Source organism: Podarcis cretensis, assembly GCF_951804945.1.
Source record: "Podarcis cretensis genome assembly, chromosome: 16".
Classification (NCBI taxonomy): Eukaryota; Metazoa; Chordata; class Lepidosauria; order Squamata; family Lacertidae; genus Podarcis; species Podarcis cretensis.
The window spans coordinates 3,778,615-4,032,158 of record NC_137186.1 but is presented as its reverse complement, the minus strand read 5'-3'; the positions used below and the strand labels follow the sequence as shown (position 1 = coordinate 4,032,158).

Sequence of the window (253,544 nt, the reverse complement as noted above, 5' to 3'; positions counted from 1 at the left end):
CCTCTTCCTAACCCAGGTCTTCAGTGTGGCATATATCGCTCCATCCTATACCCATCTCCTCAAAATAAACAATTTCTGGACAATGGTGGTTTGATGCAGCAAAAACAACAGGATCTCGTGGAACCTTAAAGGCTAATACATTTTATGATGGCATCAGCTTTTGTGGATTGGAGAGCCCCGCAACAGAATCAGGCAAAAGGGCCTTTCAAGTCTATCATCCTGTCCTCGCAGTGGCCAAATACCGCAGAGAACCTAGGAATCTAGATAGACTGCCTCTGGACCTGGGGTTCCATAAGAAAGTCAGAAGAGCCTGGTTACTGGATCAGGCCAAAGGGTCCAGCGTCCTCACAGTGGCCAATCAGATGCCTATTATGCAAAACCCTCAAGCATGCCCTGAGCACAACAGCACTTTAAGGAAGGGGGGTCTGGTCCACGGAAGCTGATGCCATAATAAAAATTGGTTAAGTCCATTAAGATGCTGTAAGCCTCTTTCCTGTTCTTACTCAGGTGAACACTACTCACCTCAATAAATCTCACTCCCACACAAATCTGTATAAGGGTTACAGCCTCAATGTTGAAAACCTGTTCATATCAGCAGGTCATTGCAACCTGTCAATTTCAAAGTGAGTCAACTAAGGGTGGCGTTTCTGCATGAAATCAAGCGCTGGATTTGGCCCAGGGAGGGAGACACCCCGGGGTAGTTTGAACAGAGAGAGACTTTGCTGCAAGCTGAGGGGGTGCTTTACATGGGTGGTCTTGTCCCATAACTCCATATCCAGTCCCAGATGAGCCTTGCGATTTTTAAGCAGTGGACTGCATTGCAGGGCTGTTGTAAACTGATCTCTCTTTCAGTCGTAGCAGCACAGAAAGACCCCAATCTGCAATATGGGAGTCACAGCAATGGACAACATTGCAGGACTGTTGTAAGCTTTTCTCTCTTTCCAAGTTCTTGCAATGCTGGACTACACAGCAGGGGCGTTGTAAGACCACCTGAAATATATGGGCAATGGGCTGCATATTTAAAAAATACACATTCCACACAAAATAAGACAGAGGTATTTAAAGGGTAATTGCTTGGCTATTTCCATTTGTTTTCTCTTTGCTAATGGTTTGTGGGTAGGCTCCCTGGTATCCCAAATCACAGCTGCTCTGAAATCTGACTTTTTTCTCTCTTGGTGCCCACAGCATGGCTGGGCAGATTTCATGCTTTGGAGATTTGTTTTCACCAGATTCCCAGGATCCAGAAACCGGAGCCAAGTGTTTGCACAGTGGCTGAACGGGTCAGACGCACCCTTGGAATCGAAGGAGGGTAAAGAGTACATATGGGAGAGCAAACACGGCTCAGCCCAGGAATCTTGTTTACAGTTCCAGTTTTCAGTTTCAGAACTCAACTTTCAGCCTCAGTTTTTTTTGCTCAGACATCCGCTCCTGGTTTCTGCCCTGCCTGATCTAGAACAGCAACCCACTAATCTGGAATGGCAAACTGCCAAACTAGAATGGAAAATGCTAATCTAGAACTGCAAACCCATAAACTAGGGCTACGAAACTCTGATTCAGAATTGCAATAGCCTAATCTAAAATGGCAAACCTCTAATTTAGAAACGCCAAAACCCCCCCGCCCCAAAACCGCGTGATCTAGTATGGCAAAACCCTAATCTAGAACTGCAAAACTTTGGCCACGGGTCTCATATGCACTCCCTGCTCTTAGGGGACCTGTCTACTGTGAGAACAGGACGCTGGACTAGATTGGCAAAGGGACAGAAGAACAAACCATCAGAAGGAAAGTGGCCAATCTCCTGGGAAACCACCCTGACGCCTGCTTTGCCTTTGGTTTGGACTCAGCCTGACCCTTATGTTTCCTTCCCCTTGTGGTTTTGATCTATGGACTACTTTTAAAATGATGCTGCATTTTAAACTGCATTTTAACCTGTATTTTAAATTGGTTCCCCCCCCCCCCCAATTATGTTTTTACTGTAATTTTACTGGTGTTAGCCGCCCTGAGCCGGGCTCTGTCCGTGGAGGGCGGGGTATAAATAAAAAATATTATTCTTCTTACCACTACTACTACTACCCGGCCCCCACCTGCCCGCCCCTAAACAATGGAGCACCCAAGAAGCGCCCTATACAAAAGCGGGCTGCTGCTTCTACCCTTTAAACGTCTATGGTGGCCTGTTTTAGCCACGCCCCCTCCCCTCCCCTCCCCTCCGCGTCACTGCCTCGAGCCCACGTCGCATGCCACGTCCCTTCTGACGCCAGCGCGTCAGAGCCTTTATAAGACCCTCCCCGCCGCCGCCGCTCCCCTCTCACAGCTCTGCGCGACGAGCTTCGGAGTTCGCGGAAAGCTGCGAGGAGGCCGCCATGTTTAACAAGAAGTCGGTGGTGTTGTATTGTGGGGGCGCACCGAGCATGGCGCCCGCCACGCCGGTCTCCCCGGGGGCCGGCGGAGGCGGCAGCAGTAGCAGCAGCAGCAGTAGCAGCAGCGGAGCCCCAACCGCCTCAGCCGCGGCGGCCGTCTTCACCGCCAACGGCCGCTCTGAGGGCGCCGGCCCGTTCTCGCCTCGGATTGGGCGCGGCTGGGGGGCCAGCGTTTTCCCTGAGGGGCCCTTGGCGCGGATTGGCTCAGCGGGGCCCCTGGCGCGGATTGGGCCCTTCGAAGTAGCGCCCCGCGCGCTGATTGGCTCCCCCGCCGGGACGGCCGTTGGCGGCGGCGCGCGGCCGTTGGCGCTGGCGCTCCCTGAGGGAGAGCTGGACGGCTGCGACGACGAGGCCCAGGCCCAGGCCGCCGAGGCCGGCCTGCCTTCGCCCACCCCTTCGCTGGAGTCCATCCCGTCCTCGCAGGGGGACGACGACGACGCGGCGGCGGCGGCGGTGGCGGTGACGGCGTCCGCCCCGGACGACCTGCGCAAAGTGACGCTGGAGCTGGTGGGCCGGTACCTGCGCGAGGCCGCCTCGGAGGACGCCAAAGGGCCGTCGGGAGGCGGCGGCGGCGGCGGGAAGAAGATCCTGAAGGGCCTCCTGGGCCGCTTGGGGACCACCAAGGAGGAGGAGGAGGCCGTCGCCGCCGCCGCCGCCTCGCAGGCGCTGGAGACCCTCCGGCGGGTCGGGGACAACATCCTCGAGAAGCACCAGCTGGCTTTCCAAGGTGGGTGATGGGAGCAGAGAGGGGAGGGGAACCCCGAGGTCATCCAGCCCAACCCCCTTCGGGGCTGGAATCGCAGTTGGGCCAAGGTGGGAGGAAGTGGGGAGATGAGGGGCGAGAGGGTTGCCTTCGTCGCTTCATCGTTGTGTCGAGGTTCTTGCACGCCTCCCTGAAAAGGGGCCAGGGCGGCTCGCAAGAGCAGCGGGAGGTGGGCGTGTTGCCCTCGACCGGGACCAGGTTGGCACCCTCTTTTGCGGGGTCATAATTGGGGCAGGGCGGGGAGGGAGAGAGACTAAATGGAAGGGGTGCCTCAAAGAGGGCTGGGGAAGAAATGATGAATCATTTCTTATTCGAGACAGCCATAATAATAATAATAATGAATAGTGGGGGAGGAGTCTGTTCTGGGGCCACGCCCCCCTCTTCTCAATCCCAGATTGGCACCCTACATTGGGGATGGAAAAAGGGCAAGGGAAGAAGAAATAAGGGCTGGGGGGGGGGGATTATAACTTGCCCCCAAAGCAGCCCAAGCTAGCTTCTGTCCACAATGATGATGATGCGAGGTGGGGGGGGATTGTGCTTTTTCTTGAGATCACACCCCCTTTTCCCAGGCTCTGACTTTTGCATGCTTAAGTGTTCTTTGCCTGGCTGAAATGTGTCCTTGAGCTATGATGATGCCTCATTAAATAAATGAAATAGAAGCTGTTTTCAATGAAGATGATAAACATATACAAAAAACAGGAAGTACATGCAAGAAAGGACCATAGGCCTAACAGACTGGTAAAGACTCATTTATCCTGTGAGGAAAGCCTGAAGCAGAAGGCCATGGGCCCCATTTGGGCAGCCTTTTTGTGGGAACTATTTACAGATACAAAATACCAGAGACAGATGCAACAACATTTATGGAAGAGATAAAAAAAATACAGACTAGCCACAACAATGGCTGCTTCATTTTAAGAATATAAAAGCCTCTGCAGAGGCCCGTTGGCATAAAACAGCTTTTCAAGAGGATGCCTGCCTAATCTTCTGGAAGTGTACCCCACTGCCTGGGACCTATGACACCAAGTGCCTGATTGCTAGTTGAAGCCAGTCGGGCAAGCTGACAAACTGGAACACTCCCCAGCAATATTTCCTGGGTGGCTGAAGAGAAAAGCAACATTTAAAATAAAATTATTCTAATTACATACACTGAAGTTGAGGCGTGGCTTTCTTAGAATGAGTGTGGGAAGGAAATGGGGGTGTTTGCTTGCTTGGGAGGAAACAGTGAGGAGTAATAACTGATGGGGGGCTTAAGTCATGGGGTGTGGAGAGGAGGAAACTATCAGCATCTCACATTTACTGACATTCTAGTATCTTGCCTTTCTCTTAAAGCAGCCAAGGTGGTTCACAAAAAACTAATACAAGATTTATTGTTATAAAAAAGCAAAAACAGGAAGTAGGAAGTGCACCAGGGTACTGAAGTGGAAAGGGACTGGGGAAGGAGGAGGACGGGAAGCACTCACTAAGGTGTGTTTAGGGAAGAGCATGAAAGGAGCTTGTGTGGGGCAAAGAAAAGTTTGGGGTGTCAGCTGTAAGGGGTGAATGGAAGTGGAGGTGAGCACCTGTAGGGCTGGTGAAGTTCTAGAGTAGGGGTTGGGAGTGGGGAGGGAGGAAAGCAGGTGGCCTGAGGGGGGGAAAGTGAAGGTGAGGAGCTAAACATAGTGGATCAGGGTGTCCTTGGGATGGGAATGTAGCAAAGGAAATCGATGGGTGGAAGGGGGAATGTGTTGGAGGGGCAAGTAAAGGGGAGAAATGGTGGGGCTCTTAGGAAAAAGAATTGGAAGAGTGTCCAAAGTTTAAAAAGAGTAAACAGGGATGTTGAAGGGAAAGTTCCTGATGTGTCCGTGGACTGAAAGGTTGCACATTTCAGTCTGGTTGGTTGACTTCAGTTCTGTGCAGTTTCGGCCAGATTCCTGATCTCCAGTAGAGTTCAGGCTTCTTGAGAGGCCACCCTGGCAGCCAGAGGTTTGTGGGTGGCCCAGCCTGCCTTCCCATCCTGTTATTCTGCAAGGAGTCATTGTGAAAGCACCAAGCCCAGCAGAAACGAAACTGAATTTAGTTCGCTTGGCAGTGGGGGTGGGGAGAAACTCTTGCAGGCAGAAGATAATCTGGGTACAGATTAGCTCTTGCTGACATCCTGCTCCTGCCTAGCAAGTGAAATATAATTCATTGTAAACATGATGATAAAAGATTAGCTGGCTCCTGCTGTGAACAACTAACTTCCTTCGGAGTTGCTTTGGAGCAGGTTTGCTATTTAACAGCACTTTGCCATTCTCATTTGACTTTATTTTAGTATATTACATTAGCTAGGGCACTGACTATGTAGAGTTGGGAAGTAGCCTTAAAATAACCTCCAGTAATTTGAACACTCCTAGAGCTCCTCTATGGTTTGCCACCTCTAAGTCAGTGTCCTCCAGTTGTCTATCCCCTCCCAGCTACCCTTGTGGCTGAGCTGCTCAGGTTTTTGTAATGTGGATGGGCAAGAAAAACTTTTGACAGTAGCTATTTGCGAGATGTCCTGTAGAACATTCCTTACATCCTGCATATACAGAAGTCACAATGGCACAGACTTCCCACAGAGGTATTGTTTGTTTTCTGGGTTAGGAAGGGTTAGGACTTGGCTCACTCATCTAGTGTATAAGAACAAATTTCATTAGACTTCTGTTTAATGGTTTGCTTTAAGCCTTCTGAATCATTGCCTTTCCACAGTACAATAAAGACTCTGCTTTGGGGCAACTCCTAAATGCGGATGCAAGCATCCCTGTTCCTGAATCATGAAAATGAACTAGCTATAGTCACTTCCTTGTTGACTTCTGGATTTCAGCTTCCTCAAGTTTCTTTTAAGTATCAGTGGCTAATAGTTGAAGGCTGCTTAACCCTTAAGGACAGAATTGTACTGCCAGGATTCAAGTCTTGAACCACTAGCTCAAAGCATGACGACTGTTGGATACCTTGTTTTGTATTAAAAATAGTTGAAGCAGCACTTACTTAGATGCTAGAGCTGGGCTTTGGTCTAGGGCTGCAGATATCAGTGGCTGTAAGTAGGAGTTGTGTTAAGTTTGTCTGAGTATTGGACTCTGAAACAGGCAGCTGCTGATCTGCAAGTCTAAAGCAGCTCTAGAACATTTTAATGTTCTTCTCAGGAAGTGCTAGAACTTATTTTTATTCAGACAATCACTTTGTATTCAAATGAATTCATAAAGTGATAGTCAAAATAAAAAAAAAGTAGAACATCAAAATGGGAAGTGAAAACCATTTAAACGAATCTCAAAGCAATGTACAACATGGGAAGCAAATACAATGCAAAAGAATTTTAAAACAGCACAAAATAGAAATCAAACGAAATACAGTATATTAATAATCAAATAAGAGCCTACAGTTACAAAATCCCAACCAATCAATTTGTACAACAAAGACAGCTGACCAGATAAAAACTCATATAGCCCCAGAATTAAAATAAGTAATAATTGCCTCCCACCTAGGACAGCACATTCACTCCCTGCCTCATTGGGGAGGGGGAAGCTCTTGCCTGTAAGACTTCTGAGCAAGCTTATCCCATCAACATTCCATCTGTTCAGGCTCTGACCCTGAGTTTTAAACATCAGTGCCCACCCACCATCCATTGCTCATTCAACCAAGTACTACCACCTCAATCCTTCCAAAAACAAAGAGCAAAGAGTGGGGGAGGGGGAGAAAACTAAACTGCTTTGTTAATGATTTTGATTGTTAAAACTTCTTGCACACTTAAATATGGAATTTTCAGTATTTTCACCTGTGTTCCTTGCTTATTGCTCACCTCCTCTTCAGGAATGCTTAGGAAGATTGAAATAAAGAAAGAGGATGACCTGAAGACTGTGTCAGAAGTTGCAAAGCACCTTTTCAGTGACGGCATAACAAACTGGGGTCGAATTGTGACTCTCATCTCTTTTGGTGCCTTTGTTGCCAAACATCTGAAGCGCATCAATCAGGAGAGTGCCATCGGTCGTTTGGCAGAGCTCATCACTGAGGTTTTGGTTACAGACAAGCGGGAATGGATCCTCAACAATAATGCCTGGGTAAGTGAGTCATGGTGGGGCTGAATGGTAGATGTTGTTGTGCTGCCCCTTTCCCTTGTAACTCCTCCCAGTCAAAATCTAAACCTGGAGACCCCAATACCTTCCTGTAGCTGATCTTTCTGGAAGTGAATGCATGCTTCATCAGATTTTAGGGCTGCCTCCCTATATTAGGTAAAGGTACCCCTGCCCGTACGGGCCAGTCTTGACAGACTCTAGGGTTGTGCGCTCATCTCACTATAGGCCGGGAGCCAGCGCTGTCCGCAGACACTTCCGGGTCACGTGGCCAGCGTGACAAGCTGCATCTGGCGAGCCAGCGCAGCACACGGAACGCCGTTTACCTTCCCGCTGGTAAGCGGTCCCTATTTATCTACTTGCACCCGGGGGTGCTTTCGAACTGCTAGGTTGGCAGGCGCTGGGACCGAACGACGGGAGCGCACCCCGCCGCGGGGATTCGAACCGCCGACCATGCGATCGGCAAGTCCTAGGCGCTGAGGTTTTACCCACAGCGCCACCCGCGTCCCTATCCTCCCTATGTTAACTCTCCATAAATAGAGTGAATATCTGTCATGAGATGTTTAAAAAGAGCTACGCTAAAATTGGTTTCCCACAAAGGGAACATTGTGTGTGCGTGGTTGCGGTTGTTGAAAATGGGGAGTGGATTGGACTCAGAATTGCTGGATGTTGGACTTTGCTCTGTACATGGTTTTACCTTCCATTCTTGCTGCGAATTCTCTTTGAAGCAGTCAGACACACATGGCTGCCAGTGCTTAACAGCAATTAACAATGCAATTCTTTTTTCTAGGAGGGATTTGTTAATTTCTTCCATGTAGAGGACGTAGAAGGCAGCATCAGAAGCGTTCTGATGGCTTTTGCAGGCGTGGCTGGAATAGGAGCAGGTTTGGCTTACATGATCCGGTGAGTCAAGGAGTGCTCCCAGTGAGGAGCTAGCTTGGACTATCCTGTTCTACTGTGACTAGAAAACTGAGCCGTTCTTTGAAAGTTGACGGGAGAATTAAAACACCTCGAAATCCCATGGAAAGTTTGGTCTGAACTGTCAGTTTTAGAATGTCACCAACAAGGATGTCTTTACAAATTGGGAGTAGATCCTTCAAGCCGAGGAACACGCACTCCGCTTCCTCAAGTGGTGGAGCTAAGAGGACTGAAGCCCACCTGAGCACAGTCTTGGGCTTGGACTATGAACCCACAGCCACATTGGGCTTATAAGAACTGTTGGATGTGCTAGGTAGTGTTCTATTTGCACAGAACTGTGACCATACACCCAAACAGGGTATCTAAATTATCACCTTCAGAGAAGAGAGTGGCGTGTTAGGGGTGACGTGCCAGATGCGGTCAGCAAAATGAAGGACCTTCAGGTGAACACTGCAAATGCCTTATCTGTTCGCTGGCACAGGTGTGTGTTGTGTCTGCTGTGGAGAGAGAAAACTCCAAAATCTGAACCCATCTCATTGCATCAAGGGCTGATCCTGTTCTATGTACTCCCTTCAGTTTTTGTTTCCTGTTCTCCTCTGCCCTCCCCTTGGAAGCGTACACTGCCATAGCTCCCAAGTTATCACAAGACATGGAGCGCAATAGTGTAAATATGTATAAACCTTCACAGGGAAGTCAGCAGAAATGTATGTACATTTGTAGCTGAAACTGTACAAAGTGTATACTCTTAAAAGAGATTTATCTTTGGGAAAGGTTGTAAAAGAGTTTTTTTTTAATGTAATTAGATTCAGGTTTTGCAGCTCTTTATTCTTTAGCCCTCTAAATGTCACATAATCTGGGCCTACCTTTCTATGTACTTCAATAACAACCTGGTTCTGCCAGGTGACTTTACTGAACAGCCATCTAAGTACAGCTGAGCGCCTTTCTTTTTGTTCTTTAAAATGTTTTTCTTTCTTCATGGTTGCCAGGGGAGGCATTTTCAACAAATCTTTAAGTTTTTTTACCTTCTTTATTTTGATTCTTGCTTTCTTTAAAGCCAATTATTTTAAGCTAAACTTACAAAAGAATGTCATACTTGTCTCTAAGAATAAAATTTCTGACATGAGTTAGCAATGTAAGACATTATGGCCTATGCACGGAATAAATCTGAATCTTTGAGGGAGAATATGAGAGAGGCTTGTAGACTTGGGTTTCTTGAACCCTTTATTAGGCAGAAGGGTTCAGTATAGGAGCAAGAGGTTAAGTTGTTTTTGCAGTTTGACTCGATTGCGTTTAGTCTTCGCTGTACTGTTAGCTTTGTTTAGACCAGATTGTGGCAGATGTGAAAACCTAAAACAAAGCATAGACTCAACATGGTGCTATGGTCAGACTTTCTTGTTTACATAAATACTGTCCAATAAAACAATTCACAGGTGGTTGCAGTGTGTGCCTTCTGTTGAGGCAGAAACATGAAACAATTGAAGCTATATTTGTATGCATCCTGTCTTCTCTGTGGCCAAACTCTACTGGAAGGCCTGGCCATTTGCTGCCTCTCTTCTTTCCTTTTTGTCACTCAGTCTTGCAGCTGGCTCTGGAGGGGAGTGCCCCTGGCTGGCTTGTGAAAAAGTAGCCAGTTACTGCTGGATCCTGGATTAGGCGGCCCCTGGGGTTGCCATGACTGGTATCTCTGTATTGGTGGTGGAGAAGCTTATAACCCTAGGTGCTGGTGAGAGTTGCAGTCAAACAGCATCAGGAGTGCTTCAGTTTCCCAACTGCACTGCCTTTATCCATAGCAGTCTTAGCATGTCTATGCCTATACTGCATTTTTCAACGGTAGTTAAAAAAAGGTGAGAGTTATATTAGTGCAATATTGCAGTAGTCTCTTTGAAATTAAGTGCTGTATTTTACATTATTATTTTTACTACTGCTACTACCACCACCCGCCCTCAACTAGCAGATTTCATGGCAGATTGCAACAATTTAAAATTCAGAATTGAAAACAGATTACAGTCAGGAATAGGGTGGGTCCTGAATTTATATAAGAAGCAGTCTTCACCTTCTAAGTGCTGTGACTCTTAAGACAAGAGGTATGAAACCATTTTCACAATCCTCCACACCAACTTTGCAATGCCTTTGAATGTGCTGGTGGTGCCCTCTGGCCCTATGCAAAGCTTTGCCCTGGAAATATGCAAATCTGCACCTTCTGCAAAGTTCTGTTTCTAGTTAGTGGTGCAGTGTTTGTGTCAAAGGTGGATGCTTCCTGGTTAGGGTAGATCAGGCAATTTCTGAAACAACTTATTTCACATAACAGGAAATCTCTCTGTCAAAAGTAGAGGGAGGGGTTTTTATAACCAGACCCTTCACGTAACTGTTTAAACACAGTTCTAGATGTTTCATTGGACTCTGTTCTGCTAATTTGCACTTGGCAAAAGTTGACAAAAGCCAATTCCCTGTGCTCCGTTTCAAGGGAATCCTGAGGAAAATCAAGCATTTCATGCTTCTAATGCCAGAGAGGGAAACCTGTGCTGGAATACAACTCATCATATCCCTGGCCATTGGCTGTGCTAGCTGGGGCTGATGGTAGTTGTTGTTATTATTATTATTATTATTATTATTATTATTATTATTATTATTATTTCAGTTTATATACCAGTTTATATCAAAAGATCCCATGGCCATGGACAACATTTTACAGAGCATAATAATAGCAACAATACAAAGCATAATAATGCCATAATAAAATAATCTTAATAACAGATCCCTTTAACAGGCCATCAGTTACTTAATGGCTGAAGACCTGGGTAAAGAGGAATGTTTTTGCCTGGTGCCTAAAGACATGTAATGATGGTGCCTGGTGAGCCTCTCTGAGGAGAGGATTCCACACATGGGGAGCCACCACAGAAAAGGCCTGCTCTTTGCTGTGCTGCCACCCTCTGAACCTTTAAGGAAGCAGGTACATAGAAGAGGGTCATAGAATCATAGAGTTGGAAGAGACCACAAGGGCCATTGAGTCCAACCCCCTGCCAAGCAGGAAACACCATCAGAGCACTCCTGACATATGGTTGTCAAGCCTCTGCTTAAAGACCTCCAAAGAAGGAGACTCCACCACACTCCTTGGCAGCAAATTCCACTGTCAAACAGCTCTTACTGTCAGGAAGTTCTTCCTAATCTTTAGGTGGAATCTTCTTTCTTGTAGTTTGGAACCATTGCTCCGTGTCCGCTTCTCTGGAGCAGCAGAAAACAACCTTTCTCCCTCCTCTATGTGACATCCTTTTATATATTTGAACATGGCTATCATATCACCCCTTAACCTCCTCTTCTCCACGCTAAACATGCCCAGCTCCCTTAGGGTCATGGATGACAAGTGCAGTCTGTTCATATAGGGAGAGGCAGTCCCAAGGTATTGAGGTCCTGAACCATGTACCAGCACTTTGAAGTGGGCTGGGAAACAAATGGGCAGCTAGTGCAGTTGGGCCAGGATTGGCGTTACATGCTGAAACAGTCTTGTTCTGGTGAGCAATCTGGCCATGGAATTTTGTACTAGCTGAGGTTTCTGAGCCATCTTCAGAGGCCTACGTATAACACATTGCAGTAATTCAACCTAGTTCATCCCTGTCCAGATATGAGCATAGCTGGGCCACCAGCCAAAGCTGATAAAAGACCACCTGGGTTTCAAGCAACACTGATAGGTCCAGGAGCACCCCCAAGATACATCCCTTCTCCTTAAGAGGGTGTGTAACCCCCTCAAGAGCAGGCAATCTCCCATCCATCTGGTCTAGGGGACCACCCACCAACAGTGCCTCTATCTTACCTGGATTGAGCATCAGTTTGTTGGCTCCCAACCAGTCCATTATCTAGGCAAGGCACCAGTCTAGTACACCTACTGCCTCCCCTGCAGATGTAAAGGTGAAATAGAGCTGTGGGTCATTGGCATACTGCTTGGCAACACACTCCAAAACTGGAAGACTCCACTCAGCGGCCTCATATAGATATTAAACAACATGGGGGATAGAACTGCCTTGAGGGACCCCACATTGAAGGCACCATGGTGCCGAAAAACACTCCCTAAGCACCAGCTGATGAAGACAACCATCCAAATAGGACTATGGACCACTAAAGCAGTGTTGCCCACCCACAACTCAGAAAGCCTTTCCAGGAGGATACAGTGGTTAATGGTATTGAAAGTCGCCAAGAGGTCAAGGAGGATTAACAGATACATTGCCCCATCTCTCCCCCGACAGGTTATATAGGGCACTCGCGGCTGTTTCCAGGCCGAAGCCCTGATTGAAATGGATCTAGAAAATAATGAACAGTTAGAGGGCCAAAGTTTCACCATCCCTCAGCACAGACCCCTCTACTTGTGGTCTAGGTCAGTAATGGGGAATCTAGCCCTCCAAATGATGGAACTCCCAGCTCTCCCATCATTCCTGACCATTGACTATGCTGACATGGGGTGACAGAAGTTGGGGAGTCCCAACAGCTCCTGTAGGGCCACAGTATTCTTCTCAAATCCATGCATACCCCTAACCTGATCGTAAGAATGGGACAGGATCTAAAATGACCCTATTCTCTGCAGAATTCCTCTTTGGAAGGAAGGTTTGTAGTTCAGCTAACCTTGCTATGAATCCTTTAGCATCACAAACATATTTGCTCCTGAACCACCCACATTTTCTTCATATGTTTCAAGCAACTCCAACCAGCAGTGAATTTCTTGCTCATAAGCTTGCTGCTGCTGCTGCTGCTGCTGCTGCTGGGTAGTCCTGTTACCTAACAGGCTTTACCTTTGGGGTTTCTGCTAGCTTGGTATGTTCAGCCTGGAAATAATTTCCCTCTAGAAAGAGTGATTCACAATTGTGTCTGCCAGAAGATCCCTCCCTGCCCCACCCCCCAGAAGATCCGTTCCCTGCCATTTGGAAGGTTGATAATGTCAAGATCATTTGCTTTTAATAGGTGGGTGAACGCATTGTTTCCATGGTACTAGACTTGAAGCATAAATACACCACTGAAATGGTTACCTAATGCAGCCCGCTGGCCTATGCCCACCCACAGGAATAGTTGCTGGAGTTCAGAAACATTCTGCCCTGCTGTGAAGGTGCTAAAGTGAGATGGGATCCATGAATCTCCTGTGAAAAAATGCAGTGAAACTACATAACAATTGGGCCTAATGGAGTTCATTTTCCTCTTAAAACTATAATAACTCCTAATAATAATTTATTATTTATACCGTGCCCATCTGGCTGGGTTTCCCCAGCCACTCTGGGCCGCTTCCAACCAAATATTAAAAACAATACAGCATCAGACATTAAAAACTTCTAAATGGGGCCGCCTTCAGTTTATTGTTGTTTATTGCCTTGACGTCTAGTGGGAGGGCGTTCCACAGGGCAGGCACCACTACCGAGAAGGCCCTGGGGAGGGTTTATTCTTCGTAACATATGATAAAGACTGAAAAGTAGCTGTGGGTATTTTGCCAGGGAATTCCCAGTTATCAAAAAATAAACAAAGCCCAATATGTTCTGCCCTTAAGCACATAGTCATAATTTCCCAGCCTTGATTGATCCAGACTAGTTAACAGGGGAGTTCTTTTTGCACCTTTCCCCAAAAGCAGGCCTTTGTAAGTTTGAGCAAATGTTGTTGTTTTTTCAGTTTTGCAATACACACAGGTGGCTGTTTTGGAAATCAGGTTGGGTATGGTGCTTAATTCAATGGCTGTTCTTCAAAGCAAAGGAGGAGGTCATGCTTTCTTAAAAAAACAAAAACCCAAGGGAAGGACACACACACACAATGATATTCCTGTGAAGGGAAACAAAACTGGGTCTCAACTAAACTGTGTGTCTTTCTTGCCAAAAACGAAAATCAGTTTTGCCTGTTAGAACTCACTTCAACATTGGCTGAATTGTTTAGGCAAATAATGGCAAGCAGCACCGAGTATCAGCCTTCTCTGTTTACATATCAACTTCACTGTGTGGCATTGATCCAGCCCAGGGTCTGTGTTGATATGAATGGGGGTCAGGGGAGAATCTGGATTAGGAATACAGTCTTCTCTTGTAGTTCCAGTTATTCTTACTTCCAGAGTTTACCACCATAGCTATCATGTTTCAAAGTGCCCTCCTGTAACCATGGGGACTAGATGCTTACTCCGAAGGTCGGGTTCTCAGAGGTCCATGGTGACCCAACTGCAGCTGCCTTTTGCAAATGGATTTCTTAGGCTTTTTTGTGATTCATTTGCAAACAACATGAGTTGATGGCTGTCAAGGGCATCATCTGTTTCAAAGGATGCTGGACTCCTTCGAAACAATTGACCAAAGTCTCAAGGAAAGACTCCAAAAGGGAGCAGCCCTTCGATTTGCTTGATTAGGGATTTCGGCAGAGTCTGTCGAGGATCCCTGCCTTGGGCTGTTCCTTCTCTTTTGCCTACTTTGTCTGGGATCTAGCTGATTCATAAAGCCATCCAGCCCTTTCCGTGGAGCCTAACTTAATGCAGCTGCTTTTAGCTCTCGGTTGCGAAAGCAAAAAATAAAGCCATCCAAATGTTAACGCCATTCCTCCCCGGTGAAGTCATTGCTGTGGCTTTTCCTGTAATAAGAGGCCTTGCAAATAAATAAATGAAAGGGAAGCTTTTATCCAGGCAAGCAGATGGGCAGCGTTTCCTTCACAGGAAAAGTACTCTTTGCTAGTGTGCCTTCCTCTCAGTTATTTGTACTTGTCAATGTTTGCACACAACACTTTCATTTTCTTTTTAATTGCAGTATTTGGGGAAGTGTGTTTGTCAGATACGCAGGCAGTTTTCCCCAAACTTTGGGTAGCTGAGGCACCATTGGTGAACAGATTTTCCACCAGAGGACTCCATTGCTTTTGCACCTGAAAGGGCTTGCTTGGTGTATGCCAACTGGATCAGGCTGAATGTTCCTCTGGTCTGGGGCTGCCTACCCTCCAGATGTTGTAATCCCGGACTGTTGGCCACGCACTGGCTGGGGCAGATAGGAGTTGCAAGCTCAACAGTATCTAGAGAGCCACCAGTTAGCCACTCCTAATCTCCTGCAAACCAGATACGTACATCTGAGAAGCCCAGTATAATGAAACGAAAGCAATAGCTTTCCTCTGTAATTCCTTCCCTCATCTTGATATTAAAGGTAAAAAGGTAAAGGGACCCCTGACCATTAGGTCCAGAGTCGTGGCCGACTCTAGGGTTTCGGCACTCATCTCGCTTTATTGGCCGAGGGAGCCGGCGTTCAGCTTCTGGGTCATGTGCCCAACATGGCTAAGCCACTTCTGGCGAACCAGAGCAGCGCACGGAAACGCCGTTTACCTTCCCGCCGGAGTGGTACCTATTTATCTACTTGCACTTTGACGTGCTTTCGAACTGCTAAGTTGGCAAGAGCAGGGACCGAACAACGGGAGCTCATTCTGTTGCAAGGATTCGAACCGCCAACCTTCTGATTGGCAAGTCCTAGGCTCTGTGGTTTAACCCACAGTGCCACCCGATACTAAAGATATACTACCACTAAACATGGAAGTTCTGTTTCCAGCTATTGTAAAAATGGAGCAGTAGTCCTGCTGGATGAGATACGAAGAGCCTGCCGGGTCAGGGCAGTGGTCCATCGAGTCCAGCATCCTGTTCCCACAGGGGCCAACCGGATGCCTGGGGGAAACTTGCAAGCAGGATTTGACCTTGAGCAACTCTCCCCTCAAGGGACGCGGGTGGCGCTGTGGGTAAAACCTCAGTGCCTAGGACTTGCCGATCGTATGGTCGGTGGTTCGAATCCCCGCGGCGGGGTGAGCTCCCGTCTTTCGGTCCCAGCTCCTGCCCACCTAGCAGTTCGAAAGCACCCCTAAGTGCAAGTAGATAAATAGGTACCACTTTATAGCGGGAAGGTAAACGGCGTTTCCGTGTGCTGCGCTGGTGCTGGCTCGCCAGCTGCAGCTTCGTCACGCTGGCCACGTGACCCGGAAGTGTCTTCGGACGGCACCGGCTAACAGCCTCTAGAGCGAGATGAGCACGCAACCCCAGAGTCGGACACGACTGGCCCGTACGGGCAGGGGGTACCTTTACCTTTACCTTTAACTCTTCCCCTCCTGTGGTTTCCAGAAACATTTACTGCCTCTAACTGTGGAGGCAGAACATAGCCATTATGGCTATTAGTCATTGATAGCCTTATCTTGCATGAATTTTGTCGACCCTTAAAAGCCAAACAGGTTGGTGGGAATCGTTGCCTCTTGGGAGAGCAAGTTCCACTGTGTAACTCTGCCTAGATTTAAGCATCCATCTGGTCAGCCTTCCGTTTGCAAGTCCTTTCCCAGGGGCATCTTTCTGCTGTCCCCGCTCAGCAATTGCTCTTCAGAAGCATCTCATCTCTAACCACTAAACTGGTGTGGCTAACAGCACTTCCTTTTACAGACCCCCACACTCCAAATAACGTCTTGCTTTGAGTTCCATAAGCTCACTTGTGTGTTTAAAACATCGAACGAAACACCCGGGGACTGCCGTTTCAATTCCAAACTGTGTTCCTGCAGTATCTGCTGCCCTGATAAGAGCTGAAAGTGAGACTGAAAGCCCTTTTGCGTATGCGCCTCTCGTGAAACCAAGGAGGGAGCAAGAAGAGGTTTCAAATGGTCAAGCAGCTGTCATGGAAGACTCACTTGGCTGATATAGATGCATATACCTCAAAGAGGTCTGTTCTGTGTATGGTTCCTCCTTGGAGAACTCTGGGAGGAGGATGGGATTGACTGCCTGTTAGTGGCTCTGGAAGATCACTGCTTCTCTGGGGCTTCTGCAAGAAGGTTGAGGGCTATGTGAAATTAAACCTCGTGTGACCGCAGGGCTGAAGGTTTCCCGCTTCTGTTGAGCCTCTTCAGCACACTGGCATCCAAGCTGACCAGTCCAGTGGTTAAAGGACACCAAAGCAGTTACCTGCACTCAGATATATAACATTTACCTGGCTTTCCACCCCCAGTCCTTGAGGGCAACATTGTGTGGACATACATTTATTATTTCCTCCCATATACATAAAAATGTACAGCTGTGATTGCATAGCCCCAGTTGGAGGATGATGATGATGATGATAATAATAATAATAATAATAATAATAATAATAATAATAATTTATTATTTATTCCCCAGCCACTCTGGGCAGCTTCCAAAAAAAATATTAAAATACTGTAATACACCAAACATTAAAAGCTTCCCTAAACAGGGCTGCCTTCAGATGTCTTCTAAAAGTCTGGTAGTTGTTGTTCTCTTTGACATCTGGTGGGAGGGCATTCCACAGGGCGGGTGCCACCACCAAGAAGGCCCTCTGCCTGGTTCCCTGTAACTTGGCTTCTCGCAATGAGGGAACCGCCAGAAGGCCCTCGGTGCTGGACCTCAGCATCCGGGCAGAATGATGGAGGTGGAGACGCTTCTTCAGATATACTGGACCGAGGCCGTTTAGGGCTTTAAAGGTCAGCACCAACACTTTGAATTGTGCTCGGAAATGTACTGGGAGCCAATGTAGGTCTTTCAAGACCGGTGTTATATGGTCTCGGCGGCCGTTCCCAGTCACCAGTCTGGCTGCCGCGTTCTGGATTAGTTGTAGTTTCCGGGTCACCTTCAAAGGTAGCCCCACGTAGAGCGCATTGCAGTAGCCCAAACGGGAGATAACCAGAGCATGCACCACTCTGGCGAGGCGAGGATATGTAGCGCTTCATCGTAGTCCTGGCTTTTATGAAGAAATGGGGTTGGGAAGGTGGAAGGTGAGCTTAGTAGTTGCATGGGGCTGGTAGGGAAAGCTCTAGTGTAGGCACCCCCAAACTCGGCCCTCCAGATGTTTTGGAACTACAATTCCCATCATCCCTGACCACTGGTCCTGTTAGCTAGGGATGATGGGAGTTGTAGTCCCAAAACAGCTGGAGGGCCGAGTTTGGGGATGCTTGCTCTAGCGGGCTGGTAAGCAGAGCTAGCAGGGCAAAGCCCCATGTATTTCATAAATGAATCTACAACTTGACTGTAAAAACAAACTACCCACCTCAAAGTGGTTACAGACGAACCTGCTTTTTGCTGAGTCTGGACCACTGATCTGTTTTGCTCAGTATCAATTATTCCTGGCCGGCAGTGACCCTCCAGAGGAATCTTCCTCATCCCAAACCAGAGGGTTGGAAGGCATAAACGATGGTTTCTGTGTTCCAAATCAAGTTCTTGCAGGGCCTTGGCATCGGAAATATTTTCTGCTACGGATGTGGCATCAGTTGACCTTGCCACACAGAGTTAAGGGAAAATGACAGCTGTTATGCATTGGATTCTCTTTGGGCTTCGCTTCAGGTGGTAGGACCAAGGTGCAAATCTGTGTGTGTGTGGTGAGGGGGGAGTAATTCTGCCCCTGCACCTCAACTGCACTGATCCTATTTGCCAGGCATGGGTTGCCACCTGAATGGCGCTGTTGGACTGGAGTCATGTCAATCAACCTGTATTGGGGCTGAGACCTCCTGGCTTGCTACTAGGCCCTATTGAAAATGGCAGAAGGGTAAGGAGGAGTCTTCATATCCCCAGTGATAGTAAGGTCTGAAGCAGCACTATGGGCATGTAGGAAAAGGCCATGAATGAGGCTGCCAGAGTCTCGATCGAATTTTCTCAGCAGACAGCAGGAGACAGGCATTCCACTGACATGAATTCACTCTTGGGTCCTGTTCAGGTCTGAAAAGAGAACAGCTCTCTCTCTCTTTTTTCCCCCCCCAAGAAAGAAAATCTGTTTTTCTCAGTATAATTGGTGGTCTGAGTAGTTGCTGGGCTTTTCAGAAAGAACCTTAGCCGTTTTTCTTCTTTCATAGGGCTTGTGGTGACTCTTCGTATTACGCTCCTTGCTTTTTTAGATGACAAAGCAGCTGTTGCATTTAAAAAGTAAAATAAAATAGTTCATATGCAGGCAGGACCCTTGTTAATTGCCTTCCCCCAATATGGCTATTATTTATTTGTTATTCCGACTTCCCATCACAGAACACAAGGTGTCATAAAAGTGGCTTCTGAGCTTTCTGGATCCTGAGGTGGCATCCATCAGCCCTTGCTCCATTGGGATCTGATTGAATTGCAACTGACCTGAAATCTCCAGACTTGACTGGCCCCCTCCAGGTGGCAAGGGGAGGGTTTGAATCTCCAGGTGGCTGAGAGGGCCTTCAAATTTTTTAAATTAAGAAGACTATGCATGCAGCTTGCAGGCTTCATCCTGGTAAGAGCCAGATGCAAATGATTGCTGCTCTCCTCTGCTTCTCCCTCCCAATTAACCTCCGTCTCTAAATCTTTGCAAAGGCTTTGGGGCAGTTGTCCTCCCCCCTCCCTCTTTCCTGTTCCAATTAATCTCCATCTCCAGGACTCAGTAGAACAGGGGTCAGCTAACTTTTTCAGCAGGGGGCTAGTCCACTGTCCCTCAGACCTTGTGGGGGGCCGGACTATATTTTTTTTTTGGGGGGGGGGGAGAATGAATTCCTATGCCCCACAAATAACCCAGAGATGCATTTTAAATAAAAGGACACATTCTACTCATGTAAAAACACCAGGCAGGCCCCACAAATAACCCAGAGATGCATTTTAAATAAAAGGACACATTCTACTCATGTAAAAACACCAGGCAGGCCCCACAAATAACTCAGAGATGCATTTTAAATAAAAGGACACGTTCTACTCATGTAAAAACACGCTGATTCCCAGACCGTCTGCGGGCTGGATTTAGAAAGCACTTGGGCCGGATCCGGCCCCTGGGCCTTAGTTTGCCTACCCCTGCAGTAGGGGGACAGAGTGCAGAGGAAGAATCTCCAGGGCCTGCCCCCGTTACATCACCAGGGGCCACCCCTAGGACTCAGGTTTAGGCCCTGAGATCTCAGGGTGTGGGACGCTCTTGACCTGGCAGCCCTATTGCTGTATCAAGAACACATTCATTCAAGCAATATAAGTTTATTATTCCAGCCAAAGGCCATGACAAACCCACAGCAACAGTACCAATAAAACAATAGAGATCCATAATACGAGCCAACATCCTTGATGTCATAGGGATGTTACAGAGACACCGACAAACTCATAGAATCATAGAATCATAGAGCTGGAAGAGACCACAAGGGCCAAATTCACTAAACTCAAATTCACCTTGATTTCATTTAAACCTCTGAATCACCACAACAATTTTTTAGCGATTTTATCTAGCTCCTGACCCTGTGTTACGAAGCTACTACTGTCATTCAAAGGAAACTGGACCATTTCTGCCAGGGTGTTTCCTGCTTCCTTGTGTGATCAAAGGTTTCAGAAAGGGATCTCTTGGGTCTCTATCTGAGGGACAGGCTAACAGATAATGAGTGATGTCTCCCACCTGAGGTTGGCCGGAAATACAAAATCTGTCTGCGTACGGGGCCTTGTTGTAGTGGCCCATCCAAGGCTGTGTTGGGCATCACTTGGAAATGCAGCTCAGTAAAGGCTTAAAACAGTGTTTTTAAAGCACCAGTCATACCACCTTTTAAACCTATTCTGACCCTGTATACTTCTTGGATCAATATCAGAAGTCTGCACTCAATGTTGGCAATTTGAAATTTCTCCCACAAGCCTGGGTTTATTGTGAGCGTTTGTTAATGGATAATCTCTTTGATTTCTGGAAAATAGATTGCTAGCAGGGTAGGAATTTTGGGCCTCTAACCAGAGCATGTTTATTCCAACACCTGCATTCAGGCCAGTCTTCCCTTCTTATCTGTTGGAGCATATCCAGACATTATTAGGATCTGTGACAAAGGCATGAGTCTTACAGCTCGAGAACTTCCTGCTCCCTCCTCTCACCCGTTGCCTTTTCCAGACTGCAGTTCCTCTTCTCTAGTACGGCTCAGGACTGCGGTACCTCAAGGACCACCTCTCCCCATATAAACTGAGCCGAACTCTGCAGTCACCATCTAAGGCCCTCCTTCGTGTGCCTTCTCCAAGACAGGTCCAGAGGGTGGCAACATGAGAACGGGGCCTTTTCCGCAGTAGCTCCCCATTTGTGGAATGCTATCCCCTCGCTTATGTATATATCTTCAGGGGGAAATGTTCCTCTTCAACCATGTGTTTGTGAGAGGGGGCTATTGTTTGGTAGTTTTCGTTTCAATAACTTACTTGCGTTTCTATCTTGTATTTTTATCTTGGGAACCACACTGAGATCTTCTGATGAAGGGCAAGTACGTAAATCTAATAAACAATTAAATAGCCGGTACAGGGAAAGGATATTTCTAAATTGCCATTGGGCGGGCGGGGGTTATTTGAGAAGCCTTTTAATTCGAATAACAGCTCCCTGTCAGCAAATGTAAAAATTGGAAACCCAACATTTATCCCATACATCTGGATCCTAAAATGTTAGTTTGATACTGCCTCTCTGGTCACAATTAGAGAGGTACCGGTATTTACAATGCAGACCATTTCCTAAATCCACGGAAGCCCCTACAATGGTTTGTATTCCTGCTTTTAGTTTAGATTCTATTATAATTTTTCCTCTGGATTTCTTCACTGGCTGGTTATTGGGGACCTCTTTCTAGAAGAAGCATCATTGAAATTTGGACTTTCCCGCTCTGTGTTTATTACACTGGTACCTCTGGTTGCGAACGGGATCCATTCCGGAGGCCCGTTCGCAACATGAAAAGCCCGCAACCTGAAGCGCCATATCTGCACAGGTATGCGGTGTGATGTAGCGCTACTGCGCATGCGCGAGCAGTGAAACCCGGAAGTAACCCTTTCTGGTACTTCCAGGTTGCCGCAGGACACAACCTGAAAAAACATAATATGAAGCAAACGTAACATGAGGTATGACTGTAATCCATTGCTCACTACCTTTCGACTTGCAGCCTGCAGAGCGCAACACACTCACAATAAAACACTAGTCTGGAGGGGCTCTGAGTTGCTGCTGGGGTTTTCTTGAGTGAGAGGGAGGAGGTTAGTGTCTCTTCCTATACTTTGATGCTCTTCTGCCCCCCCCCCCCCAGCCCAAGCAGGTCCGTAAAGATCCCAGAATTTCTTCACCTTCTGGAGAGCTGAGTGGATTCACCACAAATCTTGAGCGCTGACATCTCTCTGCTGAACCAGCGGACTTTTGCTAAAGTCTCGTCGAAATTAGAGACTGGGAAACATACGGTTAGGTCACAGCGTCTCAAAAAAGGGTTATCTGAGTCCTTTGTCCTCAACGGTTGAACAACCGTGGCAAAACCTTGTGCACAACAGCTGAGTTGCAAATGTCAGTTCCCCTGTAAACATCCGAAAAGGAGGACAACTCATTCATCCTGAAAGATGAAGTCTCAGTGATGAATTTGGAAGACTGTCAGAAACAGGGATGGAGTCATCGTCTGTTGTCACTGACTGCTTGCTGGGACTGAAAAAATTGCATGAGCTGCCAGTTAGCTACAGGCAGGCCTAGGTCCAAGGTGCTATTCCTGGTGTAAAGAGCTCTATACAGCTTGGGACCAGGCTACTTTACATCTTATAGACCAGTTTATCACTCAACTGCAGATACCATCTTATCAGGCAGTCCATTCCACACAATGTAGGAAACGGGCCTTTAGCGGGTTGGCACCTGTCCTTTGGAACTCCCTCCCACTGTATATCAGACAGGCTCCATCTCTGCTGTATTTTCGGCACCCTCTAAGACCTTCTAAGCCTTTAAAGCTGAGATCTTTCCCAAACCGCATCTGTGCTGGAATCATTTTAGGATGTTTAACATGTCCGCTCTTCTTTTATCTCTTGTTGGATGTCCTGTGTTCCTTTGGAAGGAAAAGGGCAGGATATTCATTTAACAAATAAATACCGGACAGGGCTGGGAGTTCAGGAGGCAATGTCTTAAGACTGTGTGTTTGCATATGCATGTGCGTGATTCCTCAGCTGAGCCCTGAAGGCGTTTTAACTTACCACAATTTCTTGACACAGCTGGCTGGTCTAATAACCATCAGATCAGTCAGACATCTCCCAGATCTGCCTTGCATCAGTTGAAGAACTGATTCCCCTTAACGCTCTTGACTCACTTTTCCTTCCATCATGTCCATGGCATCATCATCATCATCATCATCATCAATGTCAGGCTGTTTCGCTGGAAAGTCTTTCTTGCCCAAGAATCGCTAGGAATTCCAGTTTGAAGTGGTGCTTAGGAGTCCAAGTTAGAAAACAGTCTTCACTCTCCCAAAACTACATTTCCCATGGTCCTTTTGGGGAGGGAAACAATCATAGTGTGTTTTAATTTCCAGCTCATATGTGGCTTAAGTCAAGGCAGGCAAAACAGAGAGAGGTAAGTTTTATCTACCTTCAGTTCCCAATCCAGTTGGTCATAAAAAAATTAAGATTTAGTTCCTGTGCTTGCCCCCCTTTTTTCTGTCCCTTTTCCCTTTTATGTTGTGTCTTTTCAATAGCAAACCTGCAGGCTCTCCTTGTTTTAACTGATTGTTGGTCCAGAAGCCATTCTTAGAGCCTTTTGGGCTGCAAGATCAGGGTGCAAGCATCCTAAATGATAAATGTAGCATAGTCCTAACCTGTTCCCATGCTTAAAGGGCTACCAGTTGTTCGATGGTGTTAAAAATATTGTCTGGTCTTTTTCGGTTTTCAGGATTGCCAGGGGCCCGGGGGCGTACAGAATGGGGGCACACTGAGGAATTGATCTGTGGTCTTGCATTTATTTGAGAGTTTCTAGGGAGGGCTGTCACATCATCTTTCAAAGCTGGCTTGTTTGTTTCTGCTATCAAATCTCTCGGGTGCAAGCGAATAGCGTTTCCTTGAATTTGGGATGAGCCAAAAGAACATTTACTGCGTTACGGAGAAATGGGGGGCGGATACCGTACACAAAATCCAACCGAGCTCAAGGAACTGGGCTTTCATTTCGCAGAACAGCGGAGATAAAAACCACCGAGGAATCTTATCAGCCCCACGCACACCAAGAGTGGAGGGAAGTGGGGGCTGGCCTTTGGTTTGACGCCTGCGGGTAGCAGCCGAAAACGGCATGCTGACTCGAGAGAGAGAGAGAGACGGAAATTCAAAAAGCAACAGCCCAAAGTGTTGACAGCCCATAAGTCAAATTCTAAACACCATATCAGGGCTTTAAAACAAAACAAAGCAAAAATTAGGCCAACCGGAACATTGCAAAGCTGTGTGCAAGCTTGCAGCAGCCTCCAACATTCTTCACCAGAGTCTGCTGGTTAGACTGATTGCAGACTCATGGTGCTAATAACCGACTAGATTTTATCTCTCTCCATCGACGTAGGGGGGGGGTCAGGGAAGGACAGCTGCCCCCCTCCCTAAATCAATAAAAATGAACAAAAATACATAGCAAACGGAGGTTATAATAATAATTTAATAATAATTCATTATTTATACCCCGCCCATCTGGCTGAGTTTCCCCAGCCACTCTGGGCGGCTCCCAATCAAGTGTTAAAAACAGTACAGCATTAAATATTAAAAACTTCCCTGAACAGGGCTGCCTTCAGATGTCTTTTAAAGATAGGATAGCTGCTTTCCTCCTTCACATCTGAAGGGAGGGTGTTCCACAGGGCGGGTGCCACCACCGAGAAGGCCCTCTGTCTGGTTCCACTGTCTGGTTCCACTTCTCGCAGCGAGGGAACCGCCAGAAGGCCCTCGGCGCTGGATCTCAGTGTCTGGGCCGAACGATGGGGGTGGGGATGCTCCTTCAGGTATACAGGTATATAGAGGTCCTGCCTCTCCCCAACAAAAGGCCTGCCCTCCCCAAAAAATCTTGGCTACGCCCATGTCTCTCTGCCCCCCTTTTGTTTTGCCTGGCTGGAATGTGTCCTGGAACTCTGTTTATCCCTTTTGCTTCTTTGACTGGAGGATAGAAAGGGGTTGCATGGGTAGGCAAACTAAGGCCCGGGGGCCAAATCCAGCCCAGTCGCCTTCTAAATTCGGCCCAGGGATGGTCCGGGAATCAGTGTGTTTTTACATGAGTAGAATGTGTCCTTTTATTTAAAATGCATCTCTGGGTTATTTGTGGGGCCTGCCTGGTGTTTTCACATGAGTAGAATGTGTGCTTTTATTTAAAACGCATCTCTGATGTGTGAAGTGATGGACGAAGGGTCTGATTCGGTATAAGGCGAGTTTCCTATGCTCCTCCAACATAACTGCTTTCCTTTCCACTTCTGCTCCTTACTTAATTCTCCTGGACACATCCGGCCGCAGGCAAGCTAGCAAACCCGCATACCCTTCCTCATTGCATCCCTGCATTCCAGGCAGTTTAGCAATTAACAGGATTTGCAACTGAAAAGACAATTTGGAAAGGTATTGCCCATTTCCTTCCTTCTACTCCAGATAAAAGTTTTTGGGTTATTTGGGAGAGCCAAAACAGCTTCAGGATTGCTCACCTAGACCATTTCAGAATGTGGCTCATGTGCACACACCCTGTGTATTTATGAACATTTATTTTATTGATTTGACACCTTAGCGGCAAGAGGGGTAGGTACCCGCAATGGCCAGTTCTCGGGTAACAATAACAGTGGTTAGCTACCCAGACCTCATTGCTGGTTGTGAAGGGCCCACCCCCCTTAAAATAAGAATTTTGAGGTCTTATATATATATAACAGATGTTCATAAATGTACCAAGCAAACACATACAAATATGTAAACCACATGTCTGAAACCCACAGAAAAGTCCTGAAACCATTTTCTCTCTCCCAAAATAACCTCAAATATTTCTCTGCAAGGTCGAAGGAAATGGGAAATCTCCTCATTGTCACTTTCACAAATCCTGTCATAAAGGTAAAGGTAAAGGGACCCCGACCATTAGGTCCAGTCGCGGACGACTCTGGGGTTGCGGAGCTCATCTCGCTTTACTGGCTGAGGCGTACAGCTTCCGGGTCATGTGGCCAGCAGGACTAAGCCACTTCTGGTGAACCAGAGCAGTGCACGGAAACGCCATTTACCTTCCCGCCAGAGCAGTACTTGCATTTTGACGTGCTTTCGAACTGCTAGGTTGGCAGGAGCAGGGACCGAGCAACGGGAGCTCACCCCGTCGTGGGGATTAGAACCACCGACCGGCAAGCCCTAGGCTCTGTGGTTTAACCCACAGCGCCACCCGCGTCTTTCACAAATCCTGTCATAAGGGCACATTTAAGATATGAATAGGGTGTGAGCCTGTGACCTGTGGCCTGGATTCAGGAATTGAGTAACAAGAGAGTGGCCAGGATGCCGAGGTAATCCAATCAGGCAACCTAGCAGACGAGAGAAAAAACAACGCACTCAGATTTCTGTTGTAGTCCGCCCCTCCTGTGATGTATGTATGATGTTCCTGGGGGTGGTGTAGAGTTTGAGGGTATGCAATTTTAAAAGTCTATATAAGGGCGGGCACACCTTTGTTCTGAGTAACCCCCTCCATGTGTGTGGGGAGCACCTTGTTGCAACAGCTTTAATAAAGATCAGGCTTACTAGCTGCTTTGCTTCTCAATATTCTCTGGTTGGTCTCTGTTATTTTCTCCTACCGATAGAGAACCTACAAAAGGACTCTATATGGGCTCTTGGGTACCCCATAAGGGAAAAGGAGCATTTTTTTCTCATAACACCCCCTAACATTCCAAGTTTCACCCCCCCCCCCTCAATGTAGGTCCGCCACAGGCCAGCAATATCCCAAAGGCAAAAAGTTGGCAACTGGAAAACCCCTTGTTTGCTTAGAGAGAGTTTACAAAACACACCAGTTGAGAGCAGAGCAAATTGCAGCGTCCAAATGTTTAAAAAAAACAGTGCATACATTATTGCCCCAAGTTGTGGTGCAGTGCTGTGCTTAGATTTTCTGCCTGGTCTGTGCAGAAGCAACTCTGCTGATTTCCCTGTGTTTTGTACATGGGGTGTAGTGGGGAGTTGGGTAGAGTGTATTGCCCCACACGGACAGGAAAGGAGAGAGGTGTGACTCTGCGTCACTTCCCTCCTGGCTAGACACCAGGGTCGGGATCCACACTCTTGCAACAGGGCCCCATGAGTCATGTTGGGGAACTGCCTTGACCTCTTCCCATTTCACAGAGGGAGAAACCGAGGCTTTCTCATGAGGCCCGTTTTTGGACCGCGTGCGGCAGGTGGTTGCAACATTTGGGTCTTTTCAGTTTAGAGAAAAAGCTAATAAGGGGTAGCATGTTAGGAGCACATAAAAATATGCGCGGCATGGAGACAGCGGATAGAGGGAAGTTTTTTCTCCCTCTCTTGCAACCCTAGAGCTCGTGGACATCCCATGCGGTTGAATGCTGGGAAGATTCAAGACAGATAAAGCCCTGTGGAACTCCCTGCCACAAGAGGTAGTGATGGCTTTAAACTTGGATGGCTTTAAAAAAAGGTCTGGGTAAATTGGTGGAGGGATAAGGCTATCAATGGCTACTTGCCGCGATGGCTGATCTCTGCCTCCACGGACGGAGGCAGATGGGCTTCCGAATACCAGTTGCCGGAAAACGCAGGACGGGAGAGAGTTGGTCTTGTGTTCGAATCCTGATTGAGGGTTTCTCTTTGGGACATCTAGTTGGCTGGACTAGATGGGCTGTTGGCCTCATCCCAGCATGCTCTTCTTATGTCACTATCCGACCGAATCCTGCTCCAGAGTAGACCCACCGAAATCAATGTCCACGGCTAACTTAAATCGGCTGGTTTCAGTGGGCTTCTGCTCTGGGCAGAAGGGAGCTGTAGACAACCTGAGAGATCAGTCCTGCCACTGCTGAAAAATGCCTTGGTTCCGTGTTTCCCACCACCAGAGGGGTGAAAAAAATCCTTTCTCGGTCTTGTTCCGGATTTCCTTCGCTGCTGCATCCTTCCCCACTTTGGCCACCCACCTGCAAGGAAGGCGGTTAATTGGGAGCTTTGAAAAAAGAGAGCGAGAGCAAGATCTGGCGAAACCCAGGGGGGGAGCGAATAGAAAGCAGAACCAAAGGAGCTTATTTTTGCGAGAGCTGGCCAAAGCCAGATTGCAGTTGGCAAGAGGAAGCTGAGAGCGGCTGGGGGGGGGGGGGAGGAGAAACATATGACGAAGCCCCCGCTCTGCCATCTGCTGCTTTGCATCTGCTCCTCCGAAGGCCCTTTTGCCCCAAAGCTCTTCCTCCGGCAGCTGCTCCTTTTGTCTGCCCTTCTGCTTTCAAGGATCTTGGCACCAGGACAGAGCCGATTAGATCTCCCCTCCCTGGGTGGAAATGAACCCTGCGGAAGAGCACAGCTGGCCCAGGCCTGTTCAGGGAAAGGGGGGTGGGCTGAGAGCACACAACAACCTTGCATAGGATTTAGGAAGTGGCCTTAGGCAGAACTCAGTATTGTCGACACTGACCAGCAGCAGTTGCCTGGGGTTTCAGGCAAGGGACGATCTGCCCTCAAGGATCGAACCAAGGACCTTTTGCAGGCGAATTGGATGCTCTGTCCCTGAGCTGCAGCTGTTCCCTTAAAAACAACAGTAAGGTTCCAGTCCTCATGGTTCTGAAGAAATAGGAGAGAAGGAAGATGCCTTTTACAGACCCTTGGTCCATCTGGTATTGCCGACACTGGTCGGCAGAAGCCCCCCAGGATTTCAGGCAGGGGTCGTATCCAGCTCTACCTTTGGGGGTCAGACTTGGGGCCTTCTGCATTCAGAGCAGTTGTTCTATCGCTGAGCTTTGGGCCCTTCCCTGACAATAGAGTTCTTGCCTCAAGAAGGGTTTCCATGTCCTCTCATACGATATACGATATCTTTATTGTCATTGTCCCATGCAGAACAATGAAACTGAAAAACTACATAAAACATTCAAAACCCCCTAAAAACTCTGAAACCCCATTTTAAAATACACTATACTATAGAGACCCCTTATGCTGCGTTTAGAACCAGAATTGCATTTGGGTAGAAACCGTTTCTCAGGCGGCTAGTCCTAGTCTTTATAACCCTGGATCTTCTTCCAGAAGGCAGAAGCTGAAAGAGATCATTTCCGGGGTGCGCACTATCCTGCGCTATCTCTGCAGCTTTCTTATGGCACCTGGAAACATAGATTTCATCCAAGGTGGGAAGAGTGCACCCAATTATTCTCTCCACAGTCTTCACAACCCTGGACAGCATTGTTTTTTCCCTGGCTGTGCAGCTCCCAAACCACACATGCATTGCTGGTATTTCAAACAACCAGAATGTGAAAAGACCAGTTGAGTGCCTCTGAGCACGTGCAGAGTGGCTCACCCACACCGTTCCTGTTGTGTGGCTAGACCCCACCTGTTGGTGCTTTTAGGAGGCAAGCTTTTCGGTCCCAGGAGTGCGGTTGTGAGGCTGCGCCCAGGACCACATTGTTCGTGTGGACATCAAGTGGTCTGGCTGCAAGAAGGCAAGGATAGAGAACTTCTTGCTGGACTCCCAACTCTCATTGTCATCACTCACTGACCATCGGCCGGTCTGGGCTGCCAAGGCAGATGGACCGCATAATCCAGGGGACAGCAACCTAAGGCCCATGGGCCGGAAGTGGCCCACGAAGGTCATTTTCGAGCACAATTCAAAATGTTGGTGCTGATCTTTAAAGCCCTAAACGGCCTCGGTCCTGTATACCTGAAGGAGCGTCTCCACCCGCTTCGTTCAGCCCGGACACTGAGATCCAGCTCTGAGGGCCTTCTGACGGTTCCCTCCCTGCGAGAAGTGAGGTTACAGGGAATCAGACAGAGGGCCTTCTCGGTAGTGGCGCCCACCCTGTGGAACGCCCTCCCTTCAGATGTGAAGGGGAAAAAGCAGCTATCCTATCTTTAAAAGACATCTGAAGGCAGCCCTGTTCAGGGAAGTTTTTAATATTTAATGCTGTACTGTTTTTAGCATTTGATTGGGAGCCGCCCAGAGTGGCTGGAGAAACTCAGCCAGATGGGCAGGGTATAAATAATAAATTATTATAATATTATTATTATTATATTATTTCACCAGCCCACGAGCTGCCCCTGAACCGAGATGCCCGCTCACGTGCTGCGCTAAACCGGCGCGGGGACTTGCTTCCGCCGCACCAGAAATCGTGTCTGCGCAGACGCCAGAAATTGCATCAATGCATGCGCAGATGCCCCAATTCCGGCCCACAAAGGGTTCTCCACTGGGCCAATCCAGCCCAGGCAAGATAAACCTTGCTGACCGCTGGTAATCCAAAGACCTAGGGAAGGATGCTGCAAACCGGAAGTAGCCCTCAGTGCCAGGGCTCAGACCCTAGATACATGGAAGCAAGGACCCCCGGATCAGATGCCTCTGAGCATGTGCAAAGAGTTTCTCCCGCAGCCCCTGAGGAAGCACACCCCAGCTTCCCATAACCTCAAAGGCAGCCTGGCGCAATGGATGGCCATCTGTCATGGACGCTTTAGCTGCGATTTCCACTTTGTGATGGGTTGAACTTGCAACTTTACAGCTCTACGATTCTGTGACGGGCGAGACATTCGGACAGCACAATGCCGGCTACCCCAGCTCAAATCATGCACAGAGTAAAAATGCCCTGGCTTTGAGGAATTACAGTCAGGCAAGGCACATCCAGGGTACCAAACTCTTTATTTTTATTTTATGGCCAGGGCTTGACCTTCTGCAGTCTTGGTTTTTTTTTTTTTGGGGGGGGGGGTTTAGGGGATTAAGCGCCTAACACACCTTTAGCACAGCGCCCTGCCCTGTCTGGGTTTGGAGCTTCCCTCCGCACGCAGAGCACGGACACACAGCCCCCCACCCCACCCCAAATCATGCGCCACCACACGTCCGCAGCCCTCGGGACAAAGGGGAGGCCGCATTCCTCTCTCTCCCCTCCACCCCCCCAGCTTGTGTACGTGTTTAAAGGGAAGAATTCAGAGCTGGTGAGAAAGCAAAACAAGCTTAGTTAAGCCACGTGCCCTTCATCCATCAAGGGTCTGGCTTTAGGATGATGTTGATGTATGCTTTCAGAGGCAGAAGCGACCTTCTATTATTATTTATTATTATTAATATTATTATTACGACCAGATCTTACAGCGGCACTCAGGAAAGTGTGTCTCATTGTGTCCGGGGTGGGGAGTGGGGGCTCTTGACATTTTCCGGATTTCAGAAAACAAAAAGCGGCTGAGATAAATGTTTTCCCTTTGGTTATCTCCACTTGTATGATTTGACCAAAGGCTATCCAAACCAGCCTGCTTCTGGAAAATAAAAAAACTGGCGACAATCCCAATTTGGTTGGAACCAAAAGTAATCTTGTTCCATGTCACATATTGGAGGGGAGGAGACCCCCGCCTCGTAGAAATGGCACCCCCATCTTTTGACATCTTGGGGTGCTGATTGGGCTGGATTATTTTCTCTCTTCCAAAGTGGACCCATAAACTTTATATTTGGAAGGGGTTGGGGGGGGTTGGAGGTGAGTGGGTAAGTAGAAGGTCTCTTGGCCTCTTTGATCATGAGTAGGCAAACTAAGGCCTGGGGGCCGGATCCGGCCCAATCGCCTTCTCAATCCGCCCCCCGGACGGTCCAGGAATCAGCATGTTTTTACATGAGTAGAATGTGTCCTTTTATTTAAAATGCATCTCTGGGTTATTTGTGGGGCATAGGAATTCGTTCATATTTTTTCCCCAAAATACAGTCCGGCCCTCCACAAGGCCTGAGGGACAGTGGACCGGCCCCCTGCGGAAAAAGTTTGCTGACCCCTGTCTTCGATACTGATCAGAACTGCTCCAAAGCTTATTCCTGTGGCCTTGAGCAAGTATTTGATCCCTCCACTTCGCAAGTGGTGAATCTCAGACCTGTGCCCGCAACTCCAGGCTTCTCTATCTGCCCCACTGAGGTGCTGAAGGATAGAGCTGTGTGTGCCCTCTGGGCCCCATAAGCGCTCCTGCTGTCCTCAATTGCACCGCCCTCTTCAGGTTTTGTATGTGGACTATGGGAATCATCATCATCACATTTGCCTCTTCGTCACCATGAGGTCTAGAAACTTGCATCTTTTTTTTAACGTTAACAGCTGAAATGTTCCGGATGCGAGATTGTGTCTAAGCACAAATATGCGAGGTTGTGAACTCAACTGCATTACAATCCACGCATGTGATGACTATCATTTTCTTTTATGTTTCTATAGCTGCCATTTTACTTTTTATAGCTCAGCTTTTACTGTTATTTCCCATCCAAGTTTTGGTGCTGTGTTATAGGAAGGGAGGGACTCCTACTCTGTCATTATAATATGAGCTTTTCTGTTTTAACAGAGTATTTCTTTCTTTCTTTCTTTTCTTAATAAATTGTATTTTATTAATAATATAAAATTTTAGGGCACACACACACATAGCAGACACATATTCCACAGAAAACCAGTCCTTGACCCTTCAAAATTTAGGAAATATTCCCTGAGAAAACTACACATTATTTTAGCACACAGAACAATCCAAAAAAAGCCATATTGGCTCTCCTAATTACTCTCCAGAAGGCAATATCTTGGAGACACCTTTCCCATTATTTCTTTTTGACTTACAAATCCTTTTCTTAAAGGCATATTTTGTGTAGGAATAGGGTGGTCCCGTGACCTGGATTCAAGAACTTCAGTATTTGCCATCTCAAAAGTATGGCCAGACTGCTCACGTAATGCAATCGCTAAAACATTTTCAGCTATGTTGACAGACAGGAGAGAAGCCACATGCTCAAATTTCAGGAGACCACCTCTTTCTGTGATGTAAGTGTGATGCTCTTAGGGTGGTCTTTGGCGATGTCTAAAGTCTTCAAAGGTTCCTGCACACTTTGCCCTTGGTCTCTTGCCTCCTTGCAAGGAGAGTGTGTAGGTGGGTGGACACTGTTGCAACAGAAAAATGAAAATCTGCCTTGCTTTGACCGGTTCCTGCCTCCGTCCATTCTTCTCTAACCGATCCTGGACTTAGGAGGACTCGGAATCCCTCAGGGAGTTGGACAGCAAAAGTTTCCACAACAATAAGCAAAATAAACCAAAGATAAGGAGTAAAAGAACTACTGTTGCAACAGGTTGAAAGCTGCATAGGTTTGCATTTTACCGCTGAACCGGTCGTTCCAAAACATTACAAAAAATACCCATTTTCCCGTAAACCTGTTAGGCTGTGTTATATGTGTTCTTTTGCAACATTAGCTTAATTATAGTAACTGTGATTAACAACAGGTTTCTGTCGATGCTGTTTGCCCGATCGCCCTAGGCTTTCCTTCAAATTCTGTATTCTAGAATCATGGAATCATAGAGTTGGAAGAGACCACAAGGGCCATCGAGTCCAACCCCCTGCCAAGCAGGAAACACCATCAGAGCACTCCTGACATATGGTTGTCAAGCCTCTGCTTAAAGACCTCCAAAGAAGGAGACTCCACCACACTCCTTGGCAGCAAATTCCACTGTCAAACAGCTCTTACTGTCAGGAAGTTCTTCCTAATCTTTAGGTGGAATCTTCTTTCTTGTAGTTGCTCCGTTTCAACAAACTTGAAAGCTGCTTGAGATTAAGTAGGTGGTGGGTCTGAAAAAACAAAGTACACATTTTTCTTTTTAAACTGTATTTTTTTAAGCAATGTATGGGAACAGGTACTCCCTGCGACCCAGGTATGCCTTTTATAACACCACCTTGGAAGAGGCATCGCACCCTTCCCCCACGACCACTAGGAAGGCCTCTTCCAACACCATCTTATATTTATGGAAGTATATGCAAACGTCTGGCTCTCTTAAGACTTTATAGAACCTTTGTTCTCAATAATGATGGAACTCACAGGTGAAGAATACTTTTTTTTTTTTTAATATATCCTTATTGTTTGTAAAGGGAATATTTCCACAAGTTAATACTTGATTATCCCTGTAGAGCTGCGTCCCATGTCTTTGTACTTTTGTCCTTCCTGGCCGTGATGCTTTACATTTTTTATTCTTTGTTTTCTTTCTTTTTTGCTATGTTTGCAATTTTTAATGTGGTCAACGAATCGATATTGTTTTAAAAAAGGAAGCGGTAAACAGAAACAAAACAAAAAAGGGCAGAAAGATCCCTTCTTCCCACAGACATGAGAATGCCTCTTCCAATACCATTTTAGAAGAGGTATACGCCTCTACTCTGCCACGCAGGTAGAATACCTTTTTTTTAAAAAAGAGGTATTCCTTCCCTGCCTTCTCTCTCACTCTCACTCTCTATGTGACATCCTTTTATATATTTGAAGATGGCTATCATATCACCCCTTAACCTCCTCTTCTCCAGGCTAAACATGCCCAGCTCCCTTAGCCGTTCCTCATAAGGCATCGTTTCCAGGCCTTTGACCATTTTGGTTGCCCTCCTCTGGACACGTTCCAGTTTGTCCGTGTCCTTCTTGAACTGTGGTGCCCAGAACTGGACACAGTACTCCAGGTGAGGTCTGACCAGAGCAGAATACAGTGGCACTATTACTTCCCTTGATCTAGATGCTATACTCCTATTGATGCAGCCCAGAATTGCATTGGCTTTTTTAGCTGCTGCGTCACACTGTTGGCTGTCTAATTTAAAGTAAAATTTTGCTGGGGTTTGAAAGGGGTGGGGGGGGGCAGTGCCCATATTCTGCCTCTTCTCTGGAGTCTGCGGAAATTGGGAATCCATAAACATCATGAGTCAGTGTATGTAAGGCTTGCAAATTCTTGACACAGCACCAGTGAGTCATAAGAACAGCTGACATTAGAGGAGGCTGGCAGCCCCATCTTTGCAAACCCCCCCCAAATTTATTTCCAAATTATCCTTCCTGGCTGCACGCACACACCATACACTTAAAGCACATTGAAAGCAGCTGGGAAATGTAGTTTAAGGGTGTTGGGAACTGTAGCGCTGGGGGAGAGTATTGACATCCTCCCAATTAAATGTGTGCTGTGTCAAATCCCAAATCCCTAGGAACGAAAATGAAATAAAGACAAGAAATAGCAATATGTGATCAGCGTTTGTTGATCCTCAGTCGTCATTACGAGGCATCGTAACAGATAAGAAATGCCTATGTTCTTATTCCCCTCCCGGTACTTTCTATTTATGATCGCTATGTAAAGCTTTATAGCATGTTTTCGTGATGTCCTGGTTCCGTCCTCCCTGTTTCCTGATTTCTTATGTTTTCTTGTTGCCCTTTCATTGTGAAAAGTCTCCAAGCAACTTGTGCTCCTCCTCTCCTAACAACATGACAATAAATATTTCTCTCTCTTTTTTAAAAAAATAAAGAAATAAGAAATGTGGTTTCCTAGGGGAATCCCCTCATTAATACAGAGGTTCACCACTGGCAAGGAAAGTGCGCTCTGCACATGCTCGTGTCTGTTAGTTTTTGGATTTTGGTTTCATCAAGACTTTATTATGAAGTCAAAAGAACAATCCAATGCTCTTTAGTTCCGATTTTTATTTTTATTTTTGCACTTTGCCTCTAAACTTCTTTTTCACCACATGGTGTTTATTTGCCCCCCTGCACAGTCCTCTCACCCCCTAAGCAAGGGTAAAGGTAAAGGGACCCGTGACCATTAGGTCCAGTCGTGGCTGACTCTGGGGTTGTGGCCAATATCTCGCTTTATTGGCTGAGGGAGTTGGCATACAGCTTCCGGGTCATGTGGCCAGCATGACTAAGCCGCTTCTGGCGAACCAGAGCAGCGCATGGAAACGCCGTTTACCTTCCCGCCGGAGTGGTACCTATTTATCTACTTGCACTTTCCCGCCGGAGTGGTACCTATTTATCTACTTGCACTTGGACGTGCTTTCGAACTGCTAGGTTGACAGGAGCAGGGACCGAGCAACGGGAGCTCACCCCGTATCGGGGATTTGAACCGCCAACCTTCTGATCAGCAAGCCCTAGGCTCTGTGGTTTAACCCACAGCACCACCCGCGTCCCTTAACCAAGGGGGGGGGGATAAATATCAGCTGCATGGGGGACCCCGATACCCAGGACAGGTCAGCGCTATACATTTAAAGCACACAACCCCCCTCCCCAATAATCCCCAGGGCTAGCTGGCTGAATTGGTCCTACTTGGGCCAGCGAGGAGGCCAGGGGAGAATTAGCTGTGGGGTCTCAGAGCGGGTGATCTTAATAAAAGGGGAGGGGGAGGAAAGGGAAATAAAAGATCAGGCTGAATTCAAATTAAAGGCAAGGCGGAATAGACCTCCAGAACAAATTAAGTTCTTAATCCTAGGTACCACTGTAGTCCCAAAACATCTGGAGGGCCAAGTTTGCCTATGCATGGACTAGAAGACCCTCGTGGGTTCCTTCCAACTATACAATTCTGTGGTGCTGTATTGCATAATGAAATATGTATTTCCTTTCTGGGATTCAAAGGACCTTTGATCAGAGCAAGGGCTCTTCTGACCTTTTCTCTATTCCCTCTTCACAGCCACATCTGTCCAGAGTTTCCTCACAGAGTCTCTGGCTATGAGGGTGTCCTCCTGAGTCATCAGCGGCTGACTCGCTAACCCACAGCCATGCGCCCATCACCTGCCCTTGGGGCTGATGTGAGGGTGACTCAGATCTAGAACTGAGAATTTCCATTAGATACTAATATTTGGGGCTTGTTCCTGGCAATGGCATGTTGAGGCGAAGCTCCATTTTCAAAAGTACGCATTTGTGCCATCTCTGTTGGAAAAAAATAATTTTTCCGTTTAACAGACAAGCGAAGCAAAACAATACAGATCAGACAGAAAACCTTTCCTCCCACACAATTGTTCTGTTTTACCATTTCAGATCTGGAAAGAGCGAGCCATTTTTTTTATTTAAAAAAATGAAGAATAGGTCAACTGAAGTAGTTAGAACTGAGGTTATATTACTTTGAAAACAAATGCTGGAACCAAAGGCCTTGAGCAGTTAAACACACACCGGGACTTACAATTCCTAACGAAAAAGCTTCTGGTTTTTTTTAACAAACATTATTTTAAACATTTTTTCAACCCATTATATATCATTTCCCAAAATTCTTTTTTTACTTTACAGTTCCACCACATATGATAAAAGGTGCCTTCTTTCTGTTTACATTTCCAGCAAATATTTGAACTTGTCATAGACGTTTTTGCTCATTTGCTCAGAGTTAAATACCAACTTTCACACTGTAGGTTGAAGCCCGCCAGGATAGCAGACTCCAGATTTCCCCCTAAGTCAGACTTATTGCCCACTTAGCTTAGTGCTGTCTGCACTGTCTGGCAGAAGCTGCCTGGGGTTTCAGACAGAGAGTTCCCCCCCACAGCCTGCTGGAGCGCTAACACTTCCCAGGAGCTCTACCACTTAGCAACGGCCTGACCCCAATAGGAAGTGGCTTTATACTGAGCACGAACCATGTCCATCCTTACTCCCTTTATTCATTTTTGTTTAGTCCTTTAGTCGTTTCTGCCTCTTTGTGACCCCCTGGACTAGAGCACACCAGGCACTCCTGTCTTCCACTGCCTCCCGCAGTTTGGTCAAACTCATGCTGGTCTCTTCGAGAACACTGTCCCACCATCTCATCCTCCTCCGTCGTCCCCTTCTCCTTGCGCCCTCCATCTTTCCCAACATCAGGGTCTTTTCCTGGGAGTCTTCTCTTCTCCTGAGGTGGCCAAAGTCTTGGAGCCTCAGCTTCAGAATCTGTCCTTCCCGTGAGCACTCAGGGCTGATTTGCTTCAGAATGGAGAGGTTTGATCTTCTTGCAGTCCATGGGACTCTCAAGAGTCTCCTCCAGCACCAGAATTCAAAAGCATCCATTCTTCGGCGATCAGCCTTCTTTATGGTCCAGCTCTCACTTCCATACATCACTACTGGGAAAACCAGAGCTTTAATCATTATTAGATTTCTTTCCCACGTTTCCTCCAAGGAAGTGAAATACTAGCTCCCCATTGTATCCTCACAACAACCCTGTGTGGTAGGCTAGGCTAAGAGACATAGACTTTTGGTCCTGGGCCCACTGTGTTAGCATCCAGCCCTCACCTAACTGGCCCAAGGGGTATCCCCCTGGTTGTCTGCTTCCTGCTGGCTAGCCTCAGTGTTGCCCTTGTCAAACACAGCAGAGACGAGGAAGGAGGGAAACGGAAACAAAACACAAATGAGCAGCGTTTTCTGAAACTGGCTTCTTCCTGCTTTGAGCAGCCAGGGTTTAGCATGGGCTTCTTAGCATGCTGCAAGCACTGGGTATGGGACTCCCTAAAGGTAAAGGTAAAGGTAAAGGGACCCCTGACTATTAGGTCCTGTTGTGGCCGACTCTGAGGTTGCGGTCATCTTGCTTTATTGGCTGAGGGAGCCGGCATCCAGCTTCCGGGTCATGTGGCCAGCAGGACTAAGCTGCTTCTGGCGAACCAGAGCAGCGCACGGAAACACTGTTTACCTTCCCACTGGAGTGGTACCTATTTATCTACTTGCACTTTGATGTGCTTTCGAACTGCTAGGTTGGCAGGAGCAGGGACCGAGCAACGGGAGCTCACCCCGTGACGGGGATTCGAACCGCGACCTTCTGGTTGGCAAGCCCTAGGCTTGGTGGTTTAACCCACAGCGCCCCCCGCGTCCCTGTGGGACTCCCTCCCACCCCTCCCTCCTGCTGCCCTCATCTCCCAGGCTGGGAGTTAACTTCCTATTGAACATTTGCCCCTGACCCTGGGAGAGGAGGAATGAAAGAGCCATCGGGGGAGGGGAGCGTTGATTTATTCACCCCACCCTCCCTCCAGAGTAGACAAACATATCTGCCTGCCAAAGGGGTAGAGAGGAAACCAAGAGGGAAAGAAGGCAGGATGGAGACAGGGACAGGAGGCTGGTGGCCCTTCACGATTGATTGATTGATTGATTGATTGATTGATTGATTGATTGATCAATCAATCAATCAATTGCTCTCTCCAGACTCCCTTCAGCCCCAGTCATCAAGGCTGATATTCAAGGATGATTGGATTTGGAGCTGTCCAGCATCATCTGTGTGGACGAAGGTTAAATGCCCATACCACCACTTTCAACAGAGCCCCTAAATGACCAGGCTAGCCAGTGCAACTTTGCATCCCTGAGAGGCAAAGGGTTTGGGGCGGTTACCCAGCTTCATTCCCAAATATCCTTGCAACTTCCCGCTGAAATCTCTTAGTGCCTTGTACCACAACGACTCAGCTTTATTTTGTCAGTGTCCTGGAAGAAGCAAAGATCACCAGTGTTGAAGCAATGATTCTTCAACATCAACTTCGTTGGACTGGTCATGTTGTGCGGATGCCTGATGGTCGTCTTCCAAAGCAGCTACTCTATTCTGAACTTAAAAATGGAAAGTGTAATGCTGGTGGTCAACAAAAGAGGTTTAAAGACTCTCTCAAGGCAAATATAAAAAAATGTAGTATAAACACAGACAACTGGGAAACACTGGCCTGCGAGTGCTCTGGTTGGAGAACAGTCATGGGCTTTGAAGACACTCGAACTCAGGACGCAAGGGAGAAACGTGCTAGGAGGAAGGCACGCTGGGCAAATCCACACCATGACCAACTCCCGCCCGGTAACCAATGTCCCCACTGTGGAAGGACGTGTGGATCCAGAATTGGCTTCCACAGTCACTTACGGACTCACTGTTAAAACCGTGTTTATGGAAGACAATCTTACTTGGCTACGAGTGATTGCCAAAGAAGAAGAAGAAGAATTTTCATCCCGTTTTTCTCGTGCTGTCGCTCCTCCAGATGGCACTGTATAAAGTGTTTGGAAAGCCACACAGAACATCCCCTAAAAAGCGGAATAAATCCATCGCTGAACTACTCTTCCTGGGCCAAGAGCACCTTGCAGGATGCGTCCCCAATAAAAACACTGGTCTGCTCACTATCACACTGTTTTCCTTTTGGTTCTTTTGGAATATGAAAAAAGGCAGAAGCATTCTGATTGAGGATCACATGAGCAATCAGCAGCTCTGGAGAGAAAAGGCCGCCGATATATCAATAAGCTACACACCCAGAAAAGTGTTCTTTACCCCAGTGAGGATACATTCTAAATTTGCCACAACAGCTGAGCAGCAGAAAATAAGCGGTTTTGAGGCAATCTGAGGCAGAGCTCAGACCTCAGAGACAGAGAAGGTATTTCATGGTAGTCTATGTTTAGGCAAGAGGTGTCTATAGTGTTTCCGCCTGTCGCCTTTGCATTTAGAACTGCTGCTGTCTCGGCTGCAGGAAGCTGGCTTCAGAATGCCCTGTTTCCTTGTGTCTGTGAGTGAGGCTGATTCCGGAGGGCTTATCGAGAGCACATTTTGATAGCAGAGCCCAGCCTTGAGAAATAATCTTACTTGCGGCGTTGTGTATTATTGACGCCTCTTCCGCAGGCAGGTGGTGGTGTAAGGCTGTGCACCCACTCCACTTTAAAAGCACACTGTTGTTGTTTAGTCGTTTAGTCGTGTCCGACTCTTCTTGACCCCCTGGACCAGAGCACGCCAGGCACTCCTGTCTTCCACTGCCTCCCTCATGTTTGTAGCTTTAAGAACACTGTCCCACCATCTCGTCCTCTGTCATCCCCTTCTCCCTGTGCCCTCCATCTTTCCCAACATCAGGGTCTTTTCCAGGGAGTCTTCTCTTCTCATGAGGTGGCCAAAGTCTTGGAGCCTCAGCTTCAGGATCTGTCCTTCCAGTGAGCACTCAGGGCTGATTTCCTTCAGAATGGAGAGGTTTGATCTTCTTGCAGTCCATGGGACTCTCAAGAGTCTCCTCCAGCACCAGAATTCAAAAGCATCCATTCTTTGGCGATCAGCCTTCTTTATGGTCCAACTCTCACTTCCATACATGGGTAGTTTAAGCCCTTGCAGGACACCCTGAAACTACAGTTCCCGGGATTCTTTTCGGGTGGGGTTATTTAAATGTACCGTGTGTTTGCAGCTGGCCAAAGCATTAGGCTTAGCGTGACAAGCGGCAAGTGGTGGTGGGGTTTGGGGGCAGAGAACTGTGTGTACCCTGATCTCTCCCTCTGCACTGCAACATCTTTATTTGACAGTAAAGTGCTATAGCTCAGCGGCAGGACACCTGCTTTGAATGCAGAAGCTCCCAGCTGCAAACTCTGGCCTCTCCGGGTAGGTCCCAGATAGCTTGGCAAGCCTCTGCCAGTTGGAGTAGCTAGACAAGTGGTTTGACTTGGCAAATTCCTATGCTCCTATTTAAACCAGCCTTTCGCTCGGAACCATGGCGGCTGGAATCTTAATTCGCTTTGAAGGCTGCAGCTCGCTGGTAGAGGACCTGTTTAGCATGCAGAACGTCCCAAATTCAGTGCATGAGCGTCGACTTCTCTGGATGGCTGGTGGCTTTTAGCTACTGCCCATGTAGGGATTTGTAGCTCGGGTGTAGAGCAGTTGTTTGTATGTAGAAGGCTGATCGCCGAAGAATGGATGCTTTTGAATTCTGGTGCTGGAGGAGACTCTTGAGAGTCCCATGAACTGCAAGAAGATCAAACCTCTCCATTCTGAAGCAAACCAGCTCACAGGAAGTGCTCACAGGAAGGACAGATCCTGAAGCTGAGGCTCCAAGACTTTGGCCTCTTCATGAGAAGAGAAGACTCCCTGGAAAAGACCCTGATGTTGGGAAAGATGGAGGGCACAAGGAGAAGGGGACGACGGAGGAGGATGAGGTGGTGGGACAGTGTTCTCGAAGAGACCAGCATGAGTTTGACCAAACTGCGGGAGGTAGTGGAAGACAGGAGTGCCTGGCGTGCTCTGGTCCAGGGGGTCACAAAGAGTCGGACACGACTAAACAACACAACAACAACAACAACAGAATGCCCTGGCTTTACCTCCAGGAACAAGCTGGGGTTGTCCCTTGCCTGCAAGCCTGGAGAGGTTATTTTCTTTTTCTTTTTTTAAAATTGCACTTTGAAATTGATCGATTTAACACTTGTTTGTGGCCTTCTCCTTATCCCAAGGTACCTCTCCTTGATGGAGAAATCTGACTGCTCGTTTTAAGGTGCCAGGAAAGTCTACGTGGCTTTGTCTTGGGGTAGCAGGGTTGGGGCGTGGAGGGGACATGGGGCAGCAGGCCAGAGAGAGCTGTGCTGAAATGCAGGATGTCTTGCAAAACTTCTTCTGCTTTGCAAAGAAACTGTGAAACTAGTTGCGGCTTCTCGCAGAGGAACCGACACGCAGGGTTTCTCCGAAATGCGTGCTATAACGGTCTCTGTTGCCAGGCAGAACAAGCCCTGCATATGTGGGTGTGGGTGTTTGTGGGTGTGGGTGTTTGTGGGTGTGTGCGTACGCACACGCACACGCACACGCACACGCACATTTAAATCAGGCCAGTCTGGGGAAACCCAGACCCATTTTTTGGGTGGGTGGCAAAGGTTATAATTCATTTTGTGTGTCGTTTTGCCACATTGCGAAGGTCGCAGCACCCGGGGACTTTTTAGTTTAGAGAAAAGGCCAGCGTGAGAGGTAGCAGGATAGAATTTTATAAAACGGCACATGGCGGGTTGAAAGTGGATAGAGGACGTTTTCCTCCCTGTTACGACACTGGAATTCCTGGGCGTCCAATGAAGCTGAATGTTGGAAGACTGATCATAGAAATCCCTCCTTCACATAGGGCCCTGTTAAACTGTGGAACTCCCTGCCACAGGAGGCAGTGATGGCCATTAACTTGGATGGCTTTAAAAGAGGATTGGACAAATTTATGGAGGAGGAGAGGGCTAATCGGTGGCTACTGGCCGCAATGGCTCTGCTCTGCCCTCCACAATTTAGGGCAGTGATGGTCCTCTGAATACCAGTTGCTGGAAACTGCAGGAGGCAAGAGAGAGAGCTCTCGGGTTCAGATCCGGCCTGAGTGTTTCCTACAGGCATCCGGCTGGTCACTGTGATGCCGGACTGGATGGGCCATGGGCCTGATCCTGCAGGGCTCCTCTTACACTCTTACAAAGTGGGGTTTGAGTCTGTTGTTGTTGTTGTTTGGTCGTTTAGTCGTGTCCGCCTCTTCGTGACCCCCCCTTGGACCAGAGCACGCCAGGCACTCCTGTCTTCCACTGCCTCCTGCAGTTTGGTCAAACTCATGCTGGTAGCTTCGAGAACATTGTCCCACCATCTCGTCCTCTGTCATTCCCTTCTCCTTGTGCCCTCCATCTTTCCCAACATCAGGGTCTTCTCTTCTCCTGAGGTGGCCAAAGTCTTGGAGCCTCAGCTTCAGGATCTGTCCTTCCAGTGAGCACTCAGGGCTGATTTCCTTCAGAATGGAGAGGTTGGATCTTCTTGCAGTCCATGGGACTCTCAAGAGTCTCCTCCAGCACCAGAATTGAATCTAGCCACAGGCAACTCCCCTTGACCGATGGAAAGCTCTGAGCAGCGACATGACATGCAGAAATGCTATGACATGTTGCCGACTTTGCAGGTGTACTGCCCCTGCCCATGGGGGCTCTGTTAAGCTTTTGTTTTGTTTTCTCAAAAAAAATTACTCATTTTATAACACAACTAAACAACACAAACAGAAAAACAAACAATACAAACAAATTCTTGTCTTATCCTTATTTTTTCTAAACATTGTATTTTCATTTTACCTCATCTTTAGTAGTTTGCATATATCATAATTTCTAACCATTTTTTTAATCACACTTACTTTTACCATAAAAATCTTCACATTTTATCACTTACAAATAATACTGTTTTAAAATACACTATCTTCTACTTCTAACCCTACAGCCTATATCCACTTCCAAAGCTATTCTAATATTTAAATATTAACATATTTTTTTTCAAATATTCTTTAAAATTCTTCCAATCTTCTTCCACCATCTCTTCTCTCTGGTCTTGGAGTCTCCCCGTCAGTTCGGCAAGTTCCATCTAGTCCGTCATCCTCATCTGCCATTCTTTGATAGTTGGTAAATCTTGTTTCTTCCAATTCTTCACTAGTAATATTCTCGCAGCTGTTGTGGCATACAGAAAAAAAGTAACATCCTTTTTGGGGATTTCACCCCCCACTATACCAAGTAAAAAGGCTTCTGGTTTCTTAATAAATGTGATTTTCGACACTTTTTTCAGTTCATTATAAATCCTTTCCCAGAAGTCTTTTACCTTGGGGCACATCCACCACATGTGATAAAAGGTTCCTTCTTTCGGCTTTGTTAAGATTTTGAGTGCTGCTTTGAGTGGGGCTGGTGGAGCCACAATCCAAAGGCTCTGGCTGGCAAAATCTGGCCTGAATCCCATTTCCCCCAGCCTTTGTCATGCTGGCTGAGTCTGCTGGGAGTTCAAATCCAGCCACATCTGAAAGGGCCACACGCCCGTCAGTTGTTTCACAGCTGTGTCCTAGCTGAGATAGATAGATGTTAGCTTCATGGCCTACACTGGAGCTTCTCAGCCCCGACTCTATAATGCAAACTGCTCCCTTATCTCCATGAGGACTAGAACATTTGCTCCGGCAGGTATCAGCATCCTTCAAGAGTGTGATGAACTTGGATTTACCTTCAACCAGCAAATTGCTTCTGGATGGACTGACCCTTCATTTAAAGCATGTGTGTGTGTCAGAAATGCAGCACAGCCAGCACATGGGAAGTGGTTGCAGTTGCAGGGAGATGCCAGGAAAGCACTCCTTGCATGCTCAGAAGCACAAATATGTGGGGGGGGGGGAAGAAGGGTCTGATCTGGTGCTTTTCCCCTCTGCCTTGGGGTCCACTTTGGAATGCTTTCCTATTCATTTTCTGTTTTGTTTGTTTGTTTTGTGCTATTTTTAACTGTTCTTATTTATTCATGCAAATATTTATCTACCGCTGTTTCATAAAGCACCTCAAAGCAGTTTACAGCAAAAGGAAGTAAAAGCATGCAATAGAAGCCATAAAGTGAAGATTAAAACCAGACATCAATTTTATTCTTTGCATTGCGTTGGGACATATGGGGAAATAATAATAATAATAATAATAATAATAATAATAATAATAATGGGTGCATTGTGACCAACTGAGTCTTTCATGATGCACAGCGCAGATTATTTCACTCCAAGTAGTCTTACAACAGCTTGAGAATCTGAGTTGCTACTAAAGGTGGTTCCAAACAACGGGCTTATTCATCCTCATTTGTTTGCAAGATTAGACAACATTTGTCTATATAATGAGCATTCATTCTCATTCGTTTGGGTGCCGTTGCGTGAAAGCAAGTGTTGTCCTGATGATTAAGACAAGTTAGCTGTGTTTGGATATAATATACAGCTAAAAGAATGGGAGAGGTTGTGGAAAGAAAGAATAAAATTTACAGCATGTAACGCTTTGAAAGTGAATATGATGAAAATGATGTATAGATGGTATATCACACCTGTGAAATTAGCTAAAATGTATAAGACAAGTAATAAATGTTGGAAATGTAAAGAAAAAGAAGGATCATTTTATCATATGTGGTGGGAATGTAAGAAAGTAAAAAGACTTCTGGGAAATGATATATAATGAGATGAAAAAGATGTTGAAATATACATTTTTTAAAAGACCAAAAGCATTTTTACTTGGTATTACAAGTGAGGACATTAATAGACAGGATATTAAAACTGTTTTTATATGCAACAACAGCGGCAAGAGTATTGTTGGCCCAGAAATGGAAGCAAGAAGAAATTCCGACAAAAGAAGAATGGCAGACGAAATTAATGGACTACGCAGAATTGGACAAAATGACAGGAAGGATTCGAAACCTGCGGGACCAAAGATTCACAGAAGATTGGAAGAAATATACGAACTATTTGAAGAGCAACTGTAATCAACAAATTACACTAGTAGGACTACAAGAAGTTTTGCAAGGAGGAATATATGAAACATTGCAAAGAAAAGAAAGGAGAGATATTATGATATTTAAATGTAACAGTGAAAGTAAGAAATATAAATTAAGTGGAAAACATTGGAAAATTTTCAGATGTGATTGATGGAAGTAAAAAAAACTGTATAAGATATAAAAGTATGTTTAATATTTGTTGAAAATGATATGTTAAAAAACCAATAATAAAAAAGACAAATTAGCTGTGATTCCTGCATTGTAGGGAGTTGGACTAGATGAATCACAGCTCTGTGATTCTATCCAGCGCATTTTGCCGTCACATTCCTCACCCCAAAAAGTCTGATCTCTCGGGGATGCAGGCGTCTTGCGCAAGGGCTCCTAACTATAATCGCACAGCCCGCATTTGGAGGCATGGGGTGGAATCCCACACATCTGGAAGCCCCCCAAGGGAGGGAGGCTTATCTAAAGCACCCCTGGCTTTATTTGTAACTTTGCAACTTCACCCATCGCCTTGGACCATTAAGGTGGAAGGTTTTGCTGCCAGGGTGGGGGCAAAGTTGCCGCATTGCCTCTCTCGCCCTGACCTCGCCACTGTGATCCATGTGATGGTCACCTCCAGGCTTGATTATTGTAACTCGCTCTACATGGGGCTGCCCTTGAGACTGACCCAGAAACTCCAGTGGGTGCAGAATGCTGCGGCGAGACTCCTTCCGGGGTCCTCGCTGCGGGATCACATTCACCCAGTGCTTTACCAACTGCACTAGCTCCCAGTGGAGTACAGGATCAGGTTTAAGGTGCTGGTTTTAACCTTGAAAGCCCTATACGGCATAGGACCCTCGTACCTATGGGACCGCCTCTCCTGGTATGTCCCATGGAGGACCTTACGGTCTTCAAACAAAAACATATTGGAGGTCCCGGGCCACAGGGAGGTTAGGCTGGCCTCAACCAGAGCCAGGGCTTTTTCACCTGTGGCCCCAATCTGGTGGAACGCTCTGTCCCAAGAGACCAGAGCCCTACGGGACTTGACATCTTTCCGCAGGGCCTGCAAGACGGAGCTGTTCCACCAGGCCTTTGGCCAAGGCACAGCCTGACCCCCTCTCTCCTTCTGTAATCCTCATAGAACTCTAGCCCTATGATTGCCATTTATTTGATTTTGAATTGATTTTAGAAAGAATTGATTTTAGAATGCTGTGTTACTTTTATTGTTGTTAGCTGCTCTGAGCGCAGTTTCAGCTGGGGAGGGCGGGATATAAATAAAATTTTGTTATTATTATTATTATTGTTGTTGCTTAAAGCGGGGGTCAGCAAACTTTTTCAGCAGGGGGCCGGTCCACCATCCCTCAGACCTTGTGGTGAGCCAGACTATATTTTGAAGGGGAAAAAATGAACGAATTCCTATGCCCCACAAAGAACCCAGAGATGCATTTTAAATAAATGGACGCTGATTTAAATAAAAACACGCTGATTCCCGGGCCGTCCGCGGGCCGGATTTAGAAGGCAATTGGGCCAGATCTGGCCCCTGGGCCTTAATTTGCCTACCCATGGCTTAAAGGCTATAATTCTGGATGACTTGGGTAGGCTGGGGAAAAAGAAAAAGAGGCAGGAAATTATTTTTCTGTCTCTTCCTATAACGCTACACAAGGGATGCAAGAAGGAAAGCACTGATTTCCTTCGTCGCTCGCACCACAGTTTCCTTTCTGCTGCAGTTCAGCTTCTTCGGGGGGGGGGGGAACCCTATGACATCTATCTCAGCCTGCTATGTTGTTCTACCCCATTCATTTCAACCCAAAGAAAGCACAATGCAAACTGTGAGCAGGAAAGGGGAGAACGATCATCCATTGCATATTGGGGCTACCTTTGAAGGTGACCCAGAAACTACAACTAATCCAGAATGCGGCAGCTAGATGGTGAGTGGCCGCCGAGACCACAGAACACCAGTCCTGAAAGACCTACACTGGCTCCCAGTACATTCCCAGTGTGCCTGTGGTTTATTTATTACGGTAACAAATGAGTGTGTTGTACAGGTTATTTGCTTTTTAAAGGCAGATGGGGGGCCATCCGTCATGGATGCGTTCAGAGCTGAGATTTCTACATTGCAGGGGGTTGGAGTAGAGGACCTTTGGAGGGTCCCTTTGAACTCTATTATATATACCCCCACCCTTCCGGTGATTTCAGAGGGGCTTAGTAGATCATGCCTGTGATCTTTGATGCTCTGAACTCTCTACTTTTATTTCAAGCTAAGCGCTTTAGCAGCTGATGGATTGTGTTGCCGTGCACACTTGTGATGCAGGACTTTAAAAACACAGCCTGTCAGTGCATTGTTGTGCAAAGTGCAAAGTGTTGGTGCTGAGCTTGAAAGCCCTAAACAGCCTCGGCCCAGTATACCTGAAGGAGCATCTCCACCTCCATCATCCAGCCCAGACACTGAGGTCCAGCGCCGAGGGACTTCTGGCGGTTCTCTCTCTGCGAGAAGCCAAGTTACAGGGAACCAGGCAGAGGGCCTTCTCGGTGGTGGCACCCGCCCTGTGGAACGCCCTCCCACCAGATGGCAAAGTGAAAAACAACTACCAGACTGTTAGAAGACATCTGAAGGCAGCCCTGTTTAAGGAAGCTTTTAATGTTTAATAGACTGTTGTATTTTAATATTCTGCTGGAAGCTGCCCAGAGTGGCTGGGGAAACCCAGCCAGATGGGCGGGGTATAAATAATAAATTATTATTATTATTATTTTGTTTGTGGGTGAAAACAACAACAGCATGCCCCACAAGGGATTGCCCTTGATGACTGGCTGTGGCCGTTGTTTTTGCCAGGACAAAATGTCTGAGGGGTGAGTTTAAAGCATTACTCCATACACACACATAAAAGAGACTTCCTTGTTGCAAATCTCCGTAACTGAAGTGACACAACTTCTTGCACGTACACAGCTAAGGTGCAGTTCTCTGTATTGTGTCAAAACAACAGACAGAAGTTGTGCCACGTTGCTTGGAGAGGAGAAACTTCCCAAATCCCAGCTGGGGGTGGCAGATTAATGTTTGCGCTCTGCACATCAGTCAAGTCACTCTCCTCTTTTCCCCCTTTCATTTCTGCCTCTGTCCTAAGACTGAAACCCCCTGGGATTGGGAATGAGGCTCAGGTGCCAAAGAGAGACAGGTGGGCAGAAGTGGGCGGGGCCAGAGGCAAAAGTGGGTGGGGCAACCAAGGTGATTGCCGCCTTTGTGCAGTAGGCTAGCTTCAGCTAGCTCCAGGCAGGCAGGCGAGCAAGGGGCATGGTCAGAGTTCGAGGGCAAACCCCAGCCAGGCAAAAACACTTAAGGAGGGTACAAAACAGATCCGACAAGGGGCACGGCTGGCTGGGAGAGGCTTGTGTCCTGGGAAGAGATCTGAGGGCCACATTGTGAGGCACAGGGGTCCATATTTAGTTCTTGGACCTGAGGTTTCTTTTTAAAAAACCCTTTGTTCAGGCACATGGAAATTGTGGGGTTTAATCTGAGTCGATTAGCACAGAATACCGTCTGCAGCATTAACGGATCAACAAGCATGGAAACCCGGCTGGTTTTTAAGAAGGGGACTCCCCCCAAGTTTTTCCAAGCACGGTTGCCGGGCTCTGGATGGGAGGAAACATTCCTTTACGGAAGAAGGGGGGGGGGGAGGTTTCGGCATGACAAAAACCAGCCAGTTTAGGCCTGGCTCTGCTCAGCAGAGGAAATGAGAACAACGGGTGCTTTTATGGGACGAAGCAGGGAGGGGGCCGGATCGGCACAAAGTGCCTTTGTTAAGCTGCTGGGTGCAAAAGGGAAATTCTGAGGCTTGACAGGACTAGGAAGTACCAACCTCACTCTGCCCCCAACCCCGCCAGCGTGAACGGTGCCAGGGTGACCCAGGCCAGGGTGGCAATGTCGTCTGCAGTCGGAAAAACAATGCTGCCACTCTGGTCAGGGAGAGCCAGACTCCACAACCGGGATGGAGGATGCGTTCTGGGGAGCGTGCGTTAATTATTTGGTTTGGCTTTTGCTCGTCGCGGGAAAGAGAGCTTGGCCGGGGCATCGAAGGACCCATAATCCTTCTCAATGCCCTACCCTATCCCAGCTGTTTTTGGATGCCGTTCCCAGATTTCCCAAGACTTGGGTGGTGGCCACCTATGTCCTACTCAGAGTAAAGCTAAAGGGACCGCTGACCATGAGGTCCAGTCGTGGCCGACTCTGGGGTTGCGGCGCTCATCTCGCTTTATTGGCCGAGGGAGCCGGCGTACAGCTTCCGGGTCATAATAATAATAATAATAATAATAATAATAATAATAATTTATTATTTGTACCCCGCCCATCTGGCTGGGTCTCCCCAGCCACGCTGGGTGGCTTCCACAGAGACCAAAAATACACTAAAAACTTACCTGAACAGGGCTGCCTTAAGATGTCTTCTGAATGTCAGGTAGTTGTTTATCGTTTGATATCTGATAGGAGGGCGTTCTACAGGGCGGGTGCCACCACCGAGAAGGCCCTCTGCCTGGTTCCCTGTAACTTGGCTTCTCGCAGGGAGGGAACCACCAGAAGGCCCTCAGATCTAGACCGCAATCTCCGGGCAGAATGATGGGGGTGGAGACGCTCCTTCAGGTATACTGGGCCGAGGCCGTTTAGGGCTTTCAAGGTCAGCACCAACACTTTGAATTGTGCTCGGAAACGTACTAGGAGCCAATTTGGGTCTTTCACGACTGGTGTTATGTGGTCTCGGCAGCCGCCCCCAGTCACCAGTCTAGCTGCTTCATTCTGGATTAGTTGTAGTTTCCGGGTCACCTTCAAAGGTAGCCCCACCAGTCATGTGGCCAGCAGGACTAAGCCGCTTCTGGCGAACCAGGGCAGCGCACGGAAATGCCGTTTACCTTCCCGCCGGAGCGGTACCTATTTATCTACTTGACGTGCTTTTGAACTGCTAGTTTGGCAGGAGCAGGGACCAAGCAACGGGAGCTCACCCCGTCGCGGGGATTCAAACCGCCGACCTTCTGATCGGCAAGCCCTAGGCTCTGTGGTTTAACCCACAGCACCACCCACATCCCTCTCCTACTCAGAGTAGACCCCCTGAAATACACCAGCCTGGTGCAAACCTGGTGCTCTGCGCTGCAACTCCCCAAGGCAGTTTTGCCGCAGTCTTTACCGATATGCAACCGCACGGGTGTTAAGCTGACAAATTTCCGTGCGATCCTGAACAGGCCTCCTGAAACGTATGTCTCATTGCATTCAAATGAGACTGAAAACAGCTGGCTTTCATCTGGAAGCGCCCAGCTTTGATGCCCAGTATCTCCAGGGAGTTCCAGGAAAGATCTGGACCAGTCAGTGTGGACTTCCCTTACCTTGAATGATGCTTCATTTAAACGAAGTGTTCAAGGCAGACAAGAAAAGAGGCTTTACAAAGAAAATCTCATTACTAGATAAAGAGTTGTTACAAAATCAGACCAAGGTAACTTCTAAAATTTATGAAACGCTACTGGAGTGGGAGGTGAGGGACGAACAGGTAAAAGAGGTAATGATTAGAGGGGCTACAGATATAGGTAAAACTATTGAATTATCATCATGGGGAAAATTATGGAAAGAGAGTTGGAAATTTACGGCTTGTGAAGCAATAAGGGAAAATTTAATAGAGATGTTTTACAGCTGGTATTTGACACCAACCAAAATATGTAAAATGCATAAAACAAAATCAGATCTGTGTTGGAGGTGTAACAAAGCAGAGGGGACACTCATACATATGTGGTGGACATGCAACAAAATCAAAGGCTTCTGTGATATAGTGTACGAAGAGTTAAAGTAAATGTTTAAACAAAACTTTGTTTAAAATTAAAAATAAATAGAAGGGCTGACTCTCTGACTCAGAATAAGGCAACTTCCTTTCTTCTGCAATACAGAGTTTGGAAATAAAACAAAACAGGATAGAGGAACACTCTGAATGAACCTGTTCCCCTTCAGAAACAAGAGCAGGTCCAAAGGCTGGGAAAAATTTGGGCCAGGAGGAGAATCTTGGAAGCAGCCCTTGCTGCCAAAGATGGGCATGTTGCGAGGGTGCAATATGTCTGGAAGTACAGGGTCAGGTTTAAGGTGCTGGTTTTGACCTTTAAAGACCTATGCGGCCTAGGACCCTCGTACCTACGGGACCGCCTCTCCTGGTATCCCCCACGGAGGACCTTAAGGTCCACAAATGACAACACTTTGGAGGTCCCAGGTCGCAAGGAGTTTAGATTGGTCTCAACTAGGGCCAGGGCCTTTTCAGTACTGGCCCCGACTTGGTGGAACGCTCTGTCCCAAGAGACCAGGGTCCTGCGGGACTTGACATCTTTCCACAGGGCCTGCAAGACAGAGCTGTTCCGCCTGGCCTTTGGTTTGGACTCAGTCTGACCCTTATGTATCCCTCCCTTTATGGTTTTTGATCTATGGGCTATTATTAAAATGAGGCTGTATTTTAAATTGTGTTTTTAACCTGTATTTTAAATTGGGTCCCCCCCCCATTATGTTTTTATTGTAATTTTTTTGGTGGTGTTAGCTGCCCTGAGCCCAGCTCTGGCTGGGGAGGGCGGGGTGTAAATACAAATTTATTATTAATAATAATACCGAAGTCAGCAGTAGTGTCCAGGCGGAAATCGGCCAGATGTCGAGGAAAATCCAAATGTATGGCTGCCCACATTGGCAGTGCTGTTTTTGCTAATTTTCCGTAACAACAACTTTGGGCAAAACTAAAAAAAAAAAAAGCTCAAAAACTTGGCCAAAAAAAGTTCAACCACTTTCCTAGCATGTGCTTCCATCCCTTGTGTTGCAGTGAGAGCAAGCACCAGCCTCACCAGCTTCACGCAGGGAAACCAATGCCAACAGATACCTCTCCTTTGCTGAATTGGAGCTGATAGCTTTTCTTCCTTTTCCAAAATTAGCAATCCTCTTCAGGGCCTGGCAAACGTTTGGAGCATGACTCTCTGCGGTGATACACATGGCAGATATTGCACAGAGTATACCTGTTGCGGAACTGGTGAGAATCCAACTAGTATTTAAGTTGCCCGTGTAAAAATACACCTGTTGTCCACAGAGGCAGGGGCCGGCCGGATCATTAGGCAGAGTGAGGTAGCTGCTTCAGGGAGCTTATTCTGAGGATCAGCAGCCAGGACAGAACTGTGTGCGACCAAGGATGGAGGAGAAACTTTTCGGTTCACATTTAAAGGCGAACCTGACCAATCTGTGCTTTCCAAAACATTATGCAAAGCAAAACGCAACCATCCTTCGAAATTTGCGCTTCTTCCAGTGTTGCGATGCAACTCTCCGGCCAAGGAATGCATAGAAAAATGTACATTTAACTGCACAGATCAGTGAAAATATGCTACGAGAATGCATGACATTAGGGCTTTGCAAAAACGTATAAAGGAAAATTGCGTACAAAAAGTCCTATGCTGGGAGAGATTTGCATGAAAACGATGAGTTTTCACGAAGACCTGGAAAAAAATAAATTGGCACGCTGATGTGGAAATGAATGAATCTTTATTTGCGACAGCCATCGTCCATAGCAATAAAATAACAATACGATATACAAAGAATAGAAATAAAAAGTCCACTGTATAAAATACATTTTAGGGTTTGGGGATGTGGAAATGTGGAAAGCTGAACTTGGGATTGCAAAGGGGAGAAAGGAAGAAAAAGATGAAGTTGACAGACCTGCCTGTCCATTGTTGCAGGAGACCCTGTCACAATGACAAATCCCTCATTGCCCCACAAGTGTGATGCAAGTCAAATTGTTTGTTTGTGTGGGGGAGCAGGCGAGCCTTGCTGCGTAATTAGAAGGATCCGACTTCTTTTACCCCGTAGGGCAATCCTTTCCGGTTAAGTCACAACTGCTTCTGTGCCCTCTGTTTTGAAGAGTGATGTGATGATCAGCTAAGGAATGTGACACAGAGTTTGGTCTCAAAGCAAAGTCAGGGATGCCTGGCGCCTGAGACCAGACTATCTGCATTCCTGTCAGTGGCGTAGAGTGGAAGGTGCAGGGGGGCCCGGCCGCACCAGGCGCAACATCTGGGGGGGGGGGCGCTCGCACTCGCAGCTCTCTGCCCCTACTAAAATCCACGGGTTAGGGGGCGCAAATTACTTGCCTTGCCCGGGTGCTGACAACCCACGCTATGCCACTGATTCCCGTTACATGAGCTGGGAGGGATGTCAGAGAATTCCAGCAGAAGTGAAAACAGGAGCGGAAATTGCTTCATGTTCGCTTCCTCACCCCACATCCAGAACGGAAATCCATCTGGTATTCACTCTTGTTGTTTCTTTCTGTCCACGAGAGACACATAACTGATCATGTTACTTCATTTCATTTCATAAAATTTATATACCGCTTGCTTGCAAAAACCAACCAACCTCAAAGCAGTTTACAAAAAAGAGCAAAACAATGAAATAATCTGTAAAAAAAACAAACAAAACCCCATCATCTGTTTGTTACCAATACCCAATAATATTTTTTTAAAACCTTTAAAAAATTGAATTAAATTTCCCACCTCCATTTGCATTGTGTTATCTTTTTTATATATTAGATTAAATAATTTCATTAAAATAAATACTTTTATTAAATTGAGCTTATTTATTAAATTTGATATATGGAAGTGGGTGGGATAATGTCATGACAACATAAATGATGCAATTAAAGATGAAAATGTTACGTAATTTCACAATAGGGGACAGCAAGTTGAACACTGTTTTTGCTGGGAGACGAACTGCAGAACAATGGAAACAAAGCTGCGTGCGAAGAATCTGCAAAAAGAAAACGAGGCTTTCTTATATTTATACATGCCCAGCCCTATCTCTAATTAAACTTGATGTTGTTGCTTAGTTGTTTAGTTGTGTCCGCCTCTTCGTGACCCCCTGGACCAGAGCACGCCAGGCCCTCCTGTCTTCCACTGCCTCCCGCAGTTTGGTCAAACTCATGCTGGTCGCTTCGAGAACACTGTCCCACCATCTCGTCCCCCATCGGCCCCTTCTCCTGGTGCCCTTCATCTTTCCCAACATCAGGGTCTTTTCCAAGGAGTCTTCTCTTCTCATGAGGAGGCCAACGTCTTGGAGCCTCAGCTTCAGGATCTGTCCTTCCAGTGAGCACTCAGGGCTGGAAGTGAAAGCTGGACCATAAAGAAGGCTGATTGCCAAAGAATGGATGCTTTTGAATTCTGGTGCTGGAGGAGACTCTTGAGAGTCCCATGGACTGCAAGAAGATCAAACCTCTCCATTCTGAAGGAAACCAGCCCTGAGTGCTCACTGGAAGGACAGATCCTGAAGCTGAGGCTCCAATACTCTGGCCACCTCATGAGAAGAGAAGACTCCCTGGAAAAGACCCTGATGCCGGGAAAGATGGAGGGCGCAAGGAGAAGGGGACGACGGAGGACGAGATGGTGGGACAGTGTTCTCGAAGCTACCAGCATGAGTTTGAGCAAACTGCGGGATGCAGTGGAAGACAGAAGTGCCTGGCGTGCTCTGGTCCAGGGGGTCACGAAGAGTCAGACACAACTAAACAACTAAACAACAACAACAACAGACAATAAAGTTGTAGAGACAGGGTGCCGGCGTTTTGCACCTGTTTCGCCCTGGCAGTCCAAGGAATCAAAAGGCCGCTGTTTGCCCCCGATGGGACCCTTTAACTGGGGCTTGCAGGTAGCATACTCCCAAGATAGTTTTCTGGGCTTCTTCAGTGGTCTAATCTCAAAGTCTTGATATTGTATATTGATATTCAATCTTATAGAAAATGTTCTTTCTTGTCTTAAGCTTAAGAGACGGATTTGCATAGAAATATAACTGACATTTCCTGCTGCTGAGCTACCTCCTACAATCTCGAGACTTGCCAGCAAATGTCAACATCCACTAAGTTGCAGACATTTCCCATAAAGTGTACATACTTGTTTTTTGGTGTTTTAAAGCCAGACAGCGCCCGTGGGGTATCGAACTGCCGTTAAGCAATTGGTTAAAGTGCAAAGATTGCTCCAAAGTAACCGCTAGGCTAAGCTGGCCCAAGTGTATATACTTGTCTGTGCGCTGGTGTGCAAGTGACCTGTGATCCTCGTGAGCTTCATTGCCATCATTTATAATAGTAATTTATAATAATAATAATTTATTACTCATACCCCGCCCATCTGGCCGGACCTCCCCAGCCACTCTGGGTGGCTTCCAACAGAATATTAAAAACACCATAAAACATCAAACATTAAAAGCTTCCCAAACAGGGCTGCCTTCAGATGTCTTCTGAAAGTCAGATAGTTGTTTATTTCCTTGACATCTGGTGGGAGGGCACCACCACCGAGAAGGCCCTCTGCCTGGTTCCCTGTAACTTCGCTTATCGCAGGGAGGGAACTGCCAGAAGGCCCTCGGCACTGGATCTCAGTGTCCGGGCTGAACGATGGGGGTGGAGACGCTCGTTCAGGTATACTGAGCCGAGGCTGTTTATTTATCTTTTTTTGCAGGAAGTCTCAAAGCAACTACAAAACAGCTGAATAGTAATTAGAAACCTGCTATGTGGGGATGGGGTGGGGATAAAAACAATAGAACATAATTACTGAAAATGCTCATTTATCAATATAAAAAGGATGAACTCTGCCCCTATGACTGTGTACACCCAAAGAATCCTGGGAGCTGCGGTGGGGAGCTCATGAACAGGAGCACAAAGATAACAGACCCACCCCCTTGTATATCCTCAACATCATGGGTAGGCAACCTAAGGCCCGGGGGCCGGATCCAGCCCCATCGCCTTCTAAATCCAGCCCATGGACAGTCCAGGAATCAGCGTGTTTTCACATGAGTAGAATGTGTCCTTTTATTCAAAATGCATCTCTGGGTTATTTGTGGGGCATAGGAATTCGTTCATTTTTTATTCTTCAAAATATAGTCATGCTCCCCACAAGGTCTGAGTGACAGTGGGCCGGCCCCCTGCTGAAAAAGTTTGCTGACCCCTGTTCAACATCTAATATTCAGATGTAGACTGCACCTGTACACATTGGTTCTGGATATAGCTGACAGTCATAGATAGAGCTTCCCACCACCAGCCCCACTTTATCAGACCCCCTTTGAAATATGTCTAAGCCAGTGCCTGTTTCCTTGTAGTGGTGAGTTCCGCAGGCTTCGTAACATGTCATGCCAACGTGTGCATCTGCCGCCCAGCTGCTGCTTGTGCATTTAGCAGGTGACTAAGAAGTGAGGAGACAGAGAGGGAGGGAAAACTTTCACTCGCTTCTCTCCAGGGCCCAAGACAGTGCTCCTGGGAGCACGTTCGCAGCCAGGTGCCTCAGGCCTTGACATGTGCAATATATACAGATATTCAGCGTTGTCAGCTGGGTGAAGCCATCTGGCAAGCGGGGCAACACCCTTCTTTATCAGAATGAATGCACTGGGGCTTAAATGCCAAGCAGGTTTTTCACAGTACAATTGCCACTCTGCCTCTCTTGTCCGATATCAGGGCTGGGGTTTTACCACCACCACCCCCGGTTAAAAGAAGATAAACACACGTGTTTCCAGAGGGAGAGAATTGCAGTTTTATAATGGACATAGTCCATAGGGAAGGAAAGGGCATTCTTAATGGCCTCAATCATATCATCGGAACTGGGTGTCACCGCTTCCCCATGCCAGGATTAGTCTCAAAACATGCAAAGGTCGATAAGCAAAAGCATCTGAGCCAAACTTTTCTCACACCCACCTGGGTACACAAAACCCTTCGTATCAAAGTCTGATTGTTCCTGGTCACACCAGCTGCCTCTATTAACCTGCACCAGAGCTTGCTAGCAGGAGAGGCATGGAAGTGTGATTCAGTTGACATTGAAAGGCAAAATTAACCAAACTTTCGCTTTCCAAAATTATGCATAAATGATGAAACACAGCCGCCCCTGAATTTTCGCAATGCAATTCTCTCTCTCTTTTTTTTAATAAATATTTATTAGAGTTTCCAAATTGATAAAAAACAAAAAGAAAAAGAAAAATACACAAAAAATGACAAAAATACAAAAATACAAAGTTAAAAGAAAAGAAAAACAGTTAAAACAAATATAATTTCCATTTCTTATTTCCATTAACTTATTTCCCAGATCTCCTCTCACCTCCCCCTTTTGTATTCCAGTTCAATCTTAACTCAGCAAATCCTTATATAACTTATCATAACTTATTATAACTTATTACTCAACCTTTACATTACAGCTGGTAACCACTTAATTTCTGTCCAACATCCCTCTAATGTCCATTTATTTTGCAATACTGCTGCAAATAGTCTTTAAATTTCTTCCAGTCTTCTTCCGCCGACTCTTTTCCCTGGTCTCGGATTCTGCCGGTCATTTCTGCTAGTCCCATATAGTCTATCACCTTCATCTGCCATTCTTCCAGAGTGGGTAGATCTTGTGTCTTCCAATACTTCATGATGAGTATTTTTGCTGCTGTTGTTGCATACATAAAAAAAGTTCTATCTTTCTTTGGCACCAATTGGCCGACCATAATCAAAAGAAAGGCCTCTGGTTTCTTAAGGAAGGTATATTTAAATACCTTTTTCAGTTCATTATACATCATTTCCCAGAAAGCCTTAATCTTTGGGCACGTCCACCAAAGGTGAAAGAATGTACCTTCTGTCTCTTTACACTTCCAACATTTGTTATCGGGCAAATGATAAATTTTAGCAAGCTTGACTGGGGTCATGTACCACCTGTACATCATTTTCATAATATTCTCTCTTAAGGCATTACATGCCGTAAATTTCATACCGGTGGTCCATAACTGTTCCCAGTCAGCAAACATAATATTACGTCCAACATCCTGTGCCCATTTAATCATAGCAGACTTCACCGTTTCATCCTGAGTGTTCCATTTCAACAGCAAGTTATACATCTTTGACAGAACCTTAGTTTTGGGTTCCAGCAATTCTGTTTCTAATTTCAATTTTTCCACCTGGAATCCAATTTTCTTGTCCAGCAATTCTCCAGCCAAGCAACTTGTACGAAAAGCGTGCGTATGAATTTGTCCATTCGCGAAAGCAACGTACCAAACGAAAACGTTACGTTGGTTTGCGAAAGTCTGCATGTTCGACAAGATTGCATAGCGGGAAAATGGGTGGGTCTAGGGAACCTAGGGGCCACATGCAGCCCTCTCTCTGGCCCTCAGGTAATTTGCATGCATTGTTCCACCCATTTTTGCCTCTGGCTCCTCCCACCATTGCCATGTCACTCCCAGAAGGCTGCTCAGAAAGGAAGGTGGCCCCCCAGCTAAAAAATGTCTCATCCCCCACAACTCCGTGGGAAAGGGTCCCGGGGTCAGTTTTCTAAGAATCTCAGCTTCTTCTTCAATTAGAGAGGAAGACAGCATCTTAAAAAGCAGAGACATCACCTTGCCGACAAAGGCCCATATCGTTAAAGCTCTGGTTTTCCCAGTAGTGATGTATGGAAGTGAGAGCTGGACCATAAAGAAGGCTGATTGCCAAAGAATGGATGCTTTTGAATTCTGGTGTTGGAGGAGACTCTTGAGAGTCCCATGGACTGCAAGAAGATCAAACCTCTCCATTCTGAAGGAAATCAGCCCTGAGTGCTCACTGGAAGAACAGATCCTGAAGCAGAGGCTCCAAGACTTTGGCCACCTCATGAGAAGAGAAGACTCTCTGGAAAAGACCCTGATGTTGGGAAAGATGGAGGGCACAAGGAGAAGGGGACGACAGAGAACGAGATGGTGGGACAGTGTTCTCGAAGCTACCAGAATGAGTTTAACCAAACTGTGGGATGCAGTGGAAGACAGGAGGGCCTGGCGTGCTCTGGTCCAGGGGGTCACAAAGAGGCGGACACGACTAAACAACTAAACAACAACAACATGTGGGAAATGCCTGCTGATGTCTTGGGAGTCAGAGCGGTCGCATCTGGCTTCATGCGAAGGACCGGATGAAACTCATCCAGTTCTTACATGACAGCAATAAATCACAGTGAGCAAGCTGGAGTTAACTCTCTCTTAGCGAAAACAGGGTGTGCACAGAAGTGTCAGCCCTTGTGAGCACAGCAACTCAACTCTGGCAGGTCTTGCCTTTGTGAAGCAGTCGCCGAGACTGAAGTAGCCTGCTTCCCCACAGCTGCCTAAGTCCCCTCCCCTCCAGGGCTTTCCCCAAGCGTTCATAGACTGTGCCTCTGCGAAGCTAACTTCTCCCCTGCCCTTTTCATGCCTCTTCTGGATCTGGGAGACAAGGCGAAAGGAGGACTTGTTGCAACAAGAGAGGGAGACACCTGTGACTCTTCTCCAGCCAGACTTAACTTTGCCTCTTGGCACCAGCGGAGGAAGGTGGTTTCGGTAGGTGCGACCCACCCTGGGTGTCATCCCTGGGGGGGTCACATCGCTGTGCCACCCCCCTTGGGACACTCACTGCAAGATGCACCCCCTGGGGATGCTTGCCGCTCACCGCAGACGACACCCCCCTGGGACGATCGCCCCACCCCTGTGGGTGACTAGCCCCTCCCCTGCAGGCAGCTAGCCCTGCCCCCAGGTGCACAACATGTGCGCCGCTCTGGGTTGCAGAGCAGATAGCTCTGCCTCCGCCTCTTGGCCTCTCTTCCTCTCCTGCTCCTATTTCTGGACTGCTCTCTGACACAGAATCTCCCCGCTCACTAAGCCCTGTTGCCTCTTCAGCTTCCGACGCCTCCTCTTCCTCATCTTCTCCCTCTGGCCACCCATCGCCGTCCCACCGCCAATCCCCGGGCTCTGAGCCATCTTCCCTTGGGGGGTTTCCCACCTCGCTCCTCCCACCATTCCTCTTCACCCAACCAGTCCATGACCTTCCATCCAAGGCAGAACGCGACCACCTCGAGAGGCTATCCCTGAGCACGTACAGAGAGCGGCTCCCTGCGCACCCACGTGCAGCATTTATCCGCTGCCAAGAATCGCAGGAGAAGCTGGGCGAGCTGGCCCTGATCCTGCGTGCCTGCTCACCCAGCGGAACAGGGAGAAACCATTGCTCAGTTATGCGTGAGACCTCACACTGGTTTCTCCAGCAACACGCACATGCTCAAACCAGCCCCGTCTTCCTCTGCCCAGGCAACAGTTGTTTGCAAAGGGCAAAACTGCTCACACAAGGGAAAACGTGCTCTGCTGAGTTGACAGAAACAGGCCCTGTTGCACTCACGCACCACCCAACCCACGTCTGCCTCAAGTGCTGCCTCTCCGCCCTGGCTCTGACATGGCCTGATCAGCAGCAGGATACTTTAGAGAAAGGGCAAGTGAGAGGGGACACATTAAGAAATTTATAGATATCCAGATGCAATGCAGAAAGTGGATAGAAAATGTGTTTTTTTTAATCCTTCTATCATATCCATTCTGAAGGAAATCAGCCCTGAGTGCTCACTGGAAGGACAGATCCTGAAGCTGAGGCTCCAAGACTTTGGCCACCTCATGAGAAGAGAAGACTCCCTGGAAAAGACCCTGATGTTGGGAAAGATGGAGGGCACAAGGAGAAGGGGACGACAGAGGACGAGGTGGTGGGACAGTGTTCTCGAAGCTACCAGCATGAGTTTGACCAAACTGTGGGAGGCAGTGGAAGACAGGAGTGCCTGGCGTGCTCTGGTTCAGGGGGTCACGAAGAGGCGGACACAACTAAACAACTAAACAACAACAACATGTGGGAAATGCCTGCTGATGTCTTGGGAGTCAGAGCGGTCACATCTGGCTGTCACAAAGAATCGGACACGAATAAACAACAACAACATCATAAGGCTAGAACACAGGGACAGAGAATGAAGCTGAATGTTGGGATGTACAGGACAGAGAGAAGAAAGTACCGGTATTCGGTCATGTAGTGTGCCGTTAATCTGCGGAACTCACTTCCACAGTCGTGGCTTTAAAAGGGGATTAGGCAAATTCTTGGCGGATGTGTCCATCAATGGCCACTAGCCATCATGGCCAGCGGCACTAATTTTCCTGAATTGCTAGAAATCTAAGCCGGGGGGGGCATGCTCTTGTGTTCAGGTCCCGGTTGGCCGTGGTGAGAACACGGTGCTGGACTAGACGGGCCTCCTTTGGCCTGATCCAGCCACGTTCTTGCGCAGCGCCAAGGTGGAGCGTCGAGCCTGTGCATGCCCCGCAAAAAGAGATCGGAGGTCATGCACTGGCGCGGAGACCCCATAGCCTGGTTTGCGGCTCAGAAGACGCAGGGTTGCGAAGGGACGCGAAAGGATCAATGCTTCACGGAACGCTCTGCAAACAGTGAGTTGTATAGGGAGCCACGCGGGAGGCAATGAGCCTTTGTCGCTGCGGTTGGCAGGTAGATGCTTGCAGCATTTTTTAGCGTCCCTAGAAGTCTTGCTACCACCATCACACACACACACCACACAAACCTATTTATGAAGGAATGCAGGCTGTCTCTCTCACATGTCGGACTTTGCCCCTCCTTAGCAACACAAACTGTTCTCCGCTGGGAGCTTCATATGGACTCAACTGTTCAGCTCCAGAGGGGCACTTTCCAATAATAATAATAATAATAATAATAATAATAATAATAATAATAATAATTTATTTATTTATACCCCACCCATCTGGCTGGGTTTCCCGGCCACTCTGGGCAGCTTCCAACTGAATATTAAAAACAATACAGTGGTATCTCGGGTTAAGAACTTAATTCATTCTGGAGGTCCGTTCTTAACCTGAAACTGTTCTTAACCTGAAGCACCACTTTAGCTAATGGGGCCTCCCGCTGCCGCCATGAGATTTCTGCTCTCATCCTAAAGCAGAGTTCTTAACCCGAGGTACTATTTCTGGGTTAGGGGAGTCTGTAACCTGAAGCGTCTGTAACCTGAGGTACCACTGTACAGCATCAGACATTAAAAACTTCCCTAAGCATATCTTCACAAATTTCTTCCACCTGGCTCTGCCCTGCTTAAAGAAAATCCGTTTCTTAGGGAATGCACCGGTTTGGAATTACTAACGTTGCCGATCCAATCCAGGCTGGGATAAAAGTTTCTGGATTCTAAATGTTCCTGATATATAACACAGGGAAACGGGAACACTTAACAACATAGCACTTGAAAAGAAAAAGCATCGCAAACATTTGATATAAGAAGGGATGGGGGAAAATTCAATCCAGGTGCAAAAATGGCTTCTGCTAGGTTGAAGGGTGCACAGAAATGCATAGATGAATGAAAATAACGTGCAAAGTTGTGTCATATGAGGGACAATTGCCTTGCCAAATTGTGTCTGTTAGGCGGTGTGGTGTAGTGGTTAGAGCACTTGACTAGGACCTGGGAGAGACCAGGGTTCAAATCCCCACTCAGCCGCATGAAGCTCCCTGACCTAACTTGCATGTGGGAATGAAATGGGGACCAGGACTATTAATGCCACCTTGACAGGATAAAAACGAAATAAATGAAATAAACGAAGAATCAAAATTGCATGCAAAAAGGTGTTCTATTAGGAGAAACTCACACTTAAATGCTGATGAGTTTTCATGAGAACTTTATATCTACAAATTGCTAACGGATATGGAAATGTAGATAACTGAACTTAAGCCTGGAAAGACTGAGCAACCGAAAGAAGCTGAAATTGATAGATTCGCTGATTCCTAGATAAAAGACAATCCGACGAGCCAATTGGCACGCTTGAAAACAGGAAGACAAGCTGTTTTGAGCGAAGACAGAAAACTTTTTGTTTTTCTTATGTGGTTGGGTTTATGAACAGCTGGGTTATTTCTGTGATCCAGAGGAAAGCACCCCGGAATTCCAGAAGGGGGCTTGTCGACCTGGCTCTTCAGTGTCAACAAAGGAGATAAAAACCCTTGCCAAGTTCTCTTAAAGTTCACCCCTCACCGAACTACATCATCACGCCATCTTAACAAACTACAGTTCCCAGAATTCTATTTTTTTGGGAGGAGAGTCATGCACTTTAAACGTATGAAGTTTTAAACCACTTTAAATCATCCCATTTGCAGTGGAACCTCTGGTTACGTGCTTAATTCGTTCCAGAGGTCCGTTCTTAACCTGAAACTGTTCTTAACCTGAAGCACCACTTTAGCTAATGGGGCCTCCTGCTGCCGCCGCACCGCCGGAGCACGATTGCTGTTCTCATCCTGAAGCAAAGTTCTTAACCCGAGGTGCTATTTCTGGGTTAGCGGAGTCTGTAACCTGAAGCATATATAACCTGAAGCATATGTAACTCGAGGTACCACTGAAACCATTTTTTGGGCTCCATGATCACTGCAGATGGTGACAGCAGCCACGAAATTAAAAGACGCCTGCTCCTTGGGAGAAAAGCAATGACAAACCTAGACAGCATCTTGAAAAGCAGAGACATCACCTTGCCAGCAAAGGTCCGTATAGTTAAAGCCATGGTTTTCCCAATCGTGATGTATGGAAGTGAGAGCTGGATCGTAAAGAAGTCTGATCGCCGAAGAATGGATGCTTTTGAATTCTGGTGCTGGAGGAGACTCTTGAGAGTCCCATGGACTGCAAGAAGATCAAACCTCTCCATTCTGAAGGAGATCAGCCCTGAGTGCTCCCTGGAAGGACAGATCCTGAAGCTGAGGCTCCAAGACTTTGGCCACCTCATGAGAAGAGAAGACTCCCTGGAAAAGACCCTGATGTTGGGAAAGATGAAGGGCACCAGGAGAAGGGGCCGATGGGGGACGAGATGGTGGGACAGTGTTCTCGAAGCGACCAGCATGAGTTTGACCAAACTGCGGGAGGCAGTGGAAGACAGGAGGGCCTGGTGTGCTCTGGTCCAGGGGGTCACGAAGAGTCGGACACAACTAAACAACAACAAAACCATTCCAAGAGTCCTGGGGACTGGAGTTTGGTCAGGGTTCTGGGGGAAATCATCTCTCCTGAGTGCGCAAGGAGAATCTCCTAACTCTCTGCCCCCTTTGCAAACTAGTTTGTAGGATTCTTTGCACGGGGGCACAGTAGGGGCAAGCCCTGACTTCTACAGCTTGCACAAGAGTGCTTTCAAAGTGCTGCACGGCCGGCCAGCGGGCTCTCACCTCCTGCTGAGCCCCGGAGGACGGCTGGTCCACATTCCTGGCATAGCAACCCATGAACTGCACCCCACATGAATCAACAATGCTAGGACTGCAACAATATTTATACTTCTCTGTGGTACCTGGCAGAGCGGCAAGTTAAGTTCCGTAAACTTGCCCTGTTTATTTCCATTACAGTTTTTGGACCCAGGTTTCTCCAGTTCAGTGCCTGGTGGGAGAGGCTTCTGCAGTGGCTCAGCTCAATTTTTTTGTTGGAAAAAATTGAAATCTGTTGCTGCAACATTGGGGACGGAAGCTGAACAGCCATTGCCACCCCTGCCCTCCATTCAAGGCAAGGCTGTACACATGGGGCATCTGAGAAACTTCAGGGTTTGCAATCTTGCAAAACTCAGGTTTGAAATGCCACTTAAGATTCTAGTCCTTATGGATTGCAAAAATAAAAAAAGCTGGGTACTATAGTGGGACCGTATAGGTCCGTATAGTAAAAGCTATTGTTTTCCCAGTAGTGATGTATGGAAGTGAGAGCTGGACCGTAAAGAAGGCTGATCGCCAAAGAATGGATGCTTTTGAATTCTGGTGCTGGAGGAGACTCTTGAGAGTCCCATGGACTGCAAGAAGATCCAACCTCTCCATTCTGAAGGAAATCAGCCCTGAGTGCTCACTGAAAGGACAGGTCCTGAAGCTGAGGCTCCAAGACTTTGGCCACCTCATGAGAAGAGAAGACTCCCTGGAAAAGACCCTGATGTTGGGAAAGATGGAGGGCACAAGGAGAAGGGGGCGACAGAGGACGAGATGGTGGGACAGTGTTCTCGAAGTTACCAGCATGAGTTTGACCAAACTGCGGGAGGCAGTGGAAGACAGGAGTGCCTGGCGTGCTCTGGTCCAGGGGGTCACGAAGAGGCGGACACGACTAAACGACTAAACAACAAATAGTGGGACGTGAGGGCAATGCCTGCCTATCTCTTTGAAGAAGCAGGTGCACCAGAACAGAGGAAGCTGCCTTGTTCCAGGTGAGACTCCTGGTCCATCTACCTCCATATTGTCCACACTGACTGGCAGAAGCTCTCTCCAGTCATCTCAGGAAGGGCACTCTTCTGTAACTGCCGGGCTGAAGAACCTTTGTCAGCTGAGGGCTGCCTTCCTTTCCATGCAGGCTTCCAGGGGCCACATACCACTATGGGCGGGTCCAGAGGCAAAAGTGGGGGCGGGGCAACGAATGCAAATTTCTACCTTTGTGCAGGTAGGCTTATTTTTACCTACACACAGTTGGTGCAACCTTCTCTATCCTCCATCCAGGCAGATCTCAAGGACAAAATTCAAGCTTGGGGAGAGGAGTGTGGTCTCAGGGAGAGTCCCAAGGGCCAGAGAGAGAGTTATGGGGGCTGCATTTAGCTCCCCACCAAAGAAAGGGAAACAGATATCATTTCCACGGGTTTATTTGCACCGTGGACCAAGCCACGTGGTGGATGCAAAACCCTTGACCTGCTCTCTCTTTTTGCATTTTTCAAAAAGCTGGGATAGAGCGAGACATTGGCTGCAGGTTGTTTTGCTGCGGGCTTCCCCCGCCCTCCCCATCAGGCCCCGATCAGCTGCAAAGAGCGTGTGGGTGGCAGAGAGAGGAAACCACCCTGCCGTGGATCCTCTTGCACCAGCCTTGCTCCTTCCTGCCGCTTCCTCTCCTGGTGCAAGCAGGGCCAGATTTACATATAAGCTAAACAAGCTATAGCTTAGGGCCCCACTCTCTTGGGGGCCCCCCAAAAAAAGTAAAGAGGGAAAAAACTGGATGTACATTTCCAAAATATAAGATAAAAAACAAATTAAATAAAACCTTCATACATCAACAGTGTTTTGTGTTGTGTAGGCTCCTAAGATGTAAGTCATGGGCCCCACCTGCTAGCCTGCTCCCTCAAATATCACTGCTTTGCTCCTTTCTAGTACAGTGGTGCCTCGCAAGATGAAAATAATCCGTTCCGCGAGTCTCTTCGTCTTGCGGTTTTTTCGTCTTGCGAAGCAACCCTATTAGCGGCTTAGCGGATTAGCACTATTAGCGGCTATTAAAGGCTTAGCGGCTTAGAAAAAGGGGGGGAAAGCGAAAAAACTCACAAGACTCGCAAGACGTTTTCGTCTTGCGAAGCAAGCCCATAGGGAAATTCGTCTTGCGAAGCGCCTCGAAAAACAGAAAACCCTTTCGTCTAGCGGGTTTTTCGTCTTGCGAGGCATTCGTCTTGCGGGGCACCACTGTATATGTGCTGCCGAAGCGAGCACAGCTTTGCTCCTTTCTATATATAGGGTGCCTACATTCTGCATAGACTGGTTGCAGGGCAACACTTGCAAATGGCTTGAGATACCTATTAGGTCCATAAATTACCATATGGCATATATTCAACACAAAAAACAGCGACAATTTGATATTGACTAACAACCTCAGATATGCAGATGACACAACCTTGATGGGAGAAAGTGAGGAGGAATTAAAGAACCTTTTAATGAGGGTGAAAGAGGAGAGCGCAAAATATGGTTTGAAGCTCAACATCAAAAAAACGAAGATCATGGCTACTGGTCCCATCACCTCCTGGCAAATAGAAGGGGAAGAAATGGAGGCAGTGAGAGATTTTACTTTCTTGGGCTCCATGATCACTGCAGATGGTGACAGCAGCCACGAAATTAAAAGATGCCTGCTTCTTGGGAGAAAAGCAATGACAAACCTAGACAGCTTCTTAAAAAGCAGAGACATCACCTTGCCAACAAAGGTCCGTATAGTTAAAGCTCTGGTTTTCCCAGTAGTGATGTATGGAAGTGAGAGCTGGACCATCAAGAAGGCTGATCGCCGAAGAATGGATGCTTTTGAATTATGCAAGAAGGACACTGGACATATATAGGGCCCCATTACCTTCAGTAGCTTGGGGGCCCATCAAACCTAAATCTGGCCCTGGGTGCAAGGCCTTCTCTGCCACGCCTCCTGTGGCATTCAGGGGCCCTCGAGTCAGAGAGCCGGTTAAAAGGAAGCACCCCAAAAGCGAGAAAGGGTTCAGATCTCGCCTCGGCCCACCAACTCACCGGGAAACCCGGAGCCGAACGGGTGAGAGCCCTCGGCCCCCTCCCCCAAAAAAGCTGAAATCGCAAGGGGGATCTTAGCCTACTGGTCTACCTTGCAAGGGGGTTGTCAGACATACAGTGGTGCCTCGCAAGACGAAATTAATCCGTTCCGCGAGTCTCTTCGTCTAGCGGTTTTTTCGTCTTGCGAAGCAAGCCCATTGACGGCTTAGCGGATTAGCGCTATTAGCGGCTCTTAGAGGCTTTTAGCGGCTTAGCGGATCAGCTGATAAGCGGCTTAGAAAAAGGGGGCAAAAAAGAAAAAAAACCCGCAGGAACTCACAAGACATTTTCGTCTTGCGAAGCAAGCCCATAGGGAAATTCATTTTGCGAAGCGCCTCCAAAACGGAAAACCCTTTCGTCTAGCGGATTTTCCATCTTGCGAGGCGTTCGTCTTGCGGGGCACCACTGTACTGAGTTAACGTCTGCAAAGTACTGATAAGTCTGGTTATTTGAATCCGGGATGATGCAAGGCACATGGGTTTTACAAAGGGAAAACATGCTTAGATCAGGCCCTGCATTCACAATCTGTGTCCAGTGCCCCTTCTAGGTGCTTGCTTATTATTATTATTTCCTGATTGGAATATGTACCTCAGTCTGTGATGCTAGAGAAATCTGTGCATAGACTCTTGCCTGGCTGCAACGTGGACTCCTGTACAAAGGTCAAACGCCATTCTCTCTTGCTCCGCCCACACGGCCCCTGGAAGGTCATCTGCAAGACAGTGTGGCCCTGGGCCTGGGAAAGGTTCTCCATATAGCAGCTCAGAGAGTTTGAGAACATTCTGCGCAGGTGAGGTCTATCCAGTGGTATTAAGCCATGGAACTAGGTGGACTCTGCACGCTTTAGTGAAATTAACATACAATCATTCTTATATTAGGGGGAACTGCTTTGCAGAAATTGGACAAAAGTTGCACAGAAAAATATTAGGAGAATTTTGCACTAAAATACTGGTGAATTTTCATGAAGGCTTTGAAAAATAAATAAATCACAAACTGTCGTGGAAAACAATGCAAGGGTGGGGAAATCAGAGGCCAAAATTTGACATATCAACCCAGGAAAGTGGGATTCTGGACTGAATGGGCCTTTGGCTTTTCTTACGCTGACTTCTGAGCGCCACAAATCTGCCTAACTCTCTTTTAAAACCCTCCAAGTTGCTGGCCATCCCTGCATCTTGTGGCAGAGGGTTCCACAGTTTAACTGTGTGCTGCGTGAAGTTTCACCTTGGGTCCGAATCTTCCGCTAACAGTTGCACACTGCACATTGCTTCGAAAAGCTTTCCCCACCACCACCAAAAAATGAGGGAAACGCACTCTGCATTTGATCGGTAGGTCCATCCCCTGCCCCCAAAAGTGTTGATATTGCAGTGTCCCGTGCACAGCGGAATGATGAGGAGTACGTGCCACATACTCTATATTACTTTATTTACACTTCAAAGCTGGTAGGTTACAGAAAAACATCTTGCCTCTGCCGGAGCAGAGAAAGCATCCTCTCTCCTCTAAAGCACGGAGAGAACTGCGAAAAACAGTGAAAAACAGGAAACCAGTGTACGTCACATCCAGTCTCCCTTTCCCGTGGGAAAACCCAACAGCACAGACTGTGGAATGTAAACACCTGTCTCGTGACAAGCACTTCGCTGCACAGTGAAGGAAGCAGAAACCAACAAAAAGGACGGCTATTCACTGGCGGGGCACTCTGCATATGCTCAAAGCCACCCCGGCAGAAATATTTGTGCATAAACAGGGGGCAAAATTGTTTAAAAACAGCAGTTCAGCACTACTGGGTGCTACTGAGTAGTACCGAGTTAGAAACAAAAGAGGAATGTAAATGGGTAAAATTGATGGTAATTGCAGCCAGACAGGTTATAGCGAGTAATTGGAAAAATGCAGAAGAGCTAGGGGTGAACCAATGGAGGGAAAAATTGAAAAATATTATAATCTTAGAATACCTGTGAAGATACATAAAATGAAAGAGTTTAAGGTCAGTGAGAAGGAGGAGGATTGGTTTGAGAAGATATTGAATTATTTGGGCAGGTTTGAACAATTTGGGGCAATTAAAATGTTAATTAAACCTTGTGGAGGAAGGAGCGTTAAGGTATATAGAATTGTACATATGGTTGATTTGAATATGTTATTATTGATTATGTATACCCAATTTATCAGCCGCCTGGGGGGGTTCACTGTTTGTGTTTTGGTTGTTGGTAAAAAAAAATAAAAAATTTAAAAAAATAGCAGTTCAGCATTTAACAGAAAGAAAAATGCAGGGACACATATATAAATCTTTATCGGCAAAGCGGTACCCTGTCCCCCATCCCCACACGTTGGAACATGCCTTTTTCCCTATGGCTGATCCGGGTGCATTCAGGTACAGAAACGCCAAGCTGGAATCCGATTTCCCTGCGGCTTGTTTACCTTGGAACCGGCTGCACCAGGCCAGAGCTGAGTCAGACCTCTGGAATGTCTCTCTGCGGGGACAGAATGTTCAAAACAGACCCAGCGGCCAAACAAACACGAATCCGGCCATATTGGAGGGTTTAGTCTGCGGTGCAACACATTCCTCTGTGCGCACTCACAAGGGCAAATCCCCACCATGCTTTGGACACACATTACTGCCTTCAAAGGGGACGTGGGTGGCGCTGTGGGTTAAACCACAGAGCCTAGGACTTGCCGATCGGAAGGTCGGCAGTTCGAATCCCCACGATGGGGTGAGCTCCCGTTGCTCGGTCCCTGCTCCTGCCAGCCTAGCAGTTCGAAAGCACGTCAAAGTGCAAGTAGATAAATAGGTACCGCTCCGGCGGGAAGGTAAACGGTGTTTCCGTGTGCTGCTCTGGTTCGCCGGAAGCGGCTTAGTCCTGCTGGCCACATGACCCGGAAGGTGTTTGGCGGCTCCCTCGGCCAGTTAAGCGAGATGAGCACCGCAACCCCAGAGTCGGCCACAACTGGACCTAATGGTCAGGGGTCCCTTTACCTTTACTGCCTTCAAAGAATCCTGGGAACTGTAGTTTAAGAGGGCTGGGAACTGCAGCTCTGTGCGGTGGGAAACTAGAGTTCCCGGGAATCTTTGGGCGAAGGCAGAGAGATGTAGAATTGTAGCGTTGGAAGGGGGTCATCTAGTCCAACCCCCAGCAATGCCGGGAACACAACTAAAGAACCCCTGACAGATGGCCGCCCAAACTCTGCATAAAAATCTCCACTGGAGTCGTCCGCCTTAAATGTGCTTGCCATGGATCTGCACCTGTAAGCCAAGCTGGCTCTTGGAATCAGTTCAAAAACCAGAGTTTGAAGCAGGCGGATAGGGAAACGTCTCCTTGCTGGCGTTACTAAACTACAGTTCCCACCATTATTCCCGAGTATTGACTGCCCTGGTTGCTGGGAGATTTTTACGTTATTGGTTCATCACCATGGTGATGTTCCCACCCTACATTTAAAGCACTACGATACCGCTTTAAACAGTCATGGCTTCCCTCCCAAAGAGTTCTGGGAGCTGTAGTTTGCCAAGTGTGCTAGGCGTTGCTCCCCTCACAGAGCTAAAATATCCAGTGGTCTAAGAAGCAATCCCTCTTCCCAGGGAACTCTGGGAATTGTAGGTTTGTGAGCGAACAGGGAGTCTCCTAACAGGTCTCAGAACCACCCTTAACAAACTACAGTTCCCAGAATTCTTTGAGGAGGGGGAGCCATGATGGTTTAAAGTGCTTTAAATGTATGGATGTGGCCATCGGATCCTTGTATGGCTAGACCCCAGTAAAAAGCGGGTGGTGTAAATGGATATTATGGCGTCGTTGGATCCTCGGGAGTGGGGAACACACCGAGGCCTCGAAGGGACGCTGTCCTCCTCAAATGAAGAATCTAGAATGGGTTCGAGAAGAGCAGAGTTCGAGTCCCACACTGGGCAAGAGATTCCTGCATTGTAGGGTGTTGGACTAAATGACCCTTGGGATCCCTCCCCACTCTACAATTCTAGGAAACGCAGTAAGAAATAATTGCCGAGCTGAGATTTGGAGAGTTCTCCCTCCCCAAAACATCCAAACTGAAGGCCAGTTAGAAACCTGGTCTGTGTGCGACGAACTGTTTCAAAAGGAGCAAATTTATTATATGAAAGAATATTGTAAATATCTGAAAACGTTTGTAGCTTTCGGTTCAAATGTTTTGTAATGACAATACAGTGGTACCTCAGGTTACAGACGCTTCAGGTTACAGACTCCGCTAACGCAGAAATATTACCTCGGGTTAAGAACTTTGCTTCAGGATGAGAACAGAAATCGAGTGGCAGCAGCGGGAGGCCCCATTAGCTAAAGTGGTGCTTCAGGTTAAGAACAGTTTCAGATTGAGAACAGACCTCCAGAACGAATTAAGTACTTGACCCAAGGTACCACTGTATAAGGAACCGATTTACATTTAATAAGGGAAATATAAAAATAAGAGAGAAGGTAAAAAAGTGGTTATAGAAATGCTAAGAATGAAGTAAATATGTACGTAAGTCAGGAAGAGGTTTATGCTCAGTTAAAGCGATGTATGAGCTTACTGACTTATGTGTGGACATTGTAATTACAAAAAATTGAAAACGTAATAAAAATTACTTTTAAAAAAAATGAAACCTCGTCTGTGTTGTGTCTCTCTGGCCGTCGTCAAGCTATCTGCCTGTGCACATCGCACATTGTGTCGTAATCCCAGGGAGAGTTCTTTACCTCTGGCATTTCCGGCCAGAATGCTCAGATGGTTGGGTAGCGCCGCCTAGTGGTTTGATGGGGGGAAGCAAAGAGTTTTTAGGAATGATAAAAAATGACGCACCTAAATTGAGGATCCCGGGAAGCTAGCTGGTTTATGCTCCATCATCTAGCTCAGTTTGCTGGCTCTGAATGCCAGCACTAGGGTTCCCAGGCTGATTCCTGAGCCAGATGTGGAGGCAGCCAGTCCACCTGCCAGACTTTTAGAAGACATCTGAAGGCAGCCCTGTTTAGAGAAGGTTGTAATGTTTAACAGACTATTGTATTTTAATATTCTGTTGGAAGCCGCCCAGAGTGGCCGGGGTATAAATAAATAAATGTTGTTGTTGTTTAATTGTTTAGTCATGTTTGATGCTTCGTGACCCCCTGGACCAGAGCACGCCAGGCACTCCTGTCTTCCACTGCCTCCCGCAGTTTGGTCAAACTCATGCTGGTCGCTTCGAGAACACTGTCCCACCATCTCGTTCTCTGTCATCCCCTTCTCCTTGTGCCCTCCATCTTTCCCAACACCAGGGTCTTTTCCAGGGAGTCTTCTCTTCTCATGGGGTGGCCAAAGTCTTGGAGCCTCAGCTTCAGGACCTGTCCTTCCAGTGAGCACTCAGGGCTGATTTCCTTCAGAATGGAGAGGTTGGATCTTCTTGCAGTCCATGGGACTCTCAAGAGTCTCCTCCAGCACCAGAATTCAATCAGAAGGTTTCAATCCCCACGACAGGGTGCGCTCCCGTTGCTTGGTCCCTGCTCCTGCCAACCTAGCAGTTTGAATGCAAGTCAAAGTGCAAGTAGGTACCGCCCCGGCGGGAAGGTAAACGGTGTTTCCATGCGCTGCTCTGGTTCGCCAGAAGCGGCTTAGTCATGCTGGCCACATGACCCGGAAGCTGTACGCCGGCTCCCTCAGCCAATAAAGCGAGATGAGCGCCACAACCCGAGTCAGCCACGACTGGACCTAATGGTCAGAGGTCCCTTTACTTTATCTTAACTCCAAGCAACTTGCGCCAAATAATAAGTAACAAAGAACTAAGCTCACACTACTCATCCCAGGAATTCTGGAAGTGTAGTTTCTTTAGGGAGTTGGGAATCGTAGCTCCGTGAGGGTACAGCTCCCAGGTGTCTTTTTATGGGGGGGAAGGGGGTACTTTCAAAACATTTTAAATAGGCTTCTTGTCAGCAGCAGTTGAGGTCTTCTCACCAAAAAATATTTATTTTTTTAAACCACCTTTCAGCCGAAGATCAGAGGATGCTTTGCAATATAGAAACACAAAAATACTTAATATACAAACAAAAACAGCAACCTCCTCCCTGGTTTAAAAAGCCACAGCTTGTTTAATCCCAGTATCCAAGAGGCACAGGATTTTATACAATTGTGTTTTGTTCAGCATGGACCCACAAAAAAAAATATGGGATTTAAGTTAGGCCTATCCAATAATTTCAAAGGGTCTTACTCAAGAGTAGAACTAACCCACCATTTTTAAGGTCCGGAACGGCGGAGGCAATGAAACAACTTTTAACAAAACATATACAACCATTTTTATTTTTATTTAAAAAAATTAATGTGCATATGGTTTCTTCGGTATTTATAATGGAAACAAGAGGCGGGAAAGGAGTACTCAGAAAAGGCGAGTAACAACTCACACAAGTAACAAAAAAAGGAGCAAATACGGGTATTAACTTTTTTTAAACTGCCCCCAGGTCAGCGGACTCTCTGGGAGAGAGACTAGGGTATATGAGGGCACCACTGGCCTGTGGACAGGCTACGACTCCTGCTCTCCCTGACCACTAGGCCTGCTGGCTGCTGGGAGTCGGGAGTCCAGCAACATCTGGAGGGACAACCCCCTTGCCCCACCAATGTCCCCAAGCTGGAAATGGAGAGGGGAGAACAACAAAACTCTTTGGGATGTTGGCTGCAAGGTGATTGTCTCTAAAGTTCAGAGTAGAAGGGTTTTTTTTGGGGGGGGGAGGGGTTTCAGGGTCAGGATCCGCACTCAGAACGCAACACTATTTCGCCCCCTTTGGACTGAGAAAGATTTGTGCAGAGATTCCAAACGGGAGAGGATTCCCCTCTCCCTGCCCAGCCCTTTGAAGTCCCAAGGAGAGCGATGGGGAGAGATTGGTGTCGGGGGGGGGGGGGCTGTCCCTTAAATACGCCCCCATTCCCATATGTGGCCTGCCTAAATGACCTCCGCAAGAACCTTTCCATTCCTGACATTTTCACTCCCCTTATCAGAGCGCATTAGGCCGCTTGGGCGTTTGAGAAAAAGGTTTGGGTGTGTGGTGGCAGCTGGTGGGCCAGGAAGCAGGGAGCTGAACATTAGGTGGCGCTAGAGCTCATGTCAGGCAACTTCTCAGCCACACAGCCTTGCAAGGCGGCCAAGGAAGAGGCATGACAGAAAGTCGCTTTTGCAAGCTCACATCGCCGTGTATTTCCCCCCCTACACGCGTGCATTAAATTAGTAAAAGCAAGCAGAACCAGGGTGCCTTTGCGCAGGAGAGCTTGGCATTGGGAGACGCACACCAGAGCAGGGGTGGGGCTATGTTATCGGCTGGGGGCCTGCGCCGATGTCCCTGGCGGACTCGCTGTCTCTGCTGCCTTCCCCTGGTCCACACTGACCCTGTGCAAGTTTACAGACGAGGGCCGCAAGCCGCAGGCCTCCAAGCGACCCTTGGCAGGTGGCGGGGCAACTTTGCGCATGGAAAGATCGGTGGGTTGGAGTTCACCTTCTGAAGAGCTCTCGCTCTCCGGATCCTCCCAGTCCCTCGTGACGGTGATTCTGGTACCAATCCCCGGCGCTCCTGCGCCTTCAGCAAACTGCGGGGGCTCCCCTGAGCCACTTCCTGTCTCTTTGGAGCCACTTCCTGTCTCTTTGGAGCCACTTCCTGTCTCCCTCCAGTCACTTCCTGTCTCTTTCACGACGACGGGCATGGCGCACCTCCGGCCCCTGATGACGCTCACCTGGGTGGGCAGGACAGCGGCTTGGGGGGCAGGGCTGACAATGAGGCTGCCGGCCCGGGAAGGGCCCTCTTGGCTCATCTCTTGGGGGAACGGGCTCTTGGGCTTCCCAACGTGGACCACCTCCGTGCTCTCTTCCCGAGACCCGGAGCGGGAGGACGGGCGGGCGGCCTGGTCGCCGTAACCCACAGTTACGACGATGATATCTGAGTCCTCCTCGGCGCCGGGCGCTCCCTCCTTGTCAGTGCTCTTCTCGAGCGAAGGGGGGTCCGCCTTCTTGCGCGGCCGACCCCGCTTCCTCTTTGCCGTCGCCTCCCCGGGTGCTTCCGCGGGCCGCTTGGCAGGGGGCTTGGCTCTCTGCGGGTCCTGGGGGCTCCGCTGAGCCTCGCAGCCATTCACCCCTCCGCCGGCAGGGGCGCTCTTCTGCTTCAGCGGGATCTCGGCCACGGGCGGCATCGCCATGTTGATGACGGGCATCATGTTGATGACCGGCACGGCGCTCGGAGAGCTGACCACGCCGGCCGGCCCGTTCACCGCGGGGGCCAACAGAGTGGAGGGCCCCGGCCCCATGGAGAGGGCCATCTTGACCGTCCCTCCCGAGGCAGTCAGCTTCGGCGCCAAGACGGCGGGGGCCGGGTGCATGGCCGCCACCCCCGGAGACACCACCAGCCTGTCCCCGGGCTGGACCTGGACGCGGGGCAGCAGCAGCGGCAGCCGAGCCACCAAGGCGTTGATCTGCGGGCTGCTGGCGGGCTTTGCCAGGACGTCCGGCGGCTTCTTGGCCTCACTCCGCGGAGCTGCGGCCGAGGGCTTGGCGGTGTTTTCCGCTTTGGCCTGAGGAGAGGAAAGGATGAGAGAAGCGTTGGGTTCAGCTGCTCTTTGGCCCTCAGCTGAAGCGCAGGCCCAAACCCAGGGATGAGCCACAAGGCTAGAGATAAAATGGGTCAACCACAGATGGGGCTGCAGAAATCGAGAATCCTGCCCAAATTGGGGGTGTGGTTCCCCCTCACAAAGCTGAATTTCGACTTTCGAATCTCTGTGCCCCACCTGACACCACACCTGGGTCTTTAGACTTCTTCCAGTGGGGTGTGGTGCATTTCCCTGACCAGAGGCAGATGGCACCAGATATCACCTTAGGGGCTGTTTTGGGCACGGTGGGAACATGATGCTGAACTGGTCCAACTGAAAGGCCCTTCTGAGGTGCTTATATAAGCTTAATTCTGCGTCCAGGGCAGCTGTCTACCAGCTCCATCTGGTATGCAGGATGAGGCCCTCCCTGCCTGCAGACTGTCTCACCAGAGCGGTGCATGCTCTGGTTATCTCCCGCTTAGACTACTGCAATGCGCTCTACGTGGGGCTACCTTTGAAGGTGACCCGGAAACTGCAACTAATCCAGACTGCGGCAGCTAGACTGGTGACTGGGAGCGGCCGCTGAGACCACATAACACCGGTCTTGAAAGACCTACATTGGCTCCCAGTACGTTTCCGAGTACAATTCAAAGTGTTGGTGCTGACCTTGAAAGTCCTAAATGGCCTCGGTCCAGTATATCTGAAGGAGCGTCTCCACCCCCATCGTTCTGCCTGGACACTGAGGTCCAGCGCCGAGGGGCTACTGGCGGTTCCCTCGCTGTGAGAAGTGAGGCTACAGGGAACCAGGCAGAGGGCCTTCTCGGTGGTGGCGCCCGTCCTGTGGAACGCCCTCCCACCAGATGTCAAGGGGATAAACCACCACAGACCTTCCAGAGACATTTAAAGGCAGCCCTGTATTGGGAATCTTTTATGCAGGAAGCCGCCCAGAATAGCTGGGGCAAAGTAGTCAGATGGGCGAGGTATAAGTAATAAAGTGTTGTTGTTGTTGTTACTACTACTACCTGGGTCTGTTTATTGTCTGAACTCTCCAGGCCTTCTGGCTCATTTTTCTTCATGGTTTGGGGCGGCCGTTTGTCACGGTGGTTCTCGGTAATTTCTGCAACCAGAAAATATTTAGATCAAGAGACCTTTCTCTGAACTCCGTTACAAAAAAAAAAGTAAAAAAAAAGTGGGGAAATCACTGTGGGATAGGAACGCAGCTGTCTTATACAGAACCAACCCATTGGTCTATCGAGCTTAAAGGTAAAGGTAAAGGGACCCCTGACCATTAGGTCCAGTCGTGGCCGACTCTGGGGTTGCGGAGCTCATCTCGCTTTACTGGCCGAGGGAGCCGGCGTACAGCTTCCAGGTCATGTGGCCAGCAGGACTAAGCCGCTTCTGCCGAACCAGAGCAGTGCATGGAAACACCGTTTACCTTCCCGTCATAGCGGTACCTATTGATCTACTTGCACTTTGACATGCTTTCGAACTGCTAGGTTGGCAGGAGCAGGGACTGAGCAACGGGAGCTCACCCTGTCACGGGGATTCGAACCACCGTCCTTCTGCTCGGCAAGTCCCAGGCTCAGTGGTTTAACCTACAGCGCCACCCGCGTCCCACCTATTGAGCTTAGTATTATCTAAACTGGCTGACAGCAGCTGCTCTCCAGGGTTTCAGGCAGGGGCCACCCCCAGCCCTACCTGAAGACGCCAAGACAGGATTGCACCAGGGACCTTCTGCATGCAAAGCAAACACTCTACCCCTGCGCTGGCTATAAACATAAAGCAAGATTCTAGTCCTCATGGTTTTGACCGATTTAACTCAGAAGCTGCTCTCGACTGCGTCACCAATCTAGCTCAGTGTTGTCTGCAAACTGACAGAGGTTTTCTCAGGGGCCAAATTGGACCCCCAAGTGTGGCCCACGATCCAGAAGTTCCCCACCTGCTTTATCTCGCAAGTCAAGAGGTTTCTATTTTGTATTCCAACGTGGGAATCACTCTCATCTACACTCGCAGGCCGCTTGGAAGCCTGCGGCAATTTACAAATTAAATTATCTCAGCAAGAAAGCCATCTTCAAATACCATATGTTCCGGCGTACAAGACAACTTTTTATCCCTGGAAAATCACCCCAAGTGTCGGGGGTCGTCTTATACACCAGGTATACACATTGGGAAGGAGGAGAGGGAGACAGTGAGCAGAGACGCCCCTTCTGGCATTGCTCCTTCTCCCTCCCCACAGAAGGGGACGCGGAAAGTCCTTCTGAGCGTGGCGCTCGCCCGTCCGCCCCCCAAACGCCTCGGGCTGTTGCTGCGACGGCAGAGGAGGGGTGTGCGCTTTGCCCCGGTGGTGCTCAAACTCTCTAACTCTAAAATTGAACAGCAAAAGTTGGGGGTCGTCTTATACGCCCAGTTGCCCAATACGCCAGAATCTACGGTATCTCAAGGACTGAAGAGGGAGCGAGCTTGTTTTCTCCTGCTCCCGAGGGCGGGACTCGAACCAGCGGCTTGAAGTGGCAAGGAAGGAGCCTCCGACTAAACAAGACCTTTCTGACAGCAAGAGCCATTGGACAGTGGGACAGACTCCCAGGAAAGGTGGTGGACTCTATGAAGAACCCGTCGGGCCGCGCGACGGAGGCGGGCGTGAGGAGGGGCCTCCCACCTGAGACCACCATGGCCATGATGAGGTCGACGTGGGGCGAACGGGAGCTGATGATGTGTTGCTGGATGAGGAACTGGGCCACCTCCACAATGTTGTTGAAGGAGCGCTTGAGGATCTTCTCGGCCCAGTCGCAGGTCAAGGCACAGGCCGCTTCCATCACCTCGTCGCTGTAGGACTGGAACACCTCTGGCCGCTCTGGCTGCAGGAGAGGAAGGAAGAACACGAAGAGTGAGGAACGCAAGGCACCATTTCCCCACATACCGTCAAAAGCATATCTGAAGCACCGCTTCAGCATTCTTCTGCCATTCCGCTATTGCACAACGCAGCTTCCATCTTGAGCTCAGAAGGCTTTATTTACAGTCATACCTCGGGTTAAAGACACTTCGGGTGGCGTGATTTTGGGTTGTGCACCACGCCGAACCCGAAAGTACCGGAATTGGTTACTTCCGGGTTTTGGCGCATGCGCTGCGGATTGCAAACCCTGCGAGTTGCGAACATGCCTCCCGCACGGATCACATTCGCAACCCGAGCGTCCACTGCATTGGTGTTTCAGAAGACTCGTGCGCTGCTCAAAAGACCTCAAAACAGTTTACCAAAAAAGACATAACAAGAACCAGCAAGAAAATAATAACAGACACACGCAAGAGAATAATGAGTCAACAACCAGGGCCTTACCGACTCCGTCTCTTTCAGATCCAGGCTGGGAAGTGGCGGCATGTTCACCACAGTCTTCCTCCGTATCCCGCTGTAGCAATACGTGGGGGGGGAGAGCAGAATTAAGGAGGAAACTCAAAAGGCTCCATTTCCATTGCGCACATCCATTTATTTCATGCCTGGGAAGGCTCAAAGGTGTTTGGGGGTACCCTTGGCGGAAAGAATCTGCACTGCACCTGTTTTTTGTTTGGAGGTACCAGTTTTGTGAAGGTGGGACATACAGCTGGGCCCAACACGCCTGTGTTTGGGGAGCGTGAGACAGACCTCTGCAGCCTTTCACTGACCTCGCTGCCGCCCACACCGCCTGGCGACTTTTTACACACACAAAAAAAGGATATTTCGACTGCCCGCGACCCCCCAGCCTCCTCGCTTTGATGTTCGGGAAGATTTCCCGGATGATCTTGCCGAAGTTGGCGGCGCTCAGAGAGCGGCTGCAAAGGTTATCGCAGTAGCGCCTGCCAGGGGAAGGACAAAAAGGAAAGGCGGTTTATGTGTCAGTTGCATTCAGATCCCATCTTCTTCCTTTCCCCTCAAAGCGGCATTTACGGTTGCCTCCCCTCCTCGTTCGATCCCCACAACAACCCTGTGAGGCAGGTCAGGCTGAGAAGTCACCCCCAGGGAGCTTCGTGTGGCCGAACAGGGATTTGAACCCTGGTCTCTCCCGGGTCCACATCCGACACTCTAACCACTACACCACCGCTGCCTCGCTTATGGTTTACATGCTGTCTCCAAAAATGTTTACACATCGCTTGGGAAGACAGGCAAACTAATTCCAGAAAACTGGAAGAAGCAAAGATCACCAGTGTTGAAGCAATGATTCTTCAACATCAACTTCGTTGGACTGGTCGTGTTGTGCGGATGCCTGATGATCGTCTTCCAAAGCAACTATTCCAAACTTCAAAATGGAAAGCGTAATGCTGGTGGTCAACAAAAGAGGTTCAAAGACTCTCTCAAGGCAAATCTAAAAAAAATGTAGTATAAACACTGACAACTGGGAAACACTGGCCTGCGAGCGCCCCAATTGGAGAACAGCCTTTACCAAAGGTGTCATTGGCTTTGAAGACACTCAAACTCAGGACGCAAGGGAGAAATGTGCTAAGAGGAAGGCACGCTGGGCAAATCCACACCGTGATCAACTCCTACCCAGAAACCAATGTCCCCACTGTGGAAGGATCTGTGGGTCCAGAATTGGCCTCCACAGTCACTTACGGACTCATTGTTAAAACCGTGTTTATGGAAGACAATCTTACTCGGCTACGAGGGGTCGCCAAAGAAGAAGAGGCAACCTCCCCACCCCGCAGAGACGCCTCTGGTTCCCACTCTTCGGAGCCAGAACTCACTTGTAAGCATCAAAAACGTCTTGTTTTGGCAAGCAGGTGTCCGGGTATTCTTCCAGGTGATTCCGGATCCATGTGCAAGCGTGCATGTGCTCAGCTGAGCTCAGAGAAGTCAGGTCCAGGCTGGCGGCCCCGAGAAATGAAAATTAATAATAAATAATAATAATAATAATAATAATAATAATAATGATAATAATAATAATAATAATAATAATAATAGGCACAGGTTAATTCTGTGTCCAGGGCGGTTGTCTACCAGCTCCATCTGGTACGTAGGCTGAGACCCTACCTCCCTGTGGACTGTCTTGCCAGAGTGGTGCATGCTCTGGTTATCTCCCGCTTGGACTACTGCAATGCGCTTTACGCTGGGCTACCTTTGAAGGTGACCCAGAAACTGCAATTAATCCAGAATGCGGCAGCTAGACTGGTGACTGGGGGCGGCCGCCGAGAAGCCAAGTTACAGGGAACCAGACAGAGGGCCTTCTCGGTGGTGGCACCCGCCCTGTGGAACACCCTCCCTTCAGATGTGAAGGAAATAAGCAGCTATCCTATCTTTAAAAGACATCTGAAGGCAGCCCTGATTAGGGAAGTTTTTAATATTTAATGCTGTATTGTTTTTAACATGTGATTGGGAGCCGCCCAGAGTGGCTGGGGAGACTCAGCCAGATGGGCGGGGTATAAATAATAAATTATTATTATTATTATTATTATTATTATATACAGTCCTATACCTGCAGGCGGTCTCGGGGTGGTTACAGCATAAAAGCATAAAAGCACAATACAGTGGTGCCCCGCAAGACGAATGCCTCGCAAGACGGAAAACCCGCTAGACAAAAGGGTTTTCCGTTTTGGAGGCGATTCGCAAAACGAATTTCCCTATGGGCTTGCTTCGCAAGACGAAAATGTCTTGCGAGTTCCTGCGGGTTTTTTTTCCCTTCCCCCCCCTTTTTCTAAGCCGCTAAGCCGCTTATCAGCTGATCCGCTAATAGCGCTAAGCCGCTAAGCCGTCAATGGGCTTGCTTCGCAAGATGAAAAAACCGCTAGACGAAGAGACTCGCGGAACGGATTAATTTCGTCTTGCAAGGCACCACTGTATAAAAACACAAAGCACATAATGAAAACAAAAACCCAATACAGTGGTATCTCGGTTGTCAACAGTAATCCGCTCCAGAAGATTGTTCGACTTCTGAAATGTTCGACAACCGAGGCGTAAAGGGCAGCAGGCAATTTCAACGGAGAAAATTGAAAAACACACATTCGAAAATGGAAGCATTTCCTTCCTGAAACTTTGGCTTTTGAGATGCTCGAAAACCGAGGTTGCACTGTAATCCCCCCTCCCCCCTGGTTTTGGCAAAATGTGTGTAAATTCAGCACCCTCTTCCTTTTCCCAGCACACAGAGTCCCTGGGGGAACACCTGACATCTTTCGAACCCTGCCCCTCTCGCAGTCAAAGCCTGCCTCGGGAACCATGAGGTCCATCAACTTGAATTTCAACGGCAGTTCCCAGGATGGATTCTCAGGCCTACACCTCACAGATCCCTGCATCCTCCGGATCTATAAGGACTAGAAACCTGCCCTTTGGTTTTTAAATCCCACAGCTGCACTTTGCTGATTTTTAGGCCTAGCTGGAAGTTTTACTGGTTCGGCTAAGTCAGGGGTCAGCAAACTTCTTCAGCAGGGGGACAGTCCACTGTCCCTCAGACCTTGTGGGGGCCGGACTATATTTTGAAGGGGAAAAAAATGAATAAATTCCTATGCCCCACAAATAACCCAGTCTTTTTTATGTAAGTGTTTAATTAAGTATTAATTAGGAAGATTAAAGTTTTTTTGTATATAAATTTGCTTTTTCTTCTTTCTTCTTTCTGTATTTTCTTAATTGTTCTTTAATTTTCATTTTGTAGTATGAGATTGTAAATTCAGTGTGTAATTTAAATTAATAAAGATTTTTTAAAAAAAACAACAACAAATAACCCGGAGATGCATTTTAAATAAAAGCACACATTCTACTCATGTAAAAATAGGCTGATTCCCGGACTGTCCACGGGCCAAATTTAGAAGGCAATTGGGCAGGATCCGGGCCTTAGTTTGCCTACTCATGGGCTAAGTTGTAGGGTGCAAGCTGCCAACAGAGTGAGGCCCTAAGGTGCTGTGTAGGGTCCACTTCTGCCTACAACAGTTTGCTTCCAAGTTTCATTCCTACACTCGTTTAGGTGGGCAATGAGGGCAGGCCCAGAATTATATCTCCCATGGTGTTGGTTTTGCTCGGAGGCTGCTAGTTGCTGACTCCTAGATGATTTTTTAAAGAAAGCAGCTTTCTGATTTCCTTGCCTTTCCACCACAGCGTTTCCATCCCTCCAGTATATACAAAGCAGGAAATGAACAAGATTTTGGAAACAAGGCCGCGATCACTCACTTTTTCTCTCCTGAACTTGGGCCAGAAGGGAGTTGGAGGTAGAGATACAGCTTGGCATGGTCAGTAAACCTCTGGACATCTTGCTGTGTTCATAGAATGGGGAAAGAGAGACAAGTGAAATGAAAACTGCCAAGAAGTAAACACAAGCCATGTTTTGTGACCAGCTGTTGCGACAATGCACAGCTTTGCACCGGACACCTCAAGGTCTTCCGCTCCCTATAGGAACCGACCCAGGCCCAGCAATCATCATCTGAGGCCCTTCTCCAGGTGCCCCTTCTATTATTATTATTATTATTATTATTATTATTATTATTATTATTATTTGAATTCTTTATTAAACATATTTCACAAAATTATACAGCAATATATTACAATTTGTATCCCATACGGCAGAAAAATTAAAAATACATTTTTTTAAAAAAAGACCTAAAATAAACTTCCAATTGTTCTAAAAAAACAAAACCTAAATTACACTTGTTGTATTTTACACAGTATCCTATTAATATATCATTTTCTTAAATCTTTTTGATAACGTGAAAAAAACTCATTAAATTTAGATATATTGTCTCTACAACGCAAGAGTCATTCAAGATCTGCCAGGTGGTTTGTGCTGTCACAAGTAGTTTTTCAGGTACTCCTTGAATATACCGTATTTTTTGCTCCATAAGACTCACTTTTTCCCTCCTAAAAAGTAAGGGGAAATGTGTGTGCGTCTTATGGAGCGAATGCAGGCTGCGCAGCTATCCCAGAAGCCAGAACAGCAAGAGGGATTGCTGCTTTCACTGCGCAGCGATCCCTCTTGCTGTTCTGGCTTCTGAGATTCAGAACATTTTTTTCGTTTTCCTCCTCCAAAAACTAGGTGCGTCTTATGGTCTGGTGCGTCTTATAGAGCGAAAAATACGGTGATCCATTCTTGGTTTAGTTTTTGCATTGAATTCCCTCTTACCCTCCAGGTGCCCCTTCCATGGGGGGATCTGGAGGGCGGAGACATGAGAACGGGGCCTTTTCAGTGGTGGCTCCCTGCTTGTCAAACGTTTTCCCCAGGGAGGCTTAACTGGCGCCACCATCATTACTTATCGTTAGACACCAGGCAAAAAAGCATTTCTTTTTCACCGGGCCTTTGGCTTTTAATTATCTGTGGCCCCTGCAGCACAATGGGTCAGCACATCTGGCCCTTAACCAGAAGGTTGGTGGTTCGAGTCCACCCAGGGACAGGATTCCTGCAATTGCAGAGAGTCCCTTCCAGCTCTACAGTTCTATTATTCTGTCCCTTCCAGTGGGTGGGATGTTTCATTCCTGCCTGTAGAAGCATGAATGGGTTTTCATCCTTCCTTCCGCTTTCATTTTATGCTGCGTAAATGATCCACCGCTAAATTGTGTCAATGACATGCTTTGGAATACACCTGGTGTTTGCCCTCCAATTTTTCGGAGCATCCTTTCTGGTTAAATGCCACCTTGCCCAGCCAATAGCCTCTTCCACTGCCTGGGCTTCCTTTCCCAGAAAAAAAGACAGGTAAATAAGGTTATCTGCCCACCAGTCTCCATTCCTCTTCTTCATTTTATTCCTTTCACCTAGAGACACTCGCCAGAAACTCCTGCACTCATCAATTCTTTATTTAAAGGTCCAACCTGAGCATATTCCACTCCAGAACGTGCCAAGTCCCACTTTCTCCTTATTTTAGGGCTTCTAACTTGCTTCTGGAGGGACGAGGGTGGTGCTGTGCGTTGAACGACAGAGCCTAGGACTTGCCGATCAGAAGGTCGGCGGTTCGAACCCCCGCGACGGGGTGAGCTCCCATTGCTCGGTCCCTGCTCCTGCCCACCTAGCAGTTCAAAAGCACGTCAAAGTGCAAGTAGATAAATAGGTACCGCTCCAGCAGGAAGGTAGACAGCATTTCCGTGTGCTGCTCTGGTTCGCCAGAAGCGGCTTAGTCCTGCTGGCCACATGACCCGGAAGCTGTACGCCGGCTCCCTCGGCCAATAAAGCGAGATGAGTGCCACAACCCCAGAGTCATCTGCGACTGGACCTAATGGTCAGGGGTCCCTTTACCTTTACTAACTTGCTTCTAGCTATGTTTTTGTAGTTAGCTTCTTATAGTAACCCTCTAAAACATCGGTCAGAGCCCACAGGTGAGTCGCAAGGCTACATTAGACAGGACACGGCAAATCTTATTGCTGCCACATTCAACAAAAGAGTAATCCATGCCAAGTGCGCTAGGATACAGTCTTCTGCCGAGACACCCGTTCTATCAATCCCCACAGATGCTGCAAAAACGGAATGAGAAAGGCACAAACCATTTTTCTTACAAGATACAGATTTCTGGCCAACCATTTTTTCAACAGCTCCTCAACCTTTCGGCTAAGGCGTAAAAACTGCTGCTTGTCATTGAGGAGTAATGCTAATTTTAGTAAGTGCCGCTTTAGGATTAATGATGTGCACTGCTAGCACTGCTGAGAATAAATCGGAAAGGGGGGGGGGAATGTGGACGTGGACCCCAGGTTGCAGGCTGGCATCCAGTCTTGGGTCCAGACCAGGTGATGATCACTGCACTATAAGAATATCAGAAGCGCTGCGTCAGGCGGAAGCTGCCCAGCATCCTATTCTGATAGAGGCTTATCAGATGCCTCTTTGGAAACCGCCAAGGCGACTCTCCCAGTCTGTGTTCCCAGCAGCTGGTATTCTGCCTCCGACACTGGACGGAGACCTCAGCCCATATTTACCCAAAGCGCAATTCATCGGCCACATATTGTATGAACAAGTGCGTGTTATTTTAGTTTCCCCCGGCTGCATTTGAAGTGCCCCATCTGGCCACTCACCAGTATGTAGTCGATTTTGCACTGAACAGACTTCCTGTAAGAAGAAAACCATGTGTTACTCTCTTGATTTTTTCAGCTCCCTTCACCCTCTAGGACAGGCACCCCCAAACTCCAGATGTTTTCGGACTACAGTTCCTATCATCCCTGACCACTGGTCCTGTTAGCTAGGGATGTTGGGAGTTGTAGTCCCAAGACACCTGGAGGGCCGAGTTTGGGCGTGCCTGCTCTAGGACATGTGCAGGCAACCTCAGGATAATAATAATAATAATAATAATAATAATAAATTTTTATTTATACCCCGCCCTTCCTGGTTCAAAAACTGGGCTCAGGGTGGCTAACAACAAATTTAAAACACTTAATTGTAAAAGCAACATAAAAGCACAGTATAAAAACATGAATAACAATAAAATTGAAAGTACAGAAATCAATGTAGGGGAAATCCATCTAATAAGCATTAGATAAATCACCGAGGCTAGCTGGCTGAATTAGTCCTACTTGGGCCAGCGAGGAGGCCAGGGGAGAATTAGCTGTGGATCAGGAGTCAAACAGGTCTCTCTCTCTCTCTCTCTGTTGCTTGTTCAGGGTACTGAGAGTGATTAAGAGACCCCGTTCCACTCAGGGATGGATTGCTAAACCCCTCCAAGAGTGGTCGGCCTGTGACGGGGAACAGAAGTCTCGTTGCCAACACTCTCAGCACCCTGAACAAACTACACTTCTTTGGGGGAAGCTGTGACTGTTTAAAGAGGCATGGGGCTGCTTTGAACATACCTTTCTTATTCAGAAGGGGGAAAATATATATTTATTCATTCACAAAATTCAGATACCGCCTGATTGTAAAACAAACCTCGAAGGGGTTCACAAAAGAAAACGGTGACGTTACCAGTAAAAAAATGCAGTTTAAAACGACTCTTTCTAAACATCCGGAATTAATTAAAACCAGCAATAAGCTGGAAACCAGATTAAAACGCGTGCCAACTTTCTACATGTCTGGATGCAGGCTGTGCCTAAGCAAAGATGTTTCTAGCAGGGGTCTAAAAAAGGAGAGAGATGGGTCAATAGGCAGGGAGTTCCAAAGTGCTGCCACACTAAAAGATATGATTTATTGCAAGTACGGAACTGGTATGTCTGGTGCAAAGGGGGCCTAAGAAGGAAGGAAGGAAAGAAGGAAGGAAAGAACGAAAGAGGAGGGAGAGAAGGAAGGCAGGGGAAAGGAATAAGAAGCGTCGCCCTTACGAAATAGTTCCTCTCAGTTTCTGTAGCAAAGTACTTGACTCCACGGAGACGCCTTGCGGATCCGCCTCTAAGCTTTCGCTCACGTTTTCCGCGATCTTCGTATAAAGTCCGTTGTCGTCCGCCATGGCACCCGGTTCCCTGGTTCAAAGAGAGAAAGAGGCCCCAACGCCTTAGTCCAGGGCAGCGTGTGTCTGCACATGGCGCGTGCCCACCACCCCGGGGGGAAACAACCCTGTCACAGTGTCAGATTTACGTAAAAGCTAAACAAGCTATAGCTTAGGGCCCAAAAAATTTAAAGGAAAGAAACACCTGGATGTACCTTTCTAAAATAGAAGATAAAAAACAAATAAAATAAAACCTACATACAGCAAGAGGGTTTTGTGTTGTGTAGGCTCCTATGATGTAAGTCATGGGCCCCGCCTGCTCCCTAAAATATCACTGCTTTGCTCCTTTCTATATATAGGGTGCCTACGTTCTGCATGGACTGGTTGCAGGGCAACATGTGCAAATGGCTTTAGATACCTATTAGGTCCAGCAATTACCATATAGCGTATATTCAACACAAAAAACAGCGACAATTTGCTGTTGACAAAGGACAGCTGGACATACAGTGGTGCCCCGCAAGACGAATGCATCGCAAGACGAAAAACCCGCTAGACGAAAGGGTTTTCCATTTTGGAGGCGCTTCGCAAAACGAATTTCCCTATGGGCTTGCTTCGCAAGACGAAAATGTCTTGCGAGTTTTTCCGACTTTTTTTTCCTCCCCCCCCCTTTTTCTAAGCTACTAAGCCGCTTATCTGCTAAGCCGCTAAAAGCCGCTAATAGTGCTAATCCGCTAAGCCGCCAATGGGCTTGCTTCGCAAGACGAAAAAACTCGCTAGACAAAGAGAATCGCGGAACGGATTCTTTTCGTCTTGCGAGGCACCACTGTATAAAGGGCCCCATTACCTTCAGTAGCTCAGGGCCTCATCAAACCTAAATCTGGCCCTGACCCTGTGTTACACCCAGGGCTGGTCCTACTCAAGAGTAGACCCACTGAAATGAACAGTAACTTAAGTTCATTTATTTCGATGCCTCTGCTGGGAGCGGAACTGAATGGGATACAACGCTCTGGTTGGATCTCGCAGCCTCATTTGCTCGGATTGACTATTTGGTGTGTTCAAATGGCAACTGGTAAATCACGGCATGTAAATTCTGGTCTCCATGTTAAGACTTCACTCCCTTTGCAGAAATGACCATTAGGTCTGAAAAAGCAAGCACCCAGCAACACGATCACTCCTGAATTTGTCCCATCCTCTTTTCAAGGCACCCAAGCTGGCGGTCCTCACTTCCCCCAGTGGCAGCGAGTTCCGCAGTTTCTTCCACACTTTCAAAAGCTGCCTGTCTTCCATCCATCCTGTGGACCTCAGAGAAGATTTCTCTTCTTCTTCCCACCCCCAGCGCCTCTGAAACAAATTCAGACTCATCTCCCCGGAGATATTATTTCTTCTCCGCAGCTCCTTTCACACCTCCTTCTAACCTTCACCTGAACTGCAAACTCTTCCAAGGTCCATGGCCTTGTGAGAGAATCCTGCCTAGCAACAGAGGCTCCTCCACTTCGGGAGGCTGAGATTGGTCCGAAACCATGGCAACAGCAAGACGAGCAAGTCCACTGACTGAACACTGGCCGGGGGGAGAAAAAAGAAGCTTTTAAAGTAAAAAAATAATAAACAGGAGTCAAAGCACACCCCCGACCTGAAACAACAACAACCCGTTTTTCCAAAGCACAGAATGCCATCTTCCCGGAGGGAAGCAGCACTGCAAAGTGCATGGACAAAACACACGCAACAGTACCTGCCAGTGCGCCACAGCCTCTTGTGAACTTGCTCAAACTCAGCCATTTCTTATCCTTTTCACCCCAAATTCAGCAGGGGCCGTCCTCAATCCCTCCTCCCCTACGCTGCCACGTCCCAAGCCGTTGCGCTGAAACGTTTCGGAGCTATAAGCCGTTAAACCTGCTCTCCCTCACACACTATTTCTCATTACAGTGGACGCTCGGGTTGTGAACGTTATCCGTGCAGGAGCCACGTTCACAACCCGCAGCACCACATCTGCGCACGCATGGGTTGCGATTTGGCGCTTCTGCACATGCGGAAAGCGCAATTTAGTGCTTCTGCGCAACCGCCAAAACCCAGAAGTAACCCGCTGTATTTCTGGGTTTCGGTGGGTCCGTAACTCGAAAAAAACACAACCTCAAGCGTCTGTAACCCAAGGTATGACTGTACAGTCAAAACTCATGTTACATTTGCTTCAGGGTGAGCGTTTTCAGGTTGCGTCCCGGAAGTACCGGAAAGGGTTACTTCTGGGTTTTGCCGCTCGCGCATGTGCAAACGCCCAAAATGACGTCACATGCATGCGCAGAAGCGGCAAATCGCGACCCGCAGGCTGCGTTCTGCTCATGTTGCGAACGGGCCTCCGGAATGGATCCTGTTCGCAACCAGAGGTACCACTGTATTATGGTGGGATGTGATCCTGTCTGTGCTCCCTTAAGCGTGACACTATAATTCTCTTTTTAAAAAAATAATAATTAGATCCCACATCAACCCGAAAGCCAGCTCTTTTGCAACTTGACATGAATATCTGGGCACTCTGTGCATGATCAAAGGCACTCATCAAAGGCCTGGAAACAATGCCTTCTGAGGAACGGCTAAGGGAGCTGGGCATGTTTAGCCTGGAGAAGAGGAGGTTAAGGGGCGATATGATAGCCATGTTCAAATATATAAAAGGATGTCACCTAGAGGAGGGAGAAAGGTTGTTTTCTGCTGCTCCAGAGAAGCGGACACGGAGCAATGGCTCCAAACTACAAGAAAGAAGATTCCACCTAAACATTAGGAAGAACTTCCTGACAGTAAGAGCTGTTTGACAGTGGAATTTGCTGCCCAGGAGTGTGGTGGAGTCTCCTTCTTTGGAGGTCTTTAAGCAGAGGCTTGACAACCATATGTCAGGAGTGCTCTGATGGTGTTTCCTGCTTGGCAGGGGGTTGGACTCGATGGCCCTTGTGGTCTCTTCCAACTCTAGGATTCGATGATTCTATCTCTTGACAGTGGCATCACAGTATTCAGAGTAGAGCCCGGGTGATTTAAACCTGTAATCTCTTTGGGGCAGGGAACTTTCTCCTGACCACCCCTGTACATTGCCAATATGTAAACAAGTTAACAGTAATTTCAGTTGAAAGTCCTGTCTGGCTCTTGTCAAACCGCCCATCATAGTTAAGTTGCCAACTCTTTTTTGCTGCCTGAGCCTTTAACGACAAACAGAAACTCACCAGCTGCTTTGGCAGAGAGATTTGGATTCATAAATTTAAACCACATCACCCCCAAAAGAATCATGGGAACTGTAGTTTACTCCCCAGAGAGTTACAATGCCAAATACCCTTCGCAAAACTACAATTCCCGGGATTCTCAGGTGTGACCCTGAAGCCGGCAGTCGCACACATCAAGCCTTACCTACCTCACAGGGTTGTTGTGACGATAAAATGGAGAGGGGACGACAGCAACATGTATGCCACCTTCAGTTCCCTGAGGAAAAGAGACATACGCACATAAGTTAATACATTCAATTAAAAAAATATTTTACTTTTTATCTCACGAATTTATTTTAAAGGTTTTTTCATTCTTCATTTCTGCCGGTCAGCCGACAAAGACACCTGCGGCAATGAACAATGCGTTAAATTCTATTTTCCAACAAATGTAAGCTCCTTGGGGGCAGAGACCTGTGCCCACAATTAAAGGCATGTGTGGGGAGAGAAAGCTGGGGACTGTTTTAAGCGTTGAACATGTTGAAATCAACCTTTCAGGGGTTTTTTTAATGAAATATTTATTAAAATTTTGCATAATAAAACAAATATTCAACATAAACATTTAAACACAATAAAAGGCATAACAGAAAAAACAAACAGAAAAAACAGAAAAATCTAGTTTTTTACTAACCATCTTCATAATCCTCTTTCCTGACTTCCTCCCATCTCCCTTTTCTGCGTTCCCCTTTACACAATCAAATTCAGCAATTCCTTACCCTCTTTCCAATCTTATTTAGTATTATACATTTCAACCTATTATGTCTTCGGTTTTCCTTTCCTTTTAAATCCATTTATCACCTGTCCTTTATAACTTAATCCCTTATATCATTTATTTAGCTTCGACATAATTTTACTCTGGTCATACCCTTTTTTCTTAAAACTTTTTTGCCTATTTCTTTTTACTATGTCACTGATGCCATATTATCTTTATATCCAACATCATTGAAATCAACCTTTCATGCTCTGGATTGATCGCAGAAGGCCAGCCACCCCCTCAGCGTACATTCAAGACGTTAAAGATCAGGCTTTTAATTTTAAATTCCTGCACCCCACGCCAAGCTGACTCAGAAGTTCGGCTAAGCATCCTCGTGTCAGGTTTTCAGCAGCTGTGCAAATCTAGACATGACGATGAAATAGCTGCTGTTCGCCACGGTACCCTACCTATTATTTTGGTTTTTTAGCAACTTCCAAAAGGGTTCCAGGCAGAGCTCATGTGAAGGGCTGCTGGGTGCTTTTTATAAATATACAAAATATATCACTGATAGACCACCTGTCTCAGCTGACGGTACATTTCTGCCTTTGGGGGGGGGGTGGATTAACTCACCAAGATTGCTACTCCAATTGGATCCCCTCTGTTGGATCCAGATTAAAATCTAAACACCCCATAATAAACACACACATTCCTTGGGCGGGAAACTGAAGTTTATCTCCTCCCTGCCCCAGAGGCGGGTGATCATCCTAGCAGCTGCACCACGTATTTAAATTCCAGGAGGAGGGAAATTCGAATTCCTGCAGTGAAAAAGTGGGAAAACCTAAAACCTCCTTTTGCAAAGAGAAAAAGAGAGATTGGGTCAACCTATTTTTGTTGCTTGAGATCACACAAACCACCTCTTCTTCCCAACCCTCCTACCCTTAGAAGGAAACCCTTATTTTTCAGGAATCTTCCCTGCATAGCTGCCAACTTTTCCCTTTTTTAAAAAAAAAAGGGAAATTCCCTTATTCCGAATAGGATTCCTCGCAAGAAAAGGGAAAAGTTGCCAGCTATGCTCCCCTGCTTCTCAAATGCATGCATCTCAAGCCAAAAACTCGCCATGAAAAACAACAACAAGACAGGCGCCTTTTTGCAAAGTTCCTCCATCAGCCCAGATGCATTTTAAGGGATCTGTCTTGATCCATGTCCTCTTTTTGGAAACGGATCTCCCTTGAACACACCCAATTCGATCCGTTTCCTTAACCCAGAAAACTCCCAGAATTGCAAACTCTTCGCCCCCACCCCAACCTTGCTCTCTCTCTCTCTCTCTCTCTCTCTCTATATATATATATATAAATTTATTTATTTGGAGAGAAAGGGTGAAATGGAACTTACCTTTTATTTCAGGCTGAGATTCCTCTTCCTGCAGCTTTTTAAGATCCGGGCCGCGTTTTGCAAAAAGGGAAGGCTCAGAAAAAAACTCAGCAGCTGCAAACATCGCTGCTCCAAAACCCAAACTTCTCCCTGCCCCAAAGAGTTAATGGATTCCTCCCCCCAAAAAAACAAAACAACAACAACCAATTAATAATATTTCCTGGATCTTTTAGGACCCCCTTTTCCCCAATGCGGATTTCCTACTCCGTTTGCAAAAGGATCCACCCCTCTTGCAGTTTTAGGCGGCGCATCTGAGCCCTTGCAAAAATCAAAGGGAAAAAGAAACTAGCAGCCGAGGGGGGCGGGGGGAGGAGGAGCGGGTGGGCGGGGCCGGCGGGGTTTTCTTTTTCTCTGATTGGCCCGCGCGCCTCTGGTCTGCCCGGATACGGCGCTCTTCTTTAATGCAAATGGCTGCCGCGTGGTTTTCTCGCTTTCCACCCGGATACAGCTCGGGCTCGGCACCGGATTGGCCAGCGGGGTCGGGAAGTCTGCCTAGCAACGGGCTTCTGGTTGGTGCGAGCTCTGCCAGTTCAGGAGCGGACGAGGAAAAGGGGCGCCTTTATATTTATATTTAATTTATTTTTTCTCTCCTTTTTTTGCAAGGAGTGGACTGGCTGCAGTAGGGTCACGTTAACCCCCGAGGGTCTCTAGGATGCAAAGGTCTCAGGCTCCAAAACCCAGAAAAAGTCATTTTCTTTCTTTCCCCCCCCATTTTTTAAATTGATTTTCCAAAAACTTTAAACAAACATAAATCTCAACCGCAATTAAACCAATCTTAGTAACCTTCTTAAGTGACTTCCTCAAATCCCCCTAGCTGAATTTCAGTGTGCATCATTTTAACAGTTTCCCAAGACCAGTTTCGTCATAAAATTAACTTAATCACTTAACATCTTCCATTCTTTCTATTTTAGCTTTAGACATCTTAATTCCTGTCATTACATATCTGAATCCTAAGCCTATCCACAAAAAGTCATTTTCAAACTGATCTCTATTTATTCCCATTGTCCCTCGCTCCTCTTTCTCGAAAATTATACTTTTTTGGCAGGGGAGGGCTGTGGTGTCCATACATTTAATCCCCGGGACAGTTCCCAGCACCCTTGAACTACAATTCCCCCTGTTATTTGGTGATGGGGATCACGAAATAACACTGGGAATTTTAGTTCAAGGTTGCTGGGAATTGTAGCGCCCTGAGCTGACACTCCACCGGCATTCCACATTTGCTGCTCCTTTTGCTCCTGCATCCTTATAGGCACAGCACACGGCCACATAATACATCTAAACCAGGGATCACCAACTTTTTCAGATTCAGGACCCTGCTTTTAAGCCAAACGTGCATTTAGAGGCCTATTTCCTAACTATTTGGCATCTATCTGCCTGGCCGTAGTGTTCCTGTGATCCACCTTGGATCAGGCAGAAGCCCACTAAGGGGTCCTGACCTAACCAGTGAAAACCTGGGATCCAAAGTATATGACTGTTTACATTATTTCAAACTGCATTTTAACTGAGTTTTTTTTCTTTTTAAAAATTGTTTTTAACTGTTTTTATGTGTGTGGGGGGGTTTGGTGGGGTTTTATTTGACGGGGGTTATTTGGCTGTTTCCATTTATATTTTGATTACCGTATTTTTCGCTCCATAAGATGCACCAGACCATAAGACGCCCCTAGTTTTTGGAGGAGGAAAACAAGAAAAAAAAAAATATTCTGAATCTCAGAAGCCAGAACAGCAAGAGGGATCGCTGCGCAGTGAAAGCAGCAATCCCTCTTGCTGTCCTGGCTTCTGGGATAGCTGCGCAGCCTGCATGCGCCCCATAAGAGGCACACACATTTCCCCTTACTTTTTAGGAGGGAAAAAGTGAGTCTTATAGAGCAAAAAATACGGTATGTATTTTGTGGTTCTATATTAAGACCTGCAGGTATAGGGCGACATATAAATTTAATTACGGTAATGACAGTAAAGCACTCTTAGGCCGTGTAAACACCTTAGCTCAGTTGGTAGAGCATGAGAGTCTTAATCTCAGTGTTGTGGGTTTGTGCGCCATGTTGAGCAAAACTCCTGCACTGCAAAAGGTTGGACTAGATCAGGGCTAGGCAAACCAAGGCCCGGGGGCCGGATCCGGCCCAATCACCTTCTAAATCCAGCCTGTGGACGGTCTGGGAATCAGCATGTTTTTACATGAGTAGAATGTGTCCTTTTATTTAAAATGCATCTCTGGGGTATTTGTGGGGCATAGGAATTTGTTCATATATTTTTTCTTCAAAATATAATCTGGCCCCCCACAAGGTCTGAGGGACAGTGGACCGGCCCCCTGCTGAAAAAATTTGCTGACCCCTGCACTAGAGGGACCTCAGGGCCCCTTCCAAGTTACAGGGAACCAGGCAGAGGGCCTTCTCAGTGGTGGCGCCTTCCCTGTGGAATGCCCTCACACCAGATGTCAATGAACAACAACTTCCAGACTTTTAGAAGACTCCTGAAGGAAGCTTTTAATGTCTGATGTATTATGGTGTTTTAATATTTTGTTGGAAGCCACCCAGAGTGGCTGGGGAAGCCCAGCCAGAAGGGCAGGGTATAAATAATAAATTATTATTATATTATTATTATTCCAACTCTACGATCCTGTGATACACTTGAAGCACATCTAGAGGACCAAATAATCCCGAGAACTTCCATTTACCCCCCCCCCCCATCTAAATATTTTTCTATGCGATTTTTGACAAAGAGAGTTGTGGTGTGGTGGTTAGAGGGTTGGACCTGGGTTCAGATCGCCACTCGGCCATGAAGGTGCCCATGGGCCAGATCCTGCCTCTCTACCCAACCTACCTCACAAGAGTAGTTGTGGGGATTAAATTAGGTGTGGGGGAAGCATGCATGCCACCCTGAGCTCCGGGAAGGGAGCAGGGAATGGAATATGGAGGCAATAAATAAATAAAATAACCCTTGCAAAGCGGCTTAGTGGCTATTGCCTGTTCATTTCACTGAAACACGCATCCTTTGTCTCATTCAACCTTTGCATACCCATTTTTGCAGTGCTTTTCCCCCCTCCTAGAGGGACGCAGGGGTATGCATACCCCTAAACTTTATGTGAATCTTTGTACTTTGGTCCATTTACTGTGTTTATTTTTCCCAATTTGAACGATAGAATGGTGGTTTTTCTTGAGTCCAAAGGAGAGTACCCCTAAACATTTTGTTAAGGAAAAAAAAAGCACTGCATCTTTGCACCAATTACTTGGCTGCATGGCAAAATTAAGAAAAGGGCATGTTCTGCAGTGTGGCAGTTTGCAGATGGCTTCAGAAAGAACAACTTACACGGGCTTTGCCTTTAAATGCAGGCTGGGTCAAAATTTATCATGCACAGCTATTTGCTTCTGTCAAGAACTAGAAGTGGTTTAAGGACAGTCTCCCCTGGATCTCAGCAATAATGGAGGGAGACAATTTAGGGTGCCAGAGGGCTGGGCCCTATACTATACTGGATCCCTATACTGGATCCCTATACCTGCAAGGGATCTGGGTGGACTTTTTGTTACAGGAAGGATGCTGTTTAAATTGCTAGGTGGCGGTTTGGACACCAGGTGATGCTGCAGGCCCAGGAATGAATGAGCTTGCAGAAACTGTGGGTCTCACCCATTCGTCTGGGTCTGGAGGGTGTGTTTGGAGGCATGGGAAGGGCAGATCTCCTGGGTTTCAGGCAGGGAGCATCGCAGCCCTATATCGGGAGATGCTGAACCTGGGAACTTCTGCATGGGAAACAGGTACTGAAAAGAGGCTGCATTTTAATGTTGTATTTTAATCTTGTTTTTAAGTTGCATTTTAATCAATTGTTTTTATACCTGATGTTAGCTGCCCTGAGCCCGGTCTTGGCTGGGGACGGCGGAGTATAAATAAAATTTATTGTTGTTGTGTTGTTGTTTAGTCGTGTCCGCCTCTTTGTGACCCCCTGGACCAGAGCACGCCAGGCACTCCTGTCTTCCACTGCCTCCCGCAGTTTGGTCAAACTCATGCTGGTAGCTTCGAGAACACTGTCCCACCATCTCATCCTCTGCCGTCCCCTTCTCCTTGCACCCTCCATCTTTCCCAACATCAGGGTCTTTTCCAGGGAGTCTTCTCTTCTCATGAGGTGGCCAAAGTACTGGAGCCACAGCTTCAGGATCTGTCCTTCCAGTGAGCACTCAGAGCTGATTTCCTTCAGAATGGAGAGGTTTGATCTTGCAGTCCATGGGACTCTCAAGAGTCTCCTCCAGCACCAGAATTCAAAAGCATCAATTCTTCGGCGATCAGCCTTCTTGATGGTCCAGCTCTCACTTCCATATATCATTTATCATTTATTATTATTATTATTATTATTATTATTACCGGTATTATTCAACCAGGGCAGGAAAGTTGTGCATCTCGTAATTGTTTCAAAACTCCCGGTTCTTCACACGCAAACACATTGTCCCCTCTACTTGGTGGGGAATTCATTGATCATCCTCTCCCATTCAAAAATATACCGAAACCCCAAACCTCAGCCTGAATCGAAACCACGGTTTCCTGTTCCACTGAGCTGCATTCATTAACTGAGCCAAGATTAGGGGGAGATTTTTGAACACCGGTTGCTCTCTGCTTATCTTAAGCTTTGTTGCGAGCTGGGCCTATTTGCTTTTCATAGTTAGGTTGTTTCATAAGGTGGGGCTAGAGGGCCGGTCAAACAGCCGCCCCATGCCCTGTATTGGGCCCCTTGGAGCTGGCTGGCTCATTAAAGAGTATGGAAGTCGCTCAGCAGTGGAAGGAGTGTTAAAGTTCACCTGGAATAGGATGGCAGGACATGGTTTGAGAGGGGCTTCTCGGTGGTGGCTCCCAGGCTTTGCAACTCGCTCCTTAGAGAAGACTGGCTCCTTCCTTGTTCTTCCACTAGCTAAGGTGGAGTGCTTAACCACCCCTGATTTAGGGTGCTGCTTCTTTAATGCGAATAAAGCTGGGTCAGCACCAGGTTGTATATATAAGTGAGAAATGTTAGTTTGGTGCTGAGGCTGGTGTTTGGGTTGGTTGGTTGGTTAGTGCTGGTGTGTATAGTTATTCAGTCGTGTTTTGCACAAAGACTTTTAAGAATAAAACTCTGCAAGGATATTCTCGTGGACTCTTTTTGTGCCGACAAGGGTCCGAGGACCAGGCTGAGGAGGCAAAGGGAGGTTAGAACCTTTTCCTCCTTTTTTTTTTGCTTTTTACAAACACTGACACTTTTTCCTTAAAAAAAAAGGTTTAGGGGTACTCTCATTTTGACTCAAGAAATCATAATTTTTTAGTTCAAATCAGGAAAAATAAATACAGTAAATGGACCAAAAGATTCACAAAATGTTTAGGGGTATGCGTACCCCCCAGAACAAAAGCATTGAGCAGGTGAATACTGTTTTATTTCAATAGGCCTTTGGCGACTGGCCTTTCTGAAGGAAAAGGCTTTTAATGTTTCTGTGCTGTTTTTATTATCTGTATTTGAATAGATTTGTTGTTATAGACAGTGGCGTAGTGTGGGGGGTGCAAGGGGGGCCGGCCACACCGGGCGCAACATCTGGGGGTTAGGGTTAGGGGGCGCAAATTACTTGCCTTGCCCCGGGTGCTGACAACCCACGCTACGCCACTGGTTATAGAATCATGGAATTGCAGAGGTCCTCCATTTCAGTCCTCTGCAATACAAGAATCTCAGCTAAAGCATCCTTGAGAGATGGCCATTCAACTTATAAACCTGCAAGGAAAGAGAACCCACAACCTCCTGAGGGAGACTGTTCCACTGTTGAACAGCTCTCACTGCCAGAAAGTTCTTCCTGAAGTTTAGTTGGAATCTCCTTTCTTGTAGCTTGAAGCCACGGGTTCGAGTCCTACCCTCCAGAGTAGGAGAAAACAAGCTTGCTCCCTCTTCCATGCCATAGTCCTTTAGGTATTTGAAGATGGCTATGATATCTATTAGGGACACGGGTGGCGCTGTGGGTTAAACCACAGAGCCTAGGACTTGCCGATCAGAAGGTCGGCAGTTCGAATCCCCGCAATGACGGGGTGAGCTCCCGTTGCTCGGTCCCTGCTCCTGCCCACCTAGCAGTTCGAAAGCAGATCAAAGTGCAAGTAGATCAATAGGTACCACTCCGGCGGGAAGGTAAACGGCATTTCCGTGCGCTGCTCTGGTTCACCAGAAGCGGCTTGGTCATGCTGGCCACATGACCTGGAAGCTGTACGCCGGCTCCCTCGGCCAGTAAAGCGAGATGAGCACCGCAACCCCAGAGTCGTCCGCAACTGGACCTAATGGTCAGGGGTCCCTTTACCTTTACGATATCTATTCTCAGGACTCAGCTATACAGCTGCAAATAAACTGTTTTAAGTGTGTTGTAAAGTGCATCATACAATTGTGACTCTACCTGGCAACAGTGAGCTACAGCAAATTCAATCTATGTTTCAAAACAATTTTTTTTAATAAAAGCATTTTCACAACTTTTTTTTATGTGTCTAAATTCCATCTCAGAGGGATGTGGGTGGCGCTATGGGTTAAACCACAGAGCCTAGGGCTTGCCGATCAGAAGGTTGGCGGTTCGAATCCCCGCAATGCGGTGAGCTCCCGTTGCTCGGTCCCTGCTCCTGCCAACCTAGCAGTTCGAAAGCATGTCAAAGTGCAAGTAGATAAATAGATACTGCTCCGGCGGGAAGGTAAACGGTGTTTCCGTGCACTGCTCTGGTTCACCAGAAGCAGCTTAGTCCTGCTGGCCACATGACCCAGAAGCTGTACGCCGGCTCCCTCGGCCAATAAAGCGAGATGAGCGCCACAACCCCAGAGTCGGCCATGACTGGACCTAATGGTCCCTTTACCTTTACCTAAATTCCACCTCGGTCTCCTGTTTCCCAGGCTAAACATACCCAACACACTTAGGCAGGAAGAAGCAGATGCACAAATATAAGGTAAGAGACACCTGGCTTGCCAGTAGTACCTGTGAAAAGTATCTAGAGGTCTTGGTGGACCACAGACTTAACATGAGTCAACAGTGTGATGCAGCAGCAAAAAAAGCTAACACTATTTTAGGCTGCATCAACAGAAGTCTAGAGTCCAGACCAAGGGAAATAATAGTCCCACTCTCTTCTGCCTTGGTCAGAGCACACCTGGAATACTGTGTCCAGTTTTGGGCGCCACAATTTAAGAAGGATGTTGACAAGCTGGAAGGTGTGCAGAGGAAGGCAACCAAGATGATCAAGGGTCTGGAAACTAAGCCTTATGAGGAATGTTATATTGTCTTAATTCTATTACAGTTTAATTACCTTTTAACTGGGACGCAGGTGGCGCTGTGGGTTAAAGCCTCAGCGCCTAGGGCTTGCTGATCGAAAGGTCGGCAGTTCGAATCCCTGCGGCGGGGTGCGCTCCCGCTGCTCGGTCCCAGCGCCTGCCAACCTAGCAGTTCGAAAGCACCTCCGGGTGCAAGTAGATAAATAGGGACCGCTTACCAGCGGGAAGGTAAACGGCGTTTCCGTGTGCGGCTCTGGCTCGCCAGAGCAGCGATGTCACGCTGGCCACGTGACCCGGAAGTGTCTCCGGACAGCGCTGGCCCCTGGCCTCTTAAGTGAGATGGGCGCACAACCCCAGAGTCTGTCAAGACTGGCCCGTACGGGCAGGGGTACCTTTACCTTTACCTTTACCTTTTAACTATTACCTTTTATATATTTTTAGCTTTCTGTATTTTAACTGTGTTGCTTTGATTTCTGTTAAGCCGCCTTGAGTCCTCCTGGCCCGGGGAAAAAGTGGAATATAAATAAATATAATAATAATAATAATAATAATAATAATAATAATAATAATAATAATAAATGCTCTCTGAGCATTTAGCACAGTATAGATGTGAGGTGCAAGGGAAGATTAAATGTGGCCCATTTGATACCTCCCAATTTTCCTTTTTCAGTTACTGTATTTTTCTGTCTATAAGACGCCCCCTATTTTGGGGGACTCAGATTTAAGAAAATGGGGAGAGATGTATCTGTGTACAGTGGTACCTCGGGTTAAGAGCTTAATTCGTTCTGGAGGTCCGTTCTTAACCTGAAACCTGAAGTATCACTTTAGCTAATGGGGCCTCCTGCTGCTGCTGCACGATTTCTGCTCTCATCCTGAAGCAAAGTTCTCAACCCGAGGTACTATTTCGGGGTTAGCGGAGTCTGTAACCTGAAGCGCCTGTAACCTGAAGCGTCCGTAACCCGAGGTACCACTGTATAAGACACCCCCTAATTTTTGACCTTATTTTTTTAGGAAAAAACCCTAGTCTTATACACGGAAAAAAACGGTATGTAAATAAATCAGACGATCAGACCACCTGCTACCCATTAATGAAGGGGCCATGTATCAAGCATATGAGATTTTTAAAAAATGTTTATTCATTTTCTGAAGCTCTGTTTTCAACAGTCTTGTCATGCAATGAGTTGAGCGCCAAAACCACCCTATGCAGTTCTCTCCTCCGCCCTTTAGATTGGTTTATTGTTGTACGAAATACATATTTAAAAAAATACTTTGGAGGCTGGCAGGGAAGAAATTCGGGAGAGAGAGGGGCTCCCCTGACTCAGCAGGTGCATACAGACATTTTTAAAGGGTTGAAACCTGTGACGAAGAGATGCTTCCGTAAAGTTAGCTTAGCAGGAGGAAGGAGGGGAGAGAAATGGCTGCCCAGATCACCTAGATCCGCCTAGATCCAGATGTCCGAGGTGCAATCTCCCCCGGGGTAGCGCATCTCGTGTGCGCGAGCAGGACCAAAGGGCTCCTTCCCGAAATCCACCAGGAAGTCCGGGTTCACACAGAGGCCGCCGTTCTCGGTGTCCACGTCGATTTGCAGCATGACTGAGCCTTCCCTGCAAAAAGCAAAGGCAAAAGGGAGCTCACAGGCAGGTCCTTCGCTTGGCATCCAGAAGGCCCCACGATCCATTCCCCAGCATACAAATCTGCAGGCACAGACCATCACCCAACTCAAAATAGTCCGGCACGAAAATCCCCAAACTTGGTTCCATGGGTGACTCTGAGTCAACTCCCTGGGATAGTTTATTGTTGTACATTGTTTTAATTGTCTGTTTTAACCATATTTGCACATCAGTTTCTAATGTTGTGAGTGTCCTCTATTTCAGAGGCTTCTATTCTGCAGCCTCTTACAGTTGTTTTAACTGCGAGTCTTTTAGTTCTTACGCTCTTACAGTTGTTTTAACTGCATGTTTTTATTTCTTTTCTGTTTTAATTATCAGTTTTTATCCATCCATTATCTTTGTTTAATCTTGTATTTTATTCAGATGTTTTATCCTATGCTTGTTTCTTTGTCCTTATTTGCTCTAACAATTATCGGTTAAAAAATAAATAAATCTTAACTGCTATATTATTTTTATGTTGTTGGTTTTTTTTATCCTGGTCTGTGACCGTAATAAAGTTCATTCATTCCCCAGCACCTCGAGGTACAGCTGGGAAAGACTCTGTGCCGGGAAGCAGGAGGGATGCTGCCAGTCAGTGCCATAGCGGTCAACTTACAGATTTGAAAATAAGGGGCCAGCAGCCTCGAAAATAAGGGATCAGCAGCCAAAATAAGGGATTTCCCAAGGGGCACAGGTATGTTCAACTTCTGGGCCCCTCCGAGCCAAAGGCAGAAAGCCCAGCCAGCAGCCAAACAAAGTGGTTCCCACAGCGCAGCAACCCGGCAAAGGGGATGCAGCAAGGAAAACCACCGTCACCTCTCCGCTGGGAAGCGCTGAGCAAAGGCGAGTCCCCAGGCAACGCGGCCGATTTGATTGGCACAAGGCATGCAAGCTCCACCCCCCAGTCGTTCTCAGACTCCTTATTGGGTGAGCAACGCAGCCAAGCAACACAGTTGGAGCCTCCCTCCTCCCTGGCCGGCAGGGAGGGAGGGAGAGGAGCTGCTTCCTTTGAAACCTGGGGAATTTAAGGGACATCATCAATAAGGGACAGCAGCGGGACACGGCGCTGGGATAAGGGACTTTCCCGCCAAATAAGGGACGGTTGATAGCTATGGTCAGTGCAGACAGGACCAGATGCCCGTGGGGGAGGACTCAGTGCAAGGCATATCCCTGTGTTCCTGCTTAAATCAGACCGTTAATCAGAACCACGAGGACCGTATACACAATAAGCAAAGAGGTATGGGATACTATTTTAATATATGATCACAGTAGAGAGGCTCTTGTGTGGACCAAGATGGAAAGACTTATTGATTGTGTAAATAATCTATATAAAGCAGACATTCTGGGGGAACTTCCATTCCTCCTCACTACTATGAGCTGAATAAAGAGCATGAAATCCACTCTCGACTCCGAGTATATTTCAGCTTTAATAAAATATGTTTTAAGAAAAAGAGCCATGAGGACTGGAATCTTGCTTTTATATTTAAGGGAAGGGGCATAGCTCAGTGCATTAGCACTTACTTTGCCTGCAGAAGGTGCCAGATTCAATCCCTAGCATCTCCCTGTCACTTAAAGAATCACAGAATTGCAGCGTTGGATGGGACCCCCCGAAGGTCATCTAGTCCAACCCCCTGAACTTATGATACACACATACCAGATTTCAGTACAGAGCAGGAAAGAAGGGGCAGAATCAGCCAGTTAGCTGCTTGATGCTCTTACCTGACCATCTGAGGGTAAAACTGCTTGTCCCAAGGTGTGTACAAAGAGGTCGTTGTGTACAGCCTCTTGCCATCCAAGCTGAGTTGAATCATCTGAGGTCCACCATAGACCCTCTTTCCCTAAAGAAATTGGAGTTCTTGTTAGAAGTACACTGAAAAGGATATACCAAGAGCTCTGGCCAAAGGTTTCAATATAAGGAATAATTCCTACTCGAGAGTTGAAAAGAAAACGTGTATATTCTGCTAAGAATAACAGTTTTAAACTAATAGTAAATTTAAACACAACGTGTTTAACACAACGCAAGAAAATTTGGATTCATTTATCTAAGACGCATGTTGAAAAAGAAACACAAAAGAATTGAATGATACAGACTTCCAACAGATTTATATTCCTTAAAAAACCGAGGTATGGAACCAAATATCATGATATGCGTTAACACACTTCAGAATGTATATACTTCATTCTGGTCACCACTACTGAGTCGTACATCTAATTCATACTCCGGATACTTCTTTTTGGCCCTATTTGAATCTTTATTCTGACTTTATATAACATGGACTCTTTTTGACTGCCATTGAGACTTGTATAAAACAATTGTTGTGTACTGGTATTTTATGTACCTTTATACTATATCACTGCATATTTGAAACTACATTATTTCTGCATTTAAACGTTGTGTTTAAATTTACTATTATTTTAAAACTGTCGCACATATACGTTGTGTTTAAATTTACTATTAGTTTAAAACTGTTATTCTTAGCAGAATATACACGTTTTCTTTTCAACTCTCGAGTAGGAATTATTCCTCTTTCCCTAAAGGCAGAGGAAATACGGGGTGAGGAAGGTTCAGTTTGGATTCCTCCCGCTCCCTCACTACCCTTGCACCTCCAGGTTCACTCACCTGGATCATAAACGGGTCGGGCTGGCAGTCCAGCTCATCGTCTTCCAGGACGGTCACGGCGCCGCCTTTATAAATGTTCCCGCCAACAAACAGCTGGGGGCGCAAAACAAGTTCCCCAAAACCCCAGAGAAAGAGAGAAACAATCAGCTGAGCTCATGAGGAACAGCATCTTCCAAGGAGCTGTTTGGCTTGGCAAGGTCATATCCATGCCGAACACTTTTAAAACATGTGGCTTTCCCCGCAAAGAATTATGGGAACTGTAGTTTGAGGAGGGTGCTGGGAGTTCTAGCACCGCGGGGGGGGGCTACAGTTCCCAGGATTCCTTGGGGGAAGCAGGGAAGTTCGCCTGGCGCCTTCATTATACACCTTTAGGCGCCAGGCAAAAACATTCCTTTTTAACCAGGCCTTTGGTTGACCTGATCAACAGCCCATGCCCTTTTAAAATATGGCTTTTTTAGGGGGGGTATTTTATATACTGTGATGTTTTTATGTGAACTGCCCTGAGGCGGTATATTATTATTATTAACAATAATAATAATAATAATAATAATAATAATAATAATAATAATAATAGTGTTAGAGCAGCAGTGGGGAGTTCCAGGAACATTGAACCCCCTGCTAAAACAGAGCCTTCTTCCTCCATTTTAACCGTGTTTTGTTCCCTGCGAGGTACTTTTAAATCTCCAGTTGTCATCGTGATGTCCAGGGATTGACAGATGGGTGTTGAATGTGGCCCTTCTCAGTTGTGGCACCCGCCCTGTGGAATGCCCTCCCATCAGATGTTAAAGAAATAAACAACCACCTGACGTTTCAAAGATATCTGAAGGCAGCCCTGTTTAGGGAAGTTTTTCATGGCTGATGTTTTATTGTGTTTTTAATTTTCTGTTGGGAGCCACCCAGAGTGGGTGTGGAGGCCCGGCCAGATGGGTGGGGTATGAGTAATAAAATATTATTATTAATTATCAGCAGCAGCAGCAGCAGCCCTGAGGTGTAACTGAACCAAGAGTGTGGATGTGATAAGAATTCTGCGGTCATTTAGCCAAGTATCCTGTTTTCAACCCTGGTCAGCCAGAAGCTTTTGGGAACCCCACAAAGTCTGGCAAGGGGTCGGGTGCTCTTTACCTGGCCAACCAGTTTAGGGCAGAACGGGTTGGTGATGTCGTACTGGCGGAGATCACCATGCAGCCAGTTGCTCAAGTAGAGGAACCGGTCGTCCAACGAAATGAGGATGTCGGTGACGAAACCTGGAGGAGAAGAGGGCAGGTCAGCATTCACTTTCTTTTATTCCTTAATAATAATAATAATAATAAAATTTTATTTATATTCCGCCCTCCCCAGGCGAAGCCGGGCTCAGAGCGGCTAACGAGAATAAAAATAACATATATATAAAATCACAATCAATTCATTGAAATACTTTCTAAAATCAATTCATTCTAAAATCAATTCAGAATCAAATTGATGGCAACGGTTGGGCTAGAGTTCTATGAGGATTACCGAAGGAGGGGGTCAGATTGTGCCTTGGCCAAAGGCCTGGTGGAACAGCTCTGTCTTGCAGACCCTGCGGAAAGATGTCAAGTCCCGCAGGGCCCTAGTCTCAGGACAGAGACCGGGGCCACAGCCGAAAAGGCCCTGGCTCTGGTCAAGGCCAGTCTAGTTTCCCTGTGGCCTGGGACCTCCAATATGTTTTTATTTGAAGACTGCAAGGTCCTTTGTGGGACATACCAGGAGAGGCGGTCCCATAGGTACGAGGGTCCTAGGGCTTTAAAGGTTAAAACCACTCCCTAGGTTATTTTCTGCCACACAGATTCAAAGACCACACCATTCGTTGAAAGAACTTTTGATGCCACTTTAAGCAGTAATGGCTTCCTCTAGCCCCCAAAGGATTCTGGGAACTATAGCTTGTTGAGGGTGCTGAGAGTCGCCAGGAAGCTCCCATCTCAGAACTACAATTCCAGGCTGCCTTCAAGGGCTGCCCTACGTGGAGCACATTGCAGTAGTCTAATCTAAGAGGTTCACAAAGCACGGAACGACAGCAACCGGTTCTCTGTCTTCCAGGAAGTGGCGCTAGCTAGCTGCCCTATCGACCAAATCCGAGGCTAGGTTTTATTTCGGGAACAGTGGCTGCTGGATTCAGTTGAAAGGAACATGGAAAGTGAAATATACTCTGAGTCGAGAGTGGATTTCATGCTCTTTATTCAGCTCATAGTGGTTGAGGAGGAATGGAAGTTCCCCCAGAATGTCTGCTTTATATGTCTGCATCCCCTTTGCCGGGTTGCTGCGCTGTGGGAAACACCACTTGAGGCTAATTCCGGGATTCTCCTGTAGGCCAATCAGGTTGTGGATACACTTCCACCTGGAGCTGGATTGGGTGGCTCCTGTAGACCAATCAGACTGCTGCATTCTGGATCCTATTGTTCTAGGACCAATCAGACTGCTGCATTCTGGATCCTATTGTTCTAGGACCAATCAGACTGCTGCATTCTGGATCCTATTGGTCTAGGACCAATCAGACTGCTGCATTCTGAATCCTATTGGTTGTGGATTCACTTCCACCTGGAGCTGGATTGGGTGGCTCCTGTGGACCAATCAGACTGCTGCATTCTGGATCCTATTGGTCTAGGACCAATCAGACTGATGCACTTTGGATCCTATTCAACTCAGTACATAACAGAAAGCAAGCCACCGGCCGCCCATTTCTCATTCTTTACTCACCTGGCATTTCAGGAAAGTACCACCCGGACACCTTCTTGTTTGGAATCTGGATCACCTTTTCGGCCGCCCAGTCCCCGTCCTGCAGCAGAAAAGCATGTTGAGAAGGGGGATCCGCTGCGCCATGACGCTGAAGTATGGAGGGATCTCTGCTGAAGAAACCAGTCAGACCACTGCGTTCCTCCCCAACCCCTGGCTTTCAATTTCCTCCACTCAACCATCAGTCAGCATTCCTCGACCAATCTGCACACACAGCTCTGTTTTGGGGTTCCCTTCCTGGGATTCAGCACGAAGGAAGGTCTGTGCTCCTACAAACCTTGGATCTTCCTCTGAAGCTGTTCAATCACAGGCAGTTCCATTTTTATCCCTCTTGTGCAAGGGATAGAATCAAAGAATCTTAAGAGCTGGAAGGGATCCACGGGTCATCTAGTCCAACACCCTGACAGATGGCCACCCAACCTCTGCTTAAAAATCTCCAAGGAAGGTATATCTGAAGGTATATCCAGTATACCTGAAGGAGCGTCTCCACCCTCATCCTTCTGCCCGGACACTGAGGTCCAGCTCCAAGGGCCTTCTGGCAGTTCCCTCCCTTGCGAGAAGCCAAGTTACAGGGAACCAGGCAAAGGGCCTTCTCGGTGGTGGCACCCGCCCTGTGGAACGCCCTCCCACCAGATGTCAAAGAGACCAACAACTACCAGACATTTAGGGTTGTAGGCAGCCCTGTTTAGGGAAGCTTCTAATGTTTGAGAAATTACTGTATTTTAATATTTTGTTGGAAACCGCCCAGAGTGGCTGACCACTGTTTAGACCACAGCGCCACCCGCGTCCCAGGTGATAAGTAAACAGTGATATTTTATTGCTCCTGTCTCATTTTCTGGCCCTTGGAATCTCTGTAGCTTGCCTTTCCTTTTTTCCTTCCCATGGTGGGTTCATCTGAGATCAGGTACTCCCTAGAAGTTAATTTCTCCAAGTACTGCTATGTGAGAAATGCGGGTAGAGGATGCAGAATCCCTTCCCCAAATGGAATGCCCAGATTTTATGCAAATCTGCGTCCTCATTCCCAAGTGAGTCAGAGGGCCCAATCCACCAGCTGCTTAAAAAGGTAAAGGGACCCCTGACCGTTAGGTCCAGTCGTGGCCGACTCTGGGGTTGTGGCGCTCATCTCGCTTTATTGGCCGAGGGAGCCGGCGTACAGCTTCCGGGTCATGAGGCCAGCATGACTAAGCCGCTTCTGGCGAACCAGAGCAGCGCACGGAAACGCCGTTTACCTTCCCGCCAGAGTGGTACCTATTTATCTACTTGCACTTTGACGTGCTTTCGAACTGCTAGGTTGGCAGGAGCAGGGACCGAGCAAGGGGAGCTCACCCTGTCATTGTGGGGATTCGAACTGCCGACCTTCTGATCGGCAAGTCCTAGGCTCTGTGGTTTAACCCACAGCGCCACCCGCGTCCCTTACTGGGCCCCCAAACTCCTGTGGGCTCCCCTGCCCCCATTCATTCTAACCTCTGTCTTGAAGAAATGATGGATGGAACTCTGCAATGTGCAGCCCACCATTCCGTGTGCGGCGTCGGGGTTATGTAGGAACCGGATCTCCAAGGGGGCAGAATCCTCTCCGACATCAATCTGCTGGATCAGGCAGTGAGTTGTCCAGTCCCAGACGTTCAGCCGACGCCCGTAGCGCTCTGCAGAGGAACAAAACAAGGACAACATGAACCACAGAGGGACCCTGGTCGCGATCCTGCAACACCCAACGAAACAGGCTGCTCGGGGTTTTTTAGCCCTGAGTGTCAGGAGCGAGCCAGCAGTAAATCACACTGTGCAAGTTGGAGTTAACTCTCTAGTGGCAAAAACACAATATGCGAAGGAATCTCAGGGCTAACTCATCTCGGGTAAATCTTGCCACAGACTCTCCCCACTCACTAAATCTTGTTACCTCTTCAGCTTCTGACACTTGCTCTTTCCTGTCTTCTCCCTGGGCTCTGAGCCTTCTTCCCTTGGGGGTTCCCCAGCTGGTCGCCCCCACTATTCCTCTGCTTTCAACCAGTCCACACGAGTGTCATGGGTCGGTGGTTCCCATCACCAGTCTAGGTGCCACTATATCAGGTGTGCGTGCAGGAGCCAGGCCCTGTGACCAGTAGGGCTTCGCAGGACTGGGGCCTTCTGAAGTTTGTTCTGAAGAGGCAAGTGAGGCCGATTGGTAACTCACAGCACCTGGTGGCAAGAGCCGGGAAGGGATATAAGGTCAGCATTTCCCTTTGGCTCTTTGCCACAGCAACACATTCCCTGCCTTGCTGTGTTTGGCTCCTTGACTCCTTGCTTCTTGATCCTCTGACCCCTGACTTCGTGACTCCTTGCTCCTTGATCCTCGGCCCCTGACTTCGTGACTCCTTGCTCCTTGATCCTCGGCCCCTGACTTCGTGACTCCTTGCTTCTTGATCCTCGGACCCCTGACTCCTTGATTTCTTGCTTCTTGATCCTCGGACCCTTGACTTCGTGACTCCTTGCTTCTTGATCCTCGGACCCCTGACTTCGTGACTCCTTGCTTCTTGATCCTCGGACCCCTGACTTCGTGACTCCTTGCTTCTTGATCCTCGGACCCCTGACTTCGTGACTCCTTGCTTCTTGACACCTTGCTTCTAGACCTTCGAACCCTTTGCTCCGCGACTCCTTGCTTGTTGACCCTTGGACCCCTGATTTTGTGACTCCCTGCTTCCTGATCCTCGGACCCCTGGCATCTGGACTCCCGTTCCTGCTCCCACCCCGCCATCTTGCCCCCGGTCCCGACGTCCCCAGCCGGGACTTCCATCGCCCGTGAACCAGACCGTGACACACTAGGACAGGAATAAAGCCCCCTTCTCTGCTTTCTGACTCCACAAACCACTGGGATCTGAAGGCGGCCCTGAAATCGACCGCCTCAATGGCAGGTGTTCCCACCCCACCCCCCGTCTCAAACAAAGGATGTACCTTTCTTCAGATCCTCTGGGTTGAAACCGTTCGCAAAGTACTTGGGCACTCCCCACTCGGTGCTGATCATGACATTGTGCCTGGGCTGATACCAGAAGTCGTAGCCTTGTGGGGGCTCGTCTCCAGGCCGCTCCCAGGTCCCTTTCACTTCCCAGGTCTCTGTGTCAATAAGGATGAATCCGCCTGCAGTCACAACAACAACTGTTCTCAGAAAGCGACTTATTTATGGAGATAAGTGATTTGGGTTGAGTTCATTGAGGGTAGCGGGGGTGCAAATTAATTCAAACAGGCATGGGGAGGCACACATTTGTGTGTGTGTGTGTGTGTGTGGAGACTGGGGTAGGGTGCAAGGATGTGAATAGTTGCCAGGAGACCATATATTTATTCAATATTAATAAATATGATAATGATATATTTATACCCCAACCATCTGGCTGGGTTTCTGCAGCCACTCTGGGCAGCTCCCAACAGAATACTAAAAACACAATAAAACATCAAACATTGAAAACTTCCCTAAACAGGGCTGCCTTCAGATGTCTTCTAAAAGTCAGATAGTTGTTTATTTCCTTGACATCGGATGGGAGGGTGTTCCACAGGGTGGATGCCACTACCGAGAAGGCCCTCTGCCTGGTTCCCTGTGACTTCGGTTCTTGCAATGAGGGAACCGCCAGAAGGCCCTCGGCGCTGGACCTCAGCGTCCGGGCAGAACGATGGGGGTGGAGACGCTCCTTCAGGTATACTGGACCGAGGCCATTTAGGGCTTTCAAGGTCAGCACCAACACTTTGAATTGTGCTCGGAAACGTACTGGGAGCCAATATATGGTCTTGGCGGCTGCTCCCAGTCACCATTCTAGCTGTTATTATCCTTCCTCCCTCATGTCTGTTGTTCAGCAGAGTGCATCCCTTTGCAGCTTAAAAGGGGAGCCTATATAGGCTGGTTTTAGGCTTTTAGTTTAAATACAGTGATACCTCGGGTTACAGATGCTTCAAGTTACAGACTCCGCTAAGCCAGAAATATTACCTCAGGTTAAGAACTTTGCTTCAGGATGAGAACAGAAATCGTGCGGCGGCAGCAGGAGGCCCCGTTAGCTAAAGTGGTGCTTCAGGTTAAGAACAGTTTCAGGTTAAGAACAGACCTCTGGAACGAATTAAGTTCTTAACCCGAGGTACCACTGTAATCCAGGATGCACTGTAACTATCCCACATTGGGGAGCCCGTGGCCCCCCAAATATGGCTAGATTTCAACTCCCATCACCCTTCCTGATCATTGGCAATGGTGGCTGGGGGGCAATGGGAGTTAACATTAGGAAAGCCCTGCTGGGTCAAGGCAAAGGGATCCCATCGGATCCAGTGCTGGGAATCACGGGTGGAGAGAGGGTTCCTGCTTTTGGGTTTTCCACTGAGGTAAATCTGGGAGGCTCTGGGAGGGCGATATTAAGACCGTTAGAGGCCCCAAACACTTAAAGACTTTGGTGCCTCCATATATATATCTAATTCAAAATATAAACCATAATAAACCATAAAATAAAAAATTAATATTATGTGTGTGTGTGTGTAATTTTTTCTCTGATTTTGGGAGGTTTTTTTGTGGAACCTGATTCACAATACGGTCCATAGTAAATCCGGTAATGGAAAATTTCTGTGGTTCTCCCCTCGATGCCCTTATTTCGTTGAATGGTTAATCCAGCCCTGGCCACTGTGAGAAGAGAATACTAGACTTTGGCCTGATCCAGCGGCCGGGCTATCCTCATGTTTCTAAACTATTCTTACAGGGTCTCTGGGTGCAGAATGCAGTGCTGGGGAGGCCCCAGCCACTCGCAATCTAAATATTTGCCCAGAGGCATCTATAAACATATACAGGTGTACCTTGGTTCTTGAACACCTTGATACCCGGACGTTTTGGCTCCTGAATGCCGCAAACTTGGAAGTGAGTGTTTCAGTTTGCGAACGTTTTGTGGAAATGTGAATGTCTGACGTGGCTTTGAGTGCAAGAAGCTTCTGCAGCCAATCGGAAAGCTGTGTCTTCGTTTTCGAACGGTTTTGGGAGTCGAACGGACTTCCAGAACGGATTAAGTTTGACAGCCAAGGTACAACTGTAGTAGCATATGCCAACTGCATATACATTTTGCACCATGGGTCTCTGCCTCCCACACCCTTTAAGACATAAGTGACACACAAGCACAGCTGGCCATACCTTTCCCGTTGCCGAGTGTGTCGGCCAAAGCGCTGATCATCACCTCTCCACTACCCAGGCAGTGGGAGGTGTGTGGGAAGGTCAAGTTGCACTTCTCAAAGACTTCCCTGGGCTCAATAACCTGCGAGGAGAGTCAGGGAGAGAATTAAGTTTCTGGTGTGATTATTCTTCCTGTTCTTTACACAAAAGCACTTTTTTCTTAAAATACAGGATTCAGCACACCCACAGATCAAACTCCAAAGGCCGTCACCAGTGGGGGCTGTAATGTGATTAAAATGATTTTCCTCAGTGGATCATGTGAGTTTTGCTGAACTCATCAGTTCTTAATTGCTCCATGTTCTATAAAGATATGTTTTTTCTCAGAGGAACTTATTCTCCTGTTGATGGTTCTTTGCTCCTTATAAAACCTGTCTCATTTCTCTTCTAGATCTTTCTTCTTTCGCTGCTTTAGTTGTGTGGACACCACACATTTATATCACATGACTTACCCCAAAGAACCCTGGGGACCGTAGTTTGTTATGAATGCTGGGAATTATAGCATCTTGAGGGGTAATCAACAGTTCCCAGGATTCTTAAAGGAAGTCACTTGCTTTAGATATATGGTGAGTTTCTCTGTTATTTCGATTCTTGAGGTTGCGTGCTTGACCTGTTCAGAGTAGACCAATTGAAACTGCAAGACAACTAATTTAAGTACATTAATTTTGTAGATTAGAATTTAGAGACAGACTTTGTACTCTGTCTCTAAATTAGACAACTAATTTAAGTACATTAATTTCTGATTAGAATTTAGATACAGACTTTGTACTCAATTTACTTCCCATTTGCATACATACATACATACATATACACATACACATACACATATGTATGTGTATATGTATGTATGTATGCTCTTAAATTAGTTGTCTTGCAATTTCAATTGGTCTACTCTGAATAGGTCAAGCACGCAACCTCAAGAACTGAAATAACAGAGAAACTCACCATATATCTAAAGCAAGTAATTAAGCAAGAATTCTGGTGCTGGAGGAGACTCTTGAGAGTCCCATGGACTGCAAGAAGATCAAACTTCTCCATTCTGATGGAATCAGCCCTGAGTGCTCACTGGAAGGACAGATCCTGAAGCTGAGGCTCCAAGACTTTGGCCACCTCATGAGAAGAGAAGACTCCCTGGAAAAGACCCTGATGTTGGGAAAGATGGAGGGCACAAGGAGAAGGTGACGATGGAGGATGAGATGGTGGGACAATGTTCTTGAAGCTACCAGCATGAGTTTGACCAAACTGCAGGAGGCAATGGAAGACAGGAGGGCCTGGCATGCTCTGGTCCAGGGGGTCACAAAGAGTCGGACACAACTAAATGACTAAACAACAACATGTATATGTATAAAAACTGCAATATAAAGTCTTGTTTCTAATACATTCATTTGAATTTTAAGTCATAGTTAAGAGGTGGAGGAACTCAAATCTGTTCTTTTTTGACACGTTCGTCGGCTTTCTGTCTGTTCTGTCTTCCTGGTCTATTTCACCAGGAAAACCATATCAATTTACCCCTTCCTGGGCATGTTTACTTTTAATGCCCAATCTATTTCTGTTCTCACGATCTCGACTGCATCCTCTGAAAACATTTTAAACATCCCCCGCCAAAGCCAACACTTTTGATGGGAGGGGACCCGCCTCTGCTGATCGTGTCTCAATATCATCTACTCTAATTACAGTTTCCGGGCGTAATTGCTTTTGTATGAATTATGAATCATTCTCCTCCTCCTCCTCCTCTGAAGCCTATTCTTGGCTTCAGCAACGCAGCAAACTTTTTTTACTCCAGCCAATAATGGAGTGAGCCAAAGGTGTTTTTCTGGGTCAGCAAAATATTACCTATACGCCTTCCCTAATTTCTACTTTTCTCCTCATCAGCAACCAAATCACAAGGGTGGTTTCTTGTTCTCCTCGTTTGGACTCATTAAAAGCGGTCCTGTCTTAAGTGCTCGTTTCCATTTTATTGATTGGTTAGACTCTTTGACGTGGGGCATAATGACTGGATTGTTCAGGGGTGGGAACCTCAGGAGAATAATGCGGCCCTCTATTTGTGTGGGATGTGATACATAAGTAGCAGTCAAGTACAACATCCTTGTTTTCCTAGAGTGGACATGCAAAGGCGATGTTTGTTCCAGCCGGTCGAAAACTTCCTGTTTCCTCCTCGGCTGGAGCATCCTTCATTTTGCATGTGACCAGAGGTGGGCGTGACCTTACCTGTGCAGGTAACAAAAGCACATGGGCATGTAGCTCCCCTCCCTTCTTCTCCATCCTACTTTTGTCGTGTGAACTGCAGTGACTTCCAGTTTGCAGTCACTGGGATTAACCCCATATATGGGGTAGATCCATATAATACTACTACTACTACTACTAATAATAATTTATTATTTATACCCCGCCCATCTGGCTGAGTCTCCCCAGCCACTCTGGGCAGCTCCTAATCAAATGTTAAAAACAATACAGCATTAAATATTAAAAACTTCCCTAAACAGGGCTGCCTTCAAATGTCTTTTAAAGATAGGATGACTGCTTATTTCCTTCACATCTGAAGGGAGGGTGTTCCACAAGGCGGGTGCCACTACCGAGAAGGCCCTCTGCCTGGTTCCCTGCAACCTCCCTTCTCGTAATGAGGGAACCGCCAGAAGGCCCTCGGAGCTGGACCTCAGTGTCTTGGCAGAATGATGGGGGTGGAGATGCTCCTTCAGGTCTACTGGACCGAGGCCGTTTAGGGTTTTAAAGGTCAGCACCAACACTTTGAATTGTGCTCGGAAACGTACTGGGAACCAATGCAGATCTCTCAGGACCGGTGTTATGTGGTCCCGGCTTATGTGGATGTCAGAGAGGGGCTTTTGCTGCCCTCTTCGGCGTCTGCTAAGGACATTTCCCCTCTCCCCAGACACGCAGGATGTTGACCTGTGTCTTCATCTGGTTTTTAGCTTAGCATTGAATGTAATTTTTTAAAAGAAAATGTTTTAAATCAGCGGTTCTCGAAGGGCATGCCACGCTTGTGTGGCAGGAGAGGATGGTAAGTGTGGCAGGAATATTCAAGGGTAATCAATGTTACATTTTGGGAATGATTCAAATGTTCTTAGGTGGCTGCTGTGCTGTTTTATACTTTCTTGAAGTTCCATGATCATATTACAGTACACACACAGTAGTTTTGTTCTTCTACGTTATAAATCAAGCAGGGCCAAGAGTTGTTTCTTTTCATTTCCAATGTATTCCTTATCAATAAAAAATTCGTTGTGCTGCCAGCGAATTTCTGAAAGTGTGGCCTAAAGAGAAAAGTTTGAGAACCACCGTTTTAAATATTTGTTTTTAACTGTTTTTCGTGGGTGTTTTTTTCTGAAGGGTCCTGAAGACATCATTCATTTATTTCATAATATTTAGGTAAAAAGAATAAAAAAGAATAAAACTGCGGTATAACCACGAGAGGTGGGGTTTTTTATTCTTTTTACAACCAAGATGCACCTAAATATTATGAAATAAATGAATGATATCTTCAGGACCCTTCCGCTACATCCACCCTCCCCACACTCTACCCAAGCCTAGCTCAGTCCTGCTCCTTTGAGAGAAGGAAGACGTACTTTGAACATCCTGGGGGCTCGCAGGTCCGTCCCCGTATCCACTATGTAAATGCGGGAAGAGCCCAGGCTGGGCAGGACCAGGCGGTTACGCTTCTTGCTGGTGTCTCCGAAGCAGCTGCTGCAGGCGTTCCACCCTGTGTGATGAAGCTCATCGTCGATATACAGCATGGGAAGCCGATGGATCACCTATTGGGAAGACGGGAGAGCAAGGTAAGACTTCTGGGCGAGGTGGGGGCGGGGGCAGATGTCCACCCCTCTGCCCAAAGCGCTTCCATGTGCGTCTCATTTCCAAAAGTGCAAACTGATTAGGTTCCCCTTGAAATGGGAACTGAATTCATTTTTGTCTTCCATCCTTTGCTCATTGCATAGCTGTGCCCTCGCTGCCGCCTGAGGCAGCTTGCTCACTTTGCCTAACAATCAGGCTGGCCCCTGCCTCTTCTGACAAAGGGCATATTTTGACATGGGCAACTCTATTCTTTTTATTTTAAAAAACAGAAATGTTATGTACTGAGTTGAATAGGATCCAAAATACAGCAGTCTGATTGGTCCTAGAACAATAGAATCCAGAATGCAGCAGTCTGATTGGTCCTAGAACAATAGGATCCAGAATGCAGCAGTCTGATTGGTCCTAGAACAATAGGATCCAAAATACAGCAGTCTGATTGGTCCTAGAATAGAATCCAGAATGCAGCAGTCTGATTGGTCTGCAGGAGCCACCCAATCCAACACCAGGTGGAAGTGAATCTGCAACCTGATTGGCCTACAGGAGAATCCCAGAATCAGCCAATCATGTGGGGCCCATTGTGTAAATAATGTATATAAAGCAGACATTCTGGGGGAACTTCCCTGCCTCCTTACTACTATGAGCTGAATAAACAGCATGAAATCCACACTCGACTCTGAGTATATTTCAGGAAACGTTTTCCTTTTTCTTTTACGAGAGCCTCAACTAGGCTATGAATACTGAAAGAGAAAATATACACGAGGTCCTTACACAATGAATAATGCGAAGATGCACATTAGCAAATATGGGCTTGTATATGATGGAATTAATGGGCCCAAATTAGTTGCTGCGGGGCTAGTGACATTTCCCAGACAAGTGATGCCAGCGTCATGTGCTTTCATTTAAGGGAGTGTTTATTTGAGGAACCTGAACAAGTTATCACTTAGCACTTCAAGTGGTGATTCCAGCGATATGAAAAAAAGGTCGATTTTGCCCCTGGGGCAACTGCAGGTGCACAGCTCTGCCCGATCTGGAAGAAACTGTTCTATTAATTTGACACATGTTAATTGTTCTCAGGTCTTATTAAGTTGCTTCATCTTCACCTTTCCAGCAAAAAGTATCTTGGAGATTGTCAGCAAAGGCCTTCCCAATATTTCTTAACTGGGAGAGGGGGTGGAAATAACACAGGGCACATACAAAGGGACCCTGTAATGCAGGAATATGCAGCCGTCCCATACGGGGATTGGACCTGCAAATTTGGAATTGTCAGAACCATGCTTTAACAGACTGAGCTAGCCAGGTTTCGGTATGGCTGTTCAAAAAACGAACGAACCAAGGAGGTAAGGAGAGCCCTGCTAGATTAGGTTGGGATCAGGAGAGGCAATATAAAGCTCCTTTTCAGACAGTGCATAGTTAAACTCCGGAACTCCTTCCCACAAGACAGAAGGGACATGATAAAGGTAAAGGTAAAGGGACCCCTGACCATTAGGCCCAATTGTGGCCGACTCTGGGGTTGCAGTGCTCATCTCGCTTTATTGGCCAAGGGAGCCGGCGTACAGCTTCCGGGTCATGTGGCCAGCATGACTAGGCCACTTCTGGCGAACCAGAGCAGCGCACAGAAACGCTGTTTACCTTCCCGCCAGAGCTGTACCTATTTATCTACTTGCACTTTGACGTGCTTTCAAACTGCTAGGTTGGCAGGAGCAGGGACTGAGCAACGGGAGCTCACCCCGTGGTGGGGATTTGAACCGCCGACCTTCTGATCGGCAAGCCCTAGGCTCTGTGGTTTAACCCACAGCGCCACCCGCGTCCCAAGGGACATGATAGATGCATATAAAATTAAGTATGGAATGGTGGAAGTGGGTGGAGAATTTTTTTCCTCCTTCTCTCATAGCGCTAGACTTTCATGGGCATTGAACTCATCCAACGAAGCTGAATGCTAAAAGATTCAGGACAGAATCTCCGCCATGCAAAGAAGACCTGCCTTTTGCCGATTCCGCCTTTCAGCTTTTTGGCAGCCAGTTTCTGCAGAGTCCTTTGATTTCGGAGAATGAGGAGTGTTGAATAATGAACCCGTAAGAGGACTTCTAAGGCGGAGATGCTTCCCTAGAAACTCTGACCATCTTTGAGGCTCCCATCGGTGCTCGAAGGCATTCCACAACGCCTTCTGAAGTCTCTCCCCACCCCTTAGGTTTGAGTTTTGTTCCATCGTCCCCCAGGGGGGGTGTCTTTCCAGACGATTCTAATCGAGGTTGCCTGTCGCTGCTGTTTATAAGCGTCTAGCTCTGCATCTCCACAACGAAAGGGAAGAAAACCCTGCAGTGGGGATAGCCCAACAAGGGAATAGCCCAAGCTCAGGTCCAGTGGGGGCCTGGTGAATTGCCCTGGGGAAGATGCCCCAGGGGCAAAGCAGAACCCCTCAGAGCAGTGTTGAGTGCCTGGGTTCAGCCGCCATCTCTGCCACACAGGCAGTGTGGTGCAGTGGTTAGAGTGGAGGACAAGGACCTCTGGGAGACAGCAGGGTTGAAATCCCTACTTGGTAACAAAACTCATTTGGGGTGAGCTTGGGGCAGCCTCTATGCCTCTCAGCCTAAAGTAATCTCACGGGGTTCTTGTGGGGATTAACTGAGGAGGGAGAGAACCATATAGAATCATAGAATCATAGAGTTGGAAGAGAGCACAAGGGCCATCGAGTCCAACCCCCTGCCAAGCAGGAAACACCATCAGAGCACTCCTGACATATGGTTGTCAAGCCTCTGCTTAAAGACCTCCAAAGAAGGAGACTCCACCACACTCCTTGGCAGCAAATTCCACTGTCAAACAGCTCTTACTGTCAGGAAGTTCTTCCGAATGTTTAGGTGGAATCTTCTTTCTTGTAGTTTGGAACCATTGCTCCGTGTCCGCTTCTCTGGAGCAGCAGAAAACAACCTTTCTCCCTCCTCTATGTGACATCCTTTTATATATTTGAACATGGCTATCATATCACCCCTTAACCTCCTCTTCTCCAGGCTAAGCATGCCCAGCTCCCTTAGCCGTTCCTCATAAGGCATCGTTTCCAGGCCTTTGGCCATTTTGGTTGCCCTCCTCTGGACACGTTCCAGTTTGTCAGTGTCCTTCTTGAACTGTGGTGCCCAGAACTGGACACAGTACTCCAGGTGAGGTCTGACCAGAGCAGAATACAGTGGCACTATTACTTCCCTTGATCTAGATGCAATACTCCTATTGATGCAGCCCAGAATTGCATTGGCTTTTTTAGCTGCCGCGTCACACTGTTGGCTCATGTCAAGTTTGTGGTCAACCAAGACTCCTAGATCCTTTTCACATGTACTGCTCTCAAGCCAGGTGTCACCCATCTTGTATTTGTGCCTCTCATTTTTTTTTGCCCAAGTGCAATACTTTACATTTCTCCCTGTTAAAATTCATATACGCCACCGCCTTGGAAGAAAACGCAGGGTATAAATGAAACTGAAAGCTCAGTTGGTTAAGAGTGCAGTGCTGATAATGCCACCTGCATATTCCTTCATTGCAGTGGGATGGACTAAATAATAATAATAATAATAATAATAATAATAATAATAATAATAATAATAATTTATTATTTATACCATGCCCATCTGGCTGAGTTTTCCCAGCCACTCTGGGTGGCTTCCAACAGAATATTAAAATACAATAATCTACTGAACAGTGAAAGCTTCCCTAAACAGGGCTGCCTTCAGATGTTTTCTAAGAGTCTGGTAGTTGTTCTTCTCTTTGACCTCTGGTGGGAGGGCGCTCCACAGGGCGGGTGCCACCACCGAGAAGGCCCTCTGCCTGGTTCCCTGTAACTTGGCTTCTCACAGCGAGGGAACAGCCAGAAGGCCCTCGGCGCTGGACCTCAGGTCTCTTCCAACTCTGCAATTCTGTGAGTCTCTGCTTCTATCACAGTAACCCAGAGCAAGGCCAGGTAGGGGGAACAGTAGGGAATTTAAACGTTGGCTACACTTAATGTGAGGGGGGTGTGTGCTCAGGGCTCACGCTAGCAGTCGATCTCATCCAAGTGCCAAGGCCCCTGGCAGGTGCCCAGGCGCCGGTGTTCACCTCGGTAAGATTCCGAGGCTATAAATCAGCCGGTGGCAGAAAGCGTAATTAACCGCTGCTGGCAATACACAAAAGGAGTCAGAGTCCATGTTTACATGGAACAGAATTGAGACACAATGCCTTTCCTGACCCACTTTCGGCTGTGGGTTCTGAATTCGAATGCTGCCTCGCTGAAGTAAGGCTTTCTTCCCTGGCCAGAGATAGTTTGGCTGCTAAACAATTTCTTTCCTACAAGCCACTTTCCAACCTGAGAAGTGTGGATCTTTATCAACCATTCTTGGAGGTGAATCTTTCGTGAGGCTACAGTCCCCAAAGACAGGCTTTCGGCTGTGTGGTAAAGATTCCTAAAGCCAGCTTTCCCAAGTCGGACGCCTTCTCCAGCTGCTTCGGACTACAGCTCCCATCAGCCCCACCTGCACTAGCTAGGGCTGATGGGAGTTGTAGTGCGAAGGAGCCAGAAGGGGCACCAGGCGAGAGAAAGCGGATCTAATGTGATACCTGGCAATAGCAGGGAGATTCCGGATCCACATCCACCGTAGCAAGGTAATCAGGCTGCTGTGTTCCAGTCCCAGTTAAGATGCAGGGCACGTAGATCAGCTTCTCTCGTGGACCTTCAGGGGGGGAAGGTCCATATTTAGGGATCTGTCTTGGGTGAGCAAAGGGACGAGCTCTGAGCCGCTCAGCCCAAGCTCAGAGAAATCTTTTTGCAAAGCTTACCTGCCTCTAATGCCATCCTAACAGTCTTTGGATATCACCTTGTCTCAACGTTCCCTGTAGGATAGGCTACAATCTGTCCCAATATTACATACCGAATCTGATTTCTCTAAGGTTACAGTAAATGCTCGGGTTGCGAATGTAATCCGTGTGGGAAGCACGCTCGCAACCCACATCTGCGCACGCACAGGTCGCAATTCAGCGCTTCTGTGCATGTGCAACTGCTGAAACCCGGAAGTAACCCATTCCGGTACTTCCAGGTTTCGGCGGTCTGTAACCTGAAAAATCGCAACCTGGCTTTTCCCGGGACAAGATTGTGGCACCCAAATGGCCGCTGCAATCTCATGTGAGAAAATGGGATGTCCCGTTTTTCCCAGGACACTTGGCGGGTATGACATCGCCATCCTGGCTAACAGCCATGGCTAGCCTTATCCTCCACAAATTTGTCCAATCCTCTGTTAGTATGCCATGATCCAATAGACGGAAGCTGGAATGCTTACACCAAAGCCTAAAACTGAAAATCCTGCTTGAGGGATCTGGTCGGCCGCTGTGTGAACAGGATACGGAACTGGATGGGCAACTGAGCAGATCCCGCAGACTCTCCTTATGTTCTTAATATTTCAGTGGAAGATTAAACTCCCATCTCTTGCGGGGGTGCAGTTAGTGCCAGCACCGTCCGTTAAGAGTTTGGGTGTAATCTTCGACACCTCCCTTTCCATGGAGGCGCAGATTGCAGCTATAACAAAGGCGGCATTTTTTCATCTCCGCCAAGCTAATCAGTTGGCTCCTTACCTCTCTCACCCTGATCTGGCCACTGTGATCCACGTGACGGTCACCTCCAGACTGGATTATTGTAACTCGCTCTACGTGGGGCTGCCCTTGAGACTGACCCAGAAACTCCAGCGGGTGCAGAATGCTGCAGCAAGACTCCTTACGAGGTCTTCACTGCGAGATCACATTCACCCGGTGCTATACCGGATGCACTGGCTCCCGGTGGAGTACAGGATCAGGTTTAAGGTGCTGGTTTTAACCTTGAAAGCCCTATACGGCCTAGGACCCTCGTACCTATGGGACCACCTCTCCCGGTATGTCCCACAGAGGAACTTACGGTCTTCAAACAAAAATATCTTGGAGGTCCCAGGCCACAGAGAGGTTAGACTGGCCTTGACTAGAGCCAGGGATTTTTCAGCTGTGGCTCCAATCTGGTGGAACGCTCTGTCACAAGAGACAAGGGCTCTGCGGGACTTGACATCTTTCCGCAGGGCCTGCAAGATGGAGCTGTTCCACCAGACCTTTGGCCAAGGCACAGCCTGACCCCCTCCTTCTGTAATCCTCACAGAACTTTAGCCTAATGGCTGCCATCAATTTGATTTGAATTAATTTTATAATGAAATGATTTTAGAATGTTGTACTATTTTATTGTTAGCCGCCCTAAGCCTGGCTTCGGCTGGGGAGGGTGGGATATAAATAAAAGTTATTATTATTATTATTATTATTATTATTATTATTATTATTATTAGAGCTGCTTAGTTGTTTTAGGGACAGGAGGTGGAACTTGTGTCCTCCAGCTGTCACTGGGCTCCAACTCAAATGCAGGTGGCACAATTAAAAGATGGTTGGAAGGTCTTGCGTCAAAAACACTCCACAAAATATTAGACTTTATGTGACAAAGAAGTGCCTGGAAACTGGAAGTGAAATCAGAGTGAAGCCTCTTTAAATAGCCGCCGTCGTCTAAGGTCTCCCTGCAAGGAGGAAACCAAAGCTTTACCTCTGTTGCACATTCAAAACACATTCTTTCCCTCAAATGATTCTGGACACTGCAGTTTACCTCACACAAGAGTTATAATTCCCAGCAACGAACTACAGTGCCCAGAATTCCTTGGGGGGGAGAAGGGGCTTTGGAGGAGCTTTAAAAGTATTGTGCGCACCACAGCCTAAGACGAATGCTCAGTCAACAGGCCGCCTAGAAGCATCCTCTGATTCACAATTCCCAGTGACTCTGCATTTTCTGAATTCAGGCGCCCAGGGAAATTTTAATAAGCTTTGATGAATTGAAAGTAATTTGTTACCTGCCAGCTTGGACAACTTTCCTTTATTGTGCTGAGTGTAATATGCGGCGCTGTTAAGAGGCGTGGAAGGTTAATATAGAAGACTCGAAAGACTTTGAGTGTGGTTATTAATTCTTATTTCACCCTTCATCCGAGGACCTCGGGGCAGCGTAAATGTCCCTGCTACTGCTTTATCAAGGCAGGTGATGCCTGGCTTAATGTGTGTTTAGTGGGGAATTTAATTCAGGCCTCTTTGATGTCAATCCAGCGCTCTAACCGCTACACCGCTCTGGGTGCAGTTTCTTACACATTTCAGAAAGGGTATTTGAATGCAGACAACGAAGCAGCATTCATTTAAACTTGCCACAATGATGCGGCCCTAGGTAACTACTAGGTTGGACTACTGTGGGGCCACCCTTGACGTTGATTTGGAAACTGCAGCTAATGCAGAATGCCTTGACTTTTGGCTGGAGCAGTTCTGCACCGGTGCATTCAGCACTTTTTGTGTGTGAAAAAAACGAGGTGCTGGCACTCATTATCTTGATAAAAGTGCCGGGCGTACCAGCACACAGTGAGTGTATTATTCCAAAACTGAAAGCTTTGCAGTGGCTACTGGTATATTACCGAGCTAAGTTCTGTTAATGTAAAAAGGTAAAGGGACCCCTGACCATTAGGTCCAGTCGTGGCCGACTCTGGGGTTGCGGCGCTCATCTCACTTCACTGTCCGAGGGAGCCAGTGTACAGCTTCCGGGTCATGTGGCCAGCATAACTAAGCCGCTTCTGGCGAACCAGAGCAGCGCACGGAAACGCCGTTTACCTTACCTCTGGAGCGGTACCTATTTATCTACTTGTACTTTGACGTGCTTTTGACCTGCTAGGTTGGCAGGAGCAGGGACCGAGCAACGGGAGCTCACCCCGTCGCAGGGATTCTAACTGCCGACCTTCTGATCGGCAAGCCCTAGGCTCTGTGGTTTAACCCACAGCGCCACCCTCGTCCCTGTTAGTTAGTGTAGAAATCCCTAAATGGACCAGGTTACCTGAAGAGTTATTTTTCATTCCTTATACACCAGCCAGATCATTGTGATCATCTGGAGACGCCCTCCTGACTGTCCGACAGTATTCATGTATTTATTTATGCCACATTTGCGCCACATTTTTAAGTGTTATGATAGTACTTGAACCAGTCATGGCTTCCCTCCCCCAAAGAATTCTGGGAGTTGTAGCTCAGTACGGATCACCATCATCATCATCATTGTCAAAACAAAATAAAAGAAAAAAAATTCCTTCCAGTAGCACCTTAAAGACCAACTAAGTTAGTTCTAGGTATGAGCTTTCGTGTGCATGCACACTTCTTCAGAAGTGTCTTCAGGTATCTGAAGAAGTGTGCATGCACACGAAAGCTCATACCTAGAACTAACTTAGTTGGTCTTTAAGGTGCTACTGGAAGGAATTTTTTTTCTTTTATTTTGTTTTGACTATGGCAGACCAACACGGCTACCTATCTGTAACTGGAATCATCATCATTGCTATGATAACACTAACAACTTGTTTTTTGTACCCCACCCAGCTGACTGGATTGCCCCAGCCACTCTGGGTGGCTTCCAACATAATATTGCAGAAACACAACAACACAACACAACAGCACATATTAAAAGCATCCCGATAAAGGGCTGCCTTAATTCAGATCAGTGCCGGATTTATGTATAAGCTAAACAAACTATAGCTTAGAGCCCCACTCTTTTGGGGGCCCCAAAATTTTTTCACTGTTAATATACTTCTATTTAATTGTATTTCAGTTCAACAATTACTTTGATAAAATACATATTTTGTTATGTGCAAATGGCTTAGATACCTATTAGGCCCATAAATTACCATATAGCGTATATTCAGCACAAAAAACAGCAACAAGGCTGTCTTCAGATGTCTATGGAAGAGTATATCATTACTGTACTTATCTCTTTGATATCTGAGGAAGATTTCCACAGGGCAGGTGTGAGATCTTGGAAAAGATGTTAAGAGGCCCCACCCAGAGCTACAATTCACAGATTGTTAAACCACTCTAAGAATTGTACCTCTGCAACAGGGGCCTCTCAACATCTCTCAGCACTCTTAACAAAGTACAGCTCCCAAGATTCTTCAGGGGAAACCATGACTGCCTAAAGCAGTATCACAGCACTTTAAATAAACAGTGCAAATGTGGCATAAGTTTCTTCACAAGCCAAGGCTTCTAGTGTGGTGGCCCCCACAATTTGGAATGTTGTTCCTACTGAAATCAGACAGGTGGCAACAATCCTGACATTTCGTCACCTGCCGAAAATGTTCCTGTTTTGCCAAGCATTTTCTGAGAACGAATGAGATCCTTCTGCATTTTATAGTTTTATGAAGCTTTGATGCTTTTATTGTAAAGGTAAAGGGACCCCTGACCCTTAGGTCCAGTCATGGCCGACTCTGGGGTTGTGGGGCTCATCTCGCTTTATTGGCCAAGGGAGCCGGTGTACAGCTTCCGGGTCATGTGGCCAGCATGACTACGCCGCTTCTGGTGAACCAGAGCAGTGCACGGAAACGCCATTTACCTTCCCGCTGGAGCGGTACCTATTTATCTACTTGCACATTGATGTGCTTTCGAACTGCTAGGTTGGCAGGAGCAGGAACTGAGCAATGGGAGCTCACCCCGTCATTGCGGGGATTCGAACCGCCAACCTTCTGATCAGCAAGTCCTAGGCTCTGTGGTTTAACCCACAGCACCACCTGCTTTTATTGTACACCACTATTATATAGCTATAGCTAGTGATGGTTTGTAAATTTTCTTATAATAAAATAAAAAAACTGAGCCCTGCTGGAACAGAGCAGTCCCCACACCTTTCCTCCCACTGCAGCTAACTGGATGTCCCTGGGAAGACCACAAGAAGGGCACAAACGGAACAGCACATCCTCTTTTACACCCTCAACAACTGGTCTTTCAATGTATCCTGCTCCTTTACCTGGAAGTTTTGCCATAATTATTAGCCACTGATAAACCACACCTCCTCTGTACTTGTGCCTAATCCCTTAATCTTCCTCCTGAGCAATCTTGATTTGGGAGCACTGCTAAACCTGATTGTTGTGTGGCTTGAAATAAGGTCTCAATTTTTTCTGGCCGGTGGTGGAATCAGTTTGAGACTTACCTCTCATAGCATCCAGAGGGGTTGCATAACCTGGGCCATGACATCCACACTGCTCTGTAGGTTTTGGAAGAGGGAGAGGGAAAGAGTCAGCATAGCCACATCAAAAATATTATAATTATTATTAAAATTAACTTACAGCAATAAAAAGCACATACATTAAAACCAGCATTAAAAAACAGAGAAAGATGTCAAACTTACTCACATTTTTTTAAAAAGGCAGGACTGAAACAGACACCCCACCCATTGAAGGTTCTTTAAATTATTTACTTCTAATGAGAGACTGACAATTAAGGGATGCAATCATAGGGGCAGTGCTTTTTTTCTGGGGAGAAGCAGGGGTACACATACCCCTAAACATTTTGTGAATCCAAGTTTGGCCTCATTGAGCGGCAGTATTTCAATGTGAGTAGGAAAATGAGAGTACCCCTAAACATATTCCAGGAGGGGAATAGGGTGTGTGTCCCCAGTGCCGATTTCCGTATAAGCTAAACAAGCTATAGCTTAGGGCCCCACTCTCTTGGGGGCCCCCAAAAAATGTAAAGGAAAAAAAACCTGGATGTTTCCAAAATACAGTGGTACCTCGGGTTACATACGCTTCAGGTTACAGACTCCACTAACCCAGAAATAGTGCTTCAGGTTGAGAACTTTGCTTCAGGATGAGAACAGAAATCGTGCAGCAGCAGCAGCAGAGGGAGGCCCCATTAGCTAAAGTGGTGCTTCAGGTTAAGAACAGTTTCAGGTTAAGAACGGACCTCTGGAACGAATTAAGTACTTAACCCGAGGTACCACTGTATAAGCAAATAAAATAAAACCAGCATACAGCAACAGTCTTTTGTGTTGTGTAGGCTCCTATGATGTAAATTATGGGCCCCGCACATAGCATATATTCACCCAAAAAAACAGTGACAATTTGTGGTTGACAAAGGACAGCTGGACGTATAAAGGGCCCTGTTACATTCAGTAGTGTTGTAAACAAAAATATGCCCTTTTCCCTTATGGGGTATCCAAGAGCCCATATAGAGTCCTTACATAGGTTTCCTATTGGTAGGAGAAAATCACAGGGGGCAACCAGAGAATATTGAGAAGCAAAGCAAAGCAAAGCAGCTAGTAAGCCTGATCTTTATTGATCTGTTGCAACAGGGTGCTCCCCTCACCCGCAGGAGAGGAGGAGGAACCCAGAATAATGGTGTGCAAGGGCTTATAAAGACTTTTGAAATCACCACCCTGTAGATCAAGACCACCCCCAGATACATCATACATACATCACAGAAGGGGTGTAACCTAAGACCACCCCTCATATACATCCCACCTACATCACAGAAATTTTAATATTGTTTTTCTCCTGTTGTTGTTTATCTCCTGTCTGGCAGGTTACTTGATCGGATTTCCTGAGGAGCCTGGCCAGTCTTTTGTAATGATAAGGCTCACACCCTTATTCAAACACAGACACACCCTTAAGACAGGATTTGTGAAGGAAAAGACAATGGGGAGGCTTTTCCATTTTGACCTTGCAGAGAAAACATTTGGTCAGTTTAGGAATAAAAATTGTTCCAGGTTGGCCTTCCTGTGCTGATCTATGTATGTGCGGTTATGAACATTACCATATACAGTGGTGCCCCGCAAGACGAACGCCTCGCAAGACGGAAAACCCGCTAGACGAAAGGGTTTTCCGTTTTGGAGGCGCTTCGCAAAACAAATTTCCCTATGGGCTTGCTTCGCAAGACGAAATGTCTTGCGAGTTCCTGCGGGTTTTTTCCCCTTCCCCCCCCCTTTTCCTAAGCCCTAAGCCGCTTATCAGCTGATCCGCTAAAAGCCGCTAAACCGCTAATAGCGCTAATCCGCTAAGCTGTCAATGGGCTTGCTTCGCAAGACGAAAAAACCGCTATACGAAGAGCCTCACGGAAGGGATTAATTTCGTCTTGCGAGGCACCACTGTATCTAAGACCATAAAATTCCTATCACAGTAGCTTAGGGCCTCATCAGACCTCAATCTGGCCCTGTGCATGTCTCCTAACAACTGTCCACAGCACCCTTAAGAAACTACAACTCCCAGGATACTTGGGAGGTGGACGGAGAGGAACACGGCATCATAACATTTTAAATGTATGCTGCCACCAAGAAAACACCCTCCGCCCCTCGATATTCAACCTAAATCTTCCATCCTGAGCCCACTAGACCTAATCCTGAGAGCAAGAAGCCTTATGGCTGCTTCTTCTTCTTCTTCCTCAGTATCCGGTTTTTGCACCTGCTTGCAGTCTGAGTTGAGCAAGAGTGGAGCTGTACACTCGTATAGCCATTCCCACAACCTCTGTGCGACAGCCCTGGCGGTCTTTGGAAGGGAGGCAGGTGGCAAAGGCAGAGGGGGGAGCGCAATAAAGGACGGACCAGTCAAGGCTGGGGGGCATGAATAGGGGACGGACCACGAGAGGAAGACTTGGTTCCAGAGGCCCATGTAGATCAAATTGATGGATTTTATGCCTAAATGGCTTAAATGAAGTGTCAGAAATCAGGGAGACCAAAAATTTCAATAAGGAATGAGGGAAATTGATAAGCTATCTTAAAAAGCATTGTAAACAGTTAAAACCATTAGCAGGACATTGGAATATCCCTTGTAGCTTAGTGGTGAATTTTGGACACAGCGGAGATGTAAAAAGATTTGGATGATACATAAAAGATGCAGGAGGAAATGAGGAAAGTCCAAGAGATTCCTTGGAATCTTGTTTTTACTTTATGCATTTGATATAGGTGACTGTAAAATTTCAATCTGAAAAGCCAAATTTATTTTAAAATTTATTTTAAAAGAGAATTTTAAATTTATTTTTAAAAAGAAAAGAAAACAAGAAAGAGCTCTGGTCTTCCAAGTTCACTTTGATAATACCCAGATAACAGAGAGGTTTTTTTTTTATTATTTTAATGTAATTTTTAGGAGAGATTAAAAGGTAAAATAAAGGGTGTGGTTTGTTGTTTCTTTAAATGTAATTAGGGTCGTGTTCAATACTCCCCACTCACCGACCGGGCCAATTTTACAAGTTATATTGTTTGTTTCAGTGCTTTAACAGTGTAAACCACTGTTGCAGAATGGCAGCATATAAATGCAATTCATAAATCATAATTCTTCATGATTAAATAATAATCATAATAAACTACTCATGTAGCCTTATGAGGCTTTGCCCTCGGGTGGGAAAAATATTGCGCCTGGGAAAGGGAAGTGGGGGTCAACAGACACTCAAGGAATAGTTTCGAAGAAAAGGCTTTTATTTCTACCATCCATGAACTGGTAGAAGGAGCAAGTGTGATAACTCACAAAAAGCATGCACAAAATTCACAGTCATGTGCACAAGCATATATACCCCTTTCCAGTTCCCTCCTCCTTTCTCCTCCCTCAGGAGTCCTCTGAGCATGAACAGAAAGCTGTCTTGGGACTATTGGGACTCTTGGCACCCTTGCCAGGAAAGGGGTTTCAGAGTGTTCAGATATGTTTCCATCTCTTGTTCTGGCATGGTTCCCGGACAGAAAGCAAGTTGCAATGTGGTTCTTTAGCAAGGCCAGAAGGCATCAGAAAGGCCTGAGAAACAATGGACTGTGTTCCCTACCTTGGTTGCAATCTTTTTAGTTACAGCAAGCAGAATGTTTCTGATGCTTAGCTAATGCCTTTTAGCTGCTGAGAAAAATGATTTTGAAAAGGTCTGAGAAGCTTTGAGCCTGCTTTGGTGGGCCTAGGTGAGGTCACCTGTCCTCACCTTCCTTCACTCAGACTAAAGCTATTGAAATCCCATTTTTGAGCTACAGTGGTGCCCAGCAAGACGAATGCCTCGCAAGACGAAAAACCCGCTAGACGAAAGGGTTTTCCGTTTTGGAGGTGCTTCGCAAGACGAATTTCCCTATGGGCTTGCTTCGCAAGACGAAAACGTCTTGCGAGTTTTTCCGACTTTCCCCCCCTTTTTCCTCCCTTTTTCTAAGCCGCTTATCCGCAAAGCCGCTAAAAGCCGCTAAAAGCCGCTAATAGCGCTAATCCGCTAAGCCGTCAATGGGCTTGCTTCGCAAGACGAAAAAACCGCTAGACGAAGAGAATCGCGGAACGGATTCTTTTCATCTTGCGAGGCACCACTGTATTTTAAAGGATTATCGGCTTACCATACATCTGAATTTTCCTGGACATTTTTGCCGATTTCTGCCTGGACACTGCTTCCAACTACAGCATTCCGAGAATGTCAAGGGATATTATGGGTTGGATCCAAGTGCGTTATACTGTGGGTAGACCCATTCAAATGAATAGCCCTAAGTTTGTCGGGTCCATTTATTCTTAATGGGTGCACTTGGACTAACGCTAGACACAACCCTCAGAATTTGTAAGGAATGTGGAGATAGTATGAAGTTGCATGATGTTGTTTATATAGAAATTATGGGATGCGTCCAGCTAAGTTATGTAGTGTATCCTGAATAGACACATAGATATTGATGGATCGAAGTCAGTCAGGTCCATTCACTTCAACAGATTTACACTGAAAAGATCTAACACTGGTTACAACCCTATAATAAAGCTTTTTTTTAAGAAAAATTCTAGAGAATGTTTAGTTTGTCACTGTAATGCACACATAAGGTGTTTGATTCACAATACCACAAATCATGATCAATATATCCATGTGCAGCCTCTGCCCATTAATAAATGCACTCCAAACTTGTTTTGAGGGTGTATGGCCTGCTTTACAGAAGAGAACCCTATATTTAAAGGTGGCTTATTTGATGGGCTATCTAGTAGGGCTGCCGCACGTCCAGGTTTTCAGAAACACATCCGGGGATTCGGCCCGAAAATGGCGTCTGGGCGGATTTTTGGCAAAATGTCTGGGAAAACCTAGACATATAGTATATAGTTAATGCTTTTTATAAAAGCATTTAAAAATTCAAAAAAGGCCCAATACTTTTATTTTATCACAAAAAAGCTCTATAACTTTCTCTGGATTTTCACTTTTGGGAATATGGCCACCCTATATCTAGTCCGGACGCAGGTGGCGCTGTGGGTTAAAGCCTCAGCGCCTAGGGCTTGCCGATCGAAAGGTCGGCGGTTCGAATCCCTGCGGCGGGGTGCGCTCCCGCTGCTCGGTCCCAGCGCCTGCCAACCTAGCAGTTCAAAAGCACCTCCGGGTGCAAGTAGATAAATAGGGACCGCTTACCAGCGGGAAGGTAAACGGCGTTTCCGTGTGCGGCTCTGGCTCGCCAGAGCAGCGATGTCACGCTGGCCACGTGACCCGGAAGTGTCTCCGGACAGCGCTGGCCCCTGGCCTCTTAAGTGAGATGGGCGCACAACCCCAGAGTCTGTCAAGACTGGCCCGTACGGGCAGGGGTACCTTTACCTTTACCTTATATCTAGTCCAGGTCTGATTTAAAGATGAAGTAAGGTACAGTAAGAAGGGAGAATAGAAAATGCCTCCATACTGCCCATCCACAAGGTTCTAGCCAATGTTATTCCTGCTGAGAGTAGACCAATAGAAACTAATCCACATGAGTAATTTAGGCCATTTAATCTAGCTAGATTCCATCAGCAATTAGCTCCTGGTAGATGACTGTACACCCTTGAATGGAAACTCCCTTGTCCGTGTCAATCATTGTTGTTTATGCTCTTCCAATATCATTTGCATGGGTGCAGACCTCAAAACTGGTCAGACCACACCTGGAATATTGTGTCCGATTCTGGGCGCCAGAGTTTAAGAAGCATATTGACAAGCTGGAATGTGTGCAGAGGAGGCTGACCAAGACACAGCCAAGGGCGTGCAAGCCAAGCCTTATTGGGAATGGTTGAGGAAGCTGAGTATGTTGAGCCTGGAAACATACACTGGCTTCCGGTGGAGTACAGGGTCAGGTTTAAGGTGCTGGTTTTGACCTTTAAAGCCCTAGGACCCACGTACCTACGGGACCGCCTCTCCTGGTCTGCCCCACGGAGGACCTTAAGGTCCACAAATGACAACACTTTGGAGGTCCCAGGTCACAAGGTGGTTACATTGGTCTCATCTAGGGCCAGGGCCTTTTCAGTACTGGCCCCAACTTGGTGGAACGCTCTGTCACAAGAGACCAGGGTCTTGCGGGACTTGACATCTTTCTGCAGAGCTGTTCTGCCTGGCCTTTGATTTGGTTTTGATCTATGGACAACTTTTAAAATGAGGCTGCATTTTAAATTGCAGTTTAACCTGTATTTTAAATTGGTCCCGTCCTGTCCCCCCCCCCCATTATGCTTTTACTGTAATTTTACTGGAGTTAGCTGCCCTGAGCCCAGCTCTGGGCGGGGAAGGTAGGGTATAAATAAATTATTATTATTATTATTATTATTATTATTATTATTTATTAGAGAGCCATCTTCAAATATCTGAAGGGCTGTCACATGGAAGATGGAGCAAGATTGTTTTCTCCTGCTCTGGAAGGTAGGACTCGGAACAATGGCTTCAAGTTATAAGAAAGGAGATTCTAACTAAACTTCAGGAAGAACTTTCTGGCAGTAAGAGCTGTTCAACAGTGGAATGAACTCTCCTTCCTTAGAGGTTTTTAAGCAGAAGATGGATGGCCACCTGTAAGATATTATTCAGCGGTGGCTTCTGACGAAACCCTGTTGCCCCTTGTGATAGGAATTTTATGGTCTTTGATATATGGCAATGTTCATAACCGCACATACATAGATCAACACAGGAAGACCAACCTGGAACCATTTTGATTCCTAAACTGACCAAATCCTTTCTCTGCAAGGTTAAACTGGAAAAGCCTCCCCATTGTCTCTTTCCTCACAAATCCTGTCTCAAGGATATGTCTGTTTGAATAAGGTGTGAGCCTGTGACCTAGCCCAGGAAATAAGTATTTTACCACTACAAAAGAATGGCCAGGCTCCCCAGGCAATCCAATCAAGTAACCTGCCAGACAGGAAATAAACAAGGACAAGAGAAAAACAACATTTAAATTTCTGTGATGTAGGTGGGATGTATCTGAGGGGTGGTCTTAGGTTACATCCCTTCTGTGATGTATGTATGATGTTTCTGGGGATGGTCTTGATCTAGAGGATGGGAATTTCAAAAGTCTTTATAAGTCCTTGCACAACATTTTTCTGGGTCTTCCTCCTTTCCTGCGAATGAGGGGAGCACCCTGTTGCAACAGATCAACAAAGATCAGGCTTACTAGCTGCTTTGCTTCTCAATATTCTCTGGTTGGCCTCTGTTATTTTCTCCTACCAATAGGAAACCCACGTAAGGACTCTATATGGGCTCTTGGGTACCCCATAAGGGAAAAAAGGGCATATTTTTATTTACAACACCCTTCAGCATCCAGACCCTCCTCCCAATCTTCTCCCTCTGACATCTTCTCAGGGTCCCACCACCAATCTCTCAGCTCTGAGCCTTCCTCTGGGGGTGTGTGGGTCTCCCTTGAGGGTTCCCCATGCTTTTCATTGTGCAGTCATGATGATTTGTGCTCATGATGGTGTCATCCTGCTTTCAAAAGTTTCAAGGAGGGCATATGGCTTCATTTCCAATCAGATACAGTGGTGCCTCGCAAGACGAAAAGAATCTGTTCCGCGATTCTCTTCGTCTAGCGGTTTTTTCGTCTTGCGAAGCAAGCCCATTAGCGGATTAGCGGATTAGCGCTATTAGCGGCTTAGCAGCTTTTAGCGGCTTAGCGGATCAGCTGATAAGCGGCTTAGCGGCTTAGAAAAAGGGGGGGAAAGGGGGGAAAACCCGCAGGAACTCGCAAGACATTTTCGTCTTGCGAAGCAAGCCCATAGGAAATTCATTTTGCGAAGCACCTCCAAAACGGAAAACTCTTTCGTCTAGCGAGTTTTCCGTCTTGCGAGGCATTCGTCTTGCGGGGCAGCACTGTATTCATTTCCCTTCACGTCCTACCGAAATCCTGCCACAAACATTCCCCTTGATTTTTTGCCCTGCTTTCGTTTTGCAAAAGTGGCCCCTCCTGAGGGCGATTGTGCAGTAACGTTGGGGAAGCATCTCAGAAAAATAACTACAGTCAGTGGTACCTCGGGTTAAGAACTTACTTCGTTCCGGAGGTCAGTTCTTAACCTGAAACTGTTCTTAACCTGAGGTACCAGTTTAGCTAATGGGGCCTCCCGCTGCCGCCGCACGATTTCTGTTCTCATCCTGAAGCAAAGTTCTTAACCCAAGGTAATATTTCTGGGTTAGCGGAGTCTGTAACCTGAAGTGTATGTAACCCGAGGTACCACTGTAATGGAAGTGGAATTCTGTGTGGACGGTCTGGTATCAATCCATCACCGAGGCACTTTTATTGCATCAATGCCCCTACAGAAAAGCTTCACCAGTCTGGAGTGACCCTGAATGAATGAATGAATGAATGAATGAATGAATGAACGAACTAAATGAGAATGCTAACTCCAAGCAGGCTTGCTAAGAGGTATAAGACTGAATGAGATAAGTGCTGAAGATGCAAAGAGGTGGAGGGAACAATCTTTCACATGTGGCAGACTTGTAAAAGGCTATTGGGAAATGCTCCATAACGAATTGAAAAAAATGTTTAAAGGTTCTCCCCCCCCCAAAAAAAAAAAAACCACACACACAGTCCTTTCTGTTGGGGATAATTCAGACTGAAATTCCCAGGTGTCAAAAAAGGTTATTTATTTATGTATGCTACTACTGCAGCCCGTATTTAGTTCGCCCCAAAATGGAAAACGAGCGAGGTCCCAGCTAAAGCAGAATGGCAACAGAAGCTGACGGAATATGCGCAGCTTGCAGACTTAACATATAGAATAAGAGAACAAGAAGAACATATGTTTAGAGAAGGTTGGAAAACGTTTATTGAATATATGGGGGGGGATTGCGTACACCTGAGAACGCTGTGAGCATTAAGATAAATTCAACAGTGTAAATAAGTTTTGATGGCATACGGAAGGGTTTAGTTTTTGTAAAATACGCAGGGATTTATGATATGCAAAATGAACCGTGGAAAGAGAAGAAGGGAAGTCATTTATATTTTAAGGATGTTAAAATGAGTATTTTAAATTGTAAAACAGAAAATTTAATAAAAATTACATATAAATAATAATAATAAAATAAAAGAGAATGCTAATTATTGCTCCAGCCGGCTGAAGACAGAGAGGATCAATTCTTACCTCCTTTGTCGGGCTCCTCTTGTTCCGGGACAACCCCTCCTTTTGTCTGATACATTATCTGGCAGCCCGGGCTTGTGCGTCTGACGGTAGTAAGAAGATGCTCGAGATCTGCTTATACCCAGAGGGATCCTCTAAATATATAAGTGTGCGCACACACCCAAGAGGATGCCAAAACGGTGGGTGAGGAAGGTGTGGTCTTGTAAAGGAACTCATTAAGGGAAAAGCTGACTCCCAAGAAAGCCTTTTTCCTGGCCCACCCGCCCCATCCACCTGTAGCCAGGTGATCACACGCCCTTTGGAGATCTCAGAGCTCGGGAGGAGACAGTCGCAGAAGATTCGGATTCCGGTTGGTCCAGTTCCTCTTCTCACACGGGCTTTGATGAAAGCACACGTTGGGATGGCATGATCTCTAACTGTGCCTGTTTATCTGAAGCCCTCGTTTCTCTCTCTTTAGTCAATTTGGGGGCCTTTAAAAAAGGCAAATAAATTTAGTCAATTTGGGGGCCTTTAAAAAAGGTAAGGGACGCAGGTGGCGCTGTGGGTTAAAGCCTCAGCGCCTAGGACTTGCCGATCGAAAGGTCGGCGGTTCGAATCCCTGCGGCGGGGTGCGCTCCCGCTGCTCGGTCCCAGTGCCTGCCAACCTAGCAGTTCGAAAGCACCTCCGGGTGCAAGTAGATAAATAGGGACCGCTTACCAGCGGGAAGGTAAACGGCGTTTCCGTGTGCGGCTCTGGCTCGCCAGAGCAGCGATGTCACGCTGGCCACGTGACCCGGAAGTGTCTCCGGACAGCGCTGGCCCCTGGCCTCTTGAGTGAGATGGGCGCACAACCCCAGAGTCTGTCAAGACTGGCCCGTACGGGCAGGGGTACCTTTACCTTTACCTTTAAAAAAGGTAAAGGGATGCGGGTGGCACTGTGGGTTAAACCACAGAGCCTAGGACTTGCCGATCAGAAGGTCGGCGGTTCAAATCCCCGCCACGGGGTGAGCTCCCATTGCTCGGTCCCTGCTCCTGCCCACCTAGCAGTTCACAAGCACGTCAAAGTGCAAGTAGATCAATAGGTACCGCTCCGGCGGGAAGGTAAACGGCGTTTCCGTGCGCTGCTCTGGTTCACCAGAAGCGGCTTAGTCCTGCTGGCAACATGACCCGGGAGCTGGACGCCGGCTCCCTCGGCCAAGAAAGTGAGATGAGCGCCGCAACCCCAGAGTCAGCCACAACTGGACCTAATGGTCGGGGGTCCCTTTACCTTTAGCTTTAGGGGTGGTATTGGCTGGGGGGGGGTCATTGGAAGATGGTTGGATTGGCGTAGCCAGGGGGTAAGGAGGGGTAGCTGCCTCCCCTAAATCAAGTAAATAAATAAAAATACTTAACTAAAAGTAGAAATTATCAGAATATTCAAAATTGAAATGTTTGCTGAGGTCACTTGTACTGTGGAGCAGTCATTCAGGAGAGAGTAATCACCTGGCTAAGGTAAACGTCTCCATGGGCTCTGCTTACTGAGCGTGCAGAGGAAAAACTGCCTGGGGGGGGGGAGGAGTTATTTGAGAAGAAAGTGCTGAAGGGTTTTCAGCAAATCCAAGAAAACTTGTTTTAGTTTAGATTTTTTATAAACAAGATGTAAAAAAGGCGTGCTCTTTGTAATTGTGCAAAATAGGCTCGTTAACCGCATGGAAGGTACCCCCTGGTGTTTATTTTTTGCTTAACTTCCTAGTTTTCAAACGACTGGAGATTTCGACAGGTTTTTCTGGGCACTGGGGATCAGAGGAAAGTAACTGAAGACAACTGGGGTTGAGACATTCCATCCTGATCTGCCAGACAGACCCAGACAGAAGAAGACAACGACAGGTGGGTGTCGCGCACCCCTAACATAAACACCCATGGCGTTCTTTTTGTGCTCCCGCCACCCAGTTCATCATTGCAAACAGTTCATCATTATTACACCTTCTTTTCCGTCTTGTGTTGTTTGGCACTGGTTGTGAGGCAGGTGGCACGGATTCTGCCTGGCGCCCGGAATTAATTGCAACTGAGGGTGAGCTACACACATGACTCTGCCTTTATCAATGAGCATGACGCAGCTAAAAGTTCCCATAAATGTTTTGGCTGCCTTGTTCAAGCGCATGGCTGGGGTCCAAGGAGCAGCAGGGCGTGGCCTGCAAGCATATATGTATGTATGCTCAGCAGTTCATTAGCGCTTCTTCTTTGTCTTTGAACCGCCCTGTCGCCATATCGCCGCTTCTGAAATCACCCCAAGCTTAAGACGTGAGCCAAAGTGTTTGGGGGCTGAAAGGAGGGAGCCTGCCGTTCAAGAAACGCAAGACTGAAAGCCCCGCTGGGCATCTGAGGATGAGAACATTTGAGATCTACACCGTGTGACCCAACTCGCTGATACGAGCTCAGCATTTTCAGATGTGCTGGGCTGTGGGATGTGACACGAGAACGGGAGAGGCGATTGGTCAATTGGCTGCTGAGGTCACAGCAGCCCTTGACACTACATGAAAGTTAGGTTCTTATTTTTTTTATTAAAAAATATTTACCGTATTTTTCGCTCCATAAGACGCACCTGACCATAAGATGAACCTAGTTTTTAGAGGAGGAAAACAAGAAAAAAAATATTCTGAATGTAACAGTGGATGTATGATTTTTGTTGTTCATTCTGTGGCCTCAGACATGATATGTGATTTGATGGTGAGTTTGGGGTAGCCCAATGCAAAAATCCTGAGAATCCATGTGGATCCGTGCTTTGTAACCACATTTTTGCGCCACTGCGGCCCCACAAAACAATGGATGCGTGGGTTTTTTGGTGCAGGCTGTAGCCATGGACATGCTATGTGATCTGATGGTGAATTTGGGGTGACCCAGTGCAAAAATCCTGAGGATCCATGGGCTTTTAGCCTCCTTTATCGATAGAGTCCCTAATCTCGCTCCTGATCACTTGCCGATCAGCTGCTTCCTTTCAACACCCACTTCCCTCTTTCTAAAAAAAGAGAGCATGATCTGCTTTTCACCCCTGGGCAATTTGGCTCCAGGGACCACACATTCGCTCCATAAGACGCACAGACACTTCCCCTTACTTTTTAGGAGGAAAAAAGTGCCTCTTATGGAGTGAATAATACGGGATATGCCACTATTAGTTAAAAAAAAATCAGAGTGCATAAACCCTGCAATAAAAATTATGTAAAAAGTTATATAGTGGAGGACGAAGGCAGAATTGATGCCCGGAGGGGATTTCTGAAAGGCAGCGCTTTGTCCTGGATCTTACACATATAAAAACTCAACAATTTGGAGGTTTCCTAAAAGAAGCTCCAGTTGTGTAATATACACCTTCCTCAATGCACCTTAACTGGATTCTGACCTGTCACCTACCTTCCCTGGAAGGTATTACCTCTCTAATATGCTGGTCCCTTCTGCTATTTCTTAAAACACTTTATAAATTTCTCCGAAACATGCGCTCAATTTCCACGGGAATGCCTGCAGCTTACTCTGTCATAAAAACATTCTCTAATAAAAAGATAGAGGATTTCAAGCTGGAAGTTACAGGACATGCAACGACTGGAACCGAAGCGGTTATGTCTTCTCCAAAATTTTCGTAGGTGCAAACAGAATTGTGTATAACCGTCTCAGTATTATCATAAGCATGGATAATCATAAGCATTATAAAAAGGATGTCTGAGAGAGGCCTTAAACCAATTTGAAACCTCTCCCTGGGGATTGTAGCCTCACTACAAATTCCAATAATTTTTGGTGAAGACCACCTTCCTCAGGTTTGTGGGTCATGATAACACAGTTGATCTTATCGTCAAGTTGGTTTAAAAGCAGTAATGTACAGTATTGTGGATGCAGGCAGACCCCCTAGTTAAATGGTGTGTGGTAAAATACGAATGTGACCTCTTGTGGCAGAAAATGGTAGTTACCAAATAAAGAGCGAACCATTCATTTTTGGCCAGGCAGCATCAGTAATTTCAGATCTCACTGCAGACCAGCCATTCTTGGGTCCCCAGATGTTGTTGGACTACAACCCCCATCATCCCTGACCAAAGGTTCTGCCAGCTAGGGATGATGGGAGTTGTAGTCCAACAGCATCTTGAGAAAGGCTGCTGTAGACTGTGGGTATTTTAACACATTTTCATCATTCAGTACTGATGAAGGATGAGAAACAAATTGTGCTTGGGTCCAAACCTTATACATTCAAAAAAAATCCATTAGCCTTTGGGTCCTGTTGACTCTTTTAAAGAAGATGGAATGTTAAAATATGGTTACCAGATTTTTTTCAATGAATCCAGGGACACTTTATTTTTGGGGGGGGGGGGAGCTGAGTAGCAACAGGGAGTCAGTAGTGGGGATTGTGAGGCAAAAGACCCTGGGCCCAAGCATACATGCATATTGTATAAAGGTCAAACATAAATGTGAAACATAAATGCACAGTTTTTTTAAAAACTGGGCAATGGCGCACGGTGCGCCTGTGTCTCCCGAGCCTCCCTTGATCTCCTGCCCCCTTCCCCCTTTGTTTTGACTGATCAGGGGAGGCTTGGGAGTCGTGGCTGGCCGTTGCCCAATTTTTAAAAAACTCTGCACATTTATGTTTAACAGGGTGTGAAAGAAGGGCTTTGCACCTTGCCTGGCAGAGAAACCTCGTGCCTTGTACCCCTCCTGGGCAACGGCTGCCCACCCGCAACTCCTGAGCCTCCCCCGATCTGTCAAAACAAAGGGGGGAGGGGACAGGAAATCTGTACCCCCGGACACCCCCCTGGACGCAGGATCTGAGCACAGCAGGGCTCTCCCCACCAGAAAGTCCCCGAAACTGGTATTCAGAAACATTTCTGCCTCTGGCATCAAAGTCACTAGGCATTGGTAGCCTAATCCTGCACGAATTTGTCTAACACTTTTAAAGAACCATCGATACATCCAGCGGGGACCACATTCCACAGTTTGGCTATTCGTTTATTTATTTTGTAAGATTTATACACTGATTGGTTGTGAAAGAAAACTCTCCAAGCGCTGTGTGGAGAAGAACTTTCATTCGTCTGCCCTGAATCTTTCCACATTCAGCTTCATTGAATGGCTCCAAGGCCTAGTGTGATGATCTATCACGTGCAGAAAAAATCATGTGAGCAAGACTACAGTTTGCAGTAGAGAGAGGCAGGCAGACCAATAAACACCCAGGACAGTTTGGTATCATTAAAAGCATCAGGTAATACACCTGTTCCAGAGATTCTCATAATCTACCGACTGAGCTATGGATGATTCCTTCAGCCTTCAGGAAGCAGGAGCTACATGTTGGGAAAACTTCCCCTCCCACTCCCCCCAGACTCCCTATACATAGAGAAAGCTGATCATAAGCCTTACTGCTAAAATACTAGTTTTCTATGTGCATATGTTTTTTTTATCGTTGTGTGGGAGCGTCCTAACGTGCCACACCCCAGCTTACTGCCTGAAGTGGTACAGTCCAGGAAAAGCTGTACAGTCACACCTCGGGTTACAGGTGCTTCAGGTTGTGTTTTTTTTTTGGGTTACGGACCCGCCGAAACCCGGAAGTACCGGAACGGGTTACTTCCGGGTTTCGGCGGTCGCGCATGCGCATAAGTGCTAAATCGCACTTTGCGCATGCGCAAAAGTGCCAAATCGCAACTGCGTGTGTGCAGACGCGCCACTGTTGGTTGCGAATGCTGCAGGTTGCAAACGTGCCTCCTGCATGGATCATGTTCGCAACCCGAGCGTCCACTGTACTGTTCAGTTCCACAGACTATAAACTTGCTCCCTGTCTGCAAGAACATGGAAATCTGGTTAGAGGCCCCACCAAGATCAATTTTCATATGTGGAACATAGAAAGGACAAAGGGTCAACATTAAGGGTCCAACTGCTCTCTGCCCTGCTGGGAGCCTTCCTCAGATCCAGATATCGGAGGTGCAGTCTCCACCCGGGTAGCGGATCTCGTGGGCGAGCGCAGGGCCCTCCGGCTCTTTCCCAAAATCCACGAGGAAATTCTTATTCACTTTCAAGCCGCCTTTCTTGGTGTCCACGTCGATTTGTAACATGACAGAGCCTTCCCTGAAGTGAAGAGGAGGGGAAACGGGAGTGGAGAAAACATGTTGTGAAGGAAGGCAGAAATAAGGCCATAATCATTTATTTTTGAGGACAAAAGGGAAGAGTCCAGTAGCAGAATCAGGCCAGTGGCCCATCTGGTCCAGCACCCAGCTATCTTTCTTTGCAGGTAGAAAAAGACCAGGCAGGTAATTTTCTGGTACACCAAACGCAGAAGCTTGCTGATGTATTAACCTGGCTGAATTTGGCTGATGCAAACCCAGCAGACACACCGATGATGACAGGTTACCAGGTAGATGGTACTGCTGAAGCATTTTCTGACACCACACTGTACAGATGCATTCCAGGCAAACTGAATTTCATTGCTAGATGTTCAAGACCTGACATAGCTGTAAGCACTAACCTGCTTAGCAGACATGCTAACAATCCTATTGTTTAGGATTGAAAAGCAGGACCAGATCCCTCAGTGGGAACCCACAAGCAGGATTCAAGCACAGAAGCCCTCTCTTCTCATCTGCGGTTTCCAGCAACTGAGATTCAGAAGCACCACTGGACTCCAGCCATGAAGTCAGAGCATAGTAGCCATTGAAAGCCTTATCCCTCCACAAATTTGCCTAATCCTTTTTTATAATAATAATAATAAATAATATTTTTTTATTTATACCCCACCCTTCCCGGTTCAGAAAACCAGGCTCAGGGCAACAAATTTAAAACATTTAACTGATGCTACAAAAAAAACAAACAGTATAAAATACAGTATAAAACGTGAATAACAATAAAATCAAAAATAAATTTAGAGGGAAAATCCTTCCAATAAACATTAGATGATCACCAGGGCTAGCTGGCTAAGTTAGTCCTATTTGGGCCAGCGAGGAGACCAGGGGAGAATTAGCTGTGGGATCCCAGAGCGGGGAATCTTCATAAAAAGGGAAGGAAGGGGAATAAAAGATCAGGCTGAGTTCAGATTGAAAGCCAGGCGGAATAGCTCTGTCTTACAGGCCCGGCGGAAGGAGGTTAAATCCTGCAGGGCCCTGGTCTCATGGGACAGAGCATTCCATCAGGTCGGAGCCACCACTGAGAAGGCCCTGGCCCTGGCGGAGGATAGTCTGACTTCCTTAGGGCCCGGGACCTCTAAACTATGGTTATTCATGGACCTTAAGGTCCTCTGCAGGGCAGACCAGGAGAGGTGGACCCGTAAATACGAGGGCTCTAAGCCACATCTTAAAGGCATCCGTGGCCTTAAGGGAGCCAATTCCATAGTTTAACTGGGCGCTGTGTGAAGAAGATGCTTTGAGCAGAGGGGCAGAGGCTCTCCAGGGTTTCAGGGAGGGGTCTTTATCGACCCAACGTGGAGTTTGAACCTGGGGCCTTCTGCATGCGAAGCAGGTGTCCTGCCACTGGGCTGCAGCCCTGACTTTTAAAAATAATAATATCCAGGCGAAAGGTGTCTTACTTGACCATGTCTGGGTAGAACTGCTTGTCCCAGCCACTGTAGAGGGAAGTACTGACATACAGTCGCTTGCCGTCCAAGCTTAGCTGGATCATTTGAGGTCCGCCTTGAACCCTCTTTCCCTGAAAAAAACAGATATGTTAACACACTCCAGAGGATCCTGTGTTGCTTGGCGTACGTGGAAGGACTATTTGGAGCAAGAGGAAAGAGAGATGCAGGGGTGCAGGACATCTGTGCCCTTCCAGATTTTAAGAAGGTAAGAAGAATGGAAGTGAGAGCTGGACCATAAAGAAGGCTGATCGCCGAAGAACGGATGCTTTTGAATTGTGGTGCTGGAGGAGATTCTTGAGAGTCCCATGGACTGCAAGAAGATCAAACCTCTCCATTCTGAAGGAAACCAGCCCTGAGTGCTCACTGGAAGGACAGATCCTGAAGCTGAGGCTCCAAGACTTTGGCCACCTCATGAGGAGAGAAGACTCCCTGGAAAAGACCCTGATGTTGGGAAAGATGGAGGGCACAAGGAGAAGGGGACGACGGAGGATGAGATGGTGGGACAGTGTTCTCGAAGCTACCAGCATGAGTTGGACCAAACTGCGGGAGGCAGTGGAAGACAGGAGTGTCTGGCGTGCTCTGGTCCAGGGGGTCACAAAGAGGCGGACATGACTAAACGACTAAACAACAACAACAACAACAGTGACAAGGGCAAAAACAGAAGGGGAGGAAGGAAGGAAGGAAGAAAGGAAGGAAGGAAGGAAGGAAGGAAGGAAGGAAGGAAGGAAGGAAGGGAGTGTTTCTTGAGTGCCTTGGATTAAAGGCATGATATAAAATGTGATAAACAATTAATAAATAGGGGGGAATGTGGTGGTTCTCATGCACCTTGATGATAAATGGATCTGGCTGGCAGTCCAGCTCTTGGTCCTCAACCACAGTGACCGGCCCGCCTTTGACGATGCTGCCTCCCACGAAAACCTGCAAGGAAATATACCAGACTCAGGAAAGGACAGAATCATGCTTGCAGAGTCGTCAGCTTCCTGGGGCAAATAGCGCAGCCAGCAATCTCCCTACTGTACTGGCCATCTGGCAAGATGGTGTAAATTAAAAAAATCTGGCTGGTTAGTTGCTAGCTAGTTTTCCTTCCTAGGTATGTGACCTCTGCATCTGATGATAGGTAAGATATAGACTACTGCAAAGGGGTCTACCTTGGGCTGCCCCTTGGAGACAGTTCACCCTTTTGGTTAGGGCAAAATACAGCTGCCGGCAACGGGCATTCAGAAGCACATTGCCTTCCACAGGGAAAGTAGAACATAGTCAGCATGGCTGATAGCCACTGATAGCCTTACCTACAAATTTGTCTAATCTTCCTTAAAAGCCATCACTACATTTTGTGGGAGCAAACTCTATAGTTTTAACTACGGTACCATATTTTTCGCTCTATAAGATGCACCAGACCACAAGACGCAACTAATTTTTGGAGGAGGAAAACAAGAAAAAAAAATATTCTGAATCTCAGAAGCCAGAACAGCAAGAGGGATCGCTGCACAGTGAAAGCAGCAATCCCTCTTGCTGTTCTGGCTTCTGGGATAGCTGCGCAGCCTGCATTCGCTCCATAAGACGCACACACATTTCCCCTTACTTTTTAGGAGGGAAAAAGTGAGTCTTATAGAGCAAAAAATACGGTATGCGCTGTGTGGCAAGGTCCTTCATTTTAATACGGTTTTTGATTGATATACAGTGGTACTTCGGGTTACGTTACCTTCGGGTAACGTAAAATTGAGTTACAAATGTGGCAAACCCGGAAGAGTATACTTTTGGGTTTCGCCGCGTGCGCATCCACAAAAGCACATGCGCAGAAGCGCTCTATCGCAACGCGCACATGCGCAGAAACGGTGCCTCTGGATACGGACTTTTTGGGATAAGTATGGACCCCCGGGACAAATTAAGTTCGTATCCGGAGGGTCCACTGTATGTATTTGCCGACTGATGCTGATAAATGGAGTACGATGTTAAACACATGCATATATTGGTGACTTTGCCAGGTATTAATTACCACTTTATTTACAGTTTACACTTTCTTTTTTATACACCAGTGGAAGCCTGGATATTTAACAAACAAAGAAATTTAAATGTTTATTTTGTTTTGCAGATAATACAATTTATAAACAACAAAGAATCCCCCCCACCCTCCTTGCCAGTATGTTTCAGCATAATCAAACAAAATAGTTTATTAGCTTTGAATTCAATTTCAAAAACGAGTATCTGTCTATAGTCTGCCACGTGTTGCTGGTGGTTGAAAGCCTTTTTCTTTTGTAAGTATGTATGCAGCAAAGTCAAAGAATCTTTTCTTGAAATTGTTCATTCTCTTATTGGTAAATTATTATTAGGTAAAGGTAAAGGTACCCCTGCCCGTAGGGGCCAGTCGTGTCCGACTCTAGGGTTGTGCGCCCATCTCACTTAAGAGGCCGGGGGCCAGCGCTGTCCGAAGACACTTCCGGGTCACGTGGCCAGCGTGACGAAGCTGCTCTGGCGAGCCAGCACCAGCGCAGCACACGGAAATGCCGTTTACCTTCCCACTATAAAGTGGTACCTATTTATCTTCTTGCACTTAGGGGTGCTTTCGAACTGCTAGGTGGGCAGGAGCTGGGACCGAACGACGGGAGCTCACCCCGCCGCGGGGATTCGAACCGCCGACCTTACGATCAGCAAGTCCAAGGCACTGAGGTTTTATCCACAGCGCCACCCGCGTGGGTAAATTATTATTAGTAAATACCTTATTGGTAAATATTGATATATATATTTTTTAAAAATTATTTATTTGCTCTGATCATTCATTCAAAGCCAGCTTTTACCTGTCCCACCAGTTTGGGCTCCTGGGTGTTGGTGATGTCATACTGACGGATGTCTCCATGAAGCCAGTCGCTAAAATACAGAAATCTGTCATCCAGGGAGATGAGGATGTCCGTGATAAGACCTTAAGGAGAAGATTGGAGAGTAATAAAAGAAGCCACATCATTCTTGTGAGTCACTTGTTTGTGTGTATTGGGGGGGGGGCAGAGAGAGAGAGAGAGAGAGAGAGAAATATACTAGGTGCTACAAAGATATTGCATATCTCTAATATTTTATTCTCTCTAGCGAACTTACTCTCTTTTGGGGGGGGCAGGGAGATGTAGTATTTTTTTTATGGTTCAGTCTCTTTAAAGAAATACTTTGTTTTTTGGTAAATTTTGGTAAATTTTTTGGTAAATTTGTTGTTGTTTTTTAATATTTTTATTAAGCAATTTCAACATAAGAAATTATCAAATCATATAATCACATACATTATCCCCCCCCCCTTCCATCCCTCCCTCCCCCCCCCAACCAGGAAACTCCCTCAGCTCCTCTCTCTGATTTCTCTGCACATATTATTCTCTGCATGTTATAAAATTATACATATCCTTTCCTTGTCTATCTATCATGTTATCAACCAATAAATTTGTGTATGTTTATTCAAAACCTGCCAAGGAGTCCAGTTCATTTTGTTGTCTTTTTAAATAATTTGTAAATTTATTTTTTAGATTTGTAAAAAGTTCCCATTCTTCCTTAAAGTCGCAATTGTCCTTGTCCCGCAGTTTGTATGTCAATTCAGCCAGTTCTGCATAACTCATCAATTTTTCTTGCCACTGTTCTTTCGTTGGGACAAACTTACTCTCTTAGGCTGCCCTGAACTTCTTGCCTCTAGGGGCCTGGTAGGTGGGTTGGGGAAGCTGCTCAAAACCACAAGATAATTCCTACTTGTGCCCCAAATCTGAAACCACGCTGGACTGACCTGGCATGTCAGGAAGAACCCAGCCGTCCACTTTCTTGCTAGGCACCTGGATCACTTGCTTGGCCGCCCATGTCCCATTCTGCAGAAAGAGATTAATCACAGGAACGCCATTGTCACGCTCAGCACAGATGGATATATTCTTAATATTGAAGGGCAGATGGCGGCTAATGGATTGAGGCTGAATCCTGACAAGACAGAAGTACTGTTCTTGGGGGACAGGAGGTGGGCGGGTGTGGGGGACTCCCTGGTCCTGAATGGGGTAACTGTGCCCCTGAAGGACCAGGTGCGCAGCCTGGGAGTCATTTTGGACTCACAGCTGTCCATGGAGGCACAGGTCAATTCTGTGTCCAGGGCGGCTGTCTCCCAGCTCCATCTGATATGCAGGATGAGACCCTACCTGCCCGCAGACTGTCTCGCCAGAGTGGTGCATGCTCTGGTTATCTCCCGCTTTGACTACTGCCATGCGCTCTACGTGGGGCTACCTTTGAAGGTGACCCGGAAACTGCAATTAATCCAGAATGCGGCGGCTAGACTGGTGACCACCGAGACCACATAACACTGGTCTTGAAAGATCTACATCGGCTCCCAGTACGTTTCCGAGCACAATTCAAAGTGTTGGTGTTGCTCTTTAAAGCCCTAAACGGCTTCATTGTTAGGAGATCCTCAGGCCTTGGGAAGAGGGTTTGACCATTAAGCCACTCTGAGACCTGGAGCTCTTTGAGGGGAATTTAAGTGTGTCTCCTAACAACTCTCAGCACCCTGAACAAACTACAGTTCCCATGATTCTTGGTGGAGGAGGGAAGTAGCTACTGTTAAAATAGTATAACGTTGCTTTAAATGTATGCTGAGAATGTGATCACACTCTGCGAGAGGCAAAAGGACTTAAGGAAGATCAAAGTCTACTAGCTGATCCCTTGGACTGATTTGCAATATGCCGGCAATTGCTCAATACAGTGGTAAGCACTTAATTTGTTCCGGAGGTACGTTCTTAACCTGAAACTGTTCTTAACCTGAAGCACCACTTTAGCTAATGGGGCCTCCCGCTGCTGCTGTGCCGCTGCAGCACGATTTCTGTTCTCATCCTGAGGCAAAGTTCTCAACCCGAGGTAATATTTCTGGGTTAGCGGAGTCTGTAACCTGAAGCGTATGTAACCCGAGGTGCCACTGTAATTGTTTAACGTCAGCAAGAATTGACACCCAGTTGTTTTAGCAATAGGTAAAGGTAAAGGGACCCCTGACCATTAGGTCCAGTCATGGCTGACTCTGGGGTTGCAGTCCTCATCTCGCTTTATTGGCCAAGGGAGCCGGCGTACGGCTTCCGGGTCATGTGGCCAGCAGGACTAAGCCACTTATGGCGAACCAGAGCAGCGCACGGAAATGCCGTTTACCTTCCCGCCAGAGCGGTACCTATTTATCTATTTGCACTCTGACGTGCTTTCGAACTGCTAGGTTGGCAGGAGCAGGGACCGAGCAACGGGAGCTCACACCATCGCGGGGATTCGAACCGCTGACCTTCTGATCGGCAAGTCCTAGGCTCTGTGGTTTAACCCACAGCGCCATCCACGTCCCTCCACCCTCCTACCCTATTTCTAAATCAGGCTGCTGGGAGGGGAAGAGAGTTTTTTTGGGGGGATGGGTCCAGGCGTGGACTTTTGTGTGACAACTGCTGAAAAGAAATTCTGGTGCTGAGCATGTGCTCAGAGGCATCTTGTTATTTGATTCTTAGAGAATGGGTGCTTCCAGGCCAGCTGTTGGAATAATCCACTTATGATCCCCACCCCACTCCACTCCAGCCACTATTTTGCATCTGGTTCCAGTCAGTGGATCTCAGGGGTAAAAAAAAAAGGGGGGGTTGAGGAATGCTCAAAGCAGGTCCTGCAAACCTGAAGTGTGCCTGGCTCTGTTACAAGGCATGCCAAACATTATTAGTCCCATTTTACAGGTGGAAGGGCTGAGGCAGCAGGAGAGAGCGAGTGCAGGGCAGAGGCGAAATCTCTGAATGCTGAGACTTCCTCCGTCACCACTGTCTCTTGGCCACTCCACGAGGCACTGCAGAGTAAACAGCTCTTGTGCGGTATCACAGGCGCCTATCTTATGTAGAGAAGAGAAAGCTTAATGGCTTGAACCGCCGCACAATCGTATGTACACAGCTCGACATATGCGGAGGTGACACAGGACCTGAGCAAACAGCCGTTACAATGGGAGCGGCGGCTCAATGAACCACCTCTGGTAAGCCAGGCGGGTTAATGATTGTGCTGTCCCATTATGCCAAAGATCAATAATTCACTCACTGAGATGCAAAGGCGATAACTGCGCATAGTGGGGTGGGGAGGGAACGGCTTGCAGATCTGGGCCTCCGTCAGACAACCGTTGGGATCGCAGAGCCTCCTGCTCACCGCCTGACAGCACCTGTTTGACTCCAGCGCCAGTTGGACTGACGCCTACTCCTGCCAACACAGGTCTGATGCACTGTTGGCTTTTTACATGTTCAGAGGGAATCGGACCGTCAGCAATTTGTCCCACCGTGCTTTGCTCCAAGCAGGGATCTTTTGCACCCAGTTGGGGGGTGGGGAGATCCCTTTTGGATGCCCCCATTGGTAAAATGGGTAAATTGCATTGCCTGCAAATACTTCCATTTGCCCACAAACTGCAGAGGAGGTGTGTGTGTGCATCCTCGGTCCAGTAGACCTGAAGTAGCATCTCCACCCCCATTGTTCTGCCCGGACACTGAGGTCCAGCTCTGAGGGCCTTCTGGTGGTTCCCTCACTGCGAGAAGCCAAGTTACAGGGAAACAGGCAGAGGGCCTTCTCGGTGGTGGCACCTGCCCTGTGGAACGCCCTCCCATCAGATATCAAAGAGAAGAACAACTACCAGACTTTTAGAAGACATCTGAAGGCAGCCCTATTTAGGGAAGCTTTTAACGTTTAATAAAGGTAAAGGAGACCCCTGACCACTAGGTCCAGTCGTGGCCGACTCTGGGGTTCCAGCACTCATCTCGCTTTACTGGCCAAGGGAACCGGCGTACAGCTTCCAGGTCATGTGGCCAGCATGACTAAACCGCTTCTGGCGAACCAGAGCAGCGAACGGAAATGCCGTTTACCTTCCCATGGGAGCGGTACCTATTTATCTACTTGCACTTTGACGTGCTTTCGAACTGCTAGGTTGGCAGGAGCAGGGACTGAGCAACGGAAGCTCACCCCGTCACAAGGATTTGAACCACCAACCTTCTGATTGGCAAGTCCTAGGCTCTGTGGTTTAACGCACAGCGCCACCCACATCCCTTTTAATGTTTAATAGGTTATTGTATTTTAGTGTTCTGTTGGAAGCCGCTCAGGGTGGCTGGGGAAACAAAACACCCTCCGTGAGTTCCCCCCCTCACCACCGCCAGCAGCAGCTCCTCTTCCTCCTCATCACTGCTCACCTGCTTACTTGACAGGCAGAGAAGGAATGAGGAAGCAGAGAGGGGAATCACTGTTCTTCCTGTTCGCCACCACCAATGTCTGCCCCAGAGCAAGAGGTGGGTGAACAAGCAGGCAGGTTGCAACAGTGGAGAGGAAGAGAAGTTCTGCAGTGGGGGCCCCGGCAGTTGTTAACGCGGCCCCTGTTAGGGTGCAGAGCCTCAACAGATGCCCTACCACAGGGACCCTTGCCACATCACTTCGCAATGTCGTCTATTTTATCATCTCTAACCACATACACTCAAATACAGTGGATGCTCGGGTTGCGAACATGATCCATGCGGGATGCACGTTCGCAACCCGCAGCATTCGCAACTCATGTCTGTGTGTCTGCACACGCGCGGGTTGCGATTCGGCGCTTCTGTGCATGCGTGACCACCAAAACCCGGAAGTAACCCGTTCCGGTACTTCCAGGTTTCGGCAGTCCGCTACCTGAAAAAACAGAACCTGAAGAAGAGAAGAAGAAGAGGAGTTTGGATTTGATATCCCGCTTTATCACTACCCGAAGGAGTCTCAAAGTGGCTAACAATCTCCTTTCCCTTCCTCCCCCACAACAAACACTCTGTGAGGTGAGTGGGGCTGAGAGACCTCAGAGAAGTGTGACTGGCCCAAGGTCATCCAGCAGCTGCATATGGAGGAGCGGAGACGCGAACCCGGTTCCCCAGATTACGAGACCACCGCTCTTAACCACTACACCACACTGGCTCTCACTGAAGCGGCTGTAACCCAAGGTATGGCTGTACACCAATGAATTTTTTGCAAAAGAGAATGGTCCAACAGAGTATGCTCCCCAAGGCCATATCCAACTAGGCACCTGTCAATTTCAGATTCTGTTTTTCCTCCCCTTCCCCCATCTTAAGTTCAGTTCTCCACATTCCCACATCAGTTTGGATTTTTTAAAAAGTCCTCATGGAAACTCATCAGCACTTTAGTGCAAATTTCTCCCAAACACATTTTTGTATGAAATTTCACCTAATATCCACAATTTTGCAAATCGATTTCGCCCAGTATAAAGCATTTTTGTGTGTTACCTTTCTGAACATATGCATTTTTATGTACTTTCCCCCAGTATATGCATTTTTGTTCGTGATACTGCACTGCAAAATTCGGAAAAGGGCAAATTTCAAAGGAAGGCTGCATTTCAGTCCATACACTGTTTCAGAAAGTGCAAACTGAGTGAGTTGGCCTTCCGACGTGAACTGAATTTAAATTTCTCCCCCAAGTCAACAAAGAAATGGCCTTTTCTAATTGGAGGTGCCTGGGACGATCTTCTGCCAGAGAGCCACAGTCTTTCCTCAAGTATTACTAAAAACGTTACTCCTTTTTGTTACCGCGGTCTTGTGGAAACGATGAATCGCACTGGTGAGGGCGCAGCCGATGAACCCTTCTGCCGCGTCGGGGTTGTGGAGAAAGCGGATTTCAAGAGGGATGGAATTCTTCCCCACGTCGATGGACTGGATGAGTTCATGGGTGGTCCAGTCCCACACATTAATGTTGCCACCGTAGCAGCCTTCAAAGACGCAGTGGTTGTGGAGGAAGTAGAGTAAATAAAGAGCAGAAAAGTAAAGCTTACAGAGAGGTCACTATTTCGATTTCCCCCAGCACTGGTGTGTGAGGAGTGCTGCCTGTGAAAGACATTATTTTATGCACAAAATCCCTCCCATCTAACAACGTAAGAAGAGTTTTGCCAGACCTGGGCGATGGCCCATTTAGTCCAGAATCCTGTTTTCACAGTGGTCAATCGGATGCTCTTGATAGAAGCCCACAAGCAAGACCTGAGAGCAACGGCCATTCTCCCCACTTGCAATTCCTGGCAAGTACATTCAGAATATAGCCTTATTGTCCTCCATGGATTTGTCTAAACCTCTTGCGAAGCCATCCAAGTTGGTGACCAAGCTGCGCGAAGCCCGGGACTGCAGGCAGCTCTGCGCAGCCCTCGGGAGCCCGGCACGAAGCCGCGCTGGGCTCCCGAGGGCTGCACAGAGTTGTGCGAAGCCCGGGACTGCAGGCAGCTCTGCGCAACCCTCGGGAGACTGGCGCGAAGTCGCGCCGGTCTCTCGAGGGTTGTGCAGGGCTTCCTGAAGACTGGAGAGCGAGAGGGGTCAGTGCGCACCGACCCCTCTCGCTCTCCAGGCTTCAGCGAAAGCCTGCATTCGCCCCATAGGACGCACACACATTTTCCCTTCATTTCTGGAGGAGGAAAAGTGCGTCCTATAGGGCAAAAAATACGGTACGTGTGTTCATTTGATTTCAAATATATTAGAGAATTTACAAGTATACACATTTTGTTTTTGTAATACTAAATCATGTATATTATTCAATAAAAATTACAGTGCTATCTAGTATACTGGTCTTCGTGTTGCTTGTATTGTTTGTCGTGTTAAGTTTGCAACACAGGGGTTTGTTGTTCTGCATTGTGACATAGAACAAATGTCTCAGGGCCCCTTGCAAAATCACTAAGCATGTAGACATGATGCTATTGCTCACAGAGCCATCGTTCGTTTTCTTAACGGAAAACAGAGACAGAATCTTCGCAACAACCTTGTGAGACGTTGTCAGGGGAGACACATACAACCAGTTCATTTCAAGGTATAAATACTTGTCATGTTTGGTCTCTATTACTCATTGTCACAAATGTTGTCCATATGCTACAGTTGCAGGGAGTGGGGGAGATTGCCTTAAAGAATTTATTATTTGTACAGTGGTGCCTCGCAAGACGAAAAGAATCCATTCCGCGATTCTCTTCGTCTAGCGGTTTTTTCGTCTTGCAAAGCAAGCCCATTGATGGCTTAGCGGATTAGCGCTATTAGCGGCTTAGCGGCTTTTAGCGGCTTATCGGCTTAGCGGATCAGCTGATAAGCGGCTTAGCGGCTTAGAAAAAGGGGGGGAAGGAAAAAAAAGTCGGAAAAACTCGCAAGACATTTCGTCTTACGAAGCAAGCCCATAGGGAAATTCGTTTTGCGAAGCGCCTCCAAAACAGAAAACCCTTTCGTCTAGCGGGTTTTCCGTCTTGCGAGGTGTTCGTCTTGCGGGGCACCACTGTATAACCTCAAGGTTAGATTACTGCAACATGTTATACCTAGGGCTGCCTTCTCTACAGTGGCTCCCCGTCTGTGGAATGCTCTCCCCAGGGAGGTTTGCCTGGCGCCTTCATTAAACGCCTTTAGGTGCCAGGCAAAAACGTTCCTTCTTAACCAGGCCTTTGGTTGATTTGATTGACATCCTATGCCCTTTAAAAATGTGGTTTTATTTTTTGGGGGGCGAGGGGGTTATTGAGTTGTTTTTATTTTAATGATGTATTTTGTGGTTTTATATTTTGAACTGCCCTTAGACCTCCAGGTATAGGGCGGTATACAAATTCTAATTATAATAATAATATCCATGCCACACACTGAAAAATCAGCCTGAATATGATTGCCCCTCATGGAAATGAATTTGGTTATCTTTTCCGCAATGGCTGTCAACCTTGTGGACTTCCAGATGTTGGGACTAAAGCACCACAGCTGTCAACTTTTCACTTTTCTTGCAAGGAATCCTATTCGGAATAACAGAATTTCCCTTAAAAAAGGGGAAACGTTGACAGCTATATAAAGCACCCGTCATCATCCCTGACCGTTTGCCACTCTGGCTGGGGTTGATTGGACTTTGTAGTCCAACAGCATTTGGAGGGCCACAGAAGGGTGGAGTATAAATTTAAAAAATCACTATTACAATTATTATTCCCCCCACCCACCCTTTGCTTCAGTAGTGCTTATGTGCAGAAGAATGCACTTACCTTTCTCCAGATCAGCTGGATTAAACCCATTAGCCAGGCACTTGGGCACTCCCCATTCTGTGCTCATCAGGACGTTATGCCTCGGCTGGTACCAGAAATCGTAGCCCAACTTAGGGACCTTGGACCCTTTTTCCCAGTTTCCCTTCACCTCAAACGTCTCCCCATCCAGCAGCACGAAACCACCTGACATTACAAAAAATAAATAAATTAGGAATAATAATAATAATAATAATAATAATAATAATAATAATAATAATGGGAGGGAAACATAAGGGTCAGACTGAGTCCAAACCAAAGGCCAGGCGGAACAGCTCTGTCTTGCAGGCCCTGCGGAAAGATGTCAATAATAATAATAATAATAATAATAATAATAATAATTTATTATTTATACCCTACCCATCTGGCTGGACCCTTTTTCCCAGTTTCCCACTCTGGGCGGCTTCCAACTGAATTTTAAAAGCAATACAGCATCAGGCATTAAAAACCTCCCTAAACAGGGCCTCCTTCAGATGTCTTCTAAAAGTTTGGTAGTTGTTGTTCTCTTTGACATCTGGTGGGAGGGCGTTCTACAGGGCGGGTGCCACTACCGAGAAGGCCCTCTGCCTGGTTCCCTGTAACTTCACTTCTTGCAGGTAGGGAACCACCAGAAGGCTCTCGGAGCTGGACCTCTGTGTCCAGGCAGAACGATGGGGGTGGAGACGCTCCTTCAGGTCTACTGGACCAAGGCCGTTTACGGCTTTAAAGGTCAGCACCAACACTTTGAATTGTGCTCGGAAACGTACTGGGAGCCAATGAAGATGTCGTAGGAACACATGAAGTTGCCTTATATACTGAGTCAGGCCACGTCGGTCCACCTAAGGCAGTACTGCCTACTGGCAACAGCTCTTTGGGGATTCAAACAGGGCTGTCTCCCAACCCCACCTGGAGATGACAGGGATTGAACCTGAGGCTTCCTCCATGCAAGGGAGATGCTCTGCCAGGAAGCTACAATCGTTGCCATCAACAAGATGCATTATTCTAAATTCCAAAAGGTATTTGATACAGTGGTGCCTCGCAAGACGAAATTAATCCGTTCCGTGAGGCTCTTCGTATAGCGGTTTTTTCGTCTTGCGAAGCAAGCCCATTGACAGCTTAGCGGATTAGCGCTATTAGCGGTTTAGCGGCTTTTAGCGGATCAGCTGATAAGCGGCTTATCAGCAGATCAGCTGATAAGCGGCTTAGGGCTTAGGAAAAGGGGGGGAGAAAAACCCCGCAGGAACTCGCAAGACATTTTCGTCTTGCGAAGCAAGCCCATAGGGAAATTCGTTTTGCGAAGCGCCTCCAAAATGGAAAACCCTTTCATCTAGCGGGTTTTCCGTCTTGCGAGGCGTTCGTCTTGCAGGGCACTACTGTAGATTCCAGCTGGTGTGTGCGCGTGTTGCAAAAAAACTTGTAGGTTTGAAGGGTAAACATGCTCCATCCACTACTCAGTGGTCGGAAGTTCACGCTGCTCTTTCAACATTTGAATGTAGATTATAATGGTTTGGTTGGCCATCCGTCTGTCAATGGAGGAGTGTGTCTTTTGGAGTGAAGTCAAACTGTTAGAAGGTTGTAGAAACCAATATAGGATTGGCATGTTTTGTTGCAGATGAAGGCACCCGGTGTGTTTGTGTGTGTGTTTGTATACGCACACACACACACACACACACACACACACACTGGTATCTTGGTTTACGAACTTAATCCATTCTGGAAGTCCATTCTTAAACTGAAACCGTTCTTAAACTGAGGCGCACTTTCCCTAATTGGGCCTCCTGCCGCTGGTGACCTTTCACCATTCGGATTCTGTTCTTAGACCGAGGTAAAGTTCTCAAACGAAGACACTATTTCCGGTTTTGCGGAGTTTGTAAACCAAATTATTCTTAAACCAGACTGTTCTTAAACCAAGGTATCACTGTATATAATGTGTGTGTGTGTGTGTGTGTGTGTGTGTGTGTGTGTGTGTATACTTTAAGTCAGGATTGATGGATTATTTTTAATATTAATGTGAGCTGATGCTGTTTCTTTCTTTTCTTTCTTTCTGTTATATTTGTATTAAATAAATAAATTAAAACCTCTCCTAGAGAGTACAGTGGTACCTCGGGTTAAGTACTTAATTCGTTCCGGAGGTCCGTTCTTAACCTGAAACTGTTCTTAACCTGGAGCACCACTTTAGCTAATGGGGCCTCCTGTTGCCGCCGCGCCGCCGGAGCACGGTTTCTGTTCTCATCCTGAAGCAAACTTCATAACCTGAAGCACTATTTCTGGGTTAGCGGAGTCTGTAACCTGAAGCGTATGTAACCCGAGGTACCACTGTATGTGTGCATATTGCTGTAACTTGGTTGTGTCACTTTGCCCTAAGCAAGATAAAAGAGACTAACAAATTTAACAAATAAATAAAGAAGTAGCTGGCCCACAAGAATCCTAACATTTCAGTTTCCCAATTATCTCTGCTTCCTTCCACTCCCCTGCCCTAGCCTTTTTCAAAGTTAAGTTTGTAGTCCTTAAGATTGCAAAGACACAGTCTAGAAGTGTGAGTCGTGCCTGTTGAAACCCAACAAGCAGATGAATACACCCAGGAGATTGGTGGCAGGGGAAAACTGCTTCAGAGCCATCAATATTGGAATAATATTACACAAAATAAAAGGCATGGTGCAAATCTGCTTTTTAAAAAACCATGCATGTGGAAGAACAGAAATTTTCTCTGTTCAAAATCTGGACTGGGACTCGCTTCACAAAGGACTTAGTGTTCTTGTTAACCCGGCCCAGACCACCTCATTTTGCCTGCTCAGCCCAAAACAAACACCTTTTCCATTGCCGGACGGGTCTCCCATGGTGCTGATCATGATTTCGCCACTGCCCAAGCAGTGTGTGGTGTGAGGATTAGCCAGGTTGCACTTCCAGTACATGTCAACGGGCTCAACAGCCTAAGGGAAAAGGTGGCACAGAGACAGCCAAGGTTAGTGCGGTGTTAAAAATTTATCTGTGTACTTTTAAAGTTTTTTTTATATATATATATATAATATTTATTCAAATTTTAAAGGTTACAAAAAGAAACAAAAAAGAAAACAAAACAGTACATAAAAGCGAGTCACATCCAAAAAAAAGTAAAAAAGCAAAAACAGATAAAAAAGAGGGTGAAAAAAGAAAAAAAAATTAAAAATACATACAATCAAAAAGAAAAAAGAACAAGTCAAACCTTTACATATTTTTTCTTTCTTTAACTTATTTCCTTGACCTCCTCACGCCTCCCCTCTTTGTATTCTGGTTCAGATAGGTGTTTCAGCAAATCCTTCATCTTTGTTTTTATCCTAAGAATTTATCTTAATATACTGTAATTTTTCATTCTCTCTTTCACCAATTATCCATCCATTTTTACTTTATTTAAACTTATTTCTCATTAAAACTAATATATTTGAACTTATTCCCTTGAGACGTTTCCCTTAGGGTCATAAAAATTTCATTCCACAATTTTTCCATCTCTCATTAAAAAATTCTTTAAAAAAAAAAAAAACAACTAAATATATACACTTTAAATTCCCAATTTTCTTCCACCATCTCCCCTCCCCGCTCTCGGCCCCTAAGTTTCTAGCTCTTATGATTCCAAGGGTACAGGACTGACAGAAATTGTGTGAATCATGCCTTCTTCTGCACAGAGAAAGTAACGCTAGTGTTGTCCTGAAAACATTCTGTGCGCGTGTTCCTCACTCCCTGACCATTCTCCATCAATGAAGGAGAAGAGAAACTACCGTAAAGGGAATATTTTTAGCATACATTTCTCCTATGATACTCTTTAAATGCCATTTCCCCTTAACGTATTAACCTTTGCAAGCAATTTCCCCTAATATAATGCACTCCTGTGTGCTGTTTTATCTAATACAGTGGTGCCTCGCAAGACGAAATTAATCCGTTCCGTGAGGCTCTTCGTCTAGCGGTTTCTTCGTCTTGCGAAGCAAGCCCATTGACAGCTTAGCGGATTAGCGCTATTAGCGGTTTAGCGGCTTTTAGCGATCAGCTGTTAAGCGGCTTATCAGTGGATCAGCTGATAAGCGGCTTAGGGCTTAGGAAAAGGGGGGAAAAGGGGGGAAAAGGGGGGGGAACCCGCAGGAACTCGCAAGACATTTTCGTCTTGCGAAGCAAGCCCATAGGGAAATTTGTTTTGCGAAGCGCCTCCAAAATGGAAAACCCTTTCGTCTAGCGGGTTTTCCGTCTTGCGAGGTGTTCGTCTTGCGGGGCACCACTGTATATGAATTTTTAGGCACACCTTCACTTAACATTTGCATTCTTGTACGCATTGTTGGAGAACTGCGCCCCAAAGTTCAGAGAAGTGTGTGAATTTTGGAGGGTGGTGGCATTTCAGTTCATGCATTGGGCTTGGAAAGTTAGAATCCATTTGGCTCGCATAAAAATGCAAAACTAAACGGATTTGATTCCCCATCCATAAAGGTAAAGGGACCCCAGTCGTGGCCGACTCTGGGGTTGCGGCGCTCATCTCGCTTTATTGGCCGAGGGAGCCGGCGTACGGCTTCCGGGTCATGTGGCCAGCATGACTAAGCCACTTCTGGCGAGCCAGAGCAGCGCACGGAAACACCGTTTACCTTCCTGCCTGAGCGGTACCTATTTATCTACTTGCACTTTGAGGTGCTTTCAAACTGCTAGGTTGGCAGGAGCAGGGACTAAGCAACGGGAGCTCACCTCGTCGCGGGGATTTGAACCACTGACCTTCTGATCAGCAAGTCCTAGGTTCTGTGGTTTAACCCACAGCACCACCCGCGTCCCTCCCCCATCCATAGTGCTAACATTATTACATGTTTTGTGAGCGACTGGTTCTGCTACAAAAAAACCTCAGGGCTGATGGCCTTGTAAATACTACAGTGAAGACGCACAGCGAGCCACTCTGGTAGGGCTTCTGATTCACTGAGCAACAGAGGAACTTGCAAAATGGAGGGTGTGGTTTCTGGTGAGCCCCAGAAAAGCCTGTACCTTATGGAGGCGTGGAGCTCGTGGGTCAGTGCCTGTATCAACCACATAAATCCTGGAAGAGATCAAGCTGGGAAGGATGAGCCTGTTTCGCTTTTTGGTGGTGTCCCCAAAACAGCTGCTGCAGGAGTTCCACCCAGTGTGGTGGAGCTCATCGTTGACATTTGGCATGGGCAGGCGATGGATGACCTATGAAATTAATAATAATAATAATAAGTGAGAGCTGGACCATAAAGAAGGCTGATTGCCGAAGAATGGATGCTTTTGAATTCTGGTGCTGGAGGAGACTCTTGAGAGTCCCATGGACTGCAAGAAGATCCAACCTCTCCATTCTGAAGGAAATCAGCCCTGAGTGCTCACTGGAAGGACAGATCCTGAAGCTGAGGCTCCAAGACTTTGGCCACCTCAGGAGAAGAGAAGACTCCCTGGAAAAGACCCTGATGTTGGGAAAGATGGAGGGCACAAGGAGAAGGGGGCGACAGAGGACGAGATGGTTGGATAGTGTTCTCGAAGCTACCAGCATGAGTTTGACCAAACTGCGGGAGGCAGTGGAAGACAGGAGGGCCTGGCGTGCTCTGGTCAAGAGAGTTGCGAAGAGTCGGACACGACTAAATGACTAAACAACAACAACAACAATCCCAACATGTTGATCTTTAATCTGTCACTGCTTAATTTTAATTATCTTTTACATGTTTTTAATTACCGTATTTTTCGCCCTATAGGACGCACTGGCCCATAGGACGCACCTAGATTTTTTTTTGGGGGGGGAATAAAGGGGAAAAATTATTTTTTCCCCCCCCAGGCACGGGGCTGGGGCGGGGGAAGTCCGAGCTTCCCCCACCCCAGCCCCTAGAACAGGCAGCTCTCCGCAAACCTTGGAGGCCAGCGCGAAGTCGCGCCGGGCTCCCACAGCTTGCGGAGAGCTGTGCAAAGCCCGCTCTGGGAGCATGCGGGGCTGGGGGAGGGGGAAGCCCGAGCTTCCCCTGTCCCCAGCCCCCAGAACGGGTCCCAGAGCGATCCCGAAGCTGCGTGCTGTCCCCCGAGCTTGCAGGGCTGGCGGCAGGGAGAAGCATGGGTCTCCCCGCTGTCAGCCTCCAAACCACATCTGGTTTGTGGGGCTGGCGGTGGGGCTCTCCTGAAGCCTGGAGAGCGAGAGGGGTCGGTGCGCACCGACCCCTCTCGCTCTCCAGGCTTCAGCGAAAGCCTGCATTCGCCCCATAGGACGCACACACATTTCCCCTTCATTTTTGGAGGGAAAAAAGTGCGTCCTATCGGGCAAAAAATACGGTACAGTGGTGCCCCGCAAGACGAATGCCTCGCAAGACGAAAAACTCGCTAGACGAAAGAGTTTTCCGTCTTTTGAGGTGCTTCGCAAGACGAATTTCCCTATGTGCTTGCTTCGCAAGACGTTCCGTCTTGCGAGTTCTTGCGAGTTTTTTCCCTTTCCCCCCGTTTTTCTAAGCCGCTAAGCCGCTAATAGCCGCTAAGCCGCTAATAGCGCTAAGCCGCTAATAGCGCTAATCCGTCAATGGGCTTGCTTCGCAAGACGAAGAAACCGCAAGACGAAGAGACTCGCGGAACGGATTAATTTCGTCTTGTGAGGCACCACTGTATTTGCTCATAACTGATTTTGTTGATATTCACAACATTTCTTGTAGACTGAAATTTTGAATAATAGTAATAATAATAATAATAATAATAATAATAATAAAAACATTTCTTGTAGAGTGCTTAGAGGCGTATACAATTTTGTTAAATAAAAATAGATCTCAGGTGTAAAGAGGTGTGCCTCTGGTGTACGGTGAAAGCTGTACAATGAAGATTTTGAGGCCTCTCCACAGGAAGGGAGCCGCCACCATTTAGGGGCTGCTGCAAAGAATGCCCTCTCTTGGGCTGCTATTCCCTATACGTCTGAGGGTGGCAAAACTCCCAAAAGGGTCTCCTCTGTCGATCTTAACACCTGAGAGTGTCTGTAGGGAAGGAGGGGGAGGTGGTCTCTCAGATATCTGGACGCTTAGTTATTTAGAACTTTAAACACAACTGCATTTGCAAATGGGTAAAATTGATGGTAACTGCAGCCAGACAGGTTATAGCGAGTAACTGGGAAAATGCAGAAGAGCTAGGGGTGAACCAATGGAGGAAAAAACTGAATAATATTATAATTTTAGAATACCTAACTGTGAAGATACACAGAATGAAAGGGTTTAAGGTCAGTGAAGAAAGAGGAGGATTGGTTTGAAAAGATACTGAATTATTTGAGTAGGTTTGAACAATTTGGGGCAATTAAAATGTTAAAAGTTAAATAAACCTTGCGGAAGGAGGAGTGTTAAGGTATATAGAAGTGTACATATGGTTAATTTGAATATATTATTATTGAATATTATTGAATATTGTATACCAAATGTATCAGCCGCCTGGGGGGTTTCACTGTTTGTGTTTTGGTGATTGGTAAAAAAATTTAAAAAAGTTTTTTTAAAAAGATATTTAAACACAACTATCACTCTGAGGTTCCCCCACCCGCACCCCTCTCATACACCGACGTGGCAACTTGAAACATTTATTTACAATTTAAGTTTCTGAAAATATACAATAAAATAAAATTAACAAGCTTTGACAAGATATCTTGCTGGACCAGATCAACTGCCCCACAGTGTGTGTGGCTAAGTATACAACAGCAAACAAAAGATTTAGCAATCTGAACCGCTAGAGAATGAACGGGGAAGTCTTTGGAAAAACCACCACACCCCAACTTTTGTTCTGCAAGAATGAACTCTCCAGTTTTAAAGCGAGCAGCTGTCACAGATGACCTCTGCAACAGCCTGAATGAGGCGCATTGCGATGTTTGCACTTTTAAAAGTGTTTTTAGGGTGGGGTTTTGCTATGGGGTTGTGTCAGGGTGTCTTTTGGTTTTCTTTTACGAGATACGACTTAGAATTATCCTTGGAAAGCAAACAGGACTTCTCACACAATTGTGGAGCAATAATGTAACCCTGAAGATATCGGCGCATGCCAAGCCTTGTTGCGTGACCAGCCTTCGCACACTGAAAGATACTTAGTATTTTTTGCACCATAACACTCACTTTTTTCCTCCTAGAAAGTAAGGGGAAATGTCTGTGCGTGTTATGGAGGGAATGCCTAGGGGTGGCGGGGGGGGGATCTGCTGCAGTCGTGAGCAGAGGATCCATGGTTCCCCTTCCTTCCCTCCTCCGTGGCTTGCTTTGAAACAGCAAAGTGGGAGAAGAGCCCTGAGTGGGGAGGAGAGAGGGACAGAGAGCCTGCTTCTTTAAAGGAGCAAAGCGGGAGAGGAGAGGAGCCGCTTACACTTGTGTAAGCGGCTCCTGTCCGGTTGGTTCCTTTAAAGCAAGCAGGCTCACTGTCCCTCTTTCCTCCCCACTCAGCTCACTAAAAGGTAAAGGTACCCCTGCCCGTACGGGCCAGTCTTGACAGACTCTGGGGTTGTGCGCCCATCTCACTTAAGAGGCCAGGGGCCAGCGCTGTCTGGAGACACTTCCGGGTCACGTGGCCAGCGTGACATCGCTGCTCTGGCGAGCCAGAGCCGCACACGGAAACGCCGTTTGCCTTCCCGCTGGTAAGCGGTCCCTATTTATCTACTTGCACCCGGAGGTGCTTTCGAACTGCTAGGTTGGCAGGCGCTGGGACCGAGCAGCGGGAGCGCACCCCGCCGCAGGGATTCGAACCGCTGACCTTTCGATCGGCAAGTCCTAGGCGCTGAGGCTTTAACCCACAGCGCCACCTGCGTCCCATACTCAGCTCACTACATAGCACTACATAGCAGCAAATTTTTTCAGCCCTCTAAGCCGGGGATGAGCGGGGAGGAGGGAGAAAAGCAGAGCCTGCTTGCTTTAAAGGAGCAAAGCGGGAGAGGAGAGGAGCCTTCTCCCCTTATACCCCTCTTCTGCATTATTAGCAGCATCCTTCTCCACCCACCCCACGCGTGCTCCTTGTCCCTTGAGTGCTTTTCCTTCCCTCCCCACTTAAAACGTGGTTACAAAGCATGGATCCACATGGATCCTCAGGATTTTTGCACTGGGTCACCCCAAATTCACCATCAGATCACATAGCATGTCCATGGCTACATCTTGCAACAAATAAATCACGCACCCACTGTTGCCTGGGGCCGCAGTGGCACAAAAACGTGGTTACAAAGCATGGATCCACAAGGATCCTCAGGATTTTTGCATTGGGCTACTCCAAACTCACTGTCAGATCACATGTCTGTGGCCACAGCATGAACCACAAAAATCATACATCCACTGTTTCGTTTAGATTTTCCCCCCCCTTGTTTTCCTCCTCTAAAAACTACGTGCGTGTTATGGTCGGGTGCGTGTTATAGAGCGAAAAATACGGTACTTGGCAATAGGTTGGAGATTTGGGGTCCACATCCACCGTTGCCAGGTAGTCTGGTTTCTTTATTCCTGTGTTCCTGTAGATGCAGGGCAGGTATACAATCTCTTCCCGGGGGCCTGTCCAAAAGCAAAAAACCTTGTATGAGCCACCGGGAGTGGGGGAACAGGGAAGCAAACACACTGGTGAAATAAATCAATTACGGTCTTATGTATATAATAAAAGTTCATAAATGTACCAAGCAAACACGTACATAGATATATAGGCCACATGTCTGAAGCTGCACAGGAGAGCATCCATGGAGCCATTTTGACTCCCAGGCTGACCAGGTGTTTTCGCTGCAAGGTCAAATGGAGGAGCCTCCCCATTGCCTTTTCCTTCACAAATCTTGTCTTAAGGGTATGTCTGTGTTTGAATAGGGTGAGCCTGTGACCTGGCTCAGGAACTAAGTATTTATCATTACAAAAGACTGGCCAGGCTCCCCAGGTAATCCAATCAAGTGACCATTAACAGGTAACCTGCCAGACAGGAGGTAAACAACGCACTCAGATTTCTGCTGTAGACCGCCCTTTCTGTGGTGTATGTATGATGTTTCTGGGGGTGGTCTTTGACTCCAAGGCGGGCAATTTAAAATGTCTATATAAGGGCGGGCACACCTTGGCTCTGGGTCCTCCTCCTTTCCTGCGTGTGAGGGGAGCACCCTGTTGCAACAGTTCAATAAAGATCAGGCTTACTAGCTGCTTTGCTTCTCAGTATTCTCTGGTTGGCCTCTGTTTTTTCCTCCGACCGATGGAGAACCTGCAAAGGACTCTATAAGGGCTCTTGTGTCCCTAATAAGGGAATAAGGGCAGATTTTTTGTTTATTACACTGGTATTAAGAGGAGCCAGATGAGGAAAGGAGAAAAGCTCACCCTTTCACCGCTGCGTTTGGATGTGACGAACAATGCAAACAGTGTCTTTCTTGGAACATCTCTGCTTTGCTCATGAATGAAACAGTGGGCAAGACTTCAGTTAGACTTTGGCAAGGTCAAAGGAGTGGGGGAACGACGTGAGATAATATCGCCTGAGGGGGCAAATCCCACGTGCGAGCCACAAGCCGCCATCCCTGATTTGCCATGAAATGAGGCCAATTTTTTAAAAGCTTCATTTATGAATTTATGCATGAATTTGCACATGGGGGAGAAATAGTTCTAAAGGGAAGAAGGAAAGAAACATTGCTTTTTGGTGATGTAGGTACAGTGGTACCTCGGGTTAAGAACTTAATTCGTTCCGGAGGTCCGTTCTTAACCTGAAACTGTTCTTAACCTGAGGCACCACTTTAGACAATGGGGCCTCCCGCTGCCGCCAGAGCACGATTTCTGTTCTCATCCCGAAGCAAAGTTCTTAACCCGAGGTACTATTTCTGGGTTAGTGGAGGCTGTAACCTGAAGCGTCTGTAACCCGAGGTGCCACTGTATTCATCACAACAGGGTAGTTTGGGAAGAGGCAGGCAAGAAGGTAATGTCTCATCTTGCGCCATTCCTCCCCTTCTTGTACCTCATTAAAAAGAGGTACCCTTTTTTCACACACAGGACGGAGATCTTCGTCTAGTATCATCTGAAAAGAGGCATTCTCCCTCATGGGGACGGAATGCCCTTTCTAATGCTATTTGAGGCAAGGTACCCTATCTCTCCTCCGGCCTCCTCTAAGAGGTCTTCCATCTTCACTCACACACTGGGGGGAACGAGGCATCCCTCCTCTCTCACAGGTGGGAACACCATCTTATGATTCAATTCTAATCCTTCTAACCTCCTTTGGGGTAGGTTTGCGGGTGTGGCAGAAGGAGATAGGATCTGCCCATGTGATGCCTACCTGGTGGAAACTCTAGCTCACATGGCCCTTAAATGTAAAATGTATGATGATCTCCGCCAACAATTTCTAGACCATCTATGTATTCCAACATGGAAACCAGAGACAGAGATTGTATGCTTCTTATTACAAGGGAGAGACCAGGAGCTCACCAAGACAGTAGCCAAGTTCCTCTATTTGATTTTTTTGTCGCCGAAGTACGCTACAGGATCCTGCCCTTACTGGAAACCCTCAGAGATGAGGCGGATTGCTCGCCTCTACTGCCCTTTGGCAAATGACTGTGCTGTTGAAGTGGTGACGAGATCGAACTGGCCTATCTATTTTAAATGTATTCTGAATGTTCTTATGTGATGCCAATAAAGGTTACTTGACTTGACCATCTTATGAAGAGGTGTTCCTCCCACAACCCGTAACATAAGACAATGCTATCTGAAGGTCTTGTAAGCACCTGGTTTTAAAATAATAATAATAATAGTCATATTTCAAACACTTGCTGTTGAATTAAGGCGGGGGGGGACTTTTTAGCCAATCAAAATGTTTTTCAATCTATCTAACCAGTCAAACATGATTAAATTTGGCAGTCCTTTTATTTCCCAAATAACAGTTAGGGAAAAACCAGAGGCTTTTCTACTAGGTATTTTAGGTGCAGAAACGACTATTCATGTATACGACGACAGCAGCGCGAATTCTACTGGCCCAGAAATGGAAAGAAGAAAAAGTTCTGACCAGAGACAAATGGCTGACGGAGATGGACTACCCCGAAATGGCAAAATTGACTGGGAAAATCAAAAACCAGGAAGAGAAGAATTTTAAGAAGGAATGGGGAAAATTCACAATGTATTTAAGAGAACACTGTAAACAACTAAACACTTTGGCAGGATTTGAGTAATGCTTGTAATATATGAAGAATTATGGTAAAAATGGTTTATTTGTTTTTTTAAAAAATAGAGAAAATAAGGAAGGCAGTTGGAAAAAAAGATTGAAAATGGTAACAATAGAAAGGCGGAGGAGGGTGATAAGATTCAGAGAATCCTAAATGGTGATGTTGATGTATAATGTTTGAATTCAAATTGGTACTGTAAAACCCAATAAAAATATATTGGTGGGGGAGTGGCAGTCCTACATAACGTAAAAACCTACATGAAAACGTCTGTATTTCTTTTAACATATCACCTACTGGTGGGTATGAAGGCCTGAAGACTGAAGAGGAGAGCAGTCCAGGGTCATTTCAGATACATTTGTAGCCGTGGCAATGATACCCTCATAAACCACAGCCCAGTGCCCAGATGTGGATGAAAAATGAAAGAGGGAGTTTCTTTAGCTTGAAAGTGTTAGGACACAGTTGCCCCTCCCTGATGGAGGCGGCGACTGCAGTTCAGGAAACCTTGCAAGGGGGTGTGCAAATTTCATTAAATTTCTTTAATGTGCAAAAATGAAAACTGAAACATTAGTAAGCAACCAGTCCCAAGAGAGGGCAGGGCCGTAGTTCAAAACCCGGATTCAAAACCTGGCACATCCAGGTAGCGCTGGGAATGTCCCATGCCTGGCACTCTGAAGAGCCACAGCCAGTCAGTGTGGACAACACTGAGTTTGGATTTGGATTTGATATCCCACTTTATCACTACCCTAAGGAGTCTCAAAGCGGCTAACATTCTCCTTTCCCTTCCTCCCCCACAACAAACACTCTGTGAGGTGAGTAGGGCTGAGAGACTTCAGATAAGTATGACTGGCCCAAGGTCACCCAGCAGCTGCATGTGGAGGAGCGGAGACGCGAACCCGGTTCCCCAGATTACGAGTCCACCGCTCTTAACCACTACACCACACTGGCACTGAGTTAGATGGAACAGGGAAGCTTCCTTTGTCCTTCCTAAGCTGTGCATGACTTCAGAGGCAATCTGATCAGCATGACCACTTCAGTGGTACAGTGCTTGTTTTACAATGCATGGGTCCCAGGAATCTGGAGTCTCAGAAGGTCTGCAGGTAGGTCTCCTGGCTGACCATTGGTATTTAACTCCCAATAAACTATTTAGAGCAGGGGTCAGCAAACGTTTTCAGCAGAGAGCCGGTTCCCTGTCCCTCAGACCTTGTGGGAGGCCGGACTATATTTTGAAGGGGGAAAATGAACAAATTCCTATGCCCCACAAATAACCCAGAGATGTATGTTAAATAAAAGGACATATTCTACTCATGTAAAAACACGCTGATTCCCGGACGGTCCGTGGGCCAGATTTAGAAGGGGACTGGGCCAGATCCGGCCCCCGAGCCTTAGGCTGTCTACCCATGATTTAGAGGGATGCAAGTGGCGCTGTGGTCTAAACCACAGAGCTTGCCGATCAGAAGGTCGGCGGTTCGAATCCCCGTGACAGGGTGAGCTCCCATTGTTCAGTCCCAGCTCCTGCCCACCTAGCAGTTTGAAAGCACGTCAAAGTGCAAGTAGATAAACAGGTACCGCTTTGGCGGGAAGGTAAATGGTGTTTCCATGCACTGCTCTGGTTCGCCAGAAGCGGCTTAGTCATGCTGGCCACATGACCCGGAAGCTGTACGCCAGCTCCTTTGGCCTATAGAGCGAGATGAGCACGCAACCCCAGAGTTGTCCATTACTAGACTTAACGATCAGGGGTACCTTTACCTTTTTAAACTATTTAGAATGTATAAAGGTGTTTCAAATGTTTAATGAAAATGCCCAGAATGCAAAGGGACATTTTATCATGCTTGGTGGACATGTAAAATGGAGGAGGAAAAGGATACAAATACATGGATGCAGTATATTTTAAAGCTTAGTATTCAATTGAAGCCAAAACTCTTTATTTGTGGCTTAATGGAGACACAACTGCAAAAGGACGATGGAAGTTCACTCCAATGTAAGATTACAGAGGCGAGATTGTTATATGTACAAAGATGGAAAGATACAGCCCTACCCACTATAGATGAATGGTTGATAAAACTATTGGACTTGGCTGAGATGGCAAAGGTAATGTGTTTAATTAGAGAAAAAATCATTATTGACATTTACTCACGACTGGAAACTTCTTATGGACTTTTTGCATGAAAGAGAAAATGAACTTGTAATATCTGGATTCGAAGATGGAAATAGTACTGGTTTATAGACGACAGAATGAGCGAATAAGATGTTTAGGTGAAGGACAGAGAACTAGAAATCTTTTTATATATATTTTTCTTTTCTCTTTTCCCATGCTTTTCCTTCCTTCCTTCCTTCCTTCCTTCCTTCCTTCCTTCCTTCCTTCTTCTTCTTCTTCTTCTTCTTCTTCTTCTTCTTCTTCTTCTTCTTCATATTCTTCCTGCCTCTGTTCTTTTTCAGATATTTCAGTGTATTATATTTTTGTGATAGGTATGCATTTTTGTACAAGTATCAATAAAAATACTATATATACCGTATATAAGAAAGAGAAAGATCACCGGCTAAATCGCTGGAGAGCCACTGGCAATCAGCGTATAAACATTACTGAACTCAGTGGACCAATGGGTAGATTGGATTTCACCATGCTCTTGTTTCTCATTTAGAAACCGTTACTAAGCTGCACACAAGTTATAAACAAGGGAATCCCAGCCCACAGACTTACAACCTAGAACAGGAACTACACAAAAGGAAAAAGCAGTGGGGAAGTAGAGAAAGCACTACCTTCAAATCCCAGTACGATGACACAGACAAGGCACTGGTTTTCCCCCCAGTACAGGGTTGTTGGCAAACACAAACAGTAGCCAGCAATTGGGACTGGCAAAAAAATAAATTGTGGGTCCCCTTGTGCTGTTCGGGTACGCAAGCTTGCTCTGAACTCCTTGGAAAGTTGGCAAGATACAGGCATGCTTGTAATAAAAATAAAAAGTGGCCACAAAGACCCTGGCCCCTTACCTTTCATAGCGTCCAAAGGTGTTTTGTATCCAGGGCCGCAATCTCCGCATTTTGCTGCAAATTGAAATGGTTGAAAGATCAGCAGGTGACAGTTTTGCTGCTCCCAAAAGATGCCTTTCCTGGATAGATTCCCAGACTTTTTGATTTAATAATAATAATAATAATAATAATAATAATAATAATAATAGTAATTTATTTATACCCTGCCTATCTGGCTGAGTCTCCCCAGCCACTCTGGGCGGCTCCCAATCGAGTGTTAATAACATAATGATTGAATGTCTTTAGTTTGCTATCTTGGGACAGGGGACTGCAGAGAGTAAAGAATGACTCCCCATGCAGAATTCAACTTCCTGCACACCTTAACTTTCTTTCTTTTAAAATTAGAATTAATAATAATAATAATTTATTACTTATGCCCCGCCCATCTGGCCGGGCCTCTGTGGTTTAACCCACAGCTCCACCCGTGTCCCTTGGTCTTCATCTACAGGGTGGCAATTTCAAAAGTCCATATAAGGCTTTGCGCGTCATTGTTTGGGGTTCCTCCTCCCTCCTTCACGTGGGGAGTGAGGACCCTGTTGCAACAGATGAATAAAGATCAGGCTTACTAGCTGCTTTGCTTTGCTTCTCGATATTCCCTGGTTGGCCTCTGTTCTTTTCTCCTACCAATAGGGAACCTACGTAAGGACTCTATATGGGCTCTTGGGTACCCCATAAGGGAAAAGGGCAATTTTTGTTTACAACACATGTTTCTAGCCCTCAGGACTATAGCAATTAGGATCCTCCAAAGTTTGTATCAAATAGGTCCATTCCCCCCTATGCGCATGCACAAGCCTGGGAGCAGAAACTTCCTTCAGTGCTAAGGCTGGATAGTTGCAATTACAGATAGGTAGCCGTGTTGGTCTGCCATAGTCAAAACAAAATAAAAAAATTCCTTCCAGTAGCACCTTAAAGACCAACTAAGTTAGTTCTTGGTATGAGCTTTCTGAAGAAGTGTGCATGCACACGAAAGCTCATACCAATAACTAACTTAGTTGGTCTTTAAGGTGCCACTGGAAGGAATTTTTTTATTTTGTTTTGCTGGATAGTTGGTTAGAGAATGGTGCTGATAATGCAAAGGTTGCAACTCTGTGATTCTAAGCCAAAGCACTAGATGAGGTTGCTCAGTAAGCATGAGGGAGCCCTTGCCTCACCCAACCCCATCCCTGAGGATCTTCCACCCGAGGCAGCTGCCTCACACTGTCTAATGGAAGGGCTGGCCATTGGGAATATCCCATTGCGGGAAAGAGGACAATGGGCTACTATGTGAACCTTGGGCCTGTTGCAGGAATTTATGTATAGGTTGGGGGGGTTGCCCCTCCAGCAGATATCAGGCACACACAGCCCACTACCAAAACCAGCACAATCACTTTTTGTGACTTTTGTGATTTGTCCCCACAAAACACTTCATCACAGTTTCTTCCTATAAATCAAAGGGCCTTTGCTGCACGATACCAAATGTAAGAATTCACTGATAAATGTCTCTATGTACCGGCTCACTGGGAAAACTTCAGAAATTCATATAGACACATGAGCTCAGCTGCTCAGCAGCCCCTCTGCCTGAGTGATAATCCCTGGCATCCTGAGACCTGAGTGCCAGACAGGTAGCCATTCCAGAAACAACAAACCCAGATGAAGACAAAAGGGTGTGATTAACTTGGCTGGGAAACAGGGAAATGTAAATATCTCTTTTGTTACACTTGATGGGTGTTTAATGGAGGGCAAGGGGAACCATGGGGCAGGGTCCAGGATGCTCAGATTCCTGCCACCAGACCTCCCCTTTCATGACGTAACCATGATGTATGAGTGATGCAGTTTGGGGGGGGTGTAACATGGGGATTAAAAAGGTAAAGGGACCCCTGACCATGAGGTCCAGTCGTGACCGACTCTGGGGTTGCGCGCTCATCTCACTCTATGGGCCAAGGGAGCCGGCGTTTGTCCACAGACAGCTTCCGGGTCATGTGGCCATGACTAAGCCGCTTCTGGTGAACCAGAGCAGCGCACGGAAACACCGTTTACCATCCTGCCGGAGCAGTTCCTATTTATCTACTAGCACTTTGACCTGCTTTCAAACTGGAGCTAATAAAAGTTTGGGTTCTCTTTTGTTCGGGGCTTCCATCTTGTTCCACCTTGTGGCAGGTGGGAGTCCTGTCACGACAGTCTTCAATAAAGACCAAGCCTACTGGCTGCTGTTTTGCTCTGGTATTCCTGGCTGGGGTCCTTGTTTTTTGTCCAAGGGAGCCCTCAGATTTCTCCGTTAACAGGCCTCACCTAGCGAGGTTCTTCTTGCTATCTCTCTGCATGGCTACTCTGGAGAAAGCTGCCAATGTAGGGCTGTGGGTTCACAGCTGGGGTAGATCCACACAGCAGTTCCACTTTTAAGGTTGGTTGAGATCCAAGAAATGGGTGTAAACAACATGAAGCTCTGGAATGGACAAACTTGGCACTGGAGTGAAAATGGAATTTTTGGCACCCAACAGCTACTTGTGCTAAAACACACCCCACACTCTAAATTGTATTTTTTATGAGTGTCCTGTTAAGCCTCTTAGGCAGCTGCTGTCACGCAAGAGATCGGGCGCCGACCCAAAGAGCCTGACCTGGGGTCATTGTAAAACATCCGAGGCCAGCCTTCCCCAACGTGGTGCCCTCCAAACTCCATCAGCCCCAGCCAGCATGGCCAATGGTCAGGGCGGGGGCTGTAGTTGAAGCAAAACAGTACCTGGAGCTATTCAAAGATAACATTTTCCAAAAATGTCCTGCCCCTGCTGCAGGACTCCTGCAAGCTGCAATCTGTCTTGGGAAAAGTTGCAAGGTGCACCCATGTTTTAGTTCAGCGGCCAAACCTGTTGCTGTGTGACTTGACAGTGAACTCTAGAAGGCACTCAAATGTGTGTGTGTGTGTGTGTGTGTGTGAAGTGGATCCAGAGAAAAGCTTTTATCTTTCTCACCATAGCACTAGAATCTGGAGGTATTTAAGCAGAGGTGGCGCTGTGGGTTAAACCACAGAGCCTAGGACTTGCCAATCAGAAGATCGGCGGTTCGAATCCCACGACGGGGTGAGCTCCTGTTGCTCGGTCCCTGCTCCTGCCCACCTAACAGTTCGAAAGCACATCAAAGTGCAAGTAGATAAATAGGTACCGCTCCAGCGGGAAGGTAAATGGTGTTTCTGTGCGCTGCTCTGTTCGCCAGAAGCGGCTTAGTCATGCTGGCCAGATGACCCGGAAGCTGTACACCGGCTCCCTCGGCCAGTAAAGCGAGATGAGCGCTGCAACCCCAGAGTCGGCCACGACTGGACCTAATGGTCAGGGGTCCCTTTACCTTTACTTTAGTGAGGCCAGCATTGTGAGAATCTGCATTTACGATACGATATCTTTATTGTCATTGTCCCATACAGAACAATGAAATTTAAAAATCTACATAAGACATTCAAAAACCCCTAAAAACTCTGAAACCCCATTTTAAAATACAATATACTATAGAGACTCCTTATACTGCGTTTAAAATCAGAATTGCATTTGGGTAGAAACTGTTTCTCAGGCGGCTAGTCCTAGTCTTTATAACCCTGTACCTTCTTCCAGAAGGCAGAAGCTGGAAAAGGTCATTTCAGATCGTGCCTTAAATAGAGGTTTACACCAGGAGATTGCCAAGGTACCTACCTGACTCCAGAAGTCTACAAAATTAACTTGCAGCAGATTCTGGACAGACAAAGGATGGATTTTTTTTTTCACCCAACACCAAATTAATAATAATAATAATAATAATAATAATAATAAATTTTATTTATATCCCGCCCTCCCCAGCCGAAGCCAGGCTCAGGGCAGCTAACAACAATAAAACAGTACAAAAGTACAGCACAAACAACACTCTAAAATCATTCATTATAAAATTAATTAAATTCAAGCCACTGGCCACCATTGGGCCAGAGCTCCGCGAAGATTGCCAAGGGAGGGAGTCAGGCTGTGCCCTGGCCAAAGGAACAGCTCCGTCTTGCAGGCCCTGCGGAAAGATGTCAAGCCCCGCAGGGCCCTAGTCTCTTGTGACAGAGTGTTCCACCAGATCGGAATGCATGGAATTTGTTGCAAAAAAAAATATGGTGGGTAGCCACAAGTCTTGGTTAATGGCCATTGGTCACAGTTAAACATGAGACTAAGAAGTGGATAAATGTGGCCTCTGCATAAGCTGCCCATCGCTTTGGCCTTGGGTCTGCCAACACTTTGCTCCAAATTTCACAACGTTCTTTCCCTCTTGGTTTTTTTCAGGATCCATTTCAAAACTCCCTAGTGCAGTCAATGCTTTTTTATGATACATAAAAACCCTTATAATGTGTTTGCTTCCTCTCAGCGTATCGAGTTTTATGAGCTGGGGCATATCTATTGCAAAAAAACAGGCAGGCTTTTATTTTATTTTTTGGCTTATCTTTAAGTCTTTAAGGCTACAAGCCTACACACATTTACCTGGAAGTAAGCCCTATTGAACTCAGTGGGGCTGAACTCAAAGTAGGCATGAGTAGAACTGTCCTGTAAAAGACACTTTTTGAGTTGAATTTTCTGCAGCAAGCCAGTGGAGCCGGAATTTGGGCTCAACTGGAATTTGGGCTGAACAAGTCCCAAAGCAGTATATTTGATTTAATAAGTAACAGATTAAGCAAAAGAAGGCAAAGAGGCGACGACTGGTGTCAGATGGCCTTACCATGGCAATATACTAAAGCGATATATCCAAATTGCAGGAACTCACTTTTCAGTTTGGAGATATTTTAATTGCCCATAAAATGACACAGCCCTCCAGTCGAACAGACTAAAGTGGAGTGGTTACTTTCCGTGCCTTGGAAACTATGATTCTATCAGTGCAGCTTAAAATGGAATTTGCCTTTTTTGCTGCAGTGTTACATGGCTGGCTCAGCTTGGGATTGATTAGTCCCAAGATCATTTTCACATGTTCTGCTTCCAAGCCTGGTATCTCCCATTGTATACTTGTTTGTTTGGTTTTTGCCTAAATGCATCTATGGTAAAGGGACCCCTGACCATTAGGTCCTGTCGTGACCGACTCTGGGGTTGCGGCGCTCATCTCGCTTTACTGGCTGAGAGAGCCGACGTACAGCTTCCGGATCATGTGGCCAGCATGACTAAGCCGCTTCTGGAGAACCAGCGCAGTGCACGGAAACGCCATTTACCTTCCCGCCAGAGTGGTACCTATTTATCTACTTGCACTTTGACGTGCTTTTGAACTGCTAGGTTGGCAGGAGCAGGGACCGAGCAACAGGAGCTCACCCCGTCGCGGGGATTCGAACCTCTGACCTTCTGATCGGCAAGTCCTAGGCTCTGTGGTTTAACCCACGGTGCCACCCGCATCCCTTTTTAAATGCATCTACCACTGCTGAATTTCCATTCTATCAAAGTACAGTAATACCAGAATTTTATCCCAGCATTCACTACTCCTCCCAGCTTTGTGTCATCCACAGATTTGATAAAGATTCCCTTCACCCTTTCATCTAAGTCACTAACATTTTTTTTAAAACAAGTACTGGGCCCAGGACAGCTGCGTGGCACTCCCAGTGAAAACCTTCCTCCAGTTTGATGAAGAAGCACCGAAGAGCAAAGCCATCAAGCCCACATTTAACTAGTCTGCTAAACAAAATATTATGGGGGTCTTTGTCAAATGCGTTGCTGAAGCAAAGATAAATTATGTCCACAGCATTCCCACAATACACGAATCAGGTTATTGGTGCATTTCCTACAATAACCTAATTTTTGAGAAGAGAGAGACAAGATTAATCAGCCAGGATTTATTCCTAAGAAATCCATGCTTGCTCCTACTAATCAAGCATGAACAAACTGATCACTTTATAACCTATTTTGCCATCTTTCCCAGTATCAAAAGTTAGACTGGGGTTGGACAAGGTTAACTTTAAGGTCCCCTCCACCGCTGCGGGGGGACGCGGGTGGCGCTGTGGGCAAAACCTCAGCGCCTAGGGCTTGCCGATCGCATGGTCGGCGGTTCGAATCCCCACAGCGGGGTGAGCTCCCGTCTTTCGGTCCCAGCTCCTGCCCACCTAGCAGTTCAAAAGCACCCCCGGGTGCAAGTAGATAAATAGGGACCGCTTTATAGCGGGAAGGTAAACGGCGTTTCCGTGTGCTGCGCTGGTGCTGGCTCGCCAGAGCAGCTTCGTCACGCTGGCCACGTGACCCGGAAGTGTCTCCGGACAGCGCTGGCCCCCGGCTTCTTAAGTGAGATGGGTGCACAACCCTAGAGTCGGACACGACTGGCCCCTACGGGCAGGGGTACCTTTACCTTTACCTTTACCTTTACCCACCGCTGTGAGTCTCCAAATTGTTTATAGGCTTACTGTCTCACTTTTATTCACTATTCAGATTGTTTGATTCTCTTTTGATATTGCTGTATACAATTTTGTATCATGTTGTTAGGTGTTTTAGGCTGGCTTTTGGAAAAGCAGGGCACAAATAGATCATGGTGCATGACCAGTCTGTACTTTCCAGATCTTCCAGGTTTTGTATTTGGACTTTCAAAAGGACTGTCTCTCCATTCCAGGGGCACCTTGCGCAAGTCATCTGCTGGCCCTAAAATCTCACTACTTATGCATATTTGCCCATAGCTCTCTCTATGCAAGACAGAAGCAAAAAAGGAGAACACTCTGTTGAAAAACATTGAAACTTTATCTCCACGTAAACATGCAGAGGACTGGACAGGGGTTTCAAAGTGGAATTACTGCTCACAGGCTATGAAAAATATTAAAGCTCAATCCTAAACATACTTACTTGGAAGTAAGCCTCAGTAAAACAAAAACAAAAAAAACGTATTTTTGAGGAAACATGTTTTATTTAACCTACATGTCTGTAGGTGTGTGTGTGTGTGTGTGTGTGTACACACACACATATTTATGTCAAATTTAAAATGTCATAGGTTCTGGTGCATCGATCTAGACCACAGTTTCCCACATTTGGGTTTCCCACTGTTTTTGTACTACAACTCCCACCATCCCTAGCTAGAAGGACCAGTGGTCAGGGATGATGGGAACTGTAGTCCGAAAACATCTGGAGACCCAGATTTGGGGGAACCTGCTAAATGATATGCTTGGGTCTCTTTCAAGCCTCTGATTCTGTATCTGTGAGGTTAGAATCCATAAGAGTAAACCTGCTGAATCCACAGCAGTGACCAGAGGAGAATGACCACTGGGAGGAGCGCAGAGAGAATAAAAAGCCATGGTGCACCTGTAGCAGCAAAACTGGGTGCCTTTATCTGCCCCGGCTGCAATAAAACATGTCTCTCCTGTATTGTTCTCTACAGCTGCAGCAAGCTGTAACTCTCCAACGGTTTGACTTAGCCCCAATGGTGACTCTTCCACTGTCTCCGGAGACAGACGGATGCCAGCAAAACCTGCTGAACCAGTCAAATCAGTTCTTTTAAGGTAATCGCTAGCCTTTCAGCTAACGTCCTGTCATCAGCATATTAAATAATGAGGTTGTGTATTTATAATAAAATATTGTACTCCCGCTGCTCGATCCCAGCGCCTGCCAACCTAGCAGTTCGAAAGCACCTCCGGGTGCAAGTAGATAAATAGGGACCGCTTACCAGCGGGAAGGTAAACGGTGTTTCCGTGTGCGGCTCTGGCTCTGGCTCTGGCCAGAGCAGCGATGTCACGCTGGCCACGTGACCTGGAAGTGTCTCCGGACAGCGCTGGCCCCCGGCCTCTTAAGTGAGATGGGCGCACAACCCCTGAGTCTGTCAAGACTGGCCCGTACGGGCAGGGGTACCTTTACCTTTTATTGTACTTGGAGAGCGTATTTTCCTGGAAGCCCCATGGATTTCTATGGAATGTACTCTCCAGACTGCCCCTGCGGGGATAAAAGTTGCGCAGTCCGCTTAAGACGGGCACGTTTGCCTAAAAGCAAACCTCTCCTGGAGTTCCACGAGGCTTTACTCCCGAGGAAACATGCATGAACTTGCAACCCAAACCAGAGACCACATGGAAAGGTCCTGCGATAGAAACCATACCAGCACCCACAAGTTTGGCTGGTTAAGCTGCAAAAGAAAGGCAACAAACACACACACACACACACACTTTCAACCCCCCAAGATGTAAACTTGGAGGCTTGTGGGTTGTGTGTACAGGATTGCAGAGCAAAAAACCGTAAAAGCGGAGCATGTTCTCTGATTTTGATGTAGCTAGAAGCTACATAAGAATCAGGAGGAGGGCAAGCTCCGCTTTCCTACAGATCACAAAGCTGGGTGAAAAGCAGAAAGAGGTGGTTATTCTCTTACCCATAACTGGAGTCCTCTGCTTCTCCCTTTTTCCAGATTCTGAGGAATTCAGCAGCAAAAAAGGAGGCGCACAGACTCTGAGGTCTGCTCTGAAGGGCTATATATACCAGCTGAATGGGCGGAGAAGGGGAGTGTTGAGTGAAAGAAGCTGTTAGAGGAGGCAACTGGAAAGAGGAGAGGCTGAAATGGGAGGAGGGATTCAGGGTCAAAATCCAGTAGTTTCCCTCACTTTCAGTAAGCCACAAAGGACAGATTTGTTCCCTGGCTTGGGTGGTGTTTATTTCCCACACACAGAGACGCAGTTCAGGATGAGATCCAACTCTACTTTCAGAAGGCAGAAAAAAACATCTTGGGTTCCTGGGCTGGAGAGGAAAGGAAGCAAGCAAGTGGAGTTTAGCAAAAACTCTTGGCTCGAGGTGGTGTTGCAAAATGCAGCCCGCCAGCCAGCGCATGCCTGAGCTGACAGTGCAGTTTTGAAAATAACAGGCAAACGGGGCAGTTTTTTTAATTAAAAAAAAAAAAAATTTGCTTGCATGTCAGGTGCAAAGCAACCGCTGGCAGGCTCCGGAGGGGTTGCGAAAGCAGCCAAGTTGTGAGTTGTGCCAAGAAGCTTCAGGTTACAGACTCTGCTAACCCAGAAATATTACCTCAGGTTAAGAACTTTGCTTCAGGATGAGAACAGAAATTGCATGGCGGCAGCGGGAGGCCCCATTAGCTAAAGTGGTGCTTCAGGTTAAGAACAGTTTCAGGTTAAGAACGGACCTCCAGAACGAATTAAGTTCTTAGCCCAAGGTAAAGGACCCCTGACCATTAGGTCGAGTTGTGACCGACTCTGGGATTGCGGCGCTCATCTCGCTTTATTGGCTGAGGGAGCCGGCGTACAGCTTCTGGGTCATGTGGCCAGCAGGACTAAGCCGCTTCTGGCGAACCAGAGCAGCGCACGGAAATGCCGTTTGCCTTCCCGCTGGAGCGGTACCTATTTATCTACTTGCACTTTGAAGTGCTTTGGAACTGCTAGGTTGGCAGGAACAGGGACTGAGCAATGGGAGCTCACCCCGTCGCGGGGATTCAAACCGCCGACCTTCTGATCGGCAAGTCCTAGGCTCTGTGGTTTAACCCACAACGCCACCCGCGTCCCTAACCCGAGGTACCACTGACCACTGTATAAATCTATGGTGTGCACTTGGAATACTGTGTACAGTTCTGGCTGCCTCACCTGAGGAAGAACATTGCAGAGTTGGAAAAAGGTTCTGAAAAAGGCAACCCAAAACCATCAAGGGAGCAGAGCAACTCCCCAGTGATGGAAAGTGACAACTTGGGGGGGGGGGAATTCTTAGTTTACAGAAAAGGCAAGGAGGGGGCAGCATGATGGCTGTATATAAGAATTCTGAATGGTGTGGGAAAAGTAAACGGGTGTTTTTTCTTCTCTCTCAAAACTCTAGACATCAAATGATTCTGAATGTCAAGACAATTCAGAACAGACAGAAGGAAGGACTCATGGTTAAACTATGGAATATGCTCCCTGTCAGAGGACTGCCATCGGAACAGAGGAGGAAGGCAGGGGGGCCGTTGGGATACAGAGAGCCTCCGAAACTCCTGAGGAGCAGTTCCTCTTCCAGTGATGGGAAAAGCCAAACCTCCAGTGGAGAAGAGAGGGAAGGGGCCAGCCAAGCGAGGAGAGGGCTTGAGGATGATGCCGAGAACCCCAGCACCTCACCTGGCCAGGCTAGAAGGAAAGGGCTTGAGGATGATGCTGAGAGCCCAGGCGCCTCACCTGGCCGGGATGGTAGGAAAGGGCTCAGGGATGCTGCTGAGAGCCCCAGCACCTCACCTGGCCAAGCTGGCCGGGAGGGACGCACGCCACTTCCGTCGCCCAGCTTACGCAGACGGGTGAAATGCAAGGAGGGGAGGAGGAATCATAGAATCCTAGAGTTGGAAGAGACCACAAGGGCCATCGAGTCCAACCCCCTGCCAAGCAGGAAACACCATCAGAGCACTCCTGACATATGGCTGTCAAGCCTCTGCTTAAAGACCTCCAAAGAAGGAGACTCCACCACACTCCTTGGCAGCAAATTCCACTGTCAAACAGCTCTTACTGTCAGGAAGTTCTTCCTAATGTTTAGGTGGAATCTTCTTTCTTGTAGTTTGGAACCATTGCTCCGTGTCCGCTTCTCTGGAGCAGCAGAAAACAACCTTTCTCCCTCCTCTATGTGACATCCTTTTATATATTTGAACATGGCTATCATATCACCCCTTAACCTCCTCTTCTCCAGGCTAAACATGCCCAGCTCCCTTAGCCATTCTTCATAAGGCATCGTTTCCAGGCCTTTGACCATTCTGGTTGCCCTCCTCTGGACACCTTCCAGTTTGTCAGTGTCCTTCTTGAACTGTGGTGCCCAGAACTGGACACAGTACTCCAGGTGAGGTCTGACCAGAGCAGAATACAGTGGCACTATTACTTCCCTTGATCTAGATGCTATACTCCTATTGATGCAGCCCAGAATTGCATTGGCTTTTTTAGCTGCCGCGTCACACTGTTGGCTCATGTCAAGTTTGTGGTCAACCAAGACTCCTAGATCCTTTTCACATGTACTGCTCTCAAGCCAGGTGTCACCCATCTTGTATTTGTGCCTCTCATTTTTTTTGCCCAAGTGCAATACTTTACATTTCTCCCTGTTAAAATTCATCTTGTTTGTTTTGGCCCAGTTCTCTAATCTGTCAAGGTTGTTTTGAAGTGTGATCCTGTCCTCTGGGGTGTTAGCCACCCCTCCCAGTTTGGTGTCATCTGCAAATTTGATCAGGATGCCCTTGAGTCCATCATCCAAGTCATTGATAATGATGTTGAATAAGACCGGGCCCAAGACAGAACCCTGTGGCACCCCACTAGTCACTCTTCTCCAGGATGAAGAGGAACCATTGATGAGCACCCTTTGGGTTCGGTCAGTCAGCCAGTTACAAATCCACTGAGTGGTAGCATAGTCAAGTGCGCATTTTACCAGCTTCTTTACAAGAATATCATGGGGCACCTTGTCAAATGCCGTGCTGAAATCAAGGTAGGCTACATCCACTGCATTCCCTTCATCTACCAGGCTTGTAATTCTGTCAAAAAACGAGATCAGGTTAGTCTGACATGACTTATTTTTCAGAAATCCATGCTGACTATTGGTGATCACAGTATTCCTTTCTAGGTGCTCACAGACTGTTTGCTTAATGATCTGCTCCAGAATCTTCCCTGGTATTGATGTCAGACTGACTGGGCAGTAATTATTTGGGTCCTCTCTTTTCCCCTTTTTGAAAATAGGGACAACATTTGCCCTCCTCCAGTCTGCCGGGACTTCGCCTGTTCTCCAGGAATTCTCAAAGATGACTGCCAGTGGTTCTGAGATCACATCTGCCAGTTCTTTTAATACTCTTGGATGCAGTTCATCTGGCCCTGGAGACTTGAATACATCTAAAGAAGGCATTGAGGAATTCAGCCCTTCCTGTGTCCCCTGTTTGCATTTCACCATCTTCTCCTCTGAGTGACCCCACTGTTTCTTTGTTCTTCCTTTTGCTACGGACATACCCATAAAAGCCTTTTTTGTTGCTTTTAACCTCTCTAGCAAGCCTGAGTTCATTCTGTGCTTTAGCTTTTCTGACTTTGTGTCAGGAGGCTTGGGGTGCCGAAGTTCTTATGTTGGGGGAGAAGCCAGAAGGGGCCACTCCCGGATTCTGCAAGTGACTAAGACGGACATGAACTTGGTAGATCTGCACTGTAAATAGTTTGCACAATGAAACCTGTAAAAGCCAGGTCGGAGTCCTGCCTGGTTACTCACGAGCAACCACCCCCAGCATCTGACACTCCCACCAGAGATACTGATGGGCACCAACTTAGAATAATAGAATGGTAGAGATGGAAGGAACCAGAAGGGTCATCTAGTTCAATGCCCTGCAACACAGGAGTCTTTTGCCCAATGTGGGGCTCCAACCCATAACCCTGAGATTAAGTGTCTCATGCTCTACCAAGTGAGCTATGGCTTTAAAAGAGGGCTAGGCCAATTCATGGAGGGTAAAGCTATCAGTGGCTATTAAGCCCAATGGCTAGGCTCTCCTTCCCCTGTCAGAGGCAGTAGATCTCTGAATGCCAGTTGCTGGAACCCACAGGAGGAGAGAGAGTTGTGTTGTTGTGCACAGGTCCTGATTTTGGGTTTCCCCTTGGCATCTAGCTGGACCCTGTGAGAACAGGATGCTGGACTACATCTTTGGTAATTAGCTGAAATTTGGAGAAAGTCATGTGTTTTAAATATGCACTGACCGTGCCTCAGATGTGTAGTGTGAATCTTCCCTAACAGTGCCTAACTGTGCACTGATTTGTGGGTATTGTACACTACTATTGTTATAAGAATTTAAGGTCTCAAATATATAGAAATTAAATGTACAAGGCAAACACATACGTAAATACATAAACCACATGTCTGAAACAGTACAGGAAATAAAAAAAAATCCTTTCCAGTAGCACCTTAGAGACCAACTAAGTTTGTTTTTTTTTAAAAAAAATAATAATAATATTTATTCCAATTTTAAAGGTTACAAAAAGAAAACACTAAATTCACACTAAATACAAACAGACAAAAAAATAGAAAAAAAGAAAGAAAAACAGCACAGAAAAATACAAACAAAAAACAAACCAAACCTTCCCGTAACTTATTTTTCAGCTGCTTATTTCCTTGACCTCCTCACACCTCCCTTTTTTGTATTCTAGTTCAATTAGATGTTTCAGCAAATCCTTTCCAGCTTTGTTTTTATCCTAATAATTTATCTTGATATACTGTTATTCACGTCTTTCACCAATTAAAAAATCAATTTTAACCTAATCCTTATATCATATCTGCTAAGACCACATTACTTCATTCCAACAACCTTCTAAGATTCCTTAATTTTACAATGTTTCTGTAAATAGACTTTAAATTTTTTCCAATCTTCTTCCACCGACTCTTCACTCAACTAAGTTTGTTATTGGTATGAGCTTTTGTGTGTATGCACGCTTCTTCAGATACACTGAAACAGAAGTCATCAGACCCTTATATATATTGTGGGGGGGGGGGTACAGTGGCACCTCGGGTTAAGTATTTAATTCGTTCCGGAGGTCCATTCTTAGCCTGAAATTGTTCTTAACCTGAAGAACCACTTTAGCTAATGGGGCCTCCCGCTGCTGCCGCGCCGCCAGAGCACAATTTCTGTTCTCATCCTGAAGCAAAGTTCTTAACCCGAGGTACTATTTCTGGATTAGCGGAGCCTGTAACTTGAAGCGTATGTAACCCGAGGTGCCACTGTATTACTCAGAAGGGTGTTGGGAATGGGTGATTGGCTGATAGGTGTGGTAAACCTGTTGACGACTGTTAATGACTGCAGTTGGCCTTACAGGAAAAAACAAGGGGTGAGATGTATAATGAGATAAGAATCCAATGTCTCTATTCAGACCAGGTCTCTCCATGGTTTTAAGTTTGGTAAGGTAAAAGGTAAAGGTAAAGGTACCCCTGCCCGTACGGGCCAGTCTTGACAGACTCTAGGGTTGTGCGCCCATCTCACTCTAGAGGCCAGGAGCCAGCGCTGTCCGCAGACACTTCCGGGTCACGTGGCCAGCATGACGAAGCTGCTCTGGCGAACCGGCACCAGCGCAGCACACGGAAACACCGTTTACCTTCCCGCTATAAAGCGGTACCTATTTATCTACTTGCACTTAGGGGTGCTTTTGAACTGCTAGGTGGGCAGGAGCTGGGACCGAACGACGGGAGCTCACCCCGCCGCGGGGATTCGAACTGCCGACCATGCAATCGGCAAGTCCTAGGCGCTGAGGTTTTACCCACAGCGCCACCCGCGTCCCTTTGTTTGGTAATAAGTTGCAATTCAGCAACTTCTCTTTCCAGTCTTCTCTTTCTGAAATTCTTTTGTAATAAGACAGCTACTTTGGGATCTTGTACAGAATGTCCTGGGAGACTGAAGTGTTTTCCTACTGGTTTCTGTGTCTTGTGATTCCTGATATCAGAACTCTCCCAAACTGACCAAATGTTTCTCTGCAAGGAGGGAAGAACTGAAAAAAACCTCCCCATTGTCTCTGTGCTCACAAATCCTGCCTAAAGGGCACATTTAAGGTGTGAATAGGGTGAGCCTGTGACCTGAATTCAGGAATTAAGTAGTTATATCAACAAAATAACGCGGGGACGCGGGTGGCACTGTGGGTAAAAGCCTCAGCGCCTAGGACTTGCCGATCGAAAGGTTGGCGGTTCGAATCCCCGCGGCGGGGTGCGCTCCCGTCGCTCGGTCCCAGCGCCTGCCAACCTAGCAGTTCGAAAGCACCCCCGGGTGCAAGTAGATAAATAGGAACCGCTTACCAGCGGGAAGGTAAACCGTGTTCCGTGTGCTGCGCTGGCTTGCCAGATGCAGCTTGTCACGCTGGCCACGTGACCTGGAAGTGTCTGCGGACAGCGCTGGCTCCCGGCCTATAGAGTGAGATGAGCGCACAACCCTAGAGTCTGTCAAGACTGGCCCGTACGGGCAGGGGTACCTTTACGTTTACCTTTATCAACAAAAGGGGACACGGGTGGCGCTGTGGGTTAAACCACAGAGCCTAGGGCTTGCCAATCAGAAGGTCAGCGGTTCGAATCCCCTTGATGGGGTGAGCTCCCATTGCTCGGTCCCTGCTCCTGCCAACCTAGCAGTTCAAAAGCACGTCAAAGTGCAAGTAGATAAGTAGGTACCACTCCGGCGGGAAGGTAAACGGTGTTTCCGTGCGCTGCTCTGGTTCGCCAGAAGCAGCTTAGTCATGCTGGCCACATGACCCGGAAGCTGTACGCCGGCTCCCTCGGCCAATAAAGCGAGATGAGCACCACAACCCCAGAGTCGGCCACGACTGGACCTAATGGTCAGAGGTCCCTTTACCTTTATCAACAAAAGAGTAGCCAAAATCCAGATAATGCAAGCAGATAACCTGCCAGACAGGAGATAAACAACACACTCAGGATTCTGTTTTAGACAGCCCCCTGTGACGTATGTATGATGTTTCTGGGGATGGTCTTGGACTCCAGGGTGGGCAATTCCAAAAGTCTATATAAGGGCGGAAACACCTGTGTTCTGGGTCCTCCTCCTTTCCTGCGTGTGAGGGGAGCAGCACCCTGTTGCAACAGTTCAATAAAGATCAGGCTTACGAGCTGCTTTGCTTCTCAGTATTCTCTGGTTGGCCTCTGTTATTTTCTCCGACCGATGGAGAACTTGCAAAGGATTCTATAAGGGCTCTTGTGTTCCCCATAAAGAAATAAGGGCAGATTTTGTTTATGACACTAGTTGATACCGTAGAAGAAAATTCCTGGCTTAAATGTTCCCGACAAATAACATCAACATTATCAAAATTCTGTGAATGTGATTTATTTGCCTAGACTTCATGAACCTGAAAGATGTGTCATAATGCTTTAGTCATATGTGAGAATAAAAACATGATTTGTGTTTCATGTAATTAAGTTTAAAAACATTAACTATGACTGTATTATGCCTTAAAGTGGTAAGTGAACACACTACTTGTTATGCCCGCAGTGATCCCCAGCATCAAACAGAAATCATATGACTCACCATACTCTTCTCTCTAAAAAAAAGAAAGTTCTGTCACTTTGTAAGTATTCCCAGACATTGCTCTTTCGTTCTGCCACTTTCCCCTCTAGATGCTGTTGGAGTCGACTCCAGCTCCTTTAAGCCCCAACCAGTGTGGCCAGTGATCCTTGGTGATGGGAATCCAAAAACACCTGGAGGGTCACAAATTACCGTATTGGCCTGAATATAAGCCTCACTTTCCCCCCAAATTCCAACCGTGAAAAGTTAAAGTGTGGCTTATATTCATGACATTACAGTATGCAGCCAGGAGCGTGGGGCAAACAGCGCCAGGAGTGCGCAAAGCGGTGCCCGCCCCATGCGTAGTCCCCCATCCTCTCCCCCAAGGCCGGGAAGGGAGAGAGTGAGGAAGGGGAAAGGCCGCCGCCAACGCAGCGTAACTCCTCCTCCCACCCAGTATGCAGCCAGGAGCTGCAAGGAATAGAGTGGCTTATATTTGGGTATTTTTTCTTTTTTTCTCCCCCCCTCCAATTTTAAAGGTGCGGCTTATATTCAGGTGCGGCTTATATTCGGGCCAATATGGTAGCTACCCCTGCTCCAGAAGTTTGCACTCCTGTTACTATGAGTGTGGGTACACCATAACATTTTATTGTACAGTGGTGCCTCGCAAGACGAAATTAATCCGTTCTGCGATTCTCTTCGTATAGCGGTTTTTTCGTCTTGTGAAGCAAGCCCATTGACAGCTTAGCGGATTAGCGCTATTAGCGGTTTAGTGGCTTTTAGCGGATCAGCTGATAAGTATATCTGAAGGAGCATCTCCACCCCCATCGTTCAGCCCAGACACTGAGGTCCAGCTCCGAGGGCCTTCTGGCAGTTCCCTCCCTGTGAGAAGCCAAGTTACAGGGAACCAGGCAGAGGGCCTTCTCGGTAGTGGCACCCGCCCTGTGGAAAGCCCTCCCACCACATGTCAAAGAGAAAAACAACTACCACACTTTTAGAAGACATCTAAAGGCAGCCCTGTTTAGGGAAGCTTTTAATGTTTGATGCATTACTGTATTTTAATATTTTGTTGGAAGCTGCCCAGAGTGGCTGGGGAAGCCCAGCCAGATGGGCGGGGTATAAATAATAAATTATTATTAGTAGTATTACTTTCAGTAAAGTGTATTTTATAGCTGAGACCACACTCCCCACTGATTTCAGACAGAGACAAACACAACTAACTGTGCTCTCTCTAGACCAGTCTAGACCAGGAGGTGGCGAACCTGTGTCCTTCCAGATGTTGCTGAACTACAACTCACATCACCCTTGACTGTTGGCCATGCTTTTTGGGGCTGATGGGAGTTGGGAGTCCAATAATATATGGAGGACAATGTTAGCCAACCCAGGTCTATACTATGGTCTACTGTTTCATTTTAGATTTTAGTTATATGTTACTTTAACGTCCTGTGAGGCATTTCCTCCCCCAGGAGCTTCACTTGGGCCCCTTTCCTATGACTTCTAAATGTGTGTTTGTTTGTTTTTTAATCCACCAAGCTGTTAATTGATTTTATTGCTGGCACCCTATTCAATTTTATCTTATGCTGTTGTTGTTATGTGTTTAGCCAATCATTTTAAGAATTTTATTGTAAGCTGCATTATGAGGGCTTCTCCTAAAAGTCAGGGCATATAACAACAACAACAACAACAACAACAACAACAACAACAACAACATATTATTTATACTCCGCCCATCTGGCTGGGCTTCCCCAGCCACTCTGGACGGCTTCCAACAAAACACTAAAATTCAGTAATGCATCAAACATTAAAAGCTTCCCTAAACTGGGCTGCCTTCAGATGTCTTCTAAATAAAAGGTGAAAGATTTATACGATCTGAAGAGAAACCAGAGTATATATGTCAGATGTCTTCTAAATAAATATAAATAAATATTACTACATCATCACCCTCATTATTATCACAACCAATACCATGAAGAAGGTCTGCCAGGCCTGCGTGTTGAGCTCACTGCTTTATGGAAGTGAGTCATGGGCAAAGCACATTAACCCCGCCGTATGGGAATCCCTTGCAGGTGATCGCAGTGCCTGGAGACAGACAGACAGGTTGTGCAGCTGCAGCAGTGACCAGAGGAGGAATGAGCACTGGGAGGAGGGCAGAGAGAAGAAACGCCATGGGGCATCTGCAGCAGCACAAATGGGCCCCTTCATCTGCCCTGTCGGCAATAAAACATCTCTCTCCTGCATTGGTCTCTACGGCCACAGCAGGCGCTGCAACTCTCCAACAGTTTGACTTGCCTCCAAAGGTGCACTTTTGCATTGCCTCCCGAGACAGACTGATATCAGAAACAATATCACTTTCATAAATATTGTTATCTCACCAGAAGCATTCAGGAACAAAGGTTGTTGTTGTTGTTGTTAAACTAAATAAATCTGTTACCCACCATAGGATATATAAATTTGGGGAATCATTTCAATAGTCAAAGCCTTCAGCTATGGGTAGCTTATTTTAATTAATTAAAGAAATTTAAAATTAATTAGCTGGAAAGGTTTTTAAAATCTCTGCCCCCCAGAAGTCCTGTTACCGAAGGGCAGTTTTCAACTTAAGCCAATAGATAAATATAAATTAATTGTAAAATTCTGTGCGTTGTTAACAATGATTTTAATTGAAGCACATTACAGGATACTGTTTTCTCTGAGGCCTGTCAGGCAAAATGTTTTTAAAATAAATTTATTATGTGTAACAGGGAACATATTTTGCATAACTAGCACAATGCTATCATTTTGATGGATGTGATATGTGAGACGCCTTATGTGACACCATATATTAAAAATCAAGACTGCCCCTTCATTTAATAATAATAATAATAATAAATTTTATTTATATCCCGCCCTCCCCAGCCGAAGCCGGGCTCAGGGTGGCTAACAACAATAAAACAGTACAAAAGCACAGCATAAACAACACTCTAAAATCATTCATTATAAAATTAATTAATTCAAGCCACTGGCAGCCATTGGGCCAGAGCTCCGCGAAGATTGCCGAGGGAGGGAGTCAGGCTGTGCCCTGGCCAAAGGCCTGGTGGAACAGCTCTGTCTTGCAGGCCCTGCGGAAAGATGTCAAGTCCCGCAGGGCCCTGGTCTCTTGTGACAGAGTGTTCCACCAGATCGGAGCCACAGCCGAAAAAGCCCTGGCTCCAGTTGAGGCCAGCCTAACCTCTCTGTGGCCTGGGACCTTCAAGATGTTTTTATTTGAACACCGTAAGTTTCTCTGTGGGGCATACCAGGAGAGGCGGTCCCATAGATACGAGGGTTCTAGGCCGTATAGGGCTTTAAAGGTTAAAACCAGCACCTTAAACCTGATCCTGTACTCCACCGGGAGCCAGTGCAGCTGGTATAGCACCGGGCGAATGTGATCTCGCAGCGAAGACCTCGTAAGGAGTCTCGCTGCAGCATTCTGCACCCGCTGGAGTTTCTGGGTCAGTCTCAAGGGCAGCCCCACGTAGAGTGAGTTACAATAATCCAGTCTGGAGGTGACCGTCACGTGGATCACAGTGGCTAGGTCAGGGCGAGAGAGGTAAGGAGCCAACTGCTTAGCTTGGCGGAGATGGAAAAATGCCGCCTTTGTTATAGCTGCAATCTGCGCCTCCATGGAAAGGGAGGTGTCGAAGATTACACCCAAACTCTTAACGGACGGTGCTGGCACTAATTGCGCCCCCGCAAGAGATGGGAGTTGCCCCCCCAATCCCATATCGTCCCGTCCCAGCCACAGGACCTCTGTCTTCGAAGGATTTAGCTTCAACCGGCTCCCACGTAACCATCCAGCCACAGCTTCCAAACATCTGGTCAGTGTGTCTGGGGCCGAGTCAGGATGGCCATCCATCAACAGATAGAGTTGGGTGTCATCGGCATACTGATGGCAACCCAGCCCAAAACGTACAAGCTGGGTGAGGGGGCGCATAAAGATGTTGAAAAGCATCGGGGAGAGTATCGCACCCTGAGGTACTCCACACACCAAGGAGTGGCGTGATGACAATTCCCCCCCAAGCGCCACCCTCTGTACCCGACCAGAGAGAAACGAGCGCAGCCATTGAAGGACTGTGCCCTGGATCCCCACGTCGGCAAGGCGGTGGTCCAGAAGTTCGTGATCGACCATGTCGAAAGCTGCTGACAGATCTAAAAGAATCAGCAGCCCCGACCTGCCTCAATCCAGCTGTCTACGAAGATCATCTGTTAGGGCAACCAGAGCCGTCTCGGTCCCATGACCAATGCGGAAGCTGGACTGGGATGGATCCAGAGCCGATGTTTCATCCAGAAACCCACCAAGCTGTTCAGCAACCGCTCTCTCAATCACCTTACCCAGGAACGGAAGATTCGAAACCGGGCGGTAATTGGATAGATCTAAAGGATCCAATGATGTTTTCTTTAAGAGCGGGCGCACCACTGCCTCCTTCAGTTCCCCTGGGAATGCCCCCGTGCCAAGGGACAAATTGATGATATCCCCCAGGAGGGCGACACCTCGTCTGGACATGCTCTAATCAGCCAAGACGGGCACGGGTCGAGAGGACAGGTGGTGGGTTTTCCAGCTCAGAGGAGTCTGTCCACATCGGCTGGGGATATCCGGTCGAAGTGGTCCAATACTGGACCCGAGGACAGTCGAGGGGCCTCCAGTTCCTTTATTGTATCCAAATTGGCAGGGAGGTCATGGCGGAGCAACAAGACCTTCTCCGCAAAAAAGCTCGCAAATGCCTCGCAGCTGTGTGTCAAATTGTTACTTAAATTTGGCTGTCCCTCAATGGACGTTAAAGACCTGATAATACTAAATAATTGCGCCGGGCGAGAGCTAGCGGAGGCAATGGAGGCCGAGAAGTAAGACTTCTTAGCGGCCTTCACTGCCATCTCGTAGGTTTTCATAAAAGCCCTATAAGATGTTCTTGAGGCTCCGTCACGGGCACCCCGCCATACTCGCTCTAGCCATCTGAGGTCCCGCTTCATTTTCCGGAGCTCCTCGGTAAACCAGGGAGCCCGGTTTCTGCGGGGTCGCAGAGGGCACTTAGGTGCGATCTCATCGATGGCTGCCAGGAGCTGGGTATTCCAGCCCTCAACAAGCTCAGTCAATGAGTCGCCAGGGGGAGCAAGGTCCTGCAAGGCTTGGCGGAATCTATCAGGGTCCATCAGCCTCTGCGGGCGAGCCCAAATCGGCTTGCCACCTAAGCAGGGTGGGGGTGGAAAGTCAATCCTGGCTTTCAGAGCGTAGTGATCAGACCATGGCACCTTCATCGAAGGAGACATGATCACATCTATACCTACGCCAAAGATCAAATCCAGCGTGTGGCCTGCTTGATGTGTGGGGCCCGAAACAAACTGGGAGAGCCCTAGTGTCGCCATGGAAGACACCAGGTCCAGAGCCTGTGAGGAGGGAGTGGCATCAGCATGGATGTTGAAGTCCCCCAATACCAATAGGTTAGGGAACTCCAAGGCCCAGCCGGCCACCGCCTCCAATAGGCCTGACAGGGTGGCTGCTGGTGCGCTAGGTGGCCGGTACACCAGCCAGACAGCCAAGCTCTCCTCGGAGCCCCACACTAGGCCAACACATTCCATGCCGGGGATCGATGGCGATGGTAGAGCCCTGAAAGGACAATCTTCCCAGATTAATAATGCCACCCCTCCCCCCTGGCCCACAGTCCGCGACTGGTGGAGGACGGAGAAACCCGGGTGCGCCATCTCTCGTAAGGTAACTGTTGCCCCTTCGCGCACCCAGGTCTCCGTCACACAAGCCAGCTCGACTCCCTGCAAGATAAAGAAATCTCACAGGGTGGCGGTTTTATTGCCTATAGACCTGGCATTGCACAGCACCAGTGACAGAGGTGAGTAATCCTTGCTCACCCTACCCGCGTCCCTCGGGATGAGGCGCAGATTGGAAGGGGTACGAGCATATCCATATCTCGACCCCTTTGCCTATAACATCATTTTGAATTCTGTTGGTGACAGGAGGTTGGAAACTGGTTTTTGAACTAGTATGTTTTGAAGGAACCAATATTTACCTGCTCTGATGAATACTTGTTGCCTCTCCTAAAGCTGCCAATAACTTCTTGCCATTTTCATAAAGGGCTACACATACTGCAATCAATATGATAATGTTGTGATCCGGCTGCCAGCTGGCGTTACCTTTGGCTGCAGTTCAGGTGTTGGGAATGCAACATCTTTATCAAAACGAGTTGTGTTTCCATCTAGTTTGAGGGGAAACCAAAGAAGCATTTCCAGATACAGTGTAACTTCTGCTGGGAAGTTGTTGCTTTTAAATAAAACTTTGGGTATCCACCGCAATTTGTTGACTTGTTGACTTTGTGGCATTGCCCACTCGCTGTGGAAACATAATAAAACACCTTTATAGTACCCAGAGCTACAGAAATTTGTTGGCCCTTCATTCATAATTTCCAACTAGCAGAATCTGTTGTTGCAAAGCAGCCCAAGTAATATTGCACTAGGGGACCATTAAGTTGTTATGAGACACGGGTGTTAAGCCAGCACACTTTGCCACCTACATATCCAGCTGTAATTAACTACTAGCTAAAGACCTTCAGCGTTAAAATGCTTAGTGAAGTAGGACGGAGCCTCTGGGCACTTGCTCAGCGTATACAACAGGAACAATTGTGTTCAGTATCTTGTCAACAAGACAGTGGAAATTATAGGTATTAATTCAGAGGAAGAATCCCAGGAGCCACAAACTATTTGCAAAGGGATGTTCCTCATCTTGATTTCTACCATCAAGTCCTATCATCAAGCACAGTGACCCCAGTTCTAAGAAGACAGATTCTGGAAAAAGTCTGCCAACTGTCAACTACAGTATTTCACTTATTATATGTATTCTTACTGCAGCCAGCAGCAGAACTTGGGAGTCTCAGATTTCTGCGGCACCCTGCACAATGCCAAAATTCAGTGCCCCCTGCTTCTCACCTTCCATTCTACCTCATGGTTGAGGTGCCCCCAACGCTCCATGCCCAGGGCAACTGAACCCATGGTGCTCCCCTAAGTCCACCTCTGCAATAGCAGAGGGTGCCATTTTGATTTTCTGCCAAAGTCACTAGGAAGTCTTAGGCCTCAGTCCATTTTGATGGCTTTAAAAGTTTGGGTCAATCCCAACAATGAAGTAAACTAATGACTGATAATTTTTTTAATACTCCAAAACCCCACATAATCCTTCATTATAGTCAAGGTTTATGTAGACATCAATTTTTTTGGCTTGATGTGACGGAGCATGTTTTTTTCCTCTGATCATGTTGTATCAAATGCTGTTCTCTTTGATAACTATGCTATTAGCGTCTTCTTTTTGACTTTTAGAACACTTTTGTCTCCACTAGGCCATTTGGACATTTAATTTATTTATTTTCTTGGAGTGGGGTGTGTGTGGGTTGTTCAACATATGCTTTGTTTGGACCTGGTTTCAACCGGAATGATGATTTTATTGTGATCTGCAGTTTTTTTAGGCAATCCTGTTATGAAAAGTTATGGATGTGAGCTGTCTTATAAGTTCTTTGAGTGCAAAGGCACTATTGGAACGTTACTAAATAATTATTAAATAAGTTATTAATTAATTAAATGTCCCAAGAGACAACTGATCATCTAGTGGGGAAAAGTAAGACTGCCCACATAATGGGTTGAAATCCATGGGAGACTTTGTTGCAGTTGAGTAATCTCAAATGCTTCTAAAAAAATTATATGTATGTCTGTATGTATGCATAATTTAAATAATCAGTCTTCAAAATCCCAGTGGCAGGGTTATTTCTGATGCCTCGCTTCTTTTCAACACTTGTTTGATGGAATGGTGCGGCCTTCCATGCTTCTACTTGAGCGCCAATGAGTTCCCAACAGCGGAGCCAAATCAAAACCTCCAGAACTTTTGCATCTGTTGGAAAACAGAGGGAAAAATGAAAACAGTAACATATTTCAGTGTAAATGCAACAAGAGCTGAATGTTTGGCGTGATGCGCTAACGTCTCCTTCAATGGGGAATGGCCAACCTTGATCCCCTGTTCCCCCCACCACCTGTTCTTCCCTTTCTAGCTTGAAAATACCTTAAAAAAAAGACACCCCCCCAAAAAAAAAACACTGGGAGGAACCAGAGGGGAGGGGGGGGGAATCACCCCAAATAATTTATGCCTCAGACAAACTTCACCAGGTTGGGTTAGGGTGTGCCAGCCTGCCAGTGACGTCACTCCCCCAGCCAATCCGCTTGCCGCTTGGCGGGACGGAGGAAATGACGTCACCGTATCCCTCCGCCAGCCAGGACCCCTTTTTTTGTGTGTGTGTTGTTCCTTCAGTATCAACCCGCAACCATTTTTTTTATTCCCCGCCCCCCCCCCCCAAAAAAATAAACCGGAGATTTGTGGGAGGGAGGGAGGGGTGCGCGTAGAAGCTCATGCTAGGCCGCTCTCCTCCTCCTCCTCCGAGGGGTGTGTGTGTCCCTTTAAGAGTGTGGACGCGCCAAGCCTCCGAGGCTCTGAGGAGGGAGACAGGAGGCGGCGCAGCGGCGGCGGCGGCGGCGGCGGCAGCCGCGGCGGCCAGAGCCTGGAAGGTGAGTTGGCGCCATTCCGTTATGTAGGGGAGAGGCGGACGCGACGGAAGGCACGGCCCGCTTAGCTATGGGGGGAGGGGAGCGGCAGCGCGAGGGGGGAAGGGAGTGAGTGTGTGTGTGTGTGTGAGGGGAGCGCGCGTGCGCCATGGCGGCGGCGGCGCGCGGGCGCCAGCCAACGGAACGCAGGTGGCGGTTGGAGACCGTTGGGAACCGGTTCGAACCGCCCCGGGTCTCTTTTTCACCCCCTCCCCTCGTTCGTCTTTCCCCCTCCTCACAACGGCCCGCTTTTTTTAATATATATATTTTACCTCAGCCGCGTATTATGGGGAGGGAGGGAGGGGGGGCGGGCGGGCGGGCGCGCGCCGTACACAAAGCGAGACGTTCCGTGAGGGGGGGGGGAGGCGGCGCGAGGGGCGAAGCGAAAGCCGGCGATTGGAGGGGATGTGGGGAGAGGGCGGGGCCTCGTTCTTCGAGGGGGAGAAAGGGGGCGGGGCTTCGCTCTTTTTCCCGCCCGCTAGGCGGCGGAATACCTCGGTTGAGGGGGGGCGGGGCTTGTTCCATTTTCCCCTCCGCCCCTCCTTCGCTGTGTGAGGGGAAGGCGCGGAGTGATCCCGGACTACTTCGTCCTGAGGGGCGGGACGAGAAAGAGGGGGAAAAACGGAGTGAGGTGGCCGCGGCGTCTCCCTCCGCCCACTCCCAATCTTCTTTTTTTCGTCCCTCAAACCCCCCCCCTAGTCTCTTTTGAGGTACTAAGTAAAAGCATAAATGCACGCTAAAATCAGAATAAACCATAGGGCTCCATGTATCTGCACACCATCCACACGCACACACATACATAGTACAAATTTATGAATATATTAATCTAATGCACCCAATTCAGTTGCTGGGTGGGCGGCCATGTTGGGCAAAGGGATTATTTTTCTCCTCCTCCCCCCCCCCACTAAAGCATGAGGTGCTCTGCTTTCTAAGGTGATTTTTAAATCCATATTGGGAGGAATAATGATATTTTGTTGGGGTCCTCTTGAGTGGGAAGTAGCTGGTTTTGAATTTCCCTCACTTTGATGGTGGGGGAAAAAAAGAGTAAGGGAGATGCTTCGCTTCAGAAATCGCTTCCCTCCCCCCTCACATACACACATAATTATAACAGAATTTAAGAATATGTTCACTTGGGCAGGGGGGCTTTTAATATTCTGACAACCCCCTCCATTCCCCCCCATCAGAATTAAGAAAGGAAGCTTCATCCCTTGACCTGACTTTGTTGTCATGTCAACCACCTTGAGGCAACACAGCTCCTTTTATTCTGCATTAAATAGAATTCCGCATTTGCCGTTGCCGATGTGAGTTCTGTGAGAGTTGCAGGGGGGGAACCCACCCTTTCCATACTAATTCACGCCGAGGGCTGTTTTTGTTCACTGCCAAAGTCTTCTTGTGCAGGGAGTTTGCGGCCATGTGACAGTCGCGGCCGGGGCTTCCCACATTCCCTGTGCTTAGGGTCAGCTGTTGGGCTAAGAGCTACAGGTGAGGTTCCCATTAATTTTTCTTCTGTGCATTATAACATAATGATCGTCCGCGCAACGTAGGGAGGAAAGCCACCGTTTCCCAACTCTGCATCCGTGCAGCAAGGAGGCTGGTGGGTTGACACCTTTATGGCTTCAGGGATATGTCACATTTGTATACAGTGGCCTGGTTTAATAAATGGCATGAGCATGGGAGATTAGGATATCAGTGGCTACAAGGCATGATGGCTGTGTCCTCCACTGTCAGAAGCAGTATGTGTTTTTATACCATATGCCAGGAATTGCAAGTGGGAAGAGTGCTGTTGTTTAACTTCATTGTACACAGGTTGTACAATGACAATAAAAGTACAGTGGTGCCTCGCAAGACGAAATTAATCCGTTCCGTGAGGCTCTTCGTATAGCGGTTTTTTCGTCTTGCGAAGCAAGCCCATTGACAGCTTAGCGGATTAGCGCTATTAGCGGTTTAGCGGCTTTTAGCGATCAGCTGTTAAGCGGCTTATCAGCGGATCAGCTGATAAGCGTCATAGCGGCTTAGGAAAAGGTGGAAAAAAGGAGAAAAAACCCGCAGGAACTCGCAAGACATTTTCGTCTTGCGAAGCAAGCCCATAGGGAAATTCGTTTTGCGAAGCGCCTCCAAAACGGAAAACCCTTTCGTCTAGCGGGTTTTCCGTCTTGTGAGGCGTTCGTCTTGCGGGGCACCACTGTACAGTGGATGCTCTGGTTGTAAACGTGATCCGTGCGGGATGCACGTTCGCAACCCGCAGCGGCGTGTCTGCGCACACACGGGTTGCAATTTAGCGCTTCTGCACATGCGCGACCGCCGAAACCCAGAAGTAACCCGTTCCGGTACTTCTGGGTTTTGGCGGGTGCATAACCCCAAAAAAAGCAACCTGAAGAGGCTGTAACCCGAGGTATGACTGTATTATTATTACTGTGCCCAGGTCCAGCGTGTGGGCTTTCCAGAGGCCTTTGGTTGACCCCTGTATGAATAGCATGCGGGGCTAGACAGGCCTTTGCAGGGCCCTTATGCGCTTAAACTATGGTTTATTAAACCATGGCTTAGCGTTGCATGCAAAGGCCAGCTGCTTAACTGTGGTTTGTTTACTGCCCAACAGGCAGTGATCTGAAACCCTGGTTTGTTGTTGGCTTGCAAAACTTGGTTTGCTTTAACCACGTCTTGGGTATTATGGTTAATTCTCTGTGAACTGCCCCTAAGATCTTTTGATGAAAGACGGTATATAAATTTAATAAATAATAATAATAATGGTTTGTTTGGCTACCCCATGCTCAGATGCTCAGTAACCCACAAAGGCACTAAGCAAAAGCAGCTGGGAAACAAACCAAACGCTGGAGAAAAGCCATGGCTTCTTTGATTGTCTGTGGGACAACTCATCGCTTGTTAAACTGTGGCTTAAACCAAGTTAAGTGTGAACCAGGCCATCATGGAGATGTGCTTATATAACAAGACAGTATGTTGGCCCATTTTTCTTAACTCCAAAGTACAGGTGGGCATTGAGGCAGACATATTTGTTGCTGTTAGGGCATCCTGTGAATTCATGGCAGGTGGTATAAACTTATAGCTCACAGATCACAGTGCAAATTGGCACCTGTATACATGGTGGCAAATTCTGTGAAGGGATTGTCTGCTGTGTAGGGATTATGATGTGTAAACCCCTACTGTGGAAAGGTGACGAATGTCCCCAGATTTGATATACTAGAAGGCTCCTGTATTTCTAAGCGTTTTCCTTTTGAAGTAAATCCTAGTGTATTCTGTGGGATTTGTTCCCTAATAAGTGAGTTCAGGAGTCTTCGAAACACAAGATTTGGGCATCCTTTGTTAGTTACAAGGTCTGGGGGGGTGGGATCCAAGTAGTCCACCCATATATAAGAAAAATAAATTGGGTGATAAATTTAGGATAATAGTTTGCATAAATTTAGGACACAATCTCTCAGTGCCCCTACCTTTATGTGCCTAGAACAAAATACTGTAGTCCTTTAAGAAGGGTGTTTTTATTTTATTGACATATATCACTGTTTCTCTAGCACTTGTTCCTATTGTAATATCAGACATCAGCATGAGCACCATAATGGATTAAATTATCTACATGTTCAGCGGAGTTTTCAATGTCAAGACTGTATTTTTTTAAAAAACAAACAAACAAAGCACTCTGTGCATAGGAAACTCATTGAGATGAGTGTTAATGTACTTGCTGCTATCTGCAGCTCAAACTGCTACTGAGGTTGTAGATTCATGGGCTCTTTCAAAAGTTGGCAATCCTATTTCCATGAGGAAGAAGGACACCCTCTTCTTCAATGTAGGATGGTATTGTCTAGCCAGGACTCTGCCACATTGTTTAACAACAACAACAACAAATGAATAAATAAACTGTTGAATTGGTCGGCTGGTTCTAATATACTATGCTCTGAGCTATCACTTAAATATACCATTTCCCAATGTGCTTAGGAAAGTGTGCACAGAGTTTACCTACTTAGTGTTCACAACAACCCTGTAAAGAGATAAAGACTGAGAGTAGCCCAACATCACCCAGTGAATTTCTTCACTAAGCTGAGATTTGAACATCCTTTGAAGGGTGACCAACCATTCACTTTCTTCAGATCTATCTATCTATCTATCTATCTATCCATCTATCTTATCTATCCATTCTATCTGAAAACACGAGCAGTAAGTCCTGTTTATCTTCCTTAATCTATGCTAAATACACCCCGTATCTTCAGACTTTCCTCAGACTATCTCCCTATTTTCCAACTTTTTTGGGTTGCCCAAGAGATGCTTCACTGGTCCAAAATAGACCAGTTCCATTGCTTCCAGAATCTTGGCTGTGATATTTCATTGATGCAACATTCTTCTGTATCATAGCAACCTATTGTTGATTTATCTCATGTCCACTTTGTCGTACTGTAATTCCTGAATCTTCCTTTCGAAGTGCGAGTAGCTAGTGAGTTTTGCCCCATCATAAACTTAACGTATTCGATAACCTTCTGTGTAACACCTACACTTAACTTCTACTTCCATTCAATTGCATCTTGTTTCTCCTTCGTTTCTGATCATTTCGATTTTTTCCTCAGAAATGGTTGCACATCCTCCTACTTTTGTCTCATTTTCATAAGCATATATGTCAGGGGTGGGGAACCTCAAGCACAGGAGGTGAAAGTGGCCCTCCAGCCTTCTCTCTCTGGCCCTCATAACCCTTCTTGAGAGTATACACCCTGCTTCCCAGTCAACCCCCCTCAGTAGCCCTGCTTTACACCTCTTGCTGTTCTGGATAGAGGATACAGAATGCTGTGTGAGTGTGTGCAGAAACTAACTTATATAGGTAAAATTGGTATTAGTTGCTCCTCTCATTTTACCCTCTGGCCCTGCCCACTGCAGACATGTCACCTTCAAAAGCTTGCCTGAAAGGGAATGCGCATCTCAAGCTGAAAAAGTCTCTACCCCTGTTGTTGTTTAGTCGTTTAGTCGTGTCCAACTCTTTGTGACCCCATGGACCAGAGCACGCCAGGCACTTCTGTCTTCCACTGCCTCCCGCAGTTTGATCAAACTCATGCTGGTAGCTTCGAGAACACTATCCAACCATCTCATCCTCTGTTGTCCCCTTCTCCTTGTGCCCTCCATCTTTCCCAACATCAGGGTCTTTTCCAGGGAGTCTTCTCTTCTCATGAGGTGGCCAAAGTCTTGGAGCCTCAGCTTCAGGATCTGTCCTTCCAGTGAGCACTCAGGGCTGATTTCCTTCAGAATGGATAGGTGTGATCTTCTTGCAGTCCATGGGACTTTCAAGAGTCTCCTCCAGCACCAGAATTCAAAAGCATCAATACTTCGGCAGTCAGCCTTCTTTATGATCCAGCTTTCACTTCCATACATCACTACTCGGAAAACTATAGCTTTTACTATACGGACCTTTGTTGGCAAGGTGATGTCTCTACTTTTTAAGATGCTCTACCCCTAGTTTATGTAATTAATGTGGATTTTGAATAGTGCGTGACCCTAGGTCTGACCTCTGCAGAATCCTGTTCTGTTCAAGGCAGTCTGACTGAATTTCTCTGTAAACATGCATGTAATTGAACAATGTGTAGTATCTTGTCAGTTCCTTCAAGACTAACCTTTGAGTGTGTGTTTTAAACCAGTTCTGCCGTCTGTCAGGTGACTGTTTCTTCTACTCACCTCTTCCCAGGAGTTCTCCCAGGTGCCATGCTTCTTGTTGAATCAGAATCTCCTGCTAGGAAAATGGACCTTTTGAGTTGGAAAGCTTCTCTTCTCTTAACAGTAGTTTGAGGAAGTCGTAGACTCTTTGGCCTGAAAAATGTGTCACGAGAAATTGGATCTGGGGCTGGCTTGTTGCATTCCAGAACCATCCAGCCTCAATCCCTCTGGCCAGTATGACATTATTAATGTACCCTTTAAAATAATAATAATAATAATGTGTTGATGAAAATGTGAGGGGAGGAACTGCAGCTCAGTAGTAGAGCAGCTGCTTTGCATGCAGGAGATATTGTGTTCAATCCCCAGTATCCCCACCTAGGGCTGTGAAGAACTCCTGCCTAAAATCTTGGGAGAACTGCTTCCAGTCAGTGCAGATAATACTGTCTGACTCAGTAGGGCAGCTTCCTATGCCCCTCTTCAAATCAGCCGATCATTCCGAATCCCAAGGACTGGAATCTTGCTTTATTTTTGAGGCAAGGACCACAGCTCTGTTTTAAAGGTAAAACAGAGTAAAAGGTCCTGGGTTCAACTCCCTGCACTTCCATGAGAGCCACTGCCAGTCAGTGTGGACAGAACTGAGCTAGTTGAATCAAGGATCTGATTCAATATAAGGCAGCTTTCTGTGCCATGTTGTTGTTGTTTAGTTGTGTCTGACTCTTTGTGACCCCCTGGACCAGAGCACGCCAGGCACTTCTGTCTTCCACTGCCTCCCGCAGTTTGGTCAAACTCATGCTGGTAGCTTCGAGAACATTATCCAGCCATCTCGTCCTCTGTCGTCCCCTTCTCCTTGTGCCCTCCATCTTTCCTAGCATCAGGGTCTTTTCCAGGGAGTCTTCTCTTCTCATGTGGTGGCCAAAGTATTGGCGCCTCAGCTTCACGATCTGTCCTTCCAGTGAGCACTCAGGGCTGATTTCTTTAAGAATGGATAGGTTTGATCTTATTGCAATCCATGGGACTCTCAAGAGTCTCCTCCAGCACCATAATTCAAAAGCATCAATTCTTTCGCAATCAGCCTTCTTTATGGTCCAGCTTTCACTTCCATACATCACTACTGGGAAAACCATGTACACCTTCAATATTCCAAGTTGCTGCTGGAGTAAGGGGGGAAATCTTACATGTTCCTAGGTGCCATTTGTAATTGTTGGAACCACACCCTGGGACCTGCTGGTGAAGAGTAGGCAATAAATTTAACAATCAGTTAATTGATTTTGGGAGCACTATAACCAAATTTGTCAGTGATGGGCAGCCTGGAAATTACACACACACACACACACACACACACACACACACACTGGCGAATCCCAGGACAATACCTTCCTTTCTCCTTTTTCTGCTAAAAATAAGCTCCCCGTTTAACCACCCTGTAGCTTCAAACAGCTGAGTCCTGTGGCGTCTTAAAAGACTGTCACTTCAGAGGACCACAGGCCACTTGGTCAGATTTGGAAAAGTGGTCTCTAGCCCAAGAAACCTTATAGCATGAGAAACGTGATAATCTTTCAGGAGCCACTGGATCCTTGGTTTTTTATTCTTACAAAATGTGGCCAGCCCTCTGGAATTGTAAGCCTAATTCTGTTTCAGGGGTGGGTAACCTGTGGCTCTCCAGATGTTACTGAAGTACAGTTCCCACTGTGTCTGATTATTGGCCATGGTGGTTAGGGCTGATGGAAGTTTGAGCCAAACAACATGGGGGGGGGGGCAAAGTTTTCCCAGCCCTGGTCTAATTAATTGCTGGATTTCAACCAATGGGCTAGAATGCACAAATGTGGCATTGCTATCTTTCTTTTCTTCTTGGAATTTTTTTTAAGAGAAGGGGAAATATTGAAAAAAGGCAGGAAGTAGAGAGAAAAGCAAGGGGAAGTAATAATAATAATAATAATAATAATAATAATAATAATAATAATATAATATAATGAGTGTGTGCAGGGTTTTTTTATGAAGCAGATTGGTCCTATGTTGTGTGTTAGGGTTAAAGGTCTGAAAGCTTTGGTGATTGCTGTAATGCAGGTGTCTGTGGGCCCTCCAAATATCTCTCGTCTCAAGTTCCCATCCTCCCTGACCATTTGCTGGCCATCCTAGGTGGGGACTGATGGAGTCCAACAACTCCTGGGAGAGCCAAAGCTTTAGCCACCTTTGCTGTAAACAAATTCCTTCTTTCCACTGTTCTCAGGCTGCCTTGCAGCATCTAGCATTTTTACACATTTTGTATCTTTTACATATTGCTTATCTGTCAAAATATCCACAGCCGTTGACTCTGTGGTTATGGCCGTGGTACCCCTTGATAACAACCGTCAGTAAACAAGCCACTCACTGTGTTTCACCCAGGCATAATATGTTTTCATCATCCTGACTTTTAATATGCTAAAAGCAGATTGGCACTGTGCTCCTGGTTGGAAGAGGAAGACCAGTTTCCTAGACAGACTGGCTGGCTGGCTGCTCCTGAGTTGCTTCTTATTGGAGCACGGTCCCTGTGCATCCCCCCCCCCATTCTTCTGTTACTGTTGATCAAGTGTGTATCCTTGCCAACCTGTGTGGGTGTTGTGAGGTCTCGGTTAAATACTGGCTGTTGAGTGCACTGGGTTTCTGAGAGAGGTGACACCGTAGCAATCTCTGGGTATTTACTTGCTGGTAGCATTGTCAATGTGCATGATGCTTTATGATGTACAAGAGGTCCAGTGTGAAATTTAATGTGGGAGATAGTGTTGGCTCCAGGTTTCAGAGAACCTCCTCCCCTCAGCGAATCTACCTCCTCTCCACCATCTTCACCATCTCCTTCTCTTCCTCTTCATGGCAACAGAGCTGCTTGCTTGACAAGCAGAGAACGAATAAGATACCTGAGAGTGTCATTTCTGATCCACTTTCTCACCACTAACACTTTCTGGACCAGAGTGAAGAGGCTGATAAACAAGCAAGGAGGTTGCAATGGTGGAGAGGAGCAGGTCTTGCGGGGAGGTGCTGTTGCTATTCACACACACACACACACACACACACACACACAACACATGATCCACCAGTGTGGGCCCCCAGCAAATTCCCAACCATTCCAACCACTGGGGCCAACCGTGGCAGAAGAGGCAACAGAAGGAGGAGGAGAGTAACTACAGGAAGAATATGCATTTCTTTCTAGATAAAAGGCGAGGTGCCTGTCCCAAGCGGACTTATATTTTAAAATTAGTCAAATGGGAAGTGTGTGTGTGTGTGTGTGTGTTGTAGCAAGGAGCGGAATAATATGTGTTTATTCCAGTTGCAATCATTACAATGTAATTTCACACAGGCTTTTTAAATAGCCGCACATCTGATCGCCCATGGTGAAGGAGATTCACCTCCATGTGAACCTTGCTTTTTTAAAAAAAGTTCAGGACCAAATCAATAACCTAAATATGAGTATGATGGTTTTAGCCTCTCATTTTCCTCAGCAATTTTTCAGCCATTCTTTTTCCCGGGGGGTGGTGTGTGTGTGTGCATGGAGCGTTGTAACACTTGGGGACTTTTCTTATATTACGTGGGCTTATTAACTCTGTTCATCTTGTATGACTTACTAACAGTGGCGCACAGGGTTTGATGCTGCTGGTTGGAAAATAAAATGGAAACGCAGTTAATGAGCTTCACCTAATAGTGTTGATGTGAAAGGAACAAGGGAGCATCAGTCAGCATTAGATGCTTCAGGGATACCCCCCCCCAATACCCCCCATGACAGTTGTAAGGTGAACTGAGTCAGCCTGTGTGTCCTTCCTCATCAGCCTGTGTGTCCTTCCTCATTCAGGGCCATAGCGCCCGCCTATATTAGCAGAGTGGGAATAAGGACACATGAAGAGTCTGCTGGATCAGGCCAGTATCCCATTTAGTCCAGGATCCTGTTCTCACAGTAGCCAACCAGATGCCTGTGAGAAACCTGCAAGAGGGATCTGAGCTCAAGAACCCTTTCCCCCTCTGTGGTTTTCTAGCAACTGGTATTTGGAAGCATTGCTGTCTCCAGCTGTTGAGGCAAAGCATAGCCACCAAGGCTAGTATCCATTGATAGCCTACTCAATGGATTTGTCCAGTCCTCTTTGATCAACACTCCATGGCCTCCCTCCTTCAAGGGGTATAGATGAGCAGAAACCTCACCAATGTGCTATCCTCTGTTTTGAACTATAACTTCCATCACCCACAGCCATCCAGATCTGGAGGTTTTCATCAGATTGGTGAAGGCTTGGTTAGTGGGTACATCCATCATACCCTTTGTATGTGGGTTATAATATTGTAATTATAATATTGAGTATGAGTGCTTTATGTATGAGTGGTTGGTTGAGGTAGTGAAGGAGTATGGTGGTTGCATGGAAGGTGAGTAGACCAAGTGAGTGGGTGTAATGACAATGTGTCTTAGCTGGTTGAAATGTTACGTTGTGCTGCCTTGTAGTGCTCCCCGATTTCATTTACGTGAGTATTGTGTTTATGTATGGATATTGTTTATATATTTGTTTTACAAATCACTTGGTGGAAGATTTTATTGTACTTACTTTACTGTGCTCATATCTATCCATTGTAAATTGCTTTGAGATCTCAGACAACAACCAGTCTGTATATGTAAATAATAAACACTGTTTTCATTTTTCATGGCACTCAGTTTGAAAATAATGGAATGATTCCTTTCCTTGTTGTAAGAAAATTTAAAACTGGTTTGGCTGCTTAAGTTAAGGAAGTGGTCTGCTATTATTATTTGTGCCAGGTTGTTAATCAATTAAGTACACTAAGTACGGTAACTTAATTACTTAATGCCCACAAAGGTCTATTTTAATAGAACAAACCTCTAATATGTTCGAATCTGGTTTAGAAGGGGGGAAAGATATCTTGTGATACATTTAGCACATTCTGGGTCCATGTTTGCGAATAAGCATCTGCCTGTGAGGTGGCAGAAAGCAAAATGTTAGCATTATTTATCACTTGGATTAAATAATTGGATTGAATCAGGGAAGCCTTAGGGTCTCAAAATTATGTACAGCAAAGGCTTTGGGAGGAAAACTGAAGGGAAGAAGAAATGGGGAAGATTTCTACTTAGTTGAACTGGTGTGTGGAAATGGTACAAATTTGTGCTTGAGGCTGGACACGTGGCCTGCTTAGAATTTGTCTCTTTGCAGTTCTTGAAGAGTTCTGGAGGTTTAAAATAATGTGCTGGGGTTGTAGGTAGACCAGTGAATCTTGATGCCAGGCTATGTTTGTTCTCAATCTTCAAACATGTTGATGCAGGCAACCAAGAGAATTATCAGAGTTCAATGGGACATCCCAACCAAGCAAAAAGACTCAAGTAGGCTATGAAGCAAGGTTGGTGGAGGTGTGTGGCCTGGAGGGAATCTCGAGGGTCAGACAGAGAGGCTTGGAGAACTGTATTTGGTTTCCAGGCCTGTGACTCCCTGCCTTTGATCATTGTGGACCCAAGGGGTTTGAAAACAGCTGTATCGCTTGAGTAGCATCCAGCTTTCTGCTCATAGTAGACCCGCTGAAATGAATGGACCTCAGTTGGATGCAAACCCTGGTAACAGAGGACCCACGGAGGTTGCGAGGAAAAGAGGATGGGAAGTCAAAGGGAGTTGGCTTCAGTAGGTGACCAAGAAGTTGGTGGCAAATAGCGCAATGGACAGAGAGTAAAAGTTTAATGAGGTAGGAAATGGAATCATCCACAAGAAGGTGGAATTTAAGCCAAGAGGTGTTATCTGAAGAGTTGAAAGGCAGGAGGCCGAACGGCAAAAGTCTCTCTATTCACTTTTAGTTGCTTGCTACAACATCTTTCCAATCAAAGCAGCATCTGCAATAGTGACTTTCATGCTAGTTTCAAGCTGGTTAAAAGCACATAGGAATAATAAAATGAATCATGCAAACTAACACAACCAGCTAAAATGGAAACAGTCCATTCAAATTCTCTTGCACGTTGCTTAGAGAGGACCGCGATTAAGCGGTATGCAAATTGTTGAAATAATGTAACAGTAGAGTAGTAGACACATTGAAATTACTAATAGACATGACTAACTTAGGTCCATTGATTTCAGTAGGTCTACTTTGGGTAAAATTTGGTTGCAGACAACCCATTAAAATTGAAACTACTAGGGTTGCCATATTTCAGAAACAAAAAACTAGGACACCCCGAAAGTTGTTGAGCTTTAAAGTCTTAGAGAGTCCAGACTTTCAGTGCTTCTTCAGGGCTTTGTCAAGGAGCTTGTTCAGCCAGTTCAGGGTTGGCCAGGGGGTCATCATTCAGGCCTGCTGCTATCATGGCATTGCCGTAGATCTGGCCAAGCAGCATATGGGCCAGATCAGGCTGGATGGCTGGAGCAGAGCTAGTTGAGCTGCTTGATCAAAAAAAACGGCAGTAAACATCAACTTTGTTTTGCAAATGTAATGCTACATATATGGAAGAATAGCAAAAAGTATAGCAAAACTGATCCCTTAAGAGGACATTTTTTAGCTGCCCTGTGAATATAATTTTTTGTTTAGGGTGTATGAATTAAGTAATAATAATAAAGTCACCTCCTCTAAGAGTGGTTAGAATTGTAGCATTTGGAGAAGCTGGACATCTAACCAGACAAATAACTCTCAAGCATTAAATTAGAGCGACAACAACATAACACTGAATTATCAATAGGTTTAGGCTTTAGTGTTAATTACAAAATCCACCCCCAACAAATCTGTTAACTGTTTACAGTACTGTATTGTGAAATTTTGCTTCAAACAAGCAAAATAAAATTGCAGTGAATCGTTTATAACTTTGAACCATGTCAGCAAGCTTTGAATGCAGAGAGAGTTCACGGGATGGTTCTTCTTTGGCACTTTCTCTCTCTACCAATGAGAACACCTTTTTGGATGTGGCACCTCAGCTGGTTCATTCCATATCAAGTGATCCAACTTTTTTACCTTGTCATCCAATTTTCTTAATATTTTGTACACTTGTTGAATGATCAAAACAAAGTTTAAATCTAAAATTTTAGCTTTTTATCTCATCCCGTTTGTGAGCTATGAGGGTTTGAAATTGTCAAAAAAAAAAAAATGACAATTTTGGCCTTGTTGGAGTACACAAAAATCTTAAAAGCTCAACCAGCATTGAGATACGTTAAAACTAAAACACCAATCTCTTCAGAACTTCTTGGGATTTTAATATGATATGTCAAAAGATGAACTTACTTTAAATTTTAGATTTAAGTTACAAAATTTAAAAATTTAAAAAGTGATTAAAAATTAATGATGAAACTTTTTCAAAAAATATTGTATTGATTATTTAATATTTCTAAGATCTACCTGCAAAATTTCATTTTGGGCTCTCAATGGGATCACATTGGAAAAAATATTTTGTACATATCTGCCTTACTGGGTTCTATTTAGGGTGAATAGGTCTTCTTGGAGTAAAATATAACAGAAGAAACAAGACTTCAAACTATAATATCAGTTACTTCAGGCATTTATTTAGAAACTTATGCAATTGTAAGGTATCTGAAAAGCTAGTCAGGCTTTTCTTTTAAAAACATGTTCCAAAGTAGAGTGATAGCTTGCTGCTGCGTTATAGAATTGCTTTGAAAGAATTATTGTTAGTACTTCATTTCATGAACATTACAACAAAATGCATATCAAACTAAATTATGGGTGTGTGTGGAAACCTTACACATGAAACGGGTCTGAAAACATTGATTCTTCCATTATTTATACTTCACACCAAACTCTCTTAAAGAGCATCTGTAGCAACACAACGTTTCATTTTTTGTCAAAAGTGTAAGTGCGGCCAGTTGCAGTTCTTGGTTGACTCTTGCCCTGCCTTAAGAGCATCCCGGCTAGATGGGTAAACAGAAGATGATACTGGGCTTGGCGGGTGAAAGAAGTCACGGTTCCTTTTTCACTTTCATAGTCCACCAACAGCACATATCCAGAGATTTTGTACCTCCTTCAGTGTCAAACTTCTCAATCTCATTGCTAAAGGAGTACACCTCAGTCACAATTTCTGTTAGACTGGATGTAGATGGGGAAAAGCAGTGAAATCCTTGTGTTTCCTTGATCACCTTCACTCTTTCAAAGCGTCGTTTTAGGAACATTTCTTCTTTTTTGTACTCCTCATTTGTTGAAAATAAGAACTAGATAGAAGGAATGTTATCTTGGCACCAGTTGAAGCAGGGTAGGCAACCTAAGGCCTGGGGGCCGGATGTGGACCAATTGCCTTCTAAATCCGGCCCACGGACGGTCCAGGAATCAGCTTGTTTTTACATGATTAGAACGTGTCCTTTTATTTAAAATGCATCTCTGAGTTATTTGTGGGGCCTGCCTGGTGTTTTTACATGAGTAGAATGTGTCCTTTTATTTAAAATGCCTCTCTGGGTTATTTGTGGGGCATAGGAATTTGTTCATATTTCCCCCCCAAAATATACCGGTAGTCTGGCCCACCACATGGTCTGAGGGACGGTGGACCGGCCCATGGCTGAGAAAGGTTGCTGACCCCTGAGTTAAAGAGTTCCCGCAGTGTCATAATTTGGTTTCATGGGTATTTTGTTGTAATATTAATGAAATGAAGTACTAATAATAATTCTTTCAAAGCTATATAAATGTGATAGTATGTATCACAGCCGACATACAGTTACAATTTAAATGACTGAAGCAAAACAAAGTAACAGCAAGTATTTAAAAAAAAACAAAACACAAAGCCAGTGTGGTGTAGTGGTTCTACAAAGCCAGTGTGGTGTAGTGGTTCTAATCTGGGGAACCGGGTTCGCGTCTCCGCTCCTCCACATGCAGCTGCTGGGTGACATTGGGCCAGTCACACTTCTTTGAAGTCTCTCAGCCCCACTCACCTCACAGAGTGTTTGTTGTGGGGGAGGAAGGGAAAGGAGAATGTTAGCCGCTTTGAGACACCTGAAGGGGAGTGAAAGGCGGGATATCAAATCCAAACTCTTCTTCTTCTTCTTTTTAAACTTTCAGTTTAGCAGTTGTTCTAAATAGGCATTGGGCCAATTCCTCAAAGACTTTCAGCATCATGGCTTTGTGGAAGATCTGACAATATTTCCTCTTTACTTTAGTTATAAAATAATATTTATAATCTGTTCTCTCATCTGTTCTCTGGTGGGGCACAGATAAAAGCAAACAAATAATAAACAACATGCTGAAATATACCATTGAAAAATAGAGCAGGTTAAAACAACCATCAACTTTACAAAACTTGACATGCCTGTGTGAAATGATAATGCTCTTGGAACTGGCTCTACCTGTAAGGGAAGGGCTGTCCCCATTTGGGAAGCCACCACATTGAAGGCCCCGCCATGCACTACCACATAGCCTCGTTCCCCCAGTGGTGGAATACAGAGAAGAGATCCTTCTAGCAATCTCGGTACGCAGGCAGGGCTGGTATTTGATCAGCCTTTGGCAGGTGTTGAACACTTCCCAGGATGATCAAGAATTGGGGGCCGCTAGAATGCATCGTGGGACGCAGGTGGCGCTGTGGGTTAAAGCCTCAGCGCCTAGGACTTGCCGATCGAAAGGTCGGCGGTTCGAATCCCTGCGGCGGGGTGCGCTCCCGCTGCTCGGTCCCAGCGCCTGCCAACCTAGCAGTTCGAAAGCACCTCCGGGTGCAAGTAGATAAATAGGGACCGCTTACCAGCGGGAAGGTAAACAGCGTTTCCGTGTGCGGCTCTGGCTCTGGCTCTGGCCAGAGCAGCGATGTCACGCTGGCCACGTGACCCGGAAGTGTCTCCGGACAGCGCTGGCCCCTGGCCTCTTAAGTGAGATGGGCGCACAACCCCAGAGTCTGGCAAGACTGGCCCCTACGGGCAGGGGTACCTTTACCTTTACCTTTAGAATGCATAAGGAATTCTGAAACCACTACTGTCAGAGGCATTGTGCCTGTTGGTTGCTGGAAACGGGGTGTGGAGAGAAGAGAGTCCTTGTGCTCATGTCCACCTTATGTGGAACTTCTTATTTGCATCTGGTTGGCCACTGAGGTGATCCAGCAAGACTCTTCTTACATTCATTGAACGTGGAGAGAGTTCCCAGAGGGGAGGAAGTTTGAGAACCGTTCCATTGGACCGATAGCACATGTTTTCCTGGCTTAGGCCTCAGTTCTTCCTTTCCCCACAAAAGACAGATTGACAAATTTTATTTTCTTCTCCCCCACCCCCAGGATGGCGGACACAGACCTATTTATGGAATGTGAGGAGGAGGAGCTGGAGCCGTGGCAGAAAATCAGCGATGTGATCGAGGACTCTGTGGTTGAAGATTACAATTCGGTTGACAAAACCGCTACAGGTAATGATCCTCTTCCTTTCCTTCTTTAAAAAAACAAAACAAAACTCATGTAAGATGATACACAAATTCTACATTACGTTGCTTGGCAGTTTTCATTTCGGGTGGTATGCCATCCATACCCAGTTTAAATAATTCATCTGCCTTCCAATCTGATGTACTGCAGCATTCATTTTCCAAATGCTTAAAAAAAAAAAAAAATCTTGCATTTGGTTCTGTTTCTGTGTCTTACCATTTTCATAATGCATGAATTGAGCCTTTATGTATGTCCCTTCCAGGTGGGCATGGAACAAGAGTCTCCTGGAATTTGACAATTGCTTCATAAGAGAAACATGGGCAGCTGCCTTATACCCAGACAGAATTGATCTGTATAACTCAGACTCCACGCTGACTCTAGTTGCTCTGCAGGGTTTCAGACAGGACATTCCCAGCCCTACCTGGCAATGCCAGGGGGTGGGGTTGAACCTGGGACCTTCTGCATGCAAAGCAGATGTTCTGCCACTAAGCTGTGGTCCTTCCAGAATTATCCTTATTACTAGCAAAAGGCTTGTCAAGTCTTGGCGGAGCAGAGAGTTCCAGTACTCTTCTCTGGCCATACTTCCTGGCAAGTAAGCTCCTTGGCTTTTCACTGAACGTTAGCAGCTCTATTAATTTCAGCAGTGATGTGGTGTTTAGGGTTTGGGGAGTTATCATCTTTCTACCGCTGACAGATTTTAATGTTGTTTATGGGAACCCTTTTCGCACAGCTTTGTAAAATGGCCGTTGATATTCCTATGCGGTTGTATTTATGGATTTTTAAATTGTATTTACTACTTTGTATCTTGTAAGTCACCTTAAAGACTTTGGTGGGAGTAATGCACACAGTTAATAAATAATAATCATAGCCAGGTGCCCTTGAGAAGCCCACAAGCAACACCTGAGTGTGACAGCACCTCTCCTCATTTATAACTTCCAACAGCTGGTATTCAAAGACATCTTGTCTCCGAACAGTGGAAGGTAGTTGTACAAAGCTGTTGTGGTTAGCGGGCCTTTGATAGCATTATTCTTCCATGAATCTGGCCAGTCCCCTTTTAAAGCTGTCTTAAGTTGGTGGCCATCACCCCTTCTTGTGGTAGTGAACTCCACAGTTAAACTCTGCGCTGTTTGAAGAAGTCGTTCCTTTTGTCTGTCCTTAATCTCCCCCAATTCATCTTCCTTGGATGGTCCTGAGTTTCAGTATTATGAAATAGCAAGAAAAACCTACCCTTATCCACTTTCTCCACAGCATGTATTGTTTTATGCAGCTCTATCACGTCCCTTATTCACCCTTTTTCTCAACTTAAAACGCCTTAAATGTTGTAACCTTTCCTGGAAAGAGAGTTGGTCCAGTATTCCACACAGTCCTGGTCATTTTGCTTGCTCTTTTCTGGCTCCACAATATCCTTTTTGAGGTGTGGTTGCTAACCAGAACTGTTTCCCAGTGTTCCTAGTGTGGTTCCACTATACAGTTGTATAAGAATGCTATGATATTGGTAGTTTTATCTTCAACCCCTTTACCAATGGAATTCAGTCTCTGTTCTTTAGTCTTACATGCAAAGACGGGGGGGGGGGACCATTATTCCTTCCCTAGCTATTAATATCCTTGTGGGTGTAACAGATTGGCACATTTAATAGCTTGTCTTCTTGTCTGGCTGTTCCGATTTGCTCCTTCCCTGCCTTCTGGCTGATACAAAGAATAGCTTCAATTTGAGATTGGTATGTGAGACTTGGGTCTTAGATTCTGAGAAGCAGCTGGTGAGATGTTCGATCTTTTTCTGGGCTGTATGGTTGCAGGTGCGTAAGAACAGCCCTGCTGGATCAGGTGTAATGGTTATAAGGGGTTGCTCGTGCGTAAGTTACTGCCACTCCTGGCTAGGTAGCCTGGTTAAACCTGTTCTGGCTGGACAGCCCTTCACTTCGTGGCTGTTCAGTTGCTAGCAGAATCCGTCAGTGGGCGTTTCTTTGACGCCAAGTCTATGCCTACTTTCCCTGCGCGGAAGTCTTCTGTGCAGGGTGGGTGTGGGTAGTGGAGGACCCGTGCTCTCCCCGCTGGTCTCCAGCGAAGAGTTTTGGAGCCCCCTCGCTGATTCTCCCATCTGCCCTCCTCTATCCCTGGTGTTACGCTGATTTCCTTCCCCAGCCGATGAGCTCCCTCTCTCCCTGCTGGGCCCCTCTCCAGCATCGCTTGAGAGCCTTGCCTCCACCTCTGGCTCCGGTGTCAGTTCCCTGACATCAGGCCAATGGCCTGTTCTCGCTGTGCCTAACTGGATTCCTGTGGGAAACCTGCAAGCAAGACTCAAACACAAGAGTCTTCTCCTCTCCTGTGGCTTCCAGGAAATGGTATTCAAGAAGCATTGCTGCTTCTGTCTGTGGAGGCAGAGCCTAGCCATTGCGGCTGGTAACCATTGATGTCCTTGTCCTTCAAGAATTTGTCCAGACCTCTCTTAAAGCCATCCATCTTGGTGGCTATCACTGCCTCCTGTGGGAGCAAGTTCCATAGTCTATGCACTGCATGAAGAAATACTTTCTTTTATCTGTCGACGCGGGTGCGCTGTAGGTTAAACCACAGAGCCTAGGACTTGCTGATCAGAAGGTCAGTGGTTCGAATCCCCGCGACGGGGTGAGCTCCCATTGCTCGGTCCCTGCTCCTGCCAACCTAGCAGTTCCAAAGCACACCAGTGCAAGTAGATAAATAGGTACCGCTCCGGCGGGAAGGTAAAGGGCATTTCCATGTGCTTCTCTGGTTTGCCAGAAGCGGCTTAGTCCTGCTGGCCACATGACCCGGAAGCTGTACGCCGGCTCCCTCGGCCAGTAAAGAGAGATGAGCACCACAACCCCAGAGTCGGCCACGACTGGACCTAATGGTTAGGGGTCCCTTTACCTTTACCTTTACCTTTTATCTGTCCTGAACCTTCCAGTGTTCAGCTTCATTGGATATCCCCAAGTTCTAAGGTTATGAGAGAGAAAGACAGAGAGATAGAGAGAGAAGCTATTCTCTAAACCTTTGGGCCCATCTAGCTCAGTATCATCTACACTGACTGTTTCAGTTCTCCAGAGTTTCAGACAAGACGTCTTTCCCAGCCTTACCTGAAAATGCCGAAGTTTGAACCTAGGACTTTCTGCATGCAAAGCAGATGACTCACCACCAAGCTGTGGACCTTCCCTTAAAAATAATAGCAATATTCCAATCCCCATGGTTCCGGAGAGGTCAATAGGAAGCTGCCCTATACCAAATCAGACCATTTGTCAATCTAGCTTAGTATTATCTACGCCAACTGGCAGCAGCTCTTAGGTGGGGACATTCCCAACCTGCTTCTACACAGGAAACCAAGTATGTCCCTGCATGTAGAAAGCTATCACCTTTCACCCTCAGCCATGACATGCTAATTTTCTCTGCGCTGTGTTTATTGGTTTGTTTACTTTTAGTGGAGGATCATACTTCATGCTGAAGGTGGGGATTCATTCATCTGATTGGATTCTCCTCTAATAAAGAATGAATCTTTGCATATGTTGTTGTTGTTTAGTCGTTTAGTCGTGTCCGACTCTTCGTGACCCCATGGACCAGAGCATGCCAGGCACTCCTGTCTTCCACTGCCTCCTGCAGTTTGGTCAAACTCATGTTTGTAGCTTTGAGAACACTGTCCAACCATCTTGTTCTCTGTTGTCCCCTTCTCCTTGTGCCCTCAATCTTTCCCAACATCAGGGTCTTTTCCAGAGAGTCTTCTCTTCTCATGAGGTGGCCAAAGTCTTGGAGCCTCAGCTTCACGATCTGTCCTTCCAGTGAGCACTCAGGGCTGATTTCCCTAAGAATGGAGAGGTTTGATCTTCTTGCAGTCCATGGGACTCTCAAGAGTCTCCTCCGGCACCAGAATTCAAAAGCATCAATTCTTCGGCGATCAGCTTTCTTTGCTTATAGATAACCAGTATAATTTTTTTTTTAATATAATTTTTATTAATTTTCCAACATAGATTTAAAACAAAATAACATACACACATAGACATACAAGAACATATAAACAAGTATAATTTCAGATCCTCTTTTCATAAACCTTCTTTCTCGGACTTCCCCTTACCTCCCCCTCTCTGCATCCTTATTTTAAATTTTTTCAACAACCCTTCGCTCCAATTAAATAATAACTTATTTTCTTTTTCAATTTTTTTCTCCTAATTCATCAACCAAATACAGCTATAATTCTATCTTTTCCTTTCCCTTGACATTTTAGCACTCATCAATTTTACAACAGTTCTTAAGATATACTTTAAATTTCTTCCAATCTTCTTCCACCGTCTCTTTCTCTTGGTCACGGATTCTGCCAGTCATTTCCGCCAGTCCCATAAAGTCAATCACTTTCGTTTGCCACTCTTCCAATGTGGGTAATTCTTGTGTCTTCCAATACTTTGCTAAAAGAATCCTTGCTGCCGTAGTGGAGTACATAAAAAAAGTCCTATCCTTCCTTGACACCAGTTGGCCGACCATGCCCAAAAGAAATGCCTCTGGTTTCTTATGAAAAGTACATTTAAGTACCTTCTTAATTTCATTATAAATCATTTCCCAAAAGGCCTTAATCTTTGGGCAAGTCCACCAAAGGTGGAAGAAGGTACCTTCAGTCTCATTACATTTCCAGCATTTGTTATTGGGCAAATGATAAATTTTCGCAAGCTTGACTGGGGTCATGTACCACCTATAAATCATTTTCATAATATTTTCTCTTAAGGCATTACATGCCGTAAATTTTATTCCGGTGGTCCATAACTGTTCCCAGTCAGCAAACATAATATCATGACCAGTGTCTTGTGCCCACTTAATCATAGCTGATTTAACTGTCTCATCTAGTGTATTCCACTTCAACAACAGGTTATACATTCTTGATAAGTTCTTAGTATTGGGTTCTAACAATTCTGTTTCTAATTTTGATTTCTCCACTTGGAAGCCAATTTTCCTGTCTTGATTAAACACCTCCAATATTTGATAATAATGAAGCCAATCTCGTACCAGTATAATAGAGTGAGATAAGGTTCCATCATATACTGATTTTCTGTCTGCAGGGATTTTTATTTTATTTTCAGTAAATTTATTTATTTATTTAAGTAGGTATGGAGGACCATTCCATCCTGTTAGTTCCCTTGCAGTGCTTCTGCACTGGTTTTCAGATCCAGAGCCTTTTATTGTTGGCTGATACTTATTTCCCCCCACAAAATTTATGTACTGCTTCATTGTAAGAAAGAACAAAAAATCTCAAAGTGGTTTACAGAAATAATAAGACAATGAAATTATCAGTAAGAATAGTTAAAGGGAACTGTTTAAAACATTAAAACAGTAATTAAAATAAATGATGAGCTAAATACCAGATGTCTAGATAGGCTTTGCCTAAACAAGAATGGTTTTTTTAGCAGGTGCTGAAAGGAATAGAGTCAAGGTGCTTTCCTGGTGTCAATTAGTCACTGAGTGTTTCTGCATGAGGAGCTACGCCATGTGGATGTCCTCTTTGTCCGTACCTGCAGGCAGTAAACCATTTTGAATTTCCTTCCTGGCAGTTTCGGTGAGCGTGCAGCCAGTTGCCACCCCGATGCCGATCGTCGCTCACGCATCCATTGGTGGTGGCCTCACAACCTCCACATCTGTCAGCGGCAGTGGGGGACCCAACAGCGACAGCACAAAGAAGACGCTGGTGACGCTTTTTGCAAACAACAGCGGTAAGGGGAGAGGCTTTGGATGGGAGGATCTTGGTTTGGGGGCGAGTGTTAGGATCTGCAGGCCACACACTTCAAATATCCAACTCACCCAAATACTTTGCCAAGGAAAATGGGATTCTGTGGCCAGTACGAATCCTGCCAATTAAGTAAATGACCCACTTTCCCATTTGCCACATTCATGCTTTGATGCCACTTAAGTTGTATTTTCCCTCAAATAATCTTGGGAATCCTGGTGTATATGTAATAGATAATTGGCTCCACCCTGCTGGAGCGCCATTTTGCACCTGACTCCACCACCAGTCCTCCAAGCCACTGTTTGGCCCTGAAGTGACAAAGCTGATCCCGCAAGAGTTGGAAGTTGTAGGGCAGGTGACAATGATGATTTTGCCCACTTGCCCTTCTCTTTTGTCCAGCTGGGACTCCTCTCGTTCAGCAAGGTGGGCAGCCTCTGATCCTCACGCAGAACCCAGGCTCTGGCCTCAGCACAGTGGTGACCCAACCAGTCCTCCGGCCTGTGCAGGTCATGCAGAATGCCAACCATGTGACCAATTCCCCGGTGACCAGTCAGCCCATCTTCATCACGACTCAGGTGAGGGAGGGGCAGCACCTCTTCTACCTCTCGATACCAGTTGCTGGGGGGGGGCAGTCAACAGGGTATGCTCCCCCCCTTCTTGCCCAGCTTATGGGTTTTCCAAAGGCATCTCATTGGCTCTTGCAGGAAGTGCAGGGTAGCCGCAAAGTAGGTATACAGTTGAATCAGTGAAATTCACCACAACAGATTATATGGGTACACATCACTGACACACAACAAAGTGGCAGTTAAATTTCAGGCTGGCAGTTGGAAAGAATAGTGGAGTCAGATAAAAGGATTATTATACTGTTATTGTGAATGATGACTGCAAACTTAAGTCACACACAAAGAAAGTGGATTCTAAAGCAGTATACTTTTGGACCACTCTGTATGTTGCCACATTGAGGATCCGACAGAGCTCTTCTTCTGTTGATAACTCTTTATGAGTACCTGGCACATTCCTGGTATGTTTTTATGCAGATGTGTAGTTCATTTATTTCTTTTTCACATTTGGAGCTGGTGGATGGTACCATTGGCCTGTCACTGTGTTCCGTGGTAGGCTTTGACTGGGCCAGCAGGGTGACACCTTGATCAATGAGCTGACTGAAATGTTAAGAGAATCCACTCATCCCCAGAGCTGTGTACACTTTTTACTCAATGTTATAATAATTCAGAAACCTCTATAATACAGTGCCAGACTGAACAATTCTATGTAAAAAAATTCTGCACTATTAATTTATTTGTACAATTTGTATTTAATTTAAATGCTAAAAATGTTTGTGTTTAGACAAGCCTACCCAGGTCCCTTAGTTCCTGTGGAATTGCAGCATGCAGCAATCCTCCTTGTCTGCCCCAAGCCTGCTGTTGAGATAATCCTGCTAAATCCACTTCTTTTTGCTTGCACGTTGCAGGGTTTCCCCGTGCGAAACGTCCGGCCTGTGCAGAACGCGATGAACCAGGTTGGGATTGTCCTGAATGTACAGCAAGGCCAGACAGTGCGGCCCATTACACTTGTCCCAGGTAAAGCAGAGGCTGGAACGGTGAACGTGAGGAGGGGTCAGGCTGCTGGGCCAGTAGGTGTCAAAAGGGAAGAAAAGAGGCCCAGGAAATTTCCCTCCAGCACCAGAGTATGGGCTGCAGAGGCAGGGCTATGTGAAAAGCTTCACGTTTTTGCTGTCACCTTCAGTGGGAGGGGCTTCCTCAGTCCCAGCCCCGCCTCCTTTGAAGGTACAGAGCTCCTATGCACCTGTGTCTCCTTAGCCAAAGAAAGTGTGATGAATATACAGTGGTGCCCCGCAAGACGAATGCCTCGCAAGATGGAAAACCCGCTAGACGAAAGGGTTTTCCATTTTGGAGGTGCTTCGCAAAACGAATTTCCTATGGGCTTGCTTCGCAAGACGAAAATGTCTTGCGAGTTCCTGCGGGTTTTTTCCCCTTTCCCCCCCGCTAAGCCGCTTATCAGCTGATCCGCTAAGCCGCTTAACAGCTGATCAGCTAAGCCGCTTATCAGCTGAGCCGCTAAGCCGCTTAACAGCTGATCCGCTAAGCCGCTTAACAGCTGATCCGCTAAGCCGCTTAACAGCTAATAGCGCTAATCCGCTAAGCCGCTAATAGGCTTGCTTCGCAAGACAAAAAAACCGCAAGACGAAGAGACTCGCGGAACGGATTCTTTTCGTCTTGTGAGGCACCACTGTATTATCTTCATATATATATAATCCTAGAGGTTCGCTTATATAGCATCTTTCTGCCTCATTTGGGTTTACAAAAAATGCAGCGCGAGGGCAGGCTTATCAAAGGCGGGAGAAAAAGTACAGAAGTAGAAAGAGGGTAGCAGGAGGTGGAGGAGAGTGGGGGGGGGGGCGCACACCAGGTCTCAGCCACAAAACCAGTTTGCACTGCGTGGTAAACCAGGATTCATGGCTGACCAAAGTCATGGCTTAAAGTCTTCAGGGTTTTCCCCCCTGTGTACTTCTGTTAAAAGCAAGAGAAAAGAGAGAGCGCATTTTCCATGCTGGGGATAGGGAAGACTGCCTTCTTTTGGATTATGGGTGGGGAACATCTGTGGCCCTCCAAATGTTGCTGGACTCCCAACCCCTGATCTCTGCCCAATGGCCGTTCTAATTGCTGGGGCTGCTGGGAGTTGTGGTCCAGCAGCAATTAGAGGAGCACAGGTGATCTCCCCCCACTCCTGGTTTCAGCCTCTGCAGTTTTTGTCACACAGACATTAAAAATAAGAACATTAAAATCTGTTTTTAAATCTATCAAACATCAACAGCCCAATATGTAATTGTTTTAGAGAATTGTACAAATCACATTTCTGCAAATATGAGCAAGTTGTTTTAAACTGTTTTTAATATTGTGTTTTAGTGTTGTAACCCGCCCTTGGACCTTAGGGTGAAGGGCAGGTAATAAATGTCTTTGAAGCTTAATATTTCCTAGATTCCTATTGCAATGATCTATGAAGTATGGCCACCTCTCGACCAGTGTCTGTAACGTTTAATTGGATTGAGGGTGATGTGTTTGCAGGATTGATGTATTTAGTAAAAAACACACACACACACACAAAACACAAAAGCCCTGGTTAATCGCAGCCAGAAATTGAGAGACTTTCCTGTTCCATCTATATGGAGATTGCTCTAAAGTGCCTTGAGTTAGCATAAATGGGCAAGTTGACTGATTTGCCCCATAAGTGGAAGGGCACTTCCTTATAACAGCAGTAATAATTTTTCCAGGAGAGTCTCCTGGAACTGATTAGAATTTCTAGAATGAATGGAAATGAGCAAGCTGACTGATTTGATCCGTTGGAGGAATGGCAGAGTCTCGAGGACCGACGGGACGGTAACTGTGCCCTCCTTTCCTTTGCAGCCCCGGGCACCCAGTTTGTGAAGCCTGCAGTCGGCGTCCCTCAGGTTTTCTCCCAAATGGCCCAGGTGAGACCCGGTCCGGCCATGCCGGTCCGGCCGTCTTCCAACACGTTCACGACGGTCATTCCAGCCACCCTTACCATCCGGAGCACAGTACCGCAGTCCCAGGCCCAACCGCAAAGTAAGTCCTCTCCCAGCACCTTCTCCACCACCACCACTCCTACTCCAGCACAGCCAACCGCACTGGGACAGTTAACTGTACAGCAACCAGGGCAGTCCACTCAAGCTACTAACCCCAAATTAGGTAAGACTTCCCGTGGAGAGGGAAACTAAAAATGAAAGAAAAAGAAAAAACTGGTCTTACTTTGGTCCTCATTTGTCTGGAGGAGCTGGGAAACGTTGCGGCCCCTGGGTTTTGCTGCGGCCCCTGCATTATGTGGGGCTCATGGCACAGCAAATGCTCACCGTTTGTCCATCTGATTGGGAGGTGGGCTAAGGAAAAACACTCCCGCTCTACTCCAGGGAAGGGCAGAATGTGAAAGTATGCAAATATAAGAAAAACAGATCATGTTGATTAATGATTAATTTTAACCAGTGCATTACAAGACTATTTGTTAATTACATTTTTTTTAATTATTCAAAGCATCTATGCATTTACTCTTCAGTTGGAACAGGTGACAATTTTTTAAAAAATGTCGCAATCCCTGCCTCTCAGGTTTACAGCCTGAAAAGGCATGGCACAAAAGGAAAAAGGGATGGGGAGGGAAGAAGAAAACCTTCCGCTGAAGAACTCAGGATAGCATACATGATCACACTGCCACCATTTCATCCCTCACACAAGAAACCTGTGAGATCGTTCAGGCTGAGAAAAGATGGGCCCAAGGTCACCCAGTAAGCAGGGATTTTAACTTGGGGCACCCCAGCTCAGTAGCTCCTACCTATTAAATGATACATTCTCTGACATTGTCCTTGCAACATCCCTGTTAATAACACCTCGCTTCCATATATACAAAAGGTACTTAAGTCAGTCCATCCAAAGGCCGATGACCAATGGGCTCCATGTTCTTCAGTTGCTTATTACTAGTCCTTAGATGTCAAGTCAAAGGAGGGAAATAAAGTGATATTAAAATCCAGTCTACAAGAGGGAAGGGATAGACCACTGCTTTCCTGTCTTTGCCATTTCCAGCAGGCTTACAGCATACGTCTCTCACTCCTGCAAGCCTTTATCTGGCTTTCATTCCAAGAAACTTAGGATGCTGCTTTGTATCAAGTCAGACCTTTGCTCCGTCTATCTCAGAATTGTCTACACTGACTGGCAGCAGCGCTCCAGGGTTTCAGATGGGAGTCCTTTTCCCAGCTCAGCCTGGGGTTGAACCTGGGACCTTCTGCATGCAAAGCAGATGCTCTGTCTACCGATTCATCTCTTTTGAAAGGGTGTGTGTGTGTGGAAGGAATGCGCTTCCTGCATTTTGTGACCAAAACGCAGAAATTGCTGGGGTCTATATTTCCAAAGGGAATATACTTAAATGTTTTTCTATTAACTGCTTTGTCTGCCCTGTAACATACTTTGAAAGCTTGCCAGCCCTCTCCTGCTTTCTCCATCTAACAACAACAATAAAAACATTCTGCTCCATCTCCCTGTTCTTCAACTCAAAAACGCTTGTTTCCCTGACAGTGAGCATTGCAAGTTTCGTGACGGTGAAAAGGCCCGGGGTGACTGGGGAGAACAGCAACGAGGTGGCAAAGCTGGTGAACACCTTGAACACGGTCCCTTCCCTCGGCCAGAGCTCGGGCCCCATTGTGGTCTCCAACAACAGCCCGGCGCATGTCCCCCAGAGAGCAGGCATCTCGGAGTCTTCGTCGCAGAAAGGTAAGCTCTGCCAGCAGCCTGGGCTTGGGCAGCTTCCAACTGTAACTTGGTCCCAAAGCACAGCATCAAGCCTCACTTCCGCCCATTGCACAGAAAACTGGAATTCCCTAGTGATGGAGGAGGGTATCAGGTGGGTGACTTCTCCCATTCACTCTGGAGGTGGTGCCATGCAAATATGCCCTCCTATGTGCAAGAAACAGATGGGGTGCACTATGGGAGAGTTGACAGCACAGCCTGGATAGCTCTGTCTAACATTGTTACATAGGGTGGGAAGGGAGATCCAGGGGAAAGGAAAAATGTGACCAGCCCAAGCGAGAAGTCCAAAAAGGTAGTTGCAGGGCTTCTGGATGCTAGCCATGACCTTTTCTCCTTTTTTCTTCCCTTTACAGTCAGCTCCTCCCCCATCCCCGCCTTCGACCTGCAGGACAGCGGGCGGAAAGTCTGTCCCCGGTGCAATGCCCAGTTTAGAGTCACTGAAGCTTTAAGAGGCCATATGTGTGTAAGTAACCCCCTTCCCGAATTATGAGATCAAGGCCACTGCAGCGTTACACACTGCTGGCAGCCGAGAATAAAGTCAAAGGACTATGGTGTCTGCCCAGAGCAGAAGCTCAGGTCGATTGCTGTTGCTAAAAAAAACTGGGAGCTCAGGGAGCGGGGCGGTGGTGATGTCACCCTGCAAAGTTGATAGGCAGTGAGATTCAGGACTGAAAGGACCTTTGTTTAAGCAAATTCACAGTTGGAGGCAGGGATGCTTCCGAATACTAGTTGCTAGAACGGACGGGAGTGTGCTCTTGTACTCAGAGCCCTCTCACGGGTTTCCCAGAGTCATCTGGTTGGCCACTGTGAGAAGAGGATGTTGGGCTGGCCTGATCCAGTAGCTCTCATCTTTCATTCGTATATTAACCTTAACTCAAGGACCTCCTCCTTCTTTCCTCAGTACTGCTGCCCTGAAATGGTGGAGTTCCTGAAGAAAGGGAAGCCCCTGGAGTCTGAACCAAATATCCAAGCCCCCAAGCCCCCTTCCCCGGAGAAAGCGGCCGCCGTCACTTCGCCCCCCTCCTCCACCCCCATCCCCGCCCTCTCGCCGCCAGCCAAAGTCTCTGAGCACAGCGACGGCACGGGCGACGGGACGCAGAGCAAGCTGATAATGCTGGTGGATGACTTCTACTACGGCCGGGACGGCGGGAAGGTGAACCAGCTGCTCAACTTCCCCAAGGTGCCAACGTCCTTCCGCTGCCCGCACTGCACCAAGAGGCTCAAGAACAACATCCGGTAAACGGCAATGGGTGAAGCGTTGTCGGGGGGGGGGGGAGGAAGGGCTGTGGCAAAGCCAGCCAGAGAAGGAGGTGTGGCCCTCCGGAAGATGCTGGGGGGGGGGTGGGACTTTGGCCGTCCAGCATCAGCTAGAGAGCCACAGCTTCCCCACTCTGGTCTTAAAGAGAGCCAGCCCACTTTAAGGAGGTTTATCTGCTGTGTTTGGCCGCTAGCCTTGATGGCCATGCTCTGTCTCCACAGACAGAGCCAGTCATGCTTCTGGATTCCAGTTGTTGGGAATCCAGTTGTTGGGATTCCAGTTGTTGGGAAGGAATAAGGCTCTTGTGCTCGGGTCCCGTTTAAGGATTTGCAAAGGCCAAAGGGGACCCATCTCCTTCCAGCATCCCCTTTCCCACAATGGCCATCCAGAGTGCCTCTTCCGGGAAGCCCACGATCAGGACGCAAGCCCAGTGCCACCATTCCCCAACAAGCAGTATTTAGAGAGGCACTCTTCGCACTCGGAGCTGCTGCCTGCAGTGAGCAGCAAGGGGAAACAGGAAGAGATTCCTCCCCCGCTTGAAGTAACCACAGAAATGTCTGCTCCTCTCCCCCACCCCTCCAGGTTTATGAACCACATGAAGCACCACGTCGAGCTGGATCAGCAGAACGGTGAGGTGGACGTCCACACCATCTGCCAGCATTGTTACCGGCAGTTTTCTACGCCCTTCCAGCTCCAGTGCCACTTGGAGAATGTACACAGCCCCTACGAATCGACCAGTAAGCTCAGCCCCAAAGTGTCTCCCCCTGTCCGTCTGTCCCCCCCCGCAAAACATCTCAGCAGGGGGAGATGGGAAGGGTCTCCACGATGGTCATAGCCTGCACTGGAAAAAAGGCTTCCTTCAGAGGTTCCCTTTTCCTTTGGTGCAGAGGAGGACTGTCTGCTCTGCTCACCACAGACAGGGCAGGAAACAGTGGCATTATTTACAGAGTACCAGGGGCTGCTCCCTGCCTCCAGGGGATTGCAGGAGGCGATAGGGGAAAGGGGAAGGATTTGCATTTTTGAGCTGCATGTAATTAGGCATAGTTACAGTTGGGTCCGGGGACGCGGCGGGTGGTGCTGTGGGTTAAACCACAGAGCCTAGGACTTGCCGATCAGAAGGTCGGCGGTTCGAATCCCCGCGACGGGGTGAGCTCCCGTTGCTCGATCCCTGCTCCTGCCAACCTAGCAGTTCGAAAGTGCAAGTAGATAAATAGGTACTGCTCTGGCGGGAAGGTAAACGGCATTTCCGTGCACTGCTCTGGTTCGCCAGAAGCGGCTTAGTCATGCTGGCCACATGACCCGGAAGCTGTCTGCGGACAAATGCTGGCTCCCTCAGCCAGTAAAGCGAGATGAGCGTCGCAACCCCAGAGTCAGTCACGACTGGACCTAATGGTCAGGGGTCCCTTTACCTCTACAGTTGGGTCCAGGAGAATGGGAAACTAAACCTAAATATGATTTTGTTTCATGACCAACAGGGACCCTTAATGGGGTGTGGGGATGGTTATCTGAGTGCTAGGCCCTGCAAGCCTTCTGCAGTTTGGGGTGGCATCTGAATCCTCCTGGCGTCCTCCTTTTTGACAGACTCCCTCTTGCGTTACAGCGAAATGCAAGATCTGTGAATGGGCTTTTGAGAGCGAGCCCATGTTCCTGCAGCACATGAAGGACACTCACAAGCCAGGGGAGATGCCCTACGTTTGCCAGGTATGGAGAACACCCCCCCCAAAAAAAAAAACCCACCCAGTTGGCTTCAACAAACTGAGAATCCACACTGAGTCTGGCCAGCCTCCTCTCCCCTTTGTTAGCTACAATGTAGTAGGAATGGAACTTCCATGCACAGAGGCAGTCTACCCCTGAATACTAGTTTCTGGTGTATGGGAGTTTCTGTGCAGGGGGAGAAAGTGATATGGGAGAGCCATGGCCTTCGCACACTCCTTATTTATTTATATATCTCTTGATTTTTATTTTTATTTTAATTTTTAAAACCACCTCAAAGTTGTTTAGGAAATAATTATGAGCTTCCCACATTAAGCCATTGCTGAAGGCAAAATGCCAGACAAGAAAGGTCCGATCCTTCTCTTGAGAGTTCACAGCCTCCAGCTACCCAGGCTGGAATTTGGAGGGCTTGTATCAGGTAGTTGATTTACTTATTGCTCACCTGATTTTAATCCTTATCACTTCTTTCCAAAAACATACTGTAACATACGAGAAATCTGTGACTGTTCGTTTCGGTGTTGCTGTTTTCCCCCCTGTACTGAATTTGCAAAAGAAAACAAAACCGTCTATTCATGCTTCTGTACTCATGGCTCCCTCCAGGTCTGCCAGTACCGCTCGTCACTCTACTCCGAAGTAGACAGCCACTTCCGAATGGTCCACGAGGACACGCGGCATCTCCTCTGCCCTTACTGCCTCAAGGTCTTCAAGAACGGCAACGCCTTCCAGCAGCATTTCATGAGGCACCAGGTAAATTGGCCTTGCAGGTGAAGCACTCACCTGGTCCCCTTGGTGATTGGGAGTGCCATGCAGGCCAGCTGAATTCTCTGGCCCTCCTCTGCGCCCTCCTCCTCAGCTCAACCCCTGAGGCCATAGAGGTCTCTGAAGCATTTCCCAGAGGTGCCTTTCAACTCTACATCTGGTTTCAGCTTCCCTTTTAAGGGGTAGTTGGAGAATGTAACAGAAAGTAAAAACCAGGACTAAAAATTCTAAAGGGGGTGGGGGTGGGGAAGATGCAGGGATATAGAAATAATTATTGATTTCCCACCCTTATTTTTTGTTTATCTTGAAGCCTACCTGTGCATTAGAATGGGGCAGGAGAGTCCTGAGGGTAGTGGTTAGAACAAGGGCCAGCAAACTTTTTCAGCAGGGGGCCAGTCCACTGTCCCTCAGACCTTGTGGGGGGCCGGACTGTATTTTTTTTTGGTGGGGGAATGAACGAATTCCTATGCCCCCAAAATAACCCAGAGATGCATTTTAAATAAAAGGACACATTCTACTCATGTAAAAACACGCTGATTCCTGGACCTTCCGCGGGCCGGATTGAGAAGGCGATTGGGCCAGATGTGGCCCCGGGCCTTAGGTTGCCCACCCATGGGTTAGAATGTCAACCTAGGACCTGGAAGAGACCAGGGTTCAAATCCCTGCTTGGCCACATGGCGCTCACTGTGGGTGACCTTGGGCCAGTCCCTGCCTCTTAGCCTAACCTACCTCACAGGATTGTTGTGGGTATATAATGGTGGGTAAGAACGCCAGCCAAGTGGTGACCACACTGGCCAGGTCAGAAACATCTGGAGGGGCCGCGGGTTCCCCGCCCTCCCTCCGTTTACGACAAAAGCCACTGCCTACTGCTGCTGCGTCAACGCCGCTTTCATGCCACTCCAATTCTTCCTGCAGAAGAAGAGCATCTATCACTGCAACAAGTGCCGGTTGCAGTTCCTCTTTGCCAAGGACAAGATTGAGCACAAGCTGCAGCACCACAAAACCTTCCGCAAGCCCAAGCAGCTGGAGGGGCTAAAACCAGGCACCAAGGTACGGAGAGGGACGCCTGGGGGGCGCGGGGGGGGGGGGACAGGCAGTCCTCACTGCACAATCTAGCAGGCAGACATTACTAAGGTTCCCTGTCTATGTGGTTCCCCACGCCGCTTTCTTTTTTAAGGCACAAAGTGACAGGCAGGCTGGTTGAAATGTTTGTGGACCAGAAACTTGTGTGGACTTGTTTGCATAGTTTCCCAGGGCTCCCCACCTGCCTGTAGTGGGTAGAGCGCTGGACTTGGTCCTGAGAGAGCAGGATTCAAATTCTCTCCCTCTCCCTCTCCCACCCCACCCCACCCCACCCCCATCAGCCATGAAGCTCACTAGATGTGATCCTGGCCTGTCTTTCAGCCTAGCCTACCTCACAGGGCGGTTGTGAGGATAACATGAGGAGGAGATGTCTGTAGGCCACCTTGAAAGGTGGGATATAAATATAAGACATGAATAAAATACATTTCCAGCTAGTTCCTCTGTCCCTATCTTTAATGCTGATCGATTTCTGGCTTCCCCTCAGCTGGTGAGGAAGGTTACTTGGGAATGGGTAACCCCTCCCACTTTTCCCAGGGGTGGGGCTATGCAAATGAGGTGCAGGCATCATTTGGAGACTTTTTTTCTTTTTGAAACCCCACCTGTATCTGTATAGCGCTTGAGTGTTCTCATTGCAGTCTCTCTCCTCCTCTGCGACACAGGTCACCATCAGGGCCTCCCGAGGGCAGCCGCGGACGGTGCCCTTGTCTGCCAACGACATGCCCCCAGGCCTCCTCCAAGACACCACCTTGCTCTCAGCCTCGGCGGACCCCCAGCCCAACTTCCTGTGCCCACCTTACCAGAGGAACATCCAGAAGAAAGCCGTCAGGAAGATGTCAGAGCTCATTACTAAATTTCCCACTAAAATATCCCTTAGAAATAATAACAGTCTGTGGCGGGTGGGAGGGTGGGAACTGTGCAGTTCAGTGGTTCAGATTCTGCAGCTTCCTCTTTACATTCGACAGCTGACGCTTTCCAGGCTTGCTGGAGGGAGTTTTGGGAGCCGCATTTGGCCCTTCGGCCTGAGGTTCTTCCCAACCCCTGGTATAGATGCTTCCCTGCACTGTCCCAGCCAACGGAGCAAGGAGGAAGCCGCCTCTGCTATGAGCTGAACACCTGGCTAGTTGTGGGATTCCAGCTACAAAATCCAAATCCTGCACTTCGACTTGGGTGCACAATGACCCAAACGTCCTTTACAGAATTGCTCATTTAATTTGGTGGTGTTTTGGCTTTTTTTTTAATAAAAGAAGCAACAGGACTACATTTTCAAGGTTTTTTCTTAACGCAAGTGTCTGGTCCTTATGGCTTAAGGCAATACAGGACAACAAACCAGGAAGGAGTCCACAGCTGTGGCACTAGCCTGCCGCATCATCAACCGTGGTGCAACACCTGCCAAAGCCTCTTAGCAAAACCCACATCCTTTGTTGGAACCCAGCCCCTGACCGGCTGCCCCCTTTCTCTCTGCAGGAGCGTCCTTGGCCGGCAAACGTGCCTGGAGTGCAGCTTCGAAATCCCGGATTTCCCAAACCACTTCCCCACCTATGTCCACTGCTCGCTATGCCGTTACAGCACCTGCTGCTCCCGCGCCTATGCCAACCACATGATCAAGTAAGTCAGGCCAAGCGGTTTTCTCTTCCTCCTCCTCCTCGGATCTTTTGTTGCATCGGCTAACTCTTTCCTTCCGGCTGAAGCAGGAGGGGGCAAGAGTGTGCCTGCTCTTCTCTTTCTGTGACCTGTGCACCCACTTTTGCTGGGCTGAAGTGTTTGCTGGGCCCGTTAAGGAAGTGGGTGGCTTGTGGGAGTCCCTAAGAATTGCTCCCTTTCCTCATTTGTGTGTGTTTGCTTGCTCTCTTTTTACCAGCAACCACGTTCCTCGCAAGAGTCCGAAGTACTTGGCCTTGTTCAAAAACTACACTGCTTGGTAAGGCAGAAATTTCCCTGGAACAATAATTTCCTTTTTTTACCTGCTAGCTAGCAGCTTTTTAATGTTCTGGTGTGTTGTTCGTCTACACCGTGGACCTAAACCTGCCTTAATAATCCTTCTCTCACACCTAATATTTGTAACTCTCTGGCCCAGTTGGGGGTAGTCAAGCCAAGAATGACTCTCAGCCTCTTCAGCAACCTACAGTTCCCAGAATTCCTTGCAGGGTGGCTGGAGCTATGACAATTAAAACGAGAGGGATTTGGTTCATGTGCAAGGTTAACCCCGCTATGTTAAAGAAAGCGATGGCAATGACAATGAGGACTTTGCTTGTGGTTTGTTTGGAGAGAAGCAAACCATGAATCAATAAGTCACTTGAAGCCTCTGCTGGAGGGCCTCAGGTTGGGAAACGCTGGTTTAGACCATTTTAAGTCTGTGAGCTGAACTGGTGCAACGACTTGTATTTTTGTAGTGTAGATTTGCCTTATGAGCTTTCCTGTGTGTGATGTATCTAATCACTTTTGTGCTAATCGCAAATGGCAGTTCCTGGGTCTGGAGAACGAATGCTGCAGAACCTCAGCTCAAAATGCTTGACTCCAGCCTTAGTGGAGAGAGCACTTTGGGGGGGTTGGGGTTGGCTTTTCAAACATTGAATTAATAACTTTTTAAACCAGCCCTCCAAGGTCTGTGGTTGTTTTAGAAACCTTGTTTTCTGACATGCTTCATCAGTGAGGCTTAGACAGTTTTCGTGTGTGTGTGTGTGTGTCTGTGTGTGTGTAATGAATGTGTTGGAGTTCTCGGCACTTATAACAAGATCCCCAAAGAATCACATCAAAGGGCTTCAGGTTCCCCACCCTGATGTGATTTATCTTTTGAGCAGCTAAATCAAGATGTCCATTGCCAGGGCAGAGGGGGTGTTGTTGTTGTTGTTGTTTGTCTACAAGGGAAGATGTTTGGGAATCAAATACGCTTGCGAGTGGCAAGGGATGATCTTCCTTCTTTTCATTTCTGCCTCACAGCGGAGTGCGATTGGCTTGCTCGGCATGTCTCTTTGCCACATCGGAAGGCGACGCGATGGCCAAGCACCTTGTCTTCAACCCCTCGCACGAATTCAGCAACGTACTCCTACGAGGTGAGGGCTGGAGGGGGCAGGTGGAAATTGGATGATGCAGCACGGCTCCTCCCAACTCCTCCATTCCCAGCGTTTGCTCATTCAAACAGAGTTCCCCACCAAAAAGAATCACCACCACCACCACATGTGTCTTATAACCTAGGAAACTGCCCTATACTGGTCCATCTCAGTATGGCCCGCACTGTCTTCCCATGGTTTTGAACTGAGCAGTGGCGTAGCGTGGGGGGTGCAGGGGGGGCCGGCCGCACCGGGCGCAACATCTGGGGTTAGGGCAAATCCACGGGTTAGGGGGCGCAAATCCACGGGTTAGGGGGCGCAAATTACTTGCCTTGCCCCGGGTGCTGACAACCCATGCTACGCCACTGGAACTGAGACTCTCTTCTGAGAGAGAGAGGGGGGGGGGCATTTCCTCTCTCTCTGTTTTATTGCAAGCCTGTTTGAACACTTCACTCTTGCCCTTGCTGCAGTTCTACTCCCTCTGCCATCCCCACCATTCCCGCTGCCTTGATATACTTCCAGCCTTTTTGCTCTTCCTTTCCAGTTTTTTGTTTATTCAACTTAAAACCTGCCACCTGACCAAATTCCTGGATTAATTCCAAAACCCTTTTAGTACTAGACTCTGGCTCCTGTAATGTCAATACTAGGTCATCTGCAAAAGCTTTAAGTTTAAACTGTTTAACTCCGACCTGAATACCTTGGATCCGATGGTCCCTTCTGATCATATTTAGCAGGACCTCCAGGACCGAGATAAACAAGAGAGGGGAAATTGGGCAGCCTTGTCATGTCCCTTTCTCCATCTTAAATTCTTCTGTCACCACATTAGTAACTATCAATTTAGCCTTTTGTTCTGAATAAATTGCACCTATACCATTTACAAAACCTTGACCAACCCCCATCCCCTGAAGATTTTTCTTCATGAAGCTCCAAGAAATGTTGTCAAAGGCTTTCTCCGCGTCTACAAATATCAAAACTGCTTTTGTATTGATATTCACTTGTAATTTTTCTAAGATGTTGATTATATTCCTCGTGTTATCAGACAAATGTCTACCAGGGAGAAAGCCAGCTTGGTCTTTATGTATCACCTCTGCTAATACTTTTTTCAGTCTTTTAGCCAAAATGTTCGAACACTTCACTCTTGCCCTTGCTGCAGTTCTACTCCCTCTGCCATCCCCACCATTCCTGCTGCCTTCCAGCCTTTTTGCTCTTCCTTTCCCAACAAGCTCAGAGACTGCGATGGAAGTCCTTGGGGGCAGCTGCCTAGGAAACTCTGGGTTCAAAGAGCAGTGGATCTGGGTTTCAATTCTCAGAACGTGTCCACAGAACTTGTCCTTGAGACACACACATTTGGGTATCAACAAGGGATGAGGAAATAAAGGGAGGGCAACGCTGTCGCCCACTAGATAAGTACAAAAAGTTCCAGGACTCTTCCAGGAAGACCACCAGGCCACAGCGGCGCTTGACTGAGGGGCAAGACAGATTTGCAGGCTTGAACAGGAGGGTGCCATTAGGAGAGAGCAAGGCCAGTTTCAGGAAGGCAGAATAGGCAGGGAGAGGATGGGGGAGCTAGTCTGGTGTGTAAGGGAGCCAGGGTGGGGTAAAGCATGGTATGATGTCTGTGAGCTGCTTGCAGCTGGTTCTCTGTCGCCATCCTAAGAGGCAGTTTATATGCTGATGGAAAAGTGTAGTGATGGATTGCTGTGCAGACTCAGGGTATGGCTAATAGTTCCCAGAACGCCCCTGCATTTTCCTCTGCCCTTGTGCTGTGAGTCCACCTGTTGCCACTGTCCCTGGCTGGCTGTCCAGTCCCTTTGTGTGTTCCTTGTTAACAAGCCGCCTGGTGCAAGCTCAGCCTCTCAATACTTGTATTTCCTCTTTTTTCTAACAGGTTCCACCTGGAGTTCGCATTCAAGGTAAATTTTCCCCAATTTCCCTCCCATATGGGCAGATTCATGAGGGATTTTTCTCTTTCTTTTACTGCAAAACTGGCCTGGTTACAAGTGCCACATCATACCCATTCCACATTTGTGAGAAATATTTTATTGTGGCAGCACCCATACTCTGAGACTCCCTGTGTATCAACAGGGAAGGTGACTTCACTGTACTCTTCTTACTGCCTGCTAAAAACATTTTTGTTCAGCCTCCCCAGACGTGCAGAATGTAGATACATGTTTTAATCTGCTTTTAGTTAATTGCTGTGATCTTTTCTCTTTTGAATCATCTTGAGAATTGTTTTGTATGGTTTTTACTGATAATTTTATTGCTTTATTCTCTTTGTAAACTGCTTTTGAGATTTCTCCCCCCCCCCTTAAGTGGTGTGTAAACTTGATGAGATAAAGAGAGAAAACTACTCAAAGACGTTCCCCGTCTTTCTTTTTTTCTCCCACCCTTCAGGCCTGCCCAGCCATTTGACAGAGGCGTGAAGGCCCCCAGCTCCACCTACCCGCCAATCGAAGCTGCTACCGTGAACACGGCCTCGCCTCTGCCCGAGGACGAAAAAGAGAAGGAGGAGCCTGAAGCTGACAACAGACCCCCTGTCGTCACTCCCACTCCAGCTCCCACCATTATCCAGGAGGACGAAGATGAGTGCTTGAACGTGGAAGATGAGGACGAGGAGCCGCCGGCGAAGGAAGCGCCTGAGCCGGCGAGCCGAAAGGAGCAGCTCTCGGTGAAGAAGCTACGGGTGGTCCTCTTCGCCCTGTGCTGCAACACGGAGCAGGCGGCCGAGCACTTCAAGAACCCCCCGCGGCGGATCCGGCGCTGGCTTCGGCGGTTCCAGGCTTTCCAGGAGGAGAACGTGGCCTCCCTGTCCGAGGGGAAGTACCTGAGCTTCGAGGCAGAGGAGAAGCTGGCAGAGTGGGTGCTCACCCAGCGGGAGCAGCAGCTGCCGGTCAACGAGGAGACCCTCTTCCAGAAGGCCACGAAGATTGGGCGGTCCTTGGAAGGCGGCTTCAAGATCTCCTACGAGTGGGCCGTCCGCTTCATGCTCCGACACAACCTCAGCACGCACAACCGCCGGGCAGTGGCCCACCCTCTGCCCAAGGACGTCGAGGGCAGTGCCAGCTGCTTCATTGAGTTCGTTCAGCGGCAGATCCACACCCAGGACCTGCCTCTATCCATGATCGCCGCCATCGACGAGATCTCCCTCTTCCTGGACGTGGAAGTGCTCTGCAGCGACGACCGGAAGGAGAACGCCTTGCAGACGGTGGGGACGGGGGAGCCCTGGTGCGACGTGGTCCTGGCCATCTTGGCTGACGGGAGCGTGCTGCCCACCCTCGTCTTCTACCGGGGCCGGGTGGAGCAGGCCGCCAACGTCCCGGAGACGATTGTGCTGGAGGTGAAGGAGGGCGGCTACAGCGACGACGAGATCATGGAGTCATGGTCCTCCACGGTGTGGCACAAGCACATAAAGAGCCAGAACAGCAAAGGCATGCTGGTCCTGGATTGCCACCGGACGCACCTCTCGGAAGAGGTCCTCTCCGTGCTGAGCTCCTCCAACACGCTGCCGGCCGTCGTCCCCGCCGGCTGCAGCTCCAAAAACCAGCCGCTGGACGTTTGCATCAAAAGGACCGTGAAAAACTTCTTGCACAAAAAGTGGAAGGAGCAGGCCAAAGAGATGGCCGACTCCACGTGCGACTCGGACATCCTCCTCCAGCTGGTCCTGTGCTGGCTGGCCGAGGTGCTCGAGGTCATCAGCGACTGCCCCGAACTGGTCCAACAGTCCTTTCTGGTGGCCAGTGTGCTGCCGGGCCCCGATGGCACGGCCAACACACCCACCCGCAACGCCGACATGCAGGAGGAGCTCATTGCCTCGCTGGAGGAGCAGCTGAAGCTCAACAACGAGCCACAGGAGGAAGAGGAGGAGGAGGAAGAGGCAGAGCTGCAGGACGGGGCATCGGTCGCGCCAGCCGAGGAATCCGCCAACCCCGAGATCCTCCACCAGCTCTTTGAAGGGGAGAGCGAGACAGAATCGTTCTACGGCTTTGAGGATGCTGACTTGGATCTGATGGAAGTCTGAGTGCTTTCCCCCTTGATCCAGAGAAAGAGTTCTTTTCCTCTCTCTCATATATATATATATATATATATATATATATATATATATATATATATGAAAATCAATGTTGGATGAGACCATTTTCACTTCCCTGTGGATCTGTGGCTACGGGAGATTAGTAGGTGAACACGCAGACTGATAGCCATTTTATGCTGTCTGTTCATTTCTTTAAAAAGAAAAAAATGTGCTTAATTTGTTTTTGTTTTTTCTTAAATCACTGTGTTGCTATTTTCTGAAGATACATTGTGGGTGAATTATTTTTTGCTTTTCATTTTCTTTACCTCACTGTATTATAGTTTCTGGGTTGTGTTTGTTTTATACTGTGCAAAAAAAGGTTTTTAATTAAGCCACATCATCAATGTGACCTTTTTTCTTTTGAAAAAACCAAGGAACACCAGTATGTAGCTAAAGAATGAAAATCTCTACACCCCACCCCACTTTTTAAAAAATTTGTCATAACACAGACCTCCCCTACCTTCCCCTTTTTAACACTTGGATCCAGAAATGTTGATTTCTAGGTGATAACATCTTTTCTTTCTTTTAAGGTATGAATGTTTCCTTTAACACATTGAACATTCTGTAGCCGCCCTTTGAAAATTTGAGGTTTCCTTATTAACAAAGAGGACAGCAATTAAAGGCCGACACCGTTGTTTAGGGACAGGAAAGGGGTTGATCCCTCCTGTTGGTCACCAGCAAATGGATCTTTATAGACATAGAAGTGCCATGCTTTGGGTTGACCGATGATCCACTTTGGTCGAGAGTTACCTGGACTTCCAGGCAGCTGCCGTAACTTCCTCACTTCCTCGTCCGTTGGCTAAACTACTGGGCACCTGCTCCTTCTGATTCCTAACAAGAGTATAAACTGTGGAAGCTTCAAGCCTTTTGACAACTCCGTTCAGGTTGGCAACATCCTTTCCGGTTGACTCGTTGGTTGCAAGCTAATCCTCTCCTGGACCATTGACTTTAAACCTTCTGGAAACGTATCGATAGCTACTGAATCCTGCTTTCTCCGACGGCGCCAAGACACACTACGTACCCCGAATTTGCTACTTCGGTTGAACCCAGCTGCACACTCAAAAAAAACAAGGGAGAACTTGTTTTTATTTTTCACTGCCAGCGTAAAAAACAGAGACAAAAGAAAGACAAAAAGAGAGATGTTTTTTCTACTGTTTGCATGTTTGAGAGTTTTTTAAAAATCGTAACGTATTATGGTCTGAACAATGAAAAGCATTTTGACATGACGGAAGAACGTGGGAGCCTCCTCCCTCCCCTGCCCTTCATGCCACTTCTGGTTTTACTTTTTTCCGTTGAAGTTTTAAGACTCTCCTCTGTGGCCGAAGCCTTCCCTCCCTTTCCCCGAAGCCCCCAATATGCCCACCCCGCTCCCCACCCCAGTGACTCAAGGGAAGAAGGAAACAGGGTGGGCTGACCTGTAAATGATTAATCTCTAAAATGTACATACGTGGAACATTTAATAAAGCCAGGGAAATGGATTTATAAACGCTGTGTTTTTATTATGGAGAATAACAGCTGGACGGGGCGGGGAGAAGTTTTGTGCGTGTTGTAAATTAACAGGAGCTTCAGGCAGGATGCCCGATACAACCTGGTTTCCTCCATCCAGGTATTCTGTACTTCATCTTCCATCAGCCCAAGACAGCACAGCTGTATGATGCTGAGGTTAGCGGGGGGGGGTCTGTGGGTGCTGATCGTGCAGCAAAAGGGGGCATTCAGCTGCATTTTCAGTTGTGGGGTCCAGAGGAAAGTTATTTGGGCCAGATCCCCAAAGAGAGTCTTTTCCGTGAATTTGTAATACTGTACAGTTCTGGTTGCCACATCTCAAAAAGGATAATGGTAGAGTTGGAAGAGGTTCAGAAAAGGTCCACCAAGAGGTGACCTTGTAGACAAGCATAAGATTAGCATGATCTGGAGCAACTGGATAGTTTTCTCTCTCCCCGTTATACACTAGATTCCTTTCTTGGACGCACAGATTACCACCCCAGCCCCTGCCCAAAGTGGATCTTGCCATCCCATCATCTTTCCCCTTTCCAGCCCAAGGGGCTCATCTTCCTCCCCATCCCCACCCGAACCATTTTAGCTGACTCTTCCTCTCTTGCTTTTCCTTCTCTGCAGACACTGTCACGCCCCCTTATCCAGCCTTCCCCTCAAGACTGAGCAGCTCTCAAACTTGGTGCCGGGGTGCTTTGAAAAGTAGATAGCCAACACGGTGCTTATTCAGATGTTTTGAATGCCTCTCAGTGGCCCCAAGTGTTGGTAGTTGTACTGGCTCCTCCTGAGCTTATCAGGGGTTTAAGAATGAGATTGGTAACAGCAGGGGCGTCGGGTTCACTGAGGGCAGGGATGGCAAACTCTGAGCCTGTACATGCCTGTCAAATTGCAGAAAGTGGGCTTCCAATCTCGGCCCCCTTTTTCTTCTCATCTACTAGGCAAGTAAAGTGTCCATGTGCATTCTCCGGATCTGTGTTGGAACTGAACCACACAAGCGCAAACAGCACCATTCATTAGTGATTAATTTCCCCCTAAAGGACAGACCCATTCACACAGTCACTAACTGCATGACTGATATGCCACATTCAGTTTAGCCCCCAGCCCCCGAGTCTGACCAATTCCCCCTACATCAAATAATACATTCCCCTGGTGGTAGAAAATCAGTGTCAAGAAAGGCTGGACCGCAGGCTTCTTCCTTGATGTGTCAGCTTTCTACAATGCAGTGAATTTTCTGGGCGCTTTCAGTAGATGGAGAAGCATTTTTTCAAAAATGCACCTCCCACTCTACTTTCTTTAATTATAAGTGTTGGTTCCCCCCACGACACACACAAACAGCCTCACCACAAGATTAGTCTGACAAGCTCAGAAAGGGGAGAAGCCAGCAACGCTTTAAGATGACACAGGATCAGGAATGCCCGATTCAGGTCGACAGGGAGCTTATAGCAGAGAAAACTGGAAAGTTACAGTGAAAGTATAAGAATCATGACATGTACATACAGGCAAAGAGTCTAAACCTCATTTATTCTGTTTACAAAAAAAGAAAACGTGGTCTGAGGAGCTGCCGAAACATTAGGCATCAAACAGCATCGCAAGGGATTTGGGATTATCTCTTGACAGGAACAGAGACTGCCCACGAGCTCTTGAGCTTCATTCAAAGCCGCTGCAGAGAAAGGGGGAGGAAATGGGGGGAAATTAGGTTGGCAGTACCCAAATTAGCAGGAGGCAAGAGTTGCACGATGTCTAGAAATGGTTGCAGAACAGGAAATCGTTTTTAAGACAAAATGAAGCACAGTATTTAGGGTATGAATATGGAATTACTATAGCCTTTGGGCCCAGGGATACTAGATACAGACATTTAACCACGTTCATAAAGTTGCTACGAGAAGGTTTGCTAAGTCTGGTCGCAGAGGTGTGCGTGCCTCTTGCTAGGAGCCAGTCATTCACTCTAAGACCTGCATATTCCTTTCAAGGTTCATATATAAACACCCAAAACCTAGCTAATCTGGAGGGTCTGAGGCAGGGGGACCTTTTATACACCGAGGGCCACATTCCCTTGTGGGGAGCTTTAGGGGGGCCATGGATAAGATGTTCACTGCCCAGTAGGCTAGAGGCCAAGCAAAGGTCAAGGAGGTTTCTAGACACCCTTCTATAGGCATCATTGCAGTTCAGGGATGGCTTTGGGCCAGGAAAACACACTTGAGGGCCCAGGCAAGAAGTTAAGAAGAGCCTGGCCCAATGGCCCATCTAGCCAAGTGTCAGCTCTCACAGGGGCCAACCAAAACGCCTGTGCGAAAACGACGTGGGTGTGGCGTGCTGAAGAGGTGTGACCTGGGAAGAGCTCTAAAGGGGCTGGATGGCTCCCTGGGCAAGAAAAGGAAAATCTAGTGGCCTTTTCAGCTCCTGTTCCCAAAGGTAAGGTAATGTGAGGTGAGCCAAGCCACGAAAATGGGAGCAGAACAAAGAGTTCTAGGATAATCTGAAAGATGTTATTTATTTGGTTTATTTCCCCATCTTTCCTGCTAAGGTCCCAGAGCAGGCGACCACTATTTAAAAACACATGACTCAAAACAGCCCAAAACATGTGACAATCACAAAAATAGACCCTAAAAATGCACCTAGCAACCGTGTTGAAGAGGCAAGTCTTGAGCCAAAAACTGCATAGCTGGCCTCGCCTCTGTGGGAAGCAGGTTCCACAACTTAGGGGAACCCCAAACTTCTGAGGGAGGTGGAACTTCCATGAGGGACCTCTCTGATGTTCTTGGCAGCCGAGGGGGTTTCTGTGAGGGTGTCCAGACAGTGCAGGTTCCAAAAATGCCACCTTCCCAAAGGTCATGTAGGTAAATTGGGAGTTTTCCTGTACTGTGCCAGCTGCAAACTGCTTCCTTTGAATGCCCATCCAAAGGGAGGTGTGTTTACCTGACCAGGTGTGCTATTTCCCAGTTGGTCTCGGAGGAGATGGGCCCTTCTACTTCCACGCCTTTCTCTGTCACCGTCGTGAGCTCGTACTGAGAGAAAGAAGAGTGATAGGTTAGACCTTCTTTGCCAGACACGTTTGCCCTAAACAGGACCTCCTGAGGCCGTCTACCAGCATCAGTTGTGACCTTTGGCCAGGGCTGGTGAGAGATGCAAATCCTGACACCAGGAAGGTCGCAAAGTCCCACCCTTCCATGGTTCTACAGCCAAGATGCACAGTGGGAGACTCACCCTGTTGAACGAGCGGGCGTCTCTGTAGTAGAGGATTTTCATGCAGCGTTCAAGGAGGCTTCTGGCCTCCTGCTTAGACAGGACGGGCTTATTTTCCAAGGCTTCCCTCATCAGTGGCTGTGATAGAGCGGGAGAAATAAAACCGTCAGCTGTGCAGCCGCAAGCAATGGGAACTAAGAAGGCCAGAACAGTCCTGCCCATGGCTCATCAGGCACCCTGGTCTCACAGTGGCCAACCAAAAGCGGCTGGGCACAGACCGGATCTTTGGCACCTCTTAACATGAGACCGTGTGCCTCCTCCACACAGAGACGCTTACCTGTGCCACGTAAGAACCGTATCCCGTCGCCAGAGAAGCAGCTTCATACGCCACCCCGAGCATGTCAACGTAACCTAGGAAACTGAGAAGGGGGGGGGCTTTAGTAAGAATAATAATAATAATTTTATTTATACCCCACCCTGGGCTCAGGGCGGCTAACACCAGGTATAAAAACAATTGATTAAAATACAACTTAAAAACAATATTAAGTACAACATGCAGCCTCATTTCACTAGAAACTCAAGGCAAAAACTTTTTGGGGGTGAAAACGTCAAATCTTCACCAAGGCCAACTATCCAGACTGGTCCTACGTGGGCCAGAAAAAGCCAGGGAAGTCCCCAAATAGGAGTTCCATCACAGAAGGAGAAAGGAAAGAGGGGGAGGGGATCAAGTTGATTCCAAGCCAAAGGCCAGGCGGAACAACTCTGTCTTACAGGCCCTGCAGAAAGAAATCAGATCCTGCAGGCCCCTGGTCTCATGAGACAGAGCGTTCCACCAGGCAGGAGCCAGAGTTGAAAAGGCCCTGGCTCTGGTTGAGGCTAATCTGACTTCCTTAGGGCCTGGGACCTCTAGGGTGTTGCTATTTATGGACCTTAAGGTCCTCTGCGGGGCATATGTATTGAGATATCAATAAATAAGTAAATAAACAACAACAAAAAAAAGGAAACTCGGAAGAGCCCTCTAGCTGGATCAGGCCAAGCACCCATGTAGTCCAGCACCCTCTTGTCACAGCAGCCACCCAATTGCCTCAGTGGGAAAACAACAAGCAGGACTCTGGCCAAGAGCCTTCTCGCCTCCTGCGGTTTCCAGCAACTGGTGTTCAGAAACATCGCTGCTTCTGGCAAGGAGGCAAGAGTATAGCCAACATGAGTAGTAGCCATTAAAAGCTTTATCTTCCAGGATGAACCCTCTCCGCATAAAAAGGCAGGCAGGCAGAGCACTTTAGCCAGAGGTCTCATCCCAATCCCATCTGAATGCTGATTCCAACAGCGCTCCCAACCTTTCCGCCCATCGCACCCCAGGGTGACTTACCTTTCTCCGTTGCTGAAGCCGCCTATCACCACGGTGTTCCAGAGGGGGTTCATCTTGGACCGGCGGCTGTACATGGCCCGGGTGAGCCAGGAGTGAATGGCCTTGGGGCTGTAGCTGTGGCCGTCTCCCAGGAGCTCCTCGTCGATCCTGCAGGGCGGAAGCCAGATTAGATGCGGCACCTGGTGCTCTACGGCAAGGAGTGGGGAACATCAGGCTCGGAGCTGAATGGGGACCCCCCATATTGACGCCTGAATCCAGCAATAACCCAGACACACAGTCGCAGACTACGTAAGGGCCAGCTAAGGAACCAGGCCAAGTTCATGTCGGCACACTATGCCAAACATTTGGGGCTCCTTTCTCAGTCCGCAGTCACCCAGAAAGTCTTCCAAGCTTTTCTTTCTTGGTTCAGCTCATCTGCTGATGAATTCCCATGCGGGAACGAACACCTCATCTATTCCTGTTCTACTTAAAGTATTTGCTGAAGAATTAACCTTACAGTGGTACTTCTAGTTACAAACTTAATTCATTCCAGAGGTCTGTTCTTAACCTGAAACTGTTCTTAACTAGAGGCGTGCTTTCGCTAATGGGGCCTCTTACTGCCACTGCACCGCCGGTGCACGATTTCCGTTCTCATTCTGGGGCAAAGTTCTCAAATTGAGGTAACTCTTCCAGGTTAGCGGAGTTTGTAACCTGAAGCGTTTGTAACCTGAGGCGTTTGTAACTCAAGGTACCACTGTACAACTTATGCAAATACCGGTCTAAGAAAAACAAAGTAAAACAATATACCATATTTTTCGCCCTATAGGACGCACTTTCCCCCCTCCAAAAATGAAGGGGAAATGTGTGTGCGCCCTATGGGGCGAATGCAGGCTTTCGCTGAAGCCTGGAGAGAGAGAGGGGTCGGTGCGCACAGACTTCACGCAGCTCTCCTCAAGGCGCAGGAGCCCGGGGCCGGGCTCCCATGGCTTGTGAAGTTGCCTGTTTTGGGGGCTGGGGTCGGGGGAAGCTCGGGCTTCCCCCACCCCAGCCCCGCGCCTGGGGGGGGCGATTTTTCCCCTTTATTCTCCCCCCAAAAAACTAGGTGCGCCTTATGGGATGGTGCGTCCTATAGGGCGAAAAATACGGTACATAGAATCATTCCGTCTCTCTGCTTTTCAACCATGTGGACAGAGTAACAGCCACTATCAGAGCACGTCTAATATAGAAGTCTGTTGCTAAGGAAAGCCTGTTGCTGGGAGGCAAAATTATGCAAGAATCATTTCAAGCCTATTTTTAGATTACACTAACTGTTCAGGGCTCGGAGCTGGCTGCTGGATATCGGAGGGACACAGAGCCTGGCAGACAGAAGCCCCCAGAATAACCTCCCGGACCCCCAGGGCCAGACCAGGGATTCTCATAGTCCAACAGGATAAGGTGCCCCAGGAGGCAGGCAATGGGACAGAGGAGGAGGTCTGTCTGTCTTCAGGTTTGTTCTTTAAGGTTCTAAATTTCTCCAGGAGAGGGCAGAGCCTGGAGGAGGTGAACTAGAGACAGAGGCTTAAAAGGCCTCCATCTGCTCCCTGCCGTCGGTTTGGAGAACTTCAGACTTACACCATCTGCTCAATGACTTGCTTGAGGTACTGGAAATCAGCGTAGTCGCCCGAAGCCCCCAGCACGGTGCTGTCGTTGACCTTCATAATCCTGGAGATGTTGCGGAAGCGGGCGAGCGACCCATAGGAGCCCAGCATGTCGGCCGCAATCATCACCCCACCGTTGAATTTCACCCCCAGGACTGAGGTGCCTGTCACCATGGGGCTCCTTTGAGGGGAACAAGAAGCATCAGAGGGTCAGCGTGCAGCTCCCCCTTCTCTGTGGGGAATAATTTGAGTTGGAAAAAATGGCAAAGCAGCCCCACATCTCCTGCTGTGTTCGAGTGCCTCTTCCTACTTGACTCTTTATTGGGGGAAAGGACTGTAGATCAGTGGTAGAGCATCTGCTAGGCATGTAGAAGTTCCCCGGTTTAATTCCTGGCATCTTCAGGCAGGGCTGGGAATGTCCCCTGCCTGAACCTCTGGAGAGCTGCTGCCAGTCAGTGTGGACAGCACTGAACTAAATGGACTGACTTGGTATAAGTCAGCCTCCTGTGCTAGCATTTTGTACTCTCTCCCTTTGAGGCAGTCAAATCTAACCCCACAAAATGCTGCTTGTTCACACAACACCTATTTCCCACTCTGTCCCCACCGCCCTGGGACAGACACACCATCCTAGGCAGAGCTAAGAAGTCCCTCCTAACAAATAGTAAGAGGGTATTATTTTCTATTAGGCTTCTTAGCTGCTTATTACCTGAAAGTCTCCAAGTGACTAACAACACATTAACTCACAATAAAGGTAAAGGTAAAGGGACCCCTGACCATTAGGTCCAGTCGTGACCGACTCTGGGGTTGCGGCGCTCATCTCGCTTTATTGGCCGAGGGAGCTGGCGTACAGCTTCCGGGTCATGTGGCCAGCAGGACTAAGCCGCTTCTGGCGAACCAGAGCAGCGCACGGAAACACCGTTTACCTTCCCGCCAGAGCAGTACCTATTGATCTACTTGCACTTTGAGGTGCTTTCGAACTGCTAGGTTGGCAGGAGCAGGGACAGAACAACAGGAGCTCACCCTGTTGCGGGGATTCGAACTGCCGACCTTCTGATAGGCAAGTCCTAGGCTCTGTGGTTTAACCCACAGCGCCACCCGCGTCCCACCAGGTCACAATACCTATACCTAAAACCTTCACAAATAAAACTCACAATAAAAAGGTAAAGGTAAAGGTACCCCTGCCCGTACGGGCCAGTCTTGACAGACTCTGGGGTTGTGCGCCCATCTCACTTAAGAGGCCAGGGGCCAGCGCTGTCCGGAGACACTTCCGGGTCACGTGGCCAGCGTGACATCGCTGCTCTGGCGAGCCAGAGCCGCACACGGAAACGCCGCTTACCTTCCCGCTGGTAAGCGGTCCCTATTTATCTACTTGCACCCGGAGGTGCTTTCGAACTGCTAGGTTGGCAGGCGCTGGGACCGAGCAGCGGGAGCGCACCCCGCCGCAGGGATTCGAACCGCCCACCTTTCGATCGGCAAGTCCTAGGCGCTGAGGCTTTAACCCACAGCGCCACCTGCGTCCCTAAAACCTTCACAAATAAAACTCACAATACCTGTACCTAAAACCTTCATAAATAGCTGCAGTATATCTCTATGCCCTCATCCCCGCCAGATCAGGATATGGTCTGTGAATCTGGTCCATTTATTTAGATGCTGATGGGCTAAATGGGGAAACCGGGATATAATTGGACCCTTGTTCCTTGCTTGGAGTGTGTGCTGAGAGATGGAGTCCAGCAACATCCGGATGGGGCCACAGAGGCCCCCACTTCTGAAATAAATAAATGCCCATTTAGACAAGATATAATTTGTCTAATTTAGCCATTCTTCTCCCCCAACCCCCCCCTCCTGCCCACCCTAACCCAGAGACGTCAGCAACCTGACGTGACGTCAGCAAGGTGACATCACAGGCGCATTTTCTCTCCCCCTCCCCCTTTGAGGCCTAACTGGGGGCGCCCAGCCTCCAGCCCCCTTACAGAGTCCTGGTGACGCCCTCGGCCTGGACCCCGGGTGCGTTTCCCGGGCAGGGCGGTGAGTAAAGCGCCCCCGGAGCGGGACCACCGGCCCAAAACGGCGGCAGCGAGAACGGCGGCGGAACCTCCATCTTTCCCCGAAGAGCCGCAGCTTAGTCACTGAGCAGGAAGAGGCGCCGGCATTCTGCGCATGCGCGGCGCTCGGGGATTCTTTTTTTGTCCTCGGCGGCGACCCGTACAGGAAGCCGAAGACCGTGAGATGCCGCCATTTTGTGTGTGGCGAAACTGAAGCATCTCTCTTTTAAAAAAGGTAATATATCATACGTCCTAGGAAACGCAGACCGCAGAGAAGCACGAAAGTACTTTTTAATATTGGGAAGTTGTGGTGCGAAGGGGGCCGCAGGGGCTGTATAATTTAAGAGGGCATGTTTCCCGCCCCCCGGTGTCGCCATCTTGAGTGTTGCTCAAAACTTAGCTAGAGCCCGTAGATAAAGCAGGCCTAGAGTGACAAACGCCGTCGCAGACTTTATGAGCACTTCCGCTATCTCAAAGGGAACAAGTTTCCCGCGCTTCCATCATAGAGATGCGAACGGCTAGAGCAACGACTGCTGTCTACGCTCGCATTTTGCCAGAAGTTTCGCTCTAGCCTTTTGAAACCTCTATGGGCTAAGCTGAGCCCGAGTTTCTGAAGCTTTCTTTCCTCGAGGGGGCGCTCTTTCCCTGTTACTTGAATGGAGAAGCGCCATCTTGAGTGTGGCATCAGTTAACGCCACACCTCTTTTACCCATTACTGTGGTATTTAAGTGTATATTCTGTAATTATTATTACTGTATACCAAGAATTTGCTCATGTAATAGTAATGAATATACACACACTCTCTCTCTCTAATATTGTATGTCATTCCTTGCATTATACACCTTTTTATTTATTAGAATACAAATATTTTTAAAGAGTTTTTTATGTATGCCACTGCAGCGGCCCGTGTTTTGTTAGCCCCAAAATGGAAAACGAGTGAGGTCCCAACTAAAGAAGAATGGCAACTTAAACTGATGGAATATGTGCAGCTTGCGGACCTAACATATAGAATAAGAAAACAAGAAGAACACACGTTTAAAGAAATTTGGAAAATGTTTATTGAATACAGTATACGGGGGGAACTGTGTACACTTGAAAACGTTGGCACCATTAAGATAAATTCAACAGTGTAAATAAGTTTTGACGGATGTGATAAGGGATACTGAATGGTTTAGTTGATCTAAAATATGCAGGGATTTATGTTATGGAAAATGAACCATGGAAAGAGAAGAAAGGAAGTCATTGATATTTTAAATGAATTTTCTAAATTGTAAAACAGAAAATTTAATAAAAATATCGCGGACGACTCTGGGGTTGCGGCGCTCGTCTCGCTTTATTGGCCAAGGGAGCCGGCGTACAGCTTCCGGGTCATGTGGCCAGCAGGACTAAGCAGCTTCTGGAGAACCAGAGCAGCGCACGGAAACGCCGTTCACCTTCCCGCCGGAGCGGGACCTATTTATCTACAGAGGTGCCCCGCAAGACGAATGCCTCGCAAGACAAAAAACTTGCTAGACGAAAAGGTTTTCCGTTTTTCGAGGTGCTTCGCAAGACGAATTTCCCTATGGGCTTGCTTCGCAAGACGAAAACGTCTTGCGGATTTGCTTCCTTTTTCGTAAAACCGTTAATACCCGGGTAATCCACGTTCCGCAAGACGAAAAAATGGCAAAACGAAGCGACTCGCGGAACGAATTAATTTCGTCTTGTGAGGCACCACTGTACTTGCACTTTGACGTGCTTTCAAACTGCTAGGTTGGCAGGAGCAGGGACCGAGCAATGGGAGCTCACCCCATCGCGGGGATTCGAACCGCCGACCTTCTGATCGGCAAGTCCTAGGCTGTGTGTTTTAGACCACAGCGTCATCCGCGTCCCTAGATAAAGATATAGATATATAGAGATATAGAGATAGATAGATATAGATATAGATGATATAGATATAGATATAGATATAGATATAGATATAGATATAGATATAGATATAGATATATAGTCCAGTTGGATCAGGCCATTGATCCACCTAGTCTGACTTCCTGTTCACACCATGGCCAAATGCCCCTAATAACCTACTAATCAAGGTAGACTGCTTTTGAACCTGGAAGTTCCATGGGAACATCAGACAAGCCCTCTAGCTAGATCAGGCCACAGGCCCAAGTACTGGTAGTTCAGCAGCCTCTTCTCCCAGTGGGCACAGAGATGCCTCACTGGGAAACCCTCAAGATTCAACCACAACAGCCCTCTCCCCTCCTGTGTTTTCCTTCAGGTATTTAAAAAGGTAAAGGACCCCTGGACGGTGAAGTCCAGTCAAAGGCAACTATGGGGTTGCGGCGCTCATCTCACTTTCAGGCCGAGGGAGGCTGCGTTTGTTCACAGACAGCTTTCCGGGTCATGCGGTCAGCAGGACTACTAAACCGCTACTGGCGCACGGAGGACTATGATGAGTGCCAGAGCGCATGGAAATGCCATTTACCTTCCCGCCGCAGTGGTACCTATTTATCTACTTGCACTGGTGTGCTTTCAGACTGCTAGGTTGGCAGGAGCTGGGATCGAGCAACAGGAGCTCACTGCATTGCGGGGAATCAAACCACCGACCTTCTGATTGGCAAGTCCTAGGCTCTGTGGTTTAGACCACAGCGCCACCCACATCCTGTTTTCCTTCAACTGATATTCAGACGCATTCCTGCCTCTGACTGCAGAGGCAGAGTACTGCCATCACGGCTAGTCATCACTGATAACTTGATCCTCCAGGAATTCGTCTAATCCTCTTTCAAACCACCCAAGTTGGTAGCCATAACTGCATCCTGAACTGAGGAGAAAGCCATGCTAACCTTTTGCTTGCCCTTTAAAAAAAGATTTTCCAACTCTACAATATCCTTTATGGGGAGAGGTGCCCAGAACTATAGGAACAGAAGATTGATTTAGGGGTGTGTGTGTGGCTATATTGGGTAAAGTCATTTGCTGAGGGATTAGAGGCAATGCCAGGATTATGGGGAAGAGCAGGCATTTCTCATAAATTGCGGCGTAATTGTAAACTGGAAATTAAAATGTGTCTTGCAGTGGAGTTAAGTGCAAGCTTAACTCTGTCAAAACCAATACAGCTGACTTCAGTCAAATAGAAAGCAGATTTGTAAGTCAAGAGCATCAATGAGGAAAATATTTTTATTTCTTTTTTCAGAAATCTAATGTGGGACAAAACATGTGTTCCTCCTTTGCCTCTGCTGGGCTCCCCTCTCTCCCCACACACTGAAAATGAAGTCTCTTCAAATCTCTCCTAGATATGGGAGACTTCCTTTCCTTTTTTAGCCTTTAAAGATAAGAGGTGAATTGTCTTGATGCTTCTATCTGCTTATCCCTCTTTTGGAATGTGAGTGGAATAAAACCATCTTGATTTAATTTTAAGCATTCCAAATATGCGAAATATACAGTACTTTACTGTAATAAAGAAATTGTCTAAATTGTTGTGTCTAATGTAGATTACCTCTATCTTTATACTTTTTGTACCATTTTTCTCTTTCTTTAACCCTGCAAAGCTTCGGGGTCTTAGAACAAAGGAAGGAAGTCAATATGTGTATATGTACGTAATGATTAGAATGATGATATGGTTTTATTTGTAGATGTGTGTTTTTTGTTGTTGTTTTTTGTTTGTTTGTTTTTCTTCTTGTGTTTTTTTATTTGTACTGCTTTTATTTTGGATTCAACGTTTGTAATTTTTGCTGTAATTTTGCATTGAAAATAAAAGTTTGAAAAAGGAAAAAAAGATGTCTTCTTTCACAGTCAAAGTCTGGAATTTGCTTACAGAGGCATTTTAAATGGCTTTAAAACGGGGATTAGATAAGTAAACTTACAGAGGATAAGGCTATCAATAGCTGCAAATCAATGGTTGCTTCATTATTAACTCCAGTGTCAGGAGGATGTCCCTGAATACCAGCTGGCTGGGGACTGTTAGTGACAGAGTGTTGTTGCGCTCATGTTCTCTTTGCTAGTTTCCCCTTGGGGCATCTGGGTGGTCGCTGTGAGAAACGGATCCTAGACTAGATGGGCCCCCTTTGGCCTGACCCAGCTGCAGCGTTCTGTGATGTCCTTGTGGAACCCCCAGGTCCAGAGGCAGTCTACCTGGGATGGGGTAACTGTGCCCCTGAAGGACCAGGTGCACAGCCTGGGAGTCATTCTGGACTTACAGCTGTCCATGGAGGCGCAGGTCAATTCTGTGTCCAGGGCAGCTGTTTATCAGCTCCATCTGGTACGCAGGATGAGACCCTCCCTGCCCGCGGACTGTCTCGCCAGCGTGGTGCATGCTCTGGTTATCTCCCGCTTGGACTACTGCAATGCGCTCTACGTGGGGCTACCTTTGAAGGTGACCCGGAAACTACAACTAATCCAGAATGTGGCAGCCAGATTGGTGACTGGGAACAGCCGCCGAGACCATATAACACCGGTCTTGAAAGAACTACATTGGCTCCCAGTACGTTTCCAAGCACAATTCAAAGTGTTGGTGCTGACCTCGAAAGCCCTAAACGGCCTAGGTCCAGTAGACCTGAAGGAGCGTCTCCACCCCCATCGTTCTGCCCGGACACTGAGGTCCAGCGCCGAGGGCCTTCTGGCGGTTCCCTCCCTGCGAGAAGCCAAGTTACAGGGAACCAGGCAGAGGGCCTTCTCGGTGGTGGCGCCTGCCCTGTGGAACACCCTCCCACCAGATGTCAAAGAGAAAAACTACCAGATTTTTAGAAGACATCTGAAGGCAGCCCTGTTTTGGGAAGCTTTTACTGTGTGATATTTTAATGTATTTTTAATCTTTGTTGGAAGCCGCCCAGAGTGGCTGGGGAAACCCAGCCAGATGAGCGGGGTACAGTTCAAGAAGGACACTGACAAACTGGAACGTGTCCAGAGGAGGGCAACCAAAATGGTCAAAGGCCTGGAAACGATGCCTTATGAGGAACGGCTAAGGGAGCTGGGCATGTTTAGCCTGGAGAAGAGGAGGTTAAGGGGTGATATGATAGCCATGTTCAAATATATAAAAGGATGTCACATAGAGGAGGGAGAAAGGTTGTTTTCTGCTGCTCCAGAGAAGCGGACACGGAGCAATGGCTCCAAACTACAAGAAAAAAGATTCCACCTAAACATTAGGAAGAACTTCCTGACAGTAAGAGCTGTTCGACAGTGGAATTTGCTGCCAAGGAGTGTGGTGGAGTCTCCTTCTTTGGAGGTCTTTAAGCAGAGGCTTGACAACCATATGTCAGGAGTGCTCTGGTGGTGTTTCCTGCTTGGCAGGGGGTTGGACTCGATGGCCCTTGTGGTCTCTTCCAACTCTAGGATTCGATGATTCTATGACCTGTAAACTGAACGAGGAGGAAGCCACGCTAGCAAGATTGTATCTCCACCCCGCCTATTTCCCACCTGCTTTTCATTTCACATTTTACAACGCCCATAAAGGAGGCCAGGACACATTCCTTATCTGCAGTTGTGGCTTCGTCCTTCCTGGCCAAGCTGGTGGGTAGGGCCTTGTGGAAGCAACTGGAGGAACCTGAATCTAACATTTTGTTTCACTTTCCCCTATTGACAGGTAGGCAAAGGATATAATTCCCCTTCTACCTTGCACCCCCCGGTCTTTATTATTATTATTTTTTTAAAAGGCCAACAGCGGTATTGCAGATATCATGCTTACGGCCATAAGGAGACCGATTCATCTTTCTTTCTGGCTATTAATCAGACAAAAGACTTACATATTTTCTTTAATAGGCACCAGCGAGCCGAATCTGCTTGCTCGCTAGGTTTTGGGATGGCTCTTAGCCAACCACCTCGGCTAAGGCCTGGAAACAGCTTGTCGCTGGGCAGGCATAGAAAGAGAGAAAAAGAGGTACAGATTTCTGCAGCTGGCTCCAACAGCAGGCTGTTTTCCTGGAGGAGGGAACTGGCAAAAGTGCGTCAGGAGAGCTTTGCTGGATCTGACCAGAGCATAGCTGTCAACTTACAGATTTGAAAATAAGGGACCAGCAGCCTCGAAAATAAGGGATCAGCAGCCAAAATAAGGGATTTTAGTCAACCAGCAGCCAAACGAAGCCTCAAGCGGTGGTTCCCACAGCGCAGCAACCCGGCAAAGGGGATGCAGCAAGGGAAACCACCGTCACCTCTCCGCTGGGAAGCGCTGAGCAAAGGCGAGTCCCCAGGCAAGGCGGCCGATTTGATCGGCACAAGGCATGCAAGCTCCACCCCCCAGTCGTTCTTAGACTCCTTATTGGGTGAGCAACACAGCCAGGCAACACAGTTGGAGCCTCCCTCCTCCCTGGCCGGCAGGGACGGAGGGAGGGAGGGAGAGGAGCTGCTTCCTTTGAAACCCGGGGACATCATCAATAAGGGACAGCAGCGGGACATGGCGCTGGGATAAGGGACTTTCCCGCCAAATAAGGGACGTTTGACAGCTATGGACCAGAGGCCCACCTCATCCAGCAAGCCTATTTTCGCCGGGGCCAATCAGATTTCCACAGGCAAGAGCCCTCCATCATCAGAACAGAAAACAGCATCCTGGATCAGGCCCATCTAAGTCCCCCATCCTTTTCTAGCAGTGGCCAGCCTGCAAGCAGGACGCGACTCTTGAGTACAGTACTTTTTGCACACCTGTGACGCCCCTGGGGCTGTTTGCTCCTTGCTGCTGAACTTAGAGGCACTTGTAAGTAAGAAGGCAGTAAGATGAGAATTTAAAGTCTTAGATATATAATAAATGTTCATAAATATACCAACCAAGCACGTACGTACATCAGCACAAGGAAGACTGACCTAAAACCATTTTTGATTCCCAAACTGACCAAATGTTTTTTTTTCTGCAAGGTCAAAGGAAAATGGAAAAGCCTCCCCATTGTCTTTTCCTTCACAAATCCTGTCTTAAGTGTTTGAATAGGGTGAGCCCATGACCTGGTTCAGGAACTAAGTATTTATCATTACAAAAGACTGGCCAGGCTCCCCAGGGTATCCAATCAAGTGAGCATTAACAGGTAACCTGTCAGACGAGATCAACAACTGCACTCAGATTTCTGCTGTAGACCACCTTTTCTGTGATGTAGGCATGTGGGGGTGGTGGTCTTGGGTTACACCCCTTCTGTGATGTATGTAGGATGTATGGAGGGGTGGTCTTGAGCTCCAGGGCAGGAAATTTAAAATGTCTATATATAAGGGCAGGCACACCTTGGTTCTGGGTCTTCCTCCTTTCCTGCGAATGAGGGGAGCACCCTGTTGCAACAGATCAACAAAGATCAGGCTTACTAGCTGCTTTGCTTCTCAATATTCTCTGCTTGGCCTCTGTTCTTTTCTCCTACCAATAGGGAACCTACGTAAGGACTCTATATGGGCTCTTGGATACCCCATAAAGGAAAAAGGGCAGATTATTTTGTTTACAACAGCAGAGGACTCTCCACTGTTGGAAGCAGGGTATCTCTGAACATAACACGCTGCAAACCGCAGAAGGGGAGAGTTGCTGATGCGCTCAGCTCTTGCGAGTGGGCTTCCCACAGGGGCACCCAGGGACATGCAGTGAACTTTTTCAAAGGGGGACAGTTAGGACCAGAGGCGCCAGCTTGTGAGGGTGATGTCACACATTTGATCATTGCTCCTCCCTCCCTAGAAGGGACGCGGGTGGCGCTGTGGGTTAAACCACAGAGCCTAGGGCTTGCCGATCGGAAAGTCGGCGGTTTGAATCCCCATGACGGGGTATGCTCCCGTTGCTCGGTCCATGCTCCTGCCAACCTAGCAGTTCAAAAGCACGTCAGAGTGCAAGTAGATAAATAGGTACTGCTCTGACGGGAAGGTAAACGGCGTTTCCGTGCGCTGCTCTGGTTCGCCAGAAGCGGCTTAGTCATGCTGGCCACATGACCCGGAAGCTGTACGCCGGCTCCCTCGGCCAATAAAGCGAGATGAGCGCCGCAACCCCAGAGTCAGCCATGACTGGACCTAATGGTCAGGGGTCCCTTTACCATTACCTTTTACCTCCCTCTCGCTAAGCCGGGCAGAAGCTTCCTGGGCTTTGGGAAGGAGGCACCAAGGAAACATGTAGGAGATTATTCTAGTTCCCCAGTGCACTGACCGCACGCCAGTGGGGACATTGGGTTGGCCACTGTGAGAACAGGATGGTGGACAGCTTATATAGTAATAATAATAATAATAATAATAATAATAATAATAATAATAATTTATTTATTATTTATACCCCACCCATCTGGCTGGGCTTCCCCAGCCACTCTGGGCGGCTTCCAACAAAATATTAAAATACAGTAATGCATCAAACATTAAAAGCTTCCCTAAACAGGGCTGCCTTCAGATGTCTTCTAAAAGTCTGGTAGTTGTTGTTCTCTTTGACATTTGGTGGGAGGGCATTCATAGAGCGGGCACCACCACCGAGAAGGCCCTCTGCCTGGTTCCCTGTAACTTGGCTTCTTGCAGAGAGGGAACCGCCAGAAGGTCCTCAACGCTGGACCTCCGTGTCCGGGCAAAACGATGGGGGTGGAAACGCTCCTTTGTGCCTGATCCCACAGGGCTCTCCAAATGTCCCTATGTGCAGGAAAAAAGATCGCGGCAGACGCTTCAAAATGCCGTCACTGCACAGAGAAGTGGGGAAAGCATAATGCAGGGCTGTTCCTCTTTTGCTGATGCCTGCCCCCCTTCAGGGTCTCTCCCGTTGAACTTTCCCTGCTTCCAATTAGAGAATTGGCCTTCACCATCCCAAGAAAAAGCTGGCAGTGTCGCACGGAGGTGTTCTCGTGAGTGATGGCGCCAAACATTTGTGGTTGGTCCGTTTCCGTTCCCCCCTGCACCCCTCCCCAGCCGTCTTACACAGAAAAGAAAGTGACAGTGCGGTGATATGATTAAGGTTAACGAGCTGCTGATTACCCAGCGCAGAGCATCATTTGGGTGACAAGGTTTCTGGCATGATGCGCTGCAGCAAATCGCTTGTGGGGCTGCGGAAGAATGGGAGCTGGCTGGCTTCCACCCTTTACCCTCCAGGATCGTCGTTCCAAACTGGTGTGGTTTGGTACAGGATTCCCACAGCCTGAATGCTGTGATTGCTGCAGGGAGAGGTTGTCAATACAAGATTGTTTTGACCTTAAAAGTGCAAGTCCTATATTTTCTGTTCCTTGTTTATTTGTTTGTTTTGCAGCACAAGAAAAACTTTAACAACAACTTTTTTAAAAAGCCAGTTGAACAGAGTGGCGTATCTGAAGAAGAGATTAACATTCCACACTCCGGCGATTCACATACAGTTTGTAAATTAAATTAATTGCACTTGCAACGGTGCTGTGATCTAAACCACTGAGCTTCTTGGGCATGCCGATTGGAAGGTCGGCGGTCCAGCTTCTGCCAACCTTGCAGTTCGAAAGCACACCAGTGTGAGTAGATAAATAGATACCAATGCGGTGGGAAGGTAAATGGCATTTCTGTGTACTCTGGCACTCATCACAGTGTCCCGTTGCGCCAGAAGCAATTTAGTCATGTTGGCTCCGTGACCCAGAAAAGCTATCTGTGGACAAACGCCGGCTCCCTCGGCCTGAAGCGAGATCAGCACTGCACCCATTAGTCGAATTTGACTAGACTCAACTGTCCAGGGATCCTTTACCTTTTACCTGCTTCCACGATGATTCTGTTCTGTCTTCACTGTCAGAGGGAGTATTCCTTTGAATACCAGTTGCTGGGAACTGCAAGTGGCGAGAACATTATTGCTCTCAGGTCCTGTTTGCAGGTTTCAATCTACTTGGCTACTGCAAGAGAAGGATAACAGAATGGTAATATTGTCTAGCTGAAATGGTCCAACCCTCTGCAGTGCAAGAGTCACAGCTAAATAATCTCTGACAGATGGCCATCCAACTTCTGCTTTAAAAACTCTAGATGGACCTTTGTCTTGATCCAGCAGGACTTTTCTCATGTTCTTGGCGTGTAAGTGTATTTGTATATAATAGGATTCTCAACTGCAACAATTATCAGGTGTCTTGAAAGAGCCAGCAGTTCGCTGAACTGTTGTTGTTGTTGTTTAGTCGTTTAGTTGTGTCCGCCTCTTCGTGACCCCCTGGACCAGAGCACGCCAGGCACTCCTGTCTTCCACTGCCTCCCGCAGTTTGGTCAAACTCATGCTGGTAGCTTCGAGAACACTGTCCCACCATCTCGTCCTCTGTCGTCCCCTTCTCCTTGCGCCCTCCATCTTTCCCAACATCAGGGTCTTTTCCAGGGAGTCTTCTCTTCTCATGAGATGGCCAAAGTCTTGGAGCCTCAGCTTCAGGATCTGTCCTTCCAGGGAGCACTCAGGGCTGATTTCCTTCAGAATGGAGAGGCTTGATCTTCTTGCAGTCCATGGGACTCTCCATGGGACTCGCTGAACTACTGGATTGTAAAAGCTGCGCAGTCCACACTCTTGAGGGAGTTTTGGACTTCGGTTTCACCAGCGGTGGAAGAAGAGTGTTGGTATTTCCTTCTGATCTGATCTAATCTGATCTACAGAACTCTTGAAACAGCTGATAGGAAACGGACCTGCTATTTGCTTTAGTATGTGTACAAGAAAACAGAAGGCCTGAAGACCCCCCCCCCCATCAGACATTGATGTTTAAGCTCCTGGATTTTCTTCTGACTCTTGCCAGTCGGCCCCACAAAGGGAGCAGTCCACACCATTCAAGGTTTAAGTGATCCCAGCAGACTGCTTAAGATCGTGATGTCTTGGCTAAGATTTCTTAGTATACCCTTTTTTTTTTTTGGTCCTGCCTTACTTTTAAAACTGTGCAGGACCAATGACTGCAGAGCATATGAATGCAACTGGTGCAGCCACTGTTGGGATGATCGAAGAACCACATTCCCTACTTTCATCTGTCGTGGGAGCCAGATTCAAACTTCCTGACCGCTGCTCCAGAGAGATAGAACAGACTCCCCTACCGCAGCAGCAGACAATAAACACTTGTTCTTAATTTGTTCTCTCCAGCGATGGGTCTGGCAAATTGAAGTAGTTAGGGCCAAAGGAGAGGGATGCGTCGTTCTGCAGCGAGTCGTCCGGCTCCCGGGGAGCTGTGTGTATGTGAGGCCCAGGGCAGAAAAGCAGAGCAGGCTTCTCCGCCACCGTGAAAACACAGGCTGGTCCAGACCAAGTCATACCTGTTCTTTGCCCACCTCTCCCCTGTCGATCTGGCTGTTCTTTTCCGCCATTCTCCGCTGCTGCCTGGTGCGGAGGAAGGGGCCCTTCGGGGGAACGCAGTGGCAGCAGGTGATAAAATGGTCAGCGCAAGGGAAGGAGACAGGCCCGACAGGAGCCCAAGGTGAGAGGTGGCGTGCCGTCTTTGCGTTGCCGCCCGGAAGGGGAATCGGTGAGGTGAGCTCTGCATCCAGGTGTCAGGAGCGGTAATGCTCAAACCAGACCGTGCAAACCTTCTCCGCGACTGTGCCAGCATCACCAGTGGTGTAGAAACTGAAGGGAATGTGACGGGTCCAAATCGAGTGATCCAAATGTTCCCTGCTGTTGAGTATTATCTTCTTATTTTCCCCCTCTATGTTGACAGGCAAGTGACCATGGTGACCGGCATTTGTTCTGTTTGCCACAAAGGGTTGCATGGTGATTCTTGCCAAACTTACCTGCAGCATACTAGTTTACACACACCTTCCACATATTTTATTTTAGAGCTAGTAAGAGTAGTACCTTCCCAGGGTTAAAGAGAGCATCTCC

At 47.2% G+C, this 253,544-nt stretch overlaps 6 protein-coding genes across 13 annotated transcripts; 2 read left to right on the top strand and 4 right to left on the bottom strand.

Moving 5' to 3' along the window:
* Nucleotides 1–2,307: 2,307 nt before the first annotated feature.
* On the top strand, nucleotides 2,308–9,593 carry MCL1 (MCL1 apoptosis regulator, BCL2 family member). The gene is made up of 3 exons (XM_079958289.1): nucleotides 2,308–3,142; nucleotides 6,983–7,230; nucleotides 8,033–9,593. Exons 1-3 carry the CDS (start codon nucleotides 2,359–2,361, stop codon nucleotides 8,147–8,149), a joined length of 1,149 nt encoding a protein of 382 aa, XP_079814415.1. The 5' UTR covers nucleotides 2,308–2,358; the 3' UTR covers nucleotides 8,150–9,593.
* A 64,330-nt stretch (nucleotides 9,594–73,923) lies between these two features.
* On the bottom strand, nucleotides 73,924–93,089 carry RFX5 (regulatory factor X5). Of its 5 annotated transcripts, none has more exons than XM_079958037.1 (12): nucleotides 92,796–93,089; nucleotides 92,034–92,251; nucleotides 90,862–90,929; nucleotides 87,373–87,510; nucleotides 86,140–86,173; nucleotides 83,323–83,405; nucleotides 80,913–81,032; nucleotides 79,911–80,027; nucleotides 79,534–79,615; nucleotides 78,859–79,057; nucleotides 77,225–77,319; nucleotides 73,924–76,187 (listed from the first exon to the last, which is right to left on the bottom strand). In XM_079958037.1, exons 4-12 carry the CDS (start codon nucleotides 87,495–87,497, stop codon nucleotides 74,940–74,942), a joined length of 2,103 nt encoding a protein of 700 aa, XP_079814163.1. In that variant the 5' UTR covers nucleotides 87,498–87,510; nucleotides 90,862–90,929; nucleotides 92,034–92,251; nucleotides 92,796–93,089; the 3' UTR covers nucleotides 73,924–74,939. The 5 variants fall into 5 exon arrangements, with proteins under 5 accessions (XP_079814163.1, XP_079814165.1, XP_079814162.1 ...); XM_079958039.1 differs by having other exon boundaries at nucleotides 90,858–90,929; nucleotides 92,034–92,218; XM_079958036.1 differs by having other exon boundaries at nucleotides 92,034–92,218.
* Nucleotides 93,090–101,180: 8,091 nt separating this feature from the next.
* Nucleotides 101,181–135,375, bottom strand: LOC307205582 (methanethiol oxidase-like). 2 transcript variants are annotated; one of them, XM_079958175.1, is made up of 12 exons: nucleotides 135,154–135,375; nucleotides 126,042–126,095; nucleotides 120,614–120,726; nucleotides 115,816–116,001; nucleotides 112,202–112,322; nucleotides 110,008–110,190; nucleotides 108,547–108,725; nucleotides 107,047–107,125; nucleotides 105,457–105,578; nucleotides 104,335–104,427; nucleotides 103,434–103,552; nucleotides 101,181–101,669 (listed from the first exon to the last, which is right to left on the bottom strand). In XM_079958175.1, the coding sequence occupies exons 1-12, from the start codon at nucleotides 135,206–135,208 to the stop codon at nucleotides 101,507–101,509; spliced, it is 1,467 nt and encodes a 488-aa protein (XP_079814301.1). In that variant the 5' UTR covers nucleotides 135,209–135,375; the 3' UTR covers nucleotides 101,181–101,506. The 2 variants fall into 2 exon arrangements, with proteins under 2 accessions (XP_079814301.1, XP_079814300.1); XM_079958174.1 differs by lacking the exon at nucleotides 135,154–135,375 and adding an exon at nucleotides 128,287–128,461.
* Nucleotides 135,376–140,067: 4,692 nt separating this feature from the next.
* Nucleotides 140,068–177,423, bottom strand: LOC307205603 (methanethiol oxidase-like). Its single transcript, XM_079958213.1, has 12 exons — nucleotides 177,070–177,423; nucleotides 168,757–168,810; nucleotides 163,044–163,156; nucleotides 158,676–158,861; nucleotides 156,499–156,619; nucleotides 153,675–153,857; nucleotides 151,231–151,409; nucleotides 146,442–146,520; nucleotides 145,486–145,607; nucleotides 143,516–143,608; nucleotides 142,643–142,761; nucleotides 140,068–141,195 (listed from the first exon to the last, which is right to left on the bottom strand). Exons 1-12 carry the CDS (start codon nucleotides 177,071–177,073, stop codon nucleotides 141,033–141,035), a joined length of 1,416 nt encoding a protein of 471 aa, XP_079814339.1. The 5' UTR covers nucleotides 177,074–177,423; the 3' UTR covers nucleotides 140,068–141,032.
* A 15,613-nt stretch (nucleotides 177,424–193,036) lies between these two features.
* On the top strand, nucleotides 193,037–233,647 carry POGZ (pogo transposable element derived with ZNF domain). Of its 3 annotated transcripts, none has more exons than XM_079957905.1 (19): nucleotides 193,037–193,209; nucleotides 209,066–209,190; nucleotides 214,741–214,899; nucleotides 215,313–215,488; nucleotides 216,382–216,490; nucleotides 218,336–218,638; nucleotides 220,010–220,204; nucleotides 220,594–220,703; nucleotides 221,142–221,476; nucleotides 222,081–222,235; nucleotides 223,099–223,199; nucleotides 223,812–223,958; nucleotides 224,886–225,020; nucleotides 225,713–225,885; nucleotides 226,518–226,658; nucleotides 226,912–226,971; nucleotides 227,991–228,103; nucleotides 229,989–230,013; nucleotides 230,495–233,647. In XM_079957905.1, exons 2-19 carry the CDS (start codon nucleotides 209,067–209,069, stop codon nucleotides 232,116–232,118), a joined length of 4,185 nt encoding a protein of 1,394 aa, XP_079814031.1. In that variant the 5' UTR covers nucleotides 193,037–193,209; nucleotide 209,066; the 3' UTR covers nucleotides 232,119–233,647. The 3 variants fall into 3 exon arrangements, with proteins under 3 accessions (XP_079814031.1, XP_079814032.1, XP_079814033.1); XM_079957906.1 differs by lacking the exon at nucleotides 193,037–193,209 and adding an exon at nucleotides 194,409–194,727; XM_079957907.1 differs by lacking the exon at nucleotides 193,037–193,209 and having other exon boundaries at nucleotides 218,336–218,515.
* Nucleotides 233,648–235,162: 1,515 nt separating this feature from the next.
* Nucleotides 235,163–241,966, bottom strand: PSMB4 (proteasome 20S subunit beta 4). Its single transcript, XM_079958447.1, has 7 exons — nucleotides 241,799–241,966; nucleotides 239,803–240,009; nucleotides 238,213–238,359; nucleotides 237,181–237,262; nucleotides 236,865–236,981; nucleotides 236,577–236,665; nucleotides 235,163–235,320 (listed from the first exon to the last, which is right to left on the bottom strand). The coding sequence occupies exons 1-7, from the start codon at nucleotides 241,924–241,926 to the stop codon at nucleotides 235,308–235,310; spliced, it is 783 nt and encodes a 260-aa protein (XP_079814573.1). The 5' UTR covers nucleotides 241,927–241,966; the 3' UTR covers nucleotides 235,163–235,307.
* Between the last annotated feature and the right edge of the window lie 11,578 nt (nucleotides 241,967–253,544).

Coding starts and splice junctions, on each gene's coding strand:
- MCL1 (XM_079958289.1), top strand. CDS start 2,359: ATGTTTAACAAGAAGTCGGTGGTGTTGTATTGTGGGGGCGCACCGAGC. Junction 3,143..6,982: donor GCACCAGCTGGCTTTCCAAG/GTGGGTGATGGG, acceptor CCTCCTCTTCAG/GAATGCTTAGGAAGATTGAA. Junction 7,231..8,032: donor TCCTCAACAATAATGCCTGG/GTAAGTGAGTCA, acceptor TCTTTTTTCTAG/GAGGGATTTGTTAATTTCTT.
- RFX5 (XM_079958037.1), bottom strand. CDS start 87,497: ATGGCGGACGACAACGGACTTTATACGAAGATCGCGGAAAACGTGAGC. Junction 83,406..86,139: donor GCAAAATCGACTACATACTG/GTGAGTGGCCAG, acceptor CTATGAACACAG/CAAGATGTCCAGAGGTTTAC. Junction 79,616..79,910: donor GGGGGTCGCGGGCAGTCGAA/ATATCCTTTTTT, acceptor CTCCCCCCCCAC/GTATTGCTACAGCGGGATAC.
- LOC307205582 (XM_079958174.1), bottom strand. CDS start 128,446: ATGCCCCCCAGCCTTGACTGGTCCGTCCTTTATTGCGCTCCCCCCTCT. Junction 120,727..126,041: donor CCCTCTGGATGCTATGAGAG/GTAAGTCTCAAA, acceptor CCCCCCCTGAAG/GTCCACGAGAGAAGCTGATC. Junction 103,553..104,334: donor CCGACCCGTTTATGATCCAG/GTGAGTGAACCT, acceptor CAATTTCTTTAG/GGAAAGAGGGTCTATGGTGG.
- LOC307205603 (XM_079958213.1), bottom strand. Junction 151,410..153,674: donor TCCAGCTGATCTGGAGAAAG/GTAAGTGCATTC, acceptor GCGTCTTTGAAG/GCTGCTACGGTGGCAACATT. Junction 146,521..151,230: donor ATCGTTTCCACAAGACCGCG/GTAACAAAAAGG, acceptor CTCTTTCTGCAG/AATGGGACATGGGCGGCCAA.
- POGZ (XM_079957905.1), top strand. CDS start 209,067: ATGGCGGACACAGACCTATTTATGGAATGTGAGGAGGAGGAGCTGGAG. Junction 225,886..226,517: donor AAGAAAGCCGTCAGGAAGAT/GTCAGAGCTCAT, acceptor TTCTCTCTGCAG/GAGCGTCCTTGGCCGGCAAA. Junction 228,104..229,988: donor CAGCAACGTACTCCTACGAG/GTGAGGGCTGGA, acceptor TTTTTCTAACAG/GTTCCACCTGGAGTTCGCAT.
- PSMB4 (XM_079958447.1), bottom strand. CDS start 241,926: ATGGAGGTTCCGCCGCCGTTCTCGCTGCCGCCGTTTTGGGCCGGTGGT. Junction 240,010..241,798: donor GAGGGCGTCACCAGGACTCT/GTAAGGGGGCTG, acceptor TTCCCCTCAAAG/GAGCCCCATGGTGACAGGCA. Junction 238,360..239,802: donor CAAGTCATTGAGCAGATGGT/GTAAGTCTGAAG, acceptor TCCGCCCTGCAG/GATCGACGAGGAGCTCCTGG.